The 288,358-nt window shown below is 38.8% G+C and overlaps 4 protein-coding genes and 1 long non-coding RNA gene across 13 annotated transcripts; 2 read left to right on the forward strand and 3 right to left on the reverse strand.

The window, feature by feature from the left end:
- Positions 1 to 1,971: 1,971 nt before the first annotated feature.
- ARHGAP10 (Rho GTPase activating protein 10) lies at positions 1,972 to 141,133 on the reverse strand. 2 transcript variants are annotated; one of them, XM_009101358.4, is made up of 23 exons: positions 140,880 to 141,131; positions 99,873 to 99,968; positions 99,722 to 99,783; positions 87,559 to 87,630; positions 84,222 to 84,323; positions 81,113 to 81,223; positions 79,032 to 79,136; positions 75,287 to 75,416; positions 73,898 to 74,004; positions 72,153 to 72,247; positions 68,725 to 68,806; positions 67,661 to 67,703; positions 66,352 to 66,417; positions 60,013 to 60,087; positions 54,955 to 55,042; positions 53,648 to 53,706; positions 51,000 to 51,105; positions 50,217 to 50,376; positions 36,578 to 36,728; positions 21,660 to 21,822; positions 11,440 to 11,571; positions 10,422 to 10,513; positions 1,972 to 2,940 (listed from the first exon to the last, which is right to left on the reverse strand). In XM_009101358.4, exons 1-23 carry the CDS (start codon positions 141,031 to 141,033, stop codon positions 2,852 to 2,854), a joined length of 2,340 nt encoding a protein of 779 aa, XP_009099606.1. In that variant the 5' UTR covers positions 141,034 to 141,131; the 3' UTR covers positions 1,972 to 2,851. The 2 variants fall into 2 exon arrangements, with proteins under 2 accessions (XP_009099606.1, XP_018782467.1); XM_018926922.3 differs by lacking the exon at positions 66,352 to 66,417 and having other exon boundaries at positions 140,880 to 141,133.
- Positions 141,134 to 141,286: 153 nt separating this feature from the next.
- Positions 141,287 to 145,813, forward strand: LOC115485336 (uncharacterized). Of its 2 annotated transcripts, XR_003946099.2 has the most exons (4): positions 141,287 to 141,563; positions 142,774 to 142,880; positions 142,970 to 143,033; positions 144,524 to 145,813. It is a non-coding gene; the product is annotated as an uncharacterized LOC115485336 (long non-coding RNA). The 2 variants fall into 2 exon arrangements; XR_007777470.1 differs by lacking the exon at positions 142,970 to 143,033.
- Positions 145,814 to 146,610: 797 nt separating this feature from the next.
- PRMT9 (protein arginine methyltransferase 9) lies at positions 146,611 to 162,086 on the forward strand. Of its 6 annotated transcripts, none has more exons than XM_030238911.2 (14): positions 146,611 to 146,747; positions 146,971 to 147,087; positions 147,519 to 147,731; positions 148,128 to 148,276; positions 149,149 to 149,385; positions 149,883 to 150,050; positions 151,132 to 151,234; positions 152,271 to 152,377; positions 154,283 to 154,475; positions 158,197 to 158,380; positions 159,469 to 160,180; positions 160,898 to 161,051; positions 161,453 to 161,575; positions 161,762 to 162,086. In XM_030238911.2, exons 3-14 carry the CDS (start codon positions 147,546 to 147,548, stop codon positions 161,975 to 161,977), a joined length of 2,532 nt encoding a protein of 843 aa, XP_030094771.1. In that variant the 5' UTR covers positions 146,611 to 146,747; positions 146,971 to 147,087; positions 147,519 to 147,545; the 3' UTR covers positions 161,978 to 162,086. The 6 variants fall into 6 exon arrangements, with proteins under 6 accessions (XP_030094771.1, XP_009099605.2, XP_050829506.1 ...); XM_009101357.4 differs by having other exon boundaries at positions 146,971 to 147,073; XM_050973549.1 differs by having other exon boundaries at positions 146,617 to 146,725.
- A 2,331-nt stretch (positions 162,087 to 164,417) lies between these two features.
- TMEM184C (transmembrane protein 184C) lies at positions 164,418 to 174,161 on the reverse strand. 2 transcript variants are annotated; one of them, XM_030238913.2, is made up of 10 exons: positions 173,851 to 174,161; positions 171,967 to 172,097; positions 171,833 to 171,869; positions 170,909 to 171,114; positions 169,900 to 169,974; positions 169,058 to 169,151; positions 168,023 to 168,135; positions 167,250 to 167,349; positions 166,627 to 166,798; positions 164,418 to 166,228 (listed from the first exon to the last, which is right to left on the reverse strand). In XM_030238913.2, exons 1-10 carry the CDS (start codon positions 173,965 to 173,967, stop codon positions 165,936 to 165,938), a joined length of 1,338 nt encoding a protein of 445 aa, XP_030094773.1. In that variant the 5' UTR covers positions 173,968 to 174,161; the 3' UTR covers positions 164,418 to 165,935. The 2 variants fall into 2 exon arrangements, with proteins under 2 accessions (XP_030094773.1, XP_050829508.1); XM_050973551.1 differs by lacking the exon at positions 171,967 to 172,097 and having other exon boundaries at positions 173,851 to 174,160.
- A 13,143-nt stretch (positions 174,162 to 187,304) lies between these two features.
- EDNRA (endothelin receptor type A) lies at positions 187,305 to 224,046 on the reverse strand. The gene is made up of 8 exons (XM_018926917.3): positions 223,612 to 224,046; positions 220,274 to 220,775; positions 206,232 to 206,359; positions 200,555 to 200,753; positions 196,568 to 196,720; positions 194,279 to 194,412; positions 193,794 to 193,902; positions 187,305 to 192,466 (listed from the first exon to the last, which is right to left on the reverse strand). Exons 2-8 carry the CDS (start codon positions 220,673 to 220,675, stop codon positions 192,326 to 192,328), a joined length of 1,266 nt encoding a protein of 421 aa, XP_018782462.1. The 5' UTR covers positions 220,676 to 220,775; positions 223,612 to 224,046; the 3' UTR covers positions 187,305 to 192,325.
- Positions 224,047 to 288,358: the final 64,312 nt, after the last annotated feature.

Here is a 288,358-nt window from a genome sequence, read left to right on the forward strand (position 1 = left end):
CTTTCTCCAGAATGCACTCCCTGTCCTCCTTCCTGTCTCAGCACCACTTTACTGCACTCCTCCAAAATCTACCAAGCCATGGTAGATGGCTAGCAGACAAGAGGCATGCCCTAAAGGCCACCTTCAGGAAAGCAAGCAATCTCAAAGCTTGACTTCCTCTGTATTTTATTTTTTTTCAATGTTAGCATCTTTTAAATTGCCACTTCCAAGCAGTCAGTACCGAGGGCATCGTTACAGCTCTGCTCAGCAGCGAGGATGAAGAATGAGCTGGGCCGTGGCTACTGGGCTGTGCAAGTCTGTACTTGGCATTGGTGTAACTGGGCTGATGTGGAAACCCATCTGGTGGGTAGCAGTTCCCACAACTGAATTCCTCAGAGGCAATGCGGTTAGCCTGAAAGCCAGATCTGATCTGGCTCAGCTCACACCACTGCCTTCAGACAACGGCTGGGACGTGAGAAAGTCTGGATTAGTGTTACCTCTGTTCAGTGTATCACTTCTCAGTAGAAAAGTTTTCTTCTTGTTTGGGTTCTGCATAGCTCCAGGAGTAACAGGAGTCATTTCAAAACATCTCACCTAAAGGTAAAACAGGCTCACAGGACTGGATGGAAGAGACACTAAGACTATTATTCCTTCTCTTTATATCTGCCTTTTCCTCAGTTATAAGGAAAAAAAGCCCCACCACACAGAGCTAGAGCTGAGCAAGCAGAGCAGCACATTGAGAATTTTGGAGGACAGCAGCCAGAACAAGATCAAACATGCACTGCAGGTTTAAAACAACAACAAAATAAATGGAAGCAACTTCCAAAGCTTGAAAGCTCCAAGTTATCAGAGCTTCACCATCTGACAAGACAGCATACCTCGCTGCCACACCTGCGAGGCTAACACCAAAGATTTATATTCTCCCTCTCCTTTCAACATTTTCTACCAAGTGGTAGCCATGAAAACTGAGTTTGGCACACAAACACCATCCTGCCTCCAGAATGAATTTTTAAGGCCACAGATGAGTTGATAGAGCTGTGGGCTCAGGCAACAGGAGACCCAGCCAGAAGGGAGCTTTGCTACATGAACAAATCTGAGCACAGAAACCTGCAGGCTGTTGCTGCAAGTACTGGTGCAGCTATTTCCTTAACACTGAATCAAGGAGAAAATCAGTCAGAAGTCATTTTCAGTGCTTGGGTCACTTAGCCAAGACAAGAACTCCCTAAAAGCTTTGGAGCAGTTGTTGCTCCAATACCAGGAGAATTCTCCAAAAGAAACTCCTCCAAGGAATGAGGGTCAGTGCTGGAGAGCTGTCCTGGCCTTGGCCCACCATTGCTCCATCTGGAAATGATTTGTGCATATTCCAGTGGTCTGTGCAGTCCAGGCAAAGGAACAAATTAATGGCATGGAGTTAAATCCTTGGGGAAGAAGCCATCCCAACCCCAAGGCAGCATTAACCATTAACTGGTTTACTAATCTCATTTGTTAGGAAAACTTGCAAGCTAAGTAGAGCTGCAGGAAATGACTCGAAATCCACGGAGTCCACTTTAACAAATAAGTGAGCCTGTATTTGCATGCCAGCCTGTCATACTTTCCTGCATCCTCTCTCTTGTCTTTCTTGAAGGAGAGAAAAATAGAAAAATTAGTTATAAACTGCATATAAATTTTTTGAAGTTCTACAAATTTTGAGGCATCAATAAGACCTTGCAGTTGACAATTGGAGGGAAGGAAGACAGGCAAGGTGGACAAGCAGCTAAAACAGACAACAGATAAAATGCTTGAATTCTACAGTATGCAAAAGCGTCATAGCCAGAGATTCTCTTTTCCCTTTTGGCTTGAACTTCCAGAGTTGCCTATTTTGCGTGAGGAAAGCTCCCCATCCCTTCTAGAGCCTGCCTGAGGCTGACTGCACAGAGCTGCCAATAATTATTTCATGCCACAACTTCCAGAACCAGAGCAAAATAGTCTGTAACATAGGAATGACAAGTCAAATAACAAATAACATTTTATTTCATTTACAGTGATATTTTTGAGTAGCAAAGGAACCATGACATATAGGAGCCTGTAATAAAAGTTCATATGTCTTATCTTTATAAAATAAATGAAATCATACACGCAACATAAATGAATGTGCTCTTTGAAGACATTTGAAAAATGTCATGTCTTGATAACTATTATTTTTACTTACTGATGTCTGTTCTGCACTGGCTATTCCACTCTGAAATATAATTTAATTGTCAGCATGATAGCTTTTTTTATCCATCAGTATTTTACAAACCTAAAATGATCATAGAATCATAGAATGGATTGGGTAGGGAGGGATCTTAAAGAACATTTAGTTCCAATCCCCTGCTTTGGGCAGGGACACCTTCCACTAGACCAGGGTGCTCAGAGCCCCATCCAACCTGGACTTGAACACTTCCAGGGATGGGGCAGCCACAGCTGCTCTGGGCAGCCTGTGCCAGGGCCTTGGAACCCTCACATTCTGTTAAAAATGGTGGCTATCAAAGCATAATCTCCAGGACACTAAGTTGAGTCACAGATCAACCAAATACTTGACTTCAAAAGCCATTTATCTTTCAAACAAACATACTACTAATGCTCTTTACAACTGAAAAAACAAGCACCCTGTTAAAAAAATTAACCTATCCCTCCATCCCTCTTTCTTGCCCCCTCCCGACATTCCAACCCTCAAAGAATAATTTTTTTCTAATTCATATTTGGCAACACTTAAGGTCTTTATACAGATTAAGATCTTCAATCCATAGTCCAGCTCGTCACTGATTAAAAGCAGTCACAAAAGTAGAGACAAGTGACTAGAACAAAAATCCATGGATACCATGTACACCTTCTTGGGGTTCAATGCACAAAGCTATAAAAACTGAACATAATTTTGTGGAATAAGTCCTCTCTTGCCATTTAACGTGCCTTCTAGCCATCCTGGCTCTCTGGAAAATTGCACTGCAAAAGAAAAGGAGAGAAAATTACTGCATCTTTTCATGTTTGAATTAGTACTTTTCAGCTTTAGCTCCATGACACCAGGCAAAGCATCCATAAAAACTTCCCTTCATCTGCAATCACCAGTTTAAGAATCTGGCTAGGAAAGATAAAGAGGATTATTAAATTGACTTAAATACTTTATAATATACTTCTGCAAAGCCTACATGGTGAAATAGCTTTTAGGTGCAGGAGACTTCATTAAGGAAATGGTAAATGGAGCTTGGGACAGATTTATAAAATAAAAAAATTTGTGCCTTGTGGGGAAGTCAGAATTTATATCAAACAGTGGAAAACACTTTCAGTAGGTGGGGCAAAACAAGAGCAAAAATCTGTCTTGAGCAGAAGTGATGAATGTGGAAGCTCAGAACCACAGAAGCACAGCATAGGACCTTACTTGGCATGAAAAGTAAGCACAGAAAGGATTGTAGGAAAAATAGAAATGAGCCAGGTGTCACTCTAAGTATCATCTCTTCAGAATAGAGCTGCTATTAGAAGTGACCAGTGGACAAAATCTGAATCATTCTTCTGATTAAATCCTCTCTCTGAAATTCAGATACATAGGGCAATTCACAAAACACAAAGCAAAGGCTTGCAAGCTCCTTGTGCCATCCTAAGTGTTTACCACTGTGAATCCAAAAGTTCATGCAAGAGTATCCATGAATATAAAATAAGAAATATTTCAGCTTGGACTCTCAATGCCCCAGAAGTTACTCTGTGAGCAAGAGAATAAATGAAATCTGACTTCCTGAATATATATGTTGACCACATTTGACAGGAAGTTAAAAAAGAAGCATAAGCCTCCTTTCTTTGGAAAACAGACTAAAAAGGCCTCAGATTCCCCTCTGATGTGTCTTTTAAGGATACAATGCAGATACCTATTTACCTATGTAACTGTAAAATCCCACACTTTTTAGCAACCTACGGCACTCTCTCCCATACTAATTTATCCTCACAGTGCTTCTGAGACAGACAGTATTTAGGGAAGACATCAGACAAATGCTGAAACGTGCTGCCAGCCTGTGCTTTATTTAAAACACATTAACACATTGGGAAATGTGATATTTGTAGCCTTCTAGATATCAGGGAAATAACTGTTGAGAGAGAGCAACATGTTAAGTCTCACTACCAAAAGCATTCTAAGGCTCTTAATTTGAGGACTTAAAATCATATACTTTCCCTGTTTTTTTCCTTGTGTCCTATTATTGTTAGACAGCTGTGCTCAGAAACCATACTTAAAACCACAGCTATAACTCCAAAGAACCCAGAAAACAAAACTGCTTTCAAATGATACTGATAGTTTAGATTCAGCACGAAAGGCTGGGCTTATCTTTGTAATAAATGTGTTCAACAAAAAGACTCCAAAGGAAAAACATGCATAGATAATTACCTTTTAGGATCTGTGCTCACACAGTAACTTACATTACTATTAGTAATTAGCAGGCCCTCCTCTGCCTTTGTCCTTTCTGTTCCACAATTACAGAGTACACATGCATTTGAAACTGCATGGTGACACCACCACCAACCTCCCTCCAGAAGCTGTAATTCTGCATTTCCAGCAGATGCACCAGCAGCCAGCCAAACCCCTCCCTGAGGTCTCCCATACCTACGGAGCACATCTGTATTACAGGAAACAGTCCCCAAAAAAGGACAGATTAGGAAGGAAAGCAACTAGAAAACCTAGAAGTAGGAAATTTCTACCTGTCCTCTGGTGCTTAACCTTAATTTCCATTAGAAAGAGGGTAGATACCACTGGCATGTGAGTGTCCATAAATCCAAGGCCTGTTCAAGCTGAGGGGAGCCCTCATCTGAGGGGATCACACTGAAATTAAAATTTACCTAAAATTTACGCAGAGGAGGAAATGCTCAAACTGTGCGGAATCACATCACTCGACTCAACAGCAAACTTCCAAAGAAATATTTTCCAAGTAAGTTCAATAAGATCATGGTGAGTTCTGCACACTACAGCCCAGCAGTTGGGTTTGAGTGGCAAACACCATTTTCACCCCAGCAGACGAGACCTAGCTGAGCTCTGGCCTTAGGAAATGAAATATTGCCCATGTACATTGCACAGCTCAGGGCCTCACTTGTTTGCAGAAAGCTCTTTTAGACTCTGGGAAGACTGAAGAAAGAATCGCTCAATTACACGTAAGGGCGCCATTTCTAGAGATCTTTGGTTTTTTTAAAAAAAGAAATTATTTTTTAGCAATAAAAAGTAATAGAAAAAGTAACACAGCAAAAAGTAATTCTTAATGTTCAGCAGCTGTGGTGACTGTCACAGCAGGGAAGGTTTCTTCCCCCACTCCAATCACCTTGTGCAAGAAGGGGTAAGATACTTGTGTACATCACTGACTGCTTCTGTAGGCAAAAGATATTAATGAAGGTGCCATCCAAAAGTAAAGCTGCTTTAAGCTCCAGTGATCCTATTTACTTTGCTAATCCATTTCTGAAGTACAGTGTACAACAGCATGCATTCCTTTAAAATCAAAACCACTTAACCACACAAACCCCATTCCTCTCTCGTGCACAGCTCTTCTTAAACCCAGGACTCAGCCTATTGCTGAAAAAAATACCCTGCTCAAGAGAAGACATCTGTAGTGTCCCCTTTCTGTCACTACTTCTCAGTCAACAACAATTACAGTTCTTAGCACTTTCTCAGGCTTGCCTCATTTAAAAATGAGGCAAGCCTGAGAAAATGCTTGATGCAAGGTTTCTGCAACCTTGATGCAGAAACTACACACTTGGCCTTAAAACTACAACTCATTAATAGAGCAATCATCCCACAGGACTAAGCTCGTGTTGGCACAGGACAGGAGGGGAAAACACTCCTAGTATAAAAGATACAGAGCAGAGAACTAATCAGTAAATGTTTTCAGCAAGATTTAATGAGTGTATAGCAAGACTGCACAACAAGACCAAGCACAGAACCACCACTAAAAGCCATTGCTTCTTAGGACAGTGCAAATAACAGCCAAGTTTGAGAGCTCAGAGGGAGCCAATGACTTCCTCAGTACCTGCTGCAAGGCCTTTTCAGCACTCATGGAGGCAAGGTGCAGGGAAGGAAGATGTCTGAGCATCAGAACGACAGCAAGTGCTATGGAACAATCACCCCAGGTCAAATGGGCCAGCAAAATCTACAGACTTGGAACTTGCAGTGAGATCTGATGTTTTCTAATCAAGAAACACCATTAGGTCAACTTGGTATTTGCAGCATTGCCTCTTACTTTTCTGTATTCTTCAAAGGAAATAGCTTTGATATTGCCAATGCTATTATTTATTAGCAAATACATAAAATTTGCAAGCAGCTCTTCCCAGAGATCCAACGCCATAAGCAGACTTTGCTCTGCTCTGGCAGCTGAAATGTTTCACAGGTCTCAACCACAATGAGAGCAGGACTTACTTCCTCAGCAGCATTACTTCACTGGCTGGGTGCCACCAACTTCAGCAAGACTGAATCAGACACTGATTCACACTGATTTCCATGTCTTTGTGGCAACTGGCTGTTTTGGGAGCAAATCTAACCTGAATGGTGTCTGGCAGAAGAGGCCTCCCTTTCTCATGGACTGTCAATCACAGTAAAAACCTCAAAAAGCAACATAAATGAGGATTACTGAGAGCAACAGAAATCTCACTGCTAAAACCACTTTAGCACTAGAACCCACTTCCATAGAACTCAATGATGCTGAACCCGCTTCCACAGAACTCAATTTTTCATCAGGAAATTCAACTAAAGCAACCAAATGTGCTTGCAAGCCCTCTATGTTTAGAAATCCCTTTGGGTTTTTGAAACAATCCCTGTGGGTTGAGTTGATTGCAGAAATATTTCTCATGCTTAGGGTTAGCCTGGAATTTGAAATTTCAAAGCTTGCTGTTTCCCTTAATTATACTGTGAGAAGCAGAATTATCTTGTGGACAGAACACAGGACTAGGAGTCAGGGGGTCTTCCCCCCATGAAAGTTTCCAAGTGCTCTGAACTACACAGATGAAAGGTGCACCAAGAAGTAGCTCTATCTCCATTTTCACCCCAGCAAAAGACCCATTTGCACATACAGTGCAATACAGTATTTTGGGAGTACTGCTTCTCTTTGATGTAAGTCCTGGATTGGTCAGGACCATAAAGACAGTCCAGAACCACAGCATGAATCAGAGGGCAGAGAGTGCCCTGGAGTCAAAACCAGGACCATTAACTAAGGCTGGCACTTTGTTACAGTGGGAGAGAGAGATGGGGGTGACAAGGGCTGTGTGAATGTGGCTTTTTGTGTTCCTGTTATACTTGGGGGGGATGATGGGTGCCCCACTTTTCCTTAGGAATAAAACACACTCTCAGTTTTCCTCATGTTTTCTAGTCCCTAAAATCGGATTTTAAAAATTGTAAAAAGCCTTGATAAGAGCTATCTTGACAAGTTTTCAGGAAGCCTTCCTGCTAGCAGTTCTGCCAAGGAATTTTTATTGTGTAAACACCATTTAACCTATCTGAAACACTTCTCCGGAGTGAAATTCCCATTTACTGACTTTTAAGCAGTCTCTTTCAAGATCCAGAAATTTAATAACTCTTGGCTCCAAGACTGGCAAAATTCCAGTGCCAGGCAGTCTGATTATTCTTTCCCTGATTATTGGGAATATCTGCCTCAACAACAACAGACATGCACAGCCAGCATATGTCTCTCAATCTCAGATCCTACTCTGCTTCTTCCCTTATGTGCCCTTATCCAGCTGCAAACTCTCCAAGCTTTGCTTCCAACCACTTGAATTATATTGTTATATGCTGTCAATAATATAGCCTGTAACAACTGGGAAATAAAAATATTGGCACAGCCTAAGGCGAATTGAAGACCTTAAAAAAAAATCTAGTGGATATTGTTCAGATTATGTTATTCATTTTCCTACACAATTCAATTAAATAGAAAACTTTGCCTTTTCTTTTTAACTTACCAGATGGTGCCTTAGCATTTATATTCTATGGCACTTTAATGGAAAGACTGTGGGATTTGGGGAAGCACAATGTACATGCAGTACTGAAAACACCTGAACGTGAAAATGCTAAGGTTCTATACAGATTCCTATCAGGTGATGCAAAGCTTAACTTAAAATATTAGCAAATCTAACCTTGGCAGACTGAGACAGATTTTTTTTACCCCCTGTTTAGAAACAGGAAATGGAGATGGGAGCAAAGGTTAAACTCACGTTCTTGCACCAATATTACATTTAGTAGCTATGACTGGTGCAAGACTGCTTCCCTAAATGCCATTATCCTGTTGGAGGCTGAAGCAGCCAGAAATATTCATCCAGAATAATGACAGCTGAGAGAGAGCTGCTGCAATCAACATCTATGGACCAAGAGAGACAAACCAAGAACAGGGAAGGAAACAGGAAAAAGAAAACAAATCAGAAAAGAGAGGAAAGAAAAAGGGAAAAAAAAAAAAGAGACAGGATTAGAAAGTGAGAGAGGCCGGGTGGAGAAAGGAGAGACATATAAAACCTTCACTAATGGAAGCAGCACTTTTTAGTAGACATTAATTTAACAGTTACTTTAATGGTTGATACTAGCTGTATGTCAACTTGATTGATGCGTTGTCACTTTGATAGTTAAGGTTATTGGTAGAGCTGCAGAATTGATGTATTATTACTTTAATTCTTCATTTGGGGGCTTTATTAGGGCATATGGGAATTTAAATTGAGTAACTAAAGAACCTGAATTGATTCACTGCAATCTGATTTCAGCACAGACACTGATACAGAAAGAAAAGACCCACGTCGAGGCATTTCAGAGGTTTCAAATGTGGAGACAGGTCTGCACTTGGCATGAGCCATCCATGGCAAAACTTACTGGGAAAAGTTCTGAAATTACCATTACATACAGTTACTGCCTTATTATGTGCATGCTCTCCCCACTTTTTTTTGCCAATACACAGCCTAGCTGAGGGTGAGAGCCCTGCAGGGCAAGGACAACACCTGTGAAATAACCAGGATATGGCAGAACAAATTGAAACTAACTGTTTAAGGAAATGTGAGCTTTGCCATCGGAAATCTGCAATTGGGTTTTCCAATGCAATCCATGCAACCTTCTTCCCAGGCTTTGGACCTTATTTGTCTGATGACATGGAAAAAGTTACAGTCGAAACATTTCTCCACAGCTTCCAGAGTCAAATTCCATATTTGTTTTGGGGCAATCCAACTCCCAAGTTGAAAAATTTAACCGAGGCTGCAATGCACCAAATCATGGGGCTTTTGTCACCACTTCCTGAGTTCTCCTACAAGGAGAGAATCTTAACCTTGCTCTCACACAAGAACGCGATACACAAAGAACTACTTCTTGAAAGACTTCCTTACCCCAAGCTAACACAACCCTTGCTGTTCTACAGCAGAAATGCCTCTCCCAGACATCAAATCTTTTCTACCATGCACTAGATTTTCTTTCCTGTACACAGTTTGATGTCTGCTGAAGAGCCCTATCAGTCATGTTTTAAAAATCTTAAATTAAAATAAGTGGTGTTAAGGACTTTAAAAAGAGCAATCACTCAGCTAATTCATCTTTAAAAGGTTTTCCACCTAACTTGATTCAGACATGATTTGCCTGTAAGGCAGCTCTAATAGGAAACATCAAGAATGATTTTTTAAGGTGGGTGCTAGTAGGGAAGAACCTAGTGGGGAACCCAGACCACTTTATGTTAAAAAAAAAAAAAAAGCAAAAATTGCTGAGCTTCCCATTCTGCATCTTCAGAAATTGTATTAGAGTAGTCATTGGCATAAGGTTTAAAAACTAAAACCTTTCCTATCAGTTTGAAGTCCCTGTGCATTTGCTGAAGGGTATATCCATGGAAGTTCACTGAGAACAGTCTTGAGCACAGGAATCACCTTCTGGATGTTCACATGTAATGCTGTATTTGGATCCATAGAAATCATTAAACACAGGCCTTCATTCCACACCTCAGTGAATATTCCATTTTCTACCAGTACATGCACACACTAATGCAGACCTTGATCTAAATCAGTAAAAACACTCTTTTTTCTCCACTGTTCACCTGATTTTCCTGGTACTGTGTTTGCTTCAAAATCCTGAAACAGATTTTTTTTTTTCTTTAAAGGAAAACCCCTGTGTTATTTTACAACAAGCGTTCACATTTTAAAAAACTCAGTTTCATAGGTGAAGGTGTCCTCTTCTATTACTGAATAACCTTTTTTTGGAAACTACAACACATCTAAAGGATGCTGAAAAATTATACCACTTGGAAGAGTCTATTCACCCAAAAATCAAAAGCATTGCCTCACAGTGCTAAGGATATGTTAAGTAGCTTCTTCATACCAGAAAAGATCTCCATCACCAACTGTGTGCCATCAGCAGTGTTGGCAGAATAGCAGTCAGGCTTGTATTTTTATCCAAAGCCATTTTAGCAGTTTTGTCAATTTGTTTTTCATTGCTTTATATTTACTCAAGCAGTACTTACCATCTTCAAATATTGCTCCTATCTGAAATGACAATTCAGAGCTGTGTTCTGCTTCACATGGATAAACTGCTCTTGCTTTTCGGTGGGCAACACTGAAAAATGAAATTATGAATTGTAGCAACTTTTTACTATTAGGAAGACACTGTCTCAGCCATTCTCTCTCCATTCACATTTGGAGATGACTAAAACTTTAAACACAATCTCACATGCATCATTACAGGGTTATAATTCATACACATAGCCAAAGCTGAAGCTTCACAGCTTACTGTTGGCATTTCTGAATATCATACTCCCAACTTTCTGCACACTATTTTTATGACAAACTCGACTTTCAACTACAGTTAATTTTTTTTCATGTGCTAGTCAGCAATGAACTCAATAGCAGGCCAAGTATAATATACTTCAAAAATTCAACCAGTAATAAGAATTAGGATTTTTTTTTAAATCAAGTGTTGGGAAGAATTTGTGAAATATACCTACTACTTGAACTACTTAATTAGAAAGGCAAATATTACTAGATTTGAAGGGAAAAGCTAAGATGGTGAAGACCTTCAAAGAAAAAACTCAAAATACTTCAAAACGTGGAAAACAACACAGAAGGAAGCAGAAACATGATGGAAGGAAAAAGAGTGAAAGAAAAGAATGAAACCACAGAGAAAGGAAGAAAGTCTAGGATGAGAATCTTAAATCTGGCAAAGGTGGAAGAATTGGCATTTTAAAAGACTCTAAGAGAAACACTGCAGGAGAGAGACACTATGAATTGCCCACCCATTGTTCATAGAGCTCTCCTGTATGAACCAGCAGACCACTGGCTCGGGGTACTGTGTGCCTTCCACCAAGGCAGGTGTTCAAAGGAAAAGTAAGGTGAAGTAGGCAGGTATTTTATTCTGTTAAAATTGCTGCAGTTGCAGTTCCTGGTGGGAGATAATCATTCACATGCCACAGGAGACTGTTTTTGTAATGATACAGAAAAAGGAGGCAAATAAAGAGCCAGCAAAAGTTGAAGTGCACACCATACCTTTCCACTGCTCTGTCAGTGCCAGTGGCAGGGTTGGGGAAGAAGAAAGTGGGTAGTGCAGCATCTGTGGCAGCTGGGTTAGCAGATGGAATGTTCATCCATGAGACCATCGACGGGCGGCTTTGAGCAGGACTGAGCGGAAACACATTCAAGGCAGAATTAACAACATGAATAAAATTTCTTATCCTACCAAAAGATGTGAATCTTTATAACTGGACAACCTGTGAGATTTTCAAATTCAAACCAAATCATATTATCAAGCTGATTTTGCAGAAATGGCCACTGTATGATTCTGCACTCCTCCTTGGAATTCTTTTCCTACATGCCCTACATCCTAAGCTAAGGAGAATTACCTGAGATGCATGACACAAGCAATAAAAGGGCAAAATTCCCCATTCCTTATCTAATAAAGACAGACAGAGTGAAATTGCATAGAGCAGGCTATTATTTGAGCTGCCACTCTGCCTTTACAAGTTTTGATGAATCTATTTAAAAATCTCCTCAGTACTGTACAACTGAGAAGATTTCTAAAGAGGCTGCAGCTATTCCAGCACTGGGATCACGATGCTGGCTCTGGATTGAGATCTTCATGGAGCTGTGGAAACACTGTCTCAGTGGCTGCCCCCACCAATGCACTGCTCAAATAAGTACGAAATTAATGGCTGAACACAAAATTGACACTAGAGGAGAAGAAATAGCAGGCAAAATTTAAAACTTGTATTAGAAAACAACAAAGTTGTCCCCAACATAAAGAACATTTCTAATTTTACACCTTAAAAGGACTGAAGTGTTCCAGCACTGGAAGGCTTTCCTTCATGGCATTGACAAAACAACAAAAAGTTGCTGTCAGCATGTCTTTGGGACAAAGAGCTGGGCTTTAAGCAGTTTCTAAGCAGAAACACAACTAAAATCATTTGCACACAGCAATTGTTCCCTCAGAAGTAGAGACTTCCCAATACAGCATTTATGACTTTGTCTTACTCCAACATTAATCTCTTAGAGAGCATTGATCTGAAAAGCACCACCAAAATCTAAGAACTCAGTCAAGAAGGTTTTTGTGGGAGTCTAAATGCACACCTCATCAAAATGGAGTGAACACAAGCAAAAAGAGGAATCAAGAATCAGACCAGTTATAATTGTAGATGAATAAAAGAAAGCAGGAAACCTAAATTAGATAGCTAATTTTTATCTTATTGTACACTGGGATATTTAATTTCTAGAAGAAATTATCATTATTTGTTGGTTTGCATAGCATGATTTACAATCAAATTCAACTTTTACAAATTCATATATCATAGTCATTCTAGAAGTTACAAAGTTAAGCAGGCATTTATTTTGACTATTTTTTTTTTTAATTTAGTACTTTATAATGTGAATGCCGCATTCCTTATTACAAGACAATGGCTTTTCCTTTGGAAATGTATCAGATAGCATTTGAATAAAAACTGGAATTCACAGTTTATAAAACAGCATTCTATAGTTAATTCCACTAGTAAAATGAAACTTAAATGTGCTGGAATCATAACCAGAAGGGTTTATCAAAACATGCTCTGCTTTTAAAAATTATCACATTTACCAAAAAAGGAAAGGAATCATATGTATTAAACTGAATGATGAGTAGGACCATGCTGTCTAAAAACATATTTTATGCTTAACTTTGGGAAGAGGATATCCAGTCATCTCTTCTGCCTGGGAATCTTCCACTGCACAATTTTTTACATCTTCCACTGATGACATACATTTAGGAACAGCACCTATAGAATTTTAGGGTTCTCTTTTACTTCAACTTGTCTCCTTCCTCCCATTTTTATCTAATAATTGAAAATTTTTCCTCAAATAAAAGAAAAACCTTCATCTAAAAGTTTCTTCATTCATACAAACCAAAAAAATGAACACCAGCATTTGGATCATTTCCTCTAAATACTGAGGATAAACCAATTCTCAATGCACTGTAAAGTTAATAAAGTTTGCCAGAAAGTAAATAATTTCTTCATCATTCCTCACTCATAATGTCTACATGCAGAATTAATTTTAACTCAGCAGGTGAACACAAGAAAAAGGTTTTTCAAAAGTGAATTTAAAAGAAGTACCTTCTTGCACAGACTAAACTCTTCTACTTAAAACAGTCCTGAGACTTGGAAAAAAAATATTTTCCTTGCTATTTATTAAATTCAAATCAATCTCTTGGCAGGGGGGTTGCAATGATATGATCTTTAAGGTCCCTTCCAACCTAAGCCATGCCATGATTCTGTGATAAGGATTGGTGTAAGGCTCATTTCTGAAACCTGTAAAAGGACTGAAAACAGAAAAATAACACTCCAAGTATATTGCAAAAGGAGTATTAAATGTCTCTAATGCAAAGTATTCATAATTCAAGAATATTCTACCAAGTGGCCTTTTGTAGTGCAACCTCAGATGTGTGGTTTGATTTTCAACAAGTGAATATTAAAACTTGCATTTGTTAAATATTTAATTGATAGATGCATCATGTTAATCTCTGCAATTTACTCAATCAGCTCTAGAACAACACACACCACCTGCACCTCACACAGAATTAATGACTTCAAAGCAATGCTCAGAACAGAGAGAGCACAAAAGGAACCTTCTGACCCAGGGAAGCATTGGTCATTCATAAGAATACTTGGAATAAATACCAGATGGTTTCTTGCTGAGACTTGGAGAGGAAAGAAAGGAGGGGGGGAAAGGAAAGAGGTGTGCACACAAAGCAACAGAAGATGAAATGAAATCTTCAGCTCCACACTATGGCATATTAATTTCTCCATTTACAGAGACTCAACAAGAAGTGCAATCTATCACCAAGTAAGACTAGACTGTCCTTTACCAGACAGGATTATATAGAAGCATGTTAAAATTGGCAGGTTTTCTACAAATTCTGAGCCACTCCAAGAGTTGTAGTGGAAAAACACTCCAGAAGTACAGGTATGTGGAGTGCTTGGCTGCTCCCTCCCCCACTTTTTTGAGGAATTCCCTTAATACTTTACAGCTGTAGGGAAAACACTGCAGCAGAATTTGCCTGTCACTTTAGGCTCCTGGTTACCCAGCAAGAGATCAGGCTCTACCATCCAGCAGGAGACAAAAAACCCAACACATTTTTCAATAGCAATGGGTTCACCACAGTAAGAAGAAAGAAACAAAGAAAAAAAAAGTTGATAGCTTTAACTATTAAGCACATTCTAGAATTTAGGGATTTGGCTGTGAGGGTTTTTTTTAAATTTATTTTACTTGGTTACCTCAGGAACCACTTAATTCTTGTTACTGAAACAGAAGGTTTTACTCAATAAGAAAAATAATTTCCAATGTTGTGGTGTATAAGCAACGAAAGGTTAGATTTTATTGTTTTTTCTTTGAAAGGGCTCTTGTCACATCAAGGCTGCCTTGCTATAAAGATTTGCACACCTTGTTTATCAGGATGATGATATATTAGAAAGTATTGCACGTGTTATCACACAGCATCTCAACTTTAAGAAGGTATGTTGAAGAAATCCTTTCTCCTAAGGCTAAAATGAAGGCAATGCATTTCCTGTGGGTGGGAAAAAAGCCCAAAAAGGCTGACATAACCATCTCTCTTTGAGGAAAAAATGCTATTGTCTAGCATAGTGAACGATGGGAAAAGGGAGGAGGGGGGCTTTACTGAAAATAAGCTAGAGATTTTGTACTGATATTCAGAAAGAAATTTCTGAAAACAAGATTTTATTGGATGTTTATCTGGCTGGTTCCTAAGGTAACACAGCTAAAGAGCAGCCTCTTATCTTGAGAGCAAGGAAGAGAGTCTGTGAAAAGAATCTACACTGCAACTCCTGAGAAAAAAGGGTTGTTTCAGACAAGTTTGGCAGCGCCACGCTGTCGTATCACAGTGTCTGGCTGACAAACTCAATGAAAGCGTTCTTGAAAGGTTTCATTACCAGATGACAGTGTGTACCAAAGGGTGTTGGCTACTGCTGATTCTTTATGCAAGCCAATAGTGACCACCACTATGTCTTCTGCACGTTAAAATCCCCTGTGCCCTGGGGAGTGGGGAGCAGAAAAATATGTGGCCAAAATGGTAGAAATTGTTATAGCTGCAGCAAAGCTGGAGACAAACAGAAGGCCAGAATTTCCCCATCTGTGTTCCCCCTGGAAAGAAACTGCATCCTCAAATTTTCAAGTATGTGACATGCACGCAGCTTTCCTGAACCCTCATTTATACAGAGCACACCAGTCAGCACTGAAATAGAGGCTTTTTTAACTTGGATTGTGAAGTCTCAGTGAAGCAGCTAACACATTAGTGAAATGATCTTTCACGCCAGTCTGGTAAATCCAAAGCTAATGTCTACAGCAGCTGTCCCAAGTTAAAGCATTTTTAAATGATAATTCAGACAAAGCAAAAGTGAAATATGTACATCTATAAGCTTATAGCTCACCACTGCTCCTTTCAGGAAAAAAAAAAATGAGGGGGCTGTGTTACCCTGGAGGAATGCAAAGAAAAGAAAATAAAAGAATAACAATTTTTTAAAATTTATAAAGTAAACTTTAGCTCATCCCAGTGATTGCATCCACACCCCTCCCTGCCCTGAGCACACACACCATTTACCCTGTGCTCAAACAGCAGTGCTGCTGTCAAGCTCCCTGGCAGCCAAGGAGATGGCAAGGTCTGCTTTGTACGAGCCACATGACTAAGTTATATTATGCCTGTCTCAAAGAAGCTGCAAAATGAGGGCTCTTGCTCTGCTTGCATAATGAAGGGGTACAAAAAGAAGTGCCTGCTCCGCTAAACCCGCTCTCCAAGTGCTGAGTCACTGAAGAGGTGGCAACTGAAACAAAACCAAACTGCAGAATAAACACAATGACCCAACAGCAGCTAGAGCACCTTCTTTCAATAAAACAGGATGGTGGCATTAGATATTATAAAAAGTTTTCAAGACAGCGAAACCCAAATCATTCATCATTTATGTAAAGCTGCAAATTCACACCACTGCCAGAAAGTACAAAAAAGAAAGTATTGCCATTTTAAGGAGACCAGACATGCAGTCTACTGATGTAGATATAACAAGGCTGATGGGAATTCACACAGCAGTCAAACAAAATTAATAACTATCTCCAAGGCTTCTGTTATGTGCAGAACACCACTCTCTCTGCCCGCCCTTGCCATCTGATGGCTCTTTTAACATCAGTTTGCTCACCAGCAATTTGAACAGCTTGAGATTTCATGAACAATGAGTAACATCTTCCCAGCCTGGTCAAAAAGACCCTGGATGCTGCACAGTGCAGATCTTGTCACCATTTTGCATATTTAAAACCCCAAAACTAGATCCACCATGTAGCACTTAGATACCCTTGAACTGGGTAACAGAATATTTTACTGTTGGGAGAAGCAATTCAAAAGAAATGGAAAAAAAAAAAAAAAAGGACTGAATTATTTCATCTTCCATTAGTCCCTTGCATGTTCCTGAAAATCCATTTATATTGGTGCTTCCATTTCTCCTCTGGGCTTTGAACACTTTGGTATTTGGACTGTCAGGACTGTATCCTGCATGCTCCTACAGAAGCATCCAAGGTGAGATTCAGTTTGGAAATTATGAATCTTACCATTCTTAGCCCAGAAATGTAATTGCTTTAACAAGCCCTGCACCCACCTACACCACTCAAAATGTTTGAGGGACAGGAATGCTTTCCATCCCCTTGAACTGCAAAATCCCAAAGGCTTAGAAAGGGAAAGAGAGGGAAAGCAAGGTAAACAGACGCTCAGTATCATCTTGAGGAAGGCTGTTTCATATCCTGCATCATAACTCCATCCAGAACAACCATCAAAAGTCACCATGTTCCAGCCCCCTGGAAAACCCAGACATCCTGCAGTCTCAGATCCCAAAAATGAACTCTCCAGCTGAGAAACAAGGCATTAGTTTTCATGATTTGAATGAAGAAGTGATCATGCAGCAAGTGTAGGATACTTTCAACAAAAAAAGGAAGACTGACCCAGTTCTGAAAACCCATCACTGTGAGGGGTAAGTCTGTAAGGTCTGTAGATAAGCCCTGGCACAGGGCATTGTACTGTAAGCACAAAGAATCTCGTGACAACAAGGAGCCAGTTACAGCAACAAATCTTTCCTTATCAGAAAAAGGTCCTCAGAAAGATTAATTACAACACATAGCGAGTCCAGAGAATACCAAGTGTTCAGTTTTTTGGTTCATTCTGAGGTCAAGTGAAAAAAGACATAAGGCAGCCCACAGTATTTTAGGACATGACTTGTAATCCACCTTTTGACAAATCAGTCATTGCAATGAGGGAAATCTGTACTAATCCATCAGAGGTGAGCTGCCATTACAGCCAGAACTCTGGAAAGGCTGAATAGGACAGGATCATCAATAAATTATTCTGTAAGTAAATTCTATAATCAAACCACAACAGCTGCAAAAAAAAAAAAAAAAAATTCCCTCATCCTTTTTAAATTTAATTACATCACTCCACATCTGATACTGAAACTTTGGCAATACCACCTCCTTCACTATAAGAGGACTTTAAATTACACTTTGTCTTTGCTTGCTTAAGTATATTTATTAGACACTGAAGTGCATACCCAGTTTAGCTATCACCACATGTGCAAAGCCATAGTGCAATAGGGTGAAATTCAAACTTTGTATCACTAACTTTCAACTGCAGGTAAAAGGGAGGATTGACTACAGCTCCACAGTTCAAATGCAGTTCAACAGCTACCTGTAACTCCTTCTAATCCATATCTCCAAGCCCAAGACCATCACTATTATCAAAACAGTCTGGGGACTAGCTTAGAAAGGCTATCCAGCCTCTTAGTGTCTGAAATACTGAACTCCTCTTAGGAAACTACATATTTTAAACTATTAAAAATTTCACCACATAAATAAAAATCTGAGTGATTAGAGTGCACTATTTTTCAGTGCCAGTTAGGAAGGCACTGAAAGTAATGTCAGGGTCACATCCTCTAGCAGAAAGCTATCAAGCATCTTGAAGAAAAGAAAGATGTGGCAGATTTACTTACTTTTTGGACAAATGCAATAGAAAAACCAGAAACTGTGTAGGAGAGAATCTGTATGGACACTTAGAGAAGAAAAAAGGAAGAATGCAAATGCTGTTAATTAAACTGAGATTGCTGCTGCTGCTCTACCTTAAAGGGAAAAATGTGTCCATACTAATGGAGAGCAATCCTTTACCCAGCTCACAACTATAATTATGAATTTATGTTTGAGATCACCTTGTGCAAAGCATCCTAGGATAGAAGGTATTTTCAAACAGTACATGTTTATGACACTGTGCTCCATCAGGGAGAAGTGGTAATTCACCCATCCTAGGCTATTTGGAGTTTGAGTCCTGTGTGTTCAAAAACTACTGTGTAACTTGGTGATTGACAGGGAAAAAAAAAAAAAGCTATGTTCTACCATAGAGTGTATGTAAAAATAAAACGTATTTATTTTTAGTATTTGGCTCTAGATGGAAGTGTGAAGTTAAAAATAACTTCAGGAAAAAGGTTAAAGAAAGTTTAGGGTGCATGGTAGTCTTAAAGCAGCAAACTCAGGTCTCCACTGAGAAGCACCCCTGCCAAGCATCACCCAAGTCTCTACTCACCCCTACAGCAGCACGTGACAACACAGGACATATGTCTGATGCACACAGAGCTTTCAGAGAAAATCTAGCATCAGGCAGACACACACACTTACAGACATGAAAACCAACAGCTTAACAGGGCTTCAAAATGGCACATATGTGAAACATCACCTTCAAGTTTCACCGTATGCACAGCACATCTTTAAATACTGACGTGACAATTGAGCAGTCGGGGCTTTGTGAGACATTTCAAATTGGTGGCAAAGCCCTTGCTCTCTTAGCTTCTTTCACCACTCTGGACATGAAGCCCATCAGGATGTGAGGGTGTATTTGCTTCCATTTGGTGCTCACCTCACCATGTTGGCAGCTGTAGCTCTTGCTTAGGAAGGTGGGACAGGGAAAGGGCATGCATCACCAAAATCTCTGCCAGGAAACATTGTGGTGACAACAGCTATCATTCTGGAAAAAACCAAGCTTCTTCTTTCTTGAAAACAAATACCACAAAAAGTATTCTTGCTACCCATCACGTACTCTTGCTTAAAGCAAACTACTGGTGTAAACCAGCTCTCGAAATATCTGACACATCTTGACCCACAATGCAACATCCTTCCCCTGGGACAAGCTGCAAGCAACTCTTCTGCCACAAAGAAGTCACCATCACCTTGTTGACTGCATAACTCCGGAGTGATCGATCTCCGACAAGCAACACCCATGTGTTATAAACATCAGCAGGAACTTGAGAAACCGGATCCTCTGGTACAATTCCACCTTCCCTAGACTCCCTATGGCATGTGCTGTAGCTCAGTGAACACCTGCAATACCATTTGAGAGATGATACTGTGGATTTTAGAAAGGGTTGATTCTGTCCCAGTTTGGCTCAAAATACAAAACATTTTGAAACCCTGCACAAACAGAAAGGTTTGATCTTCACCTAACTCTAAGAGTTGGTCAATCTTATGAGAATAGTCTGCAACCAACAGCCAGTGCTACATTTCCTGGAGCTCTGAGAGCTACCAGAGCTACATTCTGCCACCACTACACTGAAGCTGCTCTATGTTTTGGTTTGGGTTTTATTTATTAAGGCAGGGCCCTCTGAATCATCCAAACTAGAAGGGGAAGAGAAGCCAATCTGAGGTGAGAAAGCAGAGGAAAAAAAGAATGTAACGTTCACAGACTATTCTGTCACTGTCCAGGCTTGTTACAGAAGTAGCTCTAAAGCAGACTTCACAGACAGGGGAGTGGAAGAAAGAAACTACTTTTGACAAATTATCTAAATGCATATACCATGCACCTTTATTTTTTTCCTTCCAAAGAGAACTCTAAATACTGTTTCCAACTGAGCAGAAAACCTCAAGCCATCAAGTCAGGTTTCCAAAACACCAGTGCAGTAAAATTCTTGATGAAAATTAACAAACCAAAAAAATTGCAATGTTCCTTCAAACACCTGAAGTTCCCAAACTCTCTGGATAAAACCAACATCCTCCTTTTATTCTCTGAAGTGACATTTTCACTGTCCTGCTAAACCTGTGTTCCTTAATTAGCTGTCACTGACAGTCCAGTTTTATACCAACTTCAGCATCTTTTCCACACATGCACCTCTCTTTGGTAACTACAATTTGTTGCTAATTCTACTCACTTCTAGAGGATAGTACAAGAGGATAAGGGAAAAGTCACTTCAGACCTCTACTGAAGAAACAACATTTATGGAAAATACCTATACATCTGGAATTCTTTCAATACATGTGAGAGAAAAAAATTGTTCTAGTTAATAAACTCCCAAGTCAGCAGTTTATTATTAATAATTATTCTATGAATATCTACATATTCTCATGTGTTATGTACATCTACACATACATTTTACACCTGTTTCATCACCAGAGCTGGCTACTCAGAATGCCATTATGGAAAATATCTGTAACAGATCTTTTCTCCAGACCTGCTCCTTCCACCATTCTTGGCACTAAAGGCTGGAAAAGTTTGTCTCGATAGTGGTTAAAGTCTGAATGAATAGCAAAGCAGAGAATTCAATTCAAGTTCAACTTGATTTAAAAACAAGTTATGGTCAGCTCTTTGTGTATCAAACCTGGACACATATTAGAGAGTCAGGACTAACATTTCAACATCAATTTTTGCTAAATTTAGGTCACACTCAAAAATGGAACACCTACAGCATCTTTTCATCTGAAAGTGACAGACTGCACTTCCATTGGAAACCAGGCCTTAATTTGTTTAGAAGAGACTAAAAAAATAATGTTCTTAGACAGCAGCATCTGAGCACACACTCATTGCAGTGTGTTTATCCAAACCCAAAGCTGGGCCCAAAATCTTAGCAGTATGGCATATAAGTGTACCTTAATGTTTTCTTGAAATAAAACTGCTTAAATTAAAAAAAATTAAAAACCATCTAAAATGTTATAACAGGTAACAGGAAAATGAAGTAGATTTCATAGAACATTTTTTTCTTAAAAGCATTCAAGTAGGCTCTAAGCTCCATCACAACACATAAACACATATTTTTCTAGCAGAAGAAAACAAACACAATTATATGCAATTTCTAAAAATCACTCCTCACCAAACTGAAAAGGAAAATGTGTTTCACAACCATACCAGTAGAAAAATCCTTACTTAATATTCAGTTACTTACAGGTTTGTTGTCCAGCCTGCAAGATCTCCACTGTCCATGATAAGGTGATTTCCATCCAAGAGCCCGAGGGGGCTGCTGGAGAATGCAGGTGTTGGAGACTGGGAAGAAAGAGAATCCATGCTCCCAGTTGGGGTGTCTTCTCTGGGAGAGCTGTGACTGTCAGCTAGGAAAGAGAAAACAAGTCAGGATAGTCAAGGAATTATCTCATAAAGCCAAATAATCTGCCTTGGAGATAATGTCCTGAAATATGTAAGAGAAGAAACCTTTCTGTTCCATCTCCACTGGGTATTTTGGAGGACAAGAAATCTCCCAGTATTTCCCCAAAAGGAACCATTGCACAATTTCTCCCATTGTTCTCACCAGGCTTTCTTCAAGTACAACATATTCTCAGTCCCTTTTCAGTTGTGTTTTATGTGAATGAAATGCTAAATTTTGGGGAGGTGTTTTTAGACAAAGGCAACACTTCTGATAAGAAAACAGTCTGGGATATGCACATTTGCACGTCTCCCTAAAAACACAGCCTCTAAAGATAATTTAACACACATTTGAGGAAATGAGTGCTCTCAAATACAATAAGCACAGTCTTCTCAAACATGAAACAATGACATTTAGAAAGGTCAGAATAAGCAAGAGATCTCTAACAAACACACAATACCCAAAAATGTTACTTTTATTACTCCTTTCTAATGGTGTTAATTTTAAGAGAGCTCACTGTATTCTGATCTATTTTTTTTTCTTAGGGTACCCTTAGGATATCACTTTTGAGGCAACATATTCAGATATGATTGATTAGGAAAACATTAAAGGAATAACATTCCTATCCCGAGGACTGTAAGATAAAGTTACCAATGTGTCAGAGCAGTCACTGCAAACCATGCTGACACATCAAGCCAAACAGCACATTCTTCACTGAAAAGCTAACCTTCACCCACACAGCCTTTTCCTTTCAATCTTTATTTTTTTAAACATCAGCTGCACATTTCATAAATTCTAAAGGTGCGTGAAATCAGCAAGCAAGCATTCAAGTAGCCAGCACAGCTAAGCCAGCAGTCTCAAATGGGGCCTGTTGCTGTTTTCAATATATTGATATTTAACAGTAACAAGGATCAGTTCCAGCCACCCTTTACAATGCTCCCTGCATCCCTTCCTCCATCCATTCTACTCCCAGTAGCACTCATGAACACAACCCACAACCCACAAGCCTGCCAGATAACACCAGCAGAAAAGTCTAGAGTGGTTGAGATACCGCTGTCCCCACCATCTTTGTAAAAGAGTTCTGCTCTTTTGGGGCCAAATGCTTTTGGGAAAAAAAAATAACAACTATGTCCTAACACAGCATCAAAATACTACAATCAAAAGCTGTTCAAATATTGTGCTGTCTTGACAAGTTATATCTCCCATATTTAGTAATATACAAGATGAAGTCCTGTACAACATTACTTTCTATTTCTAAATTAACTAGCATCTCCTCAGGGAAGAAATGAGCTTAATTCTACTCCATCAAGCTAAGTACTACTGTTGCAATGATTTCATTTATGATTTTTTTCTTAATTAATGAAAAGTGCAACACCACAACAAAACAAATGTGGACAATGAAAAGCCACCCTTGATGGATAAAATCTTTCTCATAACTCTATCACAGCCTCAATTTCTTCTGCTACAATAGCTCAGAGTTAGCAAAGCCCTCAGCTGCTTCCCCAGCCATCTCATCCTCACCCCCTCCCAGCAGCTCTGAGAGAACAACTTCCCTAGAGAGTAAAAATGACATACAACTGAAAACAGTGAAATGATAAAAGTGATCATCTGGAAATTTCTCCCCAAGCAGCTGCTAATTTAAGGATCTAAATTAGCCCATAGTACCAAAGTGTGATATGCTCTGAGGAGGAGAACATTACCTGGGAAAATGAGGCACTTGCACTGTGGCCCAATCCTGCTCACCTGGCACCTCCCCACTGCACCAAGGCCATGGTGCTGCTGCTTCAAATTTACATAACATGAGAACCGCAGAGTGTCAGGTAAAAACTCACTCATTACATTTGCAGATGTATGTGTCACAGTGATAAACATCTGAGAGATCAGACAGTGGTACTGCAACTTTACTTCATAAATTCCTTAGAACTAGAGTTAAGTCCTTTTAATCTATCCCAATTTCCTTTCAAAGCAGGAGTAGTAGCACGGTCTAGATTATCAAACTATATATACCATACTAGAAGGCCACATTTACCTCAACCATTCACTCAGCATTACTGAAACACATTTGAAAGGAACATGCTTCTTAATATCACAGATAACACCAGCTCACAGCACCTCCTTACAGAAAGCAGAGGATATTCTGTTGAATTGTTTCCCAGAACACACAGAAGTTAAAAAACCCCAAACACTGAACACTTCAGTCACGCACAGCAGAGTCAACACTGGAGACTGTAGTATACAGGCAATTATGTTTGACATTATCTTAAATTAAACTGTGTGTTAAATCTTTCCTCAAATTTTACTTCTTCCTTCCTGAGCCAGTGTTTTCTCACAGTCTGTACTGCACTGAACTCCCAGAACTAAGACTGAGTTTTGAACACTAAAAAACAAATCAGGTATTTAAACAGGAAAACGCCTGCTAAATTCTATGGGATTAAGTAAAAACCCTCTAAAAACATGTACAAAGAGACTTTACATTTCTGATGTCTTCAGTTATCTCCTTTAGTAAAGTAAAACAATATTTTCATTCAGGAAGAGGCAATTCTGTAGAACAGCAAATACAGATGACTAATGACTATCCAGTACATTTTCATGATTAAAAACAGTATATGCTCCAAATCTAGATCCTCAAAATATAGGGTAATTGCCATGACTGCAACAGCACAAAGACCTCACCTGTATGTCAGTGCCAAAAGTTCTGCTAACTTCAGAAATTATAGTAACTCCTGTACATGGCAGAAGCAACAGAACTGTGCCTCATTATCTCCTCATTCAGCTTGATAACCTGCTTTTGATTAATGCCCATCTCACATTGGGGTCAAACTACATCTTCCAAATAGTCATTGTCTGAAAACATCAGCAGATGATAAAGGGGATGAAGAATCAATTGGTTACTAATTAACAGACTTGCCAATCAATGCATGCACCTTCTCTTTGTTAGGTTTTATTCTCAGGCATGACCCATGTAAAATGCACTACTAATTATTATATTACCCCTCATATCAAGTTTTTGTGCTGTGTGACAGTATTTCAGTGATCTCCTTTTTATGTTTTACACCAAATCTCTTACTGGGAGGGATTTTGCAGCTTTGGAATCACATACCTGTTTTATAAAGCTGTTACAATTTCCCAGTGTTCTCTCTCAAGAAGCTACATCAGATGTGATTCTATGGGGTTTTGCTGTGGTTCCATCAGAATGACATTAAGCATTAATTCCACTGCTTACTCCTACTCATCAGTCCCATTTGTACATCCAGGGCTGGTACTTGTTTTAGCCATTAATGTAAATTAATAATATGATGAGTTGATTGGCCTCTGTGACCAACAGACTTAGCAGAGTCATTGTTTCTAAGGGTGTGCTCCCTTCTGTAATTCTGGGCTACGTTTTTCCCTCTAAAATCTGTACATTGGTTTCTCAATACAACCACACTTATTTTGTTTGAATGGGTGCAGCTTAGCACACAACCACAATCCTACTGCCTGTCCCTATTTGCAATTCTCCAAACTTTGTCCCATGTGCAAATATATTGTCAAAGATTTGTATTTACCTTTCTAAATACTGCTACTTCATCAGCATTCCTCCAGTTGCTTCAAACATCTTCAGCAAGCTACAAGATGTTTTAAAAAATTAACACTGCCAAGCTATACAACCCCATGACCAGAGACTTTTTTGCAGACAAGTTAGGTGACTTTGTATTATTAAAAATATTCACCTAGCAACAGACCTACCTGTGAACATCTCTGCTTGATTACACATTGATTATCACAAATAAGTTCTTTTTGACACTTCTTCACAACTTGTAACATTCAATGACTTCTAGCTATTTCCTCTTTTTCCACCCCCTGCCCTTTTCCTGTTGTTTTCTTTGCAGAACCAGTAAAGACCCTAAGCTGATGGAGACCTGCCTTTTAAGTTTTGACATGTTTTGTTTCTTTAAGTGCGTGTTAAGGACATTGCTGGAACTGAATCAGCTTTATGGGTTTCCATTTACCTCTGAAGTCAGGAGCTCCTAATATTGATAGTCCAGTATTTTTTACTATTTCTATCCTCTCACTCCTCTCTATCTCCAGCACTGTTCTCCAGTGAGCAGCACTGTCAGGTCTCCCACTGCTATGAAAAAGCTGACTGCCACATTGGACTGACAGGTCCTTTCGAAGAGGAGGTCCAGAAACTTCCTACTCTTCTTTCCTACCACCTGAATTCTAATAAGCTCTTACCTTATAAAACATGCAAGATGTGACTGCCTTTAAAGCTCATTTATATTATTCTTTGAGCATACAGTCTGGTGTTCTTGGTGCCTTCACCTTCTCCTTCTAAAAACGTCAATCCCCCTCCTTTTTCTCTCATATTACACTCATTTTTGGGTGCCAAAGAGAGCCTGAACAGATGAAGGACATGAGGGTTCTCAGCACAAAAGCAGTAAGTCTGTATGACATCTCACAAATTTCTGTCAACATTCCAGCCATCAACTCTTCACCTTCCCTTCGTCATATTTGTGGGAAGGCTCTGAGTGCCTTCAGCTTGGCCATCTTTCTAGAGCTGCCATCAAGCTGCTTCTACAATTCATGTCCCCATCCTACACAAATAGGTGTAAGATCCAATTTTACTATCAAGAGAGTTAAAACTTGTTTCACATTCTCACCACCTTTTGCATACTATTTAAATTTTTGACTGCATGGATCGTTTTTAAACTGTCATGTAAATTAACTTCTTGTTTCACTGATCTAATCACAACACTCATCCAAGCCTTTGAGCTTTCACTGTGCCTCTGCAACAGACACCCTCTGCACTGTCTTTATGGCCGCTCATGGTTCAGACCAGCCCCATCTAGAAAATAACAAATATCTTAGGCTGATCCTATCAATTTACTGGTGTGTCTAGCTGGTACTACCAACCCCTCAGTCTTTAACCCAAATATCCTTCCTCCTTCTCCCCTTCCCTGCCTTGTGTCACCCTTTCTCATAATAACAGATACCCCCCAAGTACCAGCACAGACCAACACCTGCCTCATATCCAGCTTTTCTCTAGCAAATACATGAACCCTCAATTCCTTCTGCTTTCTATCTGAAGGAGCCTTAGACAGTAAAAGCTCTCAGACCCTCCTTACCAGAAATCTGAACTAAGCTTCTACCTAACTGAGCATGACATGTCTCCCCACTGCCTTTTTTTCTCCTTTTTCCATCTGGCTAGTCTAAGAATATTTTTTGTTGGCATCCAAAGTTGAAAAAAAAAACCCCGAAATACTTTGGCAGTGTCAATAATCAGATCCTTACTTTACTCTGAAAATTCTAAATAAGAAAAAAGCATTTGTATTAAGGACCATGAAAAGCAGAGAGTTAACACTATCAGTTACTTGCTCAAGAGACAGTTTTCTTCCAACTTCAGCTTAAGTAAACTGATGAATTACATGTTTTAATGTTAAAAACAGGACTAATCTTCAATGTCAACAGTACAACCAATGTCTACAGTTTAAGGGTAACCAGAGAATGAACACAGTCTATGAAAGAGAATTTTTCTGGAGTAAAAGAGGAATATGAGACTGTTTCTGTTGAGATACACAGAATACACCAAACAGATCTGTCATATATGTTTTAAATGGTGAATTGCATAGGCAAATCATGGTAAAATAAGAGGATAAAAATCCATCTCAACTTTACACAAACAGCTAGAGTCACAGACAAGGGATGACGGGGACAATTACTGAGGAGAGTAGGTTAAAGATGCTGCAAAATCCCTGTTGCCACCTTCAAGTCTGCCATTGTCTGCATTAGGAGGTGGGGAAGCAGCAGCTGCTGCTGTGCAGCCACCAGTCCTTCCCCATCAGCATCACAGCTGCATCCCGCTCTGAGACAACAAACATTCCTTCCCCATAAATAGCTCATGTCCCACAATAATCCAGAAGTCAACCAAGCAGAAAGTAGCTTTGCCCTTACATTAATTTATGGGCACTATATTTTCATTTTAATAGGAATCTAATAGATCAGGGACATAGAAAAAATATCGGTATCATAAATATCCTTGATTAAGCAAGTATTTAGTTCTAGGTGTTAGATCTTCAGCATCTATAGAAAACAGACACAAAAAGCATAACCAGAGTTTCCTTAATCACACAGTTAATAAATAATGATCCCATGAAATGATGAACCAACTAGTCTGGAAAGGATTCAGCCATTCCTGGAAAGCTAGAAGTAACTCCATTGCAGAAAGTTTTCTGTGATAGTTATCAGAGGAATCTGCAGTCAAGAAGAGCCTTTTCTAGATGCAGGGCTGACCCCTTTATTCACTGTTTACCATGCCACTCATCCTGTGGTAAATCACACCAAACACCAGGGGAACTCAGATATTCTTCTACTTCTTCAAACTTTAAAAAAGTTTTCTGAATTAATGAAGCCAAGTCATCTGTTTCTCAGTAAATTAAGAAGCTGTGTACTTTTATTTGTCATGCCACTAAAACTGGTCAATTGTTTATTACCTCCAGACCACAGAGACTGCTTTTTTAAAGAATCAGTTTCCAAATCAAGGTGAAAGCTTGATGGCAAGCTAATAGTGATCTGTTATTTGGTTAAAAAAGCAACTACAGTGAATTCTAAAACTAAACAAGAGAGTTATTTCAGTGCTCCTGAAAAAAGGGTATTTTGGAGGTCAAATTCCTGTAGAAACTCAGAAAAATAGATTTGTGCTAGCACATTCCATCATCCAAAAGTACCCATTAATAACCCCAGAGTGTAGCAAACCCTATACAATGCAGCCCTGCCCTGGTATGCTGTTAGTTCTTACATAAATTCAGACATCATAGACTCATCCAGCCTCAAGCCAGCAGAGCAAATGGACAGCAGACAACCCACATTCCCACGTTTCATGCTGTCACACAGAACACATGCAGCAAGAATCAGATCCCTGCTCCATCTACTTTTTTTCCTCTCAGACAAAATAATTAACTCAATTATTCGAGCTGACTACAGTTTTTCCTAGATAAAGACCAACTTTGATATATTTTTCAAATGTGTGCATGTAGCAGCATGTGTATGTTAGGCATAAAGTAGCTTTCCTGTGGCAAGGTTGTTTTCCCCAACTCCATAATGGTTCAGATACATCAGGTAAAGGAGGAAGCTAGACAGAATTTGCCTCAAGACTGGATGATGCAACTCAAGAATTGTAGCCAAAAGGGCCACAAGGTGTTTGAGTTGGGGTTAGGAAAAGGAAAGAAATGTGCTCATCTGCAAGTTAATTAGAGGCAAATGGAATTTGGGGACCATCATTCTGTCCTGGCCTCCTCCTTTCTGATTTTTTTTGTCCATTTTTAAAATGCAAAGTTCAATTTTTAACAAGCATCATTCTAGAGATACACTTACCCGGTATCATTAAACAATTAACCTGTAAAAATTAAGCAATTATTTCAATGAATATCCTCCTTACTGCAGGCCATCTTTCAAAATCAGAAGAAATATTGCTTGGATTATTTTACATCAATAAAATCCAAGACACATAGCCTTTCACTGAGCAAGCTAAAACTAAAATAGGTAAAGAATCCCCATTTATTCCTCAAGCTGTGGAAAAACAGTTCAAGATAGTCACAGATACAATGTTGGGATGTTAATTTTATCACATAATTAAATTTAGAAACAACAGAAATCAGATACAACCCTGCAGAAGGGTTCCTCTTTTGATTTGTGTACACCATGATAACAAGAGCAGTATCTAAACTCAACAATTACTCATTTTTGCCAGAGCTGGCTTGGCAGGAAACCACACATGATCTCCAGCCTTACCAGCCTGGCCAGATGCCAACCAATTTCATGGCTGAAAAACTCAATGATGACCAGAAGCTACTTCCCGAAAATCCTGACAAATAGTAAGATAAACAGACTGTCCCACCATTTCCATAGTTTTTTTGGTAGCACTGAGTTTGAGTTTCCACCAGTCCAGGCAACATTAACCTATGGTCCAGGTCTATACTGAAACAATCAAGGGAACAGTCCTAATCTAATCCATGAGAACTCTGAAAAACCAGAGCAGATCAAGAAGGGGTACAATCACCAGGCCTGAAAGTTCCCAAAGTCAGAAGCACTTCTTAAACCCTATCAAAAACTCCAAGTCCATGAAAATATTATTCCATTGCCTTTTCTGTTTTGTTGGCAAATCAGGCACCAATAAGCTGGAAGCTGTATCTGTAAGTGTGCTTCCACGCCCAAAAGGTAAGGTGTTCAAAAGCTCTTTCCCTGAGCTGCCAAACAGGGATAACATCATGCTACTGTCTCCTTTTCTCTTGCTATTCAGCTTGCTACACATGCAATCACTTCCTATGACTTCTTAAAAGAAGTTTCTCACCAATAATTCCACAACCTGGCCAATGACAAGGACTAACTGCTACCACATTGTGTATCTGATGGGTGTCTCACAAGAAAGCCATTCTGAAATTTGCACTATGCTGCTGACACTTGGCTGTGCCTCCTTCCTCATTTTGTTCACTTCTCTCTTTTTGCCATCAGAGTGACTTCAGTAGAGGAATGGATCAAGCAGGATACCTATGGCTTGTTAAAAAAACTACTGAGAAGAAGATAAGCAGCCCTTAGGGGAAGTTGTGTCAGTTGTTTCAACTTAACATCCAGGTGACAGGTTTGTTGATCTCCCCTAAGAACACCTTCAATCTCCCTGTTGGTTCAGCAAGTCACAAAAACAGCTGGGAAGGAAAGAAGTGACGGCAATGTAATTCACCTTGCACTAAGTGCAACTTTCAAAAGAAGAAAAGAGAAGCAAATAGGACAAAGGCTTCCAGAAGCTAATGGGCAAACAACAAGACATTTTTTCTGACCGAATGAAAAACTCTGATAGAGTGGGAGCAAAACAAGAAGAGGAATATTTTCTAACTTGCATATCAGCCCTCTAAAAAGTTCACCAGCTCTCCTCTGCAAGATCTCTGCTATTCTTGTCACCAGTGAAGAGAAGCAAGAGCATGTGAGGAATCCCCTAACTCAGGGCAATGCATGCTCTCATCCACAGGAAGGTGACTGAAGAGCTGAAGTCTTTGTTCTACTTACACTCTTGTGTGCTGGGTGAAAGAATTTACTTTTACCAGTAGAGGTTGGCCAGGGAACAGCTGGCATGTAGTAAAGATATGTCAGTGACTTCCATGCCCAGGATTAATGGCTTTTAGCATGCCAAATTGGCCTTCTTACAGCATTATCTGCCCCTGTATGTCTGTGCACAGAAGGTAGAGAATTAAAGAGATGAAGGATTATTACAGGAGGTCAGAGATTTTTAACAATGTCTGGCCTCAAGGAAAGACTGACCCATTCTCCTGAACTCTCCCTGTTTCTTCTTTCAATTCAGATTCTAGTTTTAAGTCAATTCAAGTTCCCTTTCCCTGCCCCCTGTTGTATGCATGTGTGTGAACACGTGGATGTGTTTACTTTGAACATTTCTACAGCCTCCAGATTTCATACACTGAAAACAGACAAGCACTGGCAATGAAACTAAGGCAATTCTCACAGCAACCATGAAGATCTGATACACCTCATTCAACGATATGAAAAACTTAGGAGATGTTTACTACACAAATTTGATTTTTGCTAGCAGCGCAGCAAGTAGACTGTAGCAAAAAGATTACTCACAAGGATAAAATGGCCATATAATGTATATTGTGCATGCAAAGTATGGACCAAAATTATTCTGTATCTCTTAAGAAAAAAAAAAAAAGGAAAAAAAGTACCTTCTATGGACCCAAAGCTTTCCAAGCAGAAGTCAACTCTCTGATAGGAAAGTAGAACCCACAATTACATAAGAAAAAGCTTTACCTTCACTGGCAGTAGCTCAAAAAGACTTTTAAGTTTGTATAGCACACAACCTACTCAGAGCCATCAGGTGGGAAAAGCTGTGATGAATCACAGCGAACTGCAGGAGCAACTCTTGCAGCAAGATGAAATACAAACTGTCTGAAATTCCACATGGCAAACAGCAGTCATACTGATCTTCCCCTCATGACTAACATTGGTGCACTTATTTTGTGACAGCATAGCTGTGTTCTGCTCAGCTGTTAACAATAGTGTTGCAGGGCCTTATGGCTTTTTGATATGCCTATGTAGCTGCCTTTCTTTCCATTTCCCCTCCTATGTGCCAGGTTACAGAAACACTTCCAAGCAGAAAATTCAGAAATAGAAAGAGTTCAAGGCCAGGTTTCACACCTGCAACCTCGCAGTTCTGGGCTGTTTCAGCCGTTAAGACCAGTCTCATTATAAGTCCAAGGCTTCCTCTAACATCCAGGTTTTCTGTTCAGTAATTCCAAATGAAGTTTATGATTTTTTACTTGTGTTTGAGACAGGAAGGGATGGAGGGGAGTAGGGAGAGGGAATATTGCTATGTAGCCATTACACATATCACATTTTACTCTGATAAAGTAATTTAATTGAATGACACAGTAACTCACGCAAATTAATTTATCACCCAAATTACGACACCGTCTCACTCCAATCCCCACGAAAAAATCAAAACCAGCTACTTCTATTCAACACTAACATACCATTCACAACTGTGTCTTGAAAGACTTCAAAGGGCAATATAAGTTAGCACAAAGTTTTGAAGGGTTGAGTAGCAGTTCTAATTTCTATTTCTTTTCAAATTCTGCAGAATAATCTGTTTTCTAAATCACTATAAATATAGTATTTAATTTACAGCAGCAGCAGGCTATAAAAAACACTCCATATGATTCCAGAGTGGGGGGATAGGACACAAACACCCTACAAAAAGAACAATGCAGCCCCCCTTTGACACTAATGTGCTATGTCCATGTATGTGCCAAGGAGAAATTTTGGCACCTAGAGAGTATTCAAAGAGAATAAGGCATCAGCAGCCCCTGTGGTTTAAGATGTATATTCTGGTTTATTTAGAAAACAAGTTGCTCTGTCATTGGACAAAGTGCTACGCATGACCCATTTCTTGACTCCAGGTGTGACTTATGCAACTTGTGCTGATTCTCTGCTCATCCTGGAGGGACTGCATTACACTGCCTACTTACACAGGACTTTTCTTCCCATACTGCTCTAACAGCCCTACAAAAATTGTTTAATAATCTCAAAGTCTCTGGCACCAAAAAAACCCAAGAAAAAGAATGCAGCAAACAAACAAGAGAAATCCCAAACCTGTTGCATTTGCTACAAGACAAGAAACGTACATTAAAATTTAAATAAAATTGTAAGCGAACAAAATTTTAAATCTGCATTGCCCTCTAGGAGAAATGTAAACAGCAATCTCCTCTGACATATACTGACTGCCCAAATGGAAAATAAAGACCCAATGACATGTTTAGAACAGAATAAACAACTTCCAGTTCTAGCTTACAGTCTTTCCCTGTCTGCATAGAGAGACAGAGAGGCAATGAAAAGTCATTTGTACATAGCTGAGACTGTAAGTCACAGGAGTTTCTGCACTGCTATTCACTATAAAGTTTATTCAGATAGTGAGGGGAAAAGAAGAAAGCAATTTCCATAGATTTAAAAAAAAAAAAAAAAACCCAAAAATAAAAAATAGCCAAAGACATAAATACCCAAAACAAACAAACAAACCAAAAACAAAACCAACCCAACACCAAAAAACAAATCCCAAATCTTCATTTAGAAGGCTAAAAAACTCTGGAAACGGTCTTAATGGAAATCTCAGACAAATCTGCATTTTGCTGAAACAAGAACTTTGGGTCTAGGCCACACAAGAAAGTAGCTCAGAGTTCCCCATTAGGTCCAGTTCTACTTAAGAAGCTAGGATGTCAAAAAACTTCAGAGCAAAAATTTAGTACCTGGCTTACCACAGAGCAAAGAAGTTGAAAGAAAAACAGACAGAATCATCTGTGAATCAAGTTGGTCTTTCAGGAAACAAAGATCCTCACAGCAGTAAATATAATCCTTGGATTGTTTGCAAATAGGTTTAATCATCTAATTGCCATGTACAAGGAAGGAAAATCTATGCACTATCAGAATTCAGTACAGCTAATTACTAGAAGGCAAAATCAAGATTTTTATCAAACATAGTGTGTGTTCTTCAGCTATTATATCTATCAATATTTATATATCTTACAGCCCTTTCTGGGTGGTTGCTGCATACATTTTCTGTGCAGTCAAGAAGCTTCTCGACTGCAAACGTGCTTTTAGAAAGAAACCTGGCCCGAACCCTGCATTTCCAATTCAAGCAGTGGATTCTGAAGCCTGTTAACTCCCTGGAGCAGCTGATAGCTAAAGACTTGTTTCCGCTTTTCTAACAATTTCCTGGTTTGCATAACAATCCTAAAAGAAACACACTCAAGAAGTTTTCCAGCACAGAGAGATTTTGTCTCTGACATAGTTCTAGTTTCAAGGCATAGAGGAATATTTATGTACAATTACCATAACTTTAGAGATATATTTGTCTATAAATATATTTACATATAAATATGTATCAGCTGCTTGTTTAAAACAAGATTATGATAATTTTGCCATATCCAGGAAATACAAAACACTGGCTTGTGCCTGGTGCTTAACTCATGCCATTGTGAATAAGGGGGGGCGGGGGGGAGGGAAGGGGTTTAATGTTTAATTTCCTGTTAAAAACACACACAGGATAAAATCTCCCAAAGAGCAGTTATAAAACATGCATTTGTTAGCCAAGAAACTAGGTAAATATGGAATGAAGCCCAGGCTCACTTCTATTCCTTCACCCCCTCTCCAAAGAAGAAAGCAACTGAAGGCCACAGAGTGTATTTGGAGGCACTGAACTCTACTCAGGGACTAGATAATTCATGAGCCTGGCTGATCCACACAGTCTGCAGCCACTGGGGCAGTGGCTCAGAGCATGCAGTGACACAGCTGGGCTAGAGGCACTGCAGCACTGCATGTGCATGGCACACGTGCCCAAGAGCCATTGTCCCAACTACTGCCCACTGTCCTGACACAGCGGGCTGGCTGAACAAGGAAAAGAGCCATTAGCATGTGGCCAGCAGCTACCAACAGCCTGAGGATCCTGCTACCTTTGGCAGTGCTTTACAGACCACAGAGGATATTTTTTCAGCAGTTACAAGGGGCAATGTTATTGCCAGATTCCCACTGAAATTTCACCTGCAGCAGTCCAGCCTTCACTATGGTTTTAATACGTACCATGATGTAGTGGGGTACTCTGCAGTTCAGCCCACTACAGCTCCCAGACACGCACCAAGGTTCTGCATGAAATGTAACTATTACATACAGCCTTTAACAATCCCAGCTCTTTGCCAAGATGCCCAAATTAGACAAGAATATGGACTGCATTTAGGCAAAACAGAGTCTTTATAACAATTTTCAACAGTAACACGGTATTTTTGGCTCTCAGAATAAAAACAACCCACCAAGTGCTTTTCGTCTGCAGTGTTTGGGTCAAAGTCAACTCCTCAGTTCACACCTTGCTCCATGGAATTTGAGAAGCTGTGGTACTTCTTGGGTCCTGCTAGGATTCACATTCAAAATAAGATGTGAACAGCTCTGTGAGTGGCTTCAGTTTAGCTTTGCTTTTCAGATGAGGATAAATTTATTTTTGCAGATGTAACTCAAGAGCTTTCTGAGCTTTTGGGTGCATATTATTCAAATTAACACATCTTAAGCTTTTTAAGCAGATACCCCTAAACATCTTCTAGTCAAGGCATTTAGTTTCACATTTGATGCAAGAAAAGACAGACACAGATTTTGTCTCTCTCTGGTGAATCAAATCTGATGGCAGGAATGCTGAATTTCTTGCTGACTCTTTGCAAAACTGGCTTTGAAACTATAAACAGTCCTGATTTTATTTCTAAAAGCTGAACTTAACAGCTGTTGTAGGTATTTGTGTTCCTTCCTTATGAAACCAACCACTGTTAACCACTGATTTAGTGACAGTTCATCAGTGAATCTCTTACTACTGCGTGATTCCTAATCCTTCCTGTTTATTTTCACTTACTGTAAATGGACTTTGTGCTCTGATCCCATGGCTCTTCATGTGAAAATACAACTGGCAAAAAACATTAGGAGAGAGAAAAAGAATAGGGTGGAGAAAAACTGTAACAGAAAATGAGCCCTGACTTGCCTCCTCAGTACTGTATGTACCCCCAAGCAATGAAATCTCAGGAAAATGATTATGGTTCTGGCCAACAGTCAGGATACATAAGATGTTATTATACACCCTTTGCCTCACTGTATGTTGCTACTGCAGACAGCACACAAAAGGAAGACTTTTCTTTTCTTTTTTTTCCCATTGCTTTTCAGTGGTAAGGCAAGTTGACAAGTATTTACTGCTAGTTACAGCAAGGTATTAAAGATTCAAGTGAAGTAGTGGTATTCTCCAGTGCAGTGGTGACCTGAGCCTTTAATCCAGATGAATTTAACTGTAAAGTGCATTAGCTCTTCTCATAAAAGATTTGCTTTAATTTTAGTCCTCTCTCCATTTATCTTATGGCTGTGTAATCTTCAGTAGAGGTCAAAGAGATTTCCCCAAAGAAACAGGAGCTGCTTCTTTTTCAGAGAAGAAAGCCATATTTAAGACAGTCAGTCCTACTTTTAAACATAAGTCACAGGACAGTACTCCCTGCTGTCCTCTCTCTGTAGCTCTCCTTGCTTCTTTGCATGTTCCAAGGCAATTAAACCAGCGTGCATGTGCATCCACACATGTATACAAATGAAACATGAAATGAAAACACCTCCTGGAGATAGGATACACAGTCCATCTGATGCAAGGACTGAAATTATTACTAACATCTTACCATCATCCAACTCCAGGCAGAGATTGTAAACAGCCAGAGGCCTCTTAATACGCTGTCCTTGTCTTCTTGACTGCCTTGGTGGGGCATTTGGAGGAGATACTGACATAGAGATTGGCTCAGGAAAAGTAGCATCAGGCAGGGTTTTGAAAATCTGCAATCAAGAACACAAAGGGTGTTAATTATTTATCGTGAAGAGCAACCTGTGCAATGCAACTGTAAACCATTATCAAACAACATTTGTTTTGGATTTCATTCAAAGCAGACAGGAGCCAAAAAATCCATTCCTTCAAGTTTGGGAGTATGCCGTGGGTTTTTAATGAGTGCTTTAAAAATAAATAAATAAATAAATAGATAAATATGATTTGGAAATAACCAATAGCACTGTCTACACATTAACCAAGCTGCCAATCAGTTAATTCAAACACAAAACATTTGCAGCTACCCTTACCAGCTAAGATGGAGGGGAAGGAGAAAATGAAAGATACTAACTTAGGAACCAGTAACCAAAATGCTTTATAGCTTTAGCTAGAACCTGTAATTTTTCCAGAATACCCATTTTAATTTTCAAAGCTTGTGATATCATTATATCAGCCATTTTAATTAAAGAAACACCACACTCTTGAAGAAAGCAAGGGGAAAATTTTGTGGGCAGGGGTTTTTAATGAGAAATACCATAGTAACAAACCACATAGAGAATTTATTCTGTTAACTATTACATATTGAGACAATTTTGTATTAAATACTGACATTCACAAAGATGCATATAAAAAGGATTGCACTTGCTGTCATCATTTTATCTTTTGAGTCACGACCATCAGCATATCAGCACTCCTCACAGAACACCACATCATTTCTCTCTGAATTAACCAACAACATAGATTCACTGTACCTGATAGCACTTAACTGTCACACAAAAGTCTTACAGTGCTGATTTACTACTAGACATTATCAGTGTGCTGGCATGCAATTTACCAGCAGCCTTCTACAAGCAATCATGGCATGAACAAATTGGCTTCATGTGTATTTCAGCAAAAACAAAGCAGCAGATAAAGAAAAATAACAAACAGGAGCTGTGTAAGAAAACTCCTGTGTCTGTACAGCACCTCTCAGCAATGCAACACAGTGATATAACAAGATGTAATGAAACAGTGTATGATGTTCCTGTGCTCTGCAACTTTATAATATTTACTACAAGGACAAGTGGCAGAGGAGAGCTGTAATCAATATTTAAGGGGAAGCTTTTTTTTAAAGTAGAAATTCATGCAGAAGCTATAAAGGGACAACACAGATAACACATTTCTGGATAATAACAGCATGTGTCAGGTGCAATATGATACTAAAAGCCAGAAAGGTGAGAAATAATGTCATAAGCATCCTGTAGTAAGGCACTCAAAACACCAAGTTAGAACTACTAGAGACCCTAAATGCCATCATATCCTGGCCTGCTAACCCTGAATATTAACGTGTAGGAAGAAGATGACCCAAGATCCCATGTATGCATTGACTTACAGCCATTTAATCATCACTTTTGTATTGGCAGGTAAAAGACTGTGCTGGTGCAAAATAATCAAGAAAGGACATATTCCATGAAAACAGTGGAGATCATATTCCTAAAACTGGGCAGCAGTGAGCCAGAAGCCCATGTATGGTGTGCACAGGAAAGCTTCAGTGGAAACATTACCTTCCTTTCCAGTAAGTGAATGTTGCCATGGGGGAGGTAAAAATGCTCTAAATTGAAGTTCCCCATCCCAGCGTTAGGAACAGTGTCTCCCCCTCCTTCACATGCCTATGAACAAGGGACTACGAGAGAGCGCCAAAACAGCAACTCTCTCAAAACAAAATGTTTACAAAGAAGAGAGCAAGCTGTCCAACCTGGTTCTCCCCAGTGCAGACACAGCAGCACTCTCAGGCAGTGACAAAGCTCTGGTTGTGCTCAGAGTTCTAAAGCCATTTCTTAAAACATGATGCAATATATAATAGTGGAATCTAATGTGCACCTCCATGGCACTTGGCTAGCAGTACCACACTGCCCCCTTATGTGTAAATACAAGGCTAGATTGAGCAGGTTCAGGGATAAATATTTGCTTCTGAAAAATTCAGAGGTACCAAAACTTGAAATGCCATCTTTTCCATGGACCAAGCATTGCATTTGGGCTCCCTGGCAAATAGCTCTCTGCCAAGAGGTTTCAGAATGTTGTTTGCTATGCCACATTCCACAGCTGTGTTTATTTCTACAGCCTTATCCATGGATCTCTGCTGAAATTAGTGATGGTGAGAAGAACAAGTATTTCCCAGGAGTACCTCATAAGAGATGAGCTTTTTTGTATGCTTCTAGGTGACTTGCACAGGTGGCAGAGAACTTCTTCAGTGTTTTTTATTTGTCTCTCACAAATATTGTAATATATTCTTTTAAAAGTATTATTATGAGAAATTAGGAGTCACAAATGCAATAGACAAAAAGATTTTTTGTTCTTTAAAGCAGTTCATATTTGTGTTCATCCCTACTTTGGTATCTTTTTAGGCCTTTTTATTAGGAGAACAAAATCCAGCTCAGCCCTAACTAGACATTTTTCAGCAGCAGCAGCAATGTCTTTCTGTTGTAGGCCAAAGCCTCAGCTCAGTTTTGCAAAGGAGAGCATCTGAAAAGCAAGCAGAACATCAACCTCTACCTTCAAAAGTGCACATACCGCATTCAGCTTATCTTTCTTGCTTTATTTTAACTTAAATAGACAAATGTATTTCATCATGGCTTGGATATTTGTCTGCTGCACTGACAGAAGCACTGCTAGGTCTGCCTGAGAATGAGGGGATGGAGAGCTGCTTTATTTAAGCTGTGGGGAGAAAAGTTGGTTTTGGTTTTATTCAAATTTGCTTCTAATCTTATTAACTATTTAAACATCACTGAAGATAAATGTTTCATGGCTAATAAAAGATGCCAGCTGTGAGTGACCTGCTGTCAGAAGGCCAATGCATGCACACAGAATTCAACATCACACATACACACAATATGAGCACCTGAAATGGCCCCAGCAGCTCTGTGTGCTGGCTGACTTGCACAAAAGCAAGTCAGCATGGGACCACAGGTGAGCAAGTTTAGGAGTACTGTCCTGCCCTACAAGCAGCTGCTATCAGATGCATGGCAAGGCAATCACACATCCAGTTGGAGGGAAACTCTCCCAAGGAAGAACAGATTGGAATGTGCTATTCAAGAGATGATTGTTTTGCTACTCAAAAAAACATGCCCCCTGAAGGTCAGATCTACCACTGTCACTCATCTGGACTGCAGAAGTCACCACAGCTTAGACTGAATCCTGTAATAAAGACAAGAGTGAGGTATGCTCATTGAATTAGGTCATTCTAGAAGAGATAAAAACATACTAAGCCAACCTCAAAGTTTAAAGATTTCACAGTCACGTCCAGTGTTAACACCGTTTTTGACACTGTGGTCAAACTGCATGAGATTTATAGACTGTCAGTTCTCTACAATTTAGTTCTCAAGAGCTCTGGCATCCTGCTATTGACCTACCTGGGAGTAAACTCTGAAGCTAAGTGTAACAATTTACCCTTGAGAGAAGACTAATATAAGTAGCACTCAAAATTTTAATCCAGCAACAAATCCCTCTGTTAGTCAGTCCCAGTTAGTTCACTATGGTTCTTTAGGTCTGATCTTACATGAAAGCAAAATTTCAAAGTGCACACTGAATAAACCAGAGGATGAATCTCCGAACCTGCAGCATAAAGTTTACAACAAAAAAGATGAAACTCTGGTGGATCCATTTAAAACTCTGGTAAGTCTGACCTATTTCTCTCTCTATGTAGGAGTATAAAATGGATGCTTTACAAGCCTAAACAAACCACAAACCATCTTGGGCATACAGCACTAATAACAGCTCTGTCTAGAGCAGTGAGCCCAAGATCATCCCGATATAGAACCATTCCAATTCCAAAATCTGTGTCCCACATTGTCTAAGGCAGCATTTCTGCAGAGTAATGAGCCAAATTCAACATATTATCGTACTGTATTCTACCAGCAGATCCACATGGCAGCAGCCCAAGCAATTTTGCCAGATTCCCCTTAATCTGCAACAACAGTGTTGGACTCTAGATCCTGAGCTCTTCCGAGAGCTGATTTTAGATACTGAAAAATCCCGTGGCTGGGAGGATTTACCTTGGCTTATTCCACAAGTTTATGCCTAGATGTATAGCCGTACATGGAAATGTAGATTAGACTCTGCTGCTACAAGAGAATACTGATCTGTTCGTTCTGGTCTCAAGCAGAACTAATTAATGAATTTCAGTATGTTTGCCAGGAATTACTTTAGGAAAAGACCCAGACATCAGGTCATCTCTGTCTGCTTTGTTTCACTGGGGTAATTAAAATTTCCTCTAAAAATCAGTGGGAAGCAAACAGCAAGGACAGAGTGGGGTGAAAAAGAAGGGAGAAAAAACTGGAGGCTTAGTAATAGAACTAATGAAGATAAATTTATAAGAAATCAGCTTAAAGCAGTGCCATGGTTTTGTTTCAACAAAAAGTCCCTATCACTCTCATAACACCAAGCACCCAGAATATGGATCTATATCCTTGGAATACACAAAGACAAACCAGAGCAGCAGAAGTCACCGTCTAATACAAAGGAAGCTAGAACATGCAAGGTTATTCCAAATTCTTTGGAATTCCCCTAGTAGGATAGGCTTCACTACTACAGTCATATGTTGTGGAGAAGAGTATTTCTCATGACAAGAACAACATGCATTTCTATTTGGGCAATTTCCTACAATAACAATTTGATTTGCCATTGTTAAATAATAGATACAAACACAGACACTTTCACTAATGTTCATTGAATAATAGAAAACATTATCTAGCTATGGCACATGTACTGCTCTCCCCTTACACATTTTATCCCTATGGTACTCCTTGCATTTCCATGACAACTGGCTATCATATATGCTGATCAAAGAATATTTTATACATTAGCAGTTAATGGGAGAGTGCAAGAGGAGCTTATCACCATGGTCTTTCCTTGACTTAGCTTCTTTTCAATGTAAGGCAAGACCAATTCAGGTTAAACCCAGAATCTGCACAAAACCAAAAAATCATATATTTATATTACAGACAAAAACACTAAAAAAATGGCAACTGTCTTTGTGGTTCACAGTGTGCTCTTACTCAGATTAATTTTCAACATTTTTTTCCTCTTAGGATAATGAAGACAGCGGTCGTACCCTGCTTTTTGCCATTTTCTGAAACCAAAGCAATGATCTCTTTTATGTCAAATTCCAATTTTACTGTAGATATAAGCATTTCAGAAATTGCAAGGTGAAAATAAGCATCTTAAAACACTACTGTAATAGTTCAGCCACTAATTATAACCACTAACCACTAATTGCACACTAATTGTAATCCATTTTTTAACAGTAAAAACCACATTCAATAACATGAAAAGTTCTAGGGTTTTTATTCCCTATTTGAAGGGATTACAGAAGCTAATTGGAGTTATTAAAAGTTTAATTGTAATAAAAGTACAAAATATCAACTTCTAGAGAGCTAGGACAAAAGTTTTATTTCAAAACTGATTTCTACACCAATTCTAACAATTTTATAGAACTTCCAGAGCACTAAAATCTTTTTAAAAAATCCTTTGTTACTGTAGTTTCTTACTGGTTCATCTAAGAAACTTTTTATTTTAACATTGTCTATTACTATGGACAATGTTAAATCAACATGTTGCATTCCTGGTTTTAGTCAAAATATCTATTTCTTTTTCTTGTTCACAAACACAATTCAATAAATAAAAACTACATGCACTAGGAATTCTTGATAGCGAAACAGAGTATGTGTTCAGTGTGCAAACTGTGATTAAAGTTAATTACTTCTAAAATTCACATTCAATATTTTTTAAATGTTTACAAAATTCTCCAAGAAAAATTATCAACAACTTCATCAGAATTCTTAAATAAGTTAGCTCCCAAATGTTACCATTATGTCCACTCCAATGCAAGTGTGCCTGCCTCAAAATAGCTATCCTGTCTCTTGCACTTCAACACTTATTTACTGTGAAATATGATTTGCTGTGCACTGCTTTCTGTGAGATTGCACCAGATGCAGGTTTTCTGAGGCTTTGGATTTGAAGGCTTGAATTCCAAACCACAAAATACATTTGTATATTATTCACAATCATTATATTGGGGAGTGGGGGGTAGAATCTGATCTAGAGCTGAAAACTACCTGCAGCTCAATCTCTAGAGGGCCACCAACCAGAGACCATCAATAATGCTCTTGATGCTGCCTGGCATACACTGCTGAATTGCAGTGCAACAGTGGATGCAGCCAGGAAAGTAACCAGGTATAAGTCAAAACAGGAATCATCCTTGGCTGTGAGCCAAACCAGAAAGCTCTCCAAATAAATAAATTAAAATTGAATCCATCCAAGGCAGCTTTTTCTTCATTGCAAAGATATCGTTTGTTGAGCCCATCTGCCCGGCAGCCGGACCACCCCTAACTAAATGGAACATTGCTTATAGGGATTTGTGGACACTCTGAGCCTCAATCCCCTTCTGACTGGAGTATCTGCTATCTCCCCTTCTTATACAAAAACAACTACAGATCTGGACCATCTGCAAAATACAAGAGTGACAAAAGAACACAGGGCAATTTCAGATAGACCTGATGCATCAGAGGCTCTAATAGTGACTCATCTGCCCTGACTGCCTTGAACTGCGTAGTTCAAGTTTGGGACATAAGGAAGAACCTAAAAAGCCTGCAAACACAACATTACAGTCTAAAAGACAGCTGCAAAGGAGGGAAAAAAAAAAAAAAAAACCAAAACCATACCAAGGTTAAGAATGCATGTCCTCTGATCGCTGGCGAATGATGAGTTTGTTGAGTCAGCCTTTCTAAAAGCAGCACTCCTGACACAAAGACTGCAGCTTCCACCGGATCACATCGTGCTCCACCTTTTAACAGTTCATGAGAAGAACGCTCCTGATGCAGCCCGTTCCCTGCTATCAACCAATCCATTTTAGCCATCGAGGGAAATGAGAGAGTTAACCCCATACCAGGCTGGGAATACCTCCAGTTTGTCCACTGCACCAGCAGGAACAGCAGTTTCACCTTCTCTTCTGTGCTCACTACTCTAACTCACACCAAGAAGAGTATTCTAAAAAGGTTACCTTTCCCTGTTACACATAATAGCTATGTGTATCTTGTTTAGATACAGGAACTACCTAAAATAGCAGAGAAATGCCTTAAAATTAAAAGAATGAATAGTCAATCTAATTACCTTGATTTCTAAAACATTACACTCTTCTCAAAGGAAAATAATGCAGAAGGAGAATGTTTGCATGTATTTTCTTTTGCAAAGAGTGTGAGAGGTCCTAGGAAGATGAAAGATGGTACTTGGAAACCGAAGTCAAGACCCAGCAAAAACAACAACTATGGCCAAACACAGCACAGGTATCTCCCCTTCATTTGTAATAAATATATATGTAAAAACATATACATATACATGTGCATACACACACAAAACCACCATATATATATACACACACACATATATATACATCTATCTTTCTGCAGATTTTATGAACAGATAATTGAGGATAAAACCCCTCATTACCCCCTACCACACTGTCACCAAGCAAAGCATCAGAATGAAATGACAAGATCTTCAAGATTATTGCAAATGACACGGTTCCAACTGCAGCCAACCCTGCAGCCTCACCAGTGTTTTCTTTTTTACAGATATCCTTGCTGCCATCACAAGGATTTATACCATCATTGCTTTTTCATGTATTTTCTGCTCATTGTTTTTTGTTAAAATACATTTTTTACCTTGCATTATGACTATAGGCTCTTTGGAGATAAAGAACACCCTGTTCTATAGTATGTCTAAATTAGTGCAAGAAGCCTGCACTTGAAAATATTGCAAATAAAAGTATTATCAGCTGACTGCCACGTATTTTTAAAAATTTTTAATGGTTTGAAATACACTAGCTCTTCTGGTAAGGCAAAAGCTTACTAGAATTCCAAAGAGTACATGCAAAACACATTATGTCACAGAGTTTCTGCATAAGAATTTACTTTTTCAACTTTTCAGAAGCACAACAACTTTTCCTCTCCATGTCCCTTGCAGTATTTTACAGAATATTTTATTTTACTAACAAGATTTTATTTTTAGCAGTCTCCATCAGGATTTCTCTCTCGCTGCCTCCTCCATACATGCAAGCACAGCACCCTGACCATCAAGACTGAAGCAAATATTAGTCACTTGAATTCTGACTCCTTTATCATCCTTTTACTTTACTTTCTTAGGAACATTGCTTGTGGGCAGCACAAGATGAGATCTCTATCACTTTGAAATTTTGTATGAAGTAGAGGGAGGTTACCCCAAATTAAGTGTAAATAAGGTAGGCAAATCAAGAAGTCACAAATCTTTATACTATTTCTATCTGCCATGTATTTGTAGCATCTCAGCAGGTCTCTCCAACCCCTGAGATCATGATTTTTGTTTTGATTTTCTTTATCAATATAAAATGATTTCTCACAGTGCATGTTTTGTTTCTTTTGGACCAGTCTAGCAGCATACCAATCCAGGTATTGATCCAGACTGCTTCTAATATCATCAACTGCAGTCACAAAACGTGAGTAGAAATTTGATATTCAGTCTTCTTACTATGCAGAGACAACATTTAGAAAACAGGAGTCTTTTAAACAAAAAAAAAAAATTTGCAGTCAATTTACCAGGACATGTGTGTATCTCACATGGAAGGGTTTTATGCTATCTACAGGGCAGAGAAAGGATTTAAAGAGTTTGCTCACACTGCAGTGGAACAAAAGAGCTGCTCTGACTCCAGCCAGAACTTCTTTGTTGTGTCTGTTGCCCTTTCTGCTTGAGACTCAGCCAATGATTAAGGCATGTAATTAGAATTAAGTTCAGGAACAGATTCAATGACAATTCTGAGTAGTTACATGCTTCAAGTTCAGCACGTGCTAAATATCCTCCTGAATACCCTCACGTGTTTTTACCACAAACTCTGTGCTAATGGACATATTTTAATGTCATTTTTCCCCCCTCCAACTCCAAAGTTTGTTGACTTGAGAAACATTTAGCTTGTGGAGGTTTCAAATTGCTGCACCACAGTGAACCACCATAATTACACTGCACGGCTTCTTGGTCCCCCTTTGCAGCCAAAGGCAAAGCAACAGGAAAGCTGAAACAAACCCTCTTCAGTAAGTCTCGTGTGTCCCTTCAAAAGATCTGCTCTGTTGCCAAAAAATAGTCTTGAGTTCATGTGGTGGCGTGGCATTCCACCCTGAAGCATTTACCTGCAGCAAATCTGCTGGATTGCCAAGGGGAGACTGTGCTGCTTCATGCTCTAAAACAAACTGACTTCACCCGCTTCCATTCCTTCTGTCTCACAAATATTGCATCTATCATGCACTGTAATACGTTTTAAGACAAGATTTTTCAAGGATTACAACATGAAGTTGATGTTGGCTAAAGAGCTCAGTAGTATTAAATTCTTCTCTTCCTTTTCTAGTTTAAAAAAGAAATCATGAAAGTGCCCAAAGTATGAAAAAAAAGTATTTTGTTTAAAAAAATTCCCCTTAAAACTATTTTGAACATATCAGAGCTAAGCGAAAGACACTTTGTCTAAAATATGTAAAATCTTTTCTCTTTATAGGAAGATTGATAGAGAAAAGGTATCTGTCCTATATATACAAAATACTGAGCTTTTAAGCTTGAGTGTCCTTGAGATAATTTTGCCCATAGGTTGTTTGAATTTGATAAAAAGGTATCTTTTACAAAGCCTATTCCCTTTCCTGAGATTCTGCTCTTCCAGTCTCCAGAAGGAACTTCTAGGTCTAGACCCTCGCTTTTTTCCTTCTTATTTTCTTTCACTGTAATCTTAATCTTCTTTCTGTTTTTATAATCTTGCTATTTGTACTCATTATTCTTTCCTCCCCCATACCCTGGTTTAAATATTCCCATCCCACTGAGATTTTTATTCCAACCTCCTCCCTCATCTTCTTTTATTTTTAGACTTTTTTTTTATCCTGGTGCCTTTTTTTTCCTTCTTAAAATAATATTCAGGGAATTGAGAAACCAAAATGGTTCACATTACCACTGAGGGATCTCTAAATGGCAAATAAACAAGCCCTTTGAATAGTGACATTCACTCCAACAACATACATTATAAACACTATAACAAACAGTAAGATAAACATGTGCATGCACTTCATGCTACCGTGGCATGGACCACCCTTCTTCCTCACCACAAGTCAGAGAAAAGACCAGAAGAGCTAAAATGTCCAAGATTTCCAATCTGTTAAGCCCATGAGAAGAAAAATTAATTGAAACCCTTGAAACTCATTTGGAGGAGGCAAAGAAGAGAAATCAAAACCTTTTCTTTGGGGCCAAGTTGACTAAGACTTGTCATTAGGAGATTACCTAAAGGCCAAGATTGCTCCAGGCACTGTACAAGCACAGCTGCAGTCAGCTCCTGAGCTTGTTATCTCAAAGCAAAATAAACATAATGATGAGACACAAACATGAATTTCTTGATGCTTCTTTAGTGAAGGGAAAAATACAGGACACAAAATCTGGCTATCCTTCCCCTATCTGGCTGTCCTTCCCCATAGCCATAGGACAGAAGCAAAACAAGACATTTTATGGGTCTAATTATCCTCTGGATTGTCCTTGCTTCCACAGCAGGTGGTTCTGAAGGTCCTGAGTAAAATATCTCAGCTTTTGTGTTTTTCTTTCAACACAGAGATCTGCTTGTTTAGCTCACCTTCTGGTGGGCACTGTGAAATACTCTCCCTGACAGAGACCTGCCTGGAACTGACAAAAGCTAAACAATTCCCTCCCTGATGCTCTTCTATCCCTTCCTACTCTTAATCATTGTGCAATTCTAATGCCATTTAAGCAACACATCAGGCTGTATGGTCTAGCTTCAGTGTTCCAATCTCAGCATTTTCAAAAACATCCCCTCCTCAACACACTGTAATTGGTTCACAGATGTGAATTGGATGTACATATGCAGCCTGTAAACAAGTTGGAAGTGGCACTGACTGGTTTCTAGCCAGGAGGATGTATGTATCAACAAAGCTTAAAACAAAAAAAAAAACCAAAACAAAAATAAACAATAAAACCAGCTTATTCACTAAGCATGATACTCTTAGGGCAAGTCACTGTGTTCAGGTTTCCACACATTCATTGCACAGAAATTCTCAAATTAGGACAAAAAGTGATGATACTGGAATGACTGCACCAGGATTTCAATGCCAGTAACCCAATTATGTCTCCTAAAAATGAACAGTGATTCTCGTTCAATAAAGATATCCATAAAACACATAATGGCAATTGATGGAATTTAAAAATATTTGAAGAATCCTTACCATTTTTTACCATTCTGCCTACAAGGTTTCTGTATTTATACCAGACATGCTGATGGCTCCTGCTTCTACAGTTGAAAGTTTGTTGGTCATTTCCTTTGCTACAGGGGAAAAGAAATGCCTCTCTGCAGAGTACCAGAGCTGGAAATTACATATGCACCGGTGTGAAGGGTCAGTGCACCTCCATCTTGACTCCATCACTCTCCTACAATTCCAAATTTTGCTCCTATCAGAAGAAGCTGATGAAAAGAGTCGGAGTAGTGGCTGAACGAAATATTTTAAATATTTTAACCCACAGCTGGTGACATTTCCTAGGATTTCACCAGGGCTATAAATAAAAATACCTAATGCAAGATTCTCAGAAAGTCTGAAATGCACAGAAATTAAAAATAACAACATAAAATGAACATTAGATTGGCAATGACCTTGCTTGCCTTTAAAAGTAGATCCTTGGTCTGCCCTAAACGAAGAAATGTCACTTGTAAAAGCAGCATACTCAGTATGACTATAACATTTTTGTAATGCCTCAACACACCTCTCCTTGCCTTTGCTATAAACACACAGAGGTCACACCTGGGGCTGCCTTCCATTTTGGAAGCAGGTCTAGAATGGGAGAGGTTGCTGCAGGCAGACCACTGATGACAAGTTCACTGTTAGAATTGGCAGTGAAATGACAGAAATCCCTTAAAAAATTATACCCTTCTAGTTCTAAAGAAGGCATAAAACCAAGAAATTATGGAAAATGATGCAGTATTATACTGATGTACTTTCCATTCCTTGCTTCTCCACATTTTCAGAGGAGCAAGAAAGGCCACTAATGTTCCAAATGTAAAACTGATGTCCAGTTTTAAGAGAGGTGACTGAGCTGGCATAAGAATAGGATGCTAATCTGTGGTGATTTGAATAAACACAACTCAACCTCCACATGTTATTAAAACATGCTGGCTCTGCTTGCTCTCTCTCAACTTCCTTTAATTTGTGTGGTCACCTCAATGGCTTTAAAATCATGAGCTCAACTGCAAGGTTTACTTTCATTTCTAAGATCCAAAATTAATACCATGGCTTACAGCTCTTGGAATATTTATTGCTTAGAACTTGAGCCACATGTGCAGCCCAGTATTTTTCCAAGAGAACAATACCAGATCTGCTCAGTGTGCGTGTGAGGACAGCATTACAGCCTAAGTCAACTAAGCCAACAAACCCACCGTGTGGACACAGCTATGCCAACAGCAGCTTTGCCCAGCCTGTATCAATCAGGGAGGGAGCATAATTACATTGTCAGAAACATATATTATTTAGAGTAGATAACACTTGACTTAAATAGCCAATTTCAACACTGTTAACCTTTAAAGGAAATAACAATTTCAATGCTCTGAGTGCTTAAAAAAGGAGAGAGGAAAAAGCACATCTTGGGATTTTTCCAAAGCACTTTTTTCTTTTGACAGTAAGAATTAGGGAGATGCTGTCCATCTCTCAGTACAAAGTACCTTAAACATCCAGTTAGAGAAGTCAACTTAGACACAAGGGACTCCCAAAGGAGAACCTAAATAAGGAGACAAGTATATTACTTTCTTACTATTTTTATTTTTAATTTCAGATCCCAGATTACGTGGAGTGATATCCTGGACAGCACCTTGTACATGTGAGACACTCTAGTAACTGGCAACTTCAGTAACAGCAGCAACAACAATTTCTATTTTCAGTACTACCTCAAATACAAAGGCTTAAAATAACACACATTCAGCTGAAAACAAAGGAAGTGTTAATACCTGGCTGTCTCATAATGCTTTTTATACATAAAATTTAGAGTGCAGTAAAGTCTTCTTTTTTACACTGGGAACTATGAGGTAAAATGAAAACATAAAACAATGAATTCAGACCCTGGTCAAAGTACTTGATGGAAGAGCCAGAAACTGAACCCAGGCTTTCTCTTTTCTCATTTTGTATCACTTTTGCTCAGAAAAAAAACAAATGCAAAAATCAAATGCAAATCTACTGGTGTACTATGCACACAGAAGCACTACCACTGCCACGAAACACGCATTCTGAAATGTCAGTTCACCTATGAACAGGAATGATTATCAAGGATAAATAACCAAAAGCGTACTGTGTATAGAGAATATTCTTTAGAATTAAACTATTCATTTAATGGCATGCCTAATTCCATGCTTAACCCCATTAAGGCTAGCAGATTGTTTCAGATAATGCTCAGAAACATGAAAACAAAGCAAAACTTACCTTCTCGTGATTTTCTATCAGGATTTCAACAACAATATTCTGAAACTTCAGGTCCATGATGGCTGCTACAGTTTCCTCCTGTGGCCTCATTAAGGTTGGTCCAAATACTACCCCAAGGTTTGCCACAGTCATTAGATTCCTCTTGGCATGCTTTGAAACACTTTTTGAAAAGAATTGAAGGAAAAAACAGGAAATGGATTATGAAAAATTTCCATTACTGCTGGAAACTGCAGTCGACGAATGAAAACACTACATTTCCTTAAATCTGTGGTTTAGAAGCTTGTTTTGTAAAAAGTTTCTTCAAATAAAGTTTTACTAAATTCTGGAAAACTGAAAAGCCATTCTCCCAGTGGCAACTTAAAAACAAACCCAGTCTCTTACTGAACTTAAATATATAAAATGTGCTTAGCCTTGGACCAGGGCAAGTGTGAAACCAACTTAAATTTGCTAACAGATCTCCACTATTCCCTCTGCCAGAATTTGCGAAAAGAAAGTATAATGTTCCCTTTCTCACTTCAATCAAACCCTCAGCTGCTGGCAGGACTGCTAAAGTAAATACTTCTATGGCTTCATTAACGTCTTAGATTTCTGCCTTTCCTGCCAAAATATGCACAGCATGAGTCAAATGTCTTGTCTGCTTTTGCACGTTTGGTTCTTGGGGTTGAGGATGACAGCATCAAAATGGGCTTTAGCTCCAGCCACACTTCACTAAAGCCCTTTGTAGTTAAAGAATGGTAAAGACGAGAATTCTGACAAGGTAGGAAAGCAGGTCATAGCACTCACTTTGCTAAATGCTTCACCAGAATTTCCAGCATCTCTTTGTTCTTTTCCGGGAGTTTGTGGACCAAGAAGTGAACAGCATTGACTCGAGACTCTGGACTCCCACTTTCTATGGGATATAGAAATAAATATCTCAAAAAAAAAATTTAAGTAAAATAAGATCCACAGAAACACAAACCTTCTCCCACCCCTGCATGGAAACATACTGCACACACTTCACTTCACCACTTATGTATCTCCAAACATAGCAACACTGAACATATGTGCTTGTTTTCACAAGTAATATTGTTCTAGAATTATCATCTTATTTACTTATTTTGAGACCTTGTCTTTCAATCCACCTGCAAAAGGATGCCTTTGTTCATCTATTTTTAAAGTCTGACAGATGCAGTTATTGTTTTGTTGCATTGAACTCGTGCTTAGAAATACACTGCAAGGTGAGCAGTGATGTTACATAGGGTGCCACAGAGAGGAACTGTACTGCTTTCCACTTAAGCGTCATTAACTGATTGTCCTCATGATTAGAATTCAGTTTTGTTGCTACTGTGCACCTAATGATACTGCATTTAAGCTGCCTTACATTGGAAACTGCATGCAGATCCAAATGCTTAGAAAATCTAATGATCTCTGAAGACACAGAAGAATAAACATGCAAAAAAACCTACAGAGCATACTATGACAAAGGTTCAGAATAACAATGGCATCTCTACTGCAGTACAGAAATATAGATAAGCAAAGAGCTTTTATTTTTGTCTGTAGCATGTCAAATCGAATAATTTTGGCCCCTACAGGTTTCACTGTACACAGATGAAAACAAGAACCTGTAAAAGATGAAAATAAACCATCTTCCTACTTCCAGTTGCATTAAATCACAAAATTACATCTCTGTAGTGGCTATAATGAGAGGAATGGAAGCATTTCTACTGTCTATAATAATACTTACTAGAAAGTAGAGGATGTGAAAAATGTAAACTTTATTCTGAATGCAGGAAATTTTGACATGAGGACCACTGATCAGGTCCCATTTTTCCCTAAGGCAACTTTGATTGCGAAGTGCATTTTCCTAAAAATACCACAATTCCTTCAGATTCTTCAGTGCATATTGCTTCAGATTTTTTTCTCTTTGCATATTGCTCTAAATTTTAGGCCTGTATTTCATTCTTTTACAGTGAATACCTCAGCACAGATTGCAAGAAAAAAGGCTAATAAAAAGCAAAATGTTTAATTTCTCGTGAGCTACTCAAAATTCTCATGGAAAAAATAGGCCTTCTTTGAAGCGAGACTATTTTGTGTATTTGTGAGATGAAAAATTCTTATTAAAGAATGGCTAAAAAATTTAATTACAAGATACAGACAAAGCTCATATAATTTCAATCTATACTGATATCCATAGAGAACAGAATTGAAGGAAAACATTTTAATTTTCGCTCCTCCTCCAATAGTTTCAGGGAAAAGGATACTCCATGCTATTTCCAGTGTTGGTTTTTTATAGCCAACATAGGAAACAACACTGACTACCTATTTTTGAGCATACTGTAACTCAGATCTGCAATGCTGATTGAATTTCCCTCCCCAGAATCAACTCCTTCACTAAGCTGTTTACTACTTATGAACACTGCACTGTCTCAAACATGTAACTTAAACTGAACTCCTTTATTGAAAGAGACTATGATATAAAGAAAAATAAAGTGAGGAAACTGCTGGCAAAACTTCAGAAGTAGAGAAATTATTTTAACACTTTCCAATACAAACGCAAAGACTCACCACATAGGTAAGGATGTCAAATTTTGTTTAAGCACTTGCCTGCTAGCATGTGCCTTGGCAACGAATTTCCTGAGCTAATTCTCATTTTGAATTAAGGACCAGAAGAAAACACATTCTGCAGTCCTGGAAAGTCATTATAGCAATCTGAAGATGATAAAGCAATTGTCTCAAAGTTTATTTTAATTTTGCTTTCCACAGTTTGCCAGACGCGCTACAGGCTGGAAAGAAAATCAGCTAAATATCTGTTTGATACTTTGCCAAAAATTTTCTTACACAGTTTCCCTGTATCCTCTTCCAAAAAAATTGCGCGTACACTAGATACCATACAACTGAGCTACAAATGCTGCTGTGTCTTCTCCAAGTCTGTATTTGAACTGCCACAGTGTAATCTGGCCTGCTCTTTCCTTTCTTCTAATACATGAATAACATTCAAGCCAGCCTACACACAGAGCTAGCAAGGCACTGAAAACAAGGGTCAGGCAGCTGTGCTTTAAGGACTCCAATGAGCTCAAACGAACATATTTTCTTTTGCTAAGCTTTGTACTCTTTATAAATGGAAGGCAAAAAACCAAAAAAATCACAGTATAAGTAGATGCTTATCATTATGCAGTTAAGATAATACGCATAAATGTTTATCCTGGCTATCCAAAAGTTTTTCCATAAAAGCAAAAACTGTGCTAGGCAGTCATATTATATGTGACACACACTGGAACTAAATACTGATTAAAACATATTCTTAAATCATTTATTATTTCTTGTTCATGTATTTTTACTGGGATAAAGCATTTTTCTGGAATTGCATTTGCTGAGCACTCCTGAGGTCAGCAACAACAGCACAACAGCACAACAGCAAAAGATTTCTATTTGAACTACAGTCATGTATTTACTGGCAGGAACGATGAATTCTCCGTGCAACTCGTATGTCATCAGTGGCTCTGGAAGGCTTCTGCAAAACAAGGATGATATAATAAATTTAACTGTATTTTCTTCTAGCTTCATTGACTCTAATCAGGAAGCCTTTTTAACATTCAGTAGCATAATCCTCATACTGAAAGCAACCATTGTTACAAAGGCCCTTGATTTCAATGATTTCTAGAACAGAAGGAAAACTTGGTATTATCAGGAAAATGAAACTAAATGCATCTATTCACCTTCCATGAGCTGAAGTGATGCTTCTATCATAAGATACCTTTCCAGTTTCAACACACAAATACTGTGCAATTCATTAGTACAATTCATTCTTTATTAGCGCTTTTTAAATGCTAAGAATGACAAGTCAATGGCTTACTGGAAAGACACTAAGGTCCTAATAACGACCACCACCAGAGTTAAAACCATTTATTATACTGACTTTACTGATGCTCATGAAATATTGCACATCTGAGTAAAGACTCAGATGGGAAATATGTAGGGGAGAAATACCTTCCTGGATACACTTATGTTTTGGTTTTTTATGCTTTTCTATACTATGTAAGAGTTTTATCCTTATGATATTTATGCAGCAGTCACTGACATTAATAATTATTAAATATTTAATTATATTATATATATATATACATGAAATATTATTATAATAATATTTTATTTAATAAAAATAGATTAAAAGTACAGTGTTCATGTTCCACCACAAGAGATGCACAAAAGTGTGACATTTTATGTTCTTAGGAAATTTAGTAAAACAGCTTTATTAGGAATTGGCAAAGCCATTTGAATAGCAAACATATTTTAGGTTCTTATTTAAAAATTTTGACACTCAAAATATTATTACTATTGCACACAGAACATCAGAGCAAGGGTCAGAAAGAAAAGAGGAAAATATTAAAAATTGTACTGCCTTCTCCCTTTTCATTCCACCACACAAACACAAAAAGGAAACAAATTTTAACAATCTTAGCCAACTTTCAGTAATGATTCTCAGCAAGTTTAGTAACACTTCAGGTTTCTGAACCATCAGTGAAATGCTTCTGTGTCTAACACCAAAGTGTTTGGGAGCTTGTCTCATATGAACATGAGTATTAGTGTGGCTGAAGTATTTTGCTTCCCCCAAAATAAATAACAAATGTGATATTTGTACAAAATGAACTCCTGTTCCAAAATATGGCAAAACCTACTAGTGCAGCTTAAAATATGGCATAGGAGAACTAAATTAAGAACTTTTAGTCTAAAAAATTAAATAACCAAGAGACAGCCTTACCGCAGATATTGCTTCATAGCACTAGTAATTGTCTTCACTTCCCAATCTACAGAGTTTTCCAGGTCAACTTCATTGCAGGTTTTTGAATCTAGAAAATAACCAGAAAGAGAAAAGGGACATGAAAAAAAGGGAATTCTAAATCAGTATGAGTTACATGAACAGCAACACATTGACTTTCACACTACGTGTTTGCTCACATGAACACAGAAGAAACGTCCTTTTTATTATTATTCAGTGATATGAAGAAGACCAAATATGTTTATAAATTCCATTTTCATATTTTGTTTTTTAAACTATTTACTGCTGATTTTTTTTTCTTTAATGAAGGATTAAAAACCACCCTCATGTAAAAAGATCTCTATAGCAATTGAAGTTTTCACACCTCTAATTAAACAGAGAGATGTTCACAAACACAGAAAGATATACAAGAACAGTTTAGGGAAAAAGACCCTTTGAGAAGAATTTATCTTTTACTCTTTTCTTTCTTATTTAAAGTGATAAATTCTCTGCATAGTTTTTATTGTAAACTGTTGATGAGAACAGTTCAAGTGCAGCATGACCCTCTGCATTGTGTGAGAATGTTTAAGAGGTGCTTCCAAAGTAGGAAAAGGAGTCTTGGCTGAATGTTTGCCTCACTCGATCACTTTTAGCCACTGGACAAGAAATACTTGTTTGCTTGACCATTTGTCAGGACCACAGAACTCCCACCTTCTCCCAGGTTGGTTGGGAGAGCCTTGGAACAAGACAGACCAAACCAAAGGGTTTGTCTGATTGACCCATCAGGTTGAAGACTTTTTGACAGATTGAAAACAACACAGCACACTGAAATGTTTTACAATAAAAAAAAAAAACCCTTCTGGCCTCAAAACAGGAAGCCATAGCTAGCTGACACAAGAAGAGAGCACATGTATATGGCCAGCCTAGCCCTGTGTGTTTGCCGACTTTCCTGTGATTATTTATTGTCACATGTTCCGTCAGCCACTGCAGTGGCTGATGCGGATTACGTGTGGACCCGTTCACAGAATTCAGAACTCATTTGTTACTTGGCTTGTCAGACAAACGACAGACACATTTAAAAAATCAAATTAGGATCCCTGATTAAAGGTGCAGTCCTTTTACCGGGACTAAATAATTTTGTTCTAAAAGCTGTGCCAAGCAATTATTTCTGTAACTGAATATCCTCCCTCATTACATCAATTATTTAAATCTCATTTTAAAATACAGGTCAGATAACATTTTCTAGCAAATTGTTACTAGCCAACCACCACCCAAAATACTCAGGATTGTCTCAAACATAAGGTTCTTTTTTTTTTCTTTTTAGCATGCTAGTTGTTTCCATGTTCAAATTCTCTTTTTCGAGAAGAAAATTTGTCCCCTGAATTAATTAAATAAAAAACTGCCATCATTTCAGAAGCTACAAAATCTATGGGGGTTTTGTTACTAAATCACTATGTAATATCCAGTTTTTAAATAGCTGCTTCATAATCACCAGCCTCCTTTACATTCAAAGTATGCACTCTGTTCATTGAAATTTGTTGATGAATTTTGGGAGGAAAACAACAGGCGTCTGAATTCCAAAGTGAGCCTCTTAAAATAAAAAATAGAAAGTATTGTTGAAACATTCCATTCTCTTGGAAAAAAAAAAAAAAAAAAAAAAAAAAAAGAAACAGCCCCGCTATAAACCTCTGGCTTGATTGTAGAAGCCATCAAGATTTAAAGACATTTTCTTCATTTTTGATTTGGCATTTGCTTTACATTGCTCTGTGCCCTACCACCCAATAGATTTCACTATTCCTGCTCCATTCTCCCCCTCTACTTCAAACATCCCTTTTCAGTAAGAACTGGAACTTCAACAGAATTTTAAGAAATATTACTCTAGCTTTTTTTCATGCTACTTGTTCATGTAACAGCCACGGTGCACTCAAAGGGCAACTTTATGCCTGTAAAACTAACTGTGCATGTTTAAGGAACAGCTTTTGACAGATCAGCTCAAGATTTTATGCAAATCTTTCTGACAACAAGGGAGCCAGAGTTTATAAAAACTGTCCAGTTCGCTAAGTTGGTTAGGAGGAGACTCTCTCTGCTTTCATATGCAATATGCCCACTGTAGATGTGCATGTCCACTGTCATCTGCTGTACAGAAATTAACAAGGAATTCCATGCCATTGTTTTGGAACCTCATAGATTAGGGAAGGCAGAAGTACCTGAAACCTTCCTGTTACATGTAATATCTGGTATTTTTCACACCAGACAGCATCAGAAATCAAACCTGAACTGATCAGCAGAAACTGCAAGTGCTCAGCAGTCCCTTCCCACAGGCAGTGGTCCATCTGAAAGCTGATCCATGCAGTGGCTTGTACAAAATCTATGTAACAGTGTGTAGGCAATGAGCCACATCAGATCTATAATGCAGATCATCCATGAAACAGGAACTGGGGCCTGATGCACTTCCAGAACTGAGACTCCTGACAACTCACACTGCAGTGCTTGTAACACTTATTATTTCCATAATATTGGAAGTTTTAGCTTTGTATCCCTGTTTACAATGAGGTGTTGGGTTAATTTAACATTTTCCCTTAAAAGGTAGAAAGTGTGTTCCTCACCAGATGCCTCCCTTTAAATTTAAACAAGATCATTGCTGCAAAATAGCACAATACCAGTTACAGGTAACTTCATGAACTAAGTTAAATGTAAAAATTATTTTTTTTTCTAAGTAGAATTATATATTCGATGGCTAAGCCTTATTTTGCAGAGACTTAGCTCCACTAGATTTTTGCATTATAGATGAAAATCTATGCATTCATAGTACTAGAAAAGCATATGTTGGTCTTCTCATACTCTTTTAACTCTCAGTCTTACTTTCCAAAATTCTACAGAAAATAATCTGAAAAAGAGACAAAACTAAAAAAAAAAAAAAAAAAAAAAAAAAAAAAAAAAAAAAAAAAAAAAAAATTACATCCCTGGTTACCATTTGGAAGACTTCACACAAGGCCTTTCCAACTGTGAACTTCATGGTCAGTGATAGGTAGCTTAAAATACTTTGAAATCTTATCAAACATTTTAAAATACAGAAAGTTAATATGAGTTTTTTATGATTCTGAAAAATCTTTCATATAAAAGGGTATCTGAGAGTATGTCCAGAGACAAAGGATTAAAGATTAATCAGTCATTTTAAATTCTCTGTACCACTGTATATCAAAAAGGTACCTTCTTTGTTCTCCTCTGAGGACAGATATATAAAGAGCAGAGATAGAATCACTTTCAACAAATCATCAGAAAAGAGCAACTGCTTGCACCCTAACTTTTTCCTGTTCAGTATTTTGCCTCATCTTGATACCATTCCTTTGTATTCTTCCTTTGTCAAATAAATATATGAAACTTGGGAATGACAAAAAATGTTCCTGATTTTAAAAAGTAACTAAAAGCAGATGCTGGAATCCCCAGCAAAGTCTTCCAGCTGCTACTGAGCCACTGGCAACCTGAGTCTATTTAATTTGGATACCAATAATGGCAGCAAGGAAAATCTGCCTGCCAGACCTGCACACCCAAGCTAAGACAGCAAGAACAAAACTGAAAAGCATCTTGTGATATCAAACACATTTAATCAAGGCTCTCTGAGTGACAGCACATCATTCTTCCCATGGTCAATGGCTAAAGATGGTTATTGCTTACTGAGGCTAACCCCAACACAGATAAACAACTATGAAAATCTGTTATAGATCATTCATTTTTATTAATCCCAGTTTGTATTTCCAAAAAGAGCCTTTTTTTCTGTAATACTTTAAAGGTTTACTAATGGAGTACTTCAGGGTGCTGTTAATATTGATTAAAGTAAGACATCATAAATTAATATTTAGCAAGGTCATTATGACAGATTGATATGACATGCAGGTCCTCAAGTCTCAAGATGTCTTATCATTTCTGAGGAGACAGGCTGTTTGAAAAAATAAAGGAAGGAAAAGAAAAAGTCTTACAGGTGGCACTGAACTGACAGCAGCATATAATATAAAAGCGCTTTGTCATTCACATAATGTCTGGGGTAATGAAATGAATTCACTTTCTGGCTTCCTTCAGTTTGCAGTGCCAAAGAACACTGTGTTATCAGCACAGATGGAGCATGCATGGTTCTGGAGAAGAGCCTGGTGCAAACTGCAAACAAGCTTCTTTGCATACCAATGAATCCCTGAGAATCAGACCTTTGCTGTCAAGTGACAGGTTTGGAAGCTCTATAAAAACGAACTAATCCCAGTGGTCTTGTCTGTCTGCATGTACTGTCAGTGCTCAGGACAAGAAATGGGGGAACATAGCACATTTTGCAGTCATGGCTACTACTTTGGTGAGAGATGAGGGACTTCATACAGGTGCCAATGTTTCTCTCTTTTTCCCTCCCCAGGGACAGCGGAGGGGCAAGAGAACTCCAGTCACTGGAATTAAAGATGCATCAAAATTTCCAATAAGAAAAGGGAGAAAAAATTTTCTGCAAATTATTTCAGCTAACTGGGTATAAAAGAGCCTAAGATGTTTAAGTTTACAAGACCAAATCCTTTCTCCATCTGTCTCCTGCCTCAACACACAGTTATTATTAATACATATATCATATCCCTCCTCTTAAACCAAACAGCTCTAACAGTAGGCTTAAACTAATTGTCTTATTTTGCACAGTGATTAACTACAGACACATGGGCATTTTCACTTGTACATTCCAGACATGGGAGAAGGAAGGTGGAAACTTCAAACAATGAAGCAACCAGCTTCAAAGATCCCTGACTTTGGTATTTTGAATTTTCTGATCAGATCTTTCAATTTAGGCTGCTTTAATCCCACTTCCATCAACCTTGCACAAAGCACAATCTTGGCTCCTATATATGTCTCATAGCAGTTCTTAATTTATTCATACCAATTAATCCAGGTCTTTCTAAAGGAGGGAAACTTACAATGACCTGGTGATTACTTGCTGGACTAGAGCAAACTACTGGAAGGTGCTTTAAGAACTAAATATTGACAGTAAAACAACATAAAATAAAATACTGAAAAAATATTTGTAAAATAGAGGCATACCCATCAACAAACTCAGAAGTCTCTGGACCTTTGAACTCACCCCCACAACTCTGTACAATCCTTGGTCATTTATACCTATTATGTAAAAAAAGAAAAAAAAAATCATGAGATCAACCACAGTCAAATTTAGCATTAAAATTTTTGCCCCAGGCAACAAATTATCTTCAAAGACAGAGAGATTACATAGTATTAACAGTTCCAAGAACAACATTATAAATGAAGACTCCTTTTGTTACTCTGTTTTTAAGGTAAGTTCATGTTATATTTGGATAAAGATTTCATGTACCACAATTCCACTTCTGAAACTGAGAGGAGAAGCAAACAGGGACAAAGCTTTACTTGAAAATAAATAAATAAACCACTGACTGACTAATTTCAAATTTTTTACATTGCATTTTCGGTACATCAACAGCCACATTCTAATAATGTAGGAACTGAACAAAAAAAATGCTAAATTAAGATTTCTTCAATAACTTTAACATTTCTTTCCCCCTCTCCCCCAACCCCCCAATATGTGGAGACTAAAACACTTTGGATGAAGAAAAACCTGACCTTATTCCCAGTCCTCAAAATCAGCAGTTTTTAAAGTTTATAAATGCTTTCCATTTAAGATACAAGGCCTCATTCCAACCCACTGTGGTCCACATAGGAGTTACATCCAGAGGCACCACCAAAACTACTGAGCAGTTTTTCTTGGGATGAACAGAGGAGCCATAACCAACACAGTATTTTCAGTCCCCTACTCCCATTCTATATGGACACTGGACCACTCTGCTGGCATTCCTCTGTGCCCTTCCATCACCCCACGTACATTCACTTTTCTATCCCTTTTCTTCCCCTGCTTTTGCTTTCCATTACATCACCCAGCTTTATCCCCAGGGAAGTAAAACTATGAATGTAAATTGAAAAAAAAATGGGAGGGAGAGAAGGGGCAGGGAAGAAAAAGGGCAAAATAAGGTAGTCTATGTCTGCTGCTTCAGAGCCTAGACAGTGGGAGGTAAAATACTACAGTACACAGATGTTTGAGAGGCCTCACAATAAGCAGCCATCTACAAACACAATCTACCTTCATAATCACACTGGCCTGGAAGAGTAGAAATGCCACAAAATAGCTGTGTTTCTACTCCAAGGAAATCTTTTCAAATAACAGATTATGTGGTATTCTTATTCAAAATATCCTTCAACAAAGGAAGAATTGTGGAGAATTCCCAGCTTCAATACCAAGCTGTTCCAACAGAGAGAAGGAAAATTAAAACCAGTCATATGAGAAAAAGTTTCTTCCCAAATAAATATTAGATGAAGTATGTAAAAATCATTAGCCTTTTAATGAATTACTGTCAGACAGAGCCATAATACACAGCAATAATTCTCAATATGGTAGAGAGAACTTGGCATTTTCTACCTCCTCCTCCTGCCTAGCCTTGCTGCATCTTTTCTCTCTTCTCTGCCGCCTTCCTCTTCCTCACACAGTCTACAGCCTCCTCAGCCATCCCAGATTCTTGAGCCTGCTGAACTCCTCCCTGCCAGCACTGCTCCTTCCCCTGTCCCAGGGCTGCAGCTGCTCCTTCCCTTGCTTGCTCCACCTGGGTAAAACTGGCCTTTTTCCTCACCAGGATGCAGGCACTGCTGGAATGGTGCTGAGCTTTGAGCTAGATGGCAGGTTCAGAGCTGGCTCATACTAACAGAATAAGCCATGTCTCCTTCATTTCATCTGTGCTCATCAAAACACACAACTCAGGAGTATGCTTGCAGGTCAGCTGTGCCCAAAAGAGTGAACCCAATAGAACCAAAACGGCTATGGGGCCACAACACTGTTTTTCTCAAAATAGGAACTTATCAACACAAGCAAGTAAGTTTTCCAATGATCCCTAGAACAAGTATGATAGCATGCTATGCACCACTTGAAGACACTAAAAAACCCCTCAACAGTACAGTCCTTGATACACTGCAAACAAGAATGCACTACAAATCTGTCCTGAAAGCAGCAAATAGTTTTGCTTCAAACTTCTCAGAGGTGTCCAGGAAAATTCTTGTACCAAACTAACACCAGGCTTTGCCAAAATGCATCACATTTTTTATACGATGTCTTCTACTACTTTCAGTACCACAGAACAAGCCTTCTGCATCATATACAAGATAAAAAAAGCTGAAGAAATACTGTCACACTCAGCTTTTGCTTATCTCAGAACCTGATTTGTGATTTCCTGTGTTTCTGACATTACAACTGGGGGGAACCAACTGTGCTGACCCCAAACATAATTTTATAGGCTTAGAAATAATCAAGGTCAAACCACAAAACCTATTCCTCAGTATTAAAACAGACATGACAATGCAGAAGTCTCTGGAAAATGGCAGTATTGAAACTATGACAATCCTCCAGCAATAATCATGAGTCTATCATAGAGATTATCAGATAATTGATCAGTTTCAAATTCATCAACCTGAAAAAAGCATAGCTAATTGCTAGCAGACATCAAGGAGTGCAAAGAGGCATTAATATTTCAACATAGCTTGAGATGATACCTTTAATCATACTTTCAAATGATGTTTTATTTAAGATATACAAACCTGGTTTGAAACAGTCCTACTTCTGATTTAATCTGCACATTTCAGATCTTCAGCACATCCAACACTGATAATGCTTGGCATTTACAGAACACAATTGACAGGATGACTCATTGCAAGGAATAGCTCCTCACTGCCTGAAATGCTGAAGGGTTCAGACGCTGTGTCTGCCGGCTCAACCACTATTGGCAACCTGGAACGGCAAAGCCCCGCAGCACAACTTCCTTCATATTTACATTATCTCAAGATGTTTGGCTGCCTGACACAGAATTTGGCACAGGGACACAGCTTGTAAAGCATGCTTAGAAATATAAGGTATTGAAAGCAAGATAGTAATTTATCCTATTGTAAGCAAGGTAAGGAGTAGGCAAGTTTATTTTGCTACTGGTATTGTACATGAGGCCGACACAGACTTGCAATATAGCTGCAAATACAAATTTTTATACCAAAATCCATGGCACAGAAAAAGCCATACAAGTGACACTCTAAATTCAAGGTAATAACAGAGGGTTTTATGTCACTTGCAAAGGTTTTCTACTCCCTCTTCACCATGTACTTTCTGCCTGAGGAGCAGCCAGCCTGGTCATGCAGCTCAATGCTGCCATCTCTCTCTGCAGCCCAGATTGGCAGCTCTGCCAGTACTAAGCTCAAGACAAATACTACTCTGGCAAACTTTACCCATCACATCCCCTCAGAAGGTACAACCAGCTACTTGCACACAAAAACATGCACAGAGCCTTTACTGGTGGAGCACGCAGCTCTTTGATGTTTCTATAAACACCTACCCTGTTCTATTATTCTCAGTAGAGAATAATAAATGAAATACTCCAAAGAGAATCCCAAAACGCTCTCTCCAAGACAAAACACAGATGCATATCCAGCCAGCATGGTGCTCAGTATGTGAGAGATTGGATGCATATCCTGAAGCCTCAGCATGTCCTACCAGTGAAGCATAGCCAATATCTTGTAAGGCAATGCTGAATCAGATGCTCACATGCATTTTAACCAAGACACCGATTTTTGTGCTTCTGTTCATTCAGAGCAAATAATTCCCTTCTTGGCTTTATAAAAGGGAACATAACTGAGAAAAAAAATTATCCAGCCATTGACAAGTTTATGTTCAATATATGTTATGCTCTTCTCTCTCTGAATACCAGACTACTTCTGCTGTGACATGACAAGACTATTCTCAGTTTCCACCCACACTAGACTGTCCTCTCTTCCCACCCACGCGAACCTCACACCCATTATGATTAAAAGAGATAAAAACATGGCACACAAGCACCGTCTCTGAAGAAGCATCTGTCCTGTTTTCTCCTACTGAATATAACTTGCTTTTGATGTATTATCATTAAAGTAAAATAACCAAGTAAAAATGGTTTTCAAGGAAAAGTACAGGTAGAAAATTCTGCCACTTGAGAGATGGATTTTCTTCAACTATGTGTCCAAACTCTTTTGAGACAAACAACTGAATGCTCTCCTGGCTCTTGGTTTGTTTAGCTCAGCAGACATCAGCAGAAGGTCCTTTAGAGACTTTTTGTTTTGTTTTGGAGTTGTTTACTTGTTTTGTTTTTTAAATGCACTTGATGTTAAGTTCAGAATCAGTAAACAGAAAATCATCAACGAATGCTTGAAATGTAATGGAAAAATCAAGTGGATTGAAACCAAGCTAAGCGGATTGTTGAGTTCCTGGAAGGTAGTACCTCACCTAAACATATCCTTGGAACTCCAGGATGAAAAACATTAATTGAAAATGGATTTATTTTCTTTCTTGAGTACTCTCTGAAACAAAATTAATAGACCCAAGTCTTTGTCATTGGTACTAACTACCACAAGGCACTCTACTGACTCTACAGAGGCTGTGTACATAGGACAGCAAAGGTGCAAAGTCTGCATAGACTTGGAGAACTTTAATTCTTTCCCAAGTATGTTTCAGGGCAGACCCCACTATGGGGAGAAATGCTGCTAAACCATGAAAGCTCATAATTTGTCTTGAACAAGAGAGTTACACAAATACTTTGCACCTTCTTACATGCCCCTAATTAAGGCATAAAGGACAGACTGAACTTAGACCTCCATTCAGTTTAACCTATCCATCCACAGCCCTGAGGGGAAAAAAAAAAAGGCAACAAAAAACATTTTTCCAAATAGTCATTTCATGAAGAAAGTGTTTGCATTTTTTCCACAGTTGTGTTCCTGTTTCACCTTTCTTGTAGGGTATCAGAAAAAGAAAAAAGTAATCAATGCACAACTAAAAGAAAACTATTTGAACACAGTTAAAAATACTAAACCAAAATATAGTATACTCCACACTGTTTATAGTAAGGAGAACTCATGAGGTATTGTGAGGTAGCCTGTAACTGTACTATAGGCCAAAATTAGCCCTTTATTACATGAGCACGTGCCACCCTTTTTATTAAATCTACTTCGCTCACTGTAAAAAGAAGATCCAGACCATACTGAGACAGGCTTTTGCAGTGAAGACAACTTATCTGTAGGATGCCAGCTTTATCTGCAATGTTTCCCAGCTCAAATATTCAGATTGTAAATGCCAGTAACTGAAATTTTAAAGTGATGAGACAGGCCAACTTATCTGAAAAAATATTCAAAAGAACAGAATGAACAAAAATAACACCAGATAGAATATGGACTAATCTGGACTAACATCTTTAATGCATCAGACAGGACTGATACAAAAAGGTATAAGAGAAAAAGGACCTCAGATACCTCTTGCTGTTTAAATGCAAAACTTTCAGTATCACAAAGGCTACTTGTGTTCCTACTAATATTGTATAGTAAGTGTATGCATGGAAGACACTGTTTTTCAGTAAGATGCTGCACTGAGAGCAAGCATGAACCTGCTCTTCTGTTCATCTTATTTAAGCTGGACTGTGATATACAGAAATATGTAAGTATTCTGCCCTGTGCAATGCCAGACCTCCAGACAAAAAAAAAGATACAGTTTGTGAAAAATTTTAAGTGTCCCCTTTGGGAGTAGGTAAAGTCAACAATTTAGGAGAAAACAAAAAAGCACACAGAGAAACTACAACATCTCTTTTAACAAATGGAGAAATATACTGTAATCTTACCTACTTTCAGGCCTTCACCTCTTATTTTAAAAACCACAACCAAACAAGATGGTTCTCCACACAATGCCACGTACAATGCAGTGAGCCTCAGAGTGGCTGGTCAGCACACACTTCAGCAGAGCCTCTCCAAAATCAATCCCAAATACCTCTTGAATATTGTCTGCACACTGACCTCTCCTCCATCTCCAGTTCTGAAGTACAACAATGAGTATATGCAACAATGAATCCTGACAGCATCTTTGTCCCTGGGGTGAAACTAACTCTATGAAAAGTACTTCAACACTTTTTGTTAATCACCTGCCTGCTCAGCTCCTGCTCTTCTGCCTTAAGAGACTGAACAGAAATGAAACACTGAAATAAATTACTCTGCCTGCACCTTTGCTTTGCTGTTCAAACAATGCCTATAAAACACAACAGGTTTCTCTTAGCTTTTGTGCACAAAAACTGGCTCCCTTTGTCAAGAGAGGTGCTATTTCCCACTTGTGAGCACTTCTGGCAAACACATTTCTTGAAAGAAAGCTATGCATGAAAGGACAGGCTGGACAGACTCCTGTCTTGGTCAGTGTAATCAGTGAAATGTCTTCCATGGTAAAGTCTTTTCCAGAGATCTACAGGAGACTTTACCACCTTCTTCAGCAGACCAGCTGCTTCATCCTCTTCACAAACAGGTTGGATTGATCATTACCTCGTGTTTCAACAGCACTGATGCACTTTTTGATGATGGTGAACCCTATCTTATCCAATTGTGCATCTACAAAAAAATAAAAATAAAAAGGGTTGAACAGTTTAAAAGCACCATTACAACTATGTATTTAACTGAAAATAAGGCTGGACTTAATTATAAAGCTAGTACTTTTGAGGCAAGACTATAAATATTGTGAAATTGGAAGAATACATCACTTTTTATGGAGAAATTCTGCTTTTCTCTTTCACGAGCCTGCCTAGCCAAAGTAAAGGCTTGTTCTGGTGATAGTGGCTTCAGTGAATCTGTTCACAGCAGCATCCTTTGAAGAATGGGATCCCTGATTAGTTACACATGTTGGCAGATGCAAGATGGAATTTAACAGTACTTACTGCAACATCGACAACATCTGAGAGAGTTCACCAAATGGGACAAGGAAGTACTTATGATGAAAAAACATAATTATCAACAGCAGGGCTTTTACTGAGTCCTACCCTCAGCCAAAGAAATTCCCACACTAAAGATACAGGACACATGTATATCATTTCACAGCAGTTAATGATCTGACTACATGAAAGCAGATGCATGAACAGGACAACAGCTGAGCTCCAGCATTCCTTTGTTGTTCCTATCTTACTTTTTTTCTTCACATCAAAACTTCATTTAAAAGCTTATATTGCAAAACGGTGCCCTTCCCCCAAACATCTGGCCTTCTTGCTCTTGGGGACCTGGTCTTGTACCATGAAAAGACAAATCTGAGGAAAAGTTTCTATTAATAACACTGGGATCCAGCTTGAATCAGCAATTTCAAGTTTTTAAAAAGCAAGCATAAACTGCCTCATAATCAAAGAAGGATACCTGTTTTCACTATTACACTTCACCAACAGAAGACAGCTAATATTTTGTAAAGAAAGCAACCTCTTCTACTTCCATATTTTGGTTTATATTTTAAATGCACAAATTCAGCTTTTTTGCCGATTTTGATCTTCAGCTGCAACTGCTTTTAAACCATTCCTTCACAGTCTAACAGAAATTCAGGCGTGAATTAAATTGGCAAAAACAATCAGACTGTTTCTCCAGCTTATGTCCAGTCTTATCAAATATGTACTGAGTTAGTATGAAAACACATTAATTACAAAATTAATTAATTCCTTGTAATTACAAAAATTATAAGTAATATTCAAAACTCAAGATTTAAAAGTAAAATAATTAAGGGGAAAAAAGTTCCAGAAAGGAAAAAAAAAATTACTTTAGTCTTTCTCAATTTTAAAATATTAACAAAATCAGCCTTAATGCTAATTCAAATACTTACTTCCCTCTCGTTTTGCATTCGCTTTATTCAAGTTGATGAGGAGCTAACACAAAAAGAGTAAAAACGACAAATTAAAGACTTTCATGAAACCAGAAAAAGAAGATACTCTCAATCTTAATGCTCAGTAGGCACAAATAGAGCTGATTACAGACAGAACATAGCACCACCAGCAGCTCTAACAGCAGGATCAGAGGTCTGTGCCCCCTCAGAACAGATACAGCCACTGAACTGGCTGTAGCCAGTTAACTGGGATTTATGTGCTCCATGTTCCCATGTTTCTCTGCAGGTTAAATTCCCACCATTTCAAGGTCATTTAAATTATTAAGAATGTGATGATTCCTGGGACTTATGTTCCAGTTTGGGTTTCCCAGAAGTTTTAAACTTACTGGGGGGTCCAGCTCAGCCAACATGTCATGGTAATAAACACCTCTGCAAATGAAACCAGATCAGTGTAACAATGAGGAGAATCAAAAACTGCTGGGGCAGACACATGACTGTGTCGTTGTCTAGAAAAACCCACCATTTCTGGCCCACAAGGCCAAAACATTTGTCGTTGTAAAAATAAATAGCGTGTTTCAATTCAACATTTCAGACCTGTTTCCTGATGAGAGGCAGAAATTAAGCAAATTCCTGTACAACCTCAGTCCCATTGACAAGAACTTTTTGATCTGGTTTTAAAAAATGAAATAATAACTCCATGTAACTCATGCAAATTTTGCCACTGGAATGCAGCATGCCAGCTGCATAAGACTAAGCGAACATGCTGATACTAGACATTTTCTACAACACCAATATTATCATTGGAATGGAAAACCATTTATAAAAATTGATGCTGTCATTACAATGAAAAATTCTCATATCAGCATTAGCAGTTATCTACACTAAGCTTTACCAAGTTACTCATCTCTCCTGAGTTTTATTTCACTTTTATCCTTTATTCATTGAACCTATCATTTTGCAAACTACATAATGCCAGTTTATTAAAGTATAAATGGGATCAGAAAGGAGAGGGTGAGAGAATTCCCCATTACACTATAAAAGAATATTTTAAAAATTATGCTTACAGCTTCTTTTCCATCCAAAGCTTCCATCCACAGCTTCCTGTCTTCCTCAGAAAATGCCTGCATGGTCACAGGAACTCCAGGCCTGCAAATGTACCAACAACATAAGGTAACTGCATTCGTCAACAACTAAAAAATGCTTGTCAAATTCTATTTCCAACTACAAGCAAAAGCCCATTGTCCTAAAAGTCAGGGTTCTTTTGTTTAATAACTGAACGCTGCTGAACTTGAAAATAAAAGGTATAGAAGTGATACATGCAGTAAAAAATAGGGAAAACATGGAGGAAAAAGGAAAATTATTGTAATCTGCAAACTATTTGAAATAGCTCATTGTTGACCACCTGCTGATTCCAACACTTGCTGGAGTCACTGAATTTTGTAAATTGTAAATAAACTTGGACTCGCATTGTTGTTAGATGAAAAATGGAATTTGTTAACTCAATATATAACCTTCATCTTTAAAGCAGCAACAATGATCATAGCTTGCAACCATTTAGTTCTTTTCATTAAATTACAGTTGTCAAGGTATCAGAGTATCAGCCTAGAAGCAATACATCAAACTCAATACATGCTGTTTGAAATATCATTTATTTGTCTTCAAAATAAAGTCAAAGGAAACAAAGCCTTCTCTCATTGTCCTATATTGGCAAAAAATTAAATCTAGGTATTATTTTAGGATAATGCTCTTTATCAATAAAAAAACTTTTTCCTATCCTAGAAGACCTCTGCTCTCTCCCTAAGATTTAAATTTCTCTACATTTGCCACTAGTCACCTTCAAGTGAACATGATGGAGTACTAGAAACAGAAAAAAGTATCACTTCCCAGAGATTTAACCAGAATCTTAGCACCTTGAGAGCCATAAATATCAGAATTTAAAGAAAATACAACCATCTCAGCATTCCTTTTGAAAGAAGAATATGCAAATTTTAGCTGGCTCAAAGTTATGCTTAAGTCACACACAAGGCTGAATGTTTGCTACTTATAAGTCTTCCCTAAAATTTCACCACCTTGCCTCCTTCCAAAGCACAGTACTGAAGAAATGCCCATGCCCAGCTGTCAACCCCTGTGTTATTCTTTAACTTGGACAAGCTGAGGAATAGGTGTGCCCTGAACTGATACCAAGGAAACAAGCTAATGGCCTGCAGCACAGAACTGATCTCCATGGGAACATCTCATACTACACACATAAATTATTAAAAGAAAAATGTCTGATATCAAGGTCACAGCAGATCAAATTGCATCTATTATATCAAGACAGAAAGAGGAACTAGATTTTTCCCCCTTTTACCAGAGAAGAGAATGAAAAAGTGTTTTGCAGGATCAAGGAAACCCTGTTCTCTCTGTATAAGCTCCAGATACCCCACTGAGCAGATAACACTCAGAGGGGGACAGACTGACATTTCTCACGCTACTTTTTAGCACTTTTATCAGACTCAGTTTGAAATCTGTTATTCCTACTGACCAGTCAATACACTGACCTAAGAGGAGCTGATGCCTGGAGTGTAAATCTTTACTTCCTTCCATACTGTTGGGACACAGCATTAGAATAGATAAACCACATCCTCCTCAACACAAAAATGCAAGTTCAAAACCATGCCGTAAAGTGACAAAAAACATCACCTGAGCTGTAAATGAGCCTCTTCTCATCTGCCATGTGGGCTAGAAGTTTTCTGATGCAGTGGGAGTTTCACATCCCTTTACCCATTGCTTGTTGTAGGAATGAACATGCCTTTGGCCAGTCTGACTAGTCACAACCTCAGCATAGATTCTGATTAAAGTTTGAGCACATAATCACAAACATACCTGCAGACCATGAGCAATCACAGGACAGGGGAGCCTGAGAGCATTGGCCCTGCTGCTTTTGAAGTGAAAAACACTAAGAATCTGATGCAAAAGAGCCCCAAAAGCCCATAAAACTTGAAGACCTACTATATTATAAGTCAGCATGGGGTTAATTGGTGTAAGTAAGGAGCAAACATATAGATTAAAATCAGATCAGAGGGAGTTGTCCTAGGTTGACTATATGATGCTTTTATCCCCAATCATCTTGTTCTGTTTGTGCTGAATAATAAGTTTTGCACCTTTAAGACTTGTTCCAGAGATTGAAGGGGGGAGAGAAGAAGAGTGCAGTTTGTTTTCAGACACTGAACTCATTCCTCCACATTCCTGCTCCTGGACTGTGTTGTCTGCGGATGGACAGACAACAGGACAGAGCTCTCCTTTGCTTTAGTTAGTTTGGCTAGCTGAGGCAAAGATGTTCCCTGGGCTGTGTTTTTCTTCCTTTTCTCCCTTTTCTTTGGACCTGTTTAAACCTGCTCTGGACTGAATACCCAGAGGAGCACCAGCAGCTAGTACCTGTGGCCACCGGGCTGGGCCTGGGCCATGGCATTTCCAGCACTGGAGGGACTGATAAGGGACTGAGTGAGCTGAACTGCAACCCAGGGAAGGGACTTTCCCAGTTGTCATCTCTTGTGGAGCAGCAAGGGGTTTTATTGTTTAATATTGTTTAGGTTTTCTTGTTTAATAAACAGTTTTTTTCCACTTTTCTCCAAGGAGGTATTTTCTCCCAGACCGGATGGGCCAATTGATTCTGCTTTCCTAGAGGAGTCCTTTGGGGGTTCTCTCCCAAATTTGCCCTGAACCAGGACAGGGGTGGATGCAAAAACTCAGCAACAATTCACTAGTTTATATCTAGTATTTAATTCCAGATATGATACATTTCTGCATCAAAAGAATATAGCATTACCATGGCCTAATTTATTTGGAGTACCTTATGAAGTTGGATACTCTCACCTTCATAATTGAAGGAAGACTAGAACACTGTTGAAAGACAGTGTTTATCAAATTTTGAGGTCCTTTAGAGAAAAATATTAGCAAGTCTTTTCTTTAGAAATAGAGCAACAAGTGGTGCTTCAAAAAGACAGCGGTGACAATATTCAAGATGCAGTGGATGATTATACCAGGCACAAGAAGCCTCAAAATCCCAATAAACTTATTTCAGTCTGAAAATCCAGCATATCTCCTCAGCAACCCATCATTTTGGAACACAGGAGTGTGAGACAATGTGGTCATGACTATATAAATTATTACTGCAATCAGTCTTTCACTATAGCTGTATGTACTTCAATTTAAGCTATGTTTCCTCACTATGATAACTCTTAATAGCTCCTCTTAACTTTCTCTGTGCTTTTCTTTAATATGAGCTCAGGCTCATGTCTACATTTCAGTTTAGTTCCTCTCTGCTTCTGCTACACACAGGTGAGGTAAAACCCAGTGAGCCATGGCAGTGCTTGCCTGCTCCTCCAGTGACCATTCCCACTGGAACTCTGACTGAGGATTGAAGAAATCAGAAGAAAAGGCAACAATAATTTTGCAGTAGTTTTAATTACAACTTCAAAAGAGCTCTTCCTGGGGCGCTTCACAAGCTTACCTGTCTGAGGCTTCCAAGTCAAAACAGAATCGCCTGTCTATTGTATCAGTATTTCTTTTGGTACAATACGTAAGGACAAAGAGTTCTGCATCACCCTGTGAAAAGAAAGTTTTTATAAGCTTGACCCAGTTCTTGTAAGTTTTTACAAGCTCCAGCAAGCCAGCTGTACAAGGCAAGTAAGGTAAATTTATATTAAATGGCAAAAGCTATACTGAAAACTGACACTTGCAAAAGAATTCGCCCATGTTTGCAATTCACTTTTCTACACAATAACATAAATTCTATGGTCATTTCTGGGACATAAATCTAAAAATATTGAATCCATTTTAGCTGGTACTTTACAGAATGACTCAGTACCACAGTAAGTTAAGCTAACAAAAATATTTTGCACTGGTTACAATAAAAACACGCAAAAAGCCTTTTCCCATTTTATGTCAGCCATGGTGATTTCCATAGTAAAGGCCATAGTAAAGGCTACACCAATTAAAACAAAGAAAGTGTTCTTTACTATCTGTAACATGTTTTACAGAACCAACTCTCTCTTTCTTCGAGACCAACACCAGAATCTTATTTTAGCCAGGAATCACAAACTCATCTGTGATCACTGCCTGAGCTGTACCAGATTAAATCAGGATTAACTGCACATTTTAATTATTTCTTGTCTTATTCAGCATCTCCAGACATAGGAAGGCTGTCACTGAAGTAGTAACTGCAGGGATTTCCAAATGGGAGATCTTTTAATAGAGCAGAAATGGCTTCATAGGTATTTCAGAATGCTGAATGCTCAGCCACACATACCATATACTCTACTAATGGCTTATTACAACTAGAGTAATTAGGATAAAAAATTCATAGAAGTACTGAAGTGATTAAGGAAACCAAATACCACTAATTTTCAGTATATCAGGCTTTCCAAGGCTTTTGAAAGATTCTTTCAAACTCAATATATTCGTAAATAGACAGAGTCCTCAAAATTATGAAAGTAATCTCCCCTCTGCTGAAACTAATGGGATATAATAACTTGATAAAATTCCAAGAACATGATCTCCTAACTAAATCTGAAGACAAAGCAGGGTGCTGTATTTACAGGCATAATGACTCAAGCCTTAGTTTCCAGATTCAGAGATCCTTTTTCTTTGCAACAAAATGCATTTTATCCCTATCAGTATATTCATTTAATATATTCATCTTTAAAGATAATCAATTCCCAACTATTTCAGTAGTTTAGCCATTTAAAGATAAACAAAGTCTTGGGTCTTGAATATTTCAGATGCTTTTAAAGATATCTGAAATTACATTCAGTTATCAGTACAAACTATATTCCTATCCACTTTTCTAGCCCCACTTCTCATATTTAAATCTCCAACAGAAAACTCTGAAACATTTAATAAAGAAATTTCTATGTCTATTATACTTTCCTGATTTATGCTTTAGAAAGTTAAAGACCTCATAAACAAGATTCTAAATGGTAAAACATTGCATGTCATCTGTGCCAGGTCCTCTGCTCTCCTAAAAGGATGCAACTGAAATGTCTGGAGAATACTTATCTATTAATAACTTAATAGAGGGTTAGTGTCCACTACTTTAGGTTAATGGCCTTTAATGGCAGACTGAATTGCATAAGGAAAGATGAAAAAAAGGGGCAAGGAGGGTAGAGGGGGAGAGTACTTGACAAATCTTATCTGACACATTTTCTGATCTTAATACAGGGCAAGTGTAAGAGTAGAATACATAAATATACATACAACTTTCCCTCCTGATCTGTGTTCAAATGGGATCATGGAAAACTTCTTTGTCTCTTTCCTGTACATGCAATAGTGCTTCACCCAACTGGAACCAAAGGGAGCAGGCCCTACATAACACAAAAGCAATAAATAGTACGTACTTTTTCCAGTTTCTGCATTCTCCTCTCCTGCTTCCTAAAATTATACTTAAAAGCCCTAGTTAATTCCTAATAATGCAGTATTTAAAGCAAAGGTACAAATTAAGAATATTATACAACATCATACTAATGTTAACCACTGCTTATTATTCTAAAATACAATGCATGTTGTACTTCATTCTTATGCTTAATGACAAATGGAAAGAATTATTAATGGATCTTTCTCTCTCTACTACAGACAAAATATTTTTTCCCTAGAAAGTAAATAACCGCTTGAGACTTTATTTAGAAGAGCTAGATTACAAAACTAGATTTATACCTAGATTACCACACCTCTGTTACAACAAAGTTCTAAACAATCTCATGATTAAGGTCTGATCACAGCTTCTGACTCCAGAACTCTCTCCTATTAATCAATGCATACCCTAGGCAGAAGACACTTCCTTTAGAGCCCAGCTTACTGCAAATAGTATTGCTGAGATTTGCACCAAAATGCTAACTGTTCAAACTTGGATTCTGACCCTTTGCATCTCTGCCCTTCTATTGCTTAACTTTTCCTAAAAAAAAAAAGTCTGCAAATGAATCTTTTCACTCTATAAGGGCAAACATGTCAAAAAATGATTTAAGCAAAATGTTTTAAAATAAATAATAAATTACAATAAATCGTCATTCCTTGAGCAACAAGAGCTCTGCATCTTGTTTGGCTTTTTTACTAGTGTGAGAAAGATTTATAATTGTTTGAAGTGTTGACAGGATATGATTTATGCAACATGCACCTTCACAGCAAGAATTTTAACACCAGCTACCTAACATATAGTCTGCTTTATTTGACCCTATCATCACAATTAGGTAATGAAATGTATCAATGAATCAAGGAAATGACACTCAATTTCATCATATTCAACAAGCCAAATTTTCAGAGACTAACTTGACAACTCATGTTGCTGGCTGACAACAAATATTTGACTGTTCTAGAGGGGGTCATTAATAAGGGATTAAAAACAAAATGAAATCCATTCTTTGGTCAAACAAAACTTTCACTGAATTTAATCACTTTTACTAAAAACTGTCAGATTTTCAGCTCAATATTCTTTTTATGAGCCACAGTAACAATGCTGTTAAAAACTTCGAAAATATACTTAGATGACTCTTTAATCAACAGTAAATTCTTTGGATCATCATGTTAACCCGTAGAGACAGGACTTGCCCATATGCCCAATATGGGCGCTGTGGAATACAAAATACACCTTACTTTTTTCCTGCACGTAGAGGTAGCCTTCCATCGTGAAGTGATTTGCTCTTTTATGTTCCTGAGGATTTCTTCTGATCTTGTTCATGAGCTCCTCCACCTCTGACCTTGTTCCTTCAAAACGATTTCGTGTCTAAAACGAGAGAGCAAAAACCCTTTGGTAAGGAGAGTGGAAGAAAGACTTTTCCTGGCTGATAGGAATCATGTACTGGGTTTGCAAAGCAAGGTTTTTGTGGCGGGGGGCTACAGAGAGGGCCTCTGTGAGAAGGTGATAGAAGCCTCCTCTATCACCCATGGAGCCAGTGCCAGACAGCTCCAAGACAGAGCAGCCATTGGCCAAGGCCAAGCCCATCAGTGACCATGGTAGAGCCTCTGGGATAATGTATTTAAGAGGGAAAAACCACACAATGCCAAATGCAGCCAGGGAATGGAGCGAGAATATGTGAGAGGAACAGCTCTGCAGACCCCAAGGTCAGTGCAGAAGGAGGGGCAGGAGATGCTCCAGGTGCCAGAGCTGAGATTCCCCTGAAGTGCCTGAGGACATTGGATAAGTCCATGGAGGACTGTGTGAAATGAGAGAGACCCCATGCCGGAGCATGGGAAGAGTGTCAGGAGTCTTCCCCCTGAGGTGGAAGTAGCAGTAGAGGTATCATGTGAAGAACTAACCATAACCCTCATTCTCCTGCTCTCTCAGATTTGGGGTTTACTTCTCATTACCCTACCCCAATGTGGTAATAAATTAAACTGAATTCTCCCAGTCAAGTCTGTTTTGCCTCTAATTGGTCTATAATTGGTTTCCCTGTCCTGTTCTCAATCCACAAACTCTCCAGGTAAGGAGGGGAGTGATAGCTTTAGAGAGAGTGATAGCTTTAGAGTGAGAGCTTTAGAGAAAGCAGAGATAGTGCAGCAGGCCTCTGGCATCCAGCCAGGGCCAACCCACCACAAATAACTACAAAAAGAGACAATGATCCAGGACAATTTAGGACATTTAGTCCCAAAGCACAATTCCCATATATGTCTTTACTCTCCAAGTTTTCTGATATTCTTCAAAATCAATGTGAGGTTTAGATATCAGCTGCTATGACTGTGGAAAGCACACTAAGACTGCCAGAGTAGGTTTTGAAACAATGCACTGTTCAGAGAGAAGTGAAATACTGAGTTCAAAACAAATCTGAATACTGAAATTTCCTTAGAAAAATATTACTACATATATTGGCTTAATTCATGAGACTCTTACTTGTTAACAGGAAGTAGAGGATTTTCTGTGGTAATTGAGGAAAAAAGTGTCAGGAAGGTCATCAACAGTGTATACAGATTGAGAGTATACATGTGCCAAATGTTTGGACCACACACAAGCAGAAGCAGGCAAAACAACCTAAAAAATCTTGGAAGTCCAGTTGATTATTATTCCTGAATGTCACTTATTCTAAAGTCTGCAAGCAGCAGGAAGAGAAATATTTATCAGAATATGAGCAAAAACAATCAGAAAGTAACCGTGCCACCCACAACATACATGACAGGACTACACTAAACAATAGAGTAACTCACACCTGACATAAGAAACTCTTTGGTTTGGTCTGAAAAACACCTGCAATTGGTAAATGAGCAAATAGAACCACAACAATCATGGTCATAACTGGTTTTCTCTACATATGCACCTGTCCAAGCCGAAAACACTGAAAAGCACTTTAAAATCCAAGCTGGTACAAGAGTTTTGAGGAAAGCACATCATTCCAGATGCATGCTTATGTATCTTTTTGCTTTCTGAATGCACCTTCATTTTTTCTGAAAGTGTGGCCTCACCTGTTTTATCTTTTCCCCAGGACAAGCATACACAATAGAACAACTTTTGGAAGAATCAGCTTTCTAGAGCTTGGGCTACAAGGCTGGGGTGGATCTTTTACCTTCTTTCACTTGAGGGGAGGATATGGGCAGTGAGAGGAAGGCAGGGATTGTGGTATGGTGTGGAGAAGAAATTCATAGGATAATTCTCACAGTAAAGACAACTTGAATGAAAGGCAACTACTAGAGTTATACTGGCAACTCTTAAATCACTCTCCATATCCAGCTAAGCTGTCTGTACTGGATCATGTACCCTTCAATTTCTAACACATCAGTCCAGTGTTCTGCCAGCAGCTCAGCTGTACCACAGGCAGACCCCAGTTCATTGTTTCCTTTGGGATGTCTTGCTGATCTTCAGCACAGAGGAGAATGTGTCATGTCCTCTCACAAATGCTCCCTTCTATTCTCCTTTTACCTCGGATAGCTGTTGAGCCTTGTTCTGCCTTCTCTCTACAGCCTCTGTCTACCCATAAAACCTGAGCTGCAAAGCTCAAGCGCTTCAGAGTCTGGTGGGGTACACTGTGCCACCATTCAGTCAATTGAAAATGCAGCTGCTGAGATTAGCTTACTTTATTACTGCTCATCACTTCTTCAGATCACTCCACTGGCTCTTTTCCATCTGAAACCCATCTCTTCAAAACTCTACCAGAGTTTCCCTCTCATGTTTAGCTGGCATCAGTTACCCTCTAAGCTGCTCCTCACTCTGTTAAACACACAGAAGAAGCAAGTCTGGCCTGACATTTTCCCCACAAGCACTGACTTCTGCAACAAATCTCTGCTTACAAAGTTACCACTAACCAGTTCCCTTTCTCACGCCAAACACCACCTCAAAAGGAAACCTGACACTTGAACAGACAGGAAGAAAACTAAAGGAACGGTCCGGTGACACGTGAATCACGTCACTATGCATTACAACAACTGTAATCCTCCCTTCCTCCTCCCTGCTAGTTAAGCCATTTCTAAAAACAGACTGCCCTCTCCAAGAAGTACTTTCTGCGTCTTAATTCCAGTTGCCCTCAGAGGTCAACAAAATAAATGCACCATCAAGAACTGATTGCTTGCAGTAAGGTGTGTGGTATGCTTCCTACCACGTGGCCTCTGGCACACCCAAGTTCCTCTGAGCAAGCTTTATTCTTCATAAATCTCAAGGAAGCAAGGAGACCATCTGACTAGCAACTCTTCCAGTCCCACTGTTTCAGCCTTCATCTTGTTTCCTGCGCTCTCAGCCCAGATCACACTGGGAGATTTGGGATGAGGGCCCACTCAGCTAGTGGTGGCCCCATTTGCCTGTCCTTGAAGGATCAGATCATTTTGTCAAACACGCCATGGGTGCCAACACCAAGTCTCCTTACACAATTCTGCATCCCAAACCAACAAGGATACAGGGATGTTCTTGTTTGAAAGGGCTGCTGCAAGACAAACAAACTCCACACTGCTGTGACCCGCTGGTTTTCTTCCCTTTTCTTAGTAATGGATAATGTAACCCTATAGGGAAATGACCCTCAGACATCACCACCACATACTCAATTTCAAAGCACACCCAAAGCACTGAAAACTTCATCTTTCATTACCCATACTCTGAATTATCCAGTGTTTTATGCTTTTTTAACAGACTTCATTCATTTTAAAAAATCCTTGCATTATTTCTATCTCCAAAAAAAGTAAAAAAGGAGTGGAGGCCTTTTACTTCATGCTTGTTTTTTACAGTATTATTAGGAATTACAAAGAACTTGCTGGAATTAGTGATGATTTGTTCAGTGATGTGGTTGGTTATCCAGGAGATGGCACCATATCCCCAAAATTCACAGGCAATGCACTTACATGGAACGAAGTGTTGGCAATACAGATACTGCACATGCAGCAACTTCAGCGAGAAATATTATTCACAAAAGTAGACTCAACTTACATTTTGTATATTTATCTGCAAGGCCATTTTGTAATGATTGAAGTCTTTAGCAAGTTCATATCCCTGGTGATAGAAAGTGAACAAGCCCTGAAAAAATGATAGCACCTGAAATAGAAAGAAAAATACTTGTTAGAACAAAAAAACCTCCATTTTCTTCAATACAATTGCTGCACATAGACTTTTTTGGAAAGACAGATTACAGAATGATTATTTTAAAACAAATTTCCACAAATGCCTACACTTTATGAGTAATATTTAAATCCAAATGATGATCTATGAATACAGACATTTTGGATGGCCCTGTCTCTGGAATTTCAATACTGATCTCTGCTTTCCATTTGACCATAGGAAATGTATATCCCATGTTCCCAAACTTTCCTATGTAACTTTTTCCTACAACTGCTCTGATACCAAGGATGTCTGGAACACGTATTTGTGCACAAGGAGGTAATGATCATTCTGTCCTTTCGTCACCCTTTCTCTGGTCATTCCTCTCTCTGCTAATGACCACGTGGAGATGACTGTCACATCAGTCATCTGGTTTGCTGGAAGAAGGAAGCTTTGCCCGTTGCTGCTTTTTGTGCACAGGTCTGACCTTCTGTCAGAACCAGCAAGTGACCCACTTAGCTTATGCTGACTTCAGTATTTCAATTTAAAAGAACAAACAAGTTGTACTACACTGGAAGCAGCTTGAGGTGTAGTCCTGTCTAACTCTCCTGTTTAGCTCAGGTTGCTGGAACAAAGCAAGTGAGACATAAAAGAACAACTCTCTAAAGAGAGCAAGCCAAAGAATGTACTTATTAAAAGTCTGAAGTCATATAGCAAATAAAGCATTTTCAACAAATGCAAAAAAACCCCATAAATTTTAAGTATTAAGGGAAAAGGAAGAATTTGGTATGAAGCTTTGTAGTGTAGTGTAAACTTCAAGTACAAATTAGGCAGCACAATGTACAGCCCCATCCAGGAGGAGCTTTCAGAAATGAGAAAGTGACATAGAACATTGCAAGAACATAATTTGAAGATTCATTTATCAAGTCTGGCTCTGAGGATACTTCAACTAGTCTGAAACACAATAACCAAATGCAAAACTATTTAGGGTTAGGAAAATATTTTTTCACAGCATTTTTTCTTTTTTTAAACAATGCTAATATAATTGCAGCAATTTATTCCCTCGTAAGTATTTTAGCAATTTTTTTCATACAGGAATTATCTATATTAAAATAGATAGTTCTTAGTTACTGCATAATGACCAGTTATTTTGATTAGGGTACTTTGAAACATTTCTTTCATTATTACATTAAAACTATTGAATCAGAATAACAGGACAAACTTGGCCCAAAAGCACAGACTTCAGAGCATGAGAGACCAGAAGTCACTTCTACAGGCCATCCAACAGTATTACACTTACTGTTCTCTTGTTGTTTGATAAATTTGTATTTAAAATACCAAGCTACTTTACATTTCAGAAAATTTTTAGAATAAGTTCATCTCAAAGATGTAAGAAAGTCTTATCAGTGCATGCAGCATTTCCACCAAAATTAAATTAAACCCCTTGATTTCTGCACAGATTCAACTGCAAATGAAATTAAACATATCAGGCTACCCAGGAACAGGCTTCTTACCCAGCAGCACCCTCCTAATTGATTTATATCTGCAATTCTTTACTAGCAGGCCTCTAAACCCAACCTTCGTAATTAAAATGAGATTCCTTGCATTAGTCAGCAATAGCATTTCATCTGTTAGAAAAAGCAAGGCAGGAATCTTGACACCATCTTCTTGAATCCTCTATTCTATCTCACAATGTGAATTGAGGTTTTTGCAGTACAACAAAAGGTTTCACACATTTTCTGAAATCAACATCAGCGGCTCCAAATCAGTTCTTATTACTGAGGTAAGGTTTTACATGACTTGTTAAATTTATCTGCACTAGGAATCTGTATAGATATAACAAGTTAGTTGAAATTCTGTTAAGTCACTTAATTAGTTGTGTTTTCCAGAAAGCAAAGCTTGGCTTTTGCCCAAATGCATTCCTTCTCCATCCCTTATGAAAGGTAGAGTAGGTTGAATTCCCTGATACTCACAGGCTCCACACACTCAAATTTCTTCCGCTCCTGGATCTCCTGCAACTTGCACACGTACTCAAGGGACAGCTCATAGAAGTGTTTTCTGTTCTGCTCCACTTGGTTATCTGCCTGCAACAGAGCACACCTCATGAAGTTTCACAGACATTTTGCAGACAGCTTCAGGATAACACACACACAGAAGTGGCAAGCAGATAATTTTCACTGTATTTGAGGGATTTGTTTCAACTTAAATAATTCATTTACTTTTAAATGGCAGTAGCAATTCCCTGTCACTAGGTAACATACGTTGTTTTGAATCACGAGGCTAGACTTTTTAGAAAAATTCCAGCAACACCTTTAAACTTCTTTTCTAGGGAATCCAATTTTTAACAGCATTGCAAAGGTACCTGCCCAAACAGAGAGTGGAAGCTAAGAGCATCATCCATTAAAAAAGGGGAAAATCATCTCTCCAATAAAATTAAGGTAGAAAATGTTATTTTTTAAAACAGTGCTGGTGCTGTAAATTTTACCCTATAACCCAATAACTGCAGTAAATAGCCAGTATGCTGCTGTACCTATCCCACACCTGTGCTCACTCTCACTGGCAAAAAATGCAATGGAAAAAAGTTCACTTATTGGTACAACAGTCCACAAGTTTCCCCAGAGCATCCAGTGTCTAAAAATGAAGCCTTTCTACCTGCAGCTGATATTTAGCACAGCTTTGCAGAAATGCCAACACCATATCTATGCTGAACAGCTACATTTCAGCTAACATCATCTGCATATAAATATTTCACTTTCTAGCATCTAGCCATTATTTTATGAAGTTATTATTTAAGGTACATGTAAGATTCATTTAAATTAGTCTTAAAATGTAGTAATAGAAACTGTTATTTTAATAACATTAAAGAAAAGGTTACTCAAAGTAACTAACACAGTCTTTGCCCACAAATATAATACAAAATGCATCTACAGTGAATTACCAAAGGAAGTGGAGAAAGGGTTAGGTGAAAGGACAAGACTTACTATCAGACTCTTTCTTAAATACTGAGACTACATCCTTCAGGCAGAACAGTGACTGCTGTGCTTTAAGAGGATAAACCAAATTAGCTTTAAGACAGTTTTGCCTTAAGACGTGCTTGGCTTTACTGCTCTGTGCTGGAGAACTCTCAGCAGTTAAAGGGGCATAACCACAAATGCCATTAAATAAATTAAGCCTTGATAAGTATTTCAGTGAGCAAATATGTTTCAACAAGCCATGCCATTTTGATGCATCCCATTAACTGTGGAATTGTTTGAGTTGTCAGCCTATAAACACAGGAATTGTTTGAGTTGTCAGCTTATAAACATAAGGATTGTTTGAGTTGCCACCTAAGCTTCTAATCATATATACATGAAGGGTACCACAACACCCTAGAAAGAGACTGAAATGGATCTCTGAGACATCTGGCTCACCACACAATCCAGAACACATTATCACATCTCTCAGTTTTTTGAGGCATGAGCCTCCCCATGCACCCAGCAAGCTGCATTGTAGTTTGTGTATTGCTAAAAAAAGAGAGAGGTGAGAAACACACCATTCCTCAGTACAATTACAGGAATATCCCACCATCAGGAGAGTTAAAAGTTGTGTTCATGTTAAGACACGCTCCACAACATGGCATGTTTTTAATCAAATTTTTGTCAAATTTATCCCTGCACTATTTACTCCAGTCAGGAACTGACACAACTAGTGAATGAATAAAACTAAATTATATACATTATAATGCAACTACATACACCTGTTCTCTAAGCTTGTGCAAGAAATTGTTTCTTATCTCCTCTGACAACACACCCCAAGGGCCTTTTTCTTATACATTTATACTTCAAAATTAAACACATAAATGTGAGAGCCTGACTGAATAATTTCAGAATTTTTGCTCATGAAACTTTGAAGGACATTTAAAACAAATCTATTTGCTCATTCTAGATTTCACACATGCTCTAAAGCTTCAGGCTATATTTGAGACAGCTTCAAAATGCCTCTTAGAGGCATAATGTATTTTTCCATTGAGGTTAGGTCTCATTTCAGATTTGATATCAAGAACCCGTATTTCATCAAGCGATCACAATCAGCCCTTTATCATTTTCTCTGCGTCAAGTTCTTTGGCAGCTGACCAATTTGACAAAAGTACAGGTCCTGACACATGAGCCATGCCCAATAACTTCACTGGGACAACTCAACTCCCCAGAAGCCATTTCTTTACACGTTTGAGGGTCCACGTTGCAAGTGCAGCATGGTGAAACGACATCTTAGTGAAACTCAAGAGTAGAGAAATTCCAGGGTAACTTTGCCAGTAATACTAACCATTTTTCTGAAAAATGGCATAGAATGTTGGAGATGGGGTAGAGGGCAGGGACAGGAGTTATCCCCAAGGAAAACATTAAGGTTTTTTATAGTCTAAGCATTAATAATTCTGACATAATTACATTTATCTGGGGAAAAAAAAATCCTTCTGGCTACAGCAAATCTCTACAAGATTTTCTAACAGTCTTTCCACATACTATTCAGTGTTGCTCCAAAAATAAAAACTATTACAAATAAGTTGATGATGATAATAAACCCAGAGGGAACCAGAAGGAATTCCAGGCAAAACAAATCTATCAGTTATAAATTGTCAACAAACTTTTTTATAGCACTAGTCAAAAAAAAAAAACCCAAAACAAAACTTCAAAACGTGAGAAAAAGCAAAGGCACTAACCCACTTTATTTGGGAATAAAAGTCTTGCTGTCCTCTACTATAAGTGTGAGCACAGGACATTCAGTCAATACTCACAATGCAATGCAAATTACAGGAATGGTAAAGCCTTGTAAGAAATTCAGAGTTTTTCACAGTATGTTTGCACTTCCCTATTCCCTCAATTATATATAAAAACTTACATGAGACTCAGTGCTTCATACACACAAAACCCTTGATTCAGAAAATGGTGGAGGTACTAATTTCAGCAAATATTGATTTTCTCACCAACCTTCCCAGGTGAGAAAACTGGCTTGTTTTACACTGAGAATGCTGTTTCTGCATTTGCATAAGTATATTTACCTATTCCAAAGCCTTCAGCCTGCATTAAAAAAGAGAGGCAACAATACCTCTTGTAATTGCAGCTCTTTCTTCTTAGCTGATAAATTCAAATGTTTTTCTAACAAACTGTAGTTCTTCTCTGTCTCTTTATCAAACTTCTTCTTTTCCTCCTAGATGCAGAAACAAAGTAGCAATCATGTCAATATAAAAGTGTCCTATTTTTCTTCTGTTACAATTCTAGTTCATCAGGAACAAAGAGAAAAAAAATCATAGCTCCAGAAAACAAAGAAAATATGCTCCATCTCATTTTAAAAATTAATTTAAAGGCTAACTTGAAATGAAATCCCATTGCACCTTTACGGTGTAGCTTATCACACAGATGCTTACATCTCCTAAGTTAAAAAAGCAAAAAACCTGGCCTCTTCTTGATTTATTGCATTTTTCATTACTTTCAGGCACCATCCACATCACCTTGTTTTTGAATAAAAGACATTACATGGAAATATCGGTTTCATTGAAAAAATAACTTTCTAAAATTGACAAGGGAAAAGTTCCAACAGCTCGAAACCCAAAGGAAATACACCTCTATAATCCATAGGCTTTCTTCATTTTAAAGCTATACAACAACTCTATTTCTAAAAGAGTTTTATTGTGCCCATGACAAAAACCCAATAAAAGGAAAAAATATCCATCAAACTTAATATCATAGTATCAAAAGAGAAACTCTCATAGACACATGTGAATATATATTTGCATTGTGTTTTGTACAATGCAAAACCATTTCTCTGACCACCAAAAGCAATGTATTAGAAGAAGGACAGTCATTACGTATTTTAGGAAATCTGAGTTTCTGATCTAATTTAGCAGAAGATATTTTAAAACTAATTGATCCCTCAGTTCCACTGTATTAAGGCAAAAATCAGTATTCATCAATTCAACCTACCAGTTTTGAAGCTATTTTGAGTATATCCAATTGCAGTTGAAAATAACCTCAAATAAGCAAAATCAAGTATTTAACTACATATTGAAGAACTGGCAGATTTAATCATCAGAAAGATACTAGTTCAAAATATTTAAATATTTAAAATATTTTTCCTCATCTGTAGATTTGAAATCACATTTAAATGTATTCTAACCAAACCGCTGGTTAAACTCTACAGACATAATTTCTCTTTTTTTTCTTCTCTTAACCTTTCATTTTCAACACTACTATATATACTATATTAGAAGAGACACATATTTTTGTTCTCTGAATCGTTAGATTCTGAAAATGGCATTACATTAAAGAGACTGTTTAGGATTGCTCCTCAGCAAGGACTTCAGAATTTTTTCCCTCACTCTGAGACTCAAAATTTCCTTTACAAAATGAGTCTTAAAAAATATTTGCTATCAACTGAAAAACATGAACATATGCATATAGTATCAGGGTGATTAGAGATGACATATTAGCAACATGGGGAATTAGGAACAAAGTGCAGGGAAATAGGTGAATCTTTGTGTTTATATTAGCAAAATTTTCGTTGGTGTGGTGAACATTTGAGGGCTTTCCCCCACCCCAGCCAAAAAAAAAAAAAAAAAAAAAAAAGAGTTCTCTTAACTTCTTAGGAGGCAAAGCTTTACACACATAGCTTGGGATTAGCACAGCACCACCTTTCAATAACCAGTAATTCAATAAGTGTCTCAGCTTCCAACTCTATGAAGCTAAACTTTCCTCTCCTTCCTTTTCTTAAGCTTAACTCAGACCATTTAATCAGCAAAGGGATGTAAGATGCAGAAAAAAAATCTGAGGCAGCAGATTCAACTGTTATTTTGTAATGGTAGAGCAAAAATCTTTCCTGAAGCAAATACTACACAATGTTGCAGACATATTTCACCACTAGATGCCATAGGTTGGTTTTCAGAGCTAAGCAGAGTTACATTTCCAATGTCAGTGTTTTGATTATATTGAATAAATATTCAGTTAACAATATTCCAAGAGCTGAATATTTTTAGAAGGTTTTTATTTAAACATTATGCAATTATGTAAGACTTCTATTTAAAGGTTTAAATGACCTTTTTTTGACAGAATTCTGTAAAAAAAAGTTTAAATCAGAACTAAAAGCTACAGCTTCACAGAAACAGTATGCAAAGACACAAGGAAAGAAACATCCATCCAAACAAAATGGGAGATGTAGGCTTTGTGAATGTAATTTGTGTTAGAAGCATCAGGAAGACAATTCTGACTAGCGAATGAGTGAAGATATGAGATAACTTAAAGCATTAGGAGTTCTCACCCCAAAACCAGCAATATCTTTTAACAGCAAAAATACTGCTGAAATAATGCATTCATTACACAGCTGCTTCTATGACAATGGGTTACATTCAGAACAAATTCTCTCTCTCCTTGCAAGACTGGCTATATTACAGACCAAGTTTTTACTGTGTGTTGGTTGGGTCACCTAATATACTTCTCTCAAGTCCATAAAATTACACAAAGCTCATTGTACCATTGAACTGAAAGGATTTATGACCAACAGAGCATTTTCAGTTCATGAACACTGAAATCATATGCAGACATGTTAATCATTCCTGCCAAAGTCAAAATGCGTAGTGCTCCTATAAGTGAAACATTGTCTTAACATCACTAAATATCACTGATGATGAAGACGAGAAATTGTAAAATAAACCACCATAGGAAGGTATTTTGAAAATGTATTGAGTTTTACAACAGAAAAGTTTAATAAAATGCTAGTTTCTTTCTTTTCTACTTTTTTTTAAATAAGCACTTATATTTCTCCCTGCAAGGAAGGCAGACAGACACAAATTTTCCTTGTTACTTTTATCCAAATCTAGTCTGAACTTAATACATGAAGTTCATTTAGCTTTTTTTTTAAATATTCATAACTTAAGTGACAATCTTAAAAAAATGATCAAATGCTTTTATCAAAAATACTTTCAATGAGATCTTGTCCTCAGCCTCTTCATCCCTATTCCCATGCATACAGAGCCAGTGAGTTCAAAACAAAAAATTAAATAAAGGCAATTCTCACTTGCAGGTGGCAAAAATGTAGTTAAAAGCATATGAATGAGTGAGCTCCTTTAGGTAGTTAATATTTTTCAGCCTTTGATTGTGCAACTGCAGGCAAATACAAAGCAGAACAGGGTTAGGAAGGGGGAGCAGGCTGTTAGCAGAATTCTTCCTATTCCAGACAGAGGAGATAAGGGAGGTGGGGAGAAGGAAGGGAAAGGACACATTCTTCTCTTCAAACATTCCATTTGTTTCTGAACCAAGTTCTCAAAGTAGAAACAAAAAAAGTGTGACCACATGAAACATAAACAATAATTTGTTTCTGCCAATTACCCACTATTACAATGCAATCCAAGTAGAGAAATTAAACAAACTTATAAAGGCAAGGAGGGACAAACCTTTACAGCTCCTAGCTGCTCTTTCCTAAATCTTTCCAAAGGTTTGATCAGAGTTTCAGTAACACTGAGTGCCTAAAGAAAAAAAAAGCATGGGTTAGGTTTCTGTAGCCAGATTGATGAGTCACATCAGCATCAGCAATAAAAAGCAAAAAGCAAAGAAGCTCTGGGGTAAAATAATAGAAGCTTGCTTGTTAGAACTTCTAACTCAAAAAAAAAAAAAATCACATCTGAGTTCATTCAAGCTTACAAAATTTCTTAATTCACTTAATTCACTTTCCACTATCAGGAAAATTAAATTAAAACAAATGCAAAAATTTCAGAAATTTCCAGGCTGCACCCAAAATTGCAACTGCTTCATTTGTGGCAGTCTTGCAGATCAGGTTGAAGGCCTCAATACCTGAACACCAGAATGACACAGAGGACAAACGAGCTTCATTAGGGAATGCAAAGATTTCTGCAACAAGAAGCATGACAGACAACTGTGGAATAGACCAGTGAGTAGCAAATAATAATAATCTTTTAAGACAGTTAAAGCCACTAGGCATTCATATAAATCTCCAAATATTAACACACTTAAGTACATTAATAAGACCTTAAATTATAAAATCAAAGAGGTGCAAAGACAAAAAACAAGAGGCTGAGACGACTGGGTGAGCATCCACCAGTGCACTTGCAGTATAAAGTCTCATGGCCATTGCAAAAAGAAAAAAGGAGGACACAACATTCCATCATAAGACAGAAAAGTGCAGCTTATTAAATCTGCACAGCTACTAATCCACATGAAATTTCCCTGAATATGGAGCAGGGTTCCATTTGGTGCAAACAAGACTACAAATTTTAATAATATTTGAAATTTCAGGAAAGGCTGGTACTTCTTTAACACAACAGCAGCATGGAAAAGATGGCAAGAGCATTGCAGGTGTAAGAGGGGAGCAGACCTTGTGGTCTGTCCTTAAGGCAGACCCACAGAACAAATCATGCCCAGGACTGGGCTTAGCACAGCCGCTGGGCTGGGATGCCAAGAGTTCAGGCAGAGCTCCCTGGAATCTCCCTAACATACAACAGAAGCCTTTCTCTCTCTTTCCTCCCCTTTCCCCTCCCTTTATAGTGAAAATCTTCAGATAAAACATCACAGGCTTAAACCAGCCTTCTGGAACACTTCCGAAAATTCTTATCATGAAACACACACGGGATGCACGGGAGATCTGGCACAACACAAATCTGAGCAGCGCCGTCTGCTCCCGCCCATGCCTGCAGCCATGAGGGATTACTGCGGGAGTCATCCTGCCAATCCACTGTAACCACAGCAACCCACATTTCTACAGGGCCAGCACAGCACTAACCTGCAGCTAACTGGAAACCCAAAGAGCTGGCAAGTCTGGGCCAAACTGGCTGCTGCACAGTCATCCACATAACAGCTACATCCTCACTTCAGAGCACGTTTTCTCAGCACAAAACTTCCCTCTGCATCCATTCCCTGATTTTGCCAAAAACATTTTAAAGCACTCTTCGGAGGAAGAACTCTCAAGTCAGAGTGGAGAGCATGGAAACCTCACAATCAGTCCCTTCTGTACTGGAAAACTTTAAATTGTTCTCTGCTCTAACAAAGTGAAGGAGAAAACTCCTCGGAGGAAAACTCAGGGAGGATGGCACAAGCTCCCAGGAGGTAGAGCACCACACTTACTGGAATCATTTCAAAGCATTTAAAGGCAACAACTGAGCACTCACATGGTTAGAGGGTTAAAAATAATTAACAAATGACAAGTTGCTGATTAGTTGTTTGAACATTTGCACAAAAAAGTGTAAGGTTAACACACATTAAATGTAGGCTGAACACAAAGTCCAAATCAAAGAAAACCATAGCACCTTGATGTAACAAAGGAAAAATACCCCAAAAAAAGGAAAATATATGCATAAAAGGCTGTGCTTCATAAAACAGCAGGGCTGTAAATCACTTGTCTGCTACTCCTGTGCAGTATTAAACATGGGAACCTCTACAGGAATTTGTTTGAAGCAGAAAATAATCTTTAAATCAAAATGGGATGTTCTCTTCAGCGACTGCCAACAAGCAGATTCCACTGCTGCCAGTGGGACGATATGCCAATAATTCTTTCGTTAAAAGAAAAACAAGCTTCCCCTCCTTCCAAAAAAGACATTTCTCATTTTGCACAACTTAAACTTTTGTTAACAGATGTATCCCCAGGTGCCTGCCATGAAAGTACTTATGATTTGTCACTCCTTTTGCTTTCTGTGCCTGGGTTAAATAACAGGACTCTTGATTACTTCTGGGTGGAGTGAAGTTTTGCAGATCTTTGGTCATTCTCACAGAGCTTCATACCAGGCCATAAATTAGAATGCAAGACTGGTAAATTCAACAGTGAATTACAGAGATGTTCTTCTGCCTGACCAAGTTCATAATTAGAATACCTCCAATACAAGATTAAATAGAGATGCATTCCTGCTGTTTTCCAGTATGTAGAATCCAGTGCTTGTCATGAAAAATTACAAATAGAATGTATTATTGTTTATATAAAAAAAAATATTTGCACTACTATTCATTCTTAACTTATTTCTAACTTGGAAACTTAAAACAACTCTTTTTTTTAAAACTATAGATAACAAATTAGCAAATAAGCAAACTATTATCTAAATATATTTGTAATTATCACTTGTGCCTTTCTTCAGAACTAGAATCATGGTAAAATGGAAAACTTCCAGCAAAAGTTAAACTAGGCATTTAAGTTGATTAATATGAAACTAGATGTTCCTTCCTTTTTCAACTTCTATCTTGACTCTTACATTCATTTTCATCCCTCTTCTTCTCTAATCCTGACAGATTATGACAGAAATGTACTATTTAAAATGACATTTTAAAATCCCTTTTTTTACATCTCTCATCTATCCAAACCTACATGAAACAAATATATATTCAATTATATCTGGCAGGCAAGCTGTGGCATGCCAGTCATAAGTGAACCAATGTAACAAGGTCATGTCCCAGGTAACAGAATTTTAACCAGGTTTGTGAATGTCAGAGTCTCAGGAATGCCCAGAAATGTTTAACCCGACTGTGCACGAGTCCTGGGCAGACAGTCCCAAGCTGCTTACACTAGTCCTGCTCTGATTGCAGCACCTACAGAAAGGTCAAAGAACTGACTTGAACATAAACCTGGCAGCAGCAGCAATAAAGTCATCAGTGCCATCACCACCTCAGGAGATCACTCTATCTAACATTCCCAATGTCCTGAAGCATGCTGTCAGCTTTGTGTTTATCTATTTCAGATGCCTTTACAAAACTCCACATGCTCAGGCAGAGAAGTTGTACAGATGATAGACTAAGGAGCCCCAACCTCTCTTTCCAGTGCAGCCCTCAAAGGCACAGGCTAAATCCATTAGCAAGCTCATACATGGCTGCTGGATACTTCCTCAGGCAGGTCAACAAGACCCAAGAGGTCACTGAGCTGTCAGTGGCACTCCATTTAGAGTGTCACTTCTTCCCTTCCCAGAGAAGGTGGGAGTAGAGGTGTTTAAGGACAAACTGCTTCCACCAACACCTCCTTCTATGCATGGTAACCTGACAGAGAAGATCAGGCACCAGCATTCAATGCTCCTCCTGCTTTCTCTTGCAGTAGGCAGGAGCAGGTTCTCTAAGTTCCCACTCCCTTTCCAGGCTTATATTGCAGAGGAGGAAGGCTGCTTGCATGGTCTGTAAAGGAGTAGCAAACCACAAGAGCTCTCCTCTAAGTTCAGTGGCTAAAAAGGTTAAACCAACCCAAGTTAATCAAAGTTTATTAGACAAATGCAGCACTGGCCTCCTAGCCTTCATCATAAAAATATCCTTAGAGCTCAGCCTTTACTGGAAGCACTGGAAATTGCACACTGCTCATCAACAACTCTGGTGGTGAGGTAAATACATATCCTGACTCTGCTCCAGCCTGAAATGATGCATTCTCCCATAAAAAAAAACAGGTTTACTGAGAAAGAAGAAAAACTAAGCCATAAACAGACACCTTCCTGCAGCCTGCACTGCAACACAGGAGTGCTGAGTTCCCAGTTCCATCTCAGGAACTGGAATGCAGATTGGATGCCTTGCATAAAGGAGGGGTTTAGTTTCTGAGCATACCAACTGGACAGATTTATTTGTAGTCAAGGGCAGGACTGTCCCTCAACAAAGCTATGAGGGAGCCCAACAAGTCAGTGAGGCAAAGCTCATGAAACTGAGCACGTGTCAATGAAACCAGATCTGGGAAGGAAGCTTTGCCTTAGTGAGTGCAACAGAGAAGGCAGAAAGGAAGACATACCTAGCAGTAATTCAATAACAAAACAGTTGATAATGCTGCTAGATAAAGAAGTCCACTTTCCAATAAAGGTATTTACCACTACAGCTGTTCTTCTACTTACAGAGGATACAGTTGTGTTTTCCCTATGAAAATCTGAGCCTAATAAAAAATTTTTAAAAAGCCAATTCTGATACCTCCAATATTGGGAGAGAGAGAAATATATAAAGAATATTATTTTCTCCAAAAAGCTTTCCTACTTCTTATAGTGATTTGCTACTGAAATTTCTCAAAGCACTAAGACCTATGCCTGAAACCCTGTATTATTAAAATTTGCAGATACAATTCCACTACTGAAAACATCAGATGCTATTTGCAAAGCCTAAATCTCTATTCTTTCTTTTTCCACAAGAGTATGATTTGCTGTTACAGTTACACATACCCCCAGTTAGCTACACAGCCAACCCCCCTGCCAGCCCTACAGACAGAGGTGGCTCTCTATAACCACACCTCAGCACCAGTTTTGCATTTAACTGGAGCACTGATGACTGCAGACACTGCAAACCACCCCCAAGACTCATTATTTTGTTTTCAAATCAAGTTTTCTTCTAGTAAACATGTCTGGATTTTCTCCCTGCTCTAGAGCTTTCCCTGTAGCTCTACAATCTTAGATAATGAAAGGACCTCAGGCACACATTGGGAATACAGACATAGGAGGTTTTTGGTGTTTAGAAAGCCTGCAGTATATAGACTAAAGGATTTTTAAGAAGATCTCATAGTCCATTAATACTTGTGTGTCTTGGCATGTGTGCAGAGGCTATAAAAGAGAAGTGACATCCATTGCTGTGGATTCATTTGCTGTGGAGGAAGCCATCTGGTAACAAAAGAGCCAGGGGGACCGGTGATACAGCTCACCTAGAGACAACATATTTTGTTGAAGCACCAGGAGGCATCTGTAAAAAACACATCACCTCCCTCTGAGGTGTTCCAGAGAAATACCCCTCAGGGTTTGGTAAGAAAACAAATAATTTCTCAAACTGTTTCAGGGGGAGTTTCCTAGACCACTGAGCCACTGCCTCACAAGCCTCAATACAGGCAGAATCCTATGCTCTGCACTTCCTAATTCTTTCACAAGCAGCAGCCTTGCCCTACAGGAAATACAACAGCTGGACTCATGAGTTCACCCTTCTAGAGAAAAGTTGTTTCCTGTTCATCTCCTGGAAGTTCAGGACTCACCTTAAGGACAGACAGCTAAAAGGGCCTCCTATGATCCATCTGCTATGCTGTGCCCTACTCTGAAATGCTGCCTTCCTTGATTCTCTAGTCATGAAACCACTGGCCTCCAAAATCAGATTGGTATCATAAGGAAACAATACATAATTTCATTTAAAAATAAATACATAATTAAATAGACAGGGGGTTTTAGTAAAGATTATTTACTGAAAGCTATTTAATAATCCTGTCTTCTGAGTCAGTTTATTCTTATGCAATACATTCCACAATAAAGAGAAAAATACTACAAAGCCATAATCATAACAAATAAACAAAAAAACAAAATAAAGAGAAACAGACTTTCACACACTGCAACAAATCAGCTTTCCCCATCTGCAGTGAAGGAAAGCTGGGGATAACTCCTCTAAGAAAGACCTTGCCTTCACAAACAGCAACACCAGAACATGCTCTGGTTTTCATATCATAGACATTGTATGTGGTCATATCATGATCCTGACCAAGCAAAAAGTCTGCTCAGAAAAGAAAAATGCATAATGCCCATTTTCTTGGTGCATGGCAAAGCTCATCACTGAGCAAAATTATGCCTCTGAAAGTCAAGGAATCCAGCAGCAAACAACAGCATCAGTATTCAGTCAAGAATGAATTGGTCAATTGTCAGCGCTTTCCTCCAGAAGAAACAGTGGTGTTATTAACAACCAGCAAAATCCAAACTGGTGACAGCTTTACAATGCAGATTCCAAACATTTCCCAATGATGAACTAACAGAATGAAAATTCTCGAGTGAATTATGTTGATGCATGTGAGACCACAGAGTTATCTGGAAGAGGAAGCCAGTGGTAACAGGACTTGTCAGCTATGTTCACTCAGAGGTGGGAGGAACACACCCAGATCTGGTTTTGCACTTTTTTTTTTTTCCTATTGTACAGACAAGTCATCTTTGGTTTATAGATTGATGTGGACAAGTTCATATGTAACTCACTAAACTATTTCAGAAGACTGTATATGACATTCAAAACCCAACAAATAAATGAAACACTCAGTGTCAGAAACCACCAAATCAGAGTAAGATGTGGCTGAAATACTCATAGTTCTACCTTTGTGTTCCATATTCTGATAATTACATGATTGTCATCTGGTCTCATGCCCAGCAGAGGAAAAGGGAAGGCTGGGCAATGAGATATGGCAGCAGTTGTTCTGCTTGTTTCTAAAACTGGAAAATGTTTTAATAAATTGGAAGAATTGCACAGAAAGGAAAAGAATGTAGATGCTGCAATTAAGGTACTCAAATGCTGTTCCTGAGACATGCTGCTTCATCTGTGCCTTTATCTCTGCATCTGAAATATTCAATGTACTGTTGGAAGCCTAATTTTTCAGAAGTGGTCAACAATTATGTCCTTTCCACTGTCTTGGCAGATATATTTAGCAGTTTGCACTGTCAGCAGATTTAAAAGCATCTGGACATATGGAGCACTACATAATGCCTTGAACTCCTATTGAACAGATCTTGAATGCATCACACATCTAAGACTACTGGCTACTTTTTCACTCTAGATCAGTGAGTAAACTGATTGCTCCTTCACACAGATTTCTTCAGATTACTGTCAAGAGAGATTAAGATTTACAAACCCCTAATACCGCACAAAGAGTGCCAAAGAAAAGATTAGAAAAATTAACACCACCCTCTTCACAGCAGAGTCAGCTGCTGAATCGGATCCAGCTACAAAAGGCATTGGACAAAAGGTAACAGAGTTAGCTATTCAGGAGCACTGTGTGTTAAGTGAGCACTTCACCTGTGAAATAAATACTCATGCACTTCCATATCTTATCATAGGAGGGAGTTTAAGTAAGAATAAATCAGTAAATGTACATATGGGTACAGATTACTTAAAGTATATCTTTAAACTTTTGTCTGTGTACCTTTGGATGTTAACAATGTCTTTTAACTGGTGAAAGCACAACTGAGAAACCCTTTCCTCCTTTTTTTTTTAAGAAGAAATAAAAAAATACTAAAATAGTGACTTCACAGGGATATTTCTTTAAAAATCCATAGAGAAACCATTTATTGTGCTCTGAATATATGCCAGGAATAACTCTGCTTTTCAGAGATGCTAATCTGGATTTGATTCTGCCAAGCTGGCAAAACTGACATAGAATGCCAAAGAATTTTTTCAGAGGCCAAAATTGCAAAGATATCCATGGCAAAAGAACAAGCCCTTTTTTTGCTAAAAAAATTAGAAGGAGGAAAAAGACTTTAAAATACAGCTGCATAGTACCTTTCCTCTTAGGACATCTGAAGGGATGCAAGTGTGTGAAAAATGTAGCAGGAAATAGAAGAGGATGTATCAACACAAAACAGCTTGTTTATAGTGCCTTGGGAAATCACAGGGAATATAGTAAGGTGAATAAAATTGTATCAGAAATCCTATACAAAGAGAAATGTAATTGAGTAAAAGGAAAATAGATGAGTGTGCAGGGGCAAAATTAGACAGAAGGTGAAAAATATTTTATTTGGCAACAGCAAAAAAAAAAAAAACATAAGGAAAACAGGTTCTTCATATGTATCTGAAAAGAGAGAGGAAGGAAGCTATAAAACCATCATTGAACTGAAATGAGTGTTAAATCAATGATGGTGTATAAGGCAACAGATTCTAATTATCTCCAGAAAGGAAAAAACCCTCAGTTAAATTATAGCAAACTATCTAACAAAGGGGGGAAAAACAGGTCTTAAGGGGAATAAGCATTCCTTAAGAGCCATTAGATGTATTCCTCCATTACACAACAGAAGTATTAACTGCATTCAAGTCAGAAGGGGCTTTGCTTCAGAACAGTTTAGGAAGTCAGCCAAGCAAACTAAAGGGAGAGGCAAGCAAGGCCCCAGAGGATGGTAGAAGAGCAAATATAGCGGCAGCTTAAAAGCAAGAAGAGGAGGAGAAAGCAGTAATTCTAACATAAAAGATAGGAGGTCTAAACACAGTGTAATTAAATTGAACAAGGAAAAATACAGATGCAAAACACCACTTAGAAAGGGTAACCATAAAAATACTACTGTGAAGGAAAAGTGATCAGTTTTATTCCATGACTACTGCAGAAAAACTCTCAAAAATTTCTCAGCTTAACTTGTAGCAAAGGAGACTCGTTGTGAACATGAGGTGAAACAAATGAAGACTAAATAGCAGAATAAAGAGAAATCCATTTTCCTGGAACTTTTTTAAGAACAGGTTAGACCAGCTCTTGACAAGAATCATATGAACTCCAGAAGCAGATTAACCCCAAGGAGAACAGAGGAACACCAAGGAGGGAAGGTACTCAAAGCCAGCACACTAAGCTGACCACAGCAGGAGTGCCAAGCATTGCAAAGATAACTGAGGGAACAATACAAGAGCTACCAAATTTGGTTATGACTTAGCAAGACTGGCATCAACAGGGAGAACTAATTAGGGGCAAGCTGGTTGTTTAGGAGTAGCCTGGGATGGAGACAGGGAGGTGTGAAGGAAAGCACCAACAACCACAGGCTAACCAGGTAACGCTTCTCTGCTCGCCACCACAGCTCAAATGGGGGCAGACAGTGAAGCCTGTTGTTCTCAGTCCCTGACAAGAATCAAAGCTCCTTTCTGCTGCCAGGAAAACTGGAGCTGGGAAGGAGGGTTTCGTGCTCTCCCTGGCAACCAGGGGAACAGCTGGGTACTGACTGAGACAGAGCATCTGAGCATCACCATGCTGGGCCTTGCTCATCCCCACCTCTTCCTACCACCTTGCCAAGTTCCCTGTCATCCCTGAACTTCCACAGCACTTCTGCAGTGCCAATGGAGCAGAACCTACAACTGCATTCACCCTCAACATCTAAAAATAATTTCCAGAATATTCTCAGAATATGAATGATCATTTCTCAGAAATGATCTATTTCTGCCCTGGGGAGCATCACCAGGTTACAGTGCAACCGAAAGATGTAATTTCTTTTTTTTATTGACAACTCTGTAATAATTTCAGTGAAATGTTTGGATTATTGCCAACTTCTCTTTTCATATGCAACTAAATCCTTTGACACCTGGGATATAATTTCAGCAACCTCTGAAGGAGATGGGAGAAATGGTAAAACCATGAAGTCCAAGATTCCATCTGAATGAAACTATATCCACCAAATAAATATTCACCAGATAAATTTACCTCTCTGGTCATCATTCATTGTAAACACTGACAGCAAGTTTTATGGACTCTGGATTTACTACAAATTCAGAAAACCATGAAAAGTGTAGATGATGAGCATTTACTTTGAGTCTAGAATGTATTTAAGTGCAAATTTGCTTCATTTACAATGACGTTGTGAAAACAATAACCCTTTTTTTAGATACTTCTCAAGTATCTAAAAAAAGAAAATGCACAGCAGTGTCTGAAATGCCTTTTGTCCTGTAATTATTCATTGATTTCTTTAATATTACTTTATGGGCCTGAAATTTACCTATTTAACTATGCACTGCCACTGAAGACAGCAGTCCAAAATCCTCTGGTCATCTTCAAAATAGGAAGGGGGGAAGCATTCTTAACAAAGACTGAGTGCTTTTGAAAAAACATCCTGCTATATACTTTGCATCTTAATGGAAAGTCTTTGGATCCCTGACCTCATTCCAAACATCTGTGAATGCAACATGTCCTAATATTCTCCATGGGAGTATCTCTAGAGCTCATGCCACTGTTAAAACATCCACTGAGAAGTCAAAAAAAAAAAAAAAATATCAGAGGAGCAGATGCTGGAAACTATCTTTTCCAGTCACCACACAACCATTTTCTCAGAGACTTATGGCCATTGTTATATAAGCTCACTCCAGAAATGATACATAACATTTGCTGGACTACAGATGAAATAAAAAGGCCATGCATCTGGTAACTCGGAGAATATATTCTGTTTCCATTTGGTATTAAATATTTTCCCCATTACAATTTATAGTCCTTTTTTTTCATCAGTCACAGTTCTAACAAAAACTGCATTTCATCCTTTTCCTATCAAGAAACTGACACAAGCTAGCTTTCAGAATGATAGCACCTTCTGTGTAAGCATGGGCACCACACCAAAAAAGTAAGTTAATACAGTTTCATGGCATTCAGTTTGAACAATGGAAGTGTTTTATGATCCAGACAGACAGCAATGGATTCTGCACAGCCTGCTGTGGTGGTGATCATTCCCTGCTGAAGAGCTATTGATACAGTCACTGCAATGTGCCATGTAATTGTTAAGTCATCCCTCAAAAGCCTGACATCAAAACAATGTGGCAGTTCATTAAGTATTTTTCATTATAAAACTTCATAAAGACTTTCTTTAATTAGATTTGTACAATTCATTAGAATAAAATACAGTTATGGATGGCAGGAAAAAGCAGAGTAAAGACTATACTGTAGAATTATGAAAAGCAAAAGAAGTATTGAAATACACTTGAGCCAATCTCTACAATTTGGCAAAACAGCTCAAAACACTGAAAAATTGCCTCCCCTATGCAAAGACAGTTTTTAGGAAAGTGTGAAGAATCATACTGACCCTAATTCAGACCTGAATGTGGTTCCAGATCAGAACAGCACACCAGAACACAACACTTACAAGGAACCATGACTATTACTGGGATCAGGACTGGAAAGAGAAAATGGAAAAAAGAATTTTCCACAAGTTCTTTTTTCACTTATATTCCTGCACTGCAGGCACAGCTTCTGGCAAAAGGAAACAGGGAAGACAGCAGATTAGTCTCAGCTTCCTCTCAGTGATGCCAAGGGATCACTGATTTCCAGGAAGGCAAAGATATAATCACATGTCAAATACCAAGAAGTGCAATTGCTATCATGTCAGACTGAAGCACATGTCCCAGATGGAGAGTCTGCCCTGACTCAGAAGAAAACTGGGTACACAGCAGCTGCTCTATGAATCACTGCTCTGAAACAAAAGCTGAGCATGCAGCTGCTGAGAAGAACCAGTAAGAAACCATCCAGAAGGAAACCCCCCCGTCTTCTGAAAAGTCAGGAAACCCAGGTAGCAAGGTGCTTTGCAGAGCTCTCAGCCCCTGCTCTGTGTGCAGCCAACATGAGCCATATTTCACTGATTACACCCCAAGCAATCCCAGGCAACAGAACGAAGAACAGAGAACTTTTACACAACAGAGCAACTCTCTGCAGCTCCAACCTCTCACTGAAGCTCAAACAGAAGGTAAAGGTTTCTAAGTCTGCTACTTCATAAACACAACAGATTGCATCCCAGATCCACATAAGCACTGAAGCCAGAGCTACAGAGATCCTGGATCCAAAGTTGGCCAGTTGCCAAAACTTGGGTATTCTCTGCTGCAGCATTAACTCTTTCATTTTGCTTTTTACTGGAAATGGCAAAAAAACTTATGGTGGTTTTCCCATTCACCCCAGCCATAATTAACCTGGGCACAACTATTTTAAACCAGCTCATATTTATCCATCCCTACCATACAGATTTCTTCTTTAATGAGAACAAGTTGTTGCCTGTACTCTAGACTACAGAACCAGAGGCTGCACAATGAGAGCTCCCACTCACTGTTAAGCCAGTGATATCAACACCTTGGTGGTTAACAAAGCAATAAAAGCAATTTCACCTAATGCTGATCTCTTTGCTATGTGCACAGCTTTTTAAATCATTTATTGCTACTCACCAAAATTTCTCTTTGTTCTTCAAGATTTTTTAAAAAGTTTGAAAACTCATGAAGTGATGCATCTGTAATATAAAATAATACAAAGAAAGTTTAATCATGTTGCAGGATGGCATTGACAAAATATAGCCACTCATAGTCACTTCTTACCTACCTATATATCTTTCATCATCAGTCTCTGCATCACCAATGAATTCAAATTTAAAGTCTCTCAGAGAATGGGCAAATTTTCTCTGGGCTGCTGAAAGGTCTGCAAGAAAAAGAGCACAGGTTGAAGGGCAAGCAGGCATTTTATGTAGGCCAGGAGATCTTTCTATGCCTAGAATAACCAACTTTTACAAGAAACTCTTAACACAGATCTGCCTAAGGACATTTCAGTGTTGTCTAACCCTCTTCTGATAAGGAATTTGTCACACAGATTTCTTTACGCAAAGCTATATAGTAGAAAGCACATATGATTATGTGTATAGTATTACATCTATCCTTACAGTTCACTTCAATTTAGGGCACATGAAAACAATTTAGGCCATGAAAACAAATCTGTAATTACAGAAGTTAAGGGCACAACACTGTAAGTTGCACCAGTTGTCTTGCTCTGCTAACCTAAATTCACTCATATAGTCATCAGCACAAATACCCATCTTGGAATTTTCTAGATACTATGGACAGATACCTCTGCTAGTGAAACCTTTGCACATAAATACACATAAACCAAACACAATAGAATTGTTGCACTTGAAGTAGAAATTCCATGGAGTTAAACTCTGCCAAAAGCTAAGTTAAATGCATAGCATTAAAATTAATTTTATATAATAACTGTTTTGTAATAGCTGTAAAACATTTCCAGCAACCCAAATTTAACTCACTAACATTTGACAATTTGAGGTCAGAGGCTGCACTCTTGCACTCCTCAGGAAGTAATCAGACTCCATATTCAGTCACAATATCATCGTGATAAACCCTCCCTGAAATTCACAAAGCTGTAAATAAACAGTGTGCACACACTTCTATGCTGTGCTGACATGTGCAAGTTGGGAATGTCACAAGTTCTGGAAGGATTCAATTGTTCAGTAGGAAAAAAAAAAAAGGATGTATGTCCTGGTACACTTCTACCCAATAGTGAAGGTTTTACTCACATTTTTGTTGTCAGCCAAAGGACAACTTAAAGTACTTAGTTAATCTATAATCTTTTTATCACATGCAGTTCTGAAGGGTTAAGAACTCTTTTAACAGGCCAGCTAAGCATTTTGCTCTTTAATATTAACAGACACTAAAAGATTACCAGGTTGATCTTTTTTGTTCTAGTTTTAGGAGGGAGCTAATTTGTTTTGGGGAGGTGTTTTTCTTTTCTTTCATTTTTTTTTACCAACAAAAAAAAAAAAATCACCTAATTTTATTACCAGCCCTGCATCCAACACATCATGTATTTTTCACGTGTCATAGTACAACCCCTCATACTGGAAGTTCAGTTCAACCACTTAAAATGTTAAGTCAAATACTCTACAAACATCAAAACAGTCTAAAATGAAAAAAAAAAAAAAAAGCTTTTTGTTTCTTTTCCTTTCTTTTCACCCATTTCTCATTAGCCCTCTCCTCGCCCATTGTGTAACAGAGCAGTTCCCTCCTAAACCTGTGCATGTACCCTCCAACACATGATGTAGCAGGATGCTGCACAGGGTTGAAATAACAAGGATAAGAAGGTTGAAGGAAGCAGTAACCTAACTCCCATGTGAAAGGAAACATGGATGTTTTAATTCAAATGTCTCGTGGGCTGAACAGCTGTTCATAAAGCAAACAGTGAAAGAAACAAGTTCTGTTGGCTGTGAAAAGCTTAAATATAGAAAACAACAAGGTTCTTAACCATCTAGTGTTACACTCATTTGTGAGCCAGGTCACAGCACAAGGCTGAAAATAATTATTTATGGGAGAATGGTTCCAACACTCACTCTCCCAAACTTATTAAATTTTCTTGAATCCAATAATCCCTTCCTAAAGCCCTGTCATATGAGAGTCAGCCCCACGCTAGAGGAAGGAATTGTTTATTATGTTTTCTCCTACTTGTAGAGGTGAAGCATTCAAATCATGTTGAGCAAGGCACATGCTAAGAGACTCATGCAGCACCACACACACACAACACCCCCCATTTCCCTTCATGGACTGAACAGGTACAATATTAGTGAGTTTATGAGCCTTTCTAGAGTGCCATCAAACTGCCACCTCTCTTGTGTCAGTGACAGCAAATAAAACTTATGGCCACACACAGACTCTTTCAGTGCAAAGTCCAACATCTACAATCAGCTTGAGAATGGGCTGAATTAAAACACTCAGCTTCTCACAGGATCAGAAACCCACAGTTGTGTATTTCTCATTACTGAACCTGCTCAGGGATTAAAAATTACTGACCCAAGGACTGACCACCTTGTTGGAAGCGATAACCTTTTCACACATCAAAGCTGTATTTGCAGAATTCCTCATTAAAACCATGAAGACACATTAAATTTTTGCAACATACTTGCACAAACAATTTCTGAATGTTTAAGAACCATTAGAGAAAATTTTGGAAACCATCAGTGAGTGGGAGGGATTTGGGGATTTGGGTCACAGAATAACAGCCTGATGGGTCAAGAGGAGCTGCAGATACCTGACTGGAAGAAAACAAGAAGAGATTTTCTGGATTTTAAGAACTTGGCACTTTCAACAAAAGAAGTCACTGGAGCAAAATCAAAACCAAGTATCAAGTAGCAATGGAGGAAAACTTTCTCAGAAGGTCAGAGCAAGGATACTGATTTCTTTTTTGTTAAGGCACAGGAAAAATTTCAAGTATGATGGCTGGAAACAATCAACAACAACAAAAGAGATAACATAGCTTTGTGGTGAATTTTCTTGCCACCTGACAAACCACAGCCAGAGTGAAATACCTGAGACCACCTGCAGTCAAACCTTCCACTGTGGGACAAACGACATCAAACTGCTCTGATAAATTCCAAATGTCCTTCAGTACATACACAGAAGTTCACCCAACTATAAGCATTTAGAAAAACAAACTAGATGCTGATATCATTGTAAGTACTACAGTGTCTGACTGTTGTGCTACAATTTAAATGCTGAGCATTGATGCTTGAATTAGAAATTTCATAAATGTAACTCTGCCTTCTTCCACAATGTATCAGAAGAGCTTTACTAGAGCAAAATTATTTGTCTGGCACTGGCAGATACATCCCAGCATTGTTCCACACCAGCATGAGAGCCTGCAGGACCAGTGTGTGTTATTTAGCAGACTGTAAACTCAAGCGGACTCCAGCTACAAACACTAAAATAAGACAGCACTTGAGTACAATTAGGTATCAAACAGCATGAGCAGTTAACTGGTTATGTGAATAATGCTGTGGCCTACTGAAGAGTAACTATTTTTTTCCCTTTAATCTCCACATTTTACAAAGTTATACCAAACTGAAAGATAAAGGAAGCAGCAATAGGGTTGTTGCTTGTTACAAACTGCAGTTATCATTGAAAGGGAGGAACAGAGCATTCAAGATCAAAGAGTGCTTTAAATATCAACCAAACACTAACACTGCTGAATACAATGGAATCCCAGCAAACCCATAAGGCAGAGTCATTTCAAAGAGTCACTTTCTAAAACACTAAAAGAAACTAAGCATCTGCTAAATGTTTTGACCAAAAGGCTGAAGACAGATCCAAGGAGAGAAGGGAGGGGACCCAAGGACACCAGGACTTTTAATTTTTTCTTTGGCATAATTCATATCAGTACAGCTTTCCATTTTTTTCTTTGGCATTATTCATATTAGTACACTGTACTTCTTTCATGTTTGGATGCAACTATTTAAAAATACAGCAGAAGAGACAGCAGCAGCTGCCTGTTTGCTCACTTTGCTCTGAAACACCTTGGTAACAAGTACTCCTGTGAGTTTGTCCAGTGCCAGATGCACTGCCAGTAGAACACACAAAAACCTCGATATTTTTTCCATTTGGATTTGAAAGAAAATACTTTTGTTCCTTATCTGAGTCGAGCTGAGCCAACACGATACCATTAGTTGCTGGGTGGTGGCCAAGCTTCACTTAACAGCATCAGAATCCAATGATTCCCTTTAAGATCAGTACTAATCTCAGAGCTAGCCACACAAACCAGAAGTCTTGCACAATGCCTGACAACATTGCTTTCTTAAGCTGTTCAGGATCTCTTTTGGAAGGCAGAAGAACTACACCCATTTGTATGAGTGTTAATATTTTTCTACAAGAATATATACATTTATGCACTGAGCTTTTAAGAAGGACTGGAATTACATCACCATTCCTCAGTCCTAACTCCAAGTTTCACTGATTTAACAGATACACTCTGGGAATGACAGATTTCCAGCAGCTCTATTTAACATGAATTAAAACTGCCCTGGCTTTACTGAACAACATCCTCCCTAAAAAGCTAGAAGGTGAACAAACATTTAGATTTAACTACCAAGATCATCTTCAAGCTATTTTAAGGACTAATATTAGATTTCTCAAGGTATTTTCTTTGCAGTGGGCCAAGATCAGGCAAGCCACACAGCATTGTGAAATAGGCTAGAACAAGCTAAGGCCAGAGTTGGCCTCTCCCCTCTTCTTCCCAGGCATCAATCTCCTACAAGAGCCAACAAAGCAGCTTCAGAGGAACAGAGCACTTCAAATAGTTTGTCCAAGAGCTGCAGTATGGACTTGTATGACATTTTATACAAAAAAATGCACCATCTGAACACTTTCAAAGCAACTCTGTGTTCCTTTTCTGTGTCCTCTTTCACAAGGTGAGAAATGAATCTAATATAATCCATGACACTGAGAACATGAGCAGGATTTAGTCATTACCTTAGCAAGGTGGATAAACAGGATTAATTCAGTAACTTAGCAGATGCAGGCCATGTAGCAGAATTCCTAAGAGCAGTAACACATTACAACCCCCTAAAACCAAATAAACTTTTTACTCCTCATCTTTATTTGATAAATACATTGAAAGAGCCATCGAAACAAGAAAATTTACAATGAAACTAAAACACAAAGTTACTCATTCCCATCCAAAACCTGAATGGAAATCAAGTTCAAAGTCTAAGAGGCTTCTGGAGTCCCATTTTAGTCATATCATATTACCCATGGCAGCTCACAGGTTTCTGAAAGCTTAGCAATTTTGGCTATGAGGATTAAAAAGCAACGTATTATTGACTTGTCAACCCCACACCTTTAAAACAAATAAGGAAAAGCTCAACCTCTCACCATTTCAGTTTAATCCAAGTAGCATCCTGCTCATGCAGGCCCAAAGGCTCCTCTCCAGCTGTCAGCAATTTCACACCCTCCTCATTCATATGCCCAGGTCTGAGGCAACTCCACATTAAGTGTACCAAAGTAAGAAATTGTTTTACTGTTTTGGAAAATCCCTCAGAAATTTTTCCAGGCACCTAAGTGAGAGTTTAAATTTTCAAAATACAACAAAAAAGAGGGATGGCAGCAGCAATGTTTTAGGAAAAGTCTTTCAAAGTTTAACATGGAAAAGGTTTTTGCAAGTTGAACAAAAAAAAAACTACATGCAACCAAACACTTTGCATCAAACAGAAAAAAGGAAATTGAAAGAGTAAAATGAAAAACAAACATCTCTAAGGTAATTTATACGTAAAAACTCGAGATCAATAAGAATTTGAGCAATCTTAATCACTGATGGTTCTTATCTATGTCAAGAAGAAAAATTCCAATGTCATTCTTCTACTACACTAAAGTCCAGATTTTGTCATGACTCTCCCAACAAAAAAACCATATTTTTAGTGTTCAATCTAATAAAAAGAGAACTACCAATATCAGCTCAATGAATACCATTCTTCCAAATAGTGCCTCTTTTTGGAACCTAATGCTCCCAGATGTTTCTTCCACAGTGCTGGACATTCCCTATTACCAGTTTTTCTGCATGCTGGGGTCATTAATTGGGGTGTAATTTTGGAACAAGTAAAACCAGGCTATTTAGTCTGAACAAATCACATTGTGTAGCACAAAAGACACATTCTAACCTGCCCACTTCTTAAAAGAGAGAACCCAACTCTTGCAAGAATTTTATGATTTTCCTTCTTTCAAATGCAAAATCCCATGGTCTAAATGCTACTATTCCCCATACCAATCAGAACAGGCAAGTTAAGAAATCTTTCAGATGTCAGCAGGGTAGGCTAATTTTTTTCATAACTATGCAAAATTGTTTAGATGCCACAACCTCCAACCATTGTTTTTTCCTACAGAAAGTACACAGTACAATAAGATACAACATGTATCAATTTTTTTTTCCTACCTTTTTTTCTCTAGTGCTACAACTTTTATCAGTGAAAACAGACTTGACTCATTTCTCCTCTCTCTACCCTTGCAACTACAAGGGTACAAACTCCATAATCCTCCACATCAAGAAACATATAATTAACATGTTAATTACCACATATGAAATAAAGTAGCATCTTACTATGGGAAAAGTGCCAAGTCCTGTTGGTATTGTCCCTCAGCTGCACCACACCTTCTTGGGCTCTGGTTATTTGCCTTTTTAGTTGGATCCTTGAAATCTTCCAGCAGCCCTACTTCACCCTGCCAAGGGCATTTTCCTCTTTGCATCAGAAGCATTAGGCAAAAAAGCACATTTAGTATCTCAGCAATGACTGAGGTTTTTCTAAAGCATCTCCAAGAAGCTCTTATGAAAAAGTGTTCCCACCCCTCTGCCAGCTCAGATGGTGACTACATCTTTCAGTTCTGCTTTTCAGGAACAGCATAAGTTACATTATGAAAGCAAAAGAGAATCTCCATTCCTGGTCCTACAATCCCGCAGATAAATTCACTGCTTTGGCGGTGAAGAAATATTCCTGCAATCACCCTGGCATAAGAGTTGTATCCCAAAGTCTCTGCTGAGGAGTCTTGCAACTCTGAGGGAAGTTCCTGTGAAGCACCAGAAAGATAATCTGTCTTCAAAGGAATCAGAATCATCTTACTGATCTCTACAAACTCTGTGCCTCTAACAATGAAATAGAATGAAAGAAATAATAAATTAGAAAGCAAAGAATAAGGAAAAACAAATTTGCAATGCATGAAAACATGAGGGCATTCCACCAAATTCACACAGTTCCCAAAGATAAAAACCAGCAGTTCAGAATTTGCTGCTAAGGTTTCCCTTTGCCATACTGCACCAATTGCAGCAAGAGGGACTCCATTGTTCTACAATGTGTTCCCAAAAGAAAACTTCATCAATCCAGAAGCAATGCTGGAACACACAATATCAAGTACTTATACAATCAAAAGGTTCCCTTGTAAAACTTTCTACAATATCTGCAAGTCTTCAAGTAGCCCAGACCTGTGAAGTGCCTTCCAAAAGTGACTGCATTAGACAATGTGTGATGAAAAAATTCCATTTCAGAGATCAAGATTTTACTATTATTAACGTGAAGATGCATGAAGTCAGAATGTGAGACTACAACACTAGCAACAAATTCTGAAATGGAAATTTAAAACTGATAGAATTTATAAAACAATTCTGATCACCAAATAGATCATAGATTTCCAGATGTTTTATTATTCAATTAATATTCTTGTCAAACACCACAGATTTGAGGGCCTCATGCATTACTGCTGTTCAGCAGCAAGTAAATCAGAAGACCATACTACTTAAGGATGAAAAACTGTGCTAGTTAACTGAAAACATTCTCAACTGGGAAACTTCATGAAAGAAATAAAGTAGTTAGAGGAAAAAAATATGTTTATTCTACAGATACTTATCCAACATCAGCATTCTGAATGTTTAAATTCTGGATCATTGCTTTCATTCCCAGACTGAGTTCCCAGAGAACTACAATGTTTACATTAAAAAAGAATATATTGTGCTGAAATACTGTTTTGATTGCAAAAGAAAAATAGCAATTGACTGTTGGTCAGAAGCTAAATTTTGCCATTATAGTCTACAAATTATAAAAGAGGTTTTTGCTCCAGGGAAAACCCCACATAATCCAATCTCCACTGTGAAAATGGGCAATGAAGCATTAACCCCACACAACTCATCTTAAGTGAAATAATCACTGAATTCAAAGCACTTTTCTAAACCCAAAAAAACTGACAGGACACGTCTACTTTCTTCAGTCACCAAAATTTGCTCATGGCAGTCAGGTCAAGTTGTGACAACAAACCAGCAGAGGTCCTGACCCACCACCAAGGCAGAGAGATTCCCCCTTCCAAGAAACAGGACTGACTTCATTACTTGAAGTCTCTTCTTGTAGAAAGCACACGTGACCAAAACTTCATGTGGCTGGGAAAGCTGGAGGGGAAGCCCAGCTCAGCCTGGGACAGGAATGTCACAACAAACACATCAGCTTGCAGGTTCTTCATGTGCCACATCTGCTGCCACTAGGCAGACATCATATCAGAGTTCACATCCAAGAAATATTTCCAGCAAGACCTTTTTTTGCAGAAATGTCAACATTAAACATTAAATACCATTGCAGGAAAAAATATCATTCACATGGTTTTTCCCTCTAAAATGGCAGATATCTCAAAACTTTGTCACTTGTATGGAATTACTACCTAAATATTTGCATATGTAGAGAAAAACCAAGGAGATCAAACTTGCAAGATACTGTGATTTCACCACAAGAAAACACATCCAAACCTGCATCCAGCACATCTGCACACCTATAATTAGGGTGTTATATGAAATGGCTACCAAATACTTCATCATCAGTAAGCCCATACAAGGCTCAGAAAAATAAAGTTATATTTTCACCAATTCCTCTGCTCATGAGTCATGAGTGTTAAGCAAAACTCTTCCAGTACACAGACCTGAGACAGCACAGCTTTATTTTCCTAAGTCCAACAGGATTCAAGTGGGAGAGGAGAGAGGAAAACACAATGAGAAATCAGATAAATGAGCAGCTGAGATCTATATTTCAACACATAATGACCAAGTGCCCAAACCTTGGGCTATTTATTTCCTTATTTATTAAAAGATGAATCTTCAGCATCAAGAAGGACAGAATGACTGCAAAGGACCCTCAAAGATCAAAGATTTCAAGAATAACCTTGCTGCAGCTTGATACAGAAGTGAAATTAATCCAAGTTTTGACAGAGAAAACAGCTGGCAGCAACTGTGGTGCAGAGGACAGCCTGTACTACTGTCATATATAGTTTCCAGAAAAAGGAGCAGGCTGCATAGCAATGGGTAACTTTAATAGATTTTTTAAAATTTGGGTAAATTAAAAAAAAAAAAAAAAAAAAAGTCTTATTCCACACCTTTCCAAAACTGTCAAATAGGCACTTAAAGTGTGAAGTGACACAACAGTCGTGTGTCAAAAAAAACCTTTTCTGACAGCTCCAATATGAGCTGTTTCTGACTAAAACATATTAAAAATGAAGCTTCTAGTTAGGTCAGACCAAAGCCTTACATGAACACAAGAGAATATTTCAACATCTTTATTGTGAATACAACTTTCTTTAAATAAACAAAAGTTACAGGAAGCACCAAATACACAAAACTTCACTTTAAAGGATGAGTTTTATAATCCCCTTTCCCTGCTCTCACTATTGCACTTTTAAAAAAGTTATTGCTAGAGAAAGCAGAGATATTCCAGCCTCATTTCACATGCCAGCTTCTCCAATTATTGCAATTTATTTGTCTGGGCAAAGAATAAAATTATTGCTTCTGCCATCAATAACTGCTAAGAGAGCTTAGCAGGAAATACTGATTTAAATAGTCAATAATGTAGTGTGGTGCATGCCAAAGGAGAAACTTCAGTCATCTTTGGTCCGGATGGTTGTGCAAGAGTTGGAATCTGTGTGCAAAGAAATCTTGTAATCCTTCTGACACTTCCAGATTAGAAATTTTACAAGAGGCCAATGAATCAAATGTAGGCTGATTATGTGCATTTCAAAAGTGACACACAGTAAAACTCACTGACTCTGACTGGGAAATAAAGCTTCTGGCACACAAGCATGTGAAAGCCTCTCTGCTTTGGGTTTTCAGTACATTTCTCAAAAATGAGTTTCCAACCCTAGATATCAGTGGCACTTGGTTCCTGAGTCAAAGATCACTAAATGATCAAAAAACAAAATAACTGAACAAAAGCAATTAAGGATAGGCAAGAGCAACCACCACATCCTCATTAGAAGCACAAGGCATGAAAAAGAAACATCTTGCAATCCTACACAGTAGGAAACACAAAATGTTTTAGTCTTCTAATGCAATTCTGTAGTTAATTTTGTTTTCAAACAAAAAGAACACTTACAGTACATAACACAGTGAGAATCTTTTTTATATTATTTGTAGGCTTCATGCTTTGACACAAGAATTAGCTTAAATATACTATTATGGTTTTGGGGGAAAGTGGAGCCAGTTTTGTTTCTAAATAAGCATAACATGCAAAATTTCTGAGTGAAAGCCCAAGCCTAAGTAACTTTTTGATTTTTCCCTCACTTAATTGTTCCTGCTGCTTTACTAGGTATTGTGCATTTTGCCATAAGACTGTCTCATGAGAGCAGATAAAGCAGTTTCTTGCCAAAGACAAGCAGTACTATGAAAGAATTCACAACCTCCCTTAGAAACTCTAGTGTGTATCTCTTGCAGTGGAAGTGACTATTCTCCCCACTCTGATGATATGAGGAAGACTTCCTGTAACAGAGTAGGACTATAGAAATTCAGGACTTAGTTCAGTCATGTTTAGTTTCATTGGTGAAGCTGAGGGAAAATGAGCGAGCCAGCATTTCCAGATAGAAAGATGTTTTCTAAAGTGCTTCCATTGCCATTTCTGGAGTTGAGGCATTATTAAGCTTGAGATAATTTGTTCATAAAACAGAAAGAACTTATTTTTCCTTTGTCTCTCTTCCCTGCATCCTGTAAACAACAGCTCATATTCAAATACTGTTCCTGCTTGTCATCAGCTTAAGGACCCACAACCCTGCCCTTGTAGCCCAGACACACTGGAACACACCTGAAGCTTTAACTGCACATCACAACAAGTGAGAAGCAGAAAAAAAACCAGGGCAGAGACTAAAGCAACCCATGGCTGACAACAAATGTTGTCAACTTAATTTAGACGAGGCCCTGTGGCACTCATTAAAGAAAGATGCAGGACACACTTTTTTTATGGACCAAACCAGAAGACCCCACTTTATTCCCACATTCTTTATACAGAGTTTTTAAAGAACATCCCCTGTCTGTCCCAAACTGGCCAGTAACAAGTTGTTACCCAGTATTGATTGGTCACTCAATCCCCCAGTGTGTATGTGCAGAATGGGTTGTTTGTGACAGACTGTTTTCATTTTTGTACCTAATGGTGTGTAAACAGTTTATGCAGGTGGCTAGCATTTTTCACAGTCTTTCTGTGAGTTCTTTCTCAGGGAAACCAGGTTGTTTTCCACAGTCCTAGAGTATTTCTCAAGGAAAACAAGTTGTTTTTCACTGCTGCAGGACTGTTCCCTACTAAGAGCTGTCCGTTTTCTCATGGCTTCTGTCAGCTCAAGTCACCATTCAGTTTGTAAGGCCTCTGGGCTGCTGTTTCACCACCACAGACATGGGTTCCCTTCTCTAGAAAGTGACAAAATTAAGAAAAAAAAAAACCCAAAACATTTTGCCAGGCTAACAGCTGGAACGAGAAGCTGCTTGGACTATGACAATCTATGTCACAGAGTCATAGAATCGTTTTGGTTGGAAAAGATGGAGTCCAACCAAAACCTAACTCTTCCAAGTCCACCACTCAACATGTTCCTGAGTGCCAAATCTACACAGCTTTTAAATACCTCCAGGGATGGTGACTCCACCACTTCCCTGGGCAGCCTCTTCCAACCCTTCCAGTGAAGATTTTTTTCCTAATACCCAACCTAGCCTTCCCCTGGTTCTACCTGAGGCAGCTTCCTCTTGCCCTGTTGTTTGTTCCTTGGGTGAAGAGACCAATCCCTACCTGGCTACAGCCTCCTTTGAGGGAGTCATAACAAGGGATAAGCTCTCCCCTGAGCGTCATTTTCTCTAGTCTAAAAACCCCAGCTCCTCCTCATAGAATTTCTGCTTCAGACCTTTCTCTTGCCCTTCTCTGGACATGCTCCAGCCCTTCAATGTCCTTCTTGCCAGGAGGGGCCCCAAACTGAACACAGGATTTGAGGTGCAGCCTCACCAGTGCCCAGAACAGGGGGACAATCCCAGCTCAGGTCCTGCTGGCCACACTACTGCTGATCCAGACCAGGCTGCCATTTGCCTTCTTGGCCAGCTGGGCACACTGTTAAATGTTCTATACTCACAGAAGGGCCCCAAATTCTGAATTTGAGGAATGATAAATATACCAAATTATATATACAAAGACAGGCCAGTAAATTACATAACAATCTGAAGGAAAAGCTCCAGCTTTCAGCAGTGAGAGCACTGCATCTGCACAATCCAAGGAAGGGCCATATACACCCACCTACTCTGAACTGTCCTGCAAGGACAAACCCCACTGCCTTCTGCACTCCAGCTGCACTGGCTCTACAGCTCAGCTTCAGCACTCACTGGTACAAACTGTCCTGTCTGCTCACAGAACTTGAAATGCACATGCCTTTTATATCTGATTCTTTATTCACAGATCAGGCTTGGAAGCAAGCAGAAAACAATTGAGATGATGGAAGAAATCAAAGTATTTAACTAATACCAACACCAAACAAAACAAAAATTTGAACAAGGCATCATACATGAATTATCATGACAATGGCAGGGTATAATTGCTTGACTAGGTCTAGATTTTATCAGACTTATAGGGAAGATAAAGTAGTTGTCCTCTGTTTGTCCCACCCTCTGCCACAACACACATTACCATAAAAAAGGAAAACTTGAAAAGATTAGCAGTCAAAGTTATCATTCAAGTTATCCAACTGCCATGTGGTTAAGTTTATACATTTAGAGTACAAATCAACAAGAAAGCAATTTGCTTGGCTGACATTCCAGTGGAAAGGGCTCTTTTGTAAACTGTCTTTAAAATAATAACCAGATTTAAACAGGTTTCTGTGGATTGCACTAAAGAGGTGGTGCTTAAACACTCTCTGATCTCTGGTTTAGAGCAAAAGAAAGGACTCAGTCTCAAGTGACCAAGCCTGTGTCTTTTGAAACAGAGAATGACAAGACTGCTACATGGAAACTCCTGATCTCTGAGGGGAAAAAAAAAATCATAGGCTGAAGTTTAGTTTTTAAAAATCTTTATTCAGGACATCACTGGCCTTTATAAAAACAAGCACTTTGTTTATTTGAAATAAACTAGGAATTACTCTGGACCTTCTCTCCTTTTTTTAAAGCACTCTAACAGGTGACAGGAATGGTCACAGAAGAAAAGAAGGGTATTTATTCATCTATTCCTGAAAACAGGCAAAAGTACTTTAGGAAGGCCGGGTAATGTTGCACAGAGTTACTTATAAAAATTAAAAAGAACCTGATCTTGATGATTGTTAAGGGGGGAAGGGAGGATTTTATTTTTTTTAGTCCTCTCCCTTCTTTTTGACCTTTTCCTTTAAGAAGGCAAAGCTATATCTTCCCTAATGCAATACCCCTTGCTTTCTTACAAGTTTAACATTACACTTATTGAAGTTGCAAAACAGAAACCTTTAACAAATACTTATCAAAACATACAAACTATGAGATAAGAGTCACTCAAGCAGCAAAGAACGCCCTGAAAGTAACCTGAGTAATAAAATGGAGCTCCACATTTCAACAGATATGGGAGTGGCAGAATTGTTAGACAATGTAACTTACATATTTCCCAAAATTACACCTTTCCTTCTGGCTCCTTCAGCAGTCTGTTTCTTTCCACACTCAAGGGAAAAAGAAAACCTACAGCTCAGGCTAACATGAAAGAGACACAGGCTTTCCATAAATTCAGTCATAAGCTGAAAGCAAGAGAGGGAAAGACAGACTGACCACCAATGCAGTGATTACTCAGTTAAGGCAGTCACAGGACAGCACGGGTTTTACCTACAATTTAGTATTTACCCCCACTTAGGCACTTAAAATAGTATTAAAAGAGATGTACTGTCAAAAGTATCTTGTTCTAGAGAACTGAAATAATTGTATTCTCCTCCTTTCCTCCCTGAGAAAGATTAAAATCCAAGAGAAAGCATTACAAGAACTACTTGAACAAATTCTATCCATAGCTAGGGAAACAGCAACAGCAACATCAGACACGAAAGTGGCCCCTCAGGTTTTGTGCTCTGGTCTCACCACTACCGTGCTCAGTCTTGCACAGCTACAGGGATTTAATCCCCCCCTGCCTTTCCAAGTGCCACTGTAATCTAAACACCTTGGTTTGAAATACCCAGGAGAGACACACCTGCTGATGTACAGCAGCACAGTTATTCTCGTTGGACATTCGTACTTTTTACATCAAAAAACAAAGCCCAAAAGGAACAGCAAACAAACAAACCAACAAACAAACCACTGGGAGAGCAAACATTTCACAGCTGGGCTCCTCAATGCGAGATAACCATCCACTGGCATACTCGAAAAGTCTCTTCTTTCCCCTGAAGAACCACCATGAATGATCACAGTATCCTTGGATCCAGCTACAACTCATGGCAGGCTCTTTAACTGGCAAAGCCTGTTCCTGAAATTCTGCTACTACTTCTCACATGTAGGTTCAGTGGATAACTAGAAGAATCCACGGAGAAGATCTTTTTAGCTTTGGGAACAATTTACTTCGTGTATCTGAAACACTTCCTTTATGAGAAAACTTCCAAGCACCTGGAGTAACATCTATACATTGCTGCTCCAGAGCAGTGACAGATGCTCTGACATGTCAAATTCAATCCTGCAACAGCAGCATGCTCAAGAGCTACTCAACACACAAGTATTTGAAAAACAAATAGAATTAGAGAGGTATTGTGAAGCAGTTATCACATGGTAAGCTTCTGAAAGGCTGTCAGTAGTTTTCTGATTAAAGAGAAGAGCCCGTCACAAGACAAATCAAGTATACTTTCATTTGCTCAAACCTTATTTTGGATAATTCTCAGCTCATCTGCCACACAGACCAGAAGGAAGGAGTCAGGAATCCCAGTCTTGAATCTCATTTGTGCTGCACTGCTGGTTTGTAATAGCAGGACTACACTATCAATCCACAAAACAAACGCCAAGCCTTAAATGTCAATAAAACCTCTCTACACCAAATGAACTGGCCTAATTCAATCTACCACATATGAAAATAAGGCAGCAAAACACTGAAAACCCTGAACTGTTCAGTGAATGCATTAGCCAATGACAGCTGGAAAAAACGTTTGCTGATTTCTGTAGGACAGGGGATTCTCAATGACTCTAAAACTGAGAACAGTTTCTAACAATTCTGGTCCATGGCAGACTGCACAGACAAAAGTGGTCTGTCCACATGTGGTCCTCAGAACCACAGTGAACAACCTAGTGTACAGTACTGGTACCAGCTCTCCTACCCATCTCATAATATAAACACATTTTTAGGTTGGGGTAAGTGGAATAAGTATTGAAGACAAAGTGTCAGTTCAAATCTTCATGCTTTTTCTTCTGCTCCTCACAAGCAAAAGCTCTTTAGGATTATTGCAAAACTCTGCAAGATGTATGAAAGATCCCTCAGCCAAATAAGGCATATGCCTTAAAATTCTTCCTTAATCTTATTTTCAAGTCCCAGTTAGCACCAATAGATAATTCCTACACTGGAAGTTCCTAAATGCATGTCTTTCTTAACTTATTAACATTTCCTCTCATGTCCCAGTTTACAATAAAATTATTGCTGAAGCAGATGAAAAGAAATCCCATTTTAACATATCAGCTGTGGTATTTTAAACTTAATTGTTTCTTTAAAGCATCAGTCTGTACATTGATCAGTCAAAATCAGGCTGTAACTTTCTACTTTGCCCATTTACACCAGCGCTTTGCTTTACAGGAAGATGCAAAGACACACACTACAAATTCAGGGAAGAGCAGCTGTTCAAGGTCCAGGCTGCTTCAATGTGTTCCACTGGTGTTCTGAGTATGTGCAGCACAAAACAGTATCAAAGCCACAGACCACAGCAATCAATTAGCACCTTCCAGACTCTGGGGAGGGAGCTGGGGAGGGAGGGAGGGAGAAGCAGCTCAGTGGTGCTCTGCTGCACAGGCCAGACCGCAGGTACAGTCACGGTAGGTTTGTACTTCCCCCTACTATCACCATGATTTAGGACTCCCTGCATGTTAAAAACATTACAGGATCGTGGCAGTATTGTTTCTTACTGTCCTGAACACATGAAGGCCACACTGGCACAACATCTCAGACAGGATCAGTCAGAAGCTCGTAACAAAGAACATTAAGCCTTTAAAGATGATTAGCTTCAACAAGGCTGCTGTACTTTTGAATTGGCACTTTCAGTCACAATTCACCCTGCTGCCAAAGCTTTAGAGCTGTGTACCCACCCACCCTATGTTTGTGACTCTCCAACTGCAGTCCCCTGGACCTCTAGTAACCTGCAAAACCTGTTAAATGTGGTTCAGTTGAAACTCCTCTACCTTTCTACCCAAAAGACCAGAATCCATGAGAAACTTTGAGGAGTGACACCAGCCAAAACAAATGTGGGGAGGTCTTGAGTGGTTGCAAATGGTACAAACATCACAGGAAAAAAAATTTAAACATTTAAAAAAAAATTTAAAAACCACACACACACACACAAAAAAATCCAACAAAACAACTCAGCATGTGCAAACCTGTAAGTGCCACTTTATCTTATGACAAAGGTATTTTGCAATGCTAATTTAAGAGCAGGAATGCTCAACTAAGAGAAATGCAATAGACTCACTGACTTCTATTTACCTTTCTTCTGATTTTTGTTGACAGAGAGAGAGATGAGAAAATTCAGAAAATCCACATGACTGCTGGAGAACAGATATCAAAGCTCTTTGCTGGTCAGTAGTAACACTTCCCATATCAGCATTACAACTGTAACTCTCCATAAATAATAGATTTATTGAGAAAAAAAGACTGTAAATAATTGTATTTGTTGGGGTTTTTTACCAAATTCTTTCTACCGATGTCAGCATACTTGCAGAAATGTTGGTTGGATGCATAGCTAGAACACAGATATTTTGTTTACATTTTGCTTACATGGCCACAAGCATTTTCTAGTAATCAACAAAGAGAGTTGGGACAAAAGCCTTTCACTGAACAGATAATTGGTCCTGTCTTTTTGGACTACCTGAAGAAATTTCAAATTTAATACCAGGGGAATAGGGAAGAATAAAGAAAAGTGAAGGCAAGCACAAATTGAGAGCATAGTGGTCTGACTACACATGCAGATGGCTAATTTTAATGATATATAAAAATGTACTGCTGGATACACGGGGTAGTCTATTCATAATAAACAAACTCAAATCAGACCTTTAGCGCCAAGTTGAAATAATCAATTGGTAAGCTCACTTTTTCCAATTCTGTAATCTTTGTTTCATCACATACTCTAGAATATGCACGAAGTCACACTTCAGTCACTATCACATATTTCATAGAATCATAGAATGATTTGGGTTGGATGGGACCTTAAAGATCATGTAATTCAAAACACTTTCCACAGGCAGGAACACCTTACCGTAGACCAGGTTGCTCAGAGCACCATCCAGTCTGGCACTGAACATTTACAGTGATGGGGCATCTAAAACTTCTCTGGGCAACCTGTTCCAGTGCCTCACCATCCTGACAGTAAAGAATTCTTTTCTAAAATACAATCTAAACCTACTGTCTCTCCATTTGAAGCCATTCCCCCTTGTCCTGTCACTACATGCCCTTGTAAATACTCTCTCTCCATTTTTCTCATAGGCTCCCTTCAAGTACTGGAAAGCTGCAATTAGGTCACCCTGAAGCCTTCACTCTTCCAGGCTGAATAATCCCAGTCCTCTCAGCCTTTCCTCATAGGAGAGATGCTCCATCCCTTTGATAATCTTGGCACCCCCCTCCTCTGGACGTGTTCCAACAGGTCCATGACCTTCCCGTGCTGGGAGCCCAGAGTTGGATGCGGCACTGCAGAGGGGATCACACCAGAGCAGAGAGGCAGAATCCCCTCCCTCCCCTGCTGCCCACTGTGCTTCGGATGTCCAGGATCCCCAATAACAAACACACAGCCCAACAAAGTGCCTGTGACCCAAAGAAATGAAACTTTATTTTCCCCTCTGATTTTCATGCCACCTAGCCATGATACAAACATGAGAACCACTTACACAAGGCATCCAGAAATTTACTGCACAGTGTTGCAGTGAACAGCATCTTGAACTACACGTGCACCACTAAACATCAAAGACCACATAGCTCCTCCCCACCTTCCTCCACCATTTCATTCAGCTGAAAGCAGCCCAGCAGTGTTGCAGCAACACAGCAGCTCTGAAGAGCAGAACACAGAAGTCCAGGCAGATCCCTTGCTTCCACATTATGAAGTAACAGGAAACACACTTCCCCTCCCACAGCCAGTTTCCACTTCAGAAACAAACACTGGTGACCTGTAGTTTCATTAACTGCTGTCATGTTGATCCTGGAGCATTTATCACATCCAAAAGCCCGAACAAAGTTCAAACCAGGATGATAACCCCTACACATGTGACTGCTGGGTGTTTGAGCTGGAAAAAGGCCAACACACAGCCAACACTCTGCCCTGGTTCACCAAGTATTTCCAGAAGTAGATCAGGGAAAACATAACAGTGCATTTAGTGCAAACAGCAACAGCAGCAAAAAAAAAAAAAAAAAAAACAGATGAAAACATAGAATTTATTTCCCAAGGAGTAGAAATGCATGCAGAAGAGCAGATAGCAACTAAAGCAAATAATTTCTAAGGCATCTCAAAGTCTCTGTACTGCTCATTTCCAACCCGGCAAGTAATGTTAGAGGATGATGGGGAAAATAGATTTTTAAAAGCCCAAAAGAACAACTTTTTTCTTTTTTGAAAAACCAAGTGAGACACTATTTTGGAACATAGTATCAGCAAGATTTATTTTCCAAGAAAGACCATGTATTAGAACCAGTGAGCTGGTAATTTGATCAAATTGCACATTCAACAGACATCACTGAAATCCCTGATCAAAGGCAGCCCTACCTTTATTTCTGCTACCCCACCACGTGCAAATGCAATTTCACACTCAATGTGGAACTAAGATGAAAACACCCATCACTGGGCTTGTGTAGATCCTGCAACCATGGGAAAAGAACCACCAAGGATACACATGGAGGAAGCACATCACACTCATCCTTTTAAGAACGACAAGGACAAACTGATGGCCAGGAAAAAAGGATTCAAACATGAAGCAACTCTGACCTGCTGCTGTCTGAAGCCAAATCATGAACCCAGAGCATGACACAAAGTGTGACTCTGATGATATCATTTATAGCAGCTCAGCAGCTGGCAAATGCCACACACATCCATGTTCTCTGCACATATCAGCCTGGCCTCAGCACTGGAAACACATCTTCTTCCCAAATCAAACTGGAATCAAACTGGCACCTGCATGTTTGCAAACTATCTGCCTAGCTTCATATACTTGCCACTGTTTGAGCATCCCAAGCTCAAAACAGCTGTAGTTAGGCAGGAATTCTGGAGGCAATTATTTCACACTAATGAAATGCCCTGAGAAAACAAACAAGCAAACAAACAAGCAAATTAATGTAGTGTATGTCTGCCAGTACTCAAGTGATTTGGCATAAATTCTGTTTTAAAGTAGAAATAAAAACATTGAATTAGGAAAACTGGCTTCATGCATAAAACAATAGAACTGGGCTCAAGAGACTTTGTTTCATGTTCCAGCCCATGAATGGACTTTGATAAAGTCACTGACTCATGCTGTGCCCCAGCTATTACACAGGAAGGTACCTCAGCCTCTTATCAGCAGGATAAAATCTATTAGTGAACAATATACTCAGCTATTCAGGTCACCACATCTCCCTCTCACCACTTCTGCTACAGGTGCACTGGTAATGAAACAGGGTACAGCTATACCACTAGAATACCTATAAATCTTAAAATAGTTGGGTTTTAAAACAGTGGGCTGAATTTACACTGATTATATGTTAAAAGGGAGCATTAGTTATTCTTCAGGAAAAAAGATGCATAAATCTTTAAAAAGATGCATAAAACCTTTAAAAAGACATCTCTATAATGGAAAACAGTACTTTTGGAACTGAGGAATCTATCTTTTAAGGCAAATCAATCTACAGGCACTGGCAAAATCCCAGTGCAACCTGAAGATGGAAATATAGCAAATATTTAATCAAATCTTCCAATATAATAGGCAACCACTAAAAATCTAAACCTTGATGACTCTATACAGCATGTGTAAAGAAGCAATATCTTCAACTACATACAAAAAATTAGTATTCTCATCACTAGTCTTCACTCTTTTTAAAAGCTCAATGACCCAAACATAACCTCAGAATAAGCCAAGTGTCTTCATGTGGAATTTTCCTTTCTTAGCTGTATTTCACAATAATTTTTTTTAAGTTCTCTTTAATATTACAACCAAAGAAAAGGGGATGATGTTGCAACTTTAGACTTGTACATAATGTTAGACAAATGCTGTAATTTACAGTGAAGGTCCACTGAAAGCTAATTGTCAAGCTGGGGGTTCATTATCCAGATCACCAGATTCATATCTGACCTAGATCACAAGCAACTGGATGGTTTAATCCTTTAGCCGCCAAATTCTTCATCATGCTAAGAAGACATGCCCATCAAATCACATTCACGCCACCCAAATATGTGAGACAAATCAGTAAATATTTATTAAAAACTTTAACAAGTTAGCAATTAAGGGGTTATTTAAGGAGCTTGGGACTCATGGAAGCTAGAAACAGTTTAATTTGCTTATAGCCGCACCTGAGCTTCCTCCAGCGTTTTCTAAGTGGTAGTCCCTAACTAGAGACAGAAGTTGCCACAGTTTGTCTCTGGCAGTACTGACATGATCCAGCTAATTGAGGGAAGAGAACTCTCACTAGGCATCAGGTAATAAGTTTCCCCATCCATTCTGCACACACTCAGTTTAGCTAAGTATGAACTGGGAAATCCAGAAGGCATTACAGCACTTCTCAGGACATCTAGGCATCTTCAGGGGGAAAAAAAAAAGGGTTGAAGTCTGTATAAATAATACTCTAACATTTTTTATAGCACTAATTCTCTCATGGATCATATCTTCATTTTCTTTAAGTAGGAGACTCCCTTTCCCTGCTAAATTTGCTTCATCCTTGGTTAAAAAAAGGTCTAACAACATCACAGAAATCAGAGAGAAACAAAAGGACAACAAAAGGAAAAAACAAGAGAGCTAGCAATACACTGGTGGGAGGGAGGGGGAATAACATCACACTACCAACTCCTGTGACACAGCTTAAAATTACACTGTGATACAGCCAAACAGACCAAATAAGAATAAGATACAAACATTTGTTCCAGTTTATCTTCTATTTATTTGAAAAAGCAGTGGGGTTAATGACTCCATAAACCAGAATTATCACTTCTTCAGGGAAGCTCAACTCTAACTTCTCATGGACTGGACCAAAGGAATCTGGCTGCTGCACAGCACTGCACCAAAGCAATCCAGCAGCCAGATTTGTATAATAAAGAACAGGGTGTGACAAAGCCAGGCTATCAGCTGGAAATTGCTTTAGACGGCTGCAAACTGAAGTTTGCTTTGGCTTTCTTTGTGCTTTCAAAGCGCTTCAGTCACAGACACTCAAGTTTCTCTCTGTGTCCAAGGCCTGACAGAGAAAATTGAAAACACAAACTACCCCCCAAAACCTACAGATAACACAAACCACAAGCTCACCACATTGTTTTTATGCTTTGTATATTTGAAGTTTCATTTGATTCCAGGAATTTCATAATCCACTCTGTGGCTCCAAGCAAAACATCAACAGGCAAAGTTGTTTTGCTCAATTGGTGCAACTCCTGCTACCTGCAGGAATGTGCATTTCAGAAAAACACACCACTAACTGCTCCAATTTATTCTTTCCTTGAATTGTGAACTTTCTGTTGGAGCTAGAAGAAAAAATAAAAGGGTGCAGCCTACCAAATTAAGAAGCAGAGGAAAGAATTATGAAGGCAATTGAGCAACTGGCCACATTTGGTTGAGCACAACCACAACTATTTCTGACTATATCCATTTAGCCTGTTTGCCACAGTAATCCAGAAAGACTTTTCCTCTGATACCAGGAAATTCAGAAAATCTTAAAGCTAGAAAGCAACAAAACACACTCATCCAAAGCTCTTCTAAGGGAAAGAAGAGAAAAACCTTTACCTCATGTTGCATCATATACTTGCCTTCCCTGTCTCTCCCTTAGGAATTTGCCTATGATATGAATAATTTCTGAATTATTTTAAAGCAGCTCTCTTTCATTTATCAGCAAGCTAAATATATTTTCATTTCTTAATAAATGAGCAAATTTTGATCTGAAGAACACAGAAAGGCATTAAAGGAACAGAAAATAATTGTTTATGCTTTTCCTTAAAGTCAAGAGCCAGCATTTGCAGATTGTATATTTATTCTGCAGAAATGATGCCCATAGAAATCCCAGGTTGCTTAAAGGATTCTTCCAACAGTTAGATGATCTTGGTCACATTATCTAGAATTTCAGCAATCACAGGGATACTTCTGCACACCCATGTTTTAGTTGCTTTTTTTTTTCTAAATTGCATCCCTCTCCAGTCATTAAAGAAAACAACAGCAGCACCTAATACATTGCATGACAGCCTCACTTAATCCAACATTATAATCCATTAAAAAAAAAGGGAGACAGGAGACATGAGGTCAGTATTAAACTAAAGGGATAGATGGTTAAATGTCGCTGTTCCTCAGCTCTAGGAAGCATTGACAACTTAAATTCATCCTGTTACTATAGGATACTCAGAATTAAAATGTTTGGGAGATGTGCAGACATTGTGAAATACTTCAGTCTCCTCTTATCAAACACAGAAAGTTTTTATGCTTTAATTAAATACATAATTTAAAACTATAACTATATAATTCAAAACTATAACCTTTTATAGTAGCACAGAATGGACGAAGCATCTACATTTTTTTTCTAGATGTTCTTTTTGCAATGCTCCCTTCCCAAAAACAACACTGGTAACCCAATACAAACACATTCACAGCTGACAAGCCATGATTTGGCCACATGACTGTCCTGCCTGTATTTCAGGTATTAGCTGTGTCAAATCTAATTATCAGAGACAGCTTGACAAGGTCTTTCAAATTATTCAGGAAAGGTTCACTTGCCAGAACCCTAGTGGAGGCCATGGTACATAAAAAAATCTCACCCAGCTCAGCTGAGGCTTGCAGTTCTGCTGACAGTTTTGCCCAATAAATCACTTCACATAAATAATCTCAGCCGAGCAACCTCTGTGAGTACCATGAGGAATTTAGTGACCCACAATGTGTAAGAAATACTGTCCTTAATGTTTACAGTCAAATGAATGAGGTTTTCTTCCTACATGATGACTGCAACAGAAATTATACTGGTCTTAATTGTACCAATTATAAAAGCTTCTGTGTTAGTATGACAGAGTGCTTCAGGCTATTATGCCCTCAACTTCAAATCCTGCAATTCAAATACCAACGCTGTCTAGCAAGGGACAGCATATCAAAGAAGGTGTAAGGACTGAATTACAAGTTTTTCTAGTTAGTGCTAGGGTGCTTCTTCCCTTCATTTCCTGTCATGGGGGAACGGTACACAGATACCAGGATGCAACACACAAGCACACATACAAGTATCTGGAGTTCATGGGAACACAACATAAGTATAACTCAGATTACCATGATTTTTCTGCAGAAATACCCACCAAAGCAATTAAATGTTCAGGCAGTGTTTCAAGCAGAAATGTCTAACTTAGGAAGATAAGGAAAATTACCCAAGGGGAAGCATGTTGGTACATCTGATTAAGCAAGTGTCCAGTATAGTGAAAAGCAAGAAAGGAAAGCACAATATCCACTTTCCTCAGAGACTCTAAAATAAAAGTTCTGCAGTAATTTATACTTCAACTCCTTTGTTTCTGTGTACAGAAATTATACAATTAATTGCTTAAATAGAAATGACCGCTACATCTTCCAGGGGCAGAAGCAGAGCAGGCAGGGAAAGCAAATGCTCTTCAAGGGCACAGGAGAGCTAACAGGAGGGAGTTGCAGTGCCTGAGACTTTGCACCAAAAGCTCCAGCACAGGACAAAGTCTCTCACGGACAGCTTCTAGCCCTTACAGAAGTTATATTAACCAGGGAGGTTGCACTGGCAGCAAGAGATACTATCAAACCCCAGCCCCAGTACTGCAAAGCATCATTAGCTTTTCTTCTGGAAGCTCCAGCAGGGCCTTTCTGTTTTCTACCATCACAGCTTTGCACTGGGAGTGTGCAAGACCCTGAATACAAGCCTGCACCCAGGTGGACATGGGCCCTCAGTACTGTCAAGTGCTTGTTTATTTTTCATCTTCTTTAGAGGCACATTTTAAGCTGGAAGTGCAACTTGTTCTAACATATGTTACTGACCTCAAGAATGCTGTGGTACTGTACCATAGTACTGTGTAATTGTGGGGTGATGCAAAAGAAGAAATGCCCTGGGACGTCAAAGGACAGAGTCAGATGAGAAGGAAACCTTCAAATAAAAACAGAAATAAGATCAGATTTGCTCCTTTCAGAAGACCTCTCTGTTCTGTGGCCAAAACCCCCAGCAAAACATTATGGCTTTTCTCCAGCCCAGCCCACTCTTTCAAAACCAGTGATTTGGTCTTAAACTTACTTAGAGTGTAGAGCTAGCAGTAACAGGCACTTAGTAAAACCATCCATGAGTATCAAAAGCTGGTCCTCTCTATTTCTACATTGCAGCAACTTATACCAAAATAAAGTAAAACATAAGAAAGACCAGTGTAGGATTCCCAGACAACACTATTACAGTAAGATTTGAACAGTGCTCACAGTTGCACAGATTATATAGAAGTGGGGGCAGAAAATGGATGGTGATTTCCTAATTACAGCCCAGTAAATTAAGAGATTTTTCCCCACAAAAATTAATTTATCTCAGTAAAAGATATATAAAATTATCATCTAATCCTTCTGTATTTAAAACTTTAAATAAAGTGCCATCAAGATAGATGAGACAAATGGTTCACATACAATCAGCTATATGGATTCAAACGGAAAGGAAAAGCACTCATGTTTTCTTTCTCATGTATGGCGAAGGAGGAGGGGAATCTTCCCGTGATATGTCTCAATCCCACAGCAGGCATCTGCAAATGGGAACCTCTGCATAAACAGTCTTCTTGTATTCTTGGTCTGACGTCAACTCAAAGCACAACCATCCTCTTGACCTTATTAGTAACAGAGATTTAAAAATACTTTATAAAGCAAGTAAAATTACTAATACAAAAATAGCTTAAAAATTGAAAACTTTCTGACTGTTGGCAACATACAATTAAGCTGGTTTGCTGTTGCCCATTAAAAACCCCAAATCCTTCCTGATTCTCAATTTATCTTCTTTCCCATTGGTGGAAATAAAAGGCAGACTGGCTTTGCATACATTCTATAATCTTCACTCCTAGTTTCCAGAGATCCACACTACTCTAAGACATTTATCCATACATAATCAATATAAAACAATTGAACCAATAAGATTTAGTTCACGCCTCATTTAGCAGTTCAGTGGGAGCCACCTGCTTTGTGTTAGGGCAAGACTCAAGCTAGGATTCACTTGCAAGGCTTTCAGATTTTTTTTTTTTTGTTATTAGTTACCACTGTCAACAGACAGACAGAGAAGGATCCAAAAATTCAGTCAATTACTTTTAGGGCTGGGTAGCAGCCAGCAGGAATACTCATTGCTGGGTTCAGCAGAGGTTTGCCAGATGATGAGAGATGTTAGAACCAGCAGGGAAAATTTCCTTTCTTGGCTTGTATCTGCTAAAGGCTACAATCACCAAATTAGGACTAAGGATGGGTTCAGAAGAAAAAATTTAGAGCTAAATTTAGGACTGGTGTCAGTAGTAACCATCTGTAAGGGCAGAGACTAAGCTGTGTAGGGTCACTGATAGTAAAATGAGAAAACAGAGTCAAAACTGGCAGTGAGCTCCAAAGGCTCTGGCTCCTTGTGAGGCAGACTGAAGCAAGGAGCAGCAGAGAGGCAGCACTGAGCCAAGGGACATGCAGGGGCACAGGGTGGCACAGCCAGCTGCACCTTCAGCCTGAGTGAGCTGCTCAAGGTGAGGTTTGGACAAGCCAAAGCCACTGTACTGTAATTAGTGCAGTGTGTGTAGGTTCTTGCCTGACTGGATGTAGTTCTGGAACCAATTGCTGGAGTTGAGTTACATTTCCAACCACCACCAGCCAAAACATTCAAAATTCTCTCAGAGCACCAAGGTAAGAACAATCCCATGTCCTTCATAATCCAGAAAGTACCAAGAATCAAACAGATGGCTTCACCACCTTGCTGGAACATTTAACATGACTGCACAATAAAACTGAGCATTTAAAATCCAACACTCTCTTCAAATCTGCGAGAACCTACACCAAAACAGTTCTGATCGCTGGTTAGGCAATTCAATGGGCAGTTCAAAACTCTCACAATTTACAGCACAATCCCAATGTCTCCAAGCTGTGTGACAAAACAAAATATGCCAATGCATGGGTAAAAAGGTTAAATGTCAGGGCCTCCTAATAACTAACTCCATCTCCAGTGAGGGCTTGATGTGCAATCCTATCTAATCACTTGGCCTCTCACTTCAGCCATGTGTAAACAGAGCCACAGCCCAATCTAGTGCACAGGATGTTGAAAGGTTCCCATCTAAAATGCTTTAGGCACTTAGGATTTTTAATAATGCTATATAGGTTAAGAGCTTTGTTTGTTTATTTTTAAGAATAATCTCGTATTAATGTGCTTTAATGTGTACATACTTCACCTGACAAAAAAACACAGTGCTACAAATAGAACACAGGAAACCATTAGCAAGACTTTAAAATGGGTTGTGACTTGGCTGATCATAAGTAAATAAACTCACCTTTAATTCTTCTGATGACATTTTTGCATATAAATCCTTCTAGTGGGTCTTTCTAGTGCCAACCCTAAATAAGGAGCTTCATGCTATCAAGAATCCCAACTACACCAAGCTGTTCATGGCAGGACTACAGGGCAAAGCAAGGAATTTCCCTCTGACTTGAATTCCAAAGGATCTGGTATCACTAAGAGTATGCAGAAGAATTAATCTTTGCCAGACAGAAGTGCTTCATTTTGCTGGGACACAAAACAACAATTCTCCATTCCCTCTATTCACATTCATTACCCACTTACAGCTGTAACTACTCATCTTCGTGAAATGAAAACAAACATTAAACCAGCTCACAGACAAACAACATTATAACTTAAGAAAACAAACATTAATGGAACTGTTTATGACACCAAGGAATTCTCAGCTCCCTATACTGCACATACCACTAAAACATTCCCATGGGCTTTGATCCAAAAACCAGGAGAAATCCATGAAGTATCAAAAGGCAGCCTGAGAAAAGTGACTGCCAGCAATCAAATCCAACATGTTTAAGCAAACAAAAACCACAAGGTAAAATGAAAACAAATTCACTCAATAATGCTCAACAAATTAATGCTTTCATTCAATATTAATAAATATTATCATGTTATACAAAACAGTATTTTTTTTCTTTTTCCCCCTGGAAAAGGTTAAATAATGCATCACCTGAAAAGGCTGAGGCAAACTGCATTAGAGAGCAGTATAATGGGTCCCTCTCTAGAAGCAAAGCAACTGGGAATAAGTGTCTTAAAGAAAGCAAGTAAGAAAGAAACCCCACCACACCCCTCCCCAGAAGAGAACTGTCGTGCTCTCTTCCTCTGACATTACTCAATACTGACATCAATTTTTACAGAGCCAGAAAAGAAATGTCTTTCCCTCTTCTAATTGTTCTGCTGTGACTAAAAATTCAACTGACATTGGCCATCATGGTCTGAGGATATATTTTCCAAAGCCTAGAGGTACTAGGCCAAAGGAACTAGAGGTACATGATTTGAAGAACTGATTCAGCCATTGTTCTGTCCTACAGGTCTATCCCAAAACCTCTTAGGAAGCATGAGCATGCCTCCATGGTAGCATGTGCTAAAAGCCATGCCTATCAGACCTTTCCTGCTCATCTCTAATACTTAAACTTGAACATTCACTGGAGTTAGCCCTATAAATGTTCACCAGAAAGGCAGCTAAAGACATCAAACGAGGTGAGGAAGGCACCAATTTCTGCTGACTTTGGCAGGAATCTGAAAAGGTACCCAACTCAGACCTCTCAGAGGGAGACAGAGAAAGAAGAGACAGAATCACCAACCACTGAGTTCATGTCAACTATTTTCCAATCAAAATTCCTTCCTGGCATCCCCTAGTGCATCTGCTTGTCACTGGGAATGCCTCTCCAACACACCCATTCAGGCACTCAGAACAAAACTCAGCAGCTGCTCCTATCTCTCTCAGCTACTACACTAATAATAGGGTCTAGGAAGCAATGTTCCAATAAGGCTATTCAATAATGTCCTCATGATATGTGAGATCACCTCCAGGCCACTATTAAATAGGGAATTATTCTATACTTAAAATAGAAACTGAAAGAAAGAATTTTCTTTTCCTGAAACCTATGAAAAACAGCATACTTATTCAAAAGATAACACTCTTTAAAGATAAATTCTCTTAACAAGGCTTTGCTATCAAACCTGACACATCAAAAGCATACAATCCCTTTCATCTGCTCACAAGTCTTCAAGATCCTAAAAGCAAGCAAACCATAGCTATCACTACAGGAATGGAAAGCACATGCATAAAGCTTTATTTACAAAAGGACATGAAATTGAAATAAATGCTGATAGAGTTATTTGGGAGTTATTTGACATTTTTGTGGTATCAGAAGCTTTTGTTTCAGGAGGGGCTTTGATTACTTGTTTCAGTTACATGTGCTTACAAACACAGTTACATTCCACTAAAAGAAACCTTTTTCTGTACCAGAGAGAAAGAAGTGATGGAGGAGGCACTATCAGATTACTTGCCTATGTGGTCCAGTTGCTTCCCCCATCCAAAAACAATTTGCTACTTTTCCTGCCTGACATCTTAGTTCCTAATTCCATTTTTAAATGCATTGATGGTAATTATGCCAAGCTAAGTTCCAAGAAGGTATTAAAGCCCAGCTTCCTTCTAAACACTTTCATTTCAAGAACAACAACAACAACAACAACAACAAAAAAAAAAAAAAACATACAAGAGGAAAAAAAACTCTCCTCAATGAAGCAAGCTTTGCAATAACTTTACTAACCTGAATTGGACTTCAGTACATCCATGAAGTGTTATAGCAAGGTTGGCATACCTGTTTTTCTTCACATCTGCATGCTTTCTATTTCAAAAAGTGAATGATTAAATGCTAGAAACCTTAGAAAAGCCAAACTGCTGACTGAAATTTCCACCGGAATAATCTGCATGGCAAGGGCAGAACAGCTGCCTTCTGAGCTCATACTGCCATGCACTCCGTACCGAGATGTCCATCACATCTCAGGACTGCAGGAGGATATGGAACATCCTCCTCTCAATTCTGTATTGAGCTAATTTACTTGAAGAGGATAAAAACAGTTTATAACTACTGCTCAATTCAAATCATGGCTGCAGAAAAAGAGCAGCTTCCTCTAATGCACAAAGGAGGAACACAACACTTCTTTGTCACATTTCAATATTCATTAAATGCTTAACAGATTAATAACCCTATATTTGAAGCAATAGATTAAATTGTGATGAAAAGAAAGATATAAGCTAATAAAAGGTTTGCCCAAAGCTGCTCACAAAGTCACTTCTCTAGACACATCTTGGTCTTTCATTTATAACATAAAAGTATTCATGTATATGAATAGTATTTCATGTATATGAAAAGAGAAGTAACTTTGCAGACATGAGCTATGACCACTATAGAAAGATCCTCAAGACTAGCAGCAACCTATTTGCAGCAACTAAAAAAAAAAACCTGCCCTATATACAGATTATGCCACACCAAATTATAAAGTATTTTTGTAAATTAATAAAGAGGTATTAATACCTAAGACACATTCTAATTACAGATATATTACAGTGGGTAATGGAGGCAGTAAGGGAAATGGAATTTCCAGGTAAGTGAAGACAAAGAATAATTTTTCTTGAGTCTTAGATACATTTTCCAAATAAAATTTGCATCTTGGATATCATATACTACATATACAGAGTAATATTTGTATACACACAGTAAAATTTTGTTTGTTGTGTGTGACTGACCTTTCTCACAGACCTCCAATCTTCTTGTTTTCAGTTCTCAGCCCTCTCTAAGGTCATTTCTAGTCATCAATACCCTCAGAGATGATTGCACTGCTTGGCTCACTCCTGCAGTTTTGCTATAGGCCACCAGCAAAGTTCATCTAAATCAAGTGCCAAGTTCTACATATGACATTCAAGGATGCAACACAAACATTTCCCTAGTTCATTACACTAACTACACAAAAACTTGAGCTGCTTGTCTGGAGCTTAGAACTATTCCTTCACAAAACATTCCAAAAACCTACAGTGAGGGGAGAGACACAATTGGCAACAATTCATTTCCACACTTGACTAGGTAGTTCCCTACCCCTCAGGATGGCAGCCTTCCCCCTGAGGTGCAGCCCTACAGAACCCCGTGGGACAAGCAGTAATGGTGTTGGAAGACACATAAATGTGTTTTGAGGAACAAAACAAAACTAGCCATGGAAGAGAGGAGCAGAGGAGCATTTCTTTTCAACATTACATTCTTCTACTTCTTTTGTTGGTTTTGGCTGGGATAGAGACAATTTTCTTCATAGTGGCTGGTATGGGGCTGAGTTTTGGATCTGTGCTGAACACAGTCACAGTAATAGGGATGTTTTTGTTACTGCTGAGCAGGGCTTACACAAAGCCAGAGCCTTTTCTAGTTTTTGCATAGCCATGCTGGTGAGGAGTGGGGATGAGTGGGAGGTTAGGGCAAGACCCAGCTGGGACAGGTGACCCCAACTGACTGAAGGGGTATTACACAGAATATGCTGAGTTGGAATAGACCCACAAAGATTACTGAGTCCAACTCCTGGCCCTGCACAGCACCATCCTCAAGAGTCACACCATGTGCCCAAGAGTATTGTCCAAATGCTTCTTGAGCTCTGTCAGAGTTGGTGCTATGACCACTTTCCTAGGGAGCCCATTCCAGTGCCCAACCATCCTCTGGGGAAAGAATTTTTTCCTGATATCCAAGTTAAGCCTCCCCTGACACAATTTCAGGCCACTCCCTCACATCCTGTCACTCGGCACCACACAGAAGAGCTCAGTGTCTGCCCCTCCTCTTCCCCTCATGAGGAAGTCATAACTGCAGTGAGGTCTCTCCTCAGTCTCCTCTTCTCCAGGCTGAACAAACCAAGTGACTTCAGCCTCTTCTCATTGGGCTTCTCCTCAAAACCCTTCACCACCTTTCCTGCCCTCCTTTGGATGCTCTCTAATAGCTTAATATCTTTGTTATGCTGTGGTACCCCAAACTGCCCCAGCACTCAAGGTGAGCCCACCCCAGTGCAGAGCAGAGCAGGACAATCCCCTCCCTTGCCCAGCTGGTAATGCTGTGCCTGATGCCCCCCAGGACAGGGTTGGTGCTCCTGGCTGCCAGGGCACTGCTGACCCACATTCAACTTTCCATCCACCAAGAGCTCCAGGTCCCTTTGCACAGAACTGTTCTGCAGCTTCTCATTCCCCAGTCTGCCCATACACCCAGGGTTGCCCCACCCCAGATGCAGAATTTGGCACTTGCCCTGGCTGGACTTCACCTGGCTGGTGATTGCCCAGCCCTCTATTTTGTCAAGGTCTCTCTGAAGGGCCTCCCTGCCTTCAGGGAGACAACAGCTCCTCCCAGTTTTGTGTGATCTGCAAACTTGTTTAGCATCCCTTCCAGTCCTGCTTCCAAGTTTTAATAGGGATGTTGAAAAGCCCAGGGCTTAAGATGGAGTCCTACAGAACACCACTAGTGACAGGTCTCCAGCACACCCTTCACTACAGCCCTTTGTGCCCAGCCTGTTTGCCAGCTGCTCACCCACTGCACGGTCTGTTTGTACAGCCTGTGCAGAAGGACCCTGGGAGAGAGAGACACTAGCCAAGCTTTGCTGAAATCCAAAACGTTTACATCAGCTGCCTTCCCTTGATCAACCAGCTGCAGTACCTTGTTATAAAAGGAAATCAGGTTTGATAAGCAGGAATTTCTGTACCTATGGTGTCATGCTCCATATATTAAGAAGGGAGAAGAAGAAGGAAGTGGGGGAATGTTGGGAGTAACAGCATTTGTCATTCCAAGTAACCCTTACAGATGATTGGGCCCTGCTCTCCTGGAAATGACTGAACACCTGCCTGCCCATGGGAAGTGAAAAATTCTTTGTTTTGCTTTATTTATGTTCATGGCTTTTGCTTTCCCTGTTGAACTCTCTTGATCTCAACCCAGGAGTTTTCTAGCTTTCACCCTTCTAATTTTCTCCCCAATCCCACCAGCTGGGAGAATGAGCAAGTGGCTGGGTGATTCTCAATTGTTAGCTGGGATTAAGCCATGACACTGCTAAATATAAAAAAAAGAAAAAATAATAAAGGCAATAATTCTAGGTAGTTTGATTTCTTTTAGCAAAGATGCTGAATCCCCTGGAACAAGGGAACAGCTCAATAGGCACAACAGAAATTTGAAACTGTGCATTTGAAATGACTGAAAGCATAAAATGAAGCACAATAAAAGAACAGCAATATTACCACAGAGCAAGTGTTTGAGAGCAGACTGGACAAAGTCAGCTTTGTTCCTGAAAAGCTTGCAGGCTGAGGAGTTGAACAGGCAAAAAGCTTTGGAGAAACAGTCCTTTGGCTCGTGACTGAATTTGTCAGTCAGTCGAGGCCTCTCCAACAGAGAGCTTACAACCTGGGATTTTAAGAGGAAAAAGGCATGAACAAGTTACACTGCTTTGCACTCAGAGCACTGATGTGTTCCAAAGGCTGACACTATGAAGCAGTCACAGTCTGTTAATCCACATAATCCGCAAGCTCAGCCCCACAACAGATTTCTAAGAACTGGGACCCACTGTCAAAATGATATTTTGACAAGTTTATGTCAGGTCCTCTGTGACCTGGCAGCATGTTCCCTCCACCTGTTTGCAAGACAAAAGAATTGCTTTTGAAGAAGCACATTGTAAGCAATTACACTTTTATGCAAAACTGCTACAAGTTTCCATGTGCTTTTTTTTTTGTTCCAACATACATACATTCAAATATTAGTAATATTTTTCAAAGCAAGTAACTCTAATGACTGACAAAATCACAGATTAAACCAAAACATTTACATCACCTGGCTTCCCTTGATCAGCAAGGTGCAAATAAAAATACAGTGTTCTCTCTCTGCTTGGGAAAACATCCCAATTTTTGAGATTTGATACAATAAGGCTTAAACACTTAATGTATGACAAACTTCATACCCCTCATCATTAATTAATTCATTATTTCCAAGCCCCCATGCCTAATGGAGGAAATGGACACATTCAAAGCTAAAAACCATTCACCAGCAACAAATTGGCTGAGAACCTATTCCTGGACACCACACACACTACAATGTCCTTCAAGGCCCAGCTCTGGTACAAAGCCCTGCTCAGTTTCATCCTGGATACTCGATTTTCCCTGCCAAATTAAACAAAGCATTGTTTTTCCTCTTCAAGGACATGCAGTCCCAACCAGCCAGGTGAACATACAAAAGCTGACAAGAACCCAGGGAAGCTGTAACAACGAGATCTACTGAGAGACAAAGCCCCTCTCTGACCTACCTATTGAGCCAATAACCTCCACCTGCCCAGTCCTCCCATTTAAAGAGGCAACAACAGAGGGTTTATTCAAAGGTCTGGGCTGTAGTAAAACCACAATCTGTTTAATAACACTGTGATTTTCCATCCCTGTAGATTATTTTTCCCCTCACACTGCTCCTTTCCCACAAAGGACAAGCCTAGCATGAATGATTTACAGGAACCTCTGATTTGGCCTTCGCCTGTGATGGCCACATAGCTTCTGAGGGCCTGGATGTTTTCTCTCTATTTTTATCCTGAAAGATGAGCAAACATACAGGATGGAATAGAGCAACAAAGGGAGGAAACAAAAACAGAGCAGAAGGAGTAAAAGACAAAGAACATGGTATCTGCAAGAAGCTCCATCCATAGTTACAATCAGGTATGGAAAAACAACATGACATTGAGGTTGTCTGTCAAAATTTGCCAAAATTTTCTGTTTAGGAAAAGAATTGGAGAATAGTGTAAATCAGGCCACACACTTCATCTTCCAGTATCTTATTTCCCAGTGAGATAACAAGACACATGTTTTGGACAGAAGGCGCACATTTATCCCAGCTGTATAATACGGGGCTTCATAAATTACTGCCCTCTCTCCATCAGTCACACCCAAAGGAAAATAACCTCCACAGGAGCTGTGGGGATGGAGTACAAGTGCCTGCTTCAACTCATTGCAAAGCTGATGGCTGAGTTTAAATTTGGCAAGGAAGATGGGTTTGAATTAGCAACGAGGCAGATTTTAGAAGCTGATTAAGATTGACAACTACAGTGGGTGGCAGCCACCACCAGCAGAGAAATGTTACATTCCCTGAACAGTAATTTCTTAAATTATTCTGCCAATATGTGCCTAAGTTTATCTGATCATATATTTTACACCCATTAGATACTCCAGAAAGCATTCAATTGCTCCTGGTGTCTTAATTAGCCAACTCAGAAACTTTAAGACTTTTAAAAGATAACCAAAACACTGAGCATATTGTAATATCTAAAGGACAACTGGCATAGAACAGTAAACATGGTACTGCAACTCAGAAAAGTGGCATTAGACACAAAAGGAAGCCCCATCAGACATGAGCAAATCATAAAAATTATCTCAAGAAGCCACAACCCACACTATCAAAACATTAAGCATGTTGCCAAGATTCACATGCTGTGAACTCTCTGTCTAAAACAGCCAAGCCCCTGGTTTTTAGGTTAATGTGCTAAGTGTTGCAGTAGGGACTGAGACTGGCATTGTAAAATGAAAGCACGAGAGTCAATGTAAACCTTAGACATTAATTACGTAATGTTACAAAACAGCTGAGAAGGAGGAGACAAGCACTGGGATGCAGCTCTTCAGTGCCAGTCCAAACATGTTTCCACGTGCTCCCTGTCTAAAGCACAGGCAGAGCACCCCTGTTTGCAACTTCCAAAAAAACCAAAATCACCATAGCACTCTCCTTCCTGCCCCCTTGGAAAAACATCTTGGCCAGGCAGAAAGAGATGTTCTGCCTCAATAAAAGTGACCAAGTTATTTCAGACTGGACTTGAGAAGTGTTATCAGTGTTGTAAAGTCAGCTTGCTAAAATTTGCAACATTTTTGCAATACAGAGCTGGAAGGCACAGGATAATTTTAGGAAGAGCATACACCTACAGCCTTAGCAGTGGGCCTGTTTTTCTTATTTTCAAGCAAGTGTTGGCACTTTACAGACTGTAGGGCAAATCCACTCTTTTTTACAACTCCTTAAGATAGACTGAGATTCCATAGAATTCTAAAATTACCTTTCTAACAGTCTTGTCATTAAAAAAAAAAAAATCAAGGAAAAAAACCTTCTCAACATGATCTACCTGACAACATCACTAAAAATTATAAACTTATTTCTGTTTGTTTTGTCCTGAAGACTGACAATTACACCTATCAGTGATGCTCTCTTTAATGAACACTCATTTTATCTAAAGCTGAAAAATTATACCTTTTCCCCAAATTATTAAAAGACAAAATCACTTCATTTAATGACAGTTTTTCTCATCTCTCAGAACTAAGAAAATCCATATAAATTTATGAATTTTCATATTTTCTGATATCACAGATGTTCAGTAGCACAACGCTCTGCTTTCAATACAGAAGAAAAAATGAACAGTGGAACATCTACAGGACAAAGACAGTAATGGAGCTAGTTAGCAATTCAAGCTGAAGAGATGAGATTCAAGCTGACAAACTGGCATCCTCCACAGAATGAGCCTGACACTTTTTATAGCTACTGACACAGTAACGAATGCTCTACTTGGGGTGGAGCTAAACAAAATGTTCTTTAGAGTACTTTCTTAAATACAAGCATTTCCCTGGTCCTGTACAGAAACAACTTTATCTACAAGCAGAAAAGAAAAAAAAAAAAAAAAAAGTGCTGTCACAGTTAATTAGGCCTCAGCTGTGGCAATTATCTTGAAGGGAAGGGAAAAGCAACATTTTATTATGCTATTATCAGCAGCTCTTTATTAAGGGAAAGCTCTAATAGATGGGCCCCAAAGCACCTGCTTGCCTTAGTTTTCTAATGAGCTCAATAATGGAAACACTTCCAATACAAAGTTGGAAGTTTTTAAAGGTACATACAGCTCAGTAGCCTTTGCAATACTGCCCTTAAAGTAATTTTTATGTAACGTGGCCTTAGCAGAGTATATTTCAAATTTAAATCTCAGAGCATTCACACACAACTTTGATTTGCTCATGGTTGTCACACCTAAAGCATGCCCTACAATTGAAATAAAGCCCGGGTGTGAGTTACTAATTGAAAAATAAAACAGCATTCTAAAATGATAAATGTAAAGATTTATTAATTCAGAGGTGTCACTGAATTCAAGGCAAAATAATCAAATATAGAGCCCTAACTAACTTCAACTGACTTAGAAAATTTTGCACACAAGTTCCACTAAGACCCTCTTGAAATATTCCCCCCTTCCCCATGAATGGCATTAAGTTTTTACTCAACCTTTGGATTCTACCTAAATCTTTAGTGAATGCCCATTTTTTGTCTAGAAGTTATTAATAAGCCCTATATTAGTGGTTTTGTCTTACTTCATTGACATGTACTGGAATGTCAGTAGAACATTTTTGTTTCAAAAAAAAAATTCCTAAGACTTCGAAAGCTGGCAGGCATTCGACATGGTTTCATAACTGCAGATTATATTAAGGAAAGCTTTAAAAAAATAGACAATTAGTGCTTAAGAAAAAAATGCACCACAGCTCCAGTGGTCTGAGAGGTTTTTATGTGGTGTTATCATGTGGATTACCACAGCTTTTATATTTACATAATAATATATACACCAAGTCAGGCCAAAATCTAAGTAGACCGGTGTCTGGAAGGTCAACCACCACCACACACCAAAAGAACTGGCCAAGAAAAAGCATAAGGGTTTGGACAACTTAGACACCAAACTGGGGCTTGGGACTGGATTAGGTTCTTCGGTCATCTTTGTTAAAACAAATACTCACCAGTAACTCTGGATTTTCTGACAAACTCTTTCTACACATAATATGAATTTGGCTGCCATTTTGTATGCTGTCTGGAAGAGTGCAAGAAATAGCTCTTCCATGAAAAACACAAAATAAAAATGGCAATAAGAAACAGTCACTGAGTATACTGGGTTGCACTGGATAGCCAGGATGCCCACTGCACCAAGTACATCCATCTTCTGTCTTCACCAGCCCATCACAAAGTCACTACAATTGACTCAACAGAATTCTGCTCCAATTTGAGCCTAAATCCAAGAATGGGGAGGCTCTGCTTTCAGGCACATGGAACAGCTGTGAGCATGCACTCACGAGTATCCTTTGCAAGGCCCTGTGAGAGAGCCAAAACCTGTACTCACCCTGACTCTTCCTACTCCACTTGGCATCTCATTAGCAGTGACAGCTCCTGCTGCAGGTATACAAAAAAAAAAAAAAAAAAAAAACCACAAACAAACAAACCACACTTTCAAAAAATATCTTCAAAAGTCCCCCAAAAATCTCACACTCAGGCGAAGAGACCTAGAGTTGGATCAACACAGGGAGAAGAATTCAGATTAAATATATAGTATTTATCCAGTGTATTCTTTAGCTTCCAAAAAATTGCACTGCAGATTTTTAGGAGCTCAGAACTAAACCTCTTACATTCCTTTCATGATTCAGAATAAGGATTCTCTTATCAGACACCTTTAAATTCACTTTCACTGAAGCACAACTACCTCCATCCAGAAATTATTTATAAACTCTATTGATCCTAGCTTGTTTAACTGAATTGGAATCCCTCAAGAAATATTACATTTCTATTTAAAAAGCATAAGTGTATACCGCTTGTATTTACTGATTAGTAACAGTGAGGAAAAATGGGTTTGTACTCCTTTTAAACACATTTAACTGTCATAAGAAAAGGAAAAACCACTTATTGTTTACTCATCTTTCCAATATTTAGCTTGAACTAGACAACTTGGTGATTCAAAACCTTACACAGGAAACAGACAGCTTTGAGTCACACTTGTTTATCTTTCTATCACATTATTGAGACTACTGAAACTTTAAAGTGTAAAGATACACTTGAAGTATGCTTGACTCTGGAAATTCAACAGTTTAAAAAAGGCAATTTTTTTTTGTTCTCTTTTTAAAGTAGTATAGTCCTGTACTAACAAAAATCAATTCTTCTGAGTTTTAGGTGAAAAATACAATCTCATACAACAGAGGAGGCAAGGGAAAGGAGCCAGTGAGAGGATCCACATCGTGTTACTGTTGAGCCCTGCAAGACACTGATAGTTCCTGTGAATCAGGAGGAGGGGTAGCAGTATCTGCTATCAACTGTCAAGATGTAACCCAGTGCAGGCAGCATCAAAGTCACTTACAAGGCTGTCTGTCAGGCAGGAAGAGGGATCTATTCAATTGCATCAGTTATTCGCACCTAAAGAATCCCCATAACGTTTCCTGCCAGCTTTACAAGTGAAATAAGGAAATTGCTAAGGGAGGAAAATGCTGACAGTGTCTATTGCAGTCCCACTAATCACACATCTTCCACAAATTCAAGAACAATAGTGCATCGACTCTGTTTTATACTTTACACACCACTCAGAGCAGCTTATCACACTCACATATCAATTACACCAGGTGCAAATCTCATTTTTTACCTGGTTCTAGAAACAAGGAAATATTTTAGCTATTATCAAGATGTTATTTTTTGTTCAAAAGGCTAAAACAATTTTCTAAAAATTGTCAGCAACTGTTGTTTAAGAGGCAATCACCTAAGCTCACTACACCCCGCTTTATTATCACATTCTCAAAATTGCAGTGAAACTCTTTGTGCAGAAAATGCAGTTTGGACACAAATGAATAGACCATTGTGTCTAGACCACTTCTCAAGCTGGGTTTTTGGAACATATACTAATCCCATTTGGTTTCCTGACAGCAAACGAATCAGGTTCCTCAAAGAATTTAGATGATAACGTTTTCGTCTGAAATCACAAGGAGGGCCAATATCCTAACCACTGGAGTTTTAGTGGGTTTTAACCACTGGGCTTCTTATGCTTCCTCTACTTCAATTTGTCTTTGTATGTCTGTTGAATAGTGGCACTCCTTCACCAGCACTAGCAGAAGGCAGCTCAGCATAAAATCTGTCACTCAGGGCACTCTAAAAAGGAGAGCCAACTGCAGAAACCTGAAATGTGGGAAGAAGGGTCTAACCTGTTTGTACTTTTTAAACAAGCACACTGAACCTGTTTGTTAGAACAAGATACAGCAACTAAAGTCAAGATAAACCTTCTGACTGTCATCTCAGAAAGGAAGGCAGTGCTTAGACCCAAACAGGCAGGATCTCAGACAGCCTCTCAAATAGTCCTCGTGAGCTAGCCCAAAGTATTTCATGGAGCCCTCTCAGGCCAGGTTGCTCTGGCCAGCACACTTGGCTTCCACCACACACAAGAAACCACTCTGAGCACTGCACACAAAGCCAGTGTGGATTCTGGTATGCTGTGGACACCCAGCTGTGGACAGGATGCTCATTTGAATTAGGGCTTTCCTCACCACAGCCAGCTCTACGCTCCCAACTTAAGTTATGTATACATTACTGTACATGAGCAACTGAGAGCTTGGGGCCGTTGCCAAAATAATGTCTAGATGCTTGAGGAAGAGAAATTGAATTATTTCCCTCTACTCTTCTTATCCAATTTTGGAAACACTTTTTTACTTTATACTCCAAGTTAAGATGATTTATACTGACACTTCAAGTCACAGATTTTTAATAATCTTTCAAGATCACAATGTGCAGTAACTGAATGCTAACTGGCCAAAGAATAACAGTTACAAACAAGTGACTGTATTTGATATGGCATTTTCTACCAGAGACAAAAGCAGAAAACAGTGGTTTTTATTTACAGAAATGAGTTAATTCTGGTTTTAAAATTTTCACCATATCCAGGCAGCTACACTGATCAAACCACCACTCAAAACCCTATCAGTTTAATGGAAACATCCTGACAGCATGGTTTCCTGGCTTCAGAAGTTTACCATACCACAGGTGCTGTGCACTTCTGAGAACAAAGTGCCAGAGCACTCTATTAGTGGTTTATTTGAACAATTGGTATAGCAAATCATCCTACTAAACATTTAGGTGACTACACAACTGCAGCTTATGTTAAATAGAAAAAATACATTAACACAATAAAATAACAACAAAAATTCTAAGAACACGCATGAACATGGTTATTCAAGGCAAAAAACATTATTCCCACATAAAACACATTATAGCTAACTATGTATATAGCCAACAATTAAACGGAAAATTAACAAAACACGATCACATTTTAAGAGGCCAAAGGCATAGAACTGGTAACCAGCTCTGTCAGCACAAAACTAAGTCTGATAATTCCTGAATACACTTCCTTTGACAGAGGTATTTTCCAGCAGCCTCTCCACAGGCGGCAATGCACAGGCACGACCAGGTTACGGTCAGGTACGCGATTCGCAGCCGCTCAGCTCGCAGAGGACCAGCAACACCTGGGACCGAGTCCTCCCGGCGGATTTCAGGCGGCAGCCGGGGCTGCACTGGGCTTGGCACCGCCGAGCACAGAAGCCAGGCCCAGCCCAGGAACCGGGCAGATGCCACAGGAGTCACCCGGCGCTGCCACCGCCTCTATCCCTTATTCCCCTCCGCAGAGAAGGGCTGGAGAGGATCTGCGTCTCCAAGCGGCTGATGGGGAACCCAAGGGAGAGGCTGGAGAACGCCAGTGCAAAGCTCTGTGCCACAAAGGCGAGCGCCGCCGGCTCAAAGGCGAAAGCTCCCGGCGCCGGGCAGCCGCCCCCGCAGCTCCCCCCGCGCCCCGCCACTCACTCTTGGTCGCGGCGATCAGGTTCTTCCCATCCTTCAGCAACTCCTTGATAAACTTATTGGTCTTCTCCAGCTCGGCCTCGTGGGCTCTCACCCGCTCCCTGAACCAGGGGCTGTCCAGGTAGCAGTCGCTGAACTCCAGGGGCTGCAGCCCCATGGCTGTCGCTGCCGCCGCCGCCGCGCCGGGGCTCGGCTCCCCGAGAACCGCAGCACCGCCGTCCTCCGCAGCCGCGGCCACAAAGAGCAGCAGCTCCCCCGCGCAGCCCTGGGCGCGGGCACAGACAGCCGAGCTTAGCGGAGCCGCCCTCCCGGCAGACCCGCCGGGACACGCCCGAACGGGGCGGGCAGAGCCCACGGCCCGCCCCTTCCCAGCTCCCCGCGGCAGCAGCGGCGCCGGGAGGGGCGCCGGGGCTGCGCCGGTGAGCCCCGTTCGCGGGCAAGGCGGGGCAGCTGAGGCGCTGCGGGCGTCCCCGAGCGGAGAACGGGGGCAGGTACCGCTACCAGAGAGCCCTCTGCTCCGCAGACACACCTCGGCAAGTTAGAGATGGACAACCACCAACCGCGCCAGGGGCAAGCGCAGGAGCATGCACTGGGGACGGGAAGCCCTGGCTCTCTGTGTAGCCTGGGGAACGGGAGAGCAGCGCTGTGCGAAGGGCCCCGGGGGTCCTGGTCGATGGAAAGCTGAATGTGAGTCAGTGCCCTGGCAGCCAGGAGGGCAACTGTGTCCTAGGGGGCATCAGGCACAGCATTGTCAGCCGAGCAAGGGAGGGGATTGTCCTGCTCTGCTCTGCACTGGGGCAGCCTCACCTCGAATGCTGGGGTTAGTTTTGGGTGCCACAGTACAAAAACGACATTAAGCTGTTAGAGACCATCCAAAGGAGGGCTATGAGGATGGTGAAGGGCCTTAAGGGGAAGCCATATGAGGAGCGGCTGAAGTCACTTGGTTTGTTCAGCCTGGAGGGGACTGATGAGGGACCTCATTGCGGTGTTCAACATGTTCATGAGGGGAAGAGGAGGTGCGGGCACTGATCTCTGTGTAGAAAACAGCATGCAGCTGAGTCATAGGTGGTTTACGTTTTTCACCCAGAGGGTGGTTGGGTACTTGAAAAGGCATCCCAGGGAAGTGGTCACAGCTTGACAGAGCTCAAGAAGCATTTGGACAGTGTTCTCAGACACATGGTGGGATTCTTGAGATGTCCTGTGTAGGGCCAGAGCTGGATTCAATGATTCTGATGGGTCCCTTCCCACTCGGCATATTCAATGGTTTTATGATTTTACCAGCCATTGGGCCCCCTGCACCTGATGGAAACCTCTGTGAGCTTTAGGAAGGGGCTGAGCAGGCTCTCAGAGAGAGTATGCACAGAGCAGCATGTGGGCTGCTTGATCCAAAATTGGCCATGATGGTGGTTGTGTACCCGCTGAGAAGGCTGGTGTTGCTCACCTTGTCCCACTTGTGTCTGCAAGTGAAATACTCATTAAAGGAGATACAGACTCACCTTTATGTCTTCATTCAATAAACTGCTACAGTCTTGTGAACAAGAACTGTAGCAACAGCAAGACCTTGAGAAGACCACTCAATGCTGAATTGTTTTAGTTAAGAATGTTAGGAAACTCATGAAGAAGGCAAAAAAGGCTTATAGTTATATTTGTATTTATAACTTAGCTATAAAGGTTAGCTAACCATGGTTTCAATGTTTTGACAGTAGTGCAATTCAGAGTGCTTTCGTGGGACTTTCTCAGGTAATTGGGAGGTATATATATTTTAGTAATGAGTGTCTACTTTGGGAGTCAATTCAATCTATTTTTTTTTTTTCTGTAATTTGGCAAATTGGGTTCCCTCTCCATTTGAAGCAATGATCTTGGGTATTAATTAAATGTATTTTTGTTGGGTCCACAGTAAAGTCTAAACTGCATGTCTGAGATGAAGATAAATGGTGGTGTAACTATCAAGCTTTTTCTGTATGACCCCATGCACTGACCTGGAGAAGTCAAGTATGGAAATAGGTGGGCACTTTACAAATCTCATAAAGCTGTATATTGGGAAGTATTCAAATTTGCAAACATTTGGTTTTTTTAATACCTGTCCACTTCAGAGCCTGCTTCAGAAACCAGACTGACAATGTGTGTTACTCATCTGGCAGCAATCACAGAGCTCAAGTGAGTAAACACAGAATTTCATGATCAAAGGGCAAGATAATGTCCTCATTGTCATGTAGATAAGGATGGTAAGAAAACACAATTATGTAAAGACAGGGCCAGGGAGAATGGGCTTGACATGAAGGCTCATGGGTAAGTGTAGTTTCTGAAAGTAGTCTGAAAATGAGTGTGGCCCCTCCAAATGAGATGCTGCCTTAACGTGCAGATGATCTGCCTGAAATCACAGCAGACCAGGAGGGGCTATTGAGAGCTGCTCCTGAACATTCCGTTTTTCAGCCAAGTGTTCCACCTACTAGATCACATTATCTGCTGATACTTATTTTCTAATATTACTTCTAATAGCTGGGAAGTTTCTATGCTACTCAAAAGTCAGTTTAAAAAGAATTTTAAAAGAAAAATAAAATCACCTTAAACAAATAACAAACAATCCTTATCTCTGTTTAGATTACTGGGGCAGCATTTCAAGTATAGGTATGCCTTCCGTGGATAGTTTGTTTACTTTGTTCTGTAGTTGTCTTCAGCATTAAGTTAGAATAAGATTTTTCAAGGCTGTTTTTAGTTATTTTAATTTCCCTATTATAATTTCACTGAAGTGCTGTAAAGTAGAGGGGTTCCATGCTTTGTGTGGAGTTGCCTGCACTCAAATAAAAATTGTTTTTAAAAGTTGAAAGTTTGTCTTAGTCCTGGGGATTTTTAGCTGGCAAAAAAACCCAGCAGGTCTGAAATTTAGATTTGTTCTACTATGACAGGTCCATCAGGGGAAGTTGGTCCACCTGCCTCCATCATGTGAAGTAAAAATGTATTCCTATCTAGTTGTAGCTAAGAAGAGCAGTCAGTCCAATTTAAATACATAAAAATTACTCATTTTCTTAGAATAAAGAAAGTCAGCTTCTATTTACGTAATAAAACAAGAAAGCAAACTCACTACTAAATTGATATTCTACATTCTTTATCCAGTTAACCAAAAGAACATGCTGGATTCCTCCCACCACAGTTATTAAATATATGTTTTCCTAAACTTGACCCACAAGTTCAAAATGTTATCACACTCTGAAAAAGCAGAATTGGGATTTAAAACAAAAGATGGAATACTGAGGAGAAATAATAACCTACTATTTATGCACACAATTACCTATGTAATGAGCAATAAAAGGAGTTGCCCTTTTACCTCTAATTGCCACTAATTAAGGCTCAAAGTGGCTTTACTTCAGAAAAATCTCTGCTTTTCTGCCACTCCCTACTCAAGGTCACCAAATTTTACAGTCTTCTTGTATCCTCTTTTAAGAGACTATGACATAGATTGACTATGTGAAGCTGTAGCAATATCCTGTCCATAAACTCTGTATTTATCTTTGCTTTGGTTGTTTTCCTTTGACATTCACTGCAAGCATGGTTTCAGGAAATACCCTCTTCAAGTCATTTAATGCAATAGGCGTACACCAGCATTTCAAATGTTTTGTTCCATCTTACCTTCCTTATGTTCTTTTCAGATCACCATTCTGATTCTTATGGAAGATGATATTCTGATGTGTGGCTGATTGTGTCTCCAGGATGCATGTTAAGGAGAGACGGGTTAGAAATTAGTGAATTTAACTTTCAGTGTTACTGCTGTTTTGTTACAGAACATTGATATCAGCTCCCATCATTTCAACACACAGCTGTCTTGTTCAAAACATCATTAGCAATAGCAGCCTTCCAAGGAATTAAAATTTTTTGTCTTTGTCTAAGCACTTTTACCTCTGTCATGGGTTTAATAGAGGGTTTAAAGAGTTTCCTTCTAACTCCCATTTTGCTTATGACTGTGTCATCATGGTTGACTTGCAAGACCTTCGGGGTCTGATGCATATGTGAGATACCTCAAGGCTGCATGCTCCCTCTCCTCTCATCCATCAGCAGTTCATATGTGTAAACAGACTGGTCTGCCACCACCCACCATGCAGACCAACATTATTTATTCTGCTGTCAGCCAATTTGATGATTATTATGGAAATCATGTATACCTCTGATGGGCATTCCTTTCTGTCACTCCTTCACGGCACAGGCTTTACCCAAGAAATTATTTTAGAAAGCTGCTATATGTTTTGTCAGTGTTACAAAGCATTGTAACATGGGGCCATTTTTTCCTGAAGTGTTCCATCACAAAGTTGTGAGTATGAAATTAACAAGTATCCTCCCCAGAATTTGAAATGAACGGACTCTTGTGAATTCCAAGGATTTTACTCTGCCACATTTTAGTAATCTTCACAAATGGTCAAATTAGCACAAAGTACTATTTCATTTATGCTTAAAAATATGCCCTATAAATAATTTATGCTACGCACTATCATTTACTTGCTCTGACAAAAAATACAGCTCAGTTAGTTTGGAGAACCATGGAGGGCCAGAGATAATTGCCCATTACAGTTTTTGGTACAGTCCAGCTCTTGTTACACTTCACTGACCACAGGTGATAATTGCAATGTGTTTTTTCCTCTTGTTCTTGCTCGTGCTGTCCCACAGGTGCTAACATTTTCTTTGCCTCATACTATCATCGTCTAGCTGGAAACGTAATTAGGCCAAAGTCTGAGGTTATTCCCTATCTGTAACTAATTTAAAGTTCACAGCTTTTTCTTTTTTTTTTTTTTTTTTTCCAAACTGAATAAAGGCTTGTTAGTACCAATCAACAAGTTGATTTAATATATCATCCTTTGGAGCTCAGTCCTCATATGAAGAATATGATACTTTTTTTGATACTGATACTTGCACATCCTCATGGACTTAATTCAGCCCAAGTGCTTTACCAGTTATGTTTTTTTCTAGCACAAGGCACAGTTTAGCTGCTAGTGTGTTCCATTTAGACTCCATATGTGCTCTTTTCATCTTGTTCAAAATGCTTGCCTGGCATTTTTACACAAGGCTCATTTGTTTCTAAAAGGGTACGAACACACAATACCCACAGCTGTAAAAGCGTGCTGCATTCGTGCTTTAAAACGGGAAATAAAAGATGAGCAGCTTCCAAACACTTCATAATTAGTAAACAATGCCACGGCCTGTTCCTGTCCCAGAAGTAGGACATGACCGAATGAACTCTGCCTTTTTAGAGCTGCACTCCGGGGCTCCGAATGGGGCAGACGGTTCCGCCGGGAAGGTAAGTGGTGGCACAGGCATGGGAGGGGGCAGGATACGGAACTTGAGACGTGGAGCAAAGCTCTGAGTTTGCTCCTCGCGATCTGCTGCTGCCGAGCAGAGCTCTCAATCAAAGGCCCAAGAGAAGCTTGTTTATGACTTAAAGCCTGTGTTGTTCTCCTCTGAGGTTCTCGGGAGCTTACTAAGAGGGGAATTAAAACTCAGAGTCAGGAGCACCGTGACTACAGGGCACTGGAGGGAGGCAGTGCGAACACGGCGCTGGGCAACATTTAAGGTGGTGGTTCTTCCGTGCTGGCCGAGCAGCCCCGAACAGCCCGGAGCACCAGGAGACCGCATCGCGCATGGCTGCGGATCCCTTCCACAGCCCTGCGTTAGCACAAGCTGCACTGCCAGCTTCCAGAGGCCTGGATGCATGCCGAGAAAGGCTGTGGGGGGTGGAAACACCTTTTCCCGCAGCACTGACTCCGGCCCGGCGCCTGCGCGATGGCTCCGCCCCTGCAGCGCTATGGCCGCGGCCTGGGAGAGCCGCTTCGCGCACGGCCCCTGATGGATGGCCCTTGGAGCAGGTGATGGATAGCCCTGGAGCAGGTGATGGCCGGGAGCAGGGGAAGCCCCCACGTCCCCCGCACCAGCCGGGCAGCGCCTCGTGGGGCACGCCAGGAGCCCTGCGGCCCGGCCTCCCCGGCCGTGCGTGTCCCGGGGCGCGCTTGCGCAGCCAAGCTTTGGTCTGCGTGTTGTTATTTGTTTTACTGTGTTTTTAAGAAAACAGAAACGAAAAAGTCTAGTCGTGATGGTGTTGTGTTTCTTGTAGCCCCTCTCCACGAAAACTTCGCGTTCTTCAGCTTTGGGACCCATCTCTACATGCTCTAGCCGTGCTCACCTGAGTACCTTTAAGAGTTACAGCGGTAGCACAGGCAAGTATAAAAATGTGCGTATTGGCTCTGGTCGCTGTTTTTAATATTTTCTTAAGGGAAAAAATCGCCGTGGTGCCTTTTGTAAAATAAACTCTGAACTCATTAGCTCTGTGAGGCTTTCCTTTATGAAGATGCTGTTCAAGGAGAAGAAATTTAACCTGCAGATTTTGTAGTTGACTGTGAAGTTATTGAGTGCATAAACTGCCAGTGTGCCAGACTGTTTGGTCAGAGACATGCTAAGATGTCTGTTATGAAAATAAATTAGATGTTTTTAAATCTTTAGGACTTGGTGGGAGAAGAGATGTCTTTACTAAATGCCAATGAAAACTGAAATGTTTTAAATGTTTTTTGATCTGTCAACTTTGTGTACAAACGTTTTGACCTACAGTATATAGTATGTGTGACTTTTTTTTTTTTTTTTTTTTTTTTTTTTTTTTTTTTTTAGAATAAGTGAGTGTTTACATCCTTCAGAATGCCCAACTCCAATGCCAAACTTCATTCTAACCCCAGGGGTGGCCGAGAAGCCAGCAGACGGGAATTGGTTTCCAGATCTTTGCAGAGTGCTCAGCATTGCCTGGAGAACCAGGATTTTGGAACTGCATATGCTCACTATCTCCTGGTACTAAATCTAGCTCCTGAGCTAAAAACTCCTGTCAAAGTAAGTGCTCTTTAAATTACTTGGAATTTTATTTATTCTAATTCTCTTGAGGTCTTTGTGACATGTTTTGTGATTTGTTACATGTAACTGATTTTTGCTTTTATTGAAGACAGAATTGCGATGGCCAATAATTTCTTTAATAGCCTCTGTGTGAAGGGAGTTCGTAGAATCTTCTTTTAGTCTCTGTGTGTCAATGGCATTTAATAAAAGCAGGGCCTGGTTGGTATTGGAGCATGCATTAATATACACATGCAGGCTCTCAGTAACCACTGCTGAGAGCTGATCCTCGTGTGTGGATGTCCAGGTGTATGTCAGGACACCTCCAGATGTTTTCAGGGCTCAGTTCCTACTTCTCACAGCTCCCAGCACCTCAGTGGTCTGTGCTTTATTTTCTAGGAAACATTTCAGTTTACTCTCTTTAAATGGGCAGAAGAACTGGATTCTCTGGCACGGATTCAAGACCTGTTTAACTGCTATGAACAAGCACTTGAACTGTATCCCAATGATGAAGTGATCTGTAACAGTATGGGAGAACATCTCTTCAGGTTTGCAGTGATGTATATTCAGTTTTTGTAAGGGTCATGTTGTGAGCACAAACACATTCATATCTGTTTGTCTTAAATAGCTTAAAAAGTGCTAAAATAAATGTTGTTAATCACAGTAAACCTGGGGAGAAAAAAGCCACCATGTTTCGTTGTTGCTCAGGTCTTCTAATGCTAGAATTTTAAGACTGAAATAATAGATCGTAATCGAGGAGGTTTTAGTTAGGTTTCCTTTTTGTATTTTCTTTGTTTTAAAGAAACACCTCTCTGAGCATTGTATTAAAATGTATACAAATATTTGGTAGATTTAGGGCTTTCTTCAGTGCTGTCTGATTTGAGATTAAGCTGTAGGTATCATTAAAACTTGATTCAGATTTCACAATTTGGTTTCTTTTAATTTCTTTTTTCAAATTGGCACTTAATGCAAAAGCTGGCAACTCAGAATTGGGTGGTTTTGCAGGATGTTCCAGTTGAGTACCCACAGTTTTATAGCATTCTGTTGAGTTTATAACATTCTCTTGAGTTGAGTACCTGTGAGACTAGATTGCAGAGACTAGATGAGACTGCTGCCATCACATTGTTGCAGTGCATTCTTGTAAATAAAACCTGTTTTACTTTGTCAGAAGATGCAGTAGTGTATGAAGGTTGGTGCACACAATGGTGTTTCTGAGCTGGCTTTGCATTTTACAGTGGCTTGATGTAAATCTATAAATGATTCCTTTTCATAAAGTAATGGCACTGTTTCTAAAGATAATTTTTCTAACTAACACAAAATATTTCTATTGTCTTTTAGCTGACATAAGACCTCTTTCCAGACCCTCAGATGTTCACAGCTGCATGCATGCTTTCCATTTGTTTGTCATTCTTGCTCTTAGAATGGGCTTCAGAGACGAAGCAGCTGGCTATTTCCATAAAGCAGTGAAGCTCAACCCCGACTTTGCCGACGCCAAGGAGAATTTTTACCGCGTTGCAAACTGGCTGGTGGAGCGCTGGCACTTCATCATGCTCAACGATGCCAAGAGGAACCTCACCTACCTCAGGGCCATTGAGAACGCTGTGCACTCGGGGAGCAAGTCTGTCCTGGATATCGGAACGGGAACAGGAATCTTGAGGTATGCCAAGTGCACATTTCACAGGAATTTAATAGGAAAGTATTGGTTGCCTGACAAAATTTGGCTGAGAGTAGAAAAAATAACAGCTTCGATCCTTTTATGGAGACAAATCTTAAAAAAGGAAGCAAAGCTATCAGAAGCCAGTGAGTCTGGAGTAGTATTTTTTGAAGCTTTTTTCATTATTTGTTGCAGATGCTTTTTGTGCCAGTAAGTGCTGCTGAAGTCGAATTACTCACATGGGTTTTGAAGTTTTAATGTTATTTCTCCTGTCTTTAAATATTGCCTGTAAAGAGTGGATTCAGCATAGCTGAGGGAGTGTCCTTATGCTAACTGTGGTGGGTTTTTTGCTGATAACTTATCAAGAAGGTATCAACTTGTGCAATATCAGTGTTCACACAAGAGTTACCAGTTAATCTAAGAATGTTTTTTAGACTTGAACTGGTAGAAATATGAAGCAGATGTGGAGGAGGGGGAAACCCCTGATTCTTGTTTTTCAGTATGTTTGCAAAAAAGGCGGGAGCATCTTTTGTCTATGGCTGCGAATTATCCAAAACCATGTATGAACTTGCCCGTGATGTGGTGGCAGCAAATAATATGGAAAGAGAGATCAAACTTCTGCATTTGAAGTCACTTGATATAGAAATCCCAAAGCACATACCTGAAAGGTACGTTGTTGCTTTCTCTTCTGATGGTATTTTGAGTTTGCTCATCGTTTCAAGAAATTAAGAAATGTCTTGTGACCTAAACAGGAAGTAACACTTCTGTGATATTGCTTATAATGTGAGAAGGTTCTCTGTATCTTTATGTGTTTAAAGAGCAGAAGTGTTCTTCATTCATCCAACATGTTCTTCAGATCATCCTAATTTCTATTGGTAGACCAACAATGTCATAAATTAAGGAGTTTAATTCTTTGATGGTGGGAGCTTTGGGGCATATGTAATGATACTTCAGCAACGGGAAAAAAAATAAGATTACTGTGTCATAAAAGTAATTTTAACACACTTTTATACTTCTAAGATCTTGTAGCTCACTTCTGCAGCCTTTGAATAGGATTGAGTTACTAACATTTAATGAAGTTCTGGTGATGGTACAGGCTCATGATCTGAAATGATGAAGCTCCTGGTTTAGGCCCGATCAAGCCTTGCCTGATTGTGTCAGCTGAGCTACTGTAATACATGTATCCCTTTAGTGTATATAATGAGTTACTAGATGTCAACTATTAATAAATAAATTACTACTGTTCCGGAAGTGTCTCCTCATTATGCCATACGTTTTCTTGTTTAATTCCAGAGGACTTAGGATTTTAGGGTTGTCAGTCTGTGTAGGAAATTTTCTGTGCTTTGATTATAGTTTTGGGGGGTTTAATTCCTTTTTATGCACATACATGAGTACGTACTATTGCACAAAATATATATTCTGCAGTATCATTGGCTGTGTGCCCAGGCTGAAACATCTTCCTGTTTTGGCTAGATTCTTCCCACACAACTTATTTATATAATGCTGAGCAAGAAGCTTTACAGTAAATTCTTGCTCAATATTTGCTCTCTTTTATCTTCATCTTCAGTAACTTCTCACAACAATTCAAAACACATAATTTTTTGGAAGAAATTAATTGTCCACATGTACTGAAACTCCTAGTAAAAGTTTTGCTCTGAGCTTATAATGGTATGGTGGGTTTTTTTTCTTTAAAAGAATGATTGATTGTTGACAAGAGTGTTTATTGTACATCATATTTTTCTTGTCTAGAGTTTCTTTGGTTGTCACAGAAACAGTCGATGCTGGCTTATTTGGAGAAGGAATTGTGGAGAGCTTGATACATGCTTGGGAACATCTGCTTTTACAACCAAAGGTTGGTGATGTGGATACCTGTGCATGTGCACACATTCCAGACATATGGGAATGAGAAACAGTTGTCTTTTAAATACTTCATTCCTTTTGGTATGCTAAAAATGAGTGATCTGGGCTTGCTCCATGAATTTGATTTTGGTGAGTGGCAATGAGGCAGAACTTTTATTGTACTTCTGTGAGCTCTGTGTTCTGAGTAAACATATATTTGCAGAGCATGTTTCCCTGATGTAACCTTCCTTCATCACAGATGGTTCACTCCTAATCACTGTTCATTCATTTATTTTAAATCTTTTTTTGACTCTCATCTTTTTAAGTGACAGCATAAAGGGTTTGTGTGGATTTTAAATGTACAGCCAGTCTAGGCAGAAAATGCTGAATTTTGGTAGTGTTCTCATTTGGAAACACTCAGTTATACTTTGGTAAATAAATTATTTTATTTTTGCTGATTTGAACCTTTTTGGAAGAGTGAGCAATTCCACTGGGTTTCAGATTTTACTTTATGTTTTGTGGGTTTGCTAGTACATTAAGCAAAGTAATATGACAAGGGGTCTTACATTACCTAATCTCTGTTAAGCTAATATTCATCCTAATAGAAGAACTTCTCGTTATTTTGTCCTTGCCTTGATTCCAGCTCATTAAAAAAAAAAAAAGTTTAAGCTGGCTGAAACCTTTTGTGTTGTACTGAGTTGAAACTGATGACCTCTAGTGTTAAATACAGGAATGATGCATAATGGAAAAGTCCTGGAAAGTTTCAGTGTAGTCTAACGGTGGTTTTCAATCTGCATTTTGTTAGAGTTACACAGAGGAAGTAGCAGACTGAAGAATAAGGTTGATGCCTGGTTATATTGAGACACACTGTATTTAAAAGCTCCTTTAATGGTCAACAGAATGCCAAAGTAGTGACTTTACCAGTCACTAAGAATTTAGCAAGGTTTTGACTGTCACTTGAATGGCTCACTAATCTGTAATTTAGGCTTTTCAGTAATAGTAGAAATAAGCTACTGTCTCATTGCATGCTGTTTTTTGTGTTTTCACAGCCCAAAAACCAAGACATTAGTGCTGGAGACTATGGCAGAGTTATTCCTGCAAGTGCTACAATATTTGGGATGGCAGTGGAATGCAAAGAGATACGTAGACATCACAGGTGTGTTTAAACTCTAGCACAGCTTTAACACACGTTTTTTACTTGGGAAGAGAGACTGTTAGTTTTTATCAACCATTTCTCATTTACTTTGCTCTTTATTTTTTGAATGGCTGATTATCTGTTTAAGGAAAAGATTTCTGCTCTCACCATCCCCACTCCTTTTCCAGGCTGTCTTTTTTTTTTTTTTTTTTTTTTTTTTTGCCCCACATCCCTATGCCTTTTGAAGTTCAGATTTTCTGGACCCATTAATCATACAGTTATGCTGAAGTACCTGCCTCTAACACCTGCTAAAGAAATTTAATTCCTTCATAGTAAAATTACTTCTCAATTTCTGAATCGGAGATTCTTGGATTAACGCTTAGCCTTTATCCTCATTTTGCCCTCTTTATAATCTGCTCCATACCTCACTTCTGGATCTAATCTTGGATCTAACCCCTGTAAAGCCTAATAATAGGTTGATAACCCCAGCTGTCTTTATCTATCTGAATGTCCTTTGCTAATACTGAACTGGCATACAGTAGAGTTTCTTTGCTGAGACCAGTTCTGACTGTGTATCAATTACTTTCATACTTATTCTAATCTTTTAGAACATTAACATTTTATGGAGACAGTCTTTGTCTGAGAGGTTTGGACTTGGGGTATTTTGTTTAGGATTAATATTGTTGTAGGTTAGAGAAAATAATAACTTGTAGAGGAGCTCCAGTGCACTGGATGAAAAGCAGCCGGGCTGCATCAGTGATTTCTCTAATGCAGTAGACCTGGACAGTGGCCGGAAAGAGAAAGAAGTTCCCATGGTAGATGGTCACAAAATAATTTCTTTTATAAGTTAATTATTCACCAGTTAAAAGAGGTTTTGCCTTGAAACTGGGCATTGACCATTACTTACAAAATTTAAATACAATGAATGTTAATTTGCTGTTAACTTTGGATTGTTGAATTGATGTTCCATTTTAATAGCTTATGGTCAGGTGATTAGCAGGACTGAAGTGATTGTCACAAATTAGTTATATGCTATGGGAAAAAAAAGTCACTTTTAAATTTCTTGCCTTTATAGTTTGAGATCCCTTTTTGCTCCAGTAAAAATATTTAAGATTATTTTAACAAGTCCTGTTTTTATGTAAAACACTTGCCTATTCTCAGATTTAAACTACACAGATATCTTTAAATTACTCTGATGTTCATGCCTTCACATTTCCTCAAGTGTTTTCACAATCTGCAGGAGAGCTTTGGGGTTGGGATGCTTTTTTCTGAGCAGGAGGACTTTCTCATGATTTTTATATAATCTAGCACAGTTTCTGCCTTGAACAATTAATACAACTTTTCTTTGAGCTTTTCCTCATGCTTTAATTTTTGTTTTGAGTGGTTAGCAGTAGACATAGAGCCCAGAATTGAATGAATACGTGATTTTTTTTCCCGAAGTACATTTAAAAGTGTGTTTAATTTATCATCAAACACTGATTCATCTTGCTGAGAGAGAGAATCCCCTTTCTGTCCAGTTGTTGATAATCTTGCATATCACAGCCATCTTTGTGCCTGATCTGGTCTTCTATTTTGTATTCTGTCTGATTCTTCAGCAATTCTAAGTTATGCTTCATTGTTTGTGCTCTGATTGGTATTGGGTTTTTTCCCTAGGACATAGTGAAATTCTTAATATGTATTGTGCTTTTTCTTAGTTTCTGGTGACATCATTCAGTTCTCATTCTTAAGTGAGGTGCATTTTCTGTGCTTTAGAGGTGCTCTGAACATGATAAAAACCCCACAGAATTGTTTTAGTGTTTTTTAACTTCTCTATTCTAACACACTGTACATTTAAAAATAATTAGTCAGCCTAGGGAGAATTTCCTTTTGGTTTTTGGTCAAATTACTTGGAATTTAATTTCTCCTCTGGTTGCCTTTAACTCCCAGAGTGGGAATGCAAGAAGTTGCTGGTGTGTGCTTGCCAAATTCAGTGCAGTTCTTCAGTCCCACATATGCTGCTGCTGGCTCAGAGGAAACTGTGGAGCCCTACACCACCGAGAAGCTCAGTCGTATTCCTGGGGGTTACAGAGCCCTCACAGAGCCCTGCCAAGTCATGACAGTAGATTTCAACAATCTGAAGGTAGTGATTTTTCTTATACCCTTCTTAAGTAATCTTGTTATGGTAGTGAAAGTCCCATATGTCATTTAGTTTTGGGTTCAACTTCAGAACAGTTCACAAGTGCAAAGTTGGCAGGGCTACTCTGAAATCTTCTGCTGGTTTTGATGCTTGTCTGGTTGTGTGGTGATGTGATTCCTCAAATGGCAATCTGTATTTTTTTGAAGGTGGAGTTGTTTTGTTTATTGGGCATAGCTTAGGGAACTTCATAAACTACCTCACCATAAGATCAAACAGCTGCCGGCCTCAGCACAGGGAGGGGAAGGAAGGATGCAAGAGATCCATCCTAAGTTATTGATGCAGTTGTGGAGCTGACTTAGTTTATTTCTCTAAAGTCACTCTTCACAAAGCTCTTGAAGACAGGAGAAAGGCTGTATTTTTCCATCTGGCATATAAATGTAAATGGTAGTGGGTAAATGTAAAAGAGGAGATGAAGAAATTATTCTGTTCAACCATTTGATTCCACTTCAGCTCCTTTGTATCTTAGGGTATTTCTGTAATAGGGCATTCTAGAATGTAGAATCATAATTTTGTGTATTTAGCACAAAATACATTTGTAGGTGTATGCTAAATAGGCCTGAATGGAAGGCAAGAAGCTCAGCCCCTGCAGCTGAGCTTGCTAAAAAGATGATGCAGCTGATCTCTTGTGCTTCTTGCTCATTGACCTGTGGTGAGGAGCTGGCATTGAGTCAGAGCTTAAAATAGATTTTGTTATATAAATGAAATTATTCTTGGCTGCTGCTTGGCCAGGAGTTGCAGTTTCTGAATCAATAGCTATTCCTAGTTGGCTTGTCCGACATTCTGAGATGAAAAATGAAATAAGACAAGGCTCTTCAATATACTATTGGGAGCAATCTCTGTGACCTAATGTTGCTTCTGCTTCCAGCGTCAATAAGAAACTATTGCTCTCATCCGAGAGATGTCTGTTCTTAAGCAACTGCCTGCTGGCAAACATGTAAAGATAATTTTAAAGAGTAAAGAACAGTGTTATTCTTTAAATCATGTTTCAGAAGTGCTCCTTTGAAGTTTTGGTTAGATTAAGGGAGTGCTCCTGTCATGAAATGTTAAGATATCATAAGTAAAAAGGAAGAAATGCCTCTGTTATGAATCACTGATGTGGTTGGGAATTCTTGGTTACTGTTTGTTGTTACTTTGTCACTGGGCAAATGTGGCAGTTCCAAACACTGATAGGTTACTTTCAGCATGGATTTTTGTTTTGGGGCTTTTTTTATGTGTTGTGTCATGGCCACACCTGGATGTTCAATCAATGCAGCTAAACATGAGAAAAAGTTGCCTTTGTTCCTCTTGTAATAAGAAAAAAAGTCCTCCTAAACTTAAAAACAGTAGCAGAATTACCAACTAAGACCAAAAATTCAGGTAGGAAATCACTTAGCACTAGTAAGGTAATTTAAAAATACCTCTTTTCTAAACTCCTATTTCAAAAAACTAGAGGGATGTTGCATTTATTCTGCTTGTGCTAACTGTCCAGACCTAAACTGGCAGAACTGAGAAAAAGGCTTAAAATACAGTACAACAGTGTTTTTCAAACTGAGTTGTAGGAGATTTCAAATACATCAGTAGAGATCAGAGAAATAATAAGTGAAAATTCACAAATAAAAACAATTTCAAAAAAGCAGCTGCTTTATGGTGATTACTTTATTACTGCTGTTATTAGCAGCAGCAGCTCAGTCCCTCCCAGGCAGGGGAATGAGGTGTGGCTGTAATTACACTTGCACCCAACCAGGTGCTGCCTGTGTGCATGTTTGCTGGCAGCAGACCAGTGCCACTGGCAGGGGAAGTGTTTACCTCTGCAGCCAGTAATTAAAGCTCAGTCTCACTTTCAGGCCCTAAAGGAACTGTGCTTCTGCCAACAGTTTCAGATTTTGGCTCTTCCTAATCCTTCATGAGACGTTGTGGTGTGGAATATGTGAGAAATTGTGGATCAAGACATAGGACATTCAGTCACTGCATTTTTGCTGTAGATTTTCCTTCTGTTTGTAGGTCTTTCTCATTCAGAGAACATGTGTGGCATTGAATAATTTTGGGATTTTACTGCCTATTCCTGTGCCATTGCTTTATTTTTGCTCTCTCTTAACCAGACTACTTGATAAATTGCCATCCTGATGTGCTACGGCTGTTTAAGTCTGTAATTGGCATAAATAATAGAAGAAGGTTTATAAAGTGGCAAATATGAGAAGTAAATATGGGTTAAGCAGCATGGCAGAGAGCAGGAAAAGCTGAAATAAGCCTTCAAATGGTTTTTTAAGTGATGGCAATGTAACACTGCAGTTACTAGAACTCACTGGATGAGAACCTTGGGCCTGCTGCTGTTGAGGAATAATCAGGAAGAATACTTCTAATATCAAATACACTTCTATACCTCTCCAACTCCCCAGATACCAAGAACCAGATGCATGCTTGTGCTCTTGCTGTCTTATTTCAAGGGGCTTGATGCCAGCAAAGCTTCAACTGACTGCTCTTTCCTTCACTAGCTGTGGAGGTACCAAAAGGATGATTGGCAGCAAAACACTTCTGTTGAAGAGCAGTGATATCTTACTATGAACTTTGTTATCATTCAGTAATTTTAACTTTCCATTGCTCAGCCATCTCAGTTGTGAGAAGAGGGATAGACAAGCTCTTGGAGAACACAGAAAGAAGAGGGAAGAATAAGAAACCCAGGGACAGCTAGTCCTGTCCTCAGAGCAGGACATGAACTTTTCTTCTGCCATGCATATTTTAAGATTGAAATGTAAAGAGAACAGGTGTTGACATCAGCAGATCAGGAAGTTGATAAATGTTTTGGAAGGGCTGTTACTGCGCAGAATGGCTGTGACTGAGAGAACCTTTGGTCTCTTGTGCTTGACCTCCTGGTAATTGGTTTATGCTGGAACTAAAACGTTGCTGGTCCTTTTGTGCTTGTGAATGTTGGTAGCAGAAGGTAATTCCTGAGAAAAATAAATTGTACATGGAAAAAGACTTAATTTCTGTTACATATTCAAAACTTTGTAGGAGTCTTGGAGAATTTATAAATTATCCCTTTAGGATAGACATCAAGGTCTTCCCAGTAGTGAGATTGTACATGCCTGAGCTTTTACACCAGGCCTACATAGCCCAGAGAGCAGATAAAACACCCTCAAAGATGTTTGACTTCCTTTTTTTATGACTCTGCAAGCCTGTGTTTGAGCAAATTCACAGTACACAGTATTTCTAGAACTGATTGAACACAGGTTTTAAGTGAAACATGTGCCTGAGCATTGGCTTGAGTTCAGCCAAAAGCCTGGCTCTGTTTTTATTCCTTCTTGTAAGGCAAGCCCTGCCAGTCTGAATTCTTTCTTGCAGTTTTCAGTGGGTTTAAATGTGTGTTCTTAGATGTAGGCATGTTTGCTTCTCACAGATGCAGGCTGTCCATGTGGGAAATGGCTCTTGCCTGTGGGAAGACAGTTCCTATGCTAATGAGTACTAATGATGATAATTGGTATTGTAGAGGCTTGGTAATTTCAAGTTTCTGTTGGGTGCCCTCATGGATTGGTGCAGAAATTTTGGATAATTTGTTTTTAATTTTTTATTGTTTTTAATTATTTATTTTAATTAATTATTTTTATTATTTTTAATTTTTATTGCTTATCATTTTTATTTATGGAAATAAACTCTCCCACTTTTTTTTCTCTTTTTCCTCTTTGGTCAGGAGCTGAAAAGCCTAGCAGCTAGAAAGCCCTGGAAGCTCAGCCTGCCAGTCACTGAAGGAGGAATACTGGATGCTGTTGTGGTGTGGTTTGTACTGCAGCTTGATGATGAGCATTCTCTATCTACAAGTCCCAGTGAGGAAACTTGCTGGGAACAGGCTGTGTATCCTGTGCAGGGCCTCCTTGGTATGTCCTGTGGGTTTGCTTGTTGTGGTACATTAACTTGGTTTCATTTTGATAAGTTAGCTTATCTCCGAGATTAGGAAGTCTAAATAGGATTGGAAGTTCAACAGCAAGTAGCTGAGAGGTGGTTCCTGATCATGTTTCTGTTCTGTAGAGCCAGTCCTTTCATCAGGGCTTGTTTGTGGGACTTTGCTGTTAGGGAGATGAGATCTGGGAGAAAGCTTTTCAGTAAGTTGGGTTTTTTTTCTGTACTGAATTTAATGCATTGTGGAGCATCTCCAAAAAGTGGGGCTACTGACTGGCTCACTTGTGACTTAGGAGAGGAAAGGGGGGCAAGGTGAGGTAGGAATTGCTAGCTGTTACTGCCACAAAACCAAAACTAAACATTCCTACCTACACCTTCCATGTGGGATTCAGCTTGAATACTCTCCACATACAGGCATTGGCAGTGTAGTTTTTAACAGTGTCTACTCTCTATTCACCCACCTTTTATTTTCCTGTTTCCTAGAATCATAGAATATCTCAAGCTGGAAGGGACCCATAAGGATCATAGAGTCCAGCTTCCTGCTTTTTGCAGAACTACCTAAAATTAAATCACCTAAGAGTATTATCCAGGTGCTCCTTGCACTCTGACAGGCATGGTGCTGTGACTACTATCCTGGGGAACCCATTCCAGTGACTGATAATCCTGTGGGTGAAGCACCTTTTCTGAATGTCCCATCTGAACTTCCCTGATGCAGCCTCATTCCATTTCCTCATGTGCTGAGAAGGATCAGCACCTTCCCCTCCACTGCCACCCTTGAGGGGGTTCTAGACTGTGATGAGATCTTCCCTCAGCCTGCTCTTCTCCAGGCTGAACAAAACAAGTGCCCTCAGCTGCTCTTCATAAGTCTTGCCCCTGAGGCCTTTTCTCTATCTTGGTCACCCTGCTCTGCACACACTCTGTTGGTTTGATGTCCTCATACTGTGGCACAGATATGGACAAATGAGATATTGGGGTGGGTGGGTTGGTTTGTTTGTTTCAAACACCATAAGGCTCTTCAGTGATGTGTCTGTAACTGACACTACTTTTTATATGCTCTTTTGCTAAGATTATTCTGTGAAGACCGGAGATACTGTGATGATGGAAGTTTGCTGCCAAGACTGCTACTTGAAGATCCAGAAAATTTCTTCTTTGCCTTCAGAGTGTGGGATGGATTTCAGTGACAGAGACGACACACTGAGTTTGGGCAATGAGGCTGAATTATGTAATGCTCTGGCTGGACTTCAGACAAGCACCAAACAGGATGGCAGCACTCCAGTGTGTGTGCTGGAATCCACAGAAATAGCCCTGCTGAATGACGTAGCCTACCATGAATGCTTTAAAGCTGCCATGAGCAAAGTGCTGCTGTCATTGAATCCAAGTAAGGACTTGCACTCCATGGACGTTGACGGACATGGCAGTGGTATAAACCTCCAAGAGAATCAAAACACGAGCTCCCTAGGTGTGGATCCTGATGCTTTGTACATTTTAGATGTATCTGAAGGCTTCTCCATCCTGCCAATTATAGCTGGCAAGCTTGGACCAGTTAGAGCCTACAGTTCTGTTGAAAAAGATCAGCATCAGGCAGCACTTCATGCCATTGCAGAAGCAAACCATTTCCCTAAGGAGACATTAGAGTTTTGGCTCAGCCACTTAGAAGAAGAAAGTGTGGTGCTACAGAGACCCAAGTCAGACAAATTGTGGACTATTATTATCTTGGATGTTATAGAGACATCAGGTTTAATCCAGCAGGAAGTGATGGAAAAGGCTGCAATATCCAGGTACAGTATAAAAGGACAAAAATGTTCCTAGGAATCTGTAATTACTTGAAAAATTTTGAGAATATTCCTTGTAACTCTGTAATTACTGATATGTTTCTTCTGTAGAAAAAGGGTTTTTCCTTGGATTGAACCTCCCAGTGTTTCTGGCATGAGGATTGTATACATTTTTTTTTTTTTAAAGCATCAAAATTTCACCATCTCAGATTCCTTTAATGTTTTTTATGCAAGAATATGGATGATCATATTCCTTGGTCTGTCAGAATATTGCAGGATAACAAAGAATAACCAAGCTAGCTTTTAGTGCAAGTTTAGAAAAGGCCAGATTCATGTACATGTCAAATGGTTCTTGGAACAAACTGGTCCTGCTTAAAGACAAACCAGTGTTAGAACAGCCAGGGAGGCAGCAGCAAAGCTGCTGTTCCTCACAGCAGGAGGAGTGGGAAGGAAGGCAGAGGAGAAGTAAAATAATGGAAATGGGTATCTAAGTGTGAAATGGATTTATCCACCTTGAGGGCCTAGGGAAACCTTACTGTTCACCTTTGTGTTTAGTGGTGGCACGTTATGCTTAGGAGCACTTGACTTCAGAGCAAGAACTAGTGTGCTTTCTTAAGTGTATTCACTGTTCTCTCATTGCTATTGATGTGTGCTTTCTTAAGTGTATTCACTGTTCTCTCATTGCTCATCAGCTTTACAGGTGAAATCTCTCTTATTTTACAGGTGTTTACTTCACAGTGGAGGGAAGATTTTCCCACAGTATGTGCTGGTATATGGGATGCTTGTAGAATCAGAGTCTCTGTTGCTGGAGAGTGCTGTTCAAGGAACAGAACCAACCCTGGGGTTTAATATAGCCCCTTTCATCAACCAGTTCAAGGTAGGAAGCTGGTGGGTGGCTTCCAAGCATGGTTTCAAAGCTGCAGCTATTTAGCTGTTTAGATTTGGTGTGAACTAGAAAAAAACACTGTTGAAATTCTCAAGAGAGGTTTTTGTGACCACACAGAGACCTTGAGATAAAGTAAAATGGGTGATGTTTGTTATAGAACTGGAAGGGAAGTTTTGTCCCCGTTACTGTACAGAAGAATGACTGTGCAGTTACTGTTCCCAGGCAACTGTATTCCAGTGTTTCAAAAGGGATTAGAGGGCTGTATTTTGCATTTTGCCTATCTCTGATAGCCATTCCAGTAATTCCTGGCAACTTTAGTGTTATGATTAACTTTTACTACTTTTCCTTTTGTAATGGATGTTGCTGCCTGAAGTTCTGGTCTGTACTTTCAGGTACCTGTTCGTGTGTATTTGGATCTCTCCACATTACCCTGTGTACCCTTGAGTAAGCCAGCAGAGCTTTTAAGGCTGGATCTCATGAACCCTCTGCTGAACAGCTCCAGCAGAGAAGTGAAGGTGAGTTCTGGGGCCCAAAGTTCATTTAACTACTCTTCTGCAGTGCTGCTTAATTGCTCCCGTGGGCTAAACATTTCAATACAGGATTTGTCTGCAGCTCTCTCTGAAAAGGATTGAAATGATTTGAACTACTTCCTTTTCAAGCAACAAAGTAGTATAACTGATCATTATTTTAAATATTTTTAGGTACAAATTTGTAAGTCCGGCCGGGTCACTGCCATTCCCTTCTGGTATCACATCCATCTAGATGAAGACCATAGCTTGGACACATCTGATGAGTCCTCACACTGGAAACAAGCTGCAGTTGTTCTGGATGAGCCCATCCCAGTTCAGGCTGGAGATGAACTTGTACTTGATGTCCAACACCATAAAAGCAATATCAGCATTACAGTTAAAAGGTGAAGAATGTCCTGTGTGATTTGTGCTTAATTACCTATGGATAAACTGAATGTTCAGAACAACACTGCTGTTACTTTGTATTAAAGTCTAAACTTTATTTACTGATCAAAAAGGCTGATTTGTTGCTGTAATAAGAGATACTTATGTTCCACTGGTGAACTAAAATTTGCACTGTAAGGGTATCCTACCAAGGTAGACGAGGTACTGTCTTCACTGAAGCACAAACCTGATTGCTGGCTTGTGTAGTGACTGCAGCAGTGGGACAGAGTTCTGCTACTGGGTCAGCTGTAGTGAGAGAAAAAAGCACCTGGGTACCAGCAATAAACAGCTGTGGCTGTTTGGGACAGAGTCCTCGTTTCTCAGACTGTGATTCAACTTCTCAGCTGCCTCCTACATCAGTGTATTGAGATGTTACCCTTGTGGGAGGACTGAACAGCATTCCAGCTGCAGTATCATATCACAAATTAGTGCTGCACACAGAGCATTCTAAAAAGCTGTAAAGGAGTGCTGTTGGGTAACTCAAGCTATATAACGGAAGGTAAAACTGATTAACTTTATAGAATCCTCCAGAGAATTTTTTCTGGGAATACAATGGGAATTATCTGTAGCAAGTTATATAAAATACATCAGTCACTGCAGTGCTCCTGATGATCTTCTACAGCATTACATCTTGGTGTAATGCAGGTAACCAGGTTCTTCTGCTAAATTTGAATACAAGTGGAAGACTAATAAAAGCTTTGAACTCAGCACTGATTCTACCTCTGCAGAGAGGAGGAAGACTGTTAGCAAGATTTTTCTGTAGCTAAGCTTCTTTTTACTGTGCAGTCTGTTTAATAGAGAAGAGGGAATTCTGTGATCTTGCCCTAACAGCAGCCAGTGTAAAGAGCCATCCAAAAATGATTCTTCTATAAGTTCTGGGCCTGCTGAAGTCATTATATACTTTTCATTAGGTCAAACATTTCAGATAGTTTAATTTCTTTCTATATATCAATTTCTATTTATTTCTGTAAATCTGCTCAGTTTAACTTCAGGGACTGTTACAGCTGGAGTTGTCCCAGCCTCAGCTGAACCTGCACCTGAGAAATTGCTGTAATAAAGCTGCTTTTGGAAGGGTGGAGGAAACATCTCCATTTTATTTTTTTCCAAAGTAGAGGCACAAAGTCATGTTTTCTGAAGATAAAGTAACTGGATACCAACCTTTATCCAAGGGGTACAATGTATAATGAAATGCAAGTAGACTAGGACAGAGGCTTTTGATACTACATAAAAAAACAGTGTTTCTTAAACACAAAACCTAAAACCATGATCCATAAAATTTTAAGTTAGTGTTACACAGCTAAACCAGGTAGGTAGATGTTGATTTCACCAGAGTGCAGTTTTATAGAAAAGTGTTTAGGTTTCTTGTGCAGGAAGACCTCTGATAAAAACAAAAACCTTACAGAGTATGTTAGGTGTATTTATTAAGATTTTAGTAATTAAGATGAAAGGAAAATGACTCCAAGACAAATGAAAGACATTCTAGTCTCCCTGAGTAAGGCAAGAGCAATCCTCAAGACTTCTGATTAAAAAAACTTGGGAGGAGATTTGACATAAAACAACAGAGGAATAAATATGGTTAAGAGGAAAATTACCTATTTGCAAATTAACTTTTTATGTAATTGTGATATGTTTTGCTGTGGAATACTGTGGCAGTGGTTTTCAAAAGACAGGGTAGGTATCATTGCAAGATTTGTATTTATTTTTTAAATTCAGTAGCAGTATTTAGGGAAAGGTACGATCCTATAAACTATTGCAAATAAAAAAATAACTTTTCTCCCAAAAAGAAACAAGCAGAAATATTATATTGTGCAAATAGAATAACTGAATAATAATAACTTAGTAGCTTTCAAGAAATACCCTGAAAGAATTAACCAAATTAATTAAACACTTAAATAGCTGTTTTCCTATCAAGGTCCTCTCTGAACCTGTTTCACACCAAACAGACATAACTTCAAGTACTAAAAAAAATTTCTTCAGAGTGAGGTTTTTGAAGAGCTAGGGCAGAGTAGCTACTCTGCTTGCAGCAGCCCTGCTCCCTCAGATATTACTCCTATCCCTGCCCCTTTTTACCTGTTTACATGCAAGAAATCAGGTTATTTCTGGTAGTGGCTGCAGTGGGCACAGAGGTCCCAATGCATTGTGAGCCTGTACAAGTTGTTTCCTTTTAGAGCAAAGCTGGTACATGCATAAGGTGATACCTGGGATCAAGCATGGATTAGAAGATTCTGATTCTTCATAAACCCAAACAAGAATTCCCTTTACAGTACAAGCCATGAAATACTGAAAGCACAAACTCTTGCAATAGTTCTACCTAAGATCCTCTTCTTCTATGAGGATGGTTGTAGTCATGTGTCATTCACACACTTAAAATTACTGTAATAGTAAATCAAATTGATAGAAGGTGAACAGTTTAAATAAAATCTTTAATTGCTTATTTACAACAAAGGCAATGAGTTGGCAAATTGAAAATCATGATTTTCACTTTCTCACTAACTTCAGATACAGCAAGTACATACTCAGCTATAAAATATGCAGCCTAGTGAGTAAGGCGCAATATTTACATCACACTAGTACTGCAAAAAAAGCACTTAAGATGAATTTACTGACAGCCAGAAGTTAAACATTTATCTTGGAAATACTAACAATGCTGGAAAAGAAACTTAAGATCTTGTCATTTAAAAAGTAGTGCTCTACTGGTTTGGTTGTTTTTGTCAGATTGCAAACATGCAATAACAGTAAAAATCTGATAATGGGATAAAAACAAAAAACTGACATTGTCAGTTTTTTTGGAGTAACATTTTGATACAAGTGTACTGCTTCTTGGGCTGAAATCTAGTCCTAGTAACTACAGTATTAGATTACTACATAGTTTTACCTCAGCAAAGGTCTTCTCTGGGGAAAAAAAATAGCTATTACATTTGAATCCAGACTATACTAGAAGCATAATACAATCACACACAGACACAAATTTAAGAACACAAATTACTACAGACACAAGATATCCTGCTTTAACAGCTTAAAAAAACCCTTAAGCGTTAAAGGACTTACTGCAGCCCAAAATAAAGAAATCTGTTTTGTTTTCTACTTCCTTTTCGATATCCTTCATTCCCCCTCTGTGTATCTTAAGGTAAGTAACCATTATTCTTACTTTAGAAGGCTAGGGAAAAGAATAGTCAAGGTAAAGTATTAATCCAAAACCTACCATCCTGGCTGACTCTTCTGGATATAAAAGACTTACAAACTATGAGCCTCAAAGACAACAGATACACCAACCACATGATCTGGGCATGGACTTGGATAGCAAGGCCTGCAGGAAATGTTTTCTTTGTAGAGATTCTTTACTAATGCTTGGTAGCAACTATCTTAATGAAGGGACTTTATTTAGCCATGTAGGAATGGGAAAAAGGTGGCATCTGTACAGAAGCTATCATTTCACCCACATTCCATTCAGCACTGGAAAGGGAAGTTAACCATCATTAAGACAAGCAAAGTTAACATAAACAGTTTTTGCTACTGCTCTCCTTAAAATACATTCTTGCAATTAGGCCTTCCCATTGCTAGTAGTACGTGCAATTCATTTTTATATGAGCAGAGGATTTTTTAAAATGTTTCTTTTACACTAATGAAATTCAGTGTAATTTTGGTATGATGTGGAAGCGTTTAGCAGTTTAAGGAGATGATGCTTAAATTTATGCAGAAACCTTTACGGTGTGCGTGTTTCATATCCATGGGGTACTCACAGATGCTCAACATCCATATGAATTCTGGATTCAGATGTCACTTACAGCCATACCATATCCTCTTCCTGTCCATGCAGCAGCTTTCCCAAGCTTTTCAACTTCCATCTTTAACAGTACACGTTAACAGGACACGTGTGGCAAGTATGTAATGATTCCTTGACACATTCAAAGAAAAGGCAAGTTTAACTTTTATCCAGAGTTTTCTCTGCTAAGTTGTTCTCTAGTTCAGGTGATTCCTCAGCATCCTGGCTGGCAGAACGGTTAAAAAGCCCATCAACTGCAGGGGCTGTTGTTGGTGTTGTGAGAGGGGTCACAGTGTGTCCAAACCCCTGATAGTGACCCATGGGTGAAGATGGCATTGAAGAAGCATCAGAAATTGGGTCTTGAGTAGATGAAGACAGTAAACTTGTATGCTCATTTTGTTCATGATCCTCAGCAAAAAACATTTTCCTTGGCTGGCCCAAAACTGTCCTCCCTAGAATTATGCAAAATTAAAAGGTTTTTTAATCCTTCCAGACTAGTCTTTGAACACATCAACTCTAAAACAGTCATGTCAAATTAGAAGTCTTTGTTTTGTATTAGTTTTACACGGGCATTGTTAGTTTTAACAAAGAAAAGTATGTCTTTCCATTTAAGAGAAAAACACCTAACCTTTTCTTTTTAAAAGAAAAATTAGAAACTAGACTCTAAATCAGTCAGAAATTCTGGAAAGAAAAAAGTGCCAGATAAACCATGAAATCCTCTAGGCATGCAGCTGCCACTGATTTGGTAATAAAATGTTCTCAGGCTGCTACAAAGGTGGGCAATAGTGTGACATGAAGCTGGAAATACAGATGCTGTTGATAGATTGTACAAATCCTGTCTGTTACTTACCCACATTTCGAACCTGTTCGGAGATATCTGCCCTTAGATCAGAAATATCCCACATTGCAAGGAAGGAGTCAAAACATGAGCCTTCTTCAGCTTCTTGAACATAAGGTTTATAGGAAAAACTGTAGTGATGTGCAATAGCAGCCAGAAACATCTCCACACAAATTATAAAATCCTGCAATGACAGAGATAGTGACTCAATCATTCATAACTGGAGAATAGTTCTGGGTTTCTTTAACAACTGAAAGGCTGCAATTGCCCTGGGATACTAACATCAGCTACTTTTCCACCAGGCTATTCCTGGCAGCTTTCAGAGATCCATACATACAGGACATCACTTAAACAGATAATTTAACAAGCAGCAGCTCTGCAATGAATACCTGCAAGAAGAAATGCAAGGCTATCCAGGCATATTTCATTGGGGCACATTCCTTCTGCCATGGATATAGAAGTGTTAAGCACAAAACTCACATGGGCTCATTGGCTGAGCCTTAGCCCAGCTTAGAATAAATCATTACTAATCAAGCCTGTGTTATTTCCTTGGGTATTTCCAAGTATCTCCTTGAGATCAGCTATGTCATCTTACATATAACCATTTCTCCCCAGAAATAACCATCTGCTCCTACCTGTAAGCCTGTAGCCACAGCTTCCACACTTTGCCAATCCCAGGTGTGTTTCTCAGAAATAACACCAACTTTCACCAGCAATGCAATGAGCACAGCCTGCCTATAAAGAGAATTTATTATAAGAAGTATTTGTATTAGAATTGTAAGAGTAGTGCCAAAAATCTGCAAGCAAATCTGGTCATATGTATACATCTTAAAAAAACCTCTTCTGTTCATATACTTAGATTTTAAGAGGAGGAAACAAACTTAACAAGAGATGTCATTCATCCCTGACCCTAAAGACCAACAGGACAGAGAAGCAAAGGAGAGTTTGTTGCTCCACTTAGTCATTAGAACAAGTTCCTTCTCTTTCAGGATGTTGCTGTAGCTCAGAGAGTAATGCTCTGATAGTCAAATACACTCCCTCATTAGCAGCTAAGTGTGAGCAATGGTCAAACAGCAATTTTTATTTAACTTACAGTAACTTATTTTGAAAAAGTAATTTTTTTACTTTTAAAATGAGAAACAAATAGTTTTGAAATAACTGCAAGTAAAGATTCTAAAATAAGTTATGTTCTTGAGAATCACCTTACAAAAGAGCAAGTCCAAAAAATAATCTTAAGTGAACAAGACTGCTCTCTCTAACACAGTAGTACCCTCTTCCCCTCACTGCAACTCACAAAGATTAGGGGTAGACATTTTAAGCCCTCTAACTTTAGTAACAAATCCAGCCTTTTTAGTTCATTTATTATCTGCCCTGAGAGCAAGAAGTAACAAACAAAAAATCCACTTACCAGAAAGAAACAAAAACTACCATCTTCACACAAAGGAACTTGCCAACAGGCTGGATAGGGTTCAGTTCCTCACGCAGTACTTTATAAAACAGCACCAGACAATACATGGCAAACTGACAAGGAAAAGAAAATGAATGAAATCCATGTTTATTTTGTGAGGGACTTATGTCACACCATCTCTACAGTTAAAATATGTATCATAGCATGAGACAACCTTAAAATGCTATCAGTTTTTCTTTTAAAAAGACTTTCTGTTTTAAAGCACTTTCTTGTTTTTTTTTTATTCCTGAAATTCCAATCATTTCAACCAGGACACAGAAGATGGTGCTGCTGCTGGGACTGCAGTCACAGCAGAAAGCAATTTCAGCTCCTTCTGTGACAGTGACCCATCAAACACAAGGGTGGCAGCAAGAGGAGGACAGAATTTCCAAATGATCCCAGTTGTTATGCTGCTCTGACTCCTGCTGTTGTTGCCAAGAGAAGTAAAAGCAATCCATAGACTCCAAAATGAAACTCTCAATTTTAGAGGCTGACATCTTACCCTGACATTATCTGACAGCTGACCCAACCAGAAAAGGTGTTGAGTAGGCCAGACTCCAGCACTGCATACACCATTTTCATTTTTTCCTGTGAATGTTATCACCATTTTTAACCCAGAATTTTTAACATACTGATTCTTTGTATGAGTGCTGGGAGGAAGCTGTGGGGGCAAGTGGAGTCATCTCTTACCAAGAGGGGCAGGTCTGCAGCTCTAATGCCTGGGCCATACCACCTCACCTATCAAATAATTTGGGGTAGAAAGGTGCTTGCTTTTATGGAGCTTCATAGTAAAAATAATAAAAGTTTTAGATTATCTGGTTTTCCAGTGTTTTTCATGCATAATATTTAACAGAGAGCAATTTTGATTTACAATAGAAAATATTCTCCCCATAAGAATTACCAGACCTTAACACAATCACTGCCAACAGTTCACACAGAAAATTCACACAATACTGATGAATTCCAAGAGCAGAAAGATGTACTCCTGATACTCACTAGTTGTGACATGTTGTTAAGTATAACTAGGTAAGTCCATGCATTGTTGAAGCTGAAGTTTCCTTCATCATACACTCCCACCAGTTCACAAATTCTGGAAGAATTTTTAGAATTAATCACTATGGAGTAACAGATCACTTCCCTCAAGCGCTACATCTTCACTATATCAATCAATCCTTAGAATTCAAAACCTCTTCTGGTACTCAAATATGGGCACTGGGGGCCTGCACAAGAATCAGTTTCCAACACCATGTATATATATATATATAAAACAGAAATATTTATATGGATAGTCATTGTGAGTAGCAACTTTTTTCACAGCCCCGCAGAATTAACAGTAATTACCACCAATGCAAAGCTCATGAAATTAAGCTTTCAGCATCATCATGCCTGGCTGCCTACTATTCCTTTACAAACACAGACTGTATGATATGAAGACACACAGTCAAGGTTGTCACATGCAAAGTTTAAAAAAATTTCAGAAGCTACACAAAACCTGCGTTTAAAAATTCTCATTTGTTGAAGTCAATGAAAAAAGGGATCTAAAAATTAAGAGATCATAAAAATGTTTTTCCCACTCCAACAGTACTTCACATTCTATCCTGCTGATTACAGAAGCTGGCATAAAGTATTTATGATTTCAATTCTGCAAATAGTCATTTGTTATAGAAAAGCCATAAAGAAATCATAAGTTGATTCAAAGTGTTGGGACCCATTTAGCATGCAACATGAGTCTGCTTTCAAACTGCCTTGATCCAATACACAGGGCATGACAATTCTTTCCAGTATAACTCAAAATCATATCCTGAAGATCAATATTAATTATTTATCAGTGTACTTACAAAGCAATAATGGTAGTAAATGGTCTGACAACAGTGTACTGCAAAACACCCAGTTTACATCTAAATAACAAAACTCTGAAAGAGAAACAAAAAATTCATTGCACAAGGATTTAAATACAATTCTCTTATGGACAATTCCTATTCTCAGTAGATTTACTAAGTTAAATTTTAATTTTATGGTAATTTCAACTTCTACATCCAGGACTTAAGATGTTGCATCATACGGTGTGTATACACAAAATACACAAAAGATCTGGATATATTCAATGATTTGCTTATTTTAGCTATTAAAAGCTTCTGGCTGGGCTGAACAAAGAGAATGCAACTTTTGCTGTGTTTGAACATGTAAGAAAAACTTTGAGTCTAAATGTAAGAGACTTAAAAAATCATAATAATTGCCCTAAACGACTAAGAGAATCAAAGCTCTTTGCCCAGTATGGCAAACTGTAAAAAGAAGCTGTAACCACTGAAGCCCACCTCCCCTTCCCCTCACCCCAAACAGCTTTATCAAAACCAAAATCTCTTGAGAGAGAGAGAAATGTTATCAGTTTAGAGAGAGAGATTTTATCAGTTTAGAGAGAGAGAGAGAGTTTATCAGTTTAAGCATTCAGATATAAACAGTATAGATGCATAAGGCCTTTCACCCTTCATCTGAAGTAAAAACAACAGGCTACCCAGTCTACTCCCAATTCCACATGACGTTTTTGGCAAAGAGCAAAGGAAGCAGATTCCAGGAGACCTTTTTTTAATATTTCTCAAAAATAAGAAAGTTTCCTTCAGCACCCCTGAGTCAATCAATGCATGTTAGTAACTAAGTCCAATTCATAGGATGTTTTATAGCTCGTCACTCATCCACAGCTGCTTTCAGCAGAGGTTCACAGCTGATCAAACACATACAAACCATAAACTCACTCCATCAAGCAGCAATTGTTATGCTGCTAAATATGAAAACAAAATGTTTGGACATGCCTACACAGCCTAAAGCTTGAAGATGTCATGATATACTCACTCTCCCATAGCCCACGACGGACAGCAACAGAGAGGGGGCAGATGTCTCTGCTGATCTTTCGCTTCTATTATTAACACCAGGTTTGGGTACCGGTTGGTTAAGTAATTTGAAAGAAAAACCATAAAGTTATAGATGACATAAGCTTCATAGCATTCTCGACATGTATCCACATATATTGCAATCTTGGGGTATTTCAAAGCTATCCACTGCAAGAAGAGAGGTACACAAAAGGTTATGTGCGAGAAACACAAAAGGGATTCCAATGACAACACTGGTTCAGCAGGCTCTTGAGCCAGCAGGCACTGCTCAAACAGGGCTGGGAGCACTGGGCTAAGGGGAGAGCAATGCTACAGCTACAAAATCCCACACACAGACGAGTTGCAGACCAAAACCGGATTTTTTATTTTTAGTGAAACTCTGGTTATGGATCACCTGTCAGAGCTCTCCGTTTCTGACTATCACAATGCTTTTGTACCGTACAAAGGATATTATCCTTTGTCCCCTCAACCAAGGAATCATTTTAGCACTAAGCATAACTCAGGAAAGAATTCTAGTAGTAAGTCTAACTTGGGTAAAGAAGGTACAGCACTGAATTTTGAGGCACTTCTTGGATGAGTCCTGTTTCCACTTCTGCTATTAAGATAGGAGGGCCAAAAGCAAGCTCCTGTCATACCCCCTTCCCCATCCATCATAAAGGATACTCAAGGACAGGGTTAAGAAAGGTTATCAAAAGCAACCCCAAATCTCCAGAAGAAGAATGTGGTATGACTAGAATTATGCTTCTGACATAATCCATAAACAGGAATGCCCAAAAGTTTCTAGGACTACCCCTCCATGCAGCACAGTTTCTGCCTGACACTGTTTTCCCTCACTCCCACAATAAACAGAATTTGATTGAGCTGGTAACAGTAAGAGAAAACTTACACTGTCTAAACTGTAAATCGGCACCATCCACAGAATCCTGTTACAACAACAAAAGAACATTTTAGATTACTAAATGTATTTTTAGTCTAAATTAAATCCAATATTTGTAGCATAGCTAAAACGTGAAATATTACCTTATTATTGGTTTCTGTAATTCAGGTTGAGTATAATGGACTAAGTGTTGCAGTATCCCCCAGAGAGATATTGGAATAGTCATTAGCAGAAATATCCCAGCGATAAACCATGCCTTGGTATGAATTCCAACCTTGCAAGATCAAAGTTTTAGTCTTAATACTGTCAAGTTATTAAAAGTACACAAAACATTCCACAAAAACAGACTAATGCCCAGTACTTCATTTATTGAAACCTACAACAGATTCCTTGTTCTATGTATGGAACTTGTCTTCATCCAGTGCTGCATTATAAAGTTTCTGAAAACCTGTGGATTTAAAGTCTTTATAGCTTTAAAATCAAGTTCCAAATAGTAATCAATTAGTTTTCATTTAACAAACTGAAATAGACATGGATGTAGATACATAAAACCTCAATGTCTGCTATAAACACAGGATTGAAATTTTAAATCAAAGCTCTCTGAAAAACAAATAATAATCCTAAGTACCAAAACCCTAGAAACATAGGAGACTTTTCTCAGTTTCCTTTGATGAGAATCATTTCTCTGATCCCCTACTTTACATCAACATCTCATGTCTCCTGTTGTTTTCTACTTTTATTTCTGATCAATTTCTGTACAAGTATCACACTTAATGGCATAAACTTGGATATAAACACCTATTATGCTGAACATGCATTATGCATCAGAACAGGAATTCAAACCTGAAAATTTTAAACACATTCAAGACAGATCTGTCATTAAGTCCTGAAAACTATACCTTGAAAAAGCCTACCTCCAGGGCCACAGACCTGTACCACATTGAACAATACATGTATTTTAAGGGTAAAGTTTTACTTCTTGTTAGAGAAGAGATGTGATCATATGTGTGTGTAATTCACACAGCACAATTACAGTTCCAGCAGTATGAAAGAGGAGCTTTTCTATCCATAGAGATGCTCTACTAAATTCTCCAAAAACAGACAGAAATACCTTTATGAATTCCAGCATTAGTACTAAGTTTCAAAATCTAAGTTCTATGATGAACTCATGGAGAGAGCCAGACTCTTCTTAGTCGTGCCCAGCAATAGGACAAGAGGCAATGGGCAGAAACTGATGCCCAGGAAGTTTCACCTGCCCATGAAGAAGAACTCCTTTTCTGTGCAGGGACCTCACAGTGGGAGAGACTGTCTGGTGAGGGTAGACAGTCTCCCCTACTGGAGATATTCAAGAACAGACTGGACACAATCCTGTGCCATGTGCTCTGGGACGACCCTCCTTGAGCAGGGAGGTTGGACCAAGTGATCCACTGTGGTCCCCTCCAACCTGACCTATTCTTGTCACTTTGAGACTCTTGGCTGACTTGAACTTTTTCAGAATTGTACCAACTCTTCAAACACCAACTACTATCGAAACAAAAGAGGAAAGAAACACTGCCCTGTTCCTTTGAAGTTTACTAGGGCTTTAGCAGCAGGACAAATGAATCTGGCAGCATCATGGCACTTTTCCAGCCTGACAATGCGTCAGGTTGGAAGGGTCCAACCTCCTTGCTCAAGCAGAGTCATCCCAGAGCACATGGCACTAGATTGTGTCCAGATGCTTCTTGAATATCCCCGGGAGGGGAGACTCCACAGCCTCTCTGGACTACCTGTCCCAGTGTGCGGTCACTGCACAGTAAAGAAGTTCTTCCTCGTATTCAGGTGGAACTTCCTGGTCATCAGTTTCTGCTGCTGCCTCTCGTCCTGTTGCTGGGCATCACAGTGCAGAGGCTGTATCCATCCTTTTGGCACCCGATTTCGATACTTTTATACTTTTCCGATGAGGTAATACATTTCCCCGCCGCCTCCCTGCCCCGGGCCGAGCCCGCTGCCAGCGGCCCCGGCGGAGCGGCCCCGGCCGCGCCCCTCACCTCCAGCTTCTGCAGCTCCCACACGCAGAGCGGCACCACCACCAGCAGCCCCACGATGTAGAGCAGCACCACGAGCGGCCGGATCCATCGCCGCCAGTTCCCGCAGGTGCACGGCATGGCCGCGGCGCGGCCGCCGGCGCTCCTCGCACCGACCTCAGCGGGCCGGCAGCCCCTGCGGAGTGCGCATCACCGGCGGGACCGCCGCCTCAGCTCCGTGCTTCGGCTCCGTATCCTGGCTGCTCTCGGTATCCCGGTCGCGCTCCGTATCCCGGTCCGGCCCGGCCCGGTCCGGTCCCGCCCCGGCGCGCCCAGCCCAGCCCAGCCCTGCCCTGCCCCGCTCACGCCCCCGCGGCGCTTCCGCCCCGCACCGCTTCCGGCTGCCCGCCCCGCCGGCCTGTCTGATTGGCTTCGCGCCCTGCCCATCACCGCTGCCCCGCCCACCGGGGACAGCCGGGGGAAGCGCACGGCTGTGTCCCCCCCAGCTTTGGGAGGGTTGGTGTGTTCCACCCGCTCTCCCCCGTCCGGCGGCAGTGGGCTGTGCCGCGCTCCCGGAGCGGCTGGAGCCGCGGGAATGGCAGCGGGAATGGCAACCGTGCCCGGAGCCGCTGCTCCAGCTGCCCTGCTCAGCACGGGCCTGCCCTCGAACACCTCCGTGGGAGCCGCCCGGTGTGCGCAGTGCCCTGGAGAGCCGCAGTTTACGGTGCCAGCAGTGGATTGCGACATAGCCGAGACGTGAGAGCTCCAGCGGACGCAACAATAATGCAAAATTACAGTGATTGCAAAATAATGCAAAATAGGTGTTAAACTTCAACTGTTTGTTGAACGTTAGTTCCCGTGCTTTGGAAGTGCCGTGTAAAAGCTGCTGGCTTGCCGGCCGAGCCCGCAGAAGTCAGTGGCAAACACGGGCCCTCAGGTGAGGGACTGAGGCCCGCAGGTGAAAACACTGCCTAATATCCTCGGAACTGCAGCGCCCAATTATTGCAAGGAGGCAAATGCAGATTTTACTTTGTGGTGTCACTAAAACGTGCTGGAAGAACCCCCATGAATGAAGAGGTGCTAAGGAACAGGACCTGTTATTTCTGTGGAGAAGTTGTAGTTGACATCTCAGAGAAGGGGGCGGTTTCCCAAGCATTGTCGGGGCTGTCAGGGAGCAGCAGTGCGCGGCACTGATTCCATCTCCAGAACACACATATTCTTCCTGGTTTTCAGCAAGAAGCTACTTGTGAAATATTGGTAAAAACCGAATGGACGCAGTTCATTAGTCCACTAACTATTAGGGCTCCTAATATTAGAGAAAGAGTAACAACGCTACTCGTACCCAGAACTTGCAGCTGTATTAGCAGCATTCCCTGCTACTAGAAAGACTGATGTGAATTATTGTTGGTGTCAATCATTATATACATTCTACTCTCATGAATTCCAAATTTATTTAAAGAAGAGTTATGTTGAAATATAATAAACTGGGATTATGGAACTCTATAAAAATTTACTAAATTAAAATTGCAAAGGAAATAGACTATTTTATAATTGTGGTTGGAAAACTATGTGGTATTTATTGTTCATTAATTATATTTTTATTTGCCATTTGTTTCATAGGTTTCATCATTTTTTGTTCTTGCTTTGTGTTATGCAAATGCAGATGCATGGTTATTACCGGGCTGTCCCTCTTGCCTGATCATAATTTCACTGTGAGGTGGACAGTAAGGATTAATTCTCATACAGTGAAAAATCACAGATTTTCCCTCAGTTATGGTGGTCTTACTGTCAGCTTTTTGATATCACATCCAACAGCAAACACCTAATCAGTCTACTCTCCTCTCATACCACCAACCTTTCCAGAGCATTTTTATTTCATTTTATTAAATCTTAATGAGAGTTTAAAACTCAATTTAATTTCTTTTTTCCCTTTCCATCATTATTCCTCCATCAGAGGGCTGTCACCAGTTAAAAGAAACTTATCTTTGTTAGGGAAATGCTGCCACCACATTCTGATTACTTCCTTGTTTCTTTTGGGGGTGATCATGGAAGAGAGTGACTGGGTTTTGGATCTAGAAGCATTTGTAAGCAGTAGTCTGGGTAACTTTAGATGCAGCTTCTTTGTTTTCTTGGTCACTCAGATTTGTGCATGTTAATTAGCTGGGGACTTCTTAGCTACTACCATAGGTCCCTTCAAACCTCAGCCATTTGGATTATGGCATTCATGGGAACAAGATTGCTGACATATAATATGGTGAAAAAACATGGTGGAAAAAGTTGCTGCTCAGCACCTCTGCAATAAAATTTTTCAGCTGTGACAAAGATTATAGAAACAAATCCCTCCCATACCCCACCATCTGTGAAAAAAGAAAACTGTCATGTGCACCATGACCAGAGGTCCCTTCCAACTAAAAATTCTTTCATTAAGCATAAAAATATATTTATTTATAGCAAATAGTATTACCTGAAGAGCACCTTTTTTCCTCTACCTATTATGTGTCCTTCTGTTGAGAAGTTAATATCTTTTATTGAGAATTCCTTATGTTAACTGTTTTATTTACAACAAGGATTCCTGAACTCTGATGTTGAAATTATTCCAGAAAATAATCTGGCCTGCTAGAGAAGTGGGAAGTATTGCTGCTTAGGCTGTACCTGCTGTAACAGCCACTGTCAACGCTCATTTAGGATATGTTTGAGGACTGACAAAAAGCCTCTCTCTTTTCTCTCACCTTGCAACTACAGTCTGTGTACCCAGCTGGGGTTGCTAACGAAGCTGAGGGTGCTGGAGCCTCTCCCTTCTTTCACTCCCCTTCTTAGGAGAGAATTTTTGAGACCTGCACAGCGTTGGAGGGAATGTTTGATTCGCCTCTAGGTGGGGCACAGGGACTATTTCTGGGTAGCTTTTCCTCTCAGCCAAATTAAGATGTTAGCACTAGCAGTAACGCATCGAATGTGAGTCAAGCAGCAGAAGACCATGAACTAAAAAATGCGGATCCTTTTAACTGACTTCTGATTTTTGAGCCTTTGGAAAAGCCACATAATAGTAGCAGAAAATCTTTTTCTCTCATATAATGATTTTAAACACTTTAACCATAAACAATAACCCAAAAATGTATCAGTTGATAAAATTGCCCTGGAACAATTGAAACTGATTCAAGAAGAGGAAAGAAATATGTAAATCCAAGTACAGGAGGGTCACTGCCTTCCTTCCTTCATGGTGTCAGGTTCTACTGCAGAAGTGTGCTGCCTGCTGATTATTTCAGATATTCAGCAGGCAAATGAGAATAGAATAGAATAGAATAGAATAGAATAGAATAGAATAGAATAGAATAGAATAGAATAGAATAGAATAGAATAGAATAGAATAGAATAGAATTATTTCAGGTGGAAGGGACCTACAACAGTCATCTCTTTGACAGCTTTAGTTCTGACCAAATGTTAAACTATGTTGTTAAAGGCCTTGTCCAGACACCTCTGAAACACTAACAGGTCTGGGGCATCAACCAGCTGACCAGGCATCCTGTTCCAGTGTTTCACTCCTCTCGTGGTAAAGAAATGCTTCTTGATGTCCAGTCTAAACCTGCCCTGATGCAGCTTTGAACCATTTCCAGCTGTCCTATCACTGGATGCCTGGGAGAATAAATCAGCACGTGCCTTTCTACTTCCCCTCTTCAAGAAATTTTAAAGATTAAGGGGGTCACCCTTCAGCCTCTGTTTCTCCAGACTACACAATCATGGGGTTCTTATGATGTCCCCCAAAGCCCCTTTCACCACAATTCAGCTTATAGAGCCTGTTAAGGATACAGCACTCTGTATCAGGCTTCTTCTTTAAAAGACACACATGTCACCTCATCTTTCCTATGGAAAATATATGGTATGAATATGACAATACCAGAGAGTGAGAAGTATGCTGAAAAGTTTTGCAGCTATGCAAAATTGTGAACTTACCTGGGAGAAAATATCTTGAAGATTTTCCATGTCCGTATCCCCTACTTCACAACCCTTCCCATGTGAAGTCTGTTAAAAATCTCTAAATGGTACTATTATAAAATGTGACAGAGTTAAACAGCATTTGCTTTCCATTTTCTCTTGGTTTTTGTCCAGTTCAACTGAAAGCTCTCTGATTGTGCTGCATGCTTGACTGGCAAAGCCGCTCATGAAAAAGCTGTAATAAATGCATTTTTTATAAGTAAAAATCTTGTTTTATTGGTAAGCCTGGTACTTCGTAATATGCACATATTACTGAGCTTATATTTGCCAGGTAAAGCTGCCCCTATGAATCTGAAGTAGTTTTTTTCTTATTGGAAAAAACCAAAAGAACAAACTACACTACTTTGTATTTCTTAAAATTGGTTAAAATTAGGCATATTCAGAAGGACATTTTTGCTTTAAAGATGTATGGAACCGGTTATAAAGTCTTCTGTGTTCCTGAATTATCTCAGTTTTATTAATTGGCACACGCTTCCAAAATCCTAACTTCATTCTTTGTTATTCCATATAGGGAAGGAAGAAAAGTGCGTGTGCTGAAGGATGCCTCAAGAGTATTTATGCAGCTGTGACTGAAGTATAGTTTAAAAGCCATGGAATAGTGTGAGTACCCACTAGGATGTGCTGTCGGCCTAAAATTGAAGCCCTGGTATTTAAGAAACTGAAATTTCAAAATTCTTAAGTGTAATGTATACATAATCCCCATAGTATTCTCATCTGGAGTTTTCAGAGAAGTACAAAATAAAGTGTTTTTTAAGAAAAGGCATGGGGTGGTTGAATGATAGGTAGGCAAATCTTCCTATCATGCAACTATCCTTAGCTGGCATACTTGAATTGAGAGTTTCCCAAAGGAGTGTCACAGCCAAGACCATATTAAATTTATTCAATATCTAACATTAGAACTTCTTCAGCTAGGAATTTTTGTGGGAAGGTGTGGTCACTGTGCCAAGACCTCCTGTATATATCACATGGACAATAGATGTAGCACCTTTACACACAAAAAAAAAAAAAAAAAAGAAATGTGTTCTTTAGTGAATTACTTGAATTTTGGTCTTTTTGCCCATTGTTAGTGTAAACAGGTAGCAAACAGTGTACAGCTAAGATTTGTGAAATTAAACTGCTATATTGTTTTAGTGGGTGTAAAACAATGTACTTTTATCAAGATGTAGAGTTCTGAAAACTAATATGATGGAAATATTGATGCATCATTGCTAAGGCTTGTGGTTTGTCATTTCAGTAGTACTGACATTTATCAGTTTTGCTACTTTAGCCTAGAAATGGTTTCCTATGTAAGAATTTTCCAGCACTTTCAACTTTACAGTGGCCAACATACTTAGTTGTGTATGTAGAAAGTAGGCTGATAAGATGTGCAAGAGAACTTAAGAAAGAGTCCTTTTGAATGGTTCAAACCTAGAATGTGATATGAAGGCCTTGGTAGCTGACAGTACTTTCATGCCAGCAGCAGTTTTTGCAGGCATCCAGAATTTTGGAATTCCTTCAAAAACAAAAGGAGAAAGAATCCTCCGATTAATTTTCTTCTGGATTTTCCATCTTAAAAAACAAAGCAGGGAGTGTAAAATGTTAGATTCCTAAAATACTTCAATGTCAGTGTAGTACAGACATGTTTCTAGTGGTAGTGATGAAGTGATCTAATGAGCCTTTTCTTTTTTTTTTGAGTGATTGTCTAACTGATGCATCAGGCTGGCATAATATTAAATATAGTCTTTCCAGTCATTCCTTTCTAACTCCAGACAAAAACTGAGTTTTACTGAACGTAAGTTTTGGTCATATTTTCTCAGTTCTTTACCCATCAGTGTTGCTAATAGTCTACTAGAACTGAAAAGTAATGCTGCAAAGTTTTGTGTATAGTTTGAAAGATGCCAAATCTACAACATAAACCATTTTAAAAGAAAAAGGTCTTGGTCAACTAAAACCTGTCAACAGCATGACTCTTCTGTCTAAAGAGCAAGATTTTTCTCCTTCTGAGAGCCATGAACTAAGTTCTAGTCTGAGAGCCAGGAATTCCTCCATTCTCATTCTGATACTGACTCTGTTGTAGCCTATGGCAATTTGTCACAATTTTTTGAGTATGTAAAATGGAAATATTTGCCCAGGGGCAATATGAAGATTAATTACTTAATATTTATAAATCTTTCTGAAAATCAGCATTATGCAGATATTATGATTATTTCTGAGCTGTGGATTCTAATGTGGGATGAGGCCCAGAAAAGGACATAAACAACTGATGCTCAAGTCAGGTGGAATTCAGATGCCCTGGGTCGAAATTGCAGTCCTAAAAATGTTTACACATCTGCCACAAAACTCACAAAAAAAAGTTCCTAAGGTTGAGTAGAAGAACTGGCATTTTTTATTATGAGGTGCATTTTGTACTCCAGTGGTGATTACTCGTGCTCTCAAAGGTACTTAAGGCCTAATAGAACTGAGCAGCTTTGTAATTAACTCAGACTAGTGCCCAGTAGATGCCCAGAAATGAGGCATTCCTCTGCATGTCTTCCAGGAGAGTTCAGTCCAGTAGGTGAGCTCTAAAAATGCTGGCCCCACAGTGGAAAAATATTTCCCTTCAGACTGTAGCTCCATGCTTAGTACAGACAGAAACGTGGATGGGGGTCCAGGTTCAATTCCCTTGTCTCTCTCAAAGGATCCAACTCCTCTTTGGACCATGCTTTAGTCAGCAGGCAGAAGATGTTTTGGAGCATAGGAAGGATTCTATCCTTTTCAATTCCACTTTGCAAAGAAAATACTCACTAGTCACTGGCAGTGTTTCAGTCTTGCATTTACGGCACTATTGGTGAAAAAAAGAATTATTTCAAAAGTTTACAGAAAATAGAGAAATATTCAGTTCTGGAGAAGTATGAAAATAGTTCTAGAAGCTGGGACTAGAACCTAGTGCTCTTCAATGTGTGTCTGCTCTCTGTACCACATGATGACTTTGTGGGTGCACCAAATGAAAAAAATTTCCTCCATGCTCTGTATAAATACCCTAACCTCTGGATTCAATTATGCAGATGAAAATCAGATGGTGTGGTACTTGGCTGTGCAGTGCTTTGTCTTCTTCCAGATCTGTCCCAGGTTCAGCCATAGGGATCTGTCAAATATAGAAGGATCAGACTCTTCTTCCCTTTCTTGCCTTGTTTCTCTGTTTCTCTCCAGGCTTGTGGTCAGTCCTTAAAAATGAACAGACAAGAAGCATAGTCTGAGCCTGACCTTTTTCTCCAGAAGTCAAAGAGAAAATTCCTTGTGATGTTCATTAAATTGGAATAGGGCTCCAAGTATTAATGGAAGAAGATTTTTTGGATAGATTTCCTGTTTTACGCATTACGTAAAACTCCTTTCTGCTACAATTTCTCGAAAGTGCTATTGCCACCAAGTCAATGCCTGCCTCTGTACTTTAAAACAATGTAATTAAAAAGCAGTTTTATAGTAAGTTAAACTCAAATGCTCTGAGACGTTGTCTTTAAGTGACTGAAAAGACAGCTAAAAAGGAGGAAAGAGAAAAATAGATAGGCTTTTCTTTCCAGAATACATGCATGCTTGTGCTTTATCCTTGCAAGAATATGTTAGCAAACATACTTGTAGCAGCTTGTGTCTACGATTAGGCAGTCATTGTGGCACAAAATTGTGAAGACAGTTTTTACTTTTTGAGAAATGCTGGTATAAAGAAACGCAAAAAGAGTTGGAGGTAAAAATGGACTTTAATCCCTGCCAACATGTAAACAGTGATGTGACTGAAAGAAAGTCTTCACACTAAATGCAGTTCTGAACAACTACAGCTAGATAACTATTAGTGGGAAAAAGCCCGTTTTCCAATAATCACTAAAAACCGTAAACCCAAATATTTTTGGTCTAAACCAGCATTTTTGTTTAAACATGATAATTTTAGAGGCTTTTTTCCTGTGTTGCAACCTAAAAAAAATCTGTGAAACAGACTGAAACCCCCTGAACTGGGCCTCTGAAAAAAAAGAAAAGGAGCTTTTCCATATTTCCAAGTGGCTTTTTAGGCCTCTCGAGTCTTTCTGGCACATCATTCTCAGACCCTTATGGACTGGGATGCTGCCAAACAGCTTTTTTCCCACAAAACTTTAATAAACTTTGAGTGCTGGACAGAAGAGTAGTGCAATTCCCAAAGAGAGATTTCACTACAGGATTCCAAAATGTGTACAATATAGAAGCTACCCTCTGAATGAACCCAGCGATACTTTTCCTTGGATTTCTTACAAATACAAGAAATACAGTTCTGTGTCTTACACTCGTTTAGCATTTTGCTCTTTTTTTACCACCAATATGACTCCTAGCACTGTTTTATAAATTAGACGTGCTTATTCTAATGCAAGGATACTATGATTTTGCCAGATATGAAGCCATACTTGTATTTACCTACAAACAAATTAAAATAATTCCAACTACAAAGTGTTTAGACACAGAAGAAGAAATTTACATGAGGTGACAAAGAAAGAACTACAGCAAAAAGATTCCCATTAGTCATCTCAGACACCTAGTCTGTGCTACAGCTGCTACTCTAGTTGTGGGCAAGAACACTGAACCTGTTTGTTTCAGTTAATTTATAGAGTGTTTATACATCAATACACATAGATCATTTATGCAGCAGGGGATCATTATCATGAGCTTGGTCCTGTTTTCTGAGCCAGCATTCCCAGGTGCATGTCAGCACTCCTGTGGATTTGGCTGGAAGTTGCTTTCACATAATTCCTAAAAAATTTGAGTCAATTAACTCAGTTCTGAAAGACACTCTGACAATATCTGAAAGAAGACATTGACTCACCTTGTAATTTTCTGGTCCCTACCCTGCTCACTAGGCAAAGCTTCCACTGACCTCCAATAATACAGTTTAGCATGTAAAGCAGTAGTTAATTCCATTTCAGTGTGAGCTTTGCTTGAGGGAAGAGAACATAATTAGCCCCAAAAGACAAATTCATGGAGGAATACCCATCATTTACCCAAAATGTACTGATTCTCACCTCAGTTTGGTGAAGGCTTGGGCACTCTACCAGGGAAGTGTTGTTGTATCCCTATATTGTCCTTACACCCTTCTCTAGGGGCCTACTTTGGATCCTCATGGGTGACCGGAAGGTCTGACTCAGAATATCTGCTTTAGGTTTTTAGATCCTTTTTGTCATTAGCACAGAGACAGCTCATACAGTCCAAAACAGAGCTGGTCAGGAATGTGTTAATTTTACATGGAGAGTTAAATCAATCTATTTTTATAGCATGATTTTTTTCATGTATGATTTCTTAAACAATTACTTTTACTGTTGAAGGGCCTCTCAAGTAATGGCCTTGTTCACTCCCTAAACTGTATGCTACCAAAACAGAATGTTTTAAATCACAGTTGTGCAGTCTGAATGCAATTATTTCACATATAATCACACTACAGTCACAAGTTAAATCCTTACCTTGTGACACTTAATATCTCCATGTATATATCTCCCAAACCACTTCTCTTTCATGATGCCATATTTCAATTACAAACACATCACTTACTTGGTGATCACAGTCACCTGGAGGTCTGTTTCCGTGATTCCATCTTCCCATTAGAGAGTAGCTGCGGATTATCTTTTTTAGATGCATTCTTATAATTTTCTACAAATTGATGCCATTTATCTTCTGTCTATATTTATCATTTTTAAGCTTTAATCTGTATAAAATTAAATTTATTTATTAACTTGTTTATAGCAAACCCTTTATTTTCTGAATCCCTTTGGGGTTTTTTTGAAGTAATACTTCTGAAAGGTGTCAGGCTGATTGTCCTAAAACATAAATTCTCCAGCTATTCTGGATCACGGGCAATAAAGAAAGACCTGTAAACTCCTATACTGTTAAATTTCACACATTTCTTTATTAATACACTTCAAATATGACTTGAAAAGGCTTTTTTAAGCAGTGTTTATATTAGTGAAATTTCTAATTCAACACTCCTGCCACTCCACAGATAAAAACTACTGGTTTAGGTTTGGGTTTTCCTTAATTTTCTTGTAAGAATGCAGTTTTGGGACAAGAAGCTAGTTTGTGTTAGATTCCTCTTATAGGATATGTTTTTTAATTGGAGTCCAGAAGAGGCTTTGTGTTCTGGACCTTTGTTCCTTTCTTAAAGTTCCTAATGCAAATCATGACTGCCAAAACTACACTTGATCTGTTTCTGAAGTAATTCATTTGGGTACCTGTAACCATGAATTGCAGTTGCATGCCATAATGTTTGCTGTGATACTGAGCAAAGTTTGGGCTCTCTAGGCTGAGCTTTTTGTCTAAATAGTAGGATTAAAAATACTGAACCTAGATTAAAATTTCTTTGGTTGTATCTCTTTCTATCTGTAGTTCGACAGCTCTGAAACAAATCTATTGCAAATTAGGCATCAAAATCTTCTATACTATGTGCATCTAAAACTTTAAAATGCTGTTTATTACTCTTAGTTTAGTGTAAAGGCTGCACAAAACCTTTTTTTCCTTGATTGATTATGATTCTGAAGAATCTTTGAGAGAACAGTCAGGGAAAATTGATAGAAAGCTATTCCTAAAGATGAAAAACTCATTTCAATGCAATCTTTAATTGGTTTTTCCCTTCTTAATTTCTCGCTGTTTCCTATTATCACCTGCACTAAAACTGTCACATTTTGTTCACTTCATCATCAGAACATACCTGAACAATTCAAAGTATGTTCACATAGGAACTTTTGTTATAGGGCAGTAATACTTGAGGCCAGTTTTAGGCATGGTAACTCTAAAATCTGAAGGGGAAGCAGTGAAGAATTGAGCACAAATTAATTAATCCTGCTTATTGGCAATGATGTCAACAATAGGAAAGGATCTCAGGGAGAAGGACAAGATAACAAAAAAGATTTCAAGGGAAACTGTAGGCACCAAAGTCACAGAAATTGGAATTTTCAACTTCCAATTTCTTTAACTCATGCATTCCATTATTTAGAAAAGGTTTCTCTGAACTTTGAATTTGCAGAGCTCTCAGGGTTCTGTAGTCTTCAAACTGTAGATTTTGGATAACGAATTAGTTAACACTGAAAATTTCTTGCAGGTTACTGCTCATTATCAAACTTGTAGGAATAAATATTATAAAGTTGCATTTTTAATGTTGTTGCTGCATAAAATTGTTATGTAGCCTCTGTTGACATGGGCTTGCAGAGCACAGTTTTGGAAAAACATTATTAAAGTATTTATACAACAGGCAGTTAAAGCAGCATTTGAAATAGATTTTCAGCTCTCTGGTGAGCTCAGAATTGTTCTTGAGTTGTATTGTTTTTTTATCTGGGTTGGGCACTCCTTTCCATTTTCCATCTTGGCACCCACTGTAACAAATTGTTGCTAACACGTCTGGAACTGTTAACCAGTTCTGTGGGTACCATGGCGAGTCAAAGTAGCCTCACTTGAACTAAGACATAAATTAGTTGTCTGTGTTCAGTTTTGAGACTCAACATAAAAAAAAGTCATCCACTATTACCAAGTGGATCTTTGTAAGAAGTGTGCAAGGTTGGCTTAGTTAGAAAAAGCTCCTTTTCTTATGACATCTAATTACTTTTCAAGTAATACATTTTTCTGTATTATTTTACTTGATTGGGTTTTTTGCATACAGAGCAATATTCATGAAATCTCATCCCTGTGGCAAAAAAACTGCGAAGTGGAAGTGGCTGTACAGGAGAGTTCGTATACAGTGTTTAGTTAGAGCAAACTCTGTTTTCTCAAGGCTTAGAAAATACATCCCTAGAACAGCTAAATATGTAATCAGGACATGATATTTTCTGAAAAGAGGCAGATCCCAAAGGCCTGCATATCAGGAAAATTGTAAGGGTTTTCAGTTTAGCTCAGCAGGGTAAGCTCCCACAGAGATATTTTTGTACATATGGAATTCTTCAGGAATACAGCGTGCTACATCCCCTGCAGTAATAAATATTGATCCATGGTTCCTCTGACATTGGATCACTACATTTTTGAGACATATGTGCTCATGCTATAATATGTCCACATTGATTTCAGTGTAGGCCAGAATTGGTTCAGCAAAACTGATCTGCATAATTGCAGCAGGCATGTCAGGGATACATAGTGTGAGGATACTCCAGCCAGTGGTACTTTCCCTATATTTGCCTGAACAAGGAGGAGGACACAGCAATAAGAACATTGGCATAGATTATTCTATTGATATCTGTGCAATAACTGGTTTAAGTAAGAGTCACATCTTGGAGGAAGGACAGGCTCAGGACAATACTCTGGGTTTTCACAATCAGTATTCTAAAATGAGGATTGCTCTTTGCTAGTAGACAATATTCCTTTTCTTCTATTCTGTCTCAGTTGGTGGAGTGGTGCAAGGGGAGAACATTTTTACCTCTGACTTCATTTATTAAACAGATTTTATGGGAAACAGAGTGTGCTGAGGTTTCTTTCTTTTAGGCTTCTTTGTTTGAGGCTTCCCAACCTGAGCATATGAGATAATAATTTCATAATTATTCATCCAAGCCCCACAGAACCTTTTACTTCTCTTCTGCTTAGCTGTACTGGGCTTAGTCATGTTGCCACAGTTACCATTCCAATGGGCTCCATCACAAATTCTGACTGAAATCCCAGTCCTACTGAAGTCAGTAGTTTCAGCACATTATCCCAAGTTACTACTTGAAACTTGACATTACTTAATTGTCTAGTTTTAATTTTGGTTGTGGTCTTATACTGCTAAAGTAAATGGAAAAGAAGATTTCCTTGGGGCGGGGGGTGGTGTATATTAATAATGTACTTTATATGGAAGAATAAGCATTGCTTAAGGTTCTGCCAACAAATTCTCAAATTATATGTATACACATATATATATACTAATTTATACAAATGATCATGAAAAAGAACCAATTCAACACTGGTTTCCTTGACTTTGGAGTAATCCTTGGTATTGCCATTGTTTCAGTTCATTTGTGGTCAGGATAGCCATGCTAGATATTAAGAAAAATATTAGTCAGGAATTTTTTTGCAGTGCAAGAAGGCAAACTCTGTAAGCATCTTCTTTTCTTCACAATTATCTCTGCGTATGAGATGTGTCTTGAAACTAAAACTTTAGAGAAACATTGCAAGGAAATCAAAGAATCTTGCATTGGAGAGTTATGTCTTCCTAATCCCCAGAATTTACTTGTATTTTATATAATGGAGTGTGAAGATTTATTGCCTTTACAGTATTTTATTCCAGCTCATGAAATGTGGAGTTTCTCATTATTCTTGTAAACACTGCTCTTTCCTGAATTAGCAAAAGTGGTTTGCTTTCCTTTTTAACTATTTTAAAAAATCCATGTATTTTCCACTAGTAGTACTGAGCTGTAGTCATTTGTCCCAAGAGCACTCTCTTAATTTTCTGCTTAAAACTTGACTAAAAATTTGTGACTTTTCTGGTAGCGTGGTTTAATTGTGCTTCTGTATTGGAATATACAGTGTGTATATACCTGGAAATGAATGCTTCATTAGCACTGTGTAGATATTGGAAAGAAAGCTAATCCAAATGTATACTTTATTCAGAGGCAATACCAAAGAGACCACTGCACAACAATTTTAGAGGGGGAAAACAAAAAAACCTTGAGACACAGATGTTTCAATAAATATGAGGATTGGCTACTGGATAGAATGGTGGTGTAATGGTGGATTTCTAATCTTCCCCTCTGGTTAAAACATGTAGCAGGAGGTATGTTCTCTTGGAGAGCTTGGAAGTGCTTCCCATTAATTGTTCTGGATGCTTGATTCAGTAAATTCTCAATCTTTTTGCTCCCAAGGACTAAGACAGTGAGATTGAAGTAAAGGCCTTATTCTGAGATGCACCAAATAATTGATTTCAGAGCAGTTGGCAGACACTGAGTTACTCTCAGAAATGTGGGCAGAGTGCTCCTGAAGTTCAAATTGTTTTTTTTTTTCCTGACTTGTAACACTTTGTTGAGCTTTATTGTTGTAATAATAAGCTACTGTAACTAACAGGACTGCAAGGGTGTGACTCAAGTGTCAGCTCAGTTCAGAAGCAGTAGTGTTTGTACAGGGGAAAAGTGATTCTAGATGAGATAGTAGAGGTCAGTTCATCTCATCTTCCTTTAGAGAAACTGGAGATGACCTACATTTTTAAATTTATTTCATATCTTCCTTTCCCACACTTGGACTAATGATAAGCTGCATTTCTTTTAGAGCTACATTTTAAACATGCCTGGGGTTGATGTCTTTTTTTTTTTTTTTTCCTATGCAACTTGAGAGCTGTTTCTGGTCTGTAAAATTTTTATGTGTCTTCTTTTACTCTGAGTTTGGAGAATTGCCTTTATTTAGTCCTTGAAAGAGTGAGGAGTGTAAATTAGGAATACTTTGCTGAGCCAATACTTTGCAGCATTGATTGCGTGGAAGAAACTTTGCAAGGCAATGTTAGTGTGCTGTCCCGGTGTTTCTTCTAATGAAAATTCGTGCTTTGCCTCAGGGACATTTGAGCAGGCATCTGTTCATACAAATGCAGCAGAATTTGAATTTGTACCATGTCTTCTCACACACTGAAACCCATAAGGCTTCACAGAATCAAATTATATAGCAACAAGATTGCAGTAAATATGTAACTGATGAAAGAGAGGCATATAAAAATAAAATATAAAATAAAAAGAGGCAGCAAGTAATTCCACAAGCAAGGGAACTTACAAATACTGACTTCCAAGAATTTGTGGGTTGTGGTTTGATTCTCAGATGTCTTACAAGTTGCATGCTCTGATCAAGGCTTTTTCTGCATCTGTAATGTTCATAAAATCTTTCTATCAAGTAGATTTATTGTTATGTACAAACTACATTTCTGAAATTTTCTGCATAGAGCACGAGTAGAATTTTGTTCTTCCTGCCATCCTGCAATTCTGGTGAAATTCTCTGTAGCTTCATAAGGATGATAACTGTTCTGTAAAATTTATTGTAATTGGACAGGGGAGTGATAGTTGGTTTGGAAGGATGGAGGGACAGACAGGGAAACACCTAAAACTGACAGTATTAAAATCAAAAACAAAATATTCAGATATGAGGGTAGCATAAGTATCTTTTCTTAGAACCAAGCTAATGGTTTTGTCAGGTGAGATTTATGATCTACTTTTTTTAATGCACAGGAGCTGGCTAGGTCAGGTCTGAAGTACAGAGTTTCATATGTAAATAAATAAATACAGGCAAAGATATAAGTGAAAAACCCATGTATGCTGTCTCCTTGAAGTAAATAAGTATAAAATATACCAAAGAGGAAATGTTTAGTGAGGGAGTTTGAAAAAAATAGTATGGTGGTGCATATTGAAATGCATATTGAAAACAAAGAGAACAGCTGAATTCTAAAACTAAGTTAAGAAGTAAGACTGTCAATGAAATTTTACACTGAGTAGTCTGACAAAAGTTGGGTATTCTGAAGTCCGCAAAAAAAAAAAGATGAATGTGACAGTTAAATGGGTTTTGATTATGATGAACAGACAAAAAGTTTATGAAATTAGTCTGAAGCTTGTGAATTAGACCCTGTTATCTGCAGAGAAAAGCTAGGCTAAGTTCAGTTGAGATTGATGCAAACAGCAGGATTAAAAATGTCTATAAAATAAGAAAAGAATGGAAGGATACTTTTGGAAAGTTGTACTGATGTAAAAGAGAAAGCAGCTTCTGTGTGACCCCAGAATTGTGGAATACTTTTGTTGGCTCTTTTTGAAAGTCAGCTTTTTCAGAAATGAGGGTAGATACTGTACCAGGAGGAATATTTACCATTCTCAGTGTGAAGAAGAGGAGAGAATTTTAAAAGTACCTTGGGAAGTTTTTCAGAAGCATTTTCCCGTCATCTCTGCAGCTGCCACATCAAGCACCCTTTGTTCTTACAACTTGTTTGTGAGTGGGAGCAGCAGCCACCAGTAAAAAAGAGTATGAGACCTCCCAGGACCTCACTTGTCACTGTTATTTAAACTCTCTCTGTCCTTCCACTGGTTGGAGAAAGGGAATGAAGGTCACCAGTTAGCAGGCTCTGATCTTTAAGTAAGCTCACTAAAATAATTTTAAAGGGTTCTAAAAAATACCTCTCACTTCTGTTAGTTAATTTTTACCCTCTTCTTTTCATTAGTTAAAAAGTTTTGTATTTTTTTATGCTGCTGCTAAGGTCAGTCAGCATTATGAGGAGTAGGAAAATAGTTTTCCATCTAGGCTGGGGTGGTTTAAAGGATGCTTTGTGTGTCATGTGTCTCTGCCACATAACAGAGCCAGCTCTTGGGTTGAAGGCAATAGATGTTGGAAATGTCAGTCCTGGAAGGAAAAATTTTAGATTTTTGTGACTGGCCATTTGCATCAGTGCTTGTAAAGCATAAAAGTGACCCATTTCACAGTCTGTAACTTTTGTGGGTAGATGGGGCTTTTTTGGTAGAAGTTAAGAACACTAAACTGACCTAGATTGCTTACTGTCTTTTGTAGACAGGTAGAAGCATTGTCTCTGAGCAATCACATTACTGATTTGCAGGTGTATAAAATGTTTTTGTTCATCTTGCCATCAGGTAAATAGCAGAAAAGGGGAATGCACACAAAGCTTTTTCTGCCTTGAAATAAAGGAGGAGCAATTCACAAGTTAAATACATTCCTCATGTCTTTTTTTCTGTTTAACTTTATCATCTCCTCAAAAAGTTCAGTCAAAGCAGCAGGGAAGATTTCAGGATGTAAAGAGACTCAGTAATTCAGTATTCTGAAAGGAGAGCATTGTCACTCATTCTGCTTTCTGATACAGTTTGAGGATGAAATGTTCTAAGTAAAATTCAGCCAAGTCTCATTCCATACCATGCTCTTAGGCTCTACCACAGAGCACTGTCAGAAGACTGTATTTAGGTTTATAACATATGAACATGGATTTGTATGTATTTATACAGGCATATATGTCACAGAGACAAAAGCACATAAAAAATACACAAACCAATTTAAAGAACCTTTTTTTAAATATACTTCAGAAGATTTGTGTGAATGTAAACATTGAGGAAACTTGTGCAGCAGAAGTCACTGTAGGCACTAGCATTTTGACCTCTTAAATAAAACTATGCAGGATTCCATCTTTCACTGGAAAGGAAATGGATGTTTAAAAATTTGTGGAATTTTGATTACTGCTTCTTAGCCTAGCATAAAAGATGCTATAAATTGCCTAACAGATTTGTGCATGAAACATATCATATATGACACCACACTATTGAGTTCCACCATTTAATGAAAGGCTACCTATTAAAAAATATTATAGGCAAACTGGAATCTCTTGCCGTGTAGCCTTAATGGATGGAAATAATAAGGAAACCATCAGTTTACATATATGCAAGCAATAGCTTCTATATATTTTTAATAGCATTTGTATGGTTAACAATGCTGATAACCTATTAAAACCCATTAAAATCTTTGAGTGTTGTGTAAGACAGAGAACTCTGTAAGAAATAAGGCACAAAATATCCTCTGCACATCCAACTCTTATGGACTTCCACATTTCTACATTCACTCTGACTATAACCTCGTGTTCACAATGTGAAAACAGAGTGCATAGCTGCTCTGATAATAATGCTCTGCTCTGCTCATATTCTCAGAACGCTGTGAACAGCTTTAATAATGTTTCACTATGTTCCACTGACCCTCATTTCAACTTAGATTTAATGCAGGTGTAGTCTAAATAGATTAAAAGGTTCATATAGTTTAAGAATTAACATGTCAGGTTAATAAAAACACATTGTAAGGTGCCCATCTGTGAGCATCTTCCATTCTTTTCACTGATACAGATTATGTTTATTTTGTACAGAGCATTAGAATAAATAACACAGTATAGTACTGTATTATTAATACCTCTTTTCTTGGTATTAATCTGTGCTTAAGTGCCAAATGTTGATGCTGTTTAAATGGTCTCTTCCTATATTTGAATACTGAAGTGCTACAAATGTGAACTGCCCAGCTAATGTCCCGATCCATTGTAACATAGGTAAAATGCTGGTGTGGACCAAAACATTTTCTAACATAAACCTGAAAAACAGCAACACAACAACATGCAAAACAGACTGGTGCATGGACTTTATCCACCACAGAAACAGAACTTAAAAGACAGATGGGCAGAGAGAAAATATAGTCACAGATAGATTCCATTTTGATATCTTCTCAAAAGTTCCAGAGTGATTAATTTGAAGTGACAATCAATGGTAAAAAGATTGCATTGTACCAGTCACAGACACTGGACAGTTCCTGCCTGCTTCAGAATAGCAAAACCACTTGTATAGTTCAAGCCAGTTTTTTGTGTCATAATCACATCAATATCCTTTCAGAGGCAGAATTATCATCCAGTGGATCTCAGTTCACAGGACATCACAGTTACACTCACTCCATCTACTCAGTCACCTCTAGAATTAGGTACAATGGTGCACATGTCTGAATTTGTTATGAAACAGTCACTGGGCTTCCTGTTGCAATAGCTTTGTAGTGACTTTTATTTTCCTGTTTCATTCTGAAATGGTGTGAGAGTCCTTAATTCTCAGTTTATGCTGTCTTTATGGCTGCTTCGGTCTGTATTGTGATTGTTTAGTTCTTGGTTTTTCCATTGAATGCTTGTTCCATTCATGGGCACTGAAGTCACCAAACTCTTAGACTGGGAGCAGCAACAGCAAAGACATGACTGAAAATGAATAATAAACAAACAAACAAACAAACAAATAAATATTAAGACAAGTCTATTGGTTCTATGCAGATTGCCAGCCATATTTTTCATTCAGAAATGACAGATAACAGATTCTAGCTGAAGGGAGTGCTAGCTATATTCAGGGAAATTTTTATCCTAGAACATAAATGATTGTTGTGATTGAACATCACAAGTGCAGCAAATTAGGCCCATCCTGTGCCTCTTATTTACAAAAATCTTTCACAGTATGAAAAGGGAAATTTATTTAGCTAAGGTAAATAGATTGAGAACTTAGAGAACTCAATACATATTGTTAGGTGCTGGGTTGATTGTTTTTTCTCCCTCTTTATCATAGTACTTGACAAACTTAGGGATCAGCATGCTGCTTAGCATGGAAGAGAAAAGAAAAATTTCCCTAGCCCATGACTCTCTTCTCACATCTTAGAAAAAGACAAAATCTTAGAAAAAGACAAAATTATTTTGGAAAAGGTTCAGTGAACATACTGAGGTGGAACATCTTGCACGGTTAGGAATAGAAGCTGATTTCTTACTTATCATGTGAAAATGCTCCCTTAAAAAGTTTTTAAATCTGAGCAGGCTACAGACAAAGAGGTATTCCCTAAGTGTAATAATTCACATTTTTCTCTGTAGTTTGGATCCTGCCTATTCTCAGATTTAAAGTTTAGTGCTCCAGTCCTGTCATCCTTTGTTTTTCATTGCAGATAAAGCTATTTCAGTCTTCCATTTCATTACTTTCTTTACTCTCTTTTTTTGCTTCCTGTCATTGTCTTTAATAGGTGGATAGGGACTTGCAGAAGCACATTGTCACAAGGAAATTATTTTAGTCTTAAAATATGTTTGCATGTGTAGGAACTGGAAAATGCAGGTAGAAGCCATAATGCACATTTGATTGCCAAAATCAACTCAGGTGCCTGATTTGGTATTCAAGCCTGAAAATTTTAGTCATTAATGAGATTGTTTAATACAAGCAGCTTGGTGTCATCAAGAGTGGAAAATTTTTATCAAGCAAATTCTATTTCATGTGCATGTCACATGCAGATAAATAGTATTTACAAGAGCACGTCTATCTCAGTTTACACATATGAGGATTATGTCAAACTTCTTTATTGGTTTAGTATTTCAGATGAAGTGGATAGTTTCATTTGGTAGATGTACTATGTGAACTGAACTGCTAGCTGCTAAACCAGACAATTTATATTCTTTCATTCCTTTCCTCTTCTCCCAGCTGTTAAAAATAGATAACAGCCAAGTGGTTCAATGCAGTTAGTTAACTGGACATAAAATCTTATCAAGAGAAGCTTACCTGGAAACAGTTTTTAAACTTCTTGCTCACAAAATACAGAGCTATGGGGTTTATACAAGAGTTCATGGTTGCCAGGTTGATGCTGATGTAATCCAAGGGCAGCAAGAAACTGGGCAAGAGGAAGACAAACATTTAAACAGTTCATATGATACAGAAGCATCTGTTTTCCTTGTGGTTACCCTCTTCTGTCACACAAACTCATTCTCTCCTACCTAACTCTGTCAATCTAGTTTTCTGCCATGCCATGTCTATAATAACCTGCCTCACAGATGTTCAGAAAATCCAGAGCAAAGTGATTGAAATAGTGGTAAACAACGTTTGTTGAGATTATGCTACCCCATTAAAACTGACACTGCTGAAAGTGGGTGCAGCATAAAATTAATGAACACCACAGTTGCATTGCGCAGTGACATTCCTCAAAGAAATTCTAAGCATACAGCATCATATTTTTCCAGTACAAACTCTTGGCATAGAAAATGAAGTACCTGAGCAGTTCACATCTGCTGGGGTCTTTTTCATTATATACCATTTTCTTCAAAATCCGGCTCAGATGGAGAGGGAACCAGCAAAGAGCAAAAATCACAACTAAGCAGAAAACTGTCTTGGCAACTTCTCGGCGCTAGATAAAGGAGACAGGAATGTATACTGAGTGCCCAGTTCATACTAGCACGAGATTGTAGTTAGTAATGTTGGCAGCAAATCAGTAATATAGATAAATTATAAAAGGATTCCCAAAGTGAAGCTTTCAGACTACCTGATGTACTACTGGTTTTTTATGGGGTTTGTCATGTTCTTTATCCTGGCCATCCTCAACAGAACCTGCTCATCACTGAGGCGGGGGAGCTGGGCACACAGGTATTGGTACTGCTAGAATATTGTGGGATTCTCTCTGATATAGTGTTCTATAAAGGGATACTGCCCAGTATCTTGATTTTGCTATGTGATCCTTATTATGAGATCTTGATGTTCTCAGGTAAATCGTTCCCCTACAAATATTTCAGAAATGTTATTATTACAGCTTATTCTTGTAATACTTAGGAAATAATTGCAATTTAATGGGGTTTTTTATGTGGCTCTAGAGAGTTACAGATGTTTTAGTGGATATTTGACAATGTGTTCCAGTGATGTTTGGTAGGCATGTGTTTGATAAAGAGAAGCATATGAAGGGGTAAGGATTCCTCTGTAATATAACAGTGACAAGCACTGCAAGGCTCTGTCATGAAAGAACTTGAAGTCAAATAGTGATTACAGTCTTGTTAGGCTTTGAATATGACTATTATAGTTTCCTCTTTTTTATAATGGCAGCTTTTATCAAAATATTAAAATATTTGTGATTAGACATTGATGTGGACAAGTATGGAAGGAAGAAGGAAGGAAGGAAGGAAGGAAGGAAGGAAGGAAGGAAGGAAGAAGAAGGAAGGAAGAAAGGAAGAAAGAAGAAAAGGAAGAAAGGAAGAAAGAAGAAAGGAAGAAAGGAAGGGAAGAAAAAGAAAAAGAAAGGAAAGAGAGAAGAAAGAGAGAAAGAGAGAAGAGAGAAAGAGAAAAAGAAAGAAAGAAAGAAGGAAAGAAAGAAAGAAAGAAAGAAGAAAGAAGAAAGAAAGAAGAAAGAAAGAAAGAAAGAAAGAAAGAAGAAAGAAAGAAAGAAGAAGAAGAAAGAAAGAAGAAAGAGAAAGAAGAAAGAAGAAAGAAAGAAAGAAGAAAGAAAGAAAGAAAGAAAGAAAGAAAGAAAGAAAGAAGAAGAAAGAAAGAAGAAGGAAAGAAAGAAAGAAAGACAAGGGTTAAAAAGATAAATATTTTAAATTGTCGCATAAAGTCATCCTGCAGCAGCTTCTGAGAAGCTTAATGGGCACTGCATTACTGCATTTTAGGACGGTGGATTCCCCCACCTCCTAGTACATACCATTATAGTTCTACTGGGTGGAGTAGTTTGTGTGTGGCCCTAGGACACACTGTGTTGCAGTCCCAGGACCTGATGAGGGAAAAAAGTGGAGAATCTGCACAAGAGGAGGATTTTCCAGTCAGCCTGGAATGAACCAGCAGAGGAGGAACCTCTGTGAGAACTCACTCTGATGCAGAGGACTGCTTTAGGGATTCACATCTGTGAACATGGAAGTTAAAAGAGTGGAATTTGAAGGGCTGATATTTATGCAGGAGAAAAGCTCCAGAGTATTTTTTAAAGTTCAGTTAAGTGTTAAACATCAGGCAGCGCTGCCAAGCCAGCAGAGAGACCTGACGGTTCCGTGAGCGACTTTGTTCTGTGATCATTTGTTTGCTCTCTTCTCCAGTTGCTCTTTTCAAAGCAGCTACAGCAGTGCAATAACCCTGAGAAGCAAAATCCACTCTTTTCTAAACTAGGTTATTCAATTGCTTTTTATATGAAACTGCAGTTACATATCAAAGAGTGCCAAAAAGAGGGATGATCCATGGAGTCCTATCTTTATACAGAAAAAGAAACATTTTTGGCAAATCTTTGTAGTTAAATTTCAAAGCATTTACCCAGTAGTTATTTGAGGTTAGAGAGAAGGATGGCACAGCTGTCAGAAAAAGAAAAGAAAGGGTTAGTTTCCTGAGCATACTGTCTTCAATGCCTCCTTGTACAATGATTTAGTCTTTTGTTCCAGGTTTAAATGAAGGCCTTAACATCATAAATAACTCACATCCTCACTTTCCACTTCTGTAGTTTACTGTATTCAGGTACACTTTGAAATATTTCTAATGTAACCCATAGAGAGAAGAACAATATTTTCAAGCATTAGTGTTTCTAATATATTTACCTGTTTCAGGTGTTCACTGAGAGCAATTCTCAAGTTGCTGTTTCTTCTGTTTAACATTTCACAAGTCATTAGCGTATAAAAGATGGCAGTACATGCCAGCGGCATGCAGAAATAGAAACCAAACAGCCACCAATCCTTTGCATCTTTGTAAAACTGTAGAAAAGGAAAAGAAGAGAGCAGATATTTTCTTATGATTGAATGCAAAATACCGCAGAAAGGCCTTGGAAGAGCATGACAGTTGGTACACTGGTATCTGTTTGCTTATTGTTGATCTCTTTTTGACCAACATCAAAATAGGAATTGTGGCAGTGTAAACATTTACAGAGAGCCTGCCTGTACCTTTGTTGCAATTTGTCTTGTGTTGGAATTATTTTTTTTTGGTTGTACTTTCTGAACAATTATATTCATTCATGAAAACTGGAATACATGAAAAAGAACTGCCAAAATGTAGAGAGTGTCAGTCTGAGATAACGAATCTTCCTAAAAGCCTGTCTCAGGAAATGCCATTTACCTCTAAAGCTTCTGTCCTGATGCCAAAAAAGGAAAATTCAAAATGTCTTGTAAGTTTAATCACCTTTTGTTATCAGTGAAAAGGTTGGCAGTTGGTTTGCTTATGTACTGGGCAGATAGGAGCCACTTCATAAGTGTTTGTCTGATATGTGCAAAGCTTAGGGATGGCTTCCAGTGGTACAGTTACTTTTAACCCCTTGACTGCCATTTCCACCATTTGCCTTTTGTGACAGGACAGGGAGGTATTGATAGACTAGCAATACTTTGCTCTGTGTAATTTTAAGTATTAGCTGTGATGTAAGCTGTGCTGTAAGTTAATACATTTATGTATTGTGGGAAATGCTACATTTGAGAAAACATTTAAAATGGCTCTTTTCTGTAGAGGATCATGTTTTCAGACTTCAGAAAATACTGTATCTTGGTTTTTAACTTTAATGCTCAGCCAAAAGTATGTGCTGAAATATAGCATTTCAAATACTTCCTGTGTCTAGGTTATTAGTATAAAAGGGATGTGTCACTCTTTCCCCCTGCTTGTTTGTTCCTAGAGGATGTGCTCTCGTAACATCACAGTTCCCACACCAAATGTCAAAATTCTTATGCCTGAGGATTTAGAATCCTGTTCAAAAAACTCAAACTTTTGACATCATGTTTACATTTAAAATTGAATAGCACTAAACTTCAAAAGTTGAAAAAAAAAGATACAATTTATGTACTGGTGTTTTATAATGTTATTTAAAAATCTACTTCAGTTACATTAGGAAGTTGATTTACTAAGAAAAAGGGAATGCTTTTGATTTTTTTCCCTCTGCTCCAACACAGCTGCATACAGAATTTGCTAGTTTAGATTATGCTGCTGGTTTCTAGGCCACAATCTGACCTCACTCTGGGACGCTGTGTTGTGTTGATTAATTTGTTTCCTCCTCCTCATTAGCCTCCTCCCTGAGAAGGGGCTGCAGTCTCCTGCATAGCTGCACTTTCCTTGGGGGCAGAATTTCCCCCTCTGGGAGCAAAGCTTTTACCAGCAGAAAACCGGAAAACAATATGCCTCGTATTTGAGGAGTTTGTACTGAGGGCAAATGTAATTACTGCTCCTTCTGCAGAGCAAAGGATTACAAATACATGGAGACAATTATCTTTTCCATAGTAAATTCCTCCAAGTCAGCTTGGAATCACGTTGGCTGGACAGCACAGCAAAATGTGTACTATGTGAATCCATTCCATATTTACAAGGAAAACTTTGTGTCCTACCAGCGTTCCAGGCTCCATAAGCATTGCCCGTTGGTCAAGAAAACACACGAAAGGTCTGTGTCACAGCCCTGACCAATGCATCACTTCTGGATGAGGAGTTGGCCTCGTGGAGTTATAAAACCAACTCTGAAATGTCTGTAAATGATTAATTGAGGAATCTGAGTTTCACAAAGCTTACATCAATGCATAAAAATGGGTTGATTGAAGAGAAGTAGACATTCTTTTGTTTGTCTTGAAAACCCACATGGAACTGGTTTTCTACAGGAAATGTGCATTTTAAACAAGTTTCCTAGTGCGCTCGGCCTCTTGGGAATCATGGTCTAGCATGAATATTTTAAATCTTTCAAAGATAGTTTTAAACATGAAGAAAGCTCCTATTAAAAACAGAAGTTAATAATAAATCCTTCCTGAAATTTAGCAATTGTTTATTGTGGTGTTTGTGGTAGTAAATACTATAGTTAAGGTTAAAATGGTATTTCCACTTTAATCTCATGTTTGTACTTGTTTGCAACACACTGAAACACAAAGCTCTCCATTTTGGCTGACACATCCAGAATTTAACTCTCAGCTTGGACGTAGCTGCTGGTTTGTTTCCTTAAAAATCATGCTGTGGGATGATTGGCATGTCTGTATTATACTGAGCAAATAAGAGATAGTACTTCCTGCTAGGAAAACAAACCAAGATATTCTACTTAGAACATTAAGAACAGAACAGTAGTCATTAAAGTTAGCATGCCTATGGAAGACCTATAATGTTTTTGAGAAAAAAACATTAACTATAATGAACTATAAAAAAACATTAACTAACATGAACTATAATGTTTTTGAGAAAAGGGAAAACTATTCTTTTTCTTAGGGAAAAAGGAAGTTAAGGTAGTCCAGGCACATTTGAGGAGAAAAACAGCCATTAGAGAAGGGAAATTTTGCTGCAGTGTGTAATTCATAAATCACAGTCTTATAACTACAGTATCTACAGTCATATAGGCTGTGGAGTCAGGAAACAGAAATATAATAAACTCTGGGAAATTCCATTCCATCTTTACCTGCATTAATTATTTCCATTAGGGAATTCCTTTTATCTTCTCTTTCAATTATCTCATGCTCTTTTGGCCATCCCTATAGTCTGTGCAACCCTACCACACTTGGGGATGTTCCTCTGAAAAAGTAATCATTCACACTTTTTATTTTCTAAAGTTCCTAGCTCCACTTTACCTTATCCTTCTGAATTCTAGGCCAAGTTATGTTCTGGTCCAATAAAAGGAGAAGCACCAGACGTTCAAAAAAGAGAAACTTATACTCTATTATGAAAAATTCTAGTCCAGAAAAAAATACCAAGTTTTTCTAAGACTGAAGACCTGGTGCTATCTGCCTTCTCTGCAATAGATCAGAATATTACTCTTTCTTTTTTGTTACTGGATGATGAATGGTACCTGGCCTTTCACTGTATTCAGAAATTTAAAAAATTAAGATATCTTCTCATTGTAAGGCCATGTGAAAAACCACTATGCCCCTATGCAGTAATCTATTGATTCTGTAGTGACTTCTCACCTGAGCTGCTTTGCAGAAGTTGATGTGGGTATTGACAACTGTTACTATGCAGGAGCACAGAGGGTGAGGAGTAGGAAACGTGTCAAAGCAGCCTGGTGTGTCTTAGGCACTACTCATGCTCTTCAGCTGCTGTATCTAATGGCAGCTAACACTGCACAAGCACCTAGCTGGAGGTGTGGGTCTGTCAGCTTTGTAGTCATGATTTCTTGTAAACTAAAAGATTATTTTTTATTTGACTTTAATGCATGTAGCATGGCCCCACCCTTTTCTTTGCGTGCCAAGAGAGGTGACTACTGCATGCAGAAGGATGACTAATCATGGTAAAACATGTGTTTTGACATTTACAAGCTTCAAGGTGTTGCACCTTGAAACTCAAAACTTTTCAAGGCTCTGGCTACCCTCATACATCTCTTGATTGTATTTATAGCAGGTGTGAATTGCAAGTGTCTGTAGTAAGAATCCTCAGTAGCAAAGAAATGAAAATGCAGTAAAGCCCCATTTAATCTCTCTGGCTGAAAGCAGAGACAAGTCACTATGAACGCAGCATCCTCTTTGCACCAATACACATTAGAATACATTTTGCAATTAATTGCATGAATACACTCTGTTATTATCCAGTATCTTAATTGTCTAACCCACGTACTCTCTGTTCCAAAAAAGAGAAGACAGGATGTTACTTACCAGCATGAAATCATTTGTAGGTTTGAGCATGCAGGTTACATAACTTGCATCCTTGTATTTGAAAGGTACCACGGCAAAGCCAATTGCTTCTGGGATGGCCAGTATGAAGGACAGAAGCCAAATGGAGAAAATTTCAATAGCAGTGATCATGGGGATTCCAATCCCCTGAACACGGCTCCAGGATGCAACTGCCCTGTACCTGAAAGAGACAGGTGTTAGTTTCCAGCCTACGGTTTCCTTCTTAAAAGATCACATTTCAGTGTCATATAGCAAGTAAATTCCTAAAGCTGATATCTGAGACTTGTAATACTTGTTTTTTTCTGCCTATTCCAGGGCCTCTGCCAGCTATCAACTTACTAAGGGCATAAGAGGGCACATTGAGGGGTGGAGAGCAGAGAGCCGGCTGCTCCTGTTCTGCTGGTGTGGGATTGTGTGGAATTCTGCTGGGTGGACTACACTAATGATTTCTAATTAATGTAGGCAAAGTTTGTGAGGACAGACTATATCTTTCACTAAATAACTGCCATAACAGACGGAAAAAAGCTTCCAGGCACACAGCCATTCTAACAGATACAGAGCATCCATCTCCTTCAGCTACCTCAGCTGTAGCAGCAGCTACCCAAAGTGAAGCTGTCAGCTTCCGGGCAATGTAACATCAGGAAAATACTCTTGATGAAGTATAATTTGTTCTGTTTACACTGTTCAAGGAACTAAGAGGATCTTTCTCCTCTAGTTGTCTCTCAGTTTTCAATGAACTTGTAAAAATTTATTAGCCTTGAGGCCTCAATCACTCTGTCAGCTCTGGTTAGAAGGTTGTAAAATTATTCAGAGAAGACTGATGGGCATAGGATACGAAGTGCAATCCAGTCCACAAACTACATTTTCAGTAGTAGATTTAACTGTTGTCCTACAATTACTGCAGTAAACTACTTGCGTAGCATTTCCAACAATTTAGCAAAGACAGAATATTGGAAAGAACAAATCCTATTTTTGATCTTGTAATAATCTGAAATTCATTCTGGAGAGCTCTCAGCCATTAATGATGTAACAGCTTCTGAACTGCTTATTTTTCTTCCTTAAAATAATAGCACCTTCCTGTTTGGAATGCCAGTGCTGCATGGGTATGTTATGGCATCCACTGATAAAATAGTCTTCTTTGGTTGAGGATAAAAAAGTCAAGAAAGGTTGTTTGTCTGCTTAAAAAATATCATATTAAGAAGGGAAATGCTGGATTTGGAATTTTTGAGATCACTGAATGAACTAGGTTGGAAAAGAATTTTGAGATCATGAAGTCCAACCAAGATGGAAGGAATGAGGAGCTTCCGATGGGAAAAATTTTTTGAGGGCTACAGGACCTAAACTACAGAGATCAGAAGAATTTGGTTATTGAAAGGCTTTTTAAGCCCTCCTTTAACCAATACAGTAACACTGGATTCACATACAAATAATTTCTTCTGATTTCTTGTGTCACAGCCTCTTTTTGGTTTGAAGTGTGCTTATCAACTAGATGGAAGACTTGGGAATTCCATTCCCTGTAACCTCAGTGTTAGGGGAATGACAATGCTGAATGCAAATCCAGGCTTAGGCCCCTCACAAAAACTCCAGCAAGCATTGTTACCCAATATCACTGGAAAGTGTCAGGGCCTGCCATCACCCCTGCAGAAAACAGACTGGAAAGCTTTGCCTTGATATCTACAGCAGTGTCATGCACAGCGCAGTCACAGCAGAACTACAGACAGGCTCTCAGAGCATCTTTTCTACAGAAATGTGTGTAGAAATACTTTGAGCATAAAAAAGCAAACTACAGCTTGGAATTGTACATCAAAAATAAAAATATCAAATAAAGGCATCTTTATCTTCCAAGAATGTGAAAAAGGGAAGGAGGTCTCTGAAGTTATAAAACTGAGACTATCGAAACAAATTGAATTATACTGGGAGAACTAAAAAAGAAATATCTATTATCTTCTCACAAATATTCATATTAAAATCCAAATCTAATTTTAAATAATTTGTCATCCTGTTGTATTTCTTTTTGCTGAATATCAAATTCTGGCTTTCATCACCAAATGGAATATTCATTGAAACTTAACCTTTCACACAAACCCTCAAGTATTTGTGAACTTTGGAAATTTAACAATCAGTTCAAAGTTTACTTTCTACAGACTGGCAATTTTACAATCATTTCTGTCAGCTGCACAAGGCACTATCCCATCCTTGACTGACTGGTGCTCTTAGCAAACAGGGGCTTGTACACTGTATATATTTTTCAAGTAGCAAATGTAAAGCTTGTTTTATAAGAATAACAAACAATGACTTGTAAACTGTGAATGCAGTTATTTGCTTTCTTGAATTTTTGTACCTGTTCTTTTGAGTTACATCTGTTTAGCACATGAGAAGATCACTGTGCACAGCAGTGAGGATTTGGGTCCTGTATGTATTTTACTGATTCTTTTTTTTTTCAGTTTACAATTCAAATAACTCTAAAATAAGGAATTGTTAGCTGAATAATTTTATTAATATTTTCAGCTAAAACATAAGAAGCTCAGTAATTAGATTAGAATTTGCTGTATGCGTATTAAACTTTAATTACTTGGTCTCTTTACTCACTGCTGTAGAAGTGATTTGAAAAATAGTTGTAGTAATAATAATTTTAGTAGTAATAATTTTTCAGGTGGCTGTTCTGTGGGTTATGTAATATAGAGGATCTTTGTCTAGCCACAAACCTCCCACAATCAAGAGTGAGAAAGTACTGCAGGGTTTATTTCCCTCATACTTGGAAAACATAGGATGTCTGCCAGGGACCTGACATAAAATACATGCATAATGCATTGCATTTAGTTCCTCACTCTAAAATCTGTGTGAGATTTGTCTAACTTTCCTTTTGTTCTGTTTATTTCCCTCTTGTCTCCAATCATGTCTAAAATGTTCGCTTCTTTTTCTAGATCACTTCCTGTCCTCTGCTTGATGTTGTGGCTCCTATTCTTTCTCCCTTTTTCACTTTCAACTGCTCATGCGTGTGCTCTCAACTTGTATACCTACACATAATTAAATATTTTGCACTCCTCTCCAGTTATAACATGCTTAAAGCATTTCTTTCAGAAGGACATCTTGTCTGCATCTGAGGACGCTTGTCTGGATCAGTGGGTGCTTTTGTTCCCCTTTTCCTTTTAACTTAGATTAGAAATTAGGTATTACTTAGAAAACTAGGTGTTCAAATAGCCCTGTAATATAACAAGTGTCTGTTCTGTAAGAATGAAAAGCAATGCAGGAAACATAAGGGACAAGATCAAGCATGTATGAAGCAGTCACTGTCAAGATGAGTGCCAGGACAGTTCCTAAATGTCCCTGCTGCTGCTGATACTGAAGTGTTCTGCTTTGTTATTAGCAGCCATAGCTGTTCTTCATTGTATGCAACTATCTTAATACAATAAAGCTCTTAGAGTTTTATTTTAGTGGCAAAATCTCAACTTGTCTCATACACTTACTGTGAGTTGGTCCAGATAAAAATATTTACTTTAGGATTACTGTTTTTGCACTGAGGAGGCAAGAAGAGAGTGTATACATGTGAAATGAGATCCATATCTTCTCTTTTATTCTTCAACCGATTCCTTCATCAAAATCATTATGCTCAAGACATAAGCAAGAGTAAAAATTCAGGCAGGGAAATATCCTTCCTCTTAGTCCCACTCAGGCACTGTTTAGGTCACCATCCTGACCTGGAGTTTAAAAATGCCTGGGGGGCATCTGAGGCAACTTCGAAGTGAGCTTCCTCCGAAGGGTGAATAGCTGGCTTTCTGCCAGCCTCTTAAAACCCTCTCCACATGTGAGTGGCCATTGTTCCCCTTGGGCATGCACAGTTAAACCTTAATACACTGTCAAGGCAAGTCACTCCAGGGCAGTAGTAATGAGGGGAGTTTCACAATAGGATGTAGTTAGCACAGGGATTTTCCTGATAGGAAAAAAGGGATCCGGTTCTAACTTAAGGCTGTAGTCTGCAACAGGGATAGAGAGTCAACAACGACTAAAAATATGGAGCTCTGGATTCGCTCTACTGATTGACTTTATCTTTTACATCCCATAAATGCAGTATACAGAGACCCAAAATAATTATAAACAATATAACTTTCAGGAGCTTTTTTTAAAGCAAGAATTAACTTGCCCATAGACCAGAAGTAGTCCAGCTGTGACAGCACACTATTTCGTATTTACTCATTTTCCATTCTAGAAAGCAACCATTAGCTGATGTGGAATTTTGTGTTAATGTGCCCAACTTCCAGTGTCCAACCTAACTTATTGAAGGTGCTCTGAGCTTTCATGATGATTGAAGCTAGATTCTTGTTAGCCAATATCAGAATCTGGCTCTATACATCTGTTTCCTAACACACATCCTCTGCAACCACTTACTAGAGTAGCAACAGATGATAAAGAATATGTCTTTGGCAAAGTGTCTAAGCTAAGGGAGGAAATTAAATAGTCTGAGTCTGATCCCATACCAGATTTTGTACTCAAATGGAAACAGCATTTGGTTGTTGTGAGGATTAGCAAATCGGTCCTTGTAAAAATATATATACCTACAAAAAGGTAGCTTCAACTGAGTTAGTTCCAATTCATAAAAATGTATATGACAGAGGAACTTCATCTAGTGAAACTGCAATTGTCAGAATTTATCTAGCAAACTGTCTCTTTCATGTGCTTGATCTATGATTTATTCCATAGAGTGGTCGATGGGATTTTATTTAATGGTGGGCAGATATTGTTTGAGAAATAGAATTGTTTTTGTAGTTCTCTGACTCAAAAAATGGAAGAACAGTTACCTGTATTACCTTTGTAACTTTTTTTTTAATTTCTTTTTTTATTGATGGCTTTTTCTAATGAGGTACTAATGCAGTAAGGAACTGTATTTTAGGTATGGATACTACCAAGTGATTTATCCACTGCAAACCTTATGCACTCACTTTTTCACTTTCTGTAAAGCCAAACCAAGATTAATTTTAAAGCTTCTTTGCATCCTTGTACTAATACACATACTGTGTTTTATTTAACAGTATTTTCTGTATTTAGAGGTACTGATATTTTGGAGTGGAACACGATCAAGTAACTCAAGACATAAAACCAACTTTTACAGAAGTCAAGTGTTCATCTGCTATTACATTTTATGCATTAAGAAAAAAATAGCAGAGGCATTAATTTTCAAACTGTGTATGTCAAAGTATCAAAGCAAGTTTCCAACATATTTTTCAGTAGAGTTTTGTTAGTTTTGAAAGTTAGCAGAATAAACCCTTGCTTATTATCCAGAGGGAGAGTTGAAAAACTAATTTTTAAGCCTAAAGATTAGGTTCTTGTTCAAATGCAAGAAAACCCATGAGTTTATATGAAAGAAAGAAATCAGAATACTGAGTCAAACCCCAGTAAATTTTTGTCTGGTAAAAGAAGGTGAAATAATGCCTTACTGGAGCTTTTAAATACCTTTTACCTGTAATGTAAAGTTCCTTAGCCCAAGGACTTTAATATTATACTTTGAGCCACAAATGTGGTGCTTGGCATTAGCCAGAATATAAAAGACCAGAATCTAAGTTATATCTATATTGTTAACTGCCTGCTAAAAGTGCTTAGTGCTCCCAGATTTAGGAAATCTGCATGTGCAAGAACAGTAGCAAAAGAGTAAGACATACTGTACCTGTCCACACTAAGGGCACACAGGTTAAGGACTGTGATTCCCACTGATGCCTTCTGGATAAAGGGAAGGAATTTGCAAAGAAACTGTCCAAATTCTGTATTTCCAAAAGGCCACTTCTGAGCGAGGAGCTAAAGAGAAGATAGAAAATAATCAGAATATTTAAACAGTAACCTAGCAAGTATGCGGCAGTTGTAGTTATTTCCTGTCTTAGACCCAACCAATGTAACCTTGACTTCTCCATTACTCAAGCATATCCTTAGCACAGAGTGGATCTGGGACCTAACTGCTACTGTGGAAGCACAGAAGTTGAAAGTTTACATAAAATGTTGACCTCGTGGTGTTGCAATAGTAAATTGGATAGTTAAAATTTTATTTTATTATTGTGAACCTGCCAGCAGTACTGAATAATGAAAATCCAACTCAAGCCTGTCACAAATGGTTGTGGTTGCCATGTCCCAGAACCAGGCAGTCACAACATAACTCGGGGTCCATAATGAAATACCTCAGAGCCAAGTCCTGGTGCTGCACGCAAGTAGATTCTTGTCATCATAAATGTACCATTGTGTAACTCGTGGCAGCATTCAGTGCCAGACTCTGAGGAGTGTGAAGAAAACACTGTGCATGCATAATTTGTTCCATATTGCATTTTAAAGAGCAGCCGTGCAAACATGTGGGCTGTGCTTCAAGGCAACAGAAAGGCATCATTGGAAAGATGTGAGTGACTGAGGCTTAGAGCAGCATTTCCAAGGAGGCATTTGCATAATAAATATTAGTACAGTGGTTCATGTGCACAGTTGTGAAGAATTAGCATACAAGTTGTAATATTTTTAGCTATAACTGTTAAAGCTTTGAACATGTCTTGGAACTGGGCTTTGATAGCAAGTATACACACAAAATACAGGACACAAAATTATTCATGATAATCAAATCTATGACTGGCTGCAGAGTCACAGAATATCACCCTTTACACATTCTGACAGCGAACTGGCAGTATTCAATGTAAGTAAGTGTAATAAATGAAAAATTATTGAGTCCATACAAAGTACTGAGCCCTAATTTAGCTATTTTAACTGAAGTAATGGATATTTCAGCCCTCATGAATAGTTCTATTGAAAAACAAAGTCACTAAAACCTCCTCATGCTTGTACTACCATTTTGTTCATTTTCTTCTCTAAGTCTCTGCTGCTGAGACTTTCCTAGCAGTAGGATGTTCATGTTTTGAGAGTTAGCTTTGCAACCACAAGGACTAGAAATATTTTTTTAGTAGAAGCTTAGATCCTGGAGCATGCTTGTTTGCTAAAAGCAGGTGTATTCTAGCTGTAGAGTTAGAAAAATTCTGATTGTAACTCAGGACTATAGTATTCAAAGCAAACATTTTATTTCTATTTAAATTAGTGTTAAATTGAAGTATGCTAATAATCACTACCTTTAGCAATACAAATGTTAACTGTGGGAAGTTCAAATTCACATCTATCTTTATCTCAGTTAAATTCACATCTATCTTTATCTCAGTTAAGGTAGGTGTTACCTTTCTGGTTTTTCATAGCATGAGTTTTTCAGAGAACTTTGTAGTGTATAGATATTTATCACAAAATTCTACCTTAGTAGGAATTAATCTTCTCCTCATAATCCTGCTGTGGATTTTTTGCACCCCCTCTGTTTTATAGTCATTCGTCGCAATGCTGAGTTGTGATTTTGTCCACCAAATAATACCTCAAAAATGCTGGAAGCAGCTTTGCACTCCACATTGCCTGTGTCCCTCTAGGACTATATTAATGTCATTTGATTACTTGTATTCCAGGACAGATTGTAGCAACTCACAGCTTTAAGCCAGCTGGGTGGAAGCTGTGGATCAAATTTATGTGTGCAAGCACCTTAGATTGGTATCCCAGTTTAGGACAGTCACATTTGGTGAAAGGCAATCCCCCTTTTCTTAAAAGGCTAGGGATTGGGTTGCTAGGATTGGTGATTTAACTGCAGTCAGTACCTTCAGTAGCAAAATGGATAAGTTTTTATCTGCAAGCACTTGATTAGTTCCTCTGATTCTATTTGTATTTATAGACTGAATGAAATACATTTAAAGTTGCAGCAGAATTGTTTTCCAGATAGGTTTGCAATAGTGTAACAGATGTTTGCAGAGCATATTCTGCATTTTGCCTGGAACTCTTATATGAGATTTTGGTTTTTTGGTTTTTATCACAAAAAAAAAAAAAAAAAAATTGAAAAAAGAAGGGATGATCAGGACCCATAGCAATTCAACCACGTTGTAGTCACATGGAATTTCACCATCAAACTCTTGGCTGGGTTTGGGTAAAATCAGAGTAGTTCTCAGGCTGGGAAAGCTAAATTTTAAATGACACTGCCATGGAAAAGCAGCTCTAGCAGACTTCTGTCAATTCCCTGTGCCAACCAGAGCCCCAAGACCCATTTATCATTACAGATCACACTTGAAAAGGCAACTGAAAGGCACCTATTCATTTCAGCCCCTGACTGGAGCTCTAGCTACACCAGCAGTAGAAACGAACGAGTACTTTGTAGTGACTGTGAAACTCTGCTACTACAAGGCAAATATTAGCTTCAAAAAGAAAAGGGTTGTACTTGAAAAAGGTTCACTAACTCATTACTCTTCACGGGGAAGCTTTATCATGCTTCCAGCATGTATGTTTCAACCCCACACCCCAGGAAGCTCTCCTTTTTTTGAGATTAAAAGTATTTTATTCCTTTTGTTTCTTACACTTTCTACTAATTGAAGTAATCTCAGTACCAAATCATTAGAGATTCTTTTCAAGTGGATTTTAATCAAAATCCCTGGGACCAGAAATAAGGTTTTTTTGATTTCAAGATTCACTTTGCAATCATTTCTGGGGGTGAACTCCATTATCACTCCACATCTGCTATGCATTCATTACTTCCCCTTGGATCAGGTGTCAATTTTTTTCTTCTGTAGATATTTTTAGTGAGCAAATCTGATCCTGTCTTTAGTTTTACTAATTTTTGCATCAAAACAAGTCCATTTCCCTCTGTTCTGCCCTAGCATGGTATAGAAATTTCAGAAGGAAAGAACACATTTATTTTGATAAAAATAAATAAACCCAGGAATTTAATTTAATTAATCCTGATTTACTTATATGCAATACAAGAACTGGAACTACTGGAACTACTCTTTGAGTGCTTTTGCATATTTTAATATCCAAACAAAATTATTATAAAATTCTAGAAGATTACATTTTCTCTCAAGGCTCTAGGATAGAAGAAATCAGACTGATTGCTCCTACTCATGTCATAGTTCTCTATGAGTTGTGGAAGTGGATTGTGCTTTTGCAAACCCACTTACAAAGTCTCTGAGGTTTCAAAATAAGACATGTGGCAAAGGAAAGGCACTTTTCCCTTGTGCAGTTTGCAACTTAAGGGTATTTCATACTGTGGTTCAATTCCTGACAAAAGAATGTGGTCAACATGTATTTTTGCACTGAAATCAGAAATCAAGACTTCTCTTTAAAAACTCACAAAGTGACCAGACAGCCACAGCTTCCTTGAGCATCCTCCCTTCTCTGCTGCTTTATATGGCCTCTTTGCCCTGAGCTGCAGCTGAAGACAAACAAGACATCAGCACTGAGAACATTCCTTTGCAATGATTTTTAAATGTCACTCTGTTGATTTTATTCTGCTGCTGCTGCTATTTTCTAACCCCCCTCAGTATGGTAACTGATGTACAAAACATCAAGTCCCACTGTGCATCCCAAGCAATTTATATACAGTCTGAAAGAGAGAATGTTGTAACTCCAGCACATGAGTGTTGCCCAGAGCATGCTCATGTGCAGCCAGAGTGTTTATCTCATGCCAGGCTGATAGTGTGTGTTTGAAGGCAGATGATGGCCCTGGAGCTCAGCCCAAAATAGATGGGCTTGGTTGGGTGCTGGATCGGAACCGGCTCTGAGCTGCTTTATTAAAACTCCTTCAGCTCAACAAGTGCATGTCAGGAGGTCCCCTCTCTCTGCCATGTGGCATTGAGGATGGCAGCAAAGGGTTCCTACCTCTCCTTTCCTGCTCTGGTTTCATCCTAGTGCTCTAGAGACTGCCCCTTCCTATATCCATGTGGGACCATTGTTGTGCTGACACACAAGATGTTCTTCCCAGAAACTGAACTGTGTTCCTTACAAGCAGTGCTTGCCCCTCATGCTGCTGCCATTTAAGACACTCTCCGGAGTTTCATGGCATTTAAATATTCCCTGATGCTGCTGGAACAACTCTGGCATGGAAATCAGCTTCAGGAAAGACAGAAATATCTTCTTTATTCCACAACTGAAGTTACACTTGGGCAGTAATGGAGAAAGAGACCAAGCCAGAAGATTTTGTCTGTATAGATACAATCCAGTTGTGTAAGTGACCAACATCTCCTAACTGGGGAGCAGCAATTACAAAAGTAGAGTAGTCTGTGGTGATTTTCTTTTCTGGCCACATAGCCCAGAATGAAAGATAAGAGAAATTCTTTTGGTTTTGTTACATCAGCACATTTGGTGTTGTTGGCTTTTTATTTTGTCCTTTTATTTTCTTTCAAGGCTAGTTTCCTCCAGGAAATATTGAGCTGTCTGGATAAAGCTTAAATTGTGTTCTACAATTATACATACCCTTGTCTGATTCAAGGCATGGGCCAGACAAGGTATCTGGTGTTTTGGGTGGAATCCAGGTGATATCTGGCTCAGGACAGAAGTGTCTAAGTTCTGTACCACTGAGTTGACTGCATTAAGTGACAAAAGATGATGGTTCTGACTGAAGTGTCTCACCTATCTCTGATCTGTGAGACTGCTTAGATAGGAATAAGGATGTATTGAGACCTCAGCAGTGGTATTTTGTTTGTGGTGACTGAACAGGACCCTTCTGTCCTCATAAAATGTCATGGGGTAAGAATTCATTGCATGTTTTCAATCATTTCCCTTCTTCCTAAAACCCATATATACAGGGAGAATTGCATTTGCTGGACAAAGCTCATCTATTTCTTGCCTCACAAGTCAGCTGTGCTCCACCACTTTGCAGGAAAGAGGGAGAGCTGTCAGGGTAGAGAGGAACACTGTCTGTCTCTAAATATTCCTTCTCACTGCTGAAGTGAAAAACCTCGGATTTTGAAAGGACAGTAACTAGAGGAAAACAAAGAGTAGAGGAAAACAAAGAATGAGGGTAGACTTTATAATGCAGAGCATAAGATCAGTACTGAGTATATGGTAAGGTGATTGTTCAAGCTTCTGCCAGTTTTGGGATAATTTGTTTATTTCCTTATATTTAGATTCACAACCCTGGCATGGTAGAGAAGACAATTTCTTCAACTCTTCTTTGCAGAAAATACATTCCTGATGTTGCTACAACCAAGAACTGTGTTTTTTCCACTTTGGGTGGAAAAAATACTGACTGGTTTTCTTCCTGGAAGGAAGAAAGGTTATGTGGGGATGTATGAGAACCATCAAAGACATTTTTTACTCTGAATTGCCCTGCCAGAGCTTTTTCTGCTATTTTGCTTATCTTAGCCCAGCTGAGTAAAGGTGAAGGTAGCAAAGGGTCTCATGCCATTCACTGAATGCCTACAGTGTTTTTCTCCTGCTAAGGCAGCTATGGAAAGGAATGTATAGTTTTTACACAAAGGAAAATAGATTACACTTCAAGAGATCCTGAAAAGTAAGGAAACAAATGTCCTGGTTTTGCAGCTGAACATTCTTTCTCAACTAGCTGGAAGAAAAAGAAATCCTAAGGTTTAGGTTCTTGTTAAAATGCTTATATTTTTTACAAAAATATACTTAGCAGTAAAGCATTCCTAACAACCCTAGGCATCTCCCCTGTGGTATTTTTGCTGTTTACAAAGCAGGATTATTTTCCATGGTGTTGGCTATCTTCCCATCCTGTTAGGTAAACTGTTTCTCAAGCTGAGCTTCTCTTCTTCAGGGAAATGAGCTGCAAGGTGTGCTTATATGCATGGTGATTTTTGAAAGGAATTTTTTCAATCCCTGGGCATAATATTTCTTTTGTTATTCTTCCAGCTATGTTTTCTTTTGCGTGTTGCTAAAAAGAGTGACAGGATTTCTAAGAAGTTACTGCAGAACCCATAAGCCCTGAATATGCACAATCAAAACAATTCCTTGTTATCTGTAGAGTTCAGCTGGTTGAGAAATAAAGACAGAAAACACACTAAAATATTCTCTTAAACCTAAAGTCTCTAAGTACTGTACACTATTTCAAATCCACAGATCAGCAAGGCAGGCATGAGATGAGGAGTTAAGATGAGGGAGGAGCTGTGCATTGATGGGAACATATGTCCCACTCCCCAAAGAACAGCCACAAGTTAAAGGCAGAGTGGATCTTGAATTAAGACCTAGAATGTAAAATCTCTTCCTTGACTGCTACCCTGGGTATGTGCATTAAACACACTCTGCTGGGAAGCTGCAGTTTGTAAATAGAACAGATCCTGACGGATTTCTGTTCCCTGCTCCATTTTGGGAAATTTCTGCCTTCAATCAGTGATCAGTTCTTGTGCTACCTCTGGGTTTCTGCTGTGTTTGGTCACTACATGGAGACATACACCAGAATAGTAGGTCCTGCATGGAGCAGGTTCTATGGATTTCTGCATCACACTGGGCTATCCATTCATTGCTTCTTGGAATCCCTGATAAGAATTTATTGAAAACAGGAATGCAGTTGTTCTGAGGCCTCAGAATTTCCTACTTGTGCTGGTACTTCATTGAGAAATACACACTGCACATATGAAAAATTCTGCCTTTAAAGAAGTGTATCTTTCCTAAGTGCCCTTACCTTTCTGTGTGCTGTTGGCTTGGCTTTATACTCCTTTGGCACATAAGATGCCGCTTGTTCTGTCAGCTGCAAGATCAGTGCCAATGTGGTTAATTAGCATCCCCATGTAGGTATAATTATTAATTCTGTTGGTGAAGGTATTCAGATATGCCAAATAATTTTTTATCCAGAATTGATTGCTCTGACACTTACACAAGTGCTTTGATGCTAAAAAAGGTCCATGACTAGAAATGCTTTAACTGAGTCTTCCTTTACTGAAGACAAATTAGATGAACATATTTTCTTGCTGTCAGGTACATTCTATATTTAGATTTTTAATGTTCTGGGTGGACTACTCAGATTTAGATAGTGTTGCAACTAAAGTAAGCGTGAATACCAATTAACTAACCAAAAATCCCCTTGTTTTATTCAAGAAAACATCTCCTTGAGCTGTCTGAGCAGTGAACGCTTGATTTTTTCTGGGTAGATGTCTTCCACTTTATAACAGTAAAATGCTTAAGAAATGTTATTAAAGAAACTGGTAAAAAGCTGCCTAATTTGCTTCATCTACTTTGTAAACTAATGGTTTAAGGAGTTAAGCATATTCTGGTCTAAAGCAATGCAGTTTATGTCAGCCCTATGTAGGCCAGTTTCCAAGAAATTGAACCCATTTTGATGTTTTTCTCTAAAGTGCATAAAACTGGAAGCAGAGACAGCTCAGGACTTCCCAGTAACAGTTAAAATGTTGCCATCAAAAGGTGAGAGCCTTGGTCCAGAGTGTTTCAAGCTCCATGAGCCTGAAAGAACAGTGGGCAGCAGCGTCTGTGGTGAGTACCTGTTGTTGTTCCTGTTGCTCTGCTATACTTCATCCAGGAGAGCAGCAGCAGGAACAATAAGGGTTTGCCAGGGCTCAGAGCAGCCAAGACAACAGTGGTGCTGTGGCTATTCTGCTGCTGCCTTTGAACTGCCAATGTAAAGACTCTATGGCAGCCCTCTAAAGAAGTTTTCTTGCATTGCATCTGAATTTATTTGATAAAAATGCACATGGCAGTGATGGGTAAAGCAGGTGATCAGCAGCTTTCACTTATGTGCTAATGCCACCTGATACAAGAAAAGAAACCCATCTCTTCTTCAATGCCTTAACTCTACCTCTACAGCTGTGTAAAATATAAAACTTTTATTTTCTGTTCATTTTTTCCCTGCAGAGAAATAATTCTTAATGATATGGGGCTTTAGGCTTTGACATCTTGAATGTCTGAGATGAGTTTGTTTTGGGTAGAGGAGACTATTTGGCTCCAGGTGGTATAAAAATGTGATTGAAACCTAAATTGTCTTAGTTTGGTCTATTAAGGTTGGATTTATAACTGTCACCCTTCCTGTAAAACTCAATTTATTAAGATTTTTACTACTGATTTGATACTTCAAGTGTATATATTGTGGTAATTAAGTGTAATGGGGCTTTAATACATTCAGAATGTCTTCAAAGGACAGTAAATATTACTCACATTGCAATTCACTTAACAATAAGGGGAATCCACTATATAATTACAGTAATTGGAGAAAGTAAGGAGTGAGTTTTTGAGCCAACTATACCACAAAAAAGCTTAAAAACATCATACACCTGTGACCATGTCTTTAGTTGATATAAATTATATAATTACTTTTTTCCCAGCATCATATCTTTGTTGATTGTGCAAACGCATAACAGAATAAAGGACTCAATTCTCATGGGAACTTTCATTGCCAATTATTAAAATTTTATAGCTGTTTCTTTCTAAGGGTTTGAAAAATGGATGTGAGTACCAGTACCATTATCTACTTCTCTTTTGAAGGTAGTATCAAAATAGTTAAGGCTACATTATGTTTCAGGAAAGTGACTATAACTATTTCTGATATTCGATTATAATTACAGGTATTATACATTTTTTGCTATACAATGTGGCCATCTTAACGCTCTGCTATTTGCTCTTTTAATATGCAGCTGAATGCTTGTTTACTCTGATTTCAGACCTGTTTTGTCCTGAAAATGAAGATACGACCTGAAAGGTATAAAGTGTTTGAAACCATTTATATGTAGGATACAAATATATGATTCAACATGAATCTATATTTCAGCTGAGTCTGAAACTTAAAGAATCTTTTAAAATGAAGTTCAGAAGGATAAAAATTACTTTCTAACAAAAATTAAAACACTTGAATTTTTTTCCTTAAAAGCCTATAACTTTCATTATCCAGTCATGATATTTCCAGGGACCACCTTTCACACTGTCACTCGACAAGAGGACCTGAAATGTATTTTAGGATCCCTAGTGGTGCAAACAGGAATGGCATTTCACAAACTTTAAACCCAACTAAGCAATTTACATTACTGAATGGTTCATATGAACTTTGGACTATAATAATAATAATTGAATTTCTTATCAGATGTACCGGAGCCCCCTTATAAAGCCATAAATGCTTCCCTGTATCACAATTCTTGCAGCAAACCTCAGACAACAAGGTGGTTGTGTCATAATTTTAAAGTAATTATTTCTGAAAGTTAAATACCTGAAAAATAACTAAAAGCTAGAATTAAGCTTTGAAATTTCATTCATCAAATCATAGTTCAGCTCATCATATAAGATAGACCAAGACAAATGCACCTATGGAATTCTAGAGAAGTGACAGAAAAATAATAGAAGAAAATATATTGCAAAATAATAAAGAGAATATTAAAACAATTTGTTTGTTACTTTCAACTAAACTTCCAAAGAAGTTTTCAGAAGACCATCAAAAGACAATTCTGAAAGTCATAATTAATTCCAGATTTCCAGTTCTCTTTGCAAAAAAGAAGCAGAGCTCTTGAATGGTTAGGAAAAATTGTGAAATAAAAATTCTTGTTCTTTCTCAAACTTGGCTCTGAAAAAAACTCATGCCATTTTTCCTTAAAATGTACTATCAGATATACCATGAGAAGTGAGAATACTGCCTTGGCAATTATCCATAAAGACATAAGGGTAATTTACCAAGGAGGAAACTGTAATATATCATGGGAGGTGCAGTCACTGAATGGTTTGAGTTATAAGGGACCTTAAAGATCATCCAGTTCCAACCCCACAACCATGGGACAGGGATGGACAGGGACACCTCCCACAAGCCCAGATTGCTGAGAGCCCCATGCAGCCTGGCCTTGTGTAGGCTCTGAGTCCAGCTAAGAGCCCCAGTCTGATGCCCCATAAGGCATTCACCCAGCTGTGGAAGACAGGAGAATCTCAAATCAGGCAGAAGCTAATCTTTCTCATCAACCTGTTAATCCAAAATACTCTACAGAAAGCTTATCAACAAATTGACACTTTAACTTCCCAGGTGAAGCATTGAAAAGTGTAAACTAGAATTTCCATTAAATCACATCCATAATTATTTACAGTCATCCTAGTTTCAAATTCATGTTACATTGAACCCAGTTAAAGTTAAAAGACTTATCTGTAATATATACAACTAGAAGATCAGAGCCAGGTGCTGCATTTCACCATAGATAATATCACAGAACCACAGAATCACTGGGCTGGAAGAGACTTTCAAGATCATCAAGTCCAGCCCATGCCCTAACACCTCAACTAAACCATGGCACCGAGTGCCACATCTAGTCTTTTTTTAAACACATCCAGGGATGGTGACTCCATCACATCCCTGGGCAGACAATTCCAGTACTTCATCACTCTTTCCATAAAAAACTTTTCCCTGATATCCACTGTGTCCTCTCGTTCTGTCAGTTGTTGCCTGGAGAAAGAGACCAACCCCCACCTGGCTACAGCCACCTTTCAGAAGTTGTAGAGAGCGATAAGGTCACCTCTGAGTCTCCTTTTCTCCAGGCTAAACACCCCCAGCTCCCTCAGTCATCCCCCACAGGGTTTGTGTTCCCAGCCCCTCACCAGCCTCGTTACCTCCTCTGGATGCACTCCAGCATCTCAACATCCTTCCTAAACTGAGGGGCCAGAACTGGACACAGCACTCAAGGTGTGGCCTCAACAGTGCCAAGTGCAGAGGGAGAATGACCTCCCTGCTCCTGCTGGCCACACTACTACTGATACAGGCCAGGACACCGTTGGCCTTCTTGGCCACCAGGGCACACCGCTGGCTCATGTTCAGTACCAGTTGACCAGTACCCCCAGGTCCCTTTCTGCCTGGGCACTGTCCCCAGCCTATAATGTTGCAGGGGGTTATTGTGGCCAAAATTCAGGACTCGGAACTTGGACTTATTAAACTTCATCTTATTGGACTCTTCCCATCCATTCAACAATTCCAGGTCTGCCTGCAGAGCCCTCCTACCTTCCAACAGATCTATACATGCTCCCAGCTTAGTGTCATCTGCAAATTTACTAATGAAGGACTCAATCCCCTCATCCATGTCAACAATAGAAATATTGAACAGAATTGGCCCCAGCACCTGAGGGATATCACTGGTGAGCAGCTGCCAGCTGGATGCAGCACCATTTACCACTACTCTCTGGGCCCTGCCGTCCAGCCAGTTCTGAACCCAGCCAAGATTGCCCTGTCCAAGCCTGTGGGCTGCCAGCTTTTCCAGGACTATGCTGCAGGAGAAAGTGTCAAAGACTTTGGTGAAATCTAAATAGACAGCATCCATAGCCTTTCCTGCATCCACCAGGCAGGTCACCTGGTCAAAAAAGGAGATCAGGTTAGTCCAACAAACCTACCCCTCTTAAACCCATGCTGGCTGGTCTGATATCCTGGCCATCCTGTAAGTGCTGTGTAATGGCATTCAGTACAAACTGCTCCATAACCTTACTGGGTACTGAGGTCAGGCCAACTGGTCTGTAATTACCAGGATCCTCCTTCCCACCTTTTTTGTGAATGGGTATCACATTGGCCAACTTCCAGTCCTCTGGAACCTCACCTGTGAGCCAGGACTGTTGGTAAATGATGGAGACTGGCTTCTCAAGCTCATCTGTCAGTTCCCTCATCACCCTGGGATGGATCCCATCTGGTCCCATGGATTTATGAACATCCAAGTGGCTCAGCAGTTCTCTGACTGCCTCCTCCTGGATAATGGGGGTCCATTCTGCTCCCTGACACCATCTGCCAGCCCAGGAGGACAGCTGTCCTGGGGACAAGCCATCTTCCCACTAAAGACCAAGGCAAAGAAAGTGTTAAGCACTTTCCCCTTCTCCTCACCTGCAGTTACTGAGTTCCCTCCCACATCCAGTAGAGAACAAGGGTTGATCTTACCCTTTCTTTTGCTGTTAATATATTTGTAAAAACATTTTTTATTATCCTTTACAAAAGTTGCCTCATTAAGTTTGAACTGAGCTTTGACCTCCCTTAATTTTTTTCCTACGTGCCCTAGCAAACCCCTTTAATACTTCCTGAGAGACCTGACCCTCCTTCCAAAGATGATACATCCTTTTTTAATTTCTAAGTTCCTTCAAAACTCATTGCCCATCCAGACTGAACGTTTGCCGTGTCAACTCATCTTTTAACACACAGGGACAGTCTGTTCCTGTGCCCTCAGGATCTCTGTTTTGAGGCATGCCCACCTTTCCTATACTCCTTTGTTTTTAAGGGTTGCTTCCCATGCAACTCTCTGATTAAGTTTCCTAAACAGGCCAAAGTCTGCCCTTCAGAAGTCTAATGTAAAAGTCTTAGTGATGTTCCTCCTGACTTCACCAAATATCAAGAACTCTATAATTTCATGATCACTGTGCCCCAAGTGGCCTCCAACCACCTCATCTCCCACCAGCCCATCTCTATTTGCAAACAGCAGGTGTAACACAGTCCCTCCCCTGGTGGGCTTGCTCACCAGCTGTGACAAAAATTGTCCTCCACACACTCTAAGAACTTCCTAAGGACTCTTTTCTGCTGTGTTAAGTTCCCAGCAGATGCCTGGTCGGTTGAAGTCACCTACAAGAACAAGGGCTGGTGATCCTGAAACATTCTCCGGCTGCTAATAGAATACACTGTCCACCTCTTCCTCCTGGTTGGGTGGACAATAACAGACTCCCAGTGCCTCTGCACAAATGTAATATATGCACCTAGAGAGCATTTTTTCCATTAATTAATTCGAATTTTATGGTCTTGTCCTATGAATACCTGTGTCATAATCAGGTATGATGTCAGTGTTATAAAGATGAAAAATGCATGCTTTAGTCATTGTTTCCTTAATTTTCAAATCCAGTTTGAAACCACAGGGCACCAGTTCTTATAAAACCATGCATTAAAATGTTTCATTTAAAACACATGTAAATAAAAGTTATTAGAATCTTTAAGGGCTGATAATGTGAACAACATTTTTTCTTAATTATATGACATTTATATTATATGACTTAGTGTTTTATTTACAAATAGAAACACTTAATGTTTCTACTGAAAAAAGAAAGAAAATGTCAAATGTCCTATCAGCTATGCACCTGTGTATGGTCCTTCCAAACAGACAGACACAAGCTTACAAAATTCTTTGATAATTTTCTAAGATAATTCTAAGATGATTTTCCAAAGATAATTCTAAGATGATTTTCTAAGATGATTCAAAGTTAATATCATAGAAATATATTAAAAAGGGCTCAGTTCTGTTCATTCAAGCATGTTCTGGCTTGAATTATATTAGTAAACATAAATTGCATCAGAAAAAGCACTGCTTTATGGCTTAGTTTAATTAAATTGGAAAATCAAAACACTGGGACAAGATAACTTTATACTGGATAAAAGAATTGCTGAGGAGCCTTTTTACACTTTGACAAATCCAGATGAAATTTAATATTTCAGAAAGGGTCTGTGATATAATTGGAATAATTTTGAGACTCTGCTATTAATGAATATTAAATAAAAACCTTAAGGCTCAACTTAACTGACGTAATCTCTCCCTTTAAAGTCATAATATGAAGCCTGTGTATCACAGGGAGTCTTTTCTGAAAAAATATGAAGTATTGGATAATATAAAAATAGCAGCAAGTTCATCAAGGAGGAGAAGTTTATAAAAAGTCTTCCCTCATAACTTCTTTTTAGCTGTAGCAGCTATGAGAAACAAGAGCTCCTGTGAAATGCCCAAGGCCACTCTTTGGTTAGGAGCTAAGGGTCATCTTTAATGGGACATCCGCTTTTTCTTGATGGAGGTGAGACTTGAGAGGAAGGGGTTTATTGCAGAACAAAATGGAGTTGTATTGTTTCCTTAATTGCACTATTCATTGACAAAAGAGCACTAAATAGAGGAGGAAGAGAGAACAGCCAGGGGAACTCGTAAGGAACTGCAGTTGGAATTGGTGGCGGTGTCCTACCTTGTACACGATGATGGGGATATCAATGACAATGTAGATAAGGTCTCCCAGTGCCAGGCTGGCTATCAGCGCGTTCGGGCCGTTCCTCATACACTTGTTCTGATAAATGATCCTCAGCAGAGTTGCATTCCCAACCATCCCAATGATGAAAATAGCACAGGATACCACGGTGTTAATGTATTTGAAAGTTTCAGCAATCTTAGTCTGCTGGGAGCATTTGACAGTCTGGTTGGACACTGGGGGCTGCATGGTGGTGAGGAGAATGCTGGATTCCATCCCTGAGTAGGTGGAAAGGGGGTTTCCCGAGTCGCTCCGATTGGAAACGTCTCTGTCAGAGCTGTCACTGAGGATAAATCCCGGGACCAGCAGCAGCAAGGAAACTCTTAAACACAAGGCTTCCATCCTGAAGTCCCCAGTGAGCAAGTTCAGTGAGACAAGAGCTTCACTTTTTTCTTCAGTATTTCAGTGAGATACTTCTCACTTTTTCACCTGCAGAGAGAAACTGGAAGCAAAAAAAGAAAAGGAAAAAAAAAACACATAATCAGCACAACAGGTAGTCTAACACATCCTGTTTCTCACTTAGGGAAGGAATCTGAATGTTCAGCCTCCGCAGCACATATGTATAAACACCTGTTTATATTCACTGTGCTGCTCTGAAGTCTAGATTACACCCATTACCTGTCTGACGAGAGGCAAACACAAAAAATTCCCTAAGTGAGGGATAACTTATGCAAATAAGATCCCACAAAACCCTGCTGAGACAGAATTTGTATAGGGATGGAAAAAGTAAGGGGGATGAAATTCTGCTTTAAAATATAATCTTGCAGTCACCTGTCTTGGAGACTGCTGAATGGTATTTTAGCTAAAAGAAGAACTTACTGGTTTTTTTTTTTTTTTTTTTTTTTTTTAATGAGAGGTAAAAGCACTACTTTAAAAATAAAGGTAGCAAAATAATCGTTTTTCTGAGTATTTTTGAGGTACTGCAACAATTAGACTTTGTATTATTTTTGTCTGACTTATTCCCTGGATTTCAAATGAAAGCTGATAAAACATGTATTTCAAATCAAAATCTGGACCACATCCAAAATCCCTAAATATTAGGAGGAAGATTTTATAGTCCTAGGATAGACCTCTGGCCAGGAAAATACCTTCAAACTCTGTCATCTGGTTCTGAATGTAATTTCAACTCATGCTCAGTACTTAGCCACAATGAAGTTAATAATAAAAAATTAAGCTATTTAAGGATAAAATAATACTTGGGTTTGTATTCTGAGCAACAACTCATGACATTTCCAGGCAGGGAAGAAAGCATCATAGAATCCTGCCCTAGTAAGTGTGGCTGCCTGTGTGTAACCACTGTCACAGGGTTTGTAAATACCAAACCTCCAATGAAACCAGGGATGCTATTTAAGTCCATTTTCCTGAAGCCTTGGTTTAATTGAAGATTTAGATTTTTTCTTTTTTACATTGTTTATATCTGCAAAACAAAACAAAGTGCTGCAGTGTTGACAAAAAAAAGCGTTGCAAATAAAGTATTTATGACTTTCTGATTTCCAGGGACTTGTCTGAAGTATTTGGGAGGATCCTTTTAAATAGATGAATCCTAATTTCATTCCCTGTGGGGCTGTTAAATCAGTTTATAGCAAGATATTTACCAGAGAAGGAGGGAGAAACTTTACTGATAGTACTTCTGGAGCAGGCAAAGTATAAATATTTACTAGTATTGTAGGCTCCTGTTGTATGTCGTCTGTGGAAGTGTCTGTGTATCTCTGTAGAGCAGCAGATGTGGTGCTAACCTGAGTATTCCTGTCTGCCCTGTCCCTCACAGACCAGGGATCCACCTTTCAATCCTTTTACTGCTGTATTTGAGATCAGGAACTGGTCAACTGCGAGTTCCCATGGACTTAATTTCAAAGTTTAACATACTACATAGTAAATCCTTCTTTATTTAATTAAATTAAATGCTGGTTATGACAGTATCTCAGGGCACTTAGCAGCAGTATGATGCAAGCGTTTTCACTTTAGGTTTCTAAATCTTACCAGAAAAAACAGAGATGTTTGACTGTAACTCTTTCCAGGCAAGGATTAATACTTGTAATATTTTCTATGATTACGGTTCCTCAATTTACAGATGTAAATTGTAAACATGTATCACTATGAATAGTTTTCCCAAGTAAATGTGATAAAGCTATGAACAGAACCCACAGCCCGATGTTTTAGTAGTCATATTAGTTTCCTTCTACTTTGTGTCCTTTTTTGTGAAAATTTGATGTATGTATAATATAAACATGGTGGCAGCATGGCAGTCATGCCGCCAGCATGCAAAGCTGGGAACAAAATTACCAATTACCATCTCTTCCTTCTCCCGGAAGAAACTTTTCCCTAAGAAGCAAAACGAGAAAGTTTTTAATAGGCTTACTACTAAGGGTACTTTTTTATAGCTTCCTGACAGCCCTTCATTCCTCTGTGCATATTTTTTAAGTCTTTATCTTGCTGCAGAGTACAACATGCAGCCTGCCTTGTATGAGTAACACACTGGCATCCCTGATAACTTTCTGTGATAAAAGTAATCTAGGATTCTCCTTCACACACGCAGCCTGGGTACCTGAAGGGTGTGAGGGTGCTCTGTTAATGTGGGAGCCACCCTCCTGTGTTGTGCCTGTGCTCCTGCAGTGCTGCAGCCGCGGATGCGGGAAACTGAATTCCTGACTTGTCTGGAGTATCAAGCCAGAAAAATTCCCATGCCGAGGTTCGCGAGACCGTACTACTGGAAATGAAATTGTTCCAAAGACCAGCTAAAACGTGAACAGTGCTTAATGAGTGTAGGGCGGCTGAGATGTGAACAGGAGCAAATGAAGCGGAGCAGGGCAGGAAGGCACTGAAGGGAACAACGCCGGCAAGGGGGATTCTCTAGGCTGTTCCCAGCGAGCGCTGCCTGGGAAGCCGCCCGCTGCTCCTTCTCCAAGGCGAGAGGAAACACGCTCCTTGCTCCACCAGAGAAGGATCAATTCCAGCATGCACTGGCAAACCAGTGCTGCCTGCCCCACAGCCCATATAGAGAGCCTCGGGCAAGATCCATACATTGTTAAACTTTATGGAATAACAGTTCCCCCAAGCTGCCTTGTGCCCGTTTCTAGTTCTCTCCCCCGTCCTCTCTCTCACACGCTCACACCCGCACACAGAGGTGCACCACCGGCCCCGAATCCCTGTCCGGGGCGTTTCCAGCGGTGCGGAAGGTGCCCGTGGCTCGGGCCGGGCTGTGTCCGGCGCGGGATGGGGATGGGGCTCCCGCAGCATCCCGCGCACTTCCCCCCGCCGCGCCTCCCCGCCCCGCTCACCCTCATGCTGGGACTGCCGGCGCCGCCGCCGCTGCCTCGGAGAATTTCTTCGGAGTGGCTTTTCCTGGGATAGTCTTACCAGATCCTCCTGCCTGCGTCTGACTGGGTGGAATTGAAAATCTCCACCTCCGCTAAAACAGTGAACGAAAGAGACAGACTGAAGAAGTCGGAGCGTCCCCTCTTCACTGCCCCCTCCCCCAATTAAAACAAACCTCCAGCCCGAACTGAGCCCCTGCCAATGTTAAACACAAAGGCTGCCTCCCGGGCACAGGGGAAGACGGAGCTCCTTAACTCTTTCCTCGCTGAAACTGAGCACAGCTGCTTCGCTGGACTCATCTAAGCCACAGCCCCGGGAACCCACTGCTGTAGCTGCCTGCTAATGGCACGCAGGATTCTCAGCAAGGGTCTCTACCCGACCCTACCAGACAGAAGAAGATCCATGAGCAAAATCAGATTTCCGTGGGAAACCTGATTAAATAAACCTCTTTTGCTTTGCATTTACCCCGGGGCTGGCGGGGATCAGTCTCTGAAACAATCAGTAAAATTTCGTGTGTGAGAGTTTCAAAAATGCTGAATCCGTAAACAGAAACTGCACTGGAGTGAAAATTTCTTTGATCCATCCAGAACACATCTTGCTAATACATTTTAGTTGCATTTACAAGGATAATAAGAGTGAGGCATTTTCTGTCATTCCTGTGTTTCCTACTACTGTTCTTCTGTCAAGACAGAGGTGCAAAAAAATCTGTGTAGAAAAAGTGGAAAGTTCACTCATACCTAATTATATTTTCTCACAATGAGAAAAAAAAATGTGTATCAGAGGGAGCAGCAGTACAGAAAAGAGTTTCAAAATCCCTTCTTTCATGCCAGCAAGTTTATGAAATTTTGAGTCTTTTGTTGAATCATTTCAGGTTCCTCATTTCCTGGCAAGTTTTCATCTGGTTGTACCACAGAAATTATTTTCTAAACATATATGGGCTTCTTCTGAATAAAACAGGAAACCTTCCTAAATAAAATGTAAAAATATGTTGTTCTAAAACTGCAAAAGCAGACTGAAAAGAACAATAGAAAATGTGATGGCCTGAAGAATTAAAATATCTGGCACTAAATTATGTAGGATTTTTTTTTAAACTTTTTTCAGTTTTGCATAGTTAAAAGTATGCTTCTGTAATATATTTGAAATCATCTGATAAATCTTGAACAGGAAAAACCAGCAACTGGCTCGACTGGAGTAGCAGTACTTTATTACTTCTAGAAAGTCATCTCAGTTAAATGAAGTGTCAAAGCACAGGATCTTTGAAGGAACATACATGTTCAGCTGAGAATCACAAGGAGCCTACTGCTTGCAGATCAGGTAGAAAGTTTAATTCAAAATCTCAGGTTGCTGTGAAGTTCAATAAATGCTGATAATCCACTAAATCATCCATATACTTCTAAAAAATTCTTTATAGTTTTGTCATAGATGCTTAGTATTAGTGATTTGTCAAGAATTATCTTCATGGTAAGTTGTTGGAAAAAAACATTGAAGAGCTGGAAAGGCTGTTATTAAAGACCGTGTGCACTTTATGGAGTGCTTTATTGAATGCAACTCTTACATCTCTTGTGTGTTCTCTAAACATTGTTAATATCCAATTCCTTTCCTGGGATCATTAGACCTTTATGTCTAAACAATTAGATCTGTAACAAGAAAAAAAAAAAAGACAAAACAAAACAAAGCAAAGCAAATAAGTCTATTTCTGATCTTCTTTAAGCACACATTTGTTATTCCAATTCATAATAACATGATTCCATGCCCAACTGTATTTACTAGTACATAAAATAAATGTAATGAAATTATCTAATTTAGTATGCTGTTAAAGATCTATTTCTAGACAGCCTTTATAACTGCTTCTTTTACTGTCAAGCCACATTGGTATTAGCTATTAGAAATTACTGATTTATGTTTTTTTGGTATTTTTACTGCTGCTGATTTTTTAAATGAACCTTTGTTTTGTCTTTATTCTTCTAGATGTCTAAAGCTCAGTTGATGTCTTGTCTTAAACTAATATAAATTCAAAAATTATATTTAGTGGTCCCTGCTTTTATGGTGTTCTGGAAAGTAACATGGAAGAGGAAGTTTTCACATAGGAATTATGCAAAAACTGTAGTTGCAAATGCAGCTGACCTCAGCTACTGGGGAAAGTGATAAAATGCAGTTCTTTACACCAAGATATTGTCATCTTTTAGAGACACTTTCACCGTCATTGCAGGACTGCTGTCCTGTGTGGGGAAGAGTTGACTGAGAACTCTGTGTACCAGTTTCAGCACAGGGAAAGTGTTTCCTCTGACCTCTTCCGTTTTGTGTCTTCAACAAACTGCTTAGCTTGTCTCACATAACTCCAGAGATTCAGAGTAAGGGCAACGTATCAATCTAAAAAATCCAATTGCATTTGCAGCTGGAGTCGAGAGGACTATCAGCAAATATCAGCTTTTAAAAAGCTATTGATTTCCATGAAGCCTTCAGGTATTAGAAAGAAATACTTTAATTTTATTAGATTGAAAGATGTGTTAAGCAAATGTATTACCTGTTAAACCACTTACCTCCCCAGATTTGGTATGAAATAGGAACATATTATCATCAAGTTGTGGAGTCCTTAATCGAATTGCTGAGATTCAAAAGACCAAAATCAAAACCAGGCATTGTCTATAATTGGCATTTCCATCAGCAGTCAGTTAGTTGGTTTATAATTTGGAGCATTTTCAGAAAATCAGAAGTTATTGATGACAAAGTTTGTAAATATCTAATTATTCTGAATTCTTTCACTAGATTTCTGGTACAATTTCTATAAGAAAAAATACAAACAATAGTAAATAGGAGCCATTTGGAGAATTTGGAAAAACGCACCTAAATACTTTGGTTACAATATTGGATGTTTCATTTTGAATTCAATATCTAGGACTAGTGAACAAGTACTCAGAAAATCCAAAACTTCTCATGGAATCATGCTAATTTCAAAAACACTTTTAGGGCAGGTTTCTCAACTTCTATTACACCAGTTCAGTCAGAAGTTGCACCTCACTGAACAAAAAGAATCATCCAAACTATAGAGAGTATTTCTATCTTGTGTAGATTATCTGTTCTTCGACAAGAGATGCACCTATGCAGATGCTTTGGAAGAATTCAGTTAAAAATGGCACCCTCCAGAAAATCTAAATACATTGAAACTCAGGGCTCATTAATTCCAGTGATCACTGAACCAGTTATTTGCTTCTGTTGCATAACATTTCTGTTTCCCAGCAGCTGATTTATTTAAATTGTATGTCTACTAATGCCATATCTCTAACTCTATTTATGGGTTTAGCACAAATAAATTCTGTTTCTGGCAAGGCTGACTTGCTCCTCCCTCCCTTCTTGCCCTCTCCTTTCCTCCCTACATCTTCCTCCTATCTCTGTCTCTCTCATTTGTTTCCTTCATGTCAATAGCAAATTTTGGCAATTTACAGTAGGAATTTATAATTCAAAGAGAATTATAGCGGGAATACTATTGTATTAGTTTACTCTTATAACTATAAAGGTGTTTGTATTAGAACCACTGAAATTTTTCTGCCTTTAGACTATGGGAACTGGAAGCTGTAAAAGAATCAAAAGGGGTAAAGGATTGAAGTTTAAAGGACAAAATTTACCATGGATCCAAACAATTAATACAGGAACAACTGCAGGAGCTACTGCACCCCAAAAGGGAGTATTAGTCAGGAACTGTGGATTGTGTGTATCTCAATTTTGCAGAATTTTGATGAAAAATTTGAGTAAGAAGTGAGCTTTCTGGGCCTTCAGTGTGCAGATTGGAGAAGTAGTAATAGGTGTTGTTAATTCCCTTCAATTGCTGAGCATTTCAGATTCCTCTGGGGAGCATTTACCTACTGTGTTAAATGCACTGGACTAAGAACATTTCAGAAAAGACTTACTGGGAGAGGCAATGCTGTTGGTCTTCATTTCCATAGATGGAAGCCCTAATTTTCAAGGTCTGGATCTTATAAATCTATTTGTTGGCAGGCAGTAGAGAAGAGAGAACAAGACTCTTCTCCCTGATGCTCGGCGACAGAAAAGGAGGCAACGGACACCAGAAATGTATCCTTGAAATACAAGAAATACAATTTGAATATAGAAAAAAAGACTTTTACTGTAAGGATCATCAAACAGTGGCACAGGGTGCCAAAAGAGGCTGGAGGACATCCATCCTTGAAGATATTCAAACCCCAGCTGAACACAGCTGGTCCTGAGTAACCTGCTTTAGGTGGCTGGGCTCTGAAAAGGGGCAAGAGCCAGATGATTTCCAAGGGTCTCTTCCAATCTCAAAAGTCTGCAAATCTGTGATTCAGGTGAGACTTCCATTATGCCAAGAGTATTTTCACCTGAGCTCTGGAATTATGATGTTCAAAATTCTTCAAGTTATGTTGTTTGTATTGGGAACAATGTGGTGTTGAATAAAGCATCAACTACACACACACAAACACACACACAAAAGAGTCCTTGTAAGTTATTGTCCTGTGGCAAGTTGGATGCTGTCCAAAAGGATAATAGGTGACAGTAACTGAAATATTTAGCAAAGAGTGTTTTTAAAGAGTACTTTTTAAATATTAGTTCTATAAAATTAAGAAATTATTTTCTTCTTCAATTTTGAGGCCAAGACAGCAAAATGAGTGACTGTAGGGAGCATTTGGGGATCTTCATCCCTGTTGTTTCAGGCAGTCCTGAAGGTAGCTGTGAGCTAAGGAGCCTGCTCCAAAAAACCAGTCTTCAATGGTGACAGATAAAAATAATTCTACATGAGCCCCTCAGTATGCAGTAAAATATATATGCATGAAGAAGAATAGAATAGCGATATGTCACAGAAGATGCCTGTTACATAATCATGCAGTGAGTGAAATTATGCAATGAGTGATTATAAACTCACAAAAGAAAAAAAACCAGAAGGAATGAAAACCAGATATAAACTAAAATTTGATTCAAAGAACAGCAAGAGGAAGAGAATGTCTTAGACTAGAAAATCTTCCATAATTTACAAAAGTGTCAATCTGCATTTGCAGATGTGAGCCTGTACAGAACACAAATTCTGCAGTAGAGGAATGCTGTTTTGCTGCCAGATGCATCTTTTATTATTTTAAGCACTAGTAAAATTATCTAGATAAGATAGTGGGATATTAGAATGCCATTTTATCTTAATCTAAATAAGGTTAAAATTATTTCTATTGGCTACTCTGCAGTGAAGCTGTTTTTCATGGAAAACCCTGACTCATCTCACTTCTTTCTAATGTTTCTACATTATCTAATTTTTTTGTTAGTGTTACTAAAGCTGAGTTGAAATAAGCTGCTTGTACATTTACTTTGATTCAATAAAGTCTCATTTTTATACTATTCAACATTAAGTGGCTAGCATGAACTATTCTACATTTTATCTTACTGTATGCTACAGATGTAGGCCTATTTACAGACTTATTGAGTCATAATTAATTACAAGCTGGTGAGTTTTTTTATAGATGTAAGGACTTCTTTGCAATACAATTTTGAGATAAATGATTAAGATTTCTGGAAAAAGATTCACCGTTCTTTTCTGCTGTCTAGAAAATATTGTTTATTGGAAACCAAAGCTCACATTTAATGCGGCATTAAGACGGTGTGAATGGAAAAATCTAGATATGTAATACTTGAGACAGAAGGAGCTGACAGTTCTTTAGATTTTGGTGATAAAGGCTCTCAATCCTTTAACAGTACAGCTGGCTCCATCTCAAGTTTGGAAAGGCTGGGTTGGGATATGATTTTGTTCCTGGCTGTAGGATTGGTATGATGTGCTGTCTCGTGTTGTCATGGCCTTACTGTGACCTGGATTTCCACTGCAATGACTTTTACCTGGTGTGTGGACAATGTGTTTTTATGGTATTTGGCTGTGGTAATGCAGTTCAGTGATACTAAATTTTGGAATGGTTAAGAAATCTGAATTTTTTCTTGAGGATTTAGAGGGTTGGGAGGCAATTAACCTTGGCTTCTTTCATTCCTCTTCCACCCCAGCTTCTTCATAGAGAGCCTTGTGTCTCTGTTGTCTTCTGTTTAATGAGAACCTCTCCCTTCTCCATGTGTGCCTGGTAGTCCTTAGCCACTGATACCACTCTTCACAGCCATCTTCCTCTTCCTGATCCTTGTCCTCCTGATGACCCACTGTGGTTCCTCCAGGAGCTGGGATTGTGCCCATTTCTTCATAAATTTCATACATGTACAGGAAATGGTTGGATTTTGTTGTTTTACCCTTAATCCCAGTCACAGTGCTGAGGCCTGGTGGGGTGAGGACAGACAGACAAGCAAAGTGGGAGGACTGTGGCATCCCACTTGGCTGCTGGCCATCCCTTGCTACTCCCTGACAGAGGAGAGTGTACTGGGAAGAGGGAACAATTTTATGTGTCTTAGTCCAAGTATCCCAGAGAAAAGGTCCAACTCCTGCTATCTTTGGACAGAAATATTTCTTTCTCTGGTACAGCAATTTTATTTGGTCTTATAAAATAACTTGAAACTGAAACAATTTCCATGTGTCAAGCCACCAAGTCCTCTCAAATAAAGGGAAATGATGACAAGGTAAACTAATGATTCTGTTAAAATATACCAGCATATAATAATAAATGTGGATTGTTTAATTGTATTTTTATTCTTGAGACAGTCACTACTTATGGGTTGTTCAGATTATGAAATGGAAAGGAACAAGAGATATTGTTGTCAGTCTCCCTTTCCTGGCTGATATTCCACTACAGTTATAAGGACTTTCATTTTATGACATTGGATTTTTGTCATAAATAACATACAGAAGTGGGTATACAATAAGTCCTTTTTATCAAGCTGTAACACAAGACTATTCTTCTTGTATAGATTAAAAATATGAAATTTGAGACCAATACAATTCCTGGGCACAGTGAGGTCAAAAATGATAGTAGTTTTCTATGATAATTCTTATGAATATAGGTAAAAGCAAACTCTTGTCAATAATTAAAATAATGTATTTTAGGTATCAAGCAACAGTAAGCTCAGGTTTTGTATTTTTAACTAACAATTATCCTAGTCACAAATTTTAATCTCCTCTTAATTGATTTAACGTACTATTCCATTAAGCTATTTGGGAAGGAGGTTAAAAAATACAGCCAATAAATGCATGCAAATAGAAGTTTATATACTTTTGAACTAGCAAGTTTATTATTTGCATTATACTTTCCTGGGGAAGAGCATCTGGAAAAATGCTTTCCACCTACTTTCAGATGTTAAACTCATGTTTTCTAACCCATGAATAAATGGTATCTGCTCCACTTAACTCGGTCAGATCTAAGATGGTGGGAATGTAATGTTCTGTTTTCCCCATGAAACCTCTGTAGTTATTTAGAATACTGGATTATAAATATACTAAACCCCAGGAATATTGTTGTGAAACAGGTGCTGAAAGCATACATATCAAGCTTGTGGTCATGTGTTATTTCCTGCAGACCCCTGAAGTCAAAGATTTCTTGTGGGGCTCTTACAGCACTGTTGGATCAGATTTTCAACTGGCAAAATCAAGTGTAAATCTCTTGTTGGAAATGGGAATACATTTATTTGTATTTTCAGGGAATGACCATAAATGGTCACATGAATGGTGTAATTTTTTCAAGTCACATTAGTGGATGTTGAAGGGAACCATGCCATCATGTGCATGTTTATTAAAATATACCTCAAACAGAGCAGCTGCTGTAATTTTCTGCAAAAGCTGATCCAGCTTCATAAGAATTTTCATTGATTTGGATATTTTTTTGGACTTCCTGAATTTTTAATGAATATTCATTTCCTAGTGGCTATAATAATCTAGATGGGCAAGTTTTCAAAAATTGTTGAAAAAAAGTTGAAAATCAAATTTGGATTCTGAAATAATCTCTAATTTGAAACATTCACCTGAGAATAAAAATATTGAAAGAAATCTGCATCCAAACAGGCTTTAAACTGGAATAAAACTACTTTGTACAGACATTCTGTATGGGCCCTACAGCTTGACTGAGAGCATTTTAAAAATTAATTTTAAAAAATGTATGTGTGTGAAGTTATATTGATCACATAAAGTTTATAAGCAAAGATAAAGTTATTTTTAAAATGTCAACAAATTATTTATACAGGCATATGAAAATGAAATGAGTGGGCAAGGCTGCATTTTTGTAAATAAAATAGTTTAACTGTTTGGCATATAGTCATAAGGAAATATCTGGATCAAAGCATCAGCAACTGCCTGTGGTTGAGTTATAGTACACAAGTAGCTATCTCCTTTCCTTTCTGTTTCCAGCAGGTGATATTTAGATCTCACCTATACTATTACTTTTGAAGTGATAGCAAAGAAGAACAGAATTATGAACTAGAATTACGAACAATGTAGGACAGAAATGTCTTTTAAATTTAGGTCCAGAATACAGTAACAGTCTAGCAAAATGCAAAAGCTTAATTTAGAACCTTTATTTTATACCTTAGACTGAACTTTATTTGGGTCAGGACCTGTGTGATGACTTCTGGAAAAATAGGGAAAGCAGTACCAAAAGCATCAATATTATTTGTTGTAATTTTGTAATGTTTTCTTGGAATTTTGCAATACACTGAAATACTTAAGGGAGTTGCTTGTGAAAAACTCCTGGTGAGATATTTTGGTCTCTGCAAACTTTTGAAGTTCAGGTCGAAAAACAAACCTATGAGAATTGTCCCACCTCTGAGGAATGTTTGTTAGCTCCACTTTGTGTTTGTTAGCCCCTTTATTCCTAGATAGATGCCCTCAGATAAAGAAATTTACCCTCCTCTGTGGTTCTTTGAATACACATGCCTGTACATATATTTCAGATACAGAACACTTGATTTTGTGCATTGTCAAAATTCACATATGCAAGGAAGTCTTTCAAGTTATGCAGAAGTAGGAACAAAAAGTGTGTGATTTTTGCTGCTAGCATTTGGCGAGACTGAAGGGAAATGAAACAAACAGATGTCCTAGGAGCTGTCAAGACCTAATAGGTCTGGTATTAATAGACATGTCTGGGCCAAGCACTCTCTAGCGATAGTAACAATAATTGTTGCCTCCAGATAGTCACATGCCTCGTCTCTTCAATTTTCAAAAGGGTTCAAATTCTCAATTGTGGTGTTTTTATTTTTTTTTTTATTAATCATTACTTATTGTGATGCTGTCTGTAGATTTAACTTCCCCCCCTAATGAGGTGTCTCAACATGTAATAGATTTTAAGGGTTTTCTTGGTGGTGAGTAGGAACTGATAGTTTAATTCCTTCTGCCCTGGAGGGCTGGTATGATTTGCAAAATTAAAAAATTCTAGTTTGAGGAGATGTGTTTGGCAATTTCAATCAGGGTCAGGCTGCCTCCTTCTAGAAGTTTGTCCCCTGGCCTTCCATGGTCACCTGAAGGTTCTGTCAGCTATAACTGACAGAGCATCTCCCATACTCTGGAAGGTGGATCAATAACACTTACACAGAAAGTCTCCTCTTCACTTCGGACTTTGGAAGTGTAATCACATCAATTCAACTTTTTAAAAATTTTGTTTCTTCTGGCAGACTACAGCAATTTTTGGCCTCTTATTTAACCACTGTTAAACCACTTATGTGAAAACACATTGACCTAATGGTGGTCAGTTTCATATCACAATGCTCCTTTGTGGAATACATGCTCATAACAGCTTCAAATGCAGGTAAAGAGAGGGAGTGACACAGAGCATTTTTGTGCTCTCATATTTTCCCTTCCTGAGCTTCACACCATTCCCCTTGCTGAACAAATGACGGCATCACTTGGTCACCCTCTTAGGAAGGTTCTTTTTCAAAGAACTCTTTCTTGTGCTTTCTTATTCTCTAATTTGCTGGTGCATTCTTAGGTTTATAATATTTTTCATATTTTCTTTACTTCACTTGATTATGTCCCCTATCATGACCTACAGTATTCTACAGGCTAGACACTGTATTTTAAGATCTCTACTGAGGAGTGCATCACTCCACCCTGTTTGCTGAGGCACTGCTGCAGAAGGTACCACTGCAGTGTATTATTGTCTGCTTTGATTAAGCTCTGCTCCTTAGAGGCCACGAGATTCTGAAAAAATGTTCTGTTGCTGTATTCATTACAGGCTTATTGACCTGTAATGAATACAGCAACAGAACTAAACAGTGTCCTGTTTAGTCACCTATTTCTAGAGCACTTTTTGTTAATGTTTTATGCTCCATTGTTTCATAAATGTACCTCTTGGGATTAACTTTGAGTAATGGAGAGCAGAGATACATCCAAGCCTCTAATGAAAACCACTGTTCTTCTTGGAAGGCAACACATATCATGACATGCATTGCATTTATCTGAAGGGCTCGGGGTTCATTGCCATTTGCTTTATTTATGCATACATAATAAACCCCAGAGAAATATTTATGGACTGTGTTGATCCTGGAAAGCATTCAAAAGACTGAATTGTCAGTTTAACCAGATCTTTCATTAAACATATCTAATTCTCTCCCCCCTGTACTCACAGACATCCAAGGAAATAAAGCTATCAATATTTTTTAAAAATACACTCTTTGTATGTAACATCACTGTAGATGCATGTGAAATTCTCTGTGGCAGTCCTGTGGGTTTTTTAAAGAAATAAAGGATTTTAGGATTTTTTGATTTCAAAATTATTGAGTCAAATTTTTTCAACCACTTAATGAAAACAAGCTGGTACTAAGCTTTTAAAATGGCTGGCACTAGGAAAAAATATATTTGCACAGAACATTTCTGCAAGTCTGTGGTATTCTTCTGGGGCATCAGTAGGAGGAACCAGTATACAGAATCCACTCTCTTATTGCTTTGAAAAAAAATAGCTCCTCTCTTCCAGTTCAAAGTAGGCCACAAACAGGCATTCTCTAAATGTAGTTACCCAAATTTCATGCGGTGCTTCCCATCCATTGCTTGTCAGCAATCAGAAGCTGAACAGATCCATCTCCCAAAGCTCTGTTTTGGGAAGAAAGGTTATGTGCATTTCTAATTCTCCTCATGCCAACTCCACCTGATAATCACTCTTTGCACTTAGGCATTAAATCACCACAGCTGAGTTGATCTGAAACCAATCAAGAGAACTTTGACCAGGCCCTCTGTCTGGAAGAGTGGGCAGTGAGGAACAGCAATGCTGTGCAAAAGAGATGTCAGTTTGTGCCTCTGACTCTGGAGGTTGTTATAAAACTCAGGAGCATTTCTCAATTATTTTTATGTCAAGACTGTGGAGTTCTGCTTGGGAAGAGCTGGTTAGCTAGTGTGTGCTAAAGCTGTGTTGCTAAAGCTTAAGCTTTATAGAGAGGAGGAAAAGTTTAAACAAACTGATGTTTTAGTTAAGTGCTTTCAGCTTCCTGTTTTGCACAGTTTGACTTTTCCTTATATTTTTATTTCCTATTAGCTTGTGAATATTGTTCTGATGAGCGTGAATCAGTTGTGCTTTGCTGATACTATATGAGTTTGCTGACACTTCTCACTTGCCACTTTTATGTTGAGATCAGTTGGTTGAAAAAGTTCTTCATGTGTGGAGACCAACTTCTAAGCAGGGGAAAAGCTTTACTTTTTGTTTCTTGTTATTTGTAATTGTTTTATTTTTATTTATTTATTTGTATTTGTTTTATTTGTATTTATTGTACTACTGTGCTTACTTACGCTTATATTTACTTAATTCCTTCAGTATGCTTTCTGATGGGTGCTGAAGAGTCATGCCTAATCACCATGCCTGATTTTCAGCTTTTAAGTCAGTCTATAAAATACTGAATTTCTTTTATTTATGACCGTGATGCATGTGACTCTTTGGTGGGAGGCAAATTTAATTCAAAGTGTATTTCATGAATGAAAGGAACGTAATAGTTGTTCAGCCACAATCTATGATTAGAAAGCTATCCACCAAATATGAAAAAATTACCCCAACTCCAAATCACAGAGAGAGATTATAAAAACGACTTCACAAGTTTTAGGTTTAACATCTGCCTAGACTAAAATGCCTAAGTTATTTGAATAACCACTAGTGAGCAAAGAGATGATCTTTTGCTCTTGCATATATGTTTTACATAGGAAAAAACCTACTTTGGATGAGATTGGAAAGATTTTTCTCTTTCCATTAATCTGTGCCAGAATCCAATTATAGAACACATCCTAGTAATGGCAACAAATAATAGTTATAAGAGGAGAATGCATGCTACAATTTGTTGTTACCAAATACGACCCTTTAATAAGAAGCCTGGGTTTTCTCTTTAAAGTGACATTTTAAAAGGTTTTCTTCCCCATTTACAGCTAAGGAATTGGTACACTTCCAGCATCTTGGTGCATTTGAAAGTTAACTAAAGCAAGCCTATTTTTTATACTTCAACAGCTTCTTCCTCCTCTGAATAAAATATCTGAAGCATATAAGGAATGAAATCCTGACCACTTTGAAGTCACTTGGAAAATTCTTTTTGTCTCTCAGTGAAGCTAGAATTTCACCCCAAGTGACTCAAGTATTACGTTATTCTAAATTGCATTGTGGAGGAGGTTAGATTGCCATTTTATACCATTTTCCTGTTTCAGAGTTTAAAGTAAATTCCAACTGGCATCTTGCTTGAAGCCCTTAAGAGATTATTCTCTTCAGCTTCTCTGCCTTGTGACAGAGGTCTGAGAACTGATATGGGTTTTTTGACATTTGCATACTGAAAAACAGAAGGCCCCATAGTATTCATGCTCCTGTGATTGTACACCAAGGAATTTATACAGAAACACTGCTTCTGGAGAATTGGGAGTGTTTTCTGCAACGAAAAGCAGCAAGTCCAACAGTTATGATTCCTTGAGAGTCAGAGTTCTTATTTCACTGACATTGCATTAGAAGCTTTAGGGTTTCTCACCACTGATTACAAACCTATTGCAGAGGAGGGATTGGGCACATTAAGAGTTTTGATTTGTGCATTTCAGGTAGATTAGTTTCTTTCCATTAATTTGCTACTGGTTTATTGCTGGTCTGGAAATATTGTGCTTGTTTTCTGATGGCTATCACCACAGCATTCAAGATTTTGGGGGTTGACACTACTTCAGCAGACATAAACAGCTCTTTGTTGGAAAGGACACTTAGTGAGGTCATGGCTGTCAAAGTGATGACTTTAGAGACCTGCTATCAGTAGGACTTAAAAATCTCAGCAATTTTAATGGAGCTTTTGGAGCCTTTTAGTTCTAAACCCCTTTCCCTCTTCTGTGTCTGGAATAGAATATTCTGTGGATACAGAACTGGTAGCCTGTCCAGGACAGATGTAAATCATGTCAATGTTACTAACTATGTATTTTTTTTTTATGACCAGGAAAGTAAATGGTAACACTTCTGAAAGTACATGGGATAAAATATTGGGCCGAACACAGATTAAGAGAAAAGATAGTAGACATCTCAAGAAAGAGGGTGAAAAGCTCAGCATATGCCTTGCCAAGAAAAATTGTTTGTGTTTCCAGAGCTACAAGAAGCATAGTACGTTTTTTACTATAAAGCCAGTTCAAATTCCTTTCAATAGAGAGACATCCTGTAGAGGGTATCCATATACAGTCCATAAATAAGCATGGCTGGAGAAAGTAAAGTAATAAATAATAAATGATAGCTTATAATCCATAGAACAAGTTTATATTTGAATGTTTGTAGGGCGTGGGAAAAATGTAACCCCCCCCATGAGATGAACATGGTTTTTTTTGATCCCTATACCTGGGTTATTAGCTCACAGCCATTATATATTTTCTTTGCTTCCTTTCCCTTGACAGATGATGTAATTAAATTGCAAATGTATATTTTAAAATATATACATATAATGACTATATCACTGCATATATACCATGTGTATGAAGTTTATATACCTGGATAAAGAAAAGAAAGTCAATTTTTCTTAATGCCATAAAACTGGTATCATAGAAAATCAGTTTGAGTCCAGGATGAATAAGTTTTCAGTGGTCTAGATTCGTATCTGAGGTTGATTCAGGATGTAGTGGCATTGCCCTAAATAAGATTGTACTGTGTGACTTGTCAGAAAATTGGTAGTAAAGATCTCAGTTCACAAAACTCTGCCTTGCATGTTGCGTTCATATGAGGGCACCCTCTTTTTTTACCCAGATGAATTCCATGGATTTCAATTAATATGATTGCCCGATTTTGCAGGTATTTTGTCAATTCTCTCTACATTGACATTAATGGTGTTGCTGTAGGTTTTGACAGAAATAGGGGAGAGATATTTTTTTCAAATTTCTTTCATTTTTGAGAAGCATCTGTGCTTCTGAAAAAGCCATAGAATTGCCTATGGTTATGTGGTGCTTCTCAAGAATGTGTTGCCCCCTTTTGAAATGAACAAAACTGGTCTGGAAGCCTCAGGGGACCAGGCTTTCCTGGAATTGTTCTGTCTTCAAAAGAAATACCCTTCAGACCATCTTTCCCACATCATTTTGGTGCTGCAAGGCTTGGCTTTGTCTAAAGAAGCTTCATGAACATTCAAAAACATAACTTACCAATTCTCAGATTGATCTGATGTTGAGAGTCAGTGAAATTGGTTTCATTTACATTCACAGAAATACTTTTAAAATGTGTTTTCTTGAGGAGAACTCTTCTGAATCCAAAGCATAGACCTTGTAAATAGTATACCTGTAAATTAGAGTGTTTCAGTAGTTTCCTGTTTATCTAATGTGTGTAGTTTGTGTTCTTGCATTTCTACAATTCTTGGATTTTTTAGCAGGTGCTAGATTCTCCACATAGAATCTTGCCTCCCACTGGAGAATTTAGATTTAGAATTTTTTTTTTTTTAAACTAGGATAGCCAGAAAGGAGAAAAGTGAAAAAGAGAACAGTATTTAGTCAATTGTTAGTACAAACCATCAATATGAAGCAGGTCACAGATTTGCCTAATAGTTGGGTTTGGATGGAGCCTTAAAGATCAGTGCAGAAAATGAGTATTTAGATGCAGTGGCATGTAGGAGCATTTCCCACGGATTCAGGGAAGTTCTACAGAGCTCTGGTGAAATCCCATGTGTTCTGTTTGAGAATGCATGTTCCTGCTGTGCATATTGCATTTAAGTTTTATTTGCTTGTCTCTGTAAGTAAAGGTTATCTGTTTTCCTTCAGAGATGATATCTATGATGATGATATACCTAATGTCCTGATTTGCATGATCAGGGAGTGTTTTCACAACACTTAAATGTTGGCAATGAACACACAGAGGTGTCTGCACACATCCCACCAACTTGATGCATCTAAGCTAGAAGGGTCATCTGTCTGGAATCTTTCCTAATCACTGGGGAGAGAGATCTTTCTTTGCTGTAAAGGCAAACTCCAAATCCCTGCTAACATATGCACCTACATGTGATGATTTAAATACCCTCCTTTCTGCCTTCAGCCATCTTTATTAACATATTCCTGCTTTGTCTAAGAATTTATTTGTTCAGTGTCCAACTTGGTGTGAGAAGACTTTGCTAGGTGCGTCTACTAACTCACAAAGAGTGCTGATCCTAATGCCAAAAGACTTGGAATGTTTAAGGAGAGGGGAAGAGATACAAAATGATACACACATGATGTTACCTACTTAGAGGTAGTGTCAGATTTAAAAGTGCCTCAATCTTGCTATGTTTAGGGAGATAACCTTTGAAGTTTTTGTCACTGTGCAGCTGTTAATAAGTTATGCACAGATGGATGTTTGCCAGGCTTTAACTTATGAGAGGATTTTTTTGCATAGTACCCTTGTAGGAGTGTATCTTGATCAGATGCTGAGAGAGTTATAGAGAGAGTAGGCTGAATATAGAGAAACTGGGAAACTAGAAAGAAATTATTGTTTATCTAACTGATAGTACACTCTTTTTGGTTTTGGATTTTTTGGGGTTTTTTTTTTGAAAAGAAACTTCAGTGTATTTGTGTGAATTAGAGTTTATTTGCACTAATTTGCATCTCTGTGCAAAATGTGAGTTTTCTCTTTACCGCTCCTCATGTAATATTTCAATGATGTATGATTTTCACATTCTCTCTGTCATCCTAATGTTCCTAGTTTGCTGAGAAGTCCCTTTGTGTCTTTAATACTTGGACTCTCAAAGAGTGCCTTCCTCAAAATATTAAATTCTTAAACTAAATATATCTGTATATCTGTATCATTTATCTGTATCCACTTCTGCACACACAGATTCACAGAATTGCCAAACCACAGAATGGTTGAGGCTGGAAGGTAACTCTGGAGGTCATTTGGTCCAATCCTCTGCTCATGCAGAGCCACCTAAAGTTGGTTGCTCAGGATCTCATGACAACATCATAGTCAGGTGTATTTTCTGACAATCATTAGCATTTCTATTTCAAACTGTGTTTGTTGTGAGTAGTGCTCAGAATCTTAAACAACTGCTCATTACTGCATAACTTTTGTATTTTAATCTGTAAAAACCACATAACCACAGTTGGGAATATTAATAATATCTTACTCTTGTAATTTACTAAATATTAAGTTATTGGATCTTGAAAAAAATGGGTTTCAAGTATTCAACTCTCAAATGTAAGCTGAAAGAACTAGAAAAACCAGCTTGAAATAAGTAATTGGTTCCTTCTCTCTGGTGGCAGTCATAGCTTCTGTAAGATCCCTCCGGGTCACATTTAAACAACTGCAATATAGATCCTGTCATTCACCTCAGGAATCAGTCTAGAGTTGGTTGTCCCATGGAACCATTTCATTCCAGGAAATCCTTTTGCCCTCACAGAACTGTTAACTGCTGCTTCATGTATTCTCTGAAAATGTGGACACTCCAAAGTTTGAAGTTGAAGTTCAGGCTTGCTGTGCATAGCAGTAAGAATAAAGTTAGAAGGCAAGTTGTGAATTTTGTTACCAATTCCCTTTGTGGCTTACTTTTCCAGAGAAAAAATTACAAATGCAGAACAAAAAAACTTTTTGAGCTCAAGTTGGCACATTTTCCTGTGGTTTTTCATGGTAATGTGAGCAGTGCTTAGTGGTAAAGAAATTTGTCTTTCTCTGAGCTCCATGCTTTGTTCACAGATTATATATTGTCAATGGTGCTTGGAGGAGAGTGGCACTTCAGGTGTATCTCTACAAGAAGGTCAGTGTTATTCTCATTCATCCACAGCAGATTTCAAGAGTAAAAGCTTTGTTGGACTCTTCAGTGTAAACATACCAAACTGAATGTGTATGTTTTCAAACTCCACACTTCTGCCCATGTAATTATTGCTTTTCCCATATATAAAATGTTAGTTGGAAGTCCAACAGCCTTATTCAAATATTTCTGAAACTAAATGGATTCTTGTCCTTGACACAAACTTTGGATGATGTTGTATCATTTTCCAAGTTCAGTAGTAGTGTTTGGACTTCCATTGAATTTATGAGATGACTAATGAGCTATGTAAAAATATTGGTATAAATCATTGTTTTCTGACTTTTCTTCCTTGTTGAATAAATCCAGTATTAAGAGAACTCATAGCTGTATGAGACACAGTGAGTATGAGTGTGTGTCTGTGGCCAAAGAGTGGGAACTGAAATGTAGCTGAAACAGAGGAGTGCAGCTCCAAATGTACAGCAATCCATGGATCAGATTCTGGTTGCAATCCATGGGTGCAGACTGTGTCAGTAGCACCAGTTCTGGATTTACAGTGATATCCAATAGATTTGAATTAAAGCCGGTGTGAACTGGGTCAGAATTTCAGAAATGTTCAGTTAAATTTCAACTTCAAATTTAATACTGGACATCTTGATTAAATTACCTAATATCAGCTGGGATGAACTCAGAATTACACTGGAGGTTAAAATGATCTATGCTCAACCTGTGTAAAACTTAGGACATAGGATTATTAGACTGGCTTGAAGAACACATGGGAATTACAATGAAACTTGGCCTTATGGATCAGAGCAAAATATGACTATGCTGGCTAATAGCATGAACTATGAATACATTTGATTTCCTAAAATTCACCAAGGTTTCTATAACAGTTCTAGAAAACCCATGTTTTTATTATGTCATTTTTTTAACTGTATTAGTACAGCAGGTAGTAGAATGAGGCTTTTTGCTTAATAAAAGCCCAAGGGTGTTACAGTGACACAAATGCCTACATCAGGTGCTGTTAAGACATTGTTTAGCTCCATGAGCACAGGTATGTATAGACCATATATTTATTTTCTTAGGAGATGCAAAGGCTTGGTATGTGTAGTAGATTTAGTCAGGTAAGGTGTGTTACAAACATCCTGTGTGTGCACTTCTGAATTTCCCACCTCCTGTGTGCTCTTCTCCAGACACTGTTTATTTAGTTTGAATTATCACACTGCTCACTTTTTTGGGAACTTAGCACATCACTCCTGATGCCCAGAGCTACCGAGAGAACCCTTGGAGGGCTCGGGGGCCTTGGAATGTTGCCAAAAGCACTTGGTAGCTTGATTTTGATCTATCTAGGGATGTGCCACCGATATATGAGGAGATGGAACCTGTGAGAATTACTCAGGTGTGAATGGTGAAGGGAAAACATAGTTATAGGGTAAATTACAGATTTTGGGGTTTTGGTACAGGGGGGTTGTGGAGACAAAATGGAGGAAACAAGGCATGTCACAAGACTCTTCTTTCTTCTTCTTGTCATCCATCTTCTGCTGTGGTGTTGGCACATGGGGATTGGTCTGGGGTGAGGGGCACTTGGTGACGAGGGTGATAGGTATTGGGGATAACAAGTGAATATGATACACGCAGTTTCTGTTATAAAAGATGTGCCCGCCTTGGGGGAAGGTCACAGTGCCTTTGGCTGCCGTGCTGGTCAGATCCAGGTCGGGCAGAGAAGGGACTTTGTAGATAAGATATAATAAACAATTCTGAAAACCGAAAAAACCCTGGAGTCCAGACTCATTTTTTGAGGCCCAGCGTGCAAGAACCATCCTAAGCGTGGGAGCAGAGACGAACAGCCGAACCCCATAACTTTCATTTGTATAGCACAAGTTCCACTTTTTAAAATTGCCTGTGTATTGATAGCATTATCTGACAATTCTAATACTGAAAGTGCAAATCAAACACTGTGTTTATTGAGTAGGCAGTCCTATATAAATATGTTTATGGGAAGGGTTTCACTCCTCCTTTGGTGGTTTGGGTGGCATTTTTTTATTTCGCTTTGGTATCCAGGATTGTTCTAGTTCTTTATGTTTTCTTACTATTCTTACTCTGATCAGGCTACCCCAAAACCCACTGGGAAATGTGTGCATTTTTGTAAATACTTCACAAATACCTTTGGTTACAAAGAAATGGGGCACTGGGGAACAAAATATGTCAAGGTTGAGTCAGCTTTGGCTAGATATCCAGATGATTTTGTCCTGGAAATTGAGCAAGAACAGTTGCCTTATAAATTTTTATTACCTCTCTGTGTCAGCCAGATCAAAAGTACTCTAAGAGTAACCTCTCTCACGATCTTTGTCTCAATTTTTTTCCCCCTCTTATTTCTTTGACTTCATCTTTTGCTTCTTTCTTAAAGGGGACACTTCAGACTGAGGAATATATTATTTTGAAACATGTATAATATATGCTTTTGGCTGTAATTTTCAAGGAGAGCCTGTAGGAAGTAGTTCTACAGTTTATGAAATTCTTCTGTTTCGATGTGGACTTGGGTCAAAACTCATTTCAGGTATCTGAATTCCAGGGTAGGTAAATATCTCACTTTATCTTTCTGAAAGCTGAACTCAGTGGTGATCCAGAGGCAGGAGCAAGATATGGGGCATGTTGAAGAAGGACAGCTTGAAACAGCAGCTTTAAGTAGTGGGAGTGGTGATAAAATGGAGAAGGGATATAGAGGCATTCTTGAAGGGCATGTAGAGATGGATCTTGGGTGTTTGCTTTTAATGCAATTCGATGCCAATGAACACTTTTGCTGTAAAAGATGGAGCAGGAGAACATGAGGGAAATTAGAGGAATAACTTTTATAAAACTTCATATTAGAAAGTTTTCTGTAGCCTCTACTGAGGCTACAGAGAACAGCTTTTAACAATATTCTTGAAAAAATTGGTTATCCCTTAAATTCTTGAAATAATGCATCTCTGAAATATTTGAGGCTTTCTAACTGGTATTTATCCAGTGAATAAAATTCCTTTACTACTCTGTTATCAGCTATGTTGCCACTTCTTCTGCCTCTTTATATTCATGCTGCCTGGATGAAGGACAATTCCATTCATAACTGCTTCCAGTTCAGAAAGTTTTCACTGAAATTTCGACTCATAAAGGACTGATGTCAGACTTCTTGTCAGCTACTAATCTCCATTCATCCTAGTGGTTAAAAGTTTGAGTGCTAAGTCAAAGTTTGGTTTTTTTAAACTTCCTGTTACTCATGGTAACTCAGGGTCAGCACTTTTGATGACAAAACATGAAATATGTTTCCTAGCTTTCAGATGAGAAATCCTCCTGTATTACAGTAACTTTGAACTGATTTTATATAAAATTGCTCTTAGGCAATAACATAAAGTAATTATTGAGAAATGTCTCAGTCTATAAAACAAAAATCCAGCGGTTCAATGATGTTCTGTAACTGACGTCCTGGTTCTCCAGTCCTACTATTTTTTCTCTTCCCTATTCCTTATTCTTTAAAAGGCAATTGAGTATCCATTTAGGAACAGTAGCTAATTTCTCTTTTGGGAAAATTAGAACAGGGTGAATGAGCAATTGATTCCTTGGCAATATATGTTAGTCTTAAAACAAAACTTTTTTCAAGAAAAAAACTGCCTGCATTTGACTGGGCTGATTACAGTTGGTTTCCAAACATGCTACTCCTTTCTTTTTTCCATATTCTTATTTTTTTCCAGCACAAACATCTTCATACCTACTGAGATAGTTCTAAGAATGGAATTATGTCATCTCCTTTTCTTCTGGATACCTGGCAAAGGCTTTTGAGAATCAGAGACTCATGAGACTTAGCTGATTTATTCTCAAGGTTTTCATGGCAAGCAGTGTCCAGCATTGGGCCCAGGTTTTGCAGTCTGGGAGGCTCTTACAGTGTAAGCAAGCCATTGAAGTGAAAAGACTTTATTTCTTTTCTTACTTAATAATTACGTCCAGATGCATTTTCCTCTTCCATGCAACTTCCTGTGAATTTAATGAAGAAAAAGAACACCAGTGCAAATTAAATCACAGGCTTTCAGCAGCATTTGCCAACTGTCACTTGCTCTTGTACTGTGTTAAATACACACAATGTTCTCTGAAGAGCTGGCTTCAAACTTTTGTTGAAATAAGAACACTGATAGTCATTAGAAGCTCTGGATGAAAAGGAAAGTCAGGACATTGTGTTTTATGTTGCTCATTGCAGAAATATGGACTGTGGTTGTATTTCAAGTGCAATGCCGTTGTAAAAGAGGTGCTGTGTAGGCAGGGTGACCAATCTGTGGTTATGCAGGTCAGGTACTGGAAGGATGAATTTTCCATTGGAGATGCTCACATAGGAGTTTTTGCTCCAACAGTGTGCTGTGCTTAGCCCTCAGGGAGCCCTACTGTAGGTGCTGCTCACGTAGAAAAGTGATTTGGCTGGTTGGTAAATACACAGGTCACAAGAGTCCTCTGAGAAGTGTGTTCCTGCCCTTGTGTGTAGATGCTACAGAGCACATCCAAAAGCATGGGAAAGAGGAGAACCTATGCTCTGCCTTGATTCTCCACAAATAAAAAAAAAATCATATCAGGGTTTCCAACTGTGCTTTGGAAAGGGGTTTCTTTAGGGAAAAAGAGTAAAAAATTGGCAGTGTTCTGGGCAGGTGGTAGATCTGAACTGTTCTTATTACTAAAGACACTGAAAAAGAAACCAGGCCTTGGTCTCTGTGGACAGATTTGGGATTTTTGAATTGGATCACTTCTTCATCCTGTTGGCATGGAATTCATCTGGCAGCAAAATTATACATGCAGGCTGGCACTAAGAGAAATCTCCCAATTTTCTGTGTTAGGAACTAGCTTAGTAGAAGCAGTGGCTAAAGTGGAAGGACCACTTTTGGTCTATCAGATTTGTGCTTTTGCATTGCCACAAGGCACAAGAAGGCTGTTGGATTATCTTGGAAGGATGGCAAAGGGGAGGAACACATGATGTAGCTCATATCCCTGTTCTATGAACTTTTCAGGCTCCTGCCCAGTTTGGCTTCTGGTCCATGTTCTCCCAAACTCAGTTCATTTCAGAGGGAATGTGATTGCAAAGCTGCATGAGTTTCAATGAGTGGGAAATATGACCCCAGAACAAAACAAAGAACAAAGTGAATGCAGCTGCACCTTAAATGCATTGAAATCCCCCATCTCTGACGTGGTCTTTCTCCCTTCCTTCAGCCATCTCTGATTTCCTGGAAGCTGCTCCATATGAATGCAGACCACTTAAACCTTTCCAAAAATTCTAAATTAAGGAGAACTTCCATGAATTGTCACCTACAGTTCATCTTGTAGTGCTGGCAGGTCCTGGCAGAACTGTGCACTGCTGCTCAATATGAAGGGTTGATGGTTCATTTTTACATCAAGCAAACCAAAGGAGTTTTTCCTCCTCTTTCACTTACAGCAGAAACCTAGGAAAATGAAAACCAAAATGTGTGCAGAACTGACTTTCTCATGTTTTCATCCAAGGAACTTTGTCCTACATATTAACTTGTAGGAACTTTGTCCTACAAATTTAATATTATTCAAGTGAATGAAGTGTCTGACCACATTATGTGGTCTCATCATCAAGAATGAGAAGTATCACATATCTTACAGGGATGCAGCAATGGGGGAGTCATCCAGAGGAGTGGCAGAAAGTGACTTAGTACACCCTGCTGAGATACATAACCCCCTTGAGCCACAATGATGGAGCTGTCTTGCGTGGTCAGGGCTGGATAATTCATGCCCTGTGTGTGAGCCTAGAAACACGTACTTGAATTATTTTTTATTCATTATAGACTCATGAACTTGTGGGTTTATTTTTTTAAAGCTGTACTGTCTACTTCTATTTTGTCCTTCAGAATACTGACTTGTTTTGCTTTAAGTTCAGATTCCAGTAGTTTGGTGGTTTTGCTTGTTTTTTGGGTTTTTTGTGTTTTTCTTTGTTTGTTTGGGTTTTTGTTTCGTTTTGGGGTCGGTTTTTTGGGGGGAGCAGGTTTTAAATTGTTTCCTCATGGTTTTATATCAAGAAAGTTTTAAATGTCTGAAGCTTACAGTTCAAATTACATAAGCTACAGTTCATTCTAGTTTTGTGCATTGCCGTTTGTGGTTGCTTTTTTTTATAAGATTATGGCTTTTAGGTTGCTTTTTTCAAGAGCCTTTCTCTTATATTCCAGGTGATAAAAGCAGGGTGCCAAATTTCTCTCCCCTTCATTCACAACTGTCAGAAATCAGTCAGGTATTACAAATGTGACTGAGTGAGAATTTGGCCTAGATTGTGTCAAGCCCCAGGGAAATCCTATAGTTGTGTGGGAAGCATCTAGCTCTTCTTGTGTTTTCCCATTCATTGCTCCTCCTCTTTCCTGTTTGGCTTCTGGGATTCTCCCCAAAGGAACCCAAGACATGTCTCTCTCAATACGAGTAGCCAGAGCATAGAAACAATCTTGGATTTTGTGCCTCTTGAAAGAACAAATGAGTGTAAGCTCACATTATTTCCAGTTGGTGTGGTGGTGTTAGCTGAGTTGCCTGTTTTTATGATAATAAAAAAAAAAATCAAACAGATTGTGATTTAGCCTCTATAATTTTTGGCTGGTTAAAAGATTAAAAATAACATGGTGTGGCATTTCAAATAAAATAAAATTGGACACCGAGTTTTATTCTTTTATTCATCTGGAAGGACATTGTAAGTTGTGAATTTTCCCCAGTGTTAGCTCAAGTTAATGCTTTGCTCTCTGCTCTTACTTGACATGCTGTACTTCACATTATTAAACTATTTTGACTTGTGATCAAAAAGTTCATGCTACCACAAATCACCATCTGGCTGGAAGGATCTGTACAGTGGCTGTGGGATCCAGAGGCTGCAGCCCACATACATTTCCTCAGACTTTTGAAATTCCTTGCTATCCTTGTTCTGGAAATATAGAGAACACAGAAAAGATGGTTGGATTACCTATCTCTAATAAATATAAAAAACCATAGAAACAGTCTATAATAACCTGAGCTGGACAAATGAATTAGGCTTAAAGTGCACAGTTACTTTCAAATCTGCTGTTGTCCCTCTGGCTTTAGCCCTCATGGTCCATTTTTCAATTTGCTGTGTTAAGGCCGGGGTGCATTTCATACAATGACTACAAGATAAGAGAAAACAACTTCAGATCCTACTATTTAAAAATTCTGATTCCTTTCTCCAAAATGATGATATTTCTCATCCCACTACAAAAAGTAGCTCAAGTAGGCTATATATATATATATATATATATATAGACACATATATATATATATATACACATATATACACATGCATAATTTTATTTTTTGTTTAGGGACTTTGTGATCTGATTTATTTTGGAGATTCTTGTTCTTCCCATGTTGATTTTTCTTCTCTCTATATTTTCAATCAATGTTTTCTTCCCTTCTCTGCTATATCCACTCTGATCAAATTACCATATGTATAAAATTCAGCTGCAAGATTTCTGGCTTGCCCTGGGTCCTGGGAACATACCACCCTCATTTTGATCTCTCTAAATTAGCTTCCTGTACAATTTCCTGTCAAACATGAGTTTCATGAGATTTGTCCTTGAATGTGTGTGTGATCATCCCTTCTCCCTGTAATGAAATTTTGGCTTCCTATCTAGCTGGAATGTTTTCACCAAGCCTGTTTTTATAAGAGCCAATACTAACGAGATTTTTTTTTTTTTGAAGTAATGACTCTTGGAAATAGATCTGCAGAGATAATTCAAGTTAACTATCATGTAAGAATATTAAGCAGGAATATCTGATAGTTGTGTGGTTGTGTGAAAGAATCTACCCCCCAGCACGTTGTAAATTACTTTTCTTATTATTTATCTTGATCTTAATTTCATTATTTTTCTTCCATCTAGATAAAGTAAAATGAAATGCAGGAAGAAAGCACTGTCTGCTAGCTAACACTGTTGCAGGAATAGTTTTTATTGCAACTTGATATATGACTAAGATGACCTTAATAAGCATTCTCAAATGCAAATGTTATTTCCTGAGACATAAATCCTGAGCATGTTTTGTGTCTCACTGAGTCAGCTTCTGCTGCAGGATGCATTTATCCCATCTGAAAAATCAGACAAATATGAGTTTCTTTGAATCTAAAATTAGTAGATGCTTTCAAAACTTTCTCAGATTTGTTGTTTACTATTTTCTTTTGGGAATTTTAAGATTTAATTCTCTGTGTGGTGCGGGATTAAAAGTGTAGACACAAAACTTGTAAAAATCTCATTCCTCACTTCCCAATTTGTTTCACAACTGAATTATCTAAGGAGTGTGTTCTCAAATTGAATATTTGCACGGCACAAGGCTAATTATAGCCTTTTTTCTGGCATGGGATGCTTTTTCTGCTGACTGACAGACATAAAGGAAAAAAAAGGTTCAAAGAAACATCTCCGGGTAAACCTGGAATTGGAATAGCTGATTTGTAGTAATTTGCTGAAAACACCAATTCAGGAAAGAAGCAAAAAAGTATGTTTTGCTTTCATGCATTATTTGTAGGATAACATTCAAAAACTCAAGAGAAAATATTTTTAACATTGGGATTTTCATGAGATTATCTAATGTTAAGGATTGGTGACTGCTGCACAGTGTTTTCAGGATTAATTTTGCTCTGACTTCATAGTCAAGCAAGAATACTTTCCACCCACAGCTGGGAAACATCAGGACAAACATGAGTTAAAGGCACAGCTCCTTCTGTTGAAGAACACTTCTTTTTGTAATCTGATTATTTATGTGGGATGTTTTCATATACTCCAATTTGTCACTTTTTTCTTTGCATACTGGATTGAAGCTTTGGTGGAGTGCTACCATGTGAATGATTGAACAAATCTGATCTTCTCCTTTAAGTTCTAGTTAAAGATGTGAAAGCATTCTTTGTTTTCAAGCTTTTTGCTTGTGACCATTCCTTTTGAATATTGTCTACCCATGATGTCTCTTATTGACATCATTTAGGACAAGGAAAATTGTGGACTTTTTTTGTAGGTGTTAAGGATAAAAGCATAAAGAATTATGATGTGCCCTCTGGCACTTTGGGTGTGCCTTTTGAGGTGAACAGCAGCTTTTTTGCTCTGCAGAAGGGCTGCCAGTATATGGGGGTCTTGATGCTGCAAACCTTAGGTACAGAGGCGCCAAGATTGATGAGGCAAGAGCCAGGGGTGAGAAAAGAATTGTAATTCCAACCTGTGTTGAGAAACATAGTGGCTGATAAAGTATGCTGACTTCTGACACTGGATGTACCTTGGCAAGGGCAGGACATTCCTGACTGCAGAAATGTGGGTCTGCTGGGATGGGGGACCAGGCATTGTTCCCATTGTTCCCTGGGGTGGACCTCAACACCAGAGATTTAGTCCCTGACAGTTGAACCCAACCTTAATTTTAAAACAGGCCTCCTTGAGGGGAAATAGCCCTGAAATGGCTGCAAAACCTGTGGAAGTGCTGCCTTACACCTACCCAGACACATTTTTTAGGTTTTGCGCCCCAGTCCCTGTGGTCTGACATCAATACTCAGTCTAAGCCTGAACAATGTGCAGCCTGGTTCCAGGCATGCAATCAGCAACTGCTACTGGCTAGGAACTAGTAAGAAATCTTGTTCTTATGACACAGCTCCTCCACTCAATCCTTTGCCAAAATCTAATCAATCCCTGCAGCCCATACTAGCCTGAATCCTAAGTCTAATACTTAACATCACCACAACTATATAAGCAAGAAACAATCAGAGGAACTTTGCAAACTACCCTAAATCCAGCTTGGCAGCTCCCAGGAAGGTCTCTTGTACCAGCAGATGCAGGGAAGTTAAGGGTGAATTAACATTTCCTGGTCTTGTCAAATCTGGGTGAGAATCTAAAGCTTAGCTGAAATTCTGATTTGGGTTTCACCTAAAAATGGTTGGAGATTATTTCAACCTTCTTTCCCTTAACACTGCAATATGCCAGAAGACTGTGTGGGATTATTTTTGAGTTTCAGGTTGTGAGAGGGTCATTCAGTCATGGCTTGTGAAATGAAAGAGGATGGCACAAATAGCTTGTAAACTTTGATATTCAGCCTGGTTGGGTATAAGTATGAGGTATGTCTGGGGTTATGAACAGGTTTTTCATGTGAATGCTTGACCACAATGTAGGAGGATACTAGACTTCATGTAAGAAATAAGAGAAAGTAGGGCTAAATAGGGAATTTTGCCTTTTTTTTAATGAAGACTCATCTTCAGAGGAGTTTTTGATCCATCTGTCTGGATAGGGCTGCTTGCCTCAATAGGGCTGCTCATCAAGAAATTCACTTGAAAGAAATAAGTAGTTTCTGATGGTTTTGTTGACCAGACCTGGGTGATTCTCCAGGCTGTTTTGGGAACCTGGCTGAGGTTTTTGGTGTGTGGGTTGGAAGAAGGAGGGAGATATTTGAATTTTCAAAATGGGTGGCAGCCCAAATCAATGGCTGAATCAAAAACCTGAAAGAAGCTTAGTTTAGGGCTAGTTAGAAATGGGGTAGATTTAAGGTACAGGAGTTAGGAGTTCTGGCTGGTTGTGAGCTGTGACCCACAAAAATTGAAGAACTAAGGAGTGGGTTCACTTTACTTGGTGCCTTCAGTGTATGTAGCCACAGGCCTTACTAATGTCTGTGATGGAAAACTGCCAACAGTTCTCCCTCTGAGATAGGAATAGAAAGCCTTGCAATGTGAGATTTACCTTATACATCATCACACCCTGGCCCCTCTTCCCCTCCCTGTGCCCCACAACAAGCTGAAATTTACCTCTTTTGTAGTAGAGGAGAAATAGGAGCAGCCATGGAGAGAGAGGATTTTGGTAGGTATCAAGAACAGAAAAGCAGATGGATGGAGGAAAGGTTAAGGAATAAAGTGAATGCAAAATAATTTCCAACTGCAGGTAATTTTGTGAAGGTGGATGGAAGGAATTGGGCCCAGTTAGATGTGGAAAATTCATATATCCAAGTGCATTTTGAGAGAGAGCAGTTACAGCTTTACCCTCTTATCTTTTCTCTTTGAAGTATCCCTTTGTCCCACTCTATATTTAGCAGATGCAGTGTGGCAAATGTTAGATGAGCAGTTGCTTATCAATGTAAGCCCAGGACATGCGTCAGCCCTGCTATGGGCATGTGTCCAAGTACCTGGAAATGTATCACAGAGAGCTCTTCCCACTTACTCCTACCTATTCTTAGAGGAGAGAAATTTTCCTCAGATACCATTCATCACTGACTTGCTAATAATTATACCTCATTTGAAAAAAAGACTCATTATAGTTGCAGTGTGACAGTTGTGCATTCTGAGCAGCATATCACTGTATTATCTGGTAATTTTAGGTAAATAATGAATGTAGAATGGCTGCTATTGCAGAGTTTTTGAACAAAGCAAATATATTTTTATGACCTAATTATTTTCTAATTTGCCTGCATATAGCCCAGGATTTGGTTGTGATTTACCTCTACTTTACTGTTGCAATGAACAGCATACAGATGACAGGCATACAGAACAGCATACAGAAGATCAGTTTTCAGTATGTCTCCTGATTTGATTCAATATTACTGTTATGGTTCATACACTATTGTGTCACTGTCATATGTCCATTATCATGTGTTTTACTCTTGATCTATGCTAGTTTAAGCAGAATGATAACAGAACTCACAAGCTGAACTAAATGATTGAGCCTTACTGTTAAAGGTTACTTTTTGATTCAACAATAAGAGAGCTTTCACAAGGATAACTTCTTTTTTGTTGCTGTTTTTGCTGACCCCTACTTTTAATTATCATTCAGGAATATCGTTTTCATGCAAGTTTCCCCAGAATACTCTATTTTTATATTCCTGACTGCTGTACTCTGAATCTGAACACTTCTGCTAGACTGTTGTTTTTCTCATTGGGTAGAGATCCTGAATTTTACACTTCTTGAGGATTGTGAGTGCTACTCAAATATGGAAGCTGTTCAAGACTCTGGACATGTACCTAATTAAGATTACTATAGGTGCATACCAGTGCTTAGAGCTTTTGTGTGACAAAGCCTGCTGTAGTTTGCCCTCAGATTAACTGTCTGCATTCTGCTTAAACCACCTCTTAGGTACCTTTTAATCTGTCCTTCAACCAATTTTTCTTCTCTTCTCTTCTCTTTTAATCTGTCCTTCAACCAATTTTTACCTCATTGGGTCAGTGAAAGTAGTGATATCTTTCTTTTTACAGGACAGTTTGTATTTGTTTAATCTTCAGGTAGTCTGCTGAGAGAGGTCATATGAATGCTTTGACAGCTAATAAGGCCAGAAATGTGATTTTATGCCAGAACAGACAAGGCTGGCAAGGTGAAGAGTCCAGACAAAAATTGCACAGGGTGTTAGTATGACACTGAAGATAGTTCTACAGGTCTGCACACCTTTTTATTATTTTCAAATTGTAATAAGAAAAATGCTTTTTCTTTTTTTTTTTTTTTCAATGGCTAGTGGGAGCATTTTTTGTTTTCCTGAAGACTAATGCATCATTTAGCATAGGAAACTGGTTCAAATATACTAAAGTTTGGCTACCAGCCCAAACATTGCAGGAAACAATTATCACTTAAGGAACATACTTCATACTGATTTGCAGAACAAAATTGCTTCCCAAGTATATCCTACTCAGGAAACAATACCAGGTAGCTCAAATGAATCAGTGCTTCCTTTGAAGATAAAAATTAAATTATTCACAGCAAACCCGATCAGTCTCATGTATTTTTTTACAGCCAATTATTTAATTCATTTTAGAAGAAAGAAAACTGTAGTAAAGTTGACTTGGAAAAGCAGAAGCTAATGTTTAGTGATGACATTGTTTTCTCTGATTACTCTTATTTATAACATGAACATCAGTACATGGTAGCCTTCTTTAGTTCTTAGTTTTCACATCTTTTTCTATTTCTGTTTTCCTATACTTCACAAAGGAACTTAAATACAGATTTTTTTTTTTGTCATGTTTATTTTAAATTCAAGATTATCTACTCATTTACTACATCAGAACAAAATCTCATGGTCTTATTTGCAAATAATTTCAATGAGAAAGAAAAGCAAAATGCTTTTCTGAGAACTGGAACATGAAATCCATATGAGCTTACGATGGATACCTCTAATCTCAGGAGATGCTTTGTGCTCTAGTGGGAACCCATGAGTTCTTTCCTAGAGGTTGGCCAAGTGCCCAGTAGGAAAATCATCAACTTTTAACTGTTACGTGCTGTATTCATTTGTAAGTCATCAAAACATTTAGTCTTAAATTTAGAGTAAGAGAGAAACTGCTGCAAATAATGCTGTAGGTAGAGACTTAATGGTTCTTTAAGAGAAGTCACGTTCAACTATTATGTTTCCACACCCTTCTTGTAATAAAACCTTCTTGAAAAAGAAAAAAGGGAAGAATGTTTTGTGAGGAAACATGGTTGTCAGAAAATGCAGAGAAACCCTGGAAGGTCCTACTGAAAATTAGCCAGACAAGCAAAATAATCTGTCTGTAAGACAGCTGGATTTCAAAATTTATAAAAATATATTGTCCTTCTTTCTAAAGTCTACTTTGTCGCTCTGTTCCTTTGAAATGGTCAGCACCAGCTTGCAAAAGAGGAGCTTTGATTGCTGCTCAAGAGAAGTACAGCCAGTGGCTCTAATGAGTTGCTTCAGTGACCCTTCACTAATGTGGTCTGATTTGATCTCAAAGATCAAAAAGGTCCATTGCTTCCAGAAGAATGAAAACCATTTGCTCTTACAGAGGCAGCCTTCCACGCAACTTTGAGCAAGCTCATTTGACTTTAGCCTCAGGTCTGCCACTTCAGAGTCCCTGTCCCTTGCCATCGTGGTGGCCTGAAGCTCTGGCTGGGCTCCAGCTCCCTTGGCTGGCTGTCCCAAGAGCAGCTGCTCAGCCCAGGCCGGGTACCTGCCAGCCACTCTCCTCGGTTCTCTCTCTGCCCGTGGGATCTCTTTTCTCTGTGTCAACCCTCTCCTTAGCCTTCCTATAAGTTTTATAACTGCAAAAGAACAGTTAACTTAGTCCTCTTATCTTTTGCTTTGCATGTTTGTTAAGTCAAGCCTGGAAAAGATAATTTTCTAAAGTGACACTGCAGCAAATCCCAAACTGTTGTGCTTAGTGGCTATTATCACTTGTTTAATCTTTGACTGTTTTTTAAATAGTAAAACCATCTGAGCCTCTGATTTATGAGCATGTTTTGATATGAGTCCCTTCCCCCTTCCCTCCTAAGAGAAATTTTTCCTATCATCCAATACAGAGCAAGGTAGAAAAGGCCCTGACTTGTATTTGTGGTGTCATTCCCATCTTAAGCTGGGTAAATAATGGATTTATGGGCATGATACCTTGAAACATCCCACTTAATTAAACTGGCTTTTCTTTTAAAATAATTTATCTTTGGACATAGGCAAGCACAGAGGGAAAGGGAAGAGATGGCAGAAGCACTTTGTGTTGCCAGAGGTGCCCTGCAGAGTGGAACAGGCTGTCCTCTAACACGGTTCTCTGAGTACCAGTCAGCTTTTCTGGTTCCACACTGTTCCCTACTCAGTTTGGGCTGTTGTGTGCATCTAAATCTAACCCTGTCCTTTAAATTCCCCTAGGTTTTGAAATAAGGATGACTTTTTGGCAAGAACCACTTTTGGCAATTTAACAACAGCGCAGGAGTAGCATAGAGTCAGTTCTAGATCTACTGGGTTATGCAGAAGAGCGCAGTCAGACCTGCTCTGAGAATTTTCAGATGCATCTTTTAAGACATTTTTTTCAACTTTATTTAAACACAGTTAAATACTGGACAACCGTATTGCAGCTACTGAAAATACTGAAAATACTGAAAATACTCAGTGAACCCATTACTTGACATTCTCTTGAAATCAACGTGGAAAGGGAAGAGATTTTCTGTTTACTGTTTTCCTTGTCTGATGCAGAAATGGAGTCCAGCTGCCAGTGCTGAGGCCTGGCCACATCTGCTAAGAGATAGTGATCATTTTTCAGAAGGGAAAATTTCCCGGTATCCAGGACATTAAACTCCTCTTCTCTCTTATGTTTATAAGGAGTTTATGTTCTGGTACTTTTCACATTTCTGAGTCAACCAGGTTAATAGAAACTAATTCTATGTTCAAATGGAGTGTGTCTTTCAGAAAACTATTACATTTGATTAAAAAAACCCCAGGTTATTCTAAGAGAAGCAGGTCCCAACTCTTTAAGAAAGAACCAGCTGAGCAAAGCATGTTTTATTTTTTGCCTTAAATTGTCCTTTTTGAGTCCTATTCATAGTATCTCCTTAGAGCTTTGATGTTGAAATACTTTCTATCATATTTCTACTTCCTGGCCAGTAATCCCAGGATGGACTAAGTTGCTCCTTCAACTAGTTTTGATTAGATTATCAGTCACTCCTATTCCCCTGTTCAAAGCTGTATTTGTGTTATTTGGACCTTCCTTAGAGCCTAGACATGAGATCTGAACATGGTATTGTGTTGGCGTGAAACCTCTGCCAAATACTGGGCCTTAATTACTCCCTGTTGATGTTCTGGATTCCCTTCTTTAGGGACCCATTGATTATATTTGTCCTTTCGGATTCCACCAGCACAGTAGAAGCTTCATGGCTACCTATTACCCTCTAAACTTTTTAGTCCTATCTACTATCATGTTTTTCCTGGAAAACATTTAATTTTGTGTATTTATCCCTTTTTTCCCCTTAGATATCTGACTTAAATCACAACTTCAGAAAAGCCACGTCCTGCTTGCAGCATCCAAAGAACTGATCAATCCTGGAAATCCAAATCAGCAAACTGTTCTTTTTTACCATTCATCTAATCTTCCTGGAGTCATGGAACTAAATAATCATTTTGTCTCTCCCTGATCAGCAAAAGGATTGAGAGGCTAACAGCATAGCACCAAGCAATGATTATATGATTTTGTGCCTTTTGTATGTGCTGGGGAATGCAAAAATTTGGGTATGTGGCCATATCCTTCTGCCAGCACATCTAGCATTTCTTCCTGCCCACTGCCTGGTGTGCAGACTCTGATTTGCTCAGAGTCAGTTCCAAAGTGGGTTGAAAACAGGACTGCACAATGGTGTTTGAAGCACACTGGTCCCGAGGTTGTGTAGAGCCCAGCTGGAAATGAGCCTGTTTAATGAGGATTTCTCTTTGCAGCTCTACTTTGACAGCAACCTCTGGTATTTTGAGCCCCTTAAAAGTGTGCCATGTTGTTCTTAGGTTGCTCTGTCTTCTAAATACAAATGGCTGCATTAACACCAAGCTGAGCTTCCTTTGTTGCTCCCAAAGGAGGCTGAAGCTGCTTCCTCTCCAAATACACAATTATCCAACTGTCCTAGATCTGTGTTCAGCCTCTGATTCACTTTGATTTTTAGGCAGCATTCAGTAGCAAAGGCTTTGCAAATGTAAGTTTGAGTAGGACTTGGATTTCAAGCAGGAGAATTCCCTGCTCACATGGAATTGCATTAAAAAAATCAGACACACAACACTACAGTTATTTTTCTAACTCCTTTTGAGGACCCTAACCATGCTTTTTGCTCATGATTTTGTTGGAGCAAAGTGGGAAGTTAGCTGGACCAGCAAGAAAAAGTCCCTCATATTCATCTGCAGAGAGGTCTGTTTGAGAGGCAATTGCAGAACATTTGTTCCACTTACCCAGGTCACAGCATCATTCTGGCTGCTTTCACTTGTTTCTTGTAGTCTCTCTCAAAATAAATTGCTGCCTTTAAAGCAAATGACTTTACTGAACTGCTTAGGATCTCAGTGTTTTTCCATGACTCTTTGAAAACAAAATTCTCCCTTGCTGTTTTGATTTTTTCTTCTTTAATGAGCAGATTTCTGTCTCCCTGCCTTCCCCTCCTCCTTCCTGCCTTTTGGCAGAACTTGATGTGTGAATTGTGATGTTTGCCACTGTATGACCAAAATGCTCTGAACTGTGCTCCACAAAGCAGCAGTGAACTTGACAGAGAAAAACATCAGCCTGTTTATAAGACAGAAACAACAAGGACTTCACACTTTTCTTCTGATGTTTGTTTGTTCTTATCTGCTGTGCAAATTCATTTGGTTTTGGTCACAAGCCACTTGGATATTTTTGACTGCTAGCTTTTTTAAACTGAATTTATGAAAAATATTATGCAAAAGCAATCTTCCATTGCAGTTATGGAGCTTTTCAATGGGAGCAAGAGTAGAACAAAGTACCTAAAATTGACTTTGTTACCCAGACTGCTGGTTACATAGGACAACTTTTATTAAGCAAAGCTCAAATGTTGCAAAATGTGTGGTTTTGGAGCTTAGCTGTAGGAAAAACGCAATGCAGAAAGCATAGCAGCAGCTACTCCAACTACTGAATCAATGCTAGAGCATAATATACAAGTGTAGCTATGTCATATATGTGTTAGATGTCTCACACAAAGACAGCTGGGCTTTCCCTTTCAAGTAGTTTCAAAATGTTCTGATAACCACATAAATTTATTCTTGAAATTAAGCAACTATATTTTCAGGATTTTTCCATCAAAGATAATTTCTGTATGTGCTAAATACTTACAAAGGCTTAGTGAGAATGAGGTACTGATGACTTGGTGGGTGTCTAAGACTAAATAGGTGTTTCTGATATTGTATTTTAACCTGTTGTTTCAGTATTTCAGCCTTGGATAACCAATAACAAGTTCTTAGAGAATTTACAGTCAAATCCCACTGACAAGGATTTGCTGAGGTAAAACTAAAGTGAAGGTGCTTTTCTGAATTTCTTAATCTGTGCTCATCAAAATATTTCTAAACAACTCAAGAATTTCTACAAAATAATTCTTCAAGTTTTCTAAATTGCATTTCCAAGATGCTAAAGAAAGCATTTATTTGTCCCTCACTCTACACATGACTTTCCCCTATTTCTGATTTGTCTTTTGCCTCTCTTTCCCCAACAGGCAGCTTATTATTTGCAAGCTGCTTGTAGAGATGCTGTGCAAGCAGAGAGGGTTCAACAGGAAAAGTAACCAAGTAGGATTTTGCTAATGCTTCTGTCCATGTGACACAGACAAGTTACTCATGTGCACACATCCAGAATCTTTTCCCAGGCTACTGCAGCAAAAAATATACAAATTGTCCAACTTCCTTTTTGTTTTATCAGTGAATGTGTTTTGATTTTGTTTGTTTGTAGTTTCTGGGAGTCATATGATAGCTATGTGTTTTCCTTCTCTGGGAGCATTTGTCTGTACTCTAGATCTGAACTCTATACTATTGCAAAATGTACATGTATTGTTTGTTGCTTCATAATAAGATCACAGAAGACAGAATTTTAAAGAATTAAAGTTGAATCAAAGTATGTGTGTGCATGTGTAACATGAATGGTGGCTTTTTTACCTATATCTCAAGGAACCAGTATTACCTTGAATGTTTCCATGCGATTTTTCTGCTTTTCTTTGATTATTTAGATTAGGCCTATTTTCACATCAATGTGTATCTAAAGTTATTGATAAAAAAGGATAATAAGGATAATAATTGATAATAATTCAAAGGTATTTTCAGTATGAACTCTAACAACATAAACTCTTCCTATTTTCAGTATGAACTCTAACAACATACACTCTTGGTTTTGTGTTATAAGTCAAATTCTTCCCTTCCATTTTAAGTATTTGTATTTAAGATATTTTAATACAATAATGATGACTACTGATAAGATATATAGTGACTATTTAGGTTGTCAGACTGAACAGGACTGGTGTGATTAAAATTTTGTAATATCTGAGAATACATGCTTGCCCTAACAGATTGCTTCTGGAGTGAACTATCAATGGTGTAAGACCTTCGGTGAATGAAAAACTCAAATCCAAGCATTTAATGTTGATTCATGTATTCAGCAGAGTTGAAACTAAACTGTTTGTCTTAAATATGGCCATATCTCTGTTTTTCATCCTACTGGATTAGTAATATTCATCTCCTTTCCAATATCTTCCTAGGGAATGTCAAATTTTTAAATTTTTTATGCCAGGCCATCTGAGGGTGAAATGTCTTTGATCTTTCCTGTAACTTCTGAAGAGAAGCAGTCATCACAGACACGCCTGTGGCACTGAGGTAAAAATGTACACGTTTGTGCAGGAACAAAATTTCCACCATGGTGGAGGCGCACTCTGGATTCTGTGCTGTGCATCAAACACCCCCATGTATTGTGTTATACACAGCCTCAGATACCTTCCTCAAATTTTCCCTGGGATCATTCCCAGCCCCAGCTGACTCACTGTAGTGGTTTCAACCAAGATGTTTTTCTTTCTGGTGGTGGTTTGTTCTTCCTGGATGCAACACATGTGAATCTCAGTGTCTGTGGCTTTGTTCAGGGACTGAGCCCATGGTTACAGTTCTGTTCAGAGCACTTTTGCTGAATTAGGCTGTTCCTTTAGTACAGCTGTGTCCTGCTTTTTGCTTGGGCTGATTTCAGTCTCCGGAATTTTTTTTTTTTTACTCCCTTTAAAGTTCTTTTTTTTTCCTAGTCTTGGTTGCAACAGAAGGGCTAGGACTATGTCTCAACTAGTGTGTGGCAAAACTTCTCTGGAGGACTTAGGTCAACTAACAACAAGAATTTGGTGGAATATTTTCTCCCAACCATCTAAGAACAACTCTGGATCAATTACCCAGTGGTCCTCTGTTATGGACTGCAGCATTTTCCTCTCAGAACTGTTGTACATGGAAGTATGGGGCTTCAGATGTTTCCTGCTTTCTGTTTCAACTCTTTTCCCATGCTATTAAACATTTTTAGTTGGCCTTTGGGAGAAAAGAAAGCACTGTGATAACAGAAGAAAGTGCTAAAAGTATGTGACTAAACCCATCTTCTGCATGCACAGCTTAAATAGCAGCATGTCCCCAATGTTCCTCTGGAGCTGCTGAAATGCAGCTGGTGGAAACAGAGCTCAGGAAAATCTGAAATGATGGTGTAGAAAAATTGATTTTTCATAACTTGCCTGTGCTTCATTTCTTTCCTTGTTTATGATAGTTGATTTCATACTACTCTGGACTCTAGTTTTTATTTTTTGGAGACTTCTCAGCACTTCCAGAAGCTCAATAGTTTCAGTAGCAATACAGTTCCATCTGTGATGTTAGTTTCATTTCTGATGAGTGAGAAGGTTCCAAGTTCAGTGAAACACATCACAGCAGTGATCTACACATGACTCTCAAGTTTGGCTACCACAGCAGGGATTTCTGCTGCATGCTTGTTCAGGTACCATCAGTAAGTGACTCTATGTGTTTCAAATGCTGGGTAGCTCTATGACCACCAGCAGACTCCTGTTTATTTAAGGGGAAAGGGGAGATTTGTTTTGAAAAGTCTGAAATGGAAATACCTACATGGACTTCAGTTGTTGAATTACTGATGTTATTATTCAAGACTGTTTTGTAAACAATGATACATTGTGGTGAGTATACACAGATACCTAATCTTCCTTTTTGTGATTTTGAGTGAGGTAACTTGAATGTGTTCCTTAGCTGGGATTTTATTTGGCTTATTTGTTCAATCCTTTTTCAAACCTTGGAAAAGCTGCAAGTGTGAAGGTGCATGGCATAATTTAAAACAAGGCAGGAATGTGATACAGTGATCCTTTATTGCTGGTTTATTTTTTAGAGTAAGAGTAGCTCTTTTTAACGCACTACAAAGGTATATGTACTGAGTCTCAAGGAACTTCATAGCTGAATAGCAACTGGCTTTCAAAGGTTTAACATTTATTTTTCTGTGCCAAGTGTGTATGGGAGAAGCCTAGAAGGTCAAGAGAAAATAAGCAGAAGTCAAAGACAGATGTAAGGCAAATAGTAACATCTGGTAAATGACTTTCTTCTACATTTGCAGAGCCCTTGTTTACTGCAGTGAATGTGAAATGTTTTTCTTGGCAGGGTTATAGCATTAAAGTCCACCAGTCTGGGAATAAAGTTCATACAGGTTTATAACATTACTAATACACAGTAACATACATCAAATATAGTTGCATTTAAAACCTATCTGTCATAGAAAATAATAATCATCAGTGATGCTAGAAAGTTAGAAAATACATAGATTTTATGGCCTTTTGTCATTTTTGAGAGGCATTTTGAATATTTCTTCTGGTTCATATGCATGTATAAAGTGCGTTGACTGTGCCCTCTGTCAACTGAACTGTCTGTAAATTCATCTTTGTGCTCATTAAAGGCCTATTTCAGAGGAACAATGGAGTAAAGTAGCTAAAAACTGCTAGTGGTCTAGGCTGAGGACATCACACAAATGAATGTTTGTGTCTCTCATATGTGGGACCCCTAAAAGGGAAAAAAATATGCTGAAGAAAGGTAATAAAAGAGGCAGAGCAGATCTGCTTTAGTGAATATCTGATAGTTTCCAGCTGATCCCACACTGCTATTCCCTCCTGGCTGACTATTCAGGGAGAAATGGTCATGCAAACAGAGCTTGATTTCTGTGGGAACTGTCTTCCCAGATAAATGTCATCCTTCTATGAGGGGGAAAAAAAGGGAGTACAGATTGTATAATTTTTGAAAGCATGGGTATAGCAAACAAACAACTTGCCCCTTCTTCAGTTCCCTATCTTCTTTCTTTGTAAGACTCAAATTCTGCAGAGGTTACAAAAGAGATCAGGGCCAGCTGGACTCATCAAACAGAAGTTGAAAAGGTTTATTCAGTTGTGGGAGTACTTCACTTCATATTATCATTTAAAGTTTTACTCTCTGAAAATTCGTGTTCCTGTGGTATTTTGCATTGCTTGGACTTTGTTCAATGAGAAATAGTTTAACTGGAACAACAGCAGCGATGTCTTCTGAGATCAAGACACTTGGATCAAAAGGAAATGAAAAAAATCCATGGGGCTTGCTGATTGAAAGAATAAAATCAGTGATGTAGTTTAATCTCAAATGCATTGTGGAAACTCCTTTGTAGCTCTTAAAAGTTTTAGCTGTGATACTGACTGGAGTCCCTAAGGCTAGGGAAATGAAGATTTCTTCATGCTTGCAGGAATCAGAATGTTGAAAGAGAAAAGAGTTGTTCATGTAAAGCTCTTTGTGTAGGATTTGGTATAGACACATGTCTAAACAGTTCCAGAAGCCATGATTGTAATTTGGCACTATATGTGTATCTGGTATTGAATCATGCTTGCATTACTTGAGAAATCATGCCAGTTTCTAGAGAACAAAATGTGTCTGTGTCAAAATTCTTTTTTGTTGCCTACAGATGATTTTCTAGTTGGTTTTCATGCCAATCTACCAGCTTGGCTGCATCAAATTGAACTGAGTCTCTCCTGATTTAAACTTGTGTTGTGGAGCCTGGCCCTTTGCATTTATATTTATGAAGAAGTCTGTTTATTGTCTTTGATAAAAGCAGAAGAAGCCAGTCTGTTTGAAAAGCACTGTGAATTGTTCAGTTGTCCTTGTAAAGAGGGACAGTTGTATTTTGCTGTTATCTTTTGATTAATGTGCTCTTTGGCACTACATGTCTTCCCTGTAGATTTCACCAGCCACATGTCAGCAAGTGTAAGAGCCAAGTTCTTGCCCTTTGTAAGTCAGACCAAGGGGAGGTCTTGGGAGCAGAGAGCCATAATGGACCATGGAAGCCTGAGAGCAATTATTTCTAGATAATCAAACACAAGAAATAGCAGGAAGCAAGGTTTATTTATGGAAGAGATGTCTACTAAGAAACCTACAGTTTTTATTTACTACTTCCCTAGAAGATTACTAGAAAAATGAACAAAATAAAAGCCTTGCAATACTTGAAAATAAAAACAGTTTTAAAATTAGTCAGAGGAGAAAATCTCATGTATTCAAAAGATGCAAGTTCATTTTTTTGTATCTGCTTTCAAAATAAGGGGGGATTTTTAGGTGATAATGTTGTGAGTGATTAGGACAATAGAAAGTGGATGTTTCAAGGTGAACTAAGCTTATTTCCTTTTGAAAGGTAATAGTTAAGAAAGTTTTAAGATACAGACTAAGGCAAGTTATTTATAGTCTGGATTCAGGCCAGTGCAGTGCTACATCAGCCCCTGGGTAGCTTAGGGGCAAATTTCACCTTAAGCAGGAAAAAAACTTTATTTCACTGCATTGTAAAAAGCTGCCCAAAGCTACCCCACTTCAGGGAATAATAGACTACCAACTTCCAAGACACTTGTTCTTTCCCACTGTGCAGCCATATTTTTCTCTTTGGGGGTGCCGGAGGGGACAATTCCTCCCTGATGCTGCAGTGGAACGAGTGTCCCATGCACTTGTCCCCAGGCAGATTCTGGGTGGATTGCTCTTGGTACCCACCTGTCCATTATGACTGTCACAGTCTGCCTCTGCAGCTGGTGTCAGCTTGAAATCAGATGAAGGCTACTTAGGCTGGCAGCAGACTTTTATCACAAAGAGCAAAACCTGCTTATGTTCTTCCTGAGAGTTGTGTCCTACTTCATGATGGTGTATTTGATGTGCATTTTGTGGTTTTTTGGTTGGCTGCCTTAGGAGGAGTGTGGTGATGTTTCCTCTCTATTCAGCACCTGTGAGGCCACCCTTGGAGTGCTGTGTGCATCTCCAGCACAAGAAAGAGATGAAATTACTGAAGAGAACCCAGCAAGGGGCCACTAAGATGATTGAGGGACTCTCATATGACAGCTGGAGCTGTTCAGCTCAGAGAATGCCCAAGGGGAGTCTCATCCATGTACATGAATGTCTGGAAGCAGGGTGAAAAATTAAGAGCTGGTTTTCTCATCTCTCCTGTTTACAGGAGGTCACACACACAAGCCATTTCAATACAGACTCAACTCTGAAAATATTCAACAAAAATTTCCACCAACCAGTCAATCACAGCCTGAACTAAATATTGAAAAGCACTAGAATGTCTTGGCCCAGCTACCAGGCACATCTGGATGCACTGGACTATTGTTCAAAGGTTCATTGTGCATAACTGTGATTCTGACATATGAACAGTCTGCCAAGATTATTAAAGAAAATAAAAATAAAGTCATCTGTTTATTATACTTGCAGGTCATTTCCTGCATATGCACTTCTTGGAGATAGATGCTGTGAAGTATGAAACAGTGCCTCTTGTACGTTAAATTAATCCAAGAAGGCACAGTGGTATTTATGACATCGTAATTACATGCAAAGGAAAAGAAGGAAAATCAGGCCTTCAGGTGAAGAAAAGCTGACCAAGAAAAAAAATTGTCTGTGAGCACTTGAAATGGCCCTATAAATTAAAAAAAAACAAACAAACAAAAAAAAAAAAAAAAAAAAAAAACCAAAAAAAAAAAAAAGACAAAAAAACCCCCAATAAAACAGAACTTCAGAAAAACATGCATGAGTTTCTAAATTGAAGCTTTTCTTCATCCCAGTAACAGGATATGAATGGACAGATTCTGAGCAGTTTCTGTGTACCTGTTTGGTAAAATTTCTGGTATGCTTTGGCTGTGTGGATTTCCCTGGTAAGTGCATGAGAGATTCTTCCCTGTCACTGATGCAGTGGGACAATGAAAGCAATTTTAATTGCTCTGTGGTGGCACAGGATGTTCTGCCTCTGTCTGTGCTGTGTGTTAGATGGACAGAGTGCTACACTGGTGACACTGTGTTGTGTGTGTTTATACTCGAGAGCTTGCCTGTGGGCTTCTGGAATCTACTGGACTAGATCCTCAGAAAACAGGGACAATTACAATTTTATTGGATTTGGCCTATGGGAAGCCATTTTTTTACCTGCATTCGCAATTAGGAAGGGTTAACAGTTTTTTTAGTTCCATTTAAACAGACCTTGGTAAAATATTTACCTAAAGGACTATGTGCAAGCTGCAAGGGAAATCAACATATGTCAATCTATTCTTTTTTGGACAATGACTTACTTCTCTACAATACAAGAAAGAATGTATTTGTAAAAAGTAAATGCACAAATAATCCAAAAGAGGTGTCCATGACATGCCACTGCTTTTCCAGAGGAATGGAGCCTAGGACCATTAGTATAGTCTAACATTAAGAAAGGCTAATGTCTTTTTTGGAAATTATTCAATTATAAATTGCCCTCGACCCTAAATAGCCTTGACACTCTCTAGACATACTAATTACAACTTTTGTAGCCCTGGGAAATACAGTCATGCAGAGATAGTACAGGGTTTTGCCAATTGATTTCTTTGTTTCTGGCAGACAAAAAGATAAATTAATGTTGCAAGCTGCCTTTTCTTTTCCTTTTTTAAGAGTTTGCTTTAAGGACTAAGACTAAGATCAAGAGCTTTGCAGATGTATCAAGAATTAATGACTCTTGAGTAAGTCACACATTCTGTGCCAAAAAATCTACATCCCAGCTGAGGTGACGAGCACAGAGACAAACTCTGACAGGGAATATGTCATGGGAGTAGCAACTGTACAAGAACAAGTATTGGGAATGACTTCTTACAGAGAAAACAAAAGAAGATTATAGATTCAGAAAAAGACATGACCAAGATGTCCATAAAAATGAAAGCTGACTAGTCTGACAAGTCTTGAATTTCAAAGTTTTGTTGAGTGTATATCTAGACCCTAATGGGTGTGATTTTTTTCTTAGTGTCTTTTATGGCTTTCCTTTGTTTTACTATGAAATAGAGGTATCCTCCTTTGCGGTGACTCCCTAGAGCTTCTGCTACTTATCTCTCTTTTAATCATAGTGAAGAATACAGGCCTTTTGATATGGTTCCCTATCGCAGATGAGGATTACTCAGGGTTGAGGGGCATTGCCCACTCCATAGTAGGCAAGGTTGAGATACATTTAAAGGAAAACTCTGTCACAGAAAACTTTATTTTAGCTTTTTTCTCCATGTGCTAGAGACCTTTTGTGGAAGGAAGAACTAATGTATTCTTCTGGGGAAGCGATTTGGAGTTATTACTCAGTCAGTGGCAAATTCAGTATGGCCTCATAAGGGACAGAAGGAGTTGCAGCCTGTAGGGACAAACTTGAACTTCTGGGCTGTGACAGATGGGGTCATCACAAGGAAGAGGGCTATTAAGCCTCAATGTACTGTGTAAAACTGTTTTAAGGGGTATTTAAACCCCTCATGGCAGAAATTATGCAGGAGTCTGATACGTTTTGTCTGTGCAGAAGTGCTGGGCCAGATGGAAGATCTATGCCTGGAGCCTTCTGTGGTACCTTCTGCACCAGGCCTTAGATCAAAACCATGGGGGTCATGCCTGTCTATGCCCTGGAATAGGAGCAACCAGGGCTGCAGTATAACAGAGTCTTTGCTAATGTGATTTAAGCATTTAGGAAAGAAAAGCAAATAACAGATGTAAGTGTTATTGTTGTAAGGCAGCCCCTGCAAATAGTAAAATGTTTGACAAAAGGGTTAGGGCTGTACCATCACAAGGAGACACTGATGAGTCTGGGACTCTCAAGTATGAGAAGAAGGCTGAGAGAGATGGAATTGATTTTTACAAAGCTATGAAAAAGATAGTTCAAATGCAACCCATCTTTGACCAAACCCTGAATTTATAGCAAAATGTCTTTGGCTTTAAATCAGTCATCTCCTGGTTTCATAACTATGCAGTGTACAAATATGTGCAGGAAACTGTGGAAGCAGATAATATCAACAGATGAAAAAGAAAAAAAATTAGACAGAACCATGGACTGGAGGTCCATAAAGAAATACTGAAGGAATTAGGCGGGAGGATTCTACAGAAGACCCATACGGCTTTCAAAGGAGAAACAGAATACTTGGCTACCTGAAACCCAGTAGGGTTTTTTATGTTTTTATGGATGTCATTTGTGGTGTCTGGTGAAATCAAAGGCTTAAAGATACAGTGAATTCTCTTCAGCAGAATTGAAAGCTTTTTTTCTTTTGGGCAGTCTATCCCACCTTATGCACTGTAATACATCAGTCTGCAGGGAAGTGTTTTCTTCATTCTGTTGTCTGTAAATGTTGTCAGAATTTCAGCCTAGTGGAAGAGAAGGTTATAGTTAATTCTTTTTTTTAATTTATTGTTTAATAAATAAGATTTCAACAAATTCTTGTAGTTAATACAGTTACATTTTGTGTAGGGAGAGGTGGTAGAATTGTGCAATTATTTTATTCTTGGAGCATAGTTTGGAAATACACCTAATGTTGAAAATAGTCTCTAAAAACTCTGAGGAAATGTGGTTTTACAGCTTAATATAATTGTGTGATATTGAGAAATGGCTAATTTGGTTAACTTTGCTGTTCTCAACTAGTATGCTTTACTTTTTGACATCTTTGATGGGATGACCTGCTGGATGTGACTAAAATTGGCAGAGTTGACCCCTTTTTGGTATCAAGTCACTTTGTTCTAGATTTGAGTTCTTTATACTCTTTTCTGAAGAAGTTTGTAATTATACCATTTTTGGTGAAAGGAAAGGTTATTTCTTCCATTTTTTTTACTTCCCTTTGAGTATTATGTGGCTGTCAGGTTTAAGAGCATGGAGTTTATTTCCCTGCATGTAAATGACATGAGTCTGTCAATGCAGTTATGTTGAGCAGCCTTTTGGATCCATCCTTTGGCTTTGGACAGTCATGCCTTTACTCTGCTCCCCGCGAGGTGGCTTAAGAGAAGACGAAACTATTTTGTACAATTTATACACTCCCCCAAGAGTTTTTCTGCTAAGCTTTTGAGTTTTACGGGTCAATAAACACTTTATTTTCTCTCTAAACACCAGCTTAAAACCAATGTGGCAAAAAGATAACAGCACCAGAATGTCTGCAACTCTGTTTTTGGGTTAGTTCTTTCAGCACAAATTGCAAGACTGTACAGAGTCTTTATGACATCCTGGAGTAGCCAGTTCAGTTCTGCTATTTCCTACTTCTCTGTCTCCTATTCTTCCCTGGAAGCAGGACAGGCCTTTTCACATCAGCATGGGAGAGGAATAGTCAGGAAAAATATGCTTATTTCTTCAGTGTCAAATATCATCTCTTTTTCCCTATAAAATGCCAGAATATTTCATCCAAGGTAAGCAGATCCCAGGCAAATAGTGAGCCAATGAGCCTGTGCAGAGCTGCAGGACCTGGCAGTACAGGAGGGGATGAAGAGCGGGTCTCTATCCCAATGGTGCTTCCCATAAGGATATGGGCAGCAATCAAATCCTTCTGTAGAGGTCACAGACCCCTTTGCAGCCATTGCCAGTAAGATCAAATTCTTTTAAGCAGGAGGCTTGTGAAGAAAAGAGGAGCCCCTCACCTATCTGCAGATACCCAAATTGTTTTGTACTTGCTGTTTTTGTGAGTGTCACAATGTTTGGTGTTATCACGGACAGCCATAATTTGTGTTGGTGACACTAAAGTTTCCTGCAGTGTCACCCCTGTCACAGCCATTATCACTGAGGCAGTTTCCCAGCCAAACTTAGCTCATTCCTCAGGAGTTTGGGGGGGAGGTGGGACCCAGAGCTGGTGTTTGACATCCTGCACCTGGGAGAGTACATGCACCCTTTATACCTTATCACATGGCTGTGCCAGTCAAGTCCTGTGTGTGGCAGGAAAAGCTGCAGTGACAGGAGCAGGCTGCCAGTGTTCAACAAGAATGGTGCAGGGAGAGAACTGGATGTGTAGCTGCAACTGAGATGTTTAAAGCTGTATTTTTATGGTATTTAAACCATACATGATTTTTATTATTTATTTATAAATTTATACATTTTATAAACATATGTGACTATGATGAAAGAATCAGTGACCTTTGCAGTGCTGCTAATGGATCATCAGGTCTCAGGCAAAGTGCTTATTTCTTTGTGCTTATTACAACAAGGTGAGGTTGTAGTTCTTCTTCCATTGAAGAGATTTTTAAAGGTTAATGTTTGGAAGGGGGAATATTGTAGGAATATATTTTGAAAAGTCCTGTTACTTCTTTGTTAGCTCTCAAAAACAACTTTTAGAGACTTGGAGTAGCATCTTCTTTTTTTTTTTTTTTTTTTTGACTTTCACCAAACTTGTGCAACAAGGAAAGTGACCCTGCAGGCCTTTAGTCTCTTTTTTTCATGGTCACTGATGGCCAGGCTCTCTTATCCTTACAAAGAGTGATGTGGCTTGACATGATTTAGGGCTGCCTCAGTTCTTAGCTTCCCAAACAAGTTAGCTTTGCTGTAACTTCAATGCCAGAAAATAAACACACATACACTGAAAATCCAGTGAAAGTCACGCAAAGTCTTTCCAGGGTTTTTAGTTTTATCTCTACAGCCCTTCTCAACCAGGGAGCCTGGAGAACAACTAAAGAGTGGAAGGAAGAGTCCTGCCTGCCTTTCATGTGGAAAAACCTGGCTTCTTCATCCTTTTCAAGGCAACAGAATGTCAAGTCAGGTTGTGTTGCCTAAGGCTGCTATGCAGTAAAGGGATTTAAATGGAACCTCTGCATACAGAAAAAGGAAGTCCCTTAATTCATTCAATATTTTATTAGAAATCTCTTAATGTTGGTCTTATTCCTAAAGGTAAACATCTCAGAGGCTTTTCAAAGCCTGTATTTCATTATTTAATAATCTGTTTTCACTAACACAATTCCCTAGCTCTGAGCCTGTAACCACGTCCACAAGCTGGAAATATCAGCAGTCCAGGAACTGTTAAATAATTAAGCCGTTGTGCCTGTAAGTGTTAGGGCTTGAATCACTCATATTTTATTTTCACAAACTGCTGGAAAAAGGGTGTCATTGCAAAAAGATTACTTACTAGCTGTCTTTAAGGACAAGATGACTTTTTTCTGCAATGGTATCGCTTGAAACCATTAGGTATGAATGTTTGTTTAGAAAGTAGGATTTATAGGATAACATTTAATAGCGAGCCTGTACAGACCTGGTTCTTTGTTTTTCAGCTTGTATCTGCAGTTATCCCATCTTCTGGACTCACTGGAAGTCCTTACCTCCATTCACGGCTTTTTATAGAACTTGCATATTTCTCATTTTTAAAGAATTCCCAGGAATAGCCCTTGACTGGGCAATAGTGTTTGGCTGCATGTGTGCATATGTAAACATGAGCTCAGATTTGCACGTGTCCCATCTCTCAAAACAGGGGAATGTCTCTGAAGGTAATTGAAGGGCAAATATTCCGGCTGCTCCTTTTGGCATCTCAGGCTGAGATCCACTGAGATGGATGTGGGCTCCTTTTGAACACACAGGAGTTGACCCAGACTGCTCTCTAACTTCAAGCAGATGGAGGCAGGTCAGTCCACTGAGGGAGTTTCTCATCCAAGGATGATATATGTCATGATTTTTCTCCATCAGAGAAAATGGTATTGGTTTTATCATAGTACCATTTACTCTGGAGAAGGACAAAGTGGTACAGTCAGGAATATAGTGTGAGAGAAGAGGACTTCAGGGATAGCAGCAGGCTTTTGAGAGCACTAATAACATGCTCTCCCTAATTTAGTCCAGACAGAAAACATGTGGGTGCCATAATTTGTTATGGCACCAGATTACTTTCTTTTGTAGACAGTTTGAATCCAGTTGCTATGTGGAGTGAGATGGCTGGGTGGAAAGGGGGGAGAAAATGAGATTCTGATGAAATGTAGGATGTCAGAATATTTTCCTTGTTCTAAGTGGAATTCTGCAGTTAGCAGTGCAAAAACAAATTTAGTGCAAGGCAGGAAATACATATGGGCTGTTTTGAGTGCTGGGGTTTCTATTGTTCTGTTGCACATGGTGATATGACAGTGTTACTCTTCTGTGTCCATCATCAAACATACTTATTAGGCTGAGATTTGGAAATAAGTATCTAGAATTAATCTTTTTTTTTTTTTTCATTGACTCTCTGTTTACTTTGGCTTTTTGAAATACCTTGTGACTCTTGTCATCTCTAATGGGAAATCTGTCTGCATTCCCTTCAGAGTTTATTTGTTGTATTTACAAGCTTAGATAGTATTGACATAGTTACTAAGGAGAAGCTGGGTTTTGGCAATGCTGGAAACTTTAGCAACTTTATATACACATAGAAAATTTAAATATACAAACATTAAAGTAAAAAAACAATTTTTAAATTATTTGATTTCAAAGCACTCATAAGTTAGGAAATACTGGCATCAAGCTCACATCTATGACCTCTGTTAAACCCCTTTGTCTTCTGTATGTTCAGGGTAAAATAGTCGGTAATTTTGGCTACCAGTATGAAAATATTTTTCTGGTAACTTTGAGAAGAACAATTTGGAGAGTACATGCACCCTTTTATACCTTATCACACAGCTGTGCCAGTCAAGTCCTCAAACATGTAAATTACCAAAACCACAAAGCTTGCTTTTCAGGTGACCAAATATTTTAAAATAACTTTTCTCCTGCTGATGATTGACTGGAATTATTTGCAGCCCTGATTTAAACATCATATTGACCTGTTGTTGTGGTTAGACTCAAAAAGAATGTGGAGATATTCCATGATTACCCTCATGATATCCTAAGCAGGCTCTGGACTCTTCTGTAATTGAGTCATGGTGAACAGACTTAAACACCTTTTTGCAGGGGGGGGAAGTGAATGACTTGCAAGTCAGTCAAAAAGAGTTTGTTATTATGAAGACATTCCATTTCTTCAATAGCCCTAGTTTAATTACAAAGGACTTTTTTCCCAAGCAGTTAGGGATGAATTGAAACTGAGTACTGAAACCAAAGAGCTCCCTCCCATCATATCCTTTTGAGGCTTTTTTAGAAACCAAGGCCCTACTTTACAGTTTATCAAAGTTTAGGATTATAGTTGCTAGTAAAAAAAAATTATTGCAACATTTTTCAGCAAGCACCCCCTTACATTTCTGTTTGTTTTCCAGCACGTGGTGGTGTGTCTTACCTGGTGGTCGTGCTTACCCTTCCTGTGCAGGAAAGGGAAAAAAGGGAAGCTTCTAAAAAAGTGGCTTAAATCTCACAAACTAATAAAGTGTCTTCTGCTGTCACTTCTTTCTGACCCAAGACAATTTTCCTCTAGTTCTTGTGTTTCTCCTAAATCTTCTTATTTTTCTCTTTGCGGCTAGGATTTGAGAAAATGACTGTAATATTCTTTAATGTAGCAAGTTCAGTGCCACTGCTTTTTTGAGCCACTACACTTGCTGAAGTGGGCAGGTGTTCCTTTCAGTGCTAAAACTTGCTGATTTGTCTCAATGAAATAATTCAATACTGTAGTGGCAATATAAGAGAAACCAACTGCAAGACTCAGCAAGTTAACTTTAGTTTCTGAAAGGATCAAAGTGTTTTAATAGGAGAGGACGTGTAAGGTATTTACCTTAAACCAAGAGGATTCTGGCTCTAATGCAGTGTTGTGTTGTATCACATCAGAGGTTTAGAGTGCAGAATTTTTTTTTCTTCTGGAAAATTTTAGTCTGGTGCAATGACAGTTTATTTTTTAGTTATTCAGATGCCCTTTCTGAACTTACAGAGCACGTTTTAAAATACCAACTGGACAAAAGTCAGGATAGACACTTTTGACATTGTGATTTCTTTTGAGTACTGCAACATTTTGCTCCTATGCTCCTTAAATGACATAAATATTTTATTTTTTTTTTAATTGTTGCCAACAAGTTGCATCCCCAGGCACCTCACAAAAATATCCAGTTCCTTGTATTCCCTCTATGAAAACCACAGCAGATGATTTATTTTAAAGATATTTTATCCTTTTTTCTTTTTTTAGCAGAGCAGAAGCATTAGTGTGAAGGATGAAAAATTACTTAAAATAATAATAAGATACTTAATCAATTCAAGATAAGCAAACTCAAATCACCTCAGATTTGCAAGAAGGAAAGCACACATTCACTTGGCACAGAGCTGCTAAAATGAGGTAGCTTGTCAAATTTTCTGCCATGTCCTTGTTCACTCTGTGGTAAATATAACTCAACTTGCCTCCCTTTATTTCTTCACTTTGGGGATAAAAGAACAGCAACATAAGAGGTTTCTGATGGTTTTTATTCAATAGGTAAATTCAGTATTATCTGGGGAATTAATGTCACTGAAGAGAGAAGAAAAAAGAAGCTCATCTTGAATGAATATTCTTTCAATAAACACTTGTGTAAATAGGAGTGATTTAGTGCACATTATTCTTTAGAATTAAGATGTTCCTTTGGAATTAGCAGGCAGTTAAGTGTCAAATTCGAGGCAAAAATTGAACCAAGATGCTAGCGGATTTTTTTTTTATCTGTTGCAACAACTCTCATTTCTTTTTTAAAATCTGCCTTATTAAGCTGTTTCAGATGTCACAAAAGGGCCTGGACAAATAGCTTTAGATGGCTGCATTAATCTTGATAACTTTGGTACTCTTGGATTGCTGTAAACCACAAAAGCCATACTGTTGTGTGTCTGCCCAGAAAATTAATCTCAACACCACACTGCAGCTTACTTTAAAGGCCTCTCAAACAACAATGTTTAAAGAATCCATCAGTTGTAGCTAAATTTTAGTGTCTCTCTAAAGAAATGGGAGTGAAAGTCAAATGCAGCTTTTTAATACCTGTTGAGTTCACAACTTACTGAATCCATTATTCAGTTTTAAACCCCTTATTAATGAATTGATTGTTATATAATGACTTAATTTATAATCTATTATTTAAATATGTAATTATTGTATTTAATTAATCTATCATAAAGTTATAATTTATTTTCTACATGCCAAATAATTGCCAATTAATATTAAATATTCTGTATTAATTTATAAATTTTTTAGATCTTGATCATTAACTTTCAAGATATTATGAATTTCCAACAACAGCTGTTTATTTTCAGTACTCTACACTTTATTGGTAACAGATCTGGCATTTTTCTTCAATAACAATTTTTTAAACACTTGGGAATTTTTATTGTTTATACATAAAAAAGTTTTCTTGCTGTACAAGTTGTAAACACTTTCTCTACAACGGTTTCAGTGTCTCAGCTCTTGCTGCCATAAATGCTGCCATATTACCTCTCCTCTGAAATCCAAGTGGTGGTACAGCACATAAGGAAACAGTAACAACTTGCTCAGAATAAATATGTCTTGGGAAAGGACATTAAGAAATTTAAAAAATTGTTTATTTATTTGTGCCTCTCTTATGCTTATGCATATGTAGAAGCTTATGCTTCTACAACTTTTTTAAGGAGCAGAGTTCATTTTAAACTTATTAGTTCAATGGCAGATCATTGGACGATGATTCAGAGAGATGTAATTAAATTGTTCTTTACAGTAACATCTTTATGGATAATGTATCCTTTCTGGTTTTGTGCTCTGGGTGACCAAATTTCATTTTAAGGTTTCATGGAACCACAGAATGAATGAATTTCAGGATTGTTTTCTCCATCTTGAATTCTCTTGCATCTTGACCAGATCAATAGTTTCTGGTTGTTAAAGCTTTTATTCATTTGTTCTTTTCTGTCCAGAATAACCAGTAAAGGGCTAGAACACATTTAAATGAACAGTGTTTGAAAATGAGAAGGAAAGAAAGTAAAACATAACAATAATCATTGTAAGGGAAAGGGAGATGACAAAAAGAGAGAGGAATAAAACTGAAGAAAAACAAGTGATGCCCAATACAAATGCTCACCATACACTGACAGCCCATCCCTAAGCAGCAACCAGCACTTCCCAGTTTATTTACTGGCAATGATGCTTTATGGTATGGAATATCCCTTTGGCCAATCTGGGCCAGCTGTCCTGGCCATGCTCCCTCCCAGCTTCCCTCCCTCTTGTGCTTCCTCACTGACAGAGCCCCAGACACTGAACAATGCTCATCTTAGGGTGAGCACTACTTAGCAACAACCAAAACATCAGTGTGTTATCAACAATCTTCTCATGCTTAATCCAAACCACAGCACTACAGCAGCGACTAAGAAGAAAATTAACCCAGCTGTAACCAGGATGAAAGGAAATAAGTAATGGAACGATATAAACAGGAAAAAGAAGGTATATCTCAAACTGGGTGCATTGTCCTAAACTGAGTGCAAGAATATTTTGACCTTTATCCTCCATTTGCTGTCCTAATTAGGTCTAAGCAATCTAATAGGATTATTGTGCTAGAAATGTGGCATTGGATTTTTTTTTTAATTAGGCATTTTAGCTCTGATACCATATACCAGGACAAATGCAAATCCTGTCAGCCTCTCTATGGCACATCTACTTCTGTTCAGTTGACACGTTTGTGTATTCTGGAAAAAAACCCAAATTATAAATGACAGCCCACAGAATTCCCCTTTGCATCAGTTTGAATGAATTGAGTAGGTTATAGAACTAAGTTTTCTTACAGTTTTTTGGTTGAAAATTACTGGTTTTGCCAGATCCCTGACTTCCTTTGTCTCAGGTAAGGGGTTTCTGTGAATCCACATTACCTTAAGGAGTGTTTAAAGAATTCACCAGCTCCTAGAGGGTCTGTTGCTGGATCAGTTCAATGAAAGACATGACAGGAATGCAAATTATTTCCATTATACAACTTTAATTAATATGATTCAAAGACAACTGTTCCTGTGGCTTGTCCAACAGAAAAGAAAAGCCAAACCAAGTGTTGAACAACAAGGCCAGTAGCTGTGATGAATTATAATTCGTTTTGGAGAGGAAACCATAAATATATGACCTGAAGGAAAGAAAAAAAACAACTTTAGGCAATGTAATTAGGGTGGGGAAATCCCATTAGGAGTATAAACTATGGGCTGAGCAGGAAACTCTCAAGTGTTAGGAATGAGGCTCTAAAACTGGAATTGTTCCATACCAACCTAGAAATGTATACAGGAAGGATGCAGAAACTCCTGCAAAAGGTGAGGGACAGTTTCTAAATGCTCATCCAGGGAAACTTCAGAAGTATTTTATTTCACATACAACCCTAGCAATGGCACAGTCATTTCCCTGTTAGAGTAATGTTCTTGCCTACAGATGGCTTAACAGGTTTCTGCCTTCTCATGCTTGGAGAGCATCTTCAGTTAGAGACCTGTTCATTTGTTCTTCAGGGTGATTTGCATAGCCTGCTGCCTTTTCCTGTGTTTCTTCTGCTCTCTCCTTGTCTGCTTTTATAATGTAAATCCTCTTCTGGTTTTCCTTCTTACCAGGTATTTCTTACCCTCTAAGTCCATGTGAAATTGTTCCTAGTGTTCTCTTCACTGCCTTTTTTATGCTGTAGGAGAAATCCTGTGTCTGTGCCATAAAACTTACTGTCATCAAGTTCAAATCATGGATCACCATCAATTGCTACAGATCCATTCACTGAGCCATTCTTTCTTCAGTGCTACAGTGTTTTTTCTCTTTTCCTCTTCCTGTTCAGACCATTCCATTTTCCATGGGATTAAGAATGGTTGTGGTTCCCTCTTTTAGGGCCTCAGTTTACAGCTAAAGTGCCATGCAAAGAAACATAGGGTGTTTGCCATTACTCTGCTGACTTCAGATCCTAGAACAAAAATAGTATTCAAAGATGGATCCCTGAATACTGAGAGGTAAAAATGCTTTAAAAGTTAATTTTGTTACTCACCATTTATCTCATTCTTAATCTCATAAGGGTTTTTTTGTTTGTTTTAATTGTGGAAGATAAGTCATGTTATCACTGGATGCTAGTAAAATTACTGCTGATGGATTCAAACCAGTCTTAACTGTCCAGGGTGAGTGAGACCTTCCTCTGTGGATGTGTACTACTGAAACCAGTAACAGCCTGCAGAATGGAATGATGTGCTGTGCCATTATTTCAGATGTACAAAGATTGCAATTTGAAGTGGTTGCTTTGGTTTTTACTGTTTGTTTCTCACATTACAGTACTAAAGATTGAAATTCAGAGGGGATATGCAGTAACAAAGAGAATGTGTATTACATGCTGTTCTAGGGCCATGGCTTTGTCTCTAACCAGTGACTAAGGTGGAGTGTGCAGAGGCTGGACTTGCAGGGCTGCTCTCCATGCGTGGGAGCAGGGCTGTGCTGCCATGCCCAGAGACACAGCAACAAACAGCACACGAAATATTGGAGCTGAGGGAAAGCAGAGGGGTGACCTTTGCTCTGCTGGCTGCCAAGCCCAAGCTCTTGGGGACTGGTGATAGGAATGTTCTCCAGAGATGAGGCTGAGCAAGATAGCTCCTCTGTGGTGCCTGGGGAGAGACACGGAGCACATACAGGCTCCATTTGATGGTTTTTCCTGGAACTGTGAAATGGAAGTCTATGCCTAGGAACGGAGGTGGTGTCGATGGGTTTGTGTGATCCTTCTTGACACCAGTGTGCTCCAGCAGGCATTTTCATCACTCACCAATTGCATTTTAACATAAAAGGCCTCTTGAAGTACAATTGAAGTGTGGAGGAACCATACAAGTGAGTGTGTGCAGAAGTGAGTATAATGTCTGGGAGGAATTCAGCTCTGTGAGAGCCAGGCTGACCCGAAGGATCCTTCATGGGCAGTCCCTGAGTGACTCCTGGTGTATCCATTAACTGTTATCCACCTCCTGCTGCTCTCATTCCTTCCCTAGCCAACACCTTCCTGGCAAATGTGGAGCACTACACTGGGCAGCTGTATCCCTGCTTTTGTGAGGGTGGCAGGAGGATTGCAGTAGCTGCTCTGCCATCTCCAGTGTCTAGCCCAGGAGCCCAGTTGGAGGTGATTACTGATATCTGCTGGGTCTGATACTCAAACTAGCAAAAGCCAAAAAGGTGGCATCTGAGTGAAATCTGAAATTCCAACTATATGACTCCAGAACCAAAAACTCTCTTGTTCTCATCCAGTCAGAACAAGGGGCTTTCTATTTAAATGTTGAATGTTAAATTAAATATTAAGGGCCTGATTCTTCATTGCATTGCACTCATTCCGGAATCAGTATTCAGACTGCATCTTTAAATATTGAATTTCTCCTGACAGGATGGAAGGTGATGTGCAACTTCTGACACTGGGCTCCCATGCTGTTTCTTATGTCACAGGTGATGACAATTGCCAGAAACAGTGACTAGCAGCAAGAGACTGCAAGATCTACCTTAATTGCATTCTTTATTTTCAGACATAATTTACAGTTTTAAAGTGTTGAAAAATGAGCATCCTGACATGAGTGCTCAGTATCCTGTAGTAAGCCACTGGGAACAGAAAAGTTTTCCTTTCAAGATTCAACAAAAACAGTCCCTTACTGTGTGACAGAAACAAGCTGCACCAAACCTGCCAGTGATTCAGCATGTTTTTCTAAATTCAAACTGGGCTGCAGCCTAAAGTTTGCAGTAGAGATTCAAACCCTGCAGGGAAACACCAGAGGCTCAGGCCTTTCTCCCAGCATCCATCATGGTGCCAGGTAGGGAACCAAATGAGTAGCAAAACAGTCTCTGTACTAAAATAGCACAACAAATGGCTCCAGGGCACACAAAGAGGGGCCAATACACAGCATTAATTAGCTTAAAACTAATTAGCAAAATATTGCTGAAAAATCTTAAATGGCACAATTGAGAGCTGGATGAGTGTTTGAACTCAGGAACATTAAAACCCTTGTGCAGTAGCTGTGAATTTGATGCACATTGGGAGGTTTCAGTGACAAGCAGACCAGTTTTGACTGGAAGAGGAATGAAGTATAAAATATAGCTTGCTGTGGAATTAAAGGTTTTGAATGAAATGTAAATTTTTCCTAAATTCTGACCTAGGCTAGACAGGGAAGAAACAGACCTTACCATTTACTAGAATTAATCCCTTTAATTGCAGTGAACTTTTTTCTGAATTTAGCTTTCTTTTTTTTAGATGGAAACTGTTTTGAAGTGAATAATTCATTTTTTTTTAATATTTTCATTATTCAAAAGTTTTGGACAAATATTTATCAGATTAGATTTCAGCATATGGATCATGCATGAACTATTCTTAGTTTTACTTACCACATTCAATATTTAGTATGACATCGTTCAGCTATGTGATGCCACCTATAAATCTCAAGTTTTAAAATATTTTCCCATTTTTCACTGTACTTGTGCTCTTGACCAGTCAGAAATGAAGAATATGTTTATCATACTTGGCTAAACACAAGAATCTGTTTAGTCTTCTCTGTTTAGTCTGAGGACTAAGTAGAAATTGCATGTGTTGCATGTGCCAGAAATGAAATCAGGTTGAAAATCACAGAACAACCTGGGGAGGAATACATTTGTACATCTTAAAATTGCCAAGGCAGCATGCAGAAGAATTTATTACCAATATAAATTATGTAAGTGGAAATTCAATCATAGTGATTGTGTAGACATATGCAGTTACAGCATGTCTGTATCAATCATTGCAAAAGGTCTTTAGAAGGAGGCAGTACAAAAGTTTCAAGATGGACACAAATAGAATCCAGTGGAGATCTAGGTCCTGGGAGAGGGAGTAGTGAGTGAACAGAGCCCTCTGCTCAGCCAGCCCTGCCCACAGCCTGTGGAACCAGGCAATGGGTTGGGAATTGCCTGTTTAATTCAGGGGAGTTTGTTTGTTCCATGGGCTGCCTGCCTTGGAGTCTGCTGTTTCAGGTAGCCCTGGCACTTCTGAAACACCATGATCAATTAAAGTATGTCTCAATATGCCTTTTAACATAAAATAATGCATTCATGTAAAAATTAACGAAACAATCTTCTTGCCCCCCAAGAAATGTTCTTATTGTCATAAGAGTGGTCATATACCTTCAACCAAGCAGGTGGTAGTTGCTGTACAGTGTTGAGAGGTCTTCCTGAGAGCACTTTTATTTACAGATGTTGGTTTTTCTGGGAAGTAGTGGAGTTCCTCAAGGAGCAACTGTTCCCTTTCTATGCAAAATCTGGAAAGTGCTCAAGTGCTTTGATTTTGTTACATGTTACAAATGCCCAAATGATAAGATCTGAAACAGTATTTACAGTGGAATATACTGAGAGCCAGGATATTTAGATTCAAGAGCTTCATTTTATTTCTTTTGAAACGTAGTGAGCAACAGCTGTTTATACAGTTTGTATGTAGGGTAACACTTGGATTTAAATTACCTTCATTATTTGTAAATTGAGTTTTCAGTTTACACTTAATCCTAAAAATTCCAAATAAATATTTTTCTGTACAAGTGTTATTTATTTAACCATGAGATTTATCAAGTCTTCTGTGATAATGACAGAGAATTTTTCTGCTATTTGGTATTTTTTAAGTAACATGATTTAAAATACATAGGTTAGTAATTGTTTTTTAACCCTTAGGTTACATTTTGAGTGTATGAAATCCCCTGATATGTTGCTCATTAAAACAGGCAAAGCATCTGCCTAGTCCTACCACTGCCTATCCCCTGTGACCTAAAATTTTTTCTGAAAAAGGTAAGTGGAAAAAAAATTGCAAAAATAAACAAAATAGTTGGCATTGACAAAGGCTGGGGTTTGCTTTTCTCCAAAGACTGTAAATCTCTTTACAAATAGTGCTGAAAATCTTGACCTCAAAGCATCTTTCCTTCAGAAGCCAAGCAGAGGTGTTTTTCCATTTGAGAAACATTGGATGTATCTGTCAAATTACTGGAAAAAGTGAACAGATTGTGTTAATTGATGTTGATTCATGTTTGCCTCCATAGACTTTCCATATCTCTGGGACAAAAGCTGCTCAGCAAGTCTGAAGTCTCATCCTTCTTTTTGAAGACCTTCAGTGGTCTAATCCCAGTTGTATTCAAGACCAAAACCATCTGTCATTTAGAGACCTGAGATACAGGAGCTGGTGATTCTGCTCCTTCTGTAGAATCGTCTTTTAATTTTTGTAATAACGTTCTTTCTGCTCACTCTAGACACCTCAAGTGTCAGAAAAGTGACCATCTTTGCTCAGGAAAAATTCTTGTCTCTATTTAAATTATTTAAAGAAAAGCTGGTGTTTAAGGGACTAGTAAGAGTATAGGGATAATACCCTGCTAAATTATAAATGGCAAAATGGGATTGGTAGCACTTTCTTAAAATATCCCATCAAAATATCCCTTCATTTCTGTCACAATGAACTTCATTTCAATCACTGTTTGAAATAAAGTTCATTTCAAACAGTGATTGAAGTAAATTTGAGGTGTATATATGGTCTTGCTTCAAGTAGTGAGGGACTAGGTAAGGAAGGGGATGCTGCCAAAGTCATCTCATGAGAACATCTTCACGTGGGACTCAACTGAAGGTGGGTGTCTTTGGCTAAAATTAAACCAATTCCAAAGGTTAGGTTTAGGATTAAGGATGGCAGAGAAACAAAGCCAAGCATTCCAGTTGGGGTGGGACTGCAATAAATCTGCCAAAGGAAAGAAGAGTCTGCAGAAAGACTTCTCCCTGCAGAAATTCATCATGTGAGGCAGAGATGGGGAACTTGGGCTGAGACCCAGTCTGTACTTTGACCCCTAAAATCAAGGATTATGTTTAGGATTGGAGATGGCAGAGAAACCAAGTTCTGGAATCATTTGGAGTAAGGATGCCAAAAGCATTGTCTGCCAAAGATTTCATGTGGAACTGGACCTCACTTCACATGGCTTGACCTAAGGTTTAGTTTATGCTAATGCCGAGGATTAGGGTGATGAACTGAGGAGAGAGAAGGCTTAGGGCTGCAGGTCAGCTCAGTCTGGCTGTAAATGGGTTGCTAAAGGGGACAAATTGCAAAAAAAGTTATCCTCTGGTAACTTCTTCATGCAGGACTGTGCTGTGGGACTTGGGCTCAGCACCTGCACAGGCAGAAGGCTGAGGCTGGGTGAGAGACCAAGTGTAGAGCTGTAGCTGAAGTGGGGATGGAAAGGTGCTGCCAAAGAAATGGGCAGTCTAAAAGCTTTCCAGTTTTCCCTCTGGAAATTTTTCTTATGGAGGAGAGCTGTGGGGCTTTCCATGTGGCTCAGTCAATGCCTAGGATTGCTGTTGGGGTTGGTAGAGAGGCAGAGCTAGAGCTGCAGTGGACTGGGACTGCAAAGGGGCTGTCAAAGGAAGGAGCATTCTGGAAAAGGATTGCTCCTGCAAGAACTTCATATGAGACTTCATGTGGGTTTAACATCTAGAGTTCCGTTCCAACCTATATTATTCTGTGATTATTATGTATTTACTCTGGGAAATGCAAAATGAAAACCAAAAAATCTCTGTGGCTTCAAGCTTCCACACCAGAAAATTCAGGATTATTCTCCCATGGTCTTCTCAACATGAAAGAGTCAGATGCAGCATTGCCTTGGCTGCTCTCCAGTCTAGTTGGGAGGTAAACTGTAATCCTCCTCCTGGAATCCAGCCCTCACCGCCAATGCCCCCGACCCCTCCTCTCCTGAGAGCTGGAGTCAGCCAGGAGGAACCACAAACCCTGCAAGAAACTGACACTCACAAACCAGCTCTCCCACTTCTATACCTCAACATTTCCCTCTTTTGCTGAATTTCCTTCTCAACCCAGACAACTCCAGGCTAGACAAGTCTTTGCTGTGGCCAACCCTTGAACCCCTTTGGGTGCATAGAAGACAAAGAGTATTTCCTGGCTCCAGCTTGCAAACAGCTGAGACTTGATCACACCAAAAATTCAGCTGTTGATGCTGAACATGTGAGGCTTCCAGCACATGTGGGAGAGACTGCCTGGGAACTGGGAATGCTATGTCTTGAATGGCTGAGCCTCGCCTCCTTGGGAAGGCTTTTAGGAGTCAGCTGACAGGTAGTGGGGGATTTTGTGGGGCCATTCAAGAAGTCAGTCTGGCATTTCAGACCTGTAAAACACTGATTTTTCAGGCAAATTTACTGTTCTCTTTCTGCAAGAACTCTATGTTAGCCTCTAGAAAACATCTTCTCTCTTCAGTTTGCAGCTCTCTGTATAAATCAAGGAGTTTGCAGAGATAAGGTCCAGACTATAGAATAAAATATTGCATTAAGTACTAAAATATTGCATTAAGTACTAAAATATTGCATTAAGTACTTAGTGCTAAATTTTTCAGTGTTGACCATTTCAAGAGCCAATTTAAACAAGACAGGATTAAGCTGAGCTGTTTACCTTCCTAACACTGCTCACTATAGCATAATAAATGATGGGGCTGTAAGCCAAGGAAGGCGACTACAAGAATGTTTTGTTTAGACTGCTACAATAGCCAATTCAACATCATGAGAGGAATGCAGGATGTTAGGAGGGATCTGAACTAGCAGAACTACCATAAAAGTGATGAGTTACTGAAATGTCTGAAGACATCGAAGCTGTGCTTCAGATTTGCCCAGAATCTCTACATTATTTCAAAGTTTTAGAACTGGGGAAGAGATTGTCTTTGTCTCCATTTTACTCTAGTTTTAACATTTCTTTTACATGGGTATTTACTTAGCTCTTTCCAGGTTTACCACTGGCTAAGTGCTTTTTTGAGAAGCTTCATTCTCCATACCACTGTTTTTCTTTCAGTACAACAGCAACAGAACTTCTTCTTTGTCTCTGGAGCTTCCAGCTCTCTAACGTCTCTAGAGAGCCTTCATTATATTCTTGTTTTATTGGCAACAGGACCAGCAACTTCAGAAGCACAGAGAACAAAGCAAATTTAGCTTATGAAAACACTCCTATCCAATACAGTGAGAAAAATTCTCCAAGATTCATTTTGCTGCAGGCCTAAGGAGGCTTGTGACTGGGGGGGTGGGATGAGAAAAGGAGAAACATCCTTTTGCTGCACAAAGAAGTGCACCCTTCTACCAGAACCTGCCTACCTCCTTCAGTGCGTCAGGAGACCACTTTCATACTATGTTCAAGATCTTTCTTACTCTTTGATATGATTAATAATAACTGACCAAATTGAATTTACTTCCTATTTCTGATTTTTTCTCCCCTACTTTTAACTCCTACTCTGAAAGCAGGTAGAGGGTGGGGAGGGGGATGTGGAAATAAGAACTATACAACTTAACAGAGGTTTGATATAACTCTGTGTATTAAAAATTGAGAGTATTTGGTCATAGCCTGTAAAAAAAATCAATCCTAGTTCAAATAACCTATGTCCAAAAGAAGGAGAAGAAATTTGAAATACTTGCATTTGAAATACTGAGGAAATTTGTAGATGAGGATTTACCCACACAAAGTATGAGAAAAGACTTTATTCTGATTACTATTAAGTATAAACTTCTACCAGGTAATGTCTTTATACTGCATGCATTCTTCATTGTCTTCACTAATTCTGGCTAAAAACTGATGATGGTTTGGCTAAAATGAGTATTAAAAGATTGCTTATCGGCACAGAGCAGTTTTGAAGACCAAAGTAGTTTAGGTCTAATCCTTAAAAATATATTATTTCTTTAGAATATCACTGAGCATCTCAGCTAAATATACTGCAATATTTTTTTGGGGGGGGGGAAGAAATACCAGAAGCACTGAAGACTTTCAATGAGACTGAAATTCTGAAGAAAATAAAGGGCATGTCTTTAAGAATATTTGGTACTTTCCTTTAATTTCTCTAAGAATGTGGGCTAGAAGAATTTTTGAAATTGAGACATAAGGATAATCAAAACTTTTATTCATGATGTCAAAATCTTCCTTTGAACTTTTTTTTTTTTGGGGGGGGAGTATCGCAGCAATCATAGAAGAGAAAACCAGAAAACCAGTATTCACAAATCTCTGGTTGCATTTTCTTATTGGTGAGACTGCAGGGGAGACCTGCCCAGTGTAATTTTACTCTTTGCTTCATTTAGGATTTCTTGTAAAGCTTGTTTTCAATCGTGCCTACAAATGGAAAATAAAATAGTTGTGGTTAAAGATTTACTTAGAGGTTAAAAAGTTGGTTTAATGGTATTTTAGGATTTTAATAACATTTTCTCATGTTTTACTTCTTCACCACAGATGTAACCAATTTATTCCTTTTCTACTTCTCAGACTAAAATCCAACCAACAAAAAACCAAAAACAACACAACAAAAACAAAAAAACCCAAGTCATGTTTATTGTGCTGAACAACACCTTTAATCAGTGTCACTGTTTACTTACCACTTCTTAAGTAAAATAAAATTAGAATAACTTTTCTTATGATATGATTGTTTTTTAGTGCCATGGAAATTATGGAACCATGAGGAGTTTCACCCTTTGCTGAGAGCGTGATCTTTACAAAGAGCCATTTTCTGGTTTTGTGGGGATGTGTGTGTTGATAGATCTCTGAGAAGGTCACACAAGAAACATATTGGATAGGCATTTTTGTGGTGCTGTGAATGTTTAAAAAATCAGACAAATTTGCATACTCTTTGGAAGTATTGTTTAAAAATCTCCTGTGATCTCTTTGTCCTGGCTAAATTCTAAGTATTCTGATTTGGTTTTAGAAGGCTTTCTGTATGGCATTAATTGTCATTCAACTGCCTAAAATGTTCCAGTATTTATCTTCTCTACTGATGACAGAAATCTGACATTTCATACAAAGCTGGGATAAGCAGCTTTTGAAATCATTAGACAAGCAGTACCACTGCAAGTACTGAACAATTTGAAATGGTGACTCAAATCATCTTTCTCTGAGCCCTTTGAAATGAGCAAGCACAGTGTTTCATCAGGCCTCCTAAGGAGTTCTCTGTCCTTATCATAAATATTCATCTGTTCTAAGAGGCATTGCTTGAAGTGCTTTTAAACCATGTTTAGTATTCTAATAAAGGATACTCAGATAAAGTTCACACTGTGTTGTGCTGCTGCTCTACAAACCCACTGGAAGAGTGGGAGTCAATTCAAAGAAGAGTTCACCATTTAAACAGGCTAGAATAAAATAAGAAGATAAAAAGTGGGTACATGGGGACAGTAATTTGGTTGATCTTCATCAGACATAGCTGGGAATACAATTCAGCCCAGGACTTGCTCTGAAAGAAGACCATGTGTTTGTGAACCATAAGAATCTGAAATTAAGAAGAACAACACAGTTCTGTGAGGCATATCTTGACTTATTCCAGTAGTTTGGGTGAATAGAAATGGTGACTTCTATTCAGGCTATTCCTCTTTGTTTAAAGACTTTGTTGCATTACAGCAAGCCTTTTTATTTTCTGCAACAGTGTAATGGCATAAAACTGTGTATAATAACTGCATAAAGCAGTTATTTTATTCTTTTAGTGTTTGAAATGCAAAAGGTTTAGTTTGTGAAGGTCAGTGCTTTCTCCAAGCCTGAAGTCCCAGTGTGCTTTTCTATCCTAAAATTATTGTCCTAGTCTTAATCTTTTTGGTATCTGTTAAGAATACTTGGCTAGCACCATTTATTTGTGGAAATAGCGAGGAGCCTGCTCCCATAGACTGGTTTAATATCTTTGCTATTTTGAGGGGCCTTCAATAAATTTAAATTTGGTTACATATGTAGTACTTTTATGTAATGCAAATAAAATATTATAGTCCTATTTTTCTCGGCCTTGTGGATTAATATCACTTAGGAATACTTTATCCTACAATAGCCTTCTCCCTCTGGGCTGCAGCTGAGCTAAAATTGCTGGGACTGATTCAGCCAGAAATGTCACTTTGCCCACTGAAGAATTTAAAACACACGAGAAGAGCTGCACCATTTAACTGAGCAACAGTCTGGGCCAGAAAGTGCAGGAAGTTCTGATACCATGAAGGTCTCTAAATTTGTACATCTCTATAGGTAATGTTCATTCCTGTCCTGTAAGCTGGCATACTGGTGTGGACTCAAGGGAGATCAGGTATGTAGTAATTCCAGTCCTTCTTGGAAAGAGCAGAAGTATTTTTAACTCCAAAAGAGGGCTCAGGTGTTGTGCAGGATCTTACACAATATTGGTGATTCCAAGTTTGCAGCCCAAGAGAGGAACCCAGTGCAAATAATGCATCCATCCTGCAGTTGGTTCATACTCTGTTACAAGTCAGACACAAATATGGATTTTATTTCAGAATCAAGAAGATGGAACAGGGAAGGCATTGTTCAGGAAATAATTACAAACAAAAGGACACCTGTCTTTTGCAGAAGATAAACACATTTGTGTTTTTCTTCTGCAAAAGAAATTAATGATTTCTTGAGTTAAGATTGTGCTTCTTACGGCCAAGATATAGAAGACCTGGAATTTTTTGCTATTTAAGTGCCAGTTCCCGAGGATGGCTGTAAGCTGCTGTAACTTGCACAGCTAACTTTTAGTGAATGATGTCTTTGTTCTCATAAATCAATGCAGTTTTTTATCTCTTGTAAATCTTATTCTGTCTCTCTTCCTTATCTTGTGGTTTTTCTCATTTACCACCCATGACTTTTGCAATTCAACAGTTTTTAGTGTGTCAGATTAGTATAACCATGTAGAGGTTTTGTGGATTTCTAATTCTACTCCAGCTGCATCTAGTTTCATGCTGTGCCTACATACTTTGTTACCTGAATACTAGTGCATGTCTATCCCAATCAATGATCCTGTAGAAGTGTTAAGACCTTTACCTCTCCTCGTTAAAGTCTAGGGTTTGCCTTTTTCCCATTTGTCTTCAGTTTGCTGAAAAGGACTTTCATTTAAAATGAAAGCGGATGCTCCTGGGTATGCATTTGACTGCAAGAGCTGTGGTGTTTATGGGAAGAATTTTATAAATCTGGATGGACATGTGAGATTTGGCAGCTCTGATCACAGGCAGAAAGGATCCCTAAAGAACCAAATGCTTGTTAGCTATGTCTCCACTCCCTCTACTTTCCTTTTACTTTTCTGAAACTGTCTAGACACTTACTGGAAGAAACTCTCATGAGGCAAATAAACAGTAAGTTCAGTGAACTATGGTGGGAAATTAATTTGGAATTCATCAGTAGAAATGCTGGTGCATTTCCATGAGAAACCTGGCTCTAAGAGTTAGTAATTTAATAAGTAAATCATCACATTACCATGTGGTTTGCATCAATCTAACCAATGCAGCACAAATTTGAAAGCCTCTAGTTTAGTTGTTGATAAATTATAAATCAATCATTGGTAGACATCATTGTGAAAGTAATTGTTACAGAATTAAGAAAATCAAGAATGGTTTATGCTACTCACAGGATAAAAGG

The sequence above is a fragment of the Serinus canaria genome, chromosome 4 (assembly GCF_022539315.1).
Source record: "Serinus canaria isolate serCan28SL12 chromosome 4, serCan2020, whole genome shotgun sequence".
NCBI classification, from domain to species: domain Eukaryota; kingdom Metazoa; phylum Chordata; class Aves; order Passeriformes; family Fringillidae; genus Serinus; species Serinus canaria.

Bases quoted from the DNA above. Each gene is read 5' to 3' on its own strand.
- ARHGAP10 (XM_009101358.4), bottom strand. From the start codon at position 141,033: ATGGGGCTGCAGCCCCTGGAGTTCAGCGACTGCTACCTGGACAGCCCC. The intron at 84,324-87,558 runs GTTTGTCCCTCC...TTCTGCATCTAG, and splicing joins AGCAGCTAGGAGCTGTAAAG to GAGGAAAAGAAGAAGTTTGA. The intron at 75,417-79,031 runs GTAAGTTGAGTC...CTCTCGTTTTAG, and splicing joins TGCAGATAAATATACAAAAT to ACACGAAATCGTTTTGAAGG.
- PRMT9 (XM_030238911.2), top strand. From the start codon at position 147,546: ATGCCCAACTCCAATGCCAAACTTCATTCTAACCCCAGGGGTGGCCGA. The intron at 149,386-149,882 runs GTATGCCAAGTG...CTTGTTTTTCAG, and splicing joins ACGGGAACAGGAATCTTGAG to TATGTTTGCAAAAAAGGCGG. The intron at 152,378-154,282 runs GTGTGTTTAAAC...TTTAACTCCCAG, and splicing joins GAGATACGTAGACATCACAG to AGTGGGAATGCAAGAAGTTG.
- TMEM184C (XM_030238913.2), bottom strand. From the start codon at position 173,967: ATGCCGTGCACCTGCGGGAACTGGCGGCGATGGATCCGGCCGCTCGTG. The intron at 169,152-169,899 runs GTAAGTACACTG...AAATTCTTCCAG, and splicing joins TTTACTACCATTATTGCTTT to AATTTGTGAACTGGTGGGAG. The intron at 166,799-167,249 runs GTAGGAGCAGAT...CTGTCATTGCAG, and splicing joins CTGTGGCTACAGGCTTACAG to GATTTTATAATTTGTGTGGA.
- EDNRA (XM_018926917.3), bottom strand. From the start codon at position 220,675: ATGGAAGCCTTGTGTTTAAGAGTTTCCTTGCTGCTGCTGGTCCCGGGA. The intron at 194,413-196,567 runs GTAAATATATTA...TCCTTTATCTAG, and splicing joins TCAGTGAACACCTGAAACAG to CGCCGAGAAGTTGCCAAGAC. The intron at 192,467-193,793 runs GTAAGCTTCTCT...ATTCATTTTCAG, and splicing joins AGTTTAAAAACTGTTTCCAG to TCATGTCTTTGCTGTTGCTG.